Genomic DNA, 288,358 nt, shown 5'->3' with positions numbered 1-288,358 from the left:
TTAGCTTAAAACAAATGAATTGAAAAGGTCAAAATCTTGTTAATTACAGGGATGGACTATGTGTCTTAAGAGGAACAATTAATTTCCATGGAAGTAAGATACATACATCCCTTTATCTAGAGTGAAGACAGTCCAGTATATAAAAATCCCAAATCAAGAAAGGTGGGCCATGAATCAATGTGAATAAAAGAAGGAGAAGGTGGTATTTTATGAGGCTGTGGAGCAGGACTTATTTCTCCCTTAATGAGTTACCACCTGTCCTTCCTGTATTTGATTGGCCTCTGTCACTTTCAAAATAAATTGAAACAAATGTGGACAGTCAGGGCCATGTATTACATGTTTTGAAGCAGTGACATCAGGACAACATTTTAAAAGTGGTCTTCATATAAGACAAATATGTATTCTAATGTGTACTGCATTGTAATAATTCATGATTTTAGGGATTATGAAGATCACACTTCTGTCTTCAAATAAAACGTGTATCTGTCGGTCAACATACAAAATCTGCAATTCCTACTGCAGAATGTTTGTCTTTTGTCCAAGTTAAATTGCTAAATTCCTTCCTTCAGTTTTATCAATCACTCTGACCTTAGCATCACTGAAGAACCCAAGAGCTGAGCATGCTGTGAGGACCAGGACAAAGGCAAAAAGAATACAGCTCTGTAAAGTTTCCTCAGAGGATTAAAGTATTAGTAGAAAGAATTAGCATGGAAACCATATACAATTTTATGCAGAGCCATTTCTTGCTTGACATTGTCCCTATTTCCTTAACCACATCGTCAGGACTTCCAGTGAAATGCTGTGAATGACTAGCTAGTTTTCCTTTGGATTTTCACTTCTGTCGACCCTGAGAAGCATGGTCATCACACTACATACGTGTTTATCAGTGTTTGGATTCAAACTATTTCTATGTGATGAAATTCCAGGACTACATTTACTGAAATGATCTATGACGGAATTTAAAAATAACACAGGAACAATGAACCAAATAATCGTAAACTAAATATAATATTAACTTTCTTGAGAGATAAGTTGTATACTAGGGAGGATAAGTAAGTATTTTTATACTTACAAGGCAATTATATGTTATCACAATGAATGAGGAATTTTCTGAATATAATATGTAATTAGTAATTTATACTAAATGAAAACAGACTGCTATGAAGGTTGAAAAAATAATGTAAAGAAACATATCACAGAATCCATTTCATAAATAAAACACAATGGGTGTTTGTATGGAGTCAAATAGCTGAGTTAGATATGCTCTAAAGTAAGAAAACATAATAATTGAATTCCCGATATACAAGGGGCCTAAAAAAATCAATGTTTTTCTTTATAGCTCTAATTCACAGTATATGTAAAGCCATCAGTAAATTTCTTCAGGCATTGCCATTATCTCTACACAATAATCCAAAGATCAATCCATGAAAAATAAGCCTGACTGATCTCACAATCATGCAGTGTGCAGCCTTGCATTTTCTTATTTTTTCCTTCCTTATTTTTTGTTTTATGTTTGTCAAATTTCTTAGCTTGGAATGTGTCCTGTCTATTTCCATGGTTAATCCTTAGTTTTATGAATGTGATTATAAGAATATTAGCTAATCATTTATAGAAGAATGATGAGGAATCCAAGCAAATAAGTTCTGCCCTTAAAAACCTAAAGATAAAAAAAAAGCTAAAGATAGGCATTATCCTAAACAAGACTGTGGAGAATGCAAAGGTGATGTTTCTTCATTTGTGCTCCCTTCACTTTTCCACACGATCAATACCACAGTTAGACCTGGGCCAGCGGGTCCCACCCTACATATTCCATGCTTGATAGCAATGTTTCTAACAATCTGTGATCAAGGATTGCATTTTTTTAATTTTTTTTTTTTATTTTTGACAGGCAGAGTGGACAGTGAGAGAGAGAGAGAGACAGAGAGAAAGGTCTTCCTTTGCTGTTGGTTCACCTTACAATGGCCGCCACGGCTGGTGCGCTGTGGCCAGCGTACCGCGCTGATCCAAAGGCAGGAGCCAGGTGCTTCTCCTGGTCTCCCATGTGGGTGCAGGGCCCAAGCACTTGGGCCTTCCTCCACTGCACTCCCGGGCCATAGCAGAGAGCTGGCCTGGAAGAGGGGCAACCGGGACAGAATCCAGCGCCCCAACCGGGACTAGAACCCAGTGTGCCGGCGCCGCAAGGCGGAGGATTAGCCTGTTGAGCCACGGCGCCGGCCAAGGATTGCATTTTATTTACAATTCCTTGTAGGTAAATATTTTCAGAAAATGTAACAACAATATTATGGCAATTTCAATACACAATGGTCATTTATAGATGATTATTCTCAGTTTCAATTCTTTCCTTGTGAATTCTGTTGCCAAGACCATATGATTCAGCAGTTCTGAAAGATGCACAATCATCAAGATTCAGAAATTATTTTGACTGAGGAAAGCTCAATATCTTACCAAAAATATAAAAGGGACAATTTTCTTTTTAAAAGATTTGTTTATTTGAAAGAGAGAGATATAGAGAGAAGAAGAAGAAGAAGAAGAAGAAGAAGAAGAAGAAGAAGAAGAAGAGGTCTTCCATCCACTGGTTCACTCCCCAAATGACTGCAAAGGTCAGATTTGAGCTAATCAGGAGCCAGAAGCTTCTTCTGAGTATCCCATGTGGATGCCGGAGCCTAATTACTTGGGCCATCTTTGAAGCACTGCTTTCCCAGGTCATTAGCAGGGAGCTGAATTGGAAGTGGAGCAGCCAGGAGAGGAACCAGCAGCACCCATATGGGATGCCAACACTGCAGGCAGTAGTTTAACCTTCTATGTTACAATGCCCACCTCGGACAGTTTTCTTAAAGAATGCATCAACATCTCCATCATCAGTTCTGACACTCAAGGCAGGCATGGTTACAACTCAGAACTCCACACATCCACTCTCATGATGAACCTATCTAATTGCAAAGGAAGCCCGTGCTTCGTCTCACCTACGGACTAAAATTCTGTGAAGGGGGGAGGTATGTGCACCTAAATGTCACAAAGTTGTGTACATTATCCTACTGCCACTATTGAAGACAGCCACTTCTTGGAGTGTAGAAATGTGAGTAGGGGAAGTATTTGCATAATAGAAAAATTAACTTGTCAAATGTTTCTTCTCTATTTGTGTGACTTTAATTGATTCATGCATAATAGAGTATTGTTTTCTAGTAATGTCAAACATCAATTTCCTTGCCTTGGTTTCCAGAGATAAATGTTATTGTTGAATAGGGCACATGAGGAATATTGAAGAAAATTAAACAATTAAAATTCTTTCTAAGTAAATTAAATTCATATTCACCAAAAAAAGTATCAGTCAAATATATACATTTCAATCAAGAGGGATAAAGCATTAAGTCTGTCCTACACTTTGACCCCTAAATAGATGCTTTGTGCAAAATCATAGTTAATAATATATTTTATTTTATTTTAAAATTAAAATGTACTTATTTTTATTTCCAGATCAATAAAGTTAACAAAAAGTTATTATCAGTCATTATTATTTTATAATATCCTCCAATTCAGGTGTATCTATACACTGGCCAAATTTTGATCAAGTAACTGATATCTTAAAACAGTCATATGCTAATCAATCAGATTACTGGAAAATATGCTTCGGTTCCCTTAGAACCGATGTAGCCTAAAATAAATCAGTGTTCAAAAATATTCTTAACCTCAGTCATTCATAAAGAAGCATTTGTGAGCCATTCAGAGTATTAGCATATAAAACATTTATTACAAAGTATTCCTTCTGGATTTTATAAATGATTGGGAAAATTATGTTGTCAGTTGTGCTTAGAGAATAATGTCTGATATTAGACATAATTGAACCATATAAATTCAATGTGGACTGAAACTTAAAACAATTTTTTTCTTCTAGTTATAAGTTATAAATGCCAAATATGAAATACAGTATTACAAAACATCATAAAAACTTCCTACAATATATGTTTTATTATGTCAATACCAAAATTCCATTATTTTGAAAGCTACTTTTGCCTATAAGGTTTATGTTTATTGTTTGGCTCACTGGTTGTTAAATTTCAGTACCATGGAAGGGAAACTTTCAGAAATGAATTATAGAAAGTAGATTCTGACATTTACAGCATGATTTGTACAGACAAAAGTGTGATATGGGGAGTAGAAAAAAAAAAACCTCTCCCTATCTGGCATAGACTTATCATGGAGTTTTATAATAAAGTCCTAGCTAGTCTTCTTCAAACATTGAGCAACATGCACTAATCCAAGATTAGAGTATCATAAAGTATTTCCACAAATCTTGAAAGTAATTGGAAAATTTTTAGTTAAGAAGCATCAACTGTATTCAAACTGAAAATGTATCCTATAGACTGCTAGATATAGATCTATATTGTGAAATATCAATCCAAAAAGGAACTATGAATGCTTGAAAAGCAAACATTTAGTGATCAAAATGTAAAACAACTTCTAATTTTTTATGGATTGAGGACAGTTCCCCAAAGCTCTCCACATTTTAGTGTCTGGATCCTGTGAGTGTTACTGGCAAAGGGCAGTTAGAGTTTCAAGTGGAATTATGGCTGCTTGGCAACTGATTTCATGCTAGTTCATTTTAGTGATCCCAACATAAATATGAGTTCCCTTACAAACATGGAGAAGGGTCAGTTAAAGAATTAAAGCTGCCATGCTGCTAGCTTGAAAATGGTGGAAGGAGACTCAAATCAAGGAACGTGTACTTTTCTGGAAGCTGGAAAAGACTACAAAAGAATCAGTTCCTTCTGGCACTTTGAATTTAGCCAGCAAGACAATCTGGACTCAGAACTGTAGAAATGCAAGATAAAAGGTCTGAGTTGGTTTAAGCCACCAAATCTGTGGAAATGGGTAGAAGCAAAGGAAACTAGAATAGTGATTTTGGACATGGACCAAAATAACTCCAACTTTCAAAAAAATCGAATTTTAATAGTTTAATTCTCCTCATAAAAAGTTGAATTGGAAAGAGATCATTTCACATAATACAACATGTTATGGTACTGATTTATCTGGGACCATAAGCATTAATAAAAATATAAATGATACACTCTTGTGAAAGCACCACTGCACACATTTTTGATATATGGAAATGTATGAATCATCCCAAAGAGTACCCACTTATTCTAATTATATGTTAACTGTGCAAAACTATATAATTCAATAATCAAGAAGAAATGTAGAATCAATGGGTACTTTTATATTTTGTATTTTTTAAGTGAGAAATATATTGCAATTAATTGAGCTAAAGATTTTCTCCCATAATTAACATTTTCAAACATTTCTATTATATCTAACATGATTATCGACTAATGCACACTCTGATTATTTGTCAAAACTCGGTGAAGATACTGTGCTAAATCAAAACTTTTATTTTAAAATTCTCCTGGCTCAGATTTACTCAGAAAATGTCATTTTTTATTTATAACTATACAGTTCAATGAAAAGTTTTATTTATTCTTTAAAACACATGTTTTGTGTGTATTTAAAATATTCAACAAAATGTCAACCAACAGGGGTACATGTTTGATGGCACTGGTTAATCCACCCCTTGGGATGTCCACATTCTATACTGGAGTGTGTGGGATTAAGTTCCAGCTGTGGTTCCAGATTAAAGCTTCTTGATTAGGTACACCCTGGGAAGCAGCAATGGTGGCTTAAGTAATTAGATGCCTGCAACCTGTGCCGGATATCAAGATTGAATTTCTTGCTCCTGACATCAGCCTGGCTCAGCCCTGGCTGTTGCAAGCACTTGAGAGTGTACCAATAGATGGAAAATCTCTCTGTCTTATGATAAATTATGCTAATATTTTTAAAAAATCTATGGTTTTGTCAATAATTAAAAACAAGACTAATACTTTAACTATTTAAAATGTTGATGATGATCTTTGCAAATGAAACCAATATGCCTGAGACTCTCTGCTTATTCTCTTTTCCTTTTTGTAAACATTGAACTTTCATTGCATTTTCAAAATTTAGTGAGTTGTAATATTAAGTACTGCAAGATTTTGTGGAGCTGGTAGAGAAGGAAGGTACATAGAACATGAAACATCCACATTTTACTCTAAAAATGCCCATTTCATTTTCCCTCTACACTTTCTGGCCATCTCTTATTTCTTTTTAATTCTTTTTAGCTCTAGTTTCCTCTTTTGTTTTCAAATTTGATTTTTTGGCACCTCATATTGTTCAGTGAACAAAACATATTTTAGCCTCCGTTTTTCTTAGAAAGGAGCAGTTATTTGTAGGCAAGATACATAATTCCCCTTAATAAATATTGTTTTCATTTCTTGTCACAACAGAATTCCTTGAAATCAATCAGTTTTGAAAACTACCACAATTTTAAAATAAGCATTTTTTTCTTATCTTCAGATAATTAGCTGACTACAAAACCAGAAATAAGTGACAGGAAATAAGAGAATGCCGTCTACTGAGATCAAAACTGGATATAATTCCCAACTCTGTTGCAGAGGGCTCTATGGCCTTTGGAAAGTCAGTTAATTGCCTTAAATCTCAGATTATCAGCTTTAAACTGAAGGGTCTGACTTAGTTGATCCCTAGGGCTGTTTACAACCCTAAGGCTCTGTAATATTTGGAATACCCAGTCTAATCCTTGCCATTGAGGCATTTTATTGGGAAAGGAAATGCTAAAAAACATATTTGTAGTGTAGCACATGATTAAGAGTGATGCCTTAAGAGGCAGAATTTTAAGCAAGTATTATAGCCAATATTTTGAAAACAGAATGTAACTTGATTTGGAATGACAAAGTTGAAGATAAAAAGTTATTCTTGACAAAACTGAATCTGGCAGAAACACGATATGTTGAAAGGACTATGTAAGAGATTTTTTGGCTAAGGTATAACCTATGCTTTAAGCTGCAAAAAAAAAAAAAAAAAAAAAATTTGATTGGCGTGGTAGAGCCTGAATTTGTCAAGACTCAATGATTCAGAAGCTTTACCTTCACAGACAGCAAGAAGTTACTGAAAGTTGTTTATCACTAGTACAAACAGTACTTTACACTTTGTGTTTCTGTGTGGGTGCAAACTGTTGAAATCTTTACTTAGTACATACTAAATTGATCTTCTGTATATAAAGAGAATTGAAAATGAATCTGGATGTGAATGGGATGGGAGAGGGAGCGGGAGATGGGAGGGTAGCGGGTGGGAGGGAGATTATGGAAGGGAAAAGGCCGCTGTAGTCCAAAAGCTGTGATTTGGAAATTTGTATTTATTAAATAAAAGTTGAAAAAAAAGAATATTAAGCTGAGGGGCCAGTGCTGTGGTGCAGTGGGTTAAAGCCCTGGCCTAAAGCGCCAGTGTCCCATATGGGTGCTAGTTCTAGTCCCTACTGTTTCACTTCCGATCCAGCTCTCTGCTGTGGCCTGCTAAAATAGTAGAAGATGGCTCAAGTCCTTGGGCCCCTGCACCCATGTGGGAAACCCTGAAGAAGCTCCTGGCTTCAGACTGGCACAGCTCCGGCTGTTGCAGCCATCTGGGGAGCGAACCAGCAGATGGAAAACCTCTCTCTCTGTCTCTACCTCTCTGTAAACTTTGTCTTTCAAATAAATAAAATAAATCTTTAAAAAAAAAAGAATATTAAGTTGAAAGTGCAATAAAGGAAGCCTGGCCATAATAAGCGGAATCTCTAATTGTAAGGGAAAAAAGGAAGGAAGGAAACAGAAGAACAAAAAGACTTAAAATATTTTGTTGATGGAGGGTCTGCTGAAGGGCAAGCTTTGTCATTATGTGAGGCCAGTGGTGCCAGCCTGTAACACAGTGCACCTGTGGGTGCACTGGCTCAGCACAGATACACTAAATGTGAAAGAGAGTCACAATTCAGACGGGGGCAAGGATAATGAAAGAGATAAATGTAGGATAGTGGTTGAAGTGAATTTTAAAGGTAGCTTTGTGTCATACTGAATATGGAGGAAAAACCATCAAATATGATATGAATATTTGAAACTTGGAACTGGTGGAGTGATGGTGGTAATAAGGCTGAAAAGAGACTCTGGAGAGAGAAAAATTTGTAGAGAGAAGATAATGAATACATTTTTATAAAGTGTTCTGGGAAAGACAATATTTTAGGAAAATAGCAAAGTATATTAAACTACTGGCTTAAAAATCTAGAGTTAAATATTTAATGTACTTGTGTCTATTCATGTTCTTCATATTCAATAGATTATTTAATTTCTAAACTTTATTTATATGCCCTTAAATATTTCTAATAACGTTTACAAACAAATATACAACCCATATATCTATGCATAAACACACAAACATGTTAATATCATCATCCAAGTTTGAATAAAGGATAGTTTTTTTCCTATAAATTGCTAATTGCAACTACTTGCTATTGCATATTTAGATCTCATCAGCATAAATACAGGTTCTGAGAAGGGGGCAGGTAGAGGAAAATAAGAATGAAAAAGTCACAAAGAAATCTAACTTTTCTATTTAATTCTCAACAATAAAGTAATTATAAATACTGCTTTCAGACCCAGGTATTCAAATTCACATTTCAGGCCAGGTGTTTGGTACTGCAGTTAAGATACTGTGTGAGATGCTGGATTTCCATATTGGAGTGCCTGACTTGAGTCCTGACTCCTCAATACCTGATACAGTTTCCTGCTCAAATGTACCCTGTGAAACCCTACAGCCCATGTGGAAAACTTGTACTGATTTCCAGGCACCTGGATTCTGCCTGTCCCAGCCCAGCTATTGTAGACTATTGTAGACTATTGTAGACATTTGGGGGAGTAAACTAGTGGATGGAATATATATCTCTCTCTCTCCCCACCCCCGTGTGCGTGAGTGTGCGCGCGCACATGCGCACCTTTCAAACAAAGTAAAACTAAATTGAAAACATTTAAAACTCACATTTCACCAGAGTATAAAAGAACTGATAATATTGTACTGAGAAGAAAAGAACCGACAATATTGTCCACAAACATAACTGAAGTTCCCAGTGTGTTTTATAACCAGAACTTTTACCTAGATTCCAATATTTCCTGCATGAAAATCTGATACTCAGAGCATTGTGTGAAATTTGCAACAACCAATACCATTATCTTCATAATATTTATCTCCATTCCATGTCATCATTTGCTTTAGCCAAGAAGCATCTTTAACTGTCATCACTTTCTTGGGAGAACTCCGTACTTATCAGAAGGCCTGTGATTTGTAGGTGTTTCCCATGGGAAAGGACCTAGCACGCATCCATCATGGGGAGTGTCACGACATATAAACAAGAGTAACTGATTCAGGGTTCCATGGAAAAAGTCCAAGCAAAGGGAAAAAAAAATGGAACTTCTGAAATCATATTGGCCACATGAGATAAGGAAAATGCCAGCAGGGTATGTTTTTCTCTGAAGAGTGTCCAGGAGCAAGGTAAACAACCTCCGTGAACTGGTGAAGATGATGCTGACCCAGTTTGTGGGCTATGGGTCAATACACAAAATCTGGGGACAAATGGAGAGATCTTGACAGTGACAGCAGAAAAATATTCTGCATGTGCTCCCAGGGATCAACCAGAGTGTGAATGGTGAGAAGGGATCACATCATATTGACAAGCGGCCTCTAGATGATGACCAGCAGGATACCATCAAGAATCATGAAAACATTAATGGAACAGCAGCAGGCCACACACCAGATAAACCTCACGAGCACTGCAGGAGTAAAGGTTTTATTGAAACACAGCCCAGTATTTGTATTACAGAAAGTCCTAACACCAGAGAGCTTTGGTATCCTTGGTGGATGGGTCATGATTTATGAATTTATTCTGGGAACAAACTGTTAGAGTGAACTTAGGTCTGTGTAATGGCCAAGAATGTGGTTCATAACTTTTACTACTTTTGTTTAAATATTTAAATTTATTTTACATACTCCATGTGTAAATATCCAAAACCAACATTCCTCTCTGTATTTAAATCTAAAAACACCCATAACTACAGAAATCCTATGTTCACTTTTTAATTGAAATAGTAGCATTTTATAATTTGTATTGAAATTATAATGATGTAAATATAAAGTGATCAATTTGAAATTATTATATTATATAGGGGGACTGACATTGCAGTATAACATGATACGTAGTCACTTGCAATGCTGATATCCCATATCAGCATGCTTATTGAGGGCCAGTAGCTTTGCTTTCAATCCAGCTTCCTGTGATGTGCCTAAGAAGGCAGAAGATGGCCCAATTGCTTGAGTCACTGCTACCCACTTGAGAGACTCGGAGGGAGTTCTGTACTTCTGCATTTGGGCTGACTCAGCCCTGGCCATTTCTGCCATTTGGGGAATTAACCAGTAGATAGAAGATTCTCTCTATTTCTCTCTCTCTCTCTCTCTCTCTCTCTCTCTCTGTGTGTGTGTGTGTGAATCTCTCTCTGTCACTCTGCCTTTTACATAAATAAAATAAATCTTTAAAACAATAAATTCAACCATATATCATATAAATTTGACTACTTACTTTTCTGTTTAATTAATACACTTTATCCAAACTTCAATTTACTATAAGAACTATAAGCTACAAATGCACACTGGGGGAGCTTTCATTTTGAATGAAGATGTTAACTCATTAAATCAAACAGTAATAGTTGTAGTAACACATTAACTGATATGACATGAAATGTAGTCTTTATGATGTTTAAGGAATCTTCATTTGCTACTTTTATTAATTCCTTGTTACTGCAAAAATAAAATTCTTTAGAATTATTTCACCTATAAGGTGAGTGTAGATCTTAGGTAAAGGTGAGCTTTCAGGCTATATAACTGAAATTAGAAGATATAATAAATAAAATAGATTCCTATCTATTATCACTTTTTCCATTTTTGAAATATTTTTTCCTAAAGGCAAGAAACCACAAGCAAAATTCATTCTCATTTCTCAAAATGAGGTAGGAAATAAAAGTGTATCTAAAAATAGAACAGAAACTCATAGCTTGAGGTGAAGAGTCTCTTCGTCTAAACCAACAAACATACAATACAGAAGAATGGGTTTTTTGGGGCAATATAATCTGTTCTAGTTATAATCATTTTACTTTCAAGAAAGACTTTTCCAGCTAGCTCTAGCAAAAAGAAAGGAAACTCTTTTTTTAAAAAAGGTTAAGATACAACAGGCAATGGTATAGTTATTCAAAGACAGGAGATATAATCTTATTAGAAGTAGGGAATCAGGAGGCCCACACTGACCCTCTCTTCCCAGCCCTGCCCCCACACTGTGGAGTATATGCATATGTACTGCCTCCCAAGGCTGTGCAGCTCCTTTCTCCAGCAGACTTTACTTTGGTCGGTACCTCGGACTCCAGCCCTGCTACAGCCCAAACCTCCTCCCGGGTTTGGTGAGTATGTTTGTTTGTGAACATAAACCTGAACTGTGTGACTCTCTTCTCCAGAGTCACCCACCTGGATGAACATCCATAATATCAGCCCTGGTGTAACTCAAGCCTGCTCAGCTTTGGCAGGCATATTTGGTCATGCACACCCACCTGGGTTACATGACTCCCTTCTTCCTAGGGTTTTATATTTTGGTGAGTGCCCCTGAATCAAGTTGCAGTATAGTGTGAGCTTGCTTCAGATGTTGAATGCAACCAGTGGTGCACAGCCTCCTTGGATATGCAGCTGTTGTCTACAGAATGCCTCTGCTTTGGTGAGTGCTACAGACTCCTGCTGCACTGTGACCTGAGCCTGCCCTAGCTTGGTGGACATGACTGGTAACACACAAACACCTAGGCTGCTTGGCTCTTTTTGCAACCTGGCTTGTTTTGGTCAACAAATCAGACTCCAACTGGAGCCTGCTCCAGCTTTGGTTGGCATAATTGGTTGAACACACCAGCCCAGGCATTGGCGTCCTCCTTTCCAGCTTTCCTTAGCTTTGGTGACTATCCTGTACTCTAGACATATTTTCAGGAAAAATCCTTCAAGCCATGAAAAACACCATTGAAACATGATAGAGATGACTGCTTCACCAAAGGTGCAGCAATCAGTGTAGATATACAAGACGTATGAAACAGTATGACAACAAGACATTCTCCAAACTATCCAATAACACTTAATATCAGAGTCCACAGAAAAGGAGATTGACAAAATGCTCAATGAATAATTTTGAAAAAATTTTTGTAAAGACACTGAAAGAGATACAAGACAATACCGACAGCTAAACAAAATTGAGATAACAATGCATGATATAAGTAAGAAATTTAGCAAAGAGATATTAAAAAGAATCAAACATAAAGTATGTAAACAAATAATTCAAAAAGTAAACTAAAAATTTCTGTTGAAGCCTCAATAACAGACTAGATTAGGATTAAGAAAACATATCTGAAGTTGAAGAGTGGTCTTTTAAAGTAGTCCTGTCAGACAAATAAATGAATAAAAAGAATGAATACAGTCTTAGTGATTTTTGGGGCACCATTAAATAACACTCTAATAACTGGAATTCCTGAGTGAGAGGAGAAGGGAAAGGGCATAGAAGACCTAGTCATTGAAACATGTTAAAACTTTCTCAATCTGAAGATATATATAAGCAGTGCGCCAGCCGCAGCGGCCATTGGGGGGTGAACCAATGGAAAAGGAAGACCTTTCTCTCTGTCTCTCTCTCTCTCACTGTCCACTCTGCCTGTCAAAAAAAAAAAAAAAGAAATGAAAAATAAATTATTTCAAATTAAAGCAAATACTGAAGAAATGCAGAGCTAGCAAATGAGACTTACTTAAGACACTTAAGGGTGTTGCACATAAATAACCAAAGACAAAGAATTACCATTATGAAAATGAGAAGAAATAAATCCCACTAAAATAACAAATGATATTCAAAATAAACAGAAGAAATATTAAATAAAAAATTAAAGAACTAATCCATCTACTTATATTGAATTTTTGAATATAAATGGACTAAATCTTCAAGTAAAGAATACAGACTGGGTGACTCGCTTAAAAAACAAATACAAAAACAAAAACGACCCAATGATGTGAACCCTACAAGAAACTCAATTCACAAATGAAGACACACACAGAGTGAAGGAGAATGTATGGAAACAGGTATTCCACCCAAGTAGAAACCAAAAACAAGCAGAAGTAATTACAATTATCAGACAAAATGGACATTAAAATAAAAACTTAAAGAGATGCAAAGATGGTCACTACCTAATGATCAAAGATCAATTCAGCAAGAATGTAAGTTGATTGTAAGTATATAGGTACCTAGTCTGGTTTATTAGATCTAAAGAGAATATTAAAATAGAAGGGGGTTACAGTATTCCACTTTTGTCAATGGACAAAAATATCAACAAACATCAGGATTAAACTACACCAGAGACCAAATTGCCCTAACAAAAATGTGTGTATCATCATAGCCTACAGCTATAGATACATATTCATTTTATCAGTCCATGGAATATTCTCAGGAAGAGACCATATATTATGAAACAAAAGAAGTTTTAACAAATTCAAACCAATTGAAATAATATCATGTATTTTTTTTTTACCTCAGTAGAATGTATCTGAAAACAACAAATTTAAAATTATACTTATACCTGGAGATTGAACTACATGGTTCTGAATGAAGAATGGCATATTTAAGGACTCAAAAGGAAAATTTAAAAATTCCTTCAATTGATGAAAATGGAGGCACAACATATAAAAATTTGAGATAAAAAAGCATTACTAAGAGGGCAGTTTATAGCCAAAAGCACCTACAAAAAAAGATACCCAATGAACAACCTAATAGTAAACCTCAAGTTAAATAAAAAATAAAACAAAACAATATAAAAATTATCAGATAGAGAGAAATAATACGAATCATGGCAGATGGGACCAACACCGTAACACAGCAGATTAAAAATAATTTAAAAACAAGAGATTGAAGATTATATAAAACCAAAAATGAGGGCTTGGTGCTGTGGCACAGCAGGCTAAGCCACGACCACAAAGCTGTTGTCCCTTATGGGAACCAGTTCAAGTCCTGGCTGTTCTACTTTCATCTAGCTCCCTGCTTAAGCACCTGGGAAAGCAGTGGAAGATGGCCCAAGTGTTTGGTTCCCTGCACTCACGTGAAAGACTTGAAAGAAGCACTATTTCATCATACCAGAGATGAGAAAACCAAGATTCAATTTAAATGAATAATCCAAGGATTTTTTTATTTCTTTCATTATTAACTCATTCAATTAGTCATTCATCTGCTGAACATTTATTGAATAACAGTTATGTTCTTGGTACTGTTCTAAAATGCTTGGCAATTAGTAGTCAACAAAATATAGAGTATTTGCTTTAATATTAGGGAGCTTCAAAGAGTTCAAGGAAAATGGAATCTTAAAGTGGTGTGAAATTTCCATAAAATCTTTGAATTCTCCTTGTGTAGATAAATTTTACTAAAAGGTTAAAGAGGAAAGAAACACAGAAAAAAGGGGGGAAAACAACAGAGGAAGAAGGGACAGAGGAAGGTTGTCTAATAACAGTTGACAATGTTTCAACTTCTTGGCTTTTGTGAACAATGTTGGAATGAATATGGAGGTGAAGATACTTCTTTAAGACTGATGTTCGTGGGTATATATTCAAAATTGGGATTGCTGATTCATATGGCATTTCCATTTTTGGATTGTTGAATAATTTGCATATTACTTTCCATAGTGGCTGCATCATTTTTTATTCCTACCAACAATATGCAAGGATTTCCATTTTTGCACATTCTCACCCACACTTATCCTTTTGAAAAAAATACTAGGCATCTTGAGATGTGAGACAGTATTTAATTGTGGTTTATATTTGCATTTCTTGATTTTTAGTGATTATAAGCATATTTTCATGTGTCTATTGACTATTTTCATTTCTTCTTTGGAGAGATGTCTATTTAAGTACTTTTCCTGTTTCTTAAATTTTTTATAATTTTTATTTATATAAGTAATCAAATTTCATATATTTCATATATACAGATTTGCTGGGTCTTAGTCCACCCGTACAAGGATGGACTGGGTCCGAGGAAAGGTAAGTGCGCCGCTCGCCCGTTCCGCAGCCTCCCGATCCCGGAGACAATCAGACGCAGCGGGGAGCCAAGTCTAGCAAGGACTCATTTACTTCCTGCGAAACAGAACCTTTTATAGCACAAAACTGTAGAGTCATTGGGGCAGGGCTAAGGACCAACCAATCACTTAAACGGTCATTTTACGGGGGGATTTCTATAGGACTAGCCATATGTCTATACACTTGTTACTAGTTTTGTTACCTCCCCTGATGTTGCACAGCCAATCAGTTTTAGTGGTAAACAATTTTGGATTCCACCCACCTTACTTCCTTTGGGCACCAACATGTAACTAATTTCCCCACACAGATTTAGGAGCGTAGTGATAGTTCCCACTTAACCCTCCCTCCCACACTCCCATCCTCCCTTCACATTCCATTCTTATTCTTTCTTTTCATTTTTAAAATGGTATATTTCCATTTTATTTTATAATTACAAGATTAACCTTCCATTTAATAAAGAATTAAAAAAATAGCGAGAAGGAAAAAAACATTGTTTGAGGCTCCTTGGGGATTAATTTTTGGTATTAAGTTTCAAGAGATCCTAATATAATTTGGGTATTAACCCTGTATCAGATAGTAGGCATATGTTTACTCCTATTACAAAGAGAAATGTAAGAAAACAACCCAATTGAATAGAATACAGAATATTTGCTAGTAAATTTATCCATGGATATGACTGACTTTTATACTGAAAAACTACAAACTATTAGTGAAAAAAACTAAAGAAGACACATATAGATATAATAACATCTTTTGTCATGGATTAGAATACTACCAAAGTGATTTATAAATCCAATGTAACCAGTATAAAAATTCCAGTCATTTGTAACAGAATAGAAAATTCTAATGATCTTAAAACCCATATGAAATTCCAAATGACAAAAGCAATATTTAGAATGAACAAAACATGGCAAGCAACTTTAAATTGAGTAGTCATAGAAGTTATATAGAGGTTAAATTCTAGGTTAACCCCTGAATAGCAGATGTGTGAGAAACAGCAATCTAGCAACAGACCAAATAGAGAGAAAAAAAAATCAAGAAAGTAGCTTAGATATCTGAAACAGATCAGTGGGGCCAGAATTCAGACTGAGGGCAGCACTGACTGGGGTCAGAAAGAAGATGGATTGTGAGGAATCTGAGACATGATCTATAGATTCTGAAGTTGTTTTAACTATAATAAAAACCTGATTGGGTTTTTAAATATGAAAAATAACAAAATCTAAATTACACAATTAAAAGAACATAAACCCCACCACCTGGGAAGCCAGCTGCCCATATGAATTGTTGGTGTCCTGGGGGTTTCCCTTCCAATCCAGCTCCCTGTTAATTCACCTGGGGAAGCAGCTGATTGCCCAAGTGCTTGGGAATTGCCACCCAGGTGGGAGACCCCGCTGGAAGTCCTGGCTCCTGGCTTTAGCTTGGCCAGCCTGTTTGCTGCGGCCATAGGGGAGTGAAGCAGTTGATGGAAGATTCTCTCTCTCTCTCTCTGCCTTTCAAATAAGTAAATACATCTTTAAAAAAGAGTATTTATGTATATGCATATATTTATATGTTTTTATGTATATTCACTTTTCTGTGGTGAGTTGATTTCAGTGGGTCAGAAATGGAAGTCAAAAGTCTGCCTTTGGCCGTCGCTGCTCACTAGGCTAATCCTCTGCCTGGGGCGCCAGCACCCCAGGTTCTAGTCTCTGTTCGGGCACCAGATTCTGTCCCAGTTGCTCCTCTTCCAGACCAGCTCTCTGCTGTGGCCAGGGAAGGCAGTGGAGGATGGCCCCAAGTGCTTGGGCCCTGCACCCCATGGGAGACCAGGAGGAAGCACCTGGCTCCTGGCTTCAGATCATTGCAGCGCCGGCCGTAGCAGCCATTTGGGGGGTGAACCAATGGAAGGAGGACCTTTCTTTCTGTCTCACTCTCTCTGTCTAACTCTGCCTGTAATATATATATATATTTATATATTTATACATAATTAGATTTATATATCTATATATTTATATATAATTATATTTATATATTTATATATTATATTTATATATTTATATATGTTATATATATGTGTATATTATATATATATATATAAATTATTTATAAAAAAAAGGCCACCTCAGAGATAATGGCATCAAGACAAGAAGAGGTGGTAATGGTCAGCTTGTAGCTGGACAATTAGTGAACAAAAAGGGTGTATGTTTAATAGTGTGGCCAAGAATGGATGTGATTAATGAAACTAAGCAGATGAAGAACTCACTGTTCAATTATGACTCAAGAAAGTGCCCGTACCTCTTGGTATTTCTGAATTAGGAAATTCCTCCTTCAAGGAATCTCTTCCAGTGGAACCTTATGTTTTTCCGAATTAAAAACCCTCAGAAAATTCAGTTGAGTAACTGGACAATGTATTATAATTATTTTGAAATAATTGAAACTTCACAGCTAACGTAGAGCATTAGTAGAGATTTGAAGCAAACCACCATGTCACATTGAAAACAAGAGCAGGAAATGCTTGCATGTAGAGTCAGGGTTAAGGTAAACATTTCAGACAATAAAGCACAAGTACCTGAAAATAAATGAATGCATGCCATTTTCCACCGAAATTAGAAAATATTGTCTCTCTTGAGGAAGAACCCCACTAGTGTTTGTTACATAAATCTAACCATGTAGAAGAAAAGAATGTTAATATTAAAGCTTGCATTGCTTTTAAACCCATAACGTACTAAAATGGTTATGTAATTTTTCAGACACTTTTTATGCTCACATCCAAAAAATGAATTCATGTGCATTTTCTTATTTCATTCTTAGGGGAAAATCCTTATTAACCTGTTGTGTACAGTTGAATATGTTATTCCAACTATTTGTATTTACATTTCAACATTTGAAAATTGGGGATTGTAACAATACAAAAGAAGCTGATTATTTTATGGCATGCCCTCTTAAATATAAAATAACTGAGCTTTTTCTTCAAATCACCACTTGCTTTGTATCCTAAGGCAAACATCTATGGTTACATAGTGAGTCTTTATAGCAGATGCTTAATGAACTTAGCAAAACGAACAATTATCAATTTAATGGAATAATCACATCATTTTATATAATTTGTTTTTGTTTTTGTCCATGATATAAGCCCTTGAAAGTAAAGTATTACTAAATAAATGAAATTGCCCATTCATGAATTACTTGGTTGTATGTGTGGGTGGGGGGATATGTTATAAATAAATCATCTTTGTTGGATTGTTCAGTTCTATATGATCAATTGTGGTTGCAAGTTAACTGCAAGTTTTTTCAGCCAGCTTGTGAAATTATTTATTTTAATGTTTCCCATGATACCTTCCTCATAGGAAGGCCCAAAATGAAAATATGTTTTTATATTTTTAATTCAGGGTTAATTTGCAATACTTACATATTTTATGGGGTGTAGGGCAATATTTCAACACATATACTCAGTGAAAATCAATAATATCAAGCTAGTGGCTTCTCTATTTCTTTATCTTTTCCTTCTGTTTTGAGTCTACCAGAACATCTCTTATAGTTCTTTATACTGTAATATGTTATTGTGAACTACTCTACAGTATGTGATATGCTATTATCAGTCTTAACTGAAGAACAACAGGACCTATTATCCCCATCTGACTGCGCTGTGTTATTCATTGTCTAACCTTCCCCTAGGCTTCCTATCCTCCCTCTTCCCAGCTTCTGGTAATCACAATTTTAAGTTCACATTGATTGACTTTTTTTTAACTGTCACACATGTGAGTGCATCTTATTAAATTGGTAAAAGTCGTATAATACAAAGTGCTAAAGGTTTTTAGATACCAGTGTTATGTAGGGAGTGGTGTTGTAGTGCAGTATATTAAGATGCTGCTTGCAACGTTGGCATCTCGTATCAGTCATAGTGTCAGTTGGAGTCCTGGCTGTTCCACTTCCAATCCAGTTTCCTGCTAATATGCCTGGGAAGGAAGCAGAAGACAACCAAAGTACTTGGGTCCTGTCATAGTCACATGAAAAACCTAATGGACTTTCTGGCTCCTGATTTCTTCCTGACCCAGACCTCATTGTTGTGGCCATTTGGGGAGTAAAACAGCAGATGAAGATCTCTTTGTCCATGTCTTGCCTTTTCTCTCTGCCACTTTCTGTTCAAAGAAAAATTAACAGAAGCATATTAAAAATAAACAAGTTCTGTGTGTTTAGAATATGTGTAGACCTCTACAAGGCATAAAATAATGGATAATACATCACAGAAATGAACTTTCTATATTTTTGGTTTTAAAGTGTTTTGCATTTTTTGATTAACCTGGTATGTTGCTCATCTATAGAAAAATCTTTTTCGGCACATGATCAAAATCCTGGTTGAACCTGTTTTGTGGGATAATAATGAATTTTAATGTGAATTCGAGAGCTATACACTAAATGATTTGGATAAATTTTTTGCTGATTGGGGTCTGCTTGCTCTTCACATAAACTTAGGAGGTAAACTCTGAATAGTAGAGTAATTATCTCCACAAAATTAAATTTGAAATATTTGGATATCACCATCCCTACTAGGTATTCCTTAACTATTATTGTCTTTCTTTCTTTTTTTTTTTGTCTTTTCATTTTCACTGCACTTATAAATCTTCCCTCAGAAACACAATAAGCACAAATAGCAAACTTATTTTAAATAAATTAATCCAGGCTATATCCCTGCTGCCCCATCTCAATTTTTATTTATTTATTTATTTATTTATTTATTTATTATTTATACTGCAAGACAGACAGAAACAGAGACAGAGAAACATTCTGTATTTGCTGGCTCACTCTTCAAGGGCTTGCAAACCCCATCATTTTGACTGGGACAGGCCAAAGCCAAAAGCTGAGAATTCAACCTGGGGACACTACCTCTGCCTCTGCATCTGTGCACTTGGTCCATGATCTGTTAATTCTCACGTGCACTTGAGTAGAAAGCAGGAATTGGAAGTGGATATAATACTTGAAACGAGACACTCCAAATGGGATTTGGGTGTCCTGAGCTGGATCTTTACCACTGGGCCAGATGCCCACCCCATGACCTCATGCTTATATCCAGGATTATCAAATGCAGATGCTGAGACTGGGGTGGGGGGAAGCCTTTGTCTGAGAGGTGGAAGACTTTTGGTTATTGTCTCATTTCTTCAACTAAAAGCTCTGTGACTTGAACAAAATATTCATACTTATGGGTCGCGTGTTCTTCATGGTTTCAATGACAGTTTATCAATCTGTAACTTAGGAAATCTTAATCCTCTGCATTCCATTCACACAGAAACAAAATATGAATACTTGTATTTTTCAAAAAACAAAATACGTGTATTTTTCAAGAAAGAGATGGCACACTCACCAAAGGTTCTGGGACAGCTCAAAAGAATAACATGTGAGCAAAGAAAATGAAGGAAATATGAAGATGCGTTCTGGAGCTAATTCCACTTTGAAGGAATTACTGCCCTTAGGCTTGACTAAGGATTATTGACTGAAATAATTGGGGTCTGCTTGAAAATCCAAACTGAACATTTAAATTTGAAGCTACCACTCAGTTGCCTGAGTTACCTGTGCTGCAAGTCTGAATTTGTTTATAGGTTTTGTAGTTTTGTCTTTGTTGTTTGTTTGTTTAAGATTTATTTTTTTCCCAAATGGCTGCAATAGCTGAGACTCGACCAGCCCAAAGTCAGGATCATAAAACTCCACCTAAGACTCCCACGTGGGTTGCAAAGACCCAACCACATGAGCCATTTTCTGCTGCTTTGCTAGGTCCATTACCAGAGAAATGTACTGGAAATGGAAGAGCCAATACTTGAATTAGCCCTCATAATAGAAGCTGGAGTTGCAGGTGACAACTTAACCCACAGTGCCACAACACTGGCAACAGGTTTTGTAGTTTTCTTATAGGATGAGTACACACACTAAGGTTTAAACAATACAGATTTATGAATGGATATGGATCACACACAAAGTGAGAGATTAACTCAATGAAAATCGCAAAAACACTTAATGATTGTTAACAACTATTTATTTTTTAAGATTCATTTATTTGAAAGTCTGAGTTAGAGAGAGAGAGAGAGGGAAAGAGAAAGAGAGCTCTTCCATCTGCTGATTCACTCTCTAGATGGCTGCAATGTCCAGGGGGAAACTAGGCAGAAGCCAGGAACCAGGAGCTTCTTCTGAGTCCCCCATGGGGTGGCAGGTAACCAAGCACATGGGCTATCTTCCACTGTTTTTTTTCCCAGGCCTTTAGCATGGGGCTAGATAGGAAGTGGAGCAGCTAGGACATGATTGTGTGCCTATATGGGATGCCAGTGTTGCAGGTGGCAGTTGTACCTGCTACATCTCAACATTTGATTATTGATTAAGAATGTACATTGTTAGGACAGCCCAGTGACTTAGCATGTAAAGCTGCCATCTGTGGTGCCAGGATTCTGTATGTGTGCTGGTTCAAGTCCCAGCTGCTTCACTGTCCATCTATCTCCATGTTAATGATCCTGCAAAAGCAGTAGAATATGGCTCAAGCATTTTGGTCCCTGCACCAATGTGGGAGACATGGAATATGCTCCTGGTTCCTATTTTCAGATCAGCTCTGGCTGTTTCTACTGTTTGGGGAAGTGAACCAGCAGATGGAAGATATCTCTCTCTCTCTCTCTCTCTCTCTCTCTTTCTTTCTTTCTTTCTCTGTCTGTAACTCTGCCTTTGAATGCCTTTGAAATAAATAAATAAATCTCTTTTTTCTTTTTCTTTTCTTCTTCTTCTTCTTTTTTTTTTTTTTTTTTAAGAAGATGCCTTGGGTTCTTAGACTTGTTCCCTTATGCACTCTCTGGGAAAGGAAAAGGGAAACAAGAGAGTTGTTACTCCCTCTTCTATAATATCCCAAAGGCTATTGTAAAGCTCATTTCTTCATAAGCTACACTAGTTGTTCTCCTGGTCACCATTAGAGTCTTCTCAAAGGTCACCTTACTGGAGAACTAGCGACAGGGTACCTTCCCACTGCAGCATAGCATTCTTGCTGACTTTAAGAGCTTCCAGTCACCACTGAGGTCCATAGGATGAAGGCACATGTACTTGTGAACAATGAAAGCTACAGGAAAGGGCTGTCTATAGCCTGAGACAGGAGGTTGCAGACTTTACTCCCTGAAGACTGAGATGGTGCGAGTAGGAGGGATGTATTCCTCCCACTCTACAATCATTTACCAGTGCTTCCCATTGGCTATACCTACTGACTATATTGTAAAGCAAATGATTCCATTTTGCATAGGGGGCCACAGAGCAGAGTGGAGAAAGCTGAAGGATAGGTCTGGAGTCCTAGGTGAAAAACATCCTGCTCAAGGCTCTGCTACTCACAGACCTATGGGAAATCTGGCTACATTGATGACTCATCAATATTTTCTGGCAAATCCTATTCTTCTGGATGTTAGCTGCCAAGTTCATCATGACAATAACATATGGAAGCTTTTGCTAGAGCTTCATCTGTGACTGAGATTAAGGGTGTTACAGAATGCAGGGGTGGTGAGGAATCAATTTACTTAAGTAAACTCTTGTATAATGATTCATATTATATATAACCCCTCAGTTCTCACTTTGAAAGAACAAGTGCTCTGAAGATTGCTATCACAACTGAAAAGTTTGATTTTTCCCTATATTCTCCTCTTATAATGAAGTGGATGTAAAATGATCAAAACAGGGTAATTTTGTAATAAAGAAAACATTCCATGGGGCATACTTTGCCATCTGTAATTATTTTAAAAATGTCTATTTTGCATGAAAAACAACACAGTTATAAGACATGTAAGGCTGTGTTAATGGCCAGCTATATTTCCATAAAAACAGATGCCAGGAAGCATAGAGGGAAGTAAAACAAAATTGAGCTTACAATGAACACCACAAGTGGACTGCCTGCTTTGAAACAAATGAGCAGACTGTGTAAAATAAATGGAGAAGTATGCACATATATAACCATAGCTTATATCATACAGCTGATTCACTGGATATTTCCTTATTTCTATGTGTTTAAATTTGCTAGCTTAACTAGAAAATGCTGTTATTTTAAATATAGATGTCTCACAAGATCTTTTATGATGGAATTTTCAATCTACTCAAAATTGAGTATACATTGTAATGCCTGTTGAGTTGCAACAAGATGTTATAACTGTTAATTTTAGGAGAAGCAATATGTGGTTTTGAATCAAGTAAGTAAGCAAACTAAAGATTGCAAGAAATTGATTACTTCTCATTTTCTTTATTGCCCAACTAGCAACTTTCATTGCTTTGCTGCTGTACTTACTCTAGCTAAAATTAATTTGATTTCTCTAAAAGATGAGAGAGAGAAGGAGAAGGAGAAGAAGGAGAAGAAGAGAAGAATAAAAGAATAAAATTAAAGAAAAAAAAAGGCTTCCTTATGTTGTGAAATAAGTAGGATTGAAATTTGATTACCCTGTGCTGAACCACAGTGATCAGAGGGCATTTCAAATTGGATTTAGTGAGCTACAGGAATTCTACTAAAGCACAGAAGATTTTATACAGAGCTCCAAGGCCTCGCCCTGTAATGTGTCTTGCAGGAACCATACATAGAGTCATCTTTGATTCCACCTAAGGAAATACAGTAATACTTCTCCACTGATGATATCCTAGAGGTATGAGTTGTTGGTCTTCCTATCTCCTCAAAATTCTTTCATGACCATTATTTCACTTTGCCCTTGTAAAATAAATAAGGCAATATTATTTCACCCATTTGAAAAACTATGAGAAATAAACTTATTCTCATGAAACAATATGTGCTTTACCAGCACAATATTAATTTACTTGATTCCAGCAGCTTGTTCATCCATTTCCATGTTCTCATACTTAACCCATTCAGCTTCCCTATGAACTTAATACTATGTGGAACCCTCCACATATGAGAAAAACAAGGCTTGGAGAAGGATGATCACGTTTCCAATCAGTATGTACACGTACTTCTTTACCCATGGGTCTGTTTTTCTAATAGCCTGGACCTTTTTTACTATTAAAAACCACACAGACTGCAACTGGTAGTAGCAACCACATCTTTGTGGTTTGATAACCAGAAGAAATCTATAGTAATATTACATCAGCCAAAAACAATTAATTATTGTTTTCCTCAAATTTCCCCAAATTCCTGGTTTTTTTTTTTTTGTTTTTTTTTTTTTTTTTTTTTGTTTCCTCTCTCATGCTTTCTTTTGGAACTTTTCAAACATTAAAAGTTTTGAAAATAATTATCTAACTGTCCATATTTTTAAGTTAAGTAAATGAGAGCTTTGCAGGGTACAGCATTCTGGGTTGATAGTTGCTTTCTCTTAAGACTTGGAATATATCTCTCCATTCTCTCCTAGTTTGTAGGGTCTCTGCTAAGAAGTCAACTGTGAGTCTAATTGGAGATTCTCTGAGAGTAATCTGGTATTTCTCTCATGCACATTTTAGAATCTTTGCTTTATGTTTTACTGCAGAGAGTTTGACTGCATTGTGTCATCATGAAGAGCTTTTCCGGTAATGTTTATTAGGAGTTCTATGTGCTTCCTCTACTTGGATGCCCCTTTCTTTCTCCAAATTGGGAAAGTTTTCACTAATAATTTCGCTGAAAAGGCCTTCTAATCTTTTCTTTCTTTTTCCACTCCTTCAGGAACTCCTACGACACTTGTGTTGGGTCATTTGATAGTATCCCATAAATCTTCAACACTGTTTTTTTAATTTTCTAATTTCATCTTTTTTTGGCTTGACTGTATATTTCCAGAGACTTGTCTTCTAACTTTGATAGTCTTTCTTCTGCCTCACCAAGTCTGTCATTAAGGCTTTTCGCTGCATTTGTTATTTGATCTAAAGAATTCTTCATTTCAAAAATTTCATTTTGATTTCTCTTTAAAATCTCAATTTCATGGGAAAAATTTCATTCATGTCACATATGGATTTCTTTAGTTCATGGATTTGCTTCTGATTACTTCTAAGTAATCCTACAATCAACATTTTGAATTCTATTTCTAGCATTTCTTCAATCTCTTCATCTTCACCTTCTCATATTGAAATGTTGTATTGTGTTCCTTTGGGATCATCATGTTGACTCCCTTATTCTTGTTCTTGAATTGCTTCATTTATTCTAGGCATTTGTGGAGTTTTTGTTTATATCCTCTAATGGCTTTTATCTTTGAGCTATGCCCCTGTGGCTAAGTGGAGTGTCTGCTCTTTCATTGAATACCCAAAGGAATGTGCTGGGTGGCTGCAAAGAGCTCTGTTCAGTGTCCAACTGAAGTTGGGCTTGGTAAATCTCTCTCGCTCTCTCTCTCTTTTTTAATCAGAAGGGAGGATTTGATCAGCGCTGTTGGCATAGTCTCATGCTCCCCTCTTCTCCACCTCACCTCATCTCCACAAGGAGATGAATGCCCAGGCACTAGCCCCAATGGGTGCAATACTGATTCATGCTGCCACAAGAACCACACAAATCTGTGCAGTCCTCAGTGTGAGCATAGGTCCCACAGCCGTGACTCTCACCAGGCTATCAGGGAGCCCTGAGTATGTGGAGCTGCCTACATTGACTGTTCAGAGACCTAGGCACACCCTGTGCCCTCCATGCAGCCACAGTGTTTTCACAGTCCATCCCAGCACACAAGGAATCCCACAGTCATGAGTGACTAACCTCCTGTCAATTCTCCCAGCCAGACTCAGGCATCTCCTCTCAGCAGGTTGTTGGGCACATGGACACAAACTGGTACAGCTGTTATATATGTACAAAATGGCACCTGCCCTCTTTCAGCTAGTTATAGGACACTGTTGCCAGGTGGTTGAGGAGAAAGAAATGTGCCCCCTCCTTTTTCTCTCTAAGTTGGCAGGTACACTGTTCCTCACTGAGCTCCAAGCCAGACTCACACCAGACTCTTGCCAATGTTTTATCACCAGTGGCTTTGGCTGATGTGGTCTGGTCTGACTTCACTCTCCAAAACTGGTGCTGAGGCTTTCCACTGTTAAGGTCCTGAGTTGTGCCCACCCAAACCCTCCATGCAGGTCCACAGTGTCCTTCTAATTTTCATGTAGTTCTCTCTGCCGTTTTCTTCCTAACTCTTTCCTGGGGATGCAGTCTTTCCACTTTTTTTTTTTTTAAACTATCTTCCCCTAGTCTCGAGCAGTAAGCTCCCTCCCTATTCTCCCATCATGGAATCTCTGACCTTCCGTAACAAACGGGAATTTACAGAATTTTTCAACACTCATCCAGCCTTACAAAAGATGCTTAAGGATGTGCTACACACACAAACAAAGAAACATGGTCATAACTTTGAAAGAAGATGAAGGCAGAAAATTTCCTAATAAAAGTACAAAGGAAATCCAAAGTAAACAATAGGAATATTAATGGAAAAATGGCAGGGCCAAGTTATTACTATTCAGTAGTCACCTTGAATGTAAATGGCCTCAACTCTCCAGTTAAAAGAGGCAGACTGGCTAAATGGATTAAAAAATAAAGCCCATCTACTTGTTGCCTACAAGAAACACATCTCACCAACAAAGATACGCACAGACTGAAAGTCAAAGGATGGAAAAAATATCCCATGCTAACATAAACCAAAAAAAAAAAAAAAAAAAAAAGTTCCATTGTAGCCAAGGTAATATCAGAAAAACTTTTAAAAGAGACAAAGAAAGGCACTTTGTAATGATTAAGGGATCAATTCAACAGGAAGATGTGATTTTAATAAACATATGTGCACCTAATTACAGGGCATTTAAAAGAAATGTTAAGTGATCTAACGGGAGACATAGAGTCCAATACAATAGTAATGGGGGACTTCAATACCCTACTTTCAGCAATAGACAGATCAACCAGACAGAAAATCAGCAAGGGAACAGCAGTATTAATTGACACTATCGGCCAATATACCTAATGGATATCCACAGAACTTTCCATCCTACAGTTGCAGAATACACATTCTTTACCAGTGCATATAACTTTCTTTAGGATAGTCCAAATTGACAGTTTGAGATGTGGTGACTTGGAACAACCTTTGTCTCAACTGTTGAACAGTTTTTGATTTTTTCATACTATTTGTTGAACTCTTTACTTAGTATACAGTTAATCTCACGTGTATAAAGTTAATTGAAAATAGATCTTAGTAAAAAAATAAGAATGGAAATAGGAGACAGATGAGGAAGAAGGGTAGGACTGTGGTTGGGAGGGCAGGTTAGAGTTGGAATATCACTGTGTTCCTAAAGTTATATTTTAAAATGCATGAAGTTTGTATACCCTAAATAAAGGGTTTCTAGGAAAAGTAAATAAATAAAATAAAACATACTACTCAACTTTGCCCATTTTTATGTGTTTGAATTAAAAAAAAAACAGAAATCCGTGAATTTTTTAAAAGATTTATTTATTTATTTATTTATTTATTTATTTGAAAGGCAGAGTTGAGAGAGAGAGAGAATCGTTAACCTCTGATTCACTCCCCAAATGGCACAATGGCCTCGGCTTGGGTTATCCAAAGCCAGAGACAGGAACTTATTCTGGGTGCAGGGGCCATCTTCTGCTGCTTTCCCAGGCACATTGGCAGGGAGCTGGATCAAAAGTGGAGCATCAGGGACCTCTACCCTGCACCCTTATGGGATGGCAACACAGAAGACAGTGGTTTAACCTACTGCACCACAGTGAAGGCCCAACATAGTTAAGATTTTTAAAAATATTATTCAGAAGGATTCATTATGAATTTTAACACAGTAGCCATTTGTTAGCTATTACTATTTGTATGTTAAATATTCTATTCCAATGAATTGCAGAGAAAATCAGTATAGCCTGCTTATCAAGCCTAAATATTATATATTATTATTATTATATTGCCATCAGTCATCATATCCTTCAAATGTATTTTTATACCGAAAAGTAATTGTGATAATTATAAAACAATGTAAATTATTTAACATGATCTAATATATCCACTACAACAATATGTTAGGTCACTAAGGCACCACATTTGACTGAGAGGTTGGAATTATATTTCTTAATCTTTCATGCACATGAACTGTAAGAATTACTGTCACTGATATTTTTTAAAGCAGGCACCTAGTGCAGTGTTTTCCATTGCTTGGGTTGCCTTCGTCCCATACTGAAGTGCTTTATTTCAGTCCTGGCTACTCCAGTTCTCAGGCAGCTTCCTGATGATGTGCGTCCTGGAAGGCAGTAGGTGATGGCTCAAGTATTTGGGTCTATGTTAAGCACTTGAGAGGCCCAGATTGAGTTCCAGGCTTCAGCCTGGCCCAGTCCTGGCTGTTGCATGCATTCTGGGAGTGAATCAGCTGATGGGATCTCTCTCTCTCTCTCTCTCTCTCTCTCTCTCTCATTCTTCTCTGCCTTTCAAATAAAATGAAAATAAATAATTTTTCCCTAAGATTTATTTATTTATTTGAAAGTCAGATTACAGATAGGTAGATGAAGAGTCAGATAGAGAAAGAGATCTTCCATCCACTGGTTTACTCCCCAGATGGCTCAATGGCTGGAGCTGTGTCAATCTGAAGCCAGGAGCCTGGAGCTTCCCCCAGGTTTCCCATGTGGGTTCCATGGCCCAAACACCAGGTGCATTAGCAGGGAACTGGATGGGAAGTGGAGGAACCGGGAATTGAACCAGCACCCATATGGTATGCTGGCACTGCAGGCAAAGGCTTTACCCAGTATGCTACAGTGCCAGTCCTCAAATAATGTTTATTTTTTTAAAGAAATCATATCCTTAAGGAGATTTAAAGAGAATAAATTTTCAAGGAAATAATAATGTTCTTTGCAAACCATCATTCTAGATATCAAAAGATATAAAAACTACATACTAGAACTAAGTTATGTATTCATACAGGCCATTTGTCTTTGATTTCTGTAATTTTCAGTGTGCCATTGTTGACTTAACTCATAAATTAATTTTTATCCTATAAAGATTCTTAATAAAGAGAAAAACTTTAACTCTCTCCTTATGATTAATATTGGATGAATTTGTACCAAATTGTTTCTTCTTCCTCCTGATCCCAGAGCTACTGCATATCTACCTGTTGACATTAGTTATGTGTATTCAAGGAATCTGGCTCTAGGCCATAAAAACAACCCTTATTATTTTGTCCACCTATTGGCAGAGCAAAAGGCACTTCAGGGACCTAGAAGAGAACCCTACTGTAAGCAGGAGGACCTTGAATAACTGTATATGAGGCCATCTGCTGAACACATGGATTGAATTATTGGTGTGTGTGAATCAAAAGCATGGCCAGTCTGAGTTCAGACAACACATTGCAGATACTCAGTTACCATGCCTGATGCATTCACAATGTTCTAATTAACTAGGTCCAATTTATGTTAGCTCTATTAAGTGTATTTATTTATTTTATCATATTTCATCTTCTTTCTCCACTTATGATGCCTCATATATAAATTTGTAATTTAAAAGTTACTTTGAGGTCCTTTTAACATTTTCCTGTGTGGTTATGTGACAATATCTTAATGTTGAATAGAATTAAAATAGAAATTTGCATAGTCATTTTGTATAGCTTATCTTGTTCTTAAGTCCTGTTCACACTAGTTGTAGGATACTAACTTCAGTTGTGCCACATACAATAGAATTTCTCTCTCTCTCTTTTAATGATTTTTTTTTTTATCTGTTTGAAAGGCAGAGTTACAGAAAGAGGGAGAGAGATACAATGAGTGAGAGAACTCCTCTTCACTGGTTTACTCCCCAGATGGCAGCCACTCCCAGAGTTGGGCAAGGCTGAATCTAGGAGCCAGGAGCTTCTTCTAGGTCTTTCACAAGGATTTAGGTACCCAAATACTTGGGCCATCTTCCACTGCTTTTCCCAGGTATTAGCATGGAGCTGGATTGGAAACAGTTTTATCCTGGTGCAGGCCCAGGGCCAGCTTCTGAACTGGGACTGTATCATAGCCAAATTCCATCTAATGAGGCTTGCCTACCAAAGATGCATTTCCTTGAGTATTAATCAGGGCAAATTCAACTCACAATTAGTCTTCCAAAGACATAATGAAAAAGATTTCAGATGGGTTATTTTGTATATTTGCTGTAATTGCTTTGCAGTGAAGAAAATATTGCACATATTATTCATAAGAAGTCCTGTTTTCTATATTGAAATGGAATTCAATGAGTGCTGAATTTGAGCATTGGTGCTCCTGGCCAAAACGTGAACTCTTGGAAACTGGAAGTAGGGTGCCCATCATTGGTGCCTAAACTCGTCAAAAATTATTTTTGGATAGTGTCTAACCTGAGCACTATAGAGCTCTAAAGAGTGATTCTAAATGTTAGTCTTAAGAGGTGTCAGGATAGCTAAATTTAAATTATTTGGCAATCTTTTAATAAGAATTCCCTGTCCTCAGCCCAAGAGACATTTATTCACTATGAATGAAATAGGGAGATAGAATCTTTATTTTAATAAATTTTAAGACTGTTCTTGAGAGCTGAGTGACATGTTTGCTAAGTATGTCATCCATATAAAAGTACAAGACTTCAATTGACAGGAATAACCTTTAAGTACTTATGCTACCAAAGGGATAAAGTGTCTTTATGTCCAAGAAAAACACAATTCTGGACATGGGTAGGAGTAAATATATCGTATTTTAATATATACTCTATATCCATGTGCTTAAGAAATGAGTTTACAAATAATATAGAAATTAAAAAATGAAGTTGTGTGTTAGACTTATAATATACCCATACAGATTTTTCCATTTGTTTCACTCTTGGCTTTAATAACTTTTAGACAAAATGTTATTTCTCTGTGCTCCAGTTTAAATTATTAAATGTTAACAGAGTGATGATATAAAAGAGTTGGGACTCAAGGTTTTGTTCACTTATCTCCTAATGGATGATGTGAATCTGACAGACTGTGGCATTTCTTGGTCTCATTGATTCTCTTTTTAAAGATTTCTGTGTTGCCTTAATTCCTTAACTCTATTGCTTTCTTCCTGCATTGACATTTAGTTTTTCAAATGGGAAGTGTTCACTCTGATAATAAATATTCCATTATTTTCTAGGATATGTTATAGAATTAACAGATAGTTCTCTTAAAATTTAATACTCAATGATGGAAGTTTATGAACTATTGAAAACTTTACCTCTTTTTCATACCCAACACTTACATTTCTCATTTTATACTTTATTTCATAAATTTTTCTCTTGTTTTCTTCCCTTCCTTTGCAATTTCCTTTTTTTTCCTTCTCCTATTTTTCTGCTTGCAAAGAGGATTTAAATGTAATCTACAAAGATGATAGGACATACCCTTATTCTCAAATGGCATAGATAAAATAATTGTATATAATTATATGAGTGAATTTATAGCAAAAATAGGAGAGATAGATTTAGCTGAACCTGGGATCATGGCTGTGCTTATGAAATAAATATTTACTTGATGGGCAGAGAGATCTCCTGGAAAATAACTCAATGCTAGTTCAGTGGAACTATATTTGATAGCATTGTCATGCTACATAAACCTTATGCTAGAAAAGTCTAGAGATTCTAAATGCTATCAGATATTTGTCACCATATTCCTTATAATCGTGAGCTTACAGCTACATCTGAGATATAACTTTATAGGAATATATGCCTCACAGATTTGATTTAGGATAATGGGAAACAATATAGATAATACGGCAAAGCAGAAGAGACATAATCTGCTGAGTACCTTAACAGTGCCTAATTCTAATATTTAGAGAGAAAAGGCACATTTAGCAGGAATTAAGAGTATTAAATACATGATATAAAAAAAGCGAAACAGTCCTTCTTCTGTCTCTATGTCTTAAAATATTATCCATGCATATTATATATTTCCAGAATTCTTGGATTGCTATGGCCAATAAGGTAAAAGCTTGCAGGGCATAGAAATAATTCTAGAAACGTGAAATAGAGTGATCTTATAGGTCTTTAGGAGGCGGTTGTTATCAATTTGAAAATTCAAGGGTTACATGCATGCATGTGATATTGGGCTTCATTGTGTTAATATTATTCTCACATATGGACAAACATATACAAACAGATAAAAGTTTTGATGCACTGGTATCTAGTGAATATTCCTAAACTATGGAACACTTGTATCCTTGGCTGTTGGTAAATGAGAATTCTGAGTTCTGAGATTTGATTATCTCCTCATTACCCGTGTTTCATTGAATATAGCTGGAGGTTCCTCTTATAGGATGGAAGAAGGAGCTGTCAGTGTGATCTCTAATGGTAGCCATTTGGTGCCTTGTGCAAAGTGTTTTTATCTGATAGAAGAAGTAGAGCCAGTTGTAAGCTTTCATAACGGAGGCTGGCATCTGAGTTCGTGTTCAAAGAGCAGACACTGATCTTGCATAGGACACACACTACCCACGTGCCAGCTGAGAGAAACCATGGGGACTACATCTTCAGGATTCCAGTCTGAAGCTAATAATCCAACCAAAGTATGCAGCTGAGGGATCTGGGCCCAAGAAGCACAAATCAACTCTGCAGCAATAGGAAAATAAACACAAGAGGAAAACAACCGTAAGAGTAGATTCTTAGGAAATGGTATTAAGGAACAGACTGTATCTAAGAGTTATCAGGGGTCTTAATGATGTTTCAGAATACATGATCCCAAAAGAGTAAAGATTTTAAAGTTTAATTTTAAAAAGTTGATTTCTAAGTTCGAAAATAGAAACTTAACAGTAGAGGATCTAAAGCATTCTAATGATTAACGACTTTTATACTACAACAAGTATGTTTTAAAATATCAGAAAGCTGAGGCCGCAAGATTTTCCAAATATAGTAAACTCCAGAAAGTTACAAAACTGTCATACCAAGAAAATGCATCCATCCATGATAGAACTCAGAAGTACCCCCTTTGGATCAGATACAGGTATGGAGAGAGAAGCAGCAGAAGCCAGCTAACAATGAAGAAACTTTCAACACACTCTCATGGCTTTGTGTGCCAGATGCTATTAGTGAGACTCCCATAATAGCACTTGTCTGAAATCACTGGACAGTCTCTTGTATAATTTGGGTGGAAGCTTGTAAAAAGAGAAAAGGAGCATGGTGAAAGACCCACCATGAAGCATGTGGTACCTAACCTGAGTGTAAGCTCTTCTTTCTCCCCAAGCAACAGGACAGGTTAAACAAGACGGAAGCAGCCTAAAAGGTATCCTTCATTCCACAGTCTTCCTGTGAGGATGGAGAATGAAAACTGGGAAACACCATTTTCCCTAAGCACTCTGGTATCAATTACCAATGACTAAAGCTAAGAGAGGGAAATTAAGCGATTCTGAAGCCATTCTAAAAAGCTACAGCGTTGTGACTGTGGAGACTGTGGGAAAGAAAAAGCTGAAAGAAATCACCAGGTATGGAGCTGGCCTGCATGGAATACTCCCCATGACTTAAAAACCTTGCAAGATTTAGCATTCACCCAAAATCATGCTTCCTGTGTGAAACCCAGGAAGGTTTCGGAAATTTCACTAGTGCTCAGATTTCACGCTATCGTGAGGAAAAATGTTGATCTTGCCCACAAAGCTAGTGGTGAAGTTGGTCAAATTATACCTGCACAAGAGATCCTAAGGAAATCAATTCTAAGACTGACCACGCATTCTGGCAGAAAAAAAAGGGAGGGGAAAATTTCCAGAGTTATATGCTTTAAAATTTACTGTTCTTTTAGTTAAAAATTCAGGCATATAAAGCCAGTGTTGTGGCATAGTGGTTAAGCCTCTACCTGTGACACCAGCCTTGTGTATGGGTTTGAGTCTCCACTGCTCCACTTCCTATCCAGCTCCCTGCGGATGTGCCTAGGAAAGAAACAGAAAATGACTAAAGTAATTGGATATGAGAGACTTAGATGGAGCTCCAGGATTCCAACTTCAGTCTGACCCAGCTGCGGCCATTCCAACCATTTAGAGAGGGAACCAGGGAATGATGATTTCCATCTCTCTCTCTAATTCCCCCCTTCTGTAACTTTGTCATTCAAATAAATATTTAAAAATAATACAAATTCAAGTGTATGGTTACAAATCACTAAGCAGCCGAGAAAGCAACAAAATCTGATCTATTGTCAAGAAAAAAAATCAGCCTGTAGAAACAAATTCAGGGATATCCCAGATGTTAAAGTTATCAGAACTTTTCTTTTGAGCTCTCTCAGTCACTATCAAGCTCTTTCTCACTGCCAGATTCTGCCAGTTCTATCTAGAGGAGTTATTGTAATTTGGTATGTGATGTGCTTTACCCCTCTTATCACAAGGGGTACATGTAAGAAGGTGAAGCCAATCTGCAAGTATCTCTTATACAATAACTGTGTTTCTTTCAAGGGTAACAGCCAAACATCATTTCTCTCATAATGGAACTGCACTACGTGAATTAGTTCTAAATACCACCACCCCCCAAAAAACCTGATTTTTCTGTTTCCTTTTAAAATACATTTATTTTTCTGTAGTTGTCATTATTCCTCATTTATCAAACAAACAAAAAAAAACAAATAAAGAGCTGTAGTCAAAGAATATTTTGGTTGCATTTCTTTCTTCTTTCTTTTTTCCTTTTCGTTAACTTTGGACTACCTTGCCAAATTATAGTCAATTGTCTTTTTTTATAGTTGTTTTTGTTCACTGATGCCAATTTGGAAATACTGAGCCATTGCTCCCAAGTACAATACATGATTTAGTTCTTGTGAGGCTCTGGATATGTTTTCCTGAAATGTTCCATATATAATTTGTTTCATGTGAGTTTCTGTTTAAGGATACTATATTTACTATATATTGATGTATATTGTTGGTTATTTAACATTGAACTTAATGCCAACAGCACTGTATTTCATGCCGAAACAAAGTTTAATACCAAATAAACATGTTATATCACGTATCACAATTTTCTTTACCTTAGGAAAACAAGATAACACTATAGAACTGTTTTGGGGCCATTTTTAAGCAATGAAATCATTAAAAAATAGGAATTGTATGTGCTACTTAGATTGCAGAAAGTAGACTTGCAACTAATCTCATAAGAGCTCACAGTATAAAAGCTGAACAAAGAGGATGGAAGATTATTTTGTTCATCCTTAGCTAGGAAAATGTGCATTGGGTCACAAATTATTTGCAAATCTGTTCATGTGAATGCCTGTGAACAACCAGCATGATGGAGAAAGTATTGATTCAGGGATTACAAATAAACCTTAACAAGCAGCAAAATGCACAAATATGGATCCATAAATAGTGATTACTGGCCAGCTCTCATTGAAACACAATGAAAACAAATAGAATTTGTTTTCTAATTTCCATGTTTTGATTTAGAGCTTCTGTAAATTTCCTAGTAAAGAAGAACTATTAGTCAAGATTTACAATCTACTTTCCTTTGTTGGAAAATAATTTTCCAGAAGTATTAAATGTATTAACTCAAATTTCATTTTATCAAACATAAAACTCTTTTTTTAACAAATGTTTTGAGGACTCCTCATACACATGCACCTCAAAAGTTTTGCAACCAAATGTCTTTGAATTCTAATTTCCATGAATTTTTGAAATACTCTGATACATTGTGTCCATTATTCTAAAAATGCTAAGGTATAATAAGTTATTATCTATACTATATTATCTATATGTAAGGTTTTGTTATATATTAGTGGTAAATTGAAACTAAGAGTGAGGGCAAAAAGAATGATAGTGTCAAATGCTGTTAGAAAATGCCTACAGAGGAATTGAATTTGTTTCTTAATAAATGAACAGAAGTGTTCTCAGTGGAGAGTGGTATCATAGCACATTCAATAAAGACAAGAATATGACAACTTGCTTAGGTTGTATTCACATCAACACTTTGATAAAGTGGAAGTTGTGTGTGTTTTTTTTTTTTTTTTTTGACAGACAGAGTGGATAGTGGATAGTGAGAGAGAGAGACAGAGAGAAAGTCTTCCTTTTAGCCGTTGGTTCACCCTCCAATGGCCACTGCGGCCGGCGCATCATGCTGATCCGAAGCCAGGACCCAGGTGCTTCTCCTGGTCTCCCATGCGGGTGCAGGGCCCAAGCACTTGGGCCATCCTCCACTGCCTTCCCAGGCCATAGCAGAGAGCTGGCCTGGAAGAGGGGCAACCGGGACAGAATCCAGCGCCCCAACCGGGTCTAGAACCTGGTGTGCCGGTCCTGCAAGGCGGAGGATTAGCCTGTTAAGCCACGGCACCGGCCATAAAGTAGACGTTTTTAATAGACCATTTTTATTACAAAATACTGGGAATTGTGGTTTTGAGTGAAAAAATATCAGAATTTCAGAATAATATATTTTATTTGAAAAGAAAATTTTTAGAATGTCTCTGAAAGAAAACAAGCAATGTTATGTACACAATGGTTATAGTACAGTTATATTTTCTGTTTTTATATTTATCTCTGCATTGCAGAGAATCAATACAATGTCAAAAACTAGAGTTGAAATGACAATGTCTAGCTATTCTTCTGAGGAAAATATGCTTATATAAAAATTCATGCAAGGATTCAACAGTTACAAGATAGGAGGCTCTTTCTATGTATTTGGGGTATTATAATCTACACAAGGGCAGCAACAGCATTACTAGGCATCAAAGAATGTATTTGAAAATCATTTCAAAAGTAGGTATACATAGTATCCTGTTGGGAACTGAAGGGAAAACAGCACAAGAGAATTTAGAAAAACTCTCAGATGGTACCCATGTAACCTATAATGATGATGCTGACAATGATTATAATGGTAGTGCTGATGATGATGACAGCAACACCAGGCATAACAATGGACATCACTTGCATGCTCACTGCCTTCTGACTTCAAAATATATATTACATCATCTAATATAATTGTTATAATTCCTCCAAGGAATTAGTTATCTTTTATTATTTCTTAAAATTTATTTGTTGCTCATTTTTATTTGAATAAAGAGAGATACAGGAAGTAAAAGAAAGTCAGGCAGAGGTGAATTTTTTAAAATATATATTTATTTATTTATTTGAAAGAGTTACAGAGATGCAGAGGCAGAGAGAGCTAGAGAAAGAGAGAGAAGTCTTCCATCTACTGGTTCACTCTCCAAATGGCCGCAATGGCCAGATCTGGGCCAATCTGAAGATAGGAGCCAGGAGCTTCCTCTAGGTGGGTACAGGGGAAGTAGCTATAGCAGGGAGTTGGATCAGTAGTGGAGCATCTGGGACTCGAACCGGCACCCATATAAGATGCCGGCATTGCAGGTAGTGGCTTTACCCACTATGCCACAGTGCCGGCCACCAGAGATTGATTTTACATCACTGGTTCACTCCTAAATGCATGCAATAGCTAGGGTGGGCCAGGCCTGAAGTAAGAGGCTGGTACTCAACCCAGGTCTCCCATTTGGGCATTAAGGATCTAAGCACTTGAACCATCAACAACTACCTTCCAGGTTGTGCATTAATAAGAAGCTAGATCAGAAGCAGAGGAGCTGGGACATACACCAGGCATTCTGATATGTCACATAGATGTCCAAGTTTTAGCTTTACCCTGGTGTCTTATGCCCTCACTGATTATCTTTGTTTTAAATGAAGAGACTCAAATGCAAAAAAAAATTGAATGACTTTTCCGAGGTCATATTTCTGCCAATTGGTTGACCCCATATTTGGATAAGCCAGAGGTGAGCCACAAATTCCTGTGTGGGAAAGTTCTCAGGTGTACATAGTATATATATATATATATATATATATATATATATATATCGCAAGGCAGAAAGCTTTGTGTTGGGGGTAATGAACCTTGCTTTTTTAAGTCACTTACAATTACACAAGTTTATTGTTCCAAATTCTGATATGTTCGTATCTTATGAAGTGACTGTTAAGAAAACATTTTGGAGCCGACTCTGTGACATAGTGGGTAAAGCCACTGCCTGCGGCGCCAGCATCCCATATGGGCTACAGTTAGAAAATCAACTGTTCCAGTTGTGTTCCAGCTCCCTGCTAATAGCTTGGGAAAGCGCTAGAGGAAGGCCCAAGTGCTTGGTCCCCTGGACTCATGTGGGAGACCCAGAGGAAACTCCTGGCTCCTGGCTTAGCCCAGCTCCTGCTTCTGCAGCCATCTGGGGAGTGAACCAGAGGTTCTGACTCTCAGTCTCTCACATTCTCTTTTACTGTAATTCTGCTTTTCAAATAAATAAGTAAATAAATCTTTAAAAAACAGAAGACATTTGGATTGTTTAGCACATTTTACTACTTTTTGAAGACATTTACACTTTCCTCTGTAGTAATGAATAAGGAAGTAGGAACTGTTTCTAGAACAATAACAAAGAATTCAACAATTGTGAATAGGATTGAACAGCAATGTCTGAGAATACATAGCCTTGGAAATCAAACTAATTTCATTTGCATCCAGTGTGCTGATAGACTAAACTTTAATTAGATTATAAAATAAACTACTAATTAGTATTTCCATATTTTCCAATTAAAGATATACTCCAATGAAAGATATATAATCCAAAGGTAAAACCCACATCAACCTTCATATTATTAAAAGTCACTGGTAATACAAGTTTTATTCTCAGCTTTGTGATTACGAAAGTCCAGTGCAGAATCAATTGTGCCATTATGAAAACTGTAAGCCCTAAATCCAAGATACAGGTTTTAAAAATTATAATGTTTTTAAAGACAATGTTTTTACATAAAGTCATAACCAACCCGAATATATGCTGTAGTCCCTTATAAATAAATAGCAAGGCATGTTTTCAGTGGCTTTCTTCAGTCCCTGCATGCGAATGCCTGAATTCCAGCTGACTGCCTCATCTACTTTATTCACAAGATTTTTTTAATGAGAAGGCTCTGTGGACTTATGTTATCTATCCTATTCTAAGGGAATCAACTTGGAACTCTCAGCTTTCCACATCTGAGTAAGCAAGGTTAGTGATTGTACACGATCATTGTTGTATGAGGACAGTCAGAACTCCATATTCCAGGGGCTGGTGAATCTGAAGTAATGTTCAAAACGAAAATCACAGGATCAGCATTGTGGTGCAGTAGGTTAAGTTGCTGCCTGCACCACTGGCATCCCGCAGGGCTCCAGTTGATGTCCTGGCTGTTCCACTTCAGATCCAGCTCCCTGCTAATGCACCTGCAAAAGCAGCAGAAGATGGCCCAAGTGGTCAGGCCCCTGCACCCACATGGGAGACCTAGAAGAAGCACCTGGCTCCTGCCTGGCCCATCCTACACTATTGAAGCCATTTGGAGGGAGAAGCAAAGGATGAAAGACAACTTTCTCTCCCGCTCTTTAACTCTGCCTTTCAAATAAATAAAACAAATCTTTAAAACAAGCAAATCAACACCAAAACCAAAACCGAATTCATTTTACTTTTATCCAAACTTTTTGGCTTTAAACTATATTTCTTTTTATGATGTTATGAAATGCCTAGTCATTTAGGCACAAATTTGTATGTGTTCCTGACATTTATTTCATATTTGTGCTCCACCTCCAAGCAGTTACCATGTTCTGTTTATCCTGTCTTCGTGATGTCACCTAACTGATTCATCTTCTTTATTAAGTGTTGATCACTGAATTCAATCTCAGTTTCTCATACTTAGATTCTTGCAATAGCATACAAACTACTCTGCCAATCTAGTGTATTACATTTCCCAAGTATTTTATAGATGTCAGAAAAATAGCTACCCAAAGTCTTCAGAAAAATTTCAAATTCCCTAAGTTATCATTGAATACCCTTAAAATCCTGATCAAACTATACCTTTCTGGGTGTTATTCTTACTCGCCTATCTGCAATACCAATTAACTGAAGAGCAAGATCTCCCATTATTATGGCTGACCATTGTTTTATTCAACTTTGCTTCCTTATTCTTATCACTTCTATCTCTTAGTATGATGTTCTCTGGCAACTCTTCATGTTAATATCTTATCTGTTTCTTTAAGATTCAATCTGTATACCATGTTTTAACATTACTAATTATATTGTCTAAGCATAGTATATTTTTAGTTTTTAAGTGAATTTAAGATTTTTAGAGCTTAAAATGGCTTAAATCCTCCTTTGTTTTCTCTTAAAGTAATTAGAGTAAGATCAATTTGTCTGATGGGCTTAACATAATTGTAGTCCATCACAGAGTATTTTGGTCATTGTCAGCACTCAATAATACAAGAATGGATTTTTGTGTACCAATAGAACAACTCATGGGGGAACAAGAGAAATATCATAAGCACTGAAGAATCAATTACTGAATCCAGACAGTTGAACTATATTATATTAGCCTTGTGGCTACTGAGAAATAAGAGAGCCACTGAGCTTCCTGAACATTCGCTTTCCCATGTCTGCCATGTACAATATTCTCCAAACCATGACAAATTGTTAAATAGAATGAGATCCATTGATAACTGATTTATAGTATGATTTTGACAGCCAATAGCAAAATAGCACTATATGATTTTTTTTCACATACTTTGTAAAATATCAAAAATTAAATAAAATACCAACAAGCCAACAAGCTCTGCTCTTTCAATTCTATCAAAGTATTAATGACAGTGGTTTCTGCATAAGCCAATCACCTTCCATTGTCTTTCTCTCTCTCTCTCTCTCTTTTTTTTTTTTTTTTTTTTTTTGGACAGGCAGAGTTAGACAGTGAGAGAGAGAGAGAGAGAGACAGAGAGAAAGGTCTTCCTTTCCATTGGTTCACCCCCAAAATGGCTGCTACAGCTGGCATGCTGCGCCAATCCGAAGCCAGGAGCCAGGTGCTTCCTCCTGGTCTCCCATGCGGGTGCAGGGCCCAAGCACCTGGGCCATCCTCCACTGCCTTCCTGGGCCACCGCAGAGAGCTGGACTGGAAGAGGAGCAACCGGTTCAGAATCCGGCACCCCAACTGGGACTAGAACCCGAGTGCCGGCGCCACAAGCGGAGGATAAGCCAAGTGAGCCACGGTGCCAGCCCTCTATTGTCTCTTAATATATTGAAATAAATGGAATATAAACTATTCTCTCCTGAATGTTCTGTTATGGACTTTGTATAAAAATCAGTAAGGTTAAACTTGGTTATTATTAGTCAATTTTTTTAGTCTAAACAATTAAGTGCCAACCTAAATTTTAATTCAATAGTAAGAGTTCACATTCCATTTATGCATCCTCCAAACTGGAAAAATGTGGGGAAAGAACTTCAGTGGCATTTTAAAAAAATGTTAAAAATAACCATTGGCGGGGGGCAAACACAAATATCCCTTTTCTCCTGTCATTAGACACATCTTTCCAGATGTAACAGTGCCTCTGGCCCTGGGACTAAATGCATAAGGTGGATCATCAACTACACCAAGCAGAGAAGAAGCATATCCTGATTCGAAGGGCCCCATTTCTTAATCAGCTACTAAATTCTAAACCAAATATTCTCTCATATACAACAAGCAACAGCTCACTTTGTGTTAGATTTGTTAAAATATCTACCTGGACAGTCTACCTCAGTCAGTTACTGCCTTTTACTGTACTTCCCCTTGCTTCTGAACCATCTATTAAAATTTTCAATCATGATAATAGAGAGGTTTTATTTTTCACAGTAAAATCAAACTTTATTTATTTAAATTTTGCTTAAGTGGCCAGTGCTGTGGTGCAATGGGTTAAAGCCCTGGCCTGAAGTACCAGCATTCCATATGGGCGCCAATTCAACACCCAGCTGCTCCATTTCCAATCCAGCTCTCTGCTATGGCCTGGAAAAGCAGTGGAAGATGGCCCAAGTTCTTGGGCCCCTGCACCCACGTGGAAGACCCAGAAGAAGCTCCTGGCTCCTGCCTTCAGATTGGCGCAGCTCTGGCCTTTGCAGCCATCTGGGGGAGTGAATCAGTGGATGGAAGACCTCTCTCTCTGTTTCTACTTCTCTCTGTAACTCTGTCTTTCAAAAAAATAAAATAAATTTTTAAAAAAATTATACTTAAAATTCTGGAGTATTTTTAAAGTCATGCTTATGGTAGGTGAAATTGTCAAATCGAAGGCTCGATTCCTTTTTTTTCTTTAATAATGTATAGATCTAAACATATTTCACTATTTTGAAGCAATAACAAACTTACAGAAAATTTTCAAATTTAAATCAAGGATTTTTTCCCCTAACCATCTGAGAGTAATTTTCTTGTGTGATACGATATCATCACTACACACATTAGTATGCTTGGGTACACAAGACTTTCTCATATATACCTGCAATAAAAGCACTAATCTGAGGAAACTAATAATGGTGCGAGTAAATCCCATGGCCCTGGAAGTTTCGCCAGAATCCCCAACAAAGTCCTTCACAAAAAAGGATCCAGTTTTGAGCCAGGTATTGTCCTTAATCCCAAGTGTCTTTAGGTTCATTTTCTCTTCCAAACTATTCAGTGTTTCCGTGATTCTTGTGCCTTTGACATTTTGGACTCTAGGATCAAAATGACTATCTTCAGATAGTCTAGGTATTCCAGAATTCCATGCAATGTGGTCATTTGACAGTGTTTTCCAGTATCAGTGAAACTCACACATAAACTCCAGAAGCTAATGAAAATAAGAGAGAAAAATTCTAAAATTAGTGACAATAACAGTGAAACTATTCCAAAAATTATGAGCTGCTTCAGAGAAGTTTCTAGAGTTAGAGTGGAAAAAGAATTTATTGATCAAAATGTAATGGAAGAGAAAGGGATTGAAAAGAATCAATGAGTTTGTTGAGTTTTACTCAGGTTGGCCTTGCATACAATATATTTAAACATTAAAAGTGCATTTGGAGCTTTCTCAGAGGGCTCCTAACAAACCGAATTCATTGGTTTATTGAATGAAAAGTCCAAAAACTGATGCTATCTAATGAGACACACATGATCAAATGGTAATGTGACTTCAAATTACTGCTTCCCTAGGATTTCACTCACGCCTCATCTATATACAGGCACAAAAAGAGGTGTAAAATGAAAATTAGCAAAAAAGATTGATCCAGCTGAACGTCAGAGAGACAAAAAGCAAGTGATCTATGGCAATAAATGGGTGTGAATTTATTGACATGGGAAAGGATAGCTTTGCAAGAGAATGTGAGAGTAGTTCTTGCAGAGTGCTGTGGATGAAGCACGGAAGCATGTGGACAAATAGATGAAGGATCAAAGGAAAACACTACAACTGAAATGAGACAGCAGGGAAGATGAATGAAAAATAGTCTAGGCTTGGTTAAATCATAAACATATGTGTGTGTGGGGGTGTTGTTATTCTAATTTCAATAGTTTGGCAATTTTGGTCTGTTCATTATTCTCGTATGCATTATGCATCACTGCCTGGCTAAAATAACAATATTTTAGGGCGTGCATTTGGTGCAACAGATAAGACAATGTGGGATGCTTGAGGTGCTGCATCCCTTATTGGAGCACTTAGGTTTGAGTTCCTGCTCTGCTTAGGATTCCTGCTTCTTGTAAATGCATATTTTGGGACACAGTTCCAATACTTCAATAATTAGGTTCCTTCCACATTTTTGGAATTGTATTGAGTTTCAGGTTCCTTGTTCCTACCTGATCCAGGACTGGCTATTGAGGGTATTTGAGGAATGAAACAACAGCTAGGAGATCTGTCTTTGTCACCTTGCCTTTCAAGTAAATAAAATAAGTAAATATGAAATTCAAATAGTAGGATTTTTGTAAATATTATTAAGTATGAATAAATATTTATGAAAATTGAGGTAAGAAATTTCTTTATTGTAGATTTGCAACCAGAACTGAATATCTTTATTTGACACTATTGCAAAAATTTTAATCAAAAATGTTTCTTTCTTCATTTTCATTATATGCAGTATTTTTATTGGTGCTGCTATACTTTGATTCCTAGATAGTATTAGCTTAAGTCATAGCTGCTTATATCCTGTTAGGTGGTCAACATCACCTTTATTTAACTGAGCCTCATGTTCCTGCAAACATGCAATTTTTCACATATTTCTGCTCCAATTGAGCATGGGCATTTTGTTCTGTTTGAAAGAGGTAACAGTGCTGAGGTTGCTGATCAAGCAAGCGTTTGTATTTATAGCAGGTTAGACCACATAGAAACTGACTTTGGCGGGCCTACATTTTAGTGTAGTTTATTAAGCCACCACCTGCAATACCAGCATCCCATGTGGGCACAGGTTTGTGTCTTGGCTGGTCCACTTCCAATCCAGCTCCCAGCTAATGCACCTAGGAAAGCAATGGAACATGGCCCCATGCTTAGGTCCCTGCCAGTCACATAGGAGACCTGGAAGAAGCTCCTGGCTACTGGCTTAAACTTGGTTCAACCCTGGCCTTTGCAGCCATTTGGGAAATGAGCCAGTGAATAGAAGACTCTCCCCCACCCCCATCGTAACTCTTGCTTTCAAATAAATAAACAGCTCTTTAAAATCAAACAAACCAAGAAACAAACAAAAACCTTGTTCCCTTTTTGCATGACTACTATAGGTATAATAAAATAAGTGAGAATTGAATAGGTTTACATGTTGCAGATAAGGTTACACGGTGAGAAATGTGTTGTCTGTCAGCAAAAAGAAATAATAATTAAGAAAGGGAAATAAACCTGGCTGTTTGTAAGCTCACTCAATCCATGGAAGTACTTCATCCTGCATTTTCAACTACTGGTTTTACTTACATTTGTATAACTCTCCTCTAAAACAAAGTGTTTTTAGAATCTATTACAATGTCCCCTTGGTCCTGAAGCTATAGATCCTGTGTTCATTTCAAATTTAGGGATTATTCAGTCAATAATTAGGCAGTCAATAGTAGTTATCATGCTGATTTTATGTGTTTGTACATGAAAAAACTAATCTCACCATTTCTTCAAGTGTTGAGAAAATAATTCAACTTCAAAATACCCTTAATCCTTAGTGTTAAAATTCAAGACATTAAAAAAATTATCTTGACTCCATTACATGTGATATTAGTACAAAATGCTCTGAAAATAAGAAGTCAATTGTTAAAAAAGGATTCATATAAAATCTTTGTACTGTTTTGTAGACTCATCATGTCAGTTTTATCATGTTTCATCTGCACATATGTAAATTGTGATAATTTATTTGAATGCTTTTTTGCCATCTGTTTTGACAAGAAGTCTTTGTTTTGACACAGAATTCAGAGATATCTGTAACCTCAATTTGATTTTTTTTTTCAAAAAAATGCACAGCAATTATTCTCTATTAGAAAATTTCCCATGGCAGGGTCTGACTAGACAACTAGTGGTATATTTTCATCAATGGAAGCTGAAATTACTTGCCTGGAATATCATGTACTTAATTAGAACTAAACATGTAATAGATATCATTTTGTTTTATCTTAAATAAGAATTTATTTTCTCACTGACATCTACTTCTTCATGGAATATGAATGTAAAATTTATGTAGATAATGCAGTTTTCAGCTAAATTCATCAAATTGTAATGTGAACACTCTATCAAATAGGCATTTTATTTATTATTGGATATATAGTAGCAAAAAGAACACAATAATTTAGGCCCATGAATCTTATAATCCATTATCATTGGAATAATGGATGATTGAATCAATGAATCAAACAATGGAAGCATAGAAAGTAAAGTTGAATCATAATAACAGTGAAGAGGAAAGGAATAATTTCTTTTCTGGATTACAGTAGCACTTGTAAATAAAGGTCAGGAATTACTGTTTTCTTGTGACTACAGCAAAACTATGTTATTTCTTGTCATTCTGAGATCTCAGCTCATGCAATTATACTGAAAACTGAAGTCTTCATATCTTTGTTTTCATCGCTACTATGTCACGATTTTCTAAAATTTCCAGACAAATACACACATTTTTGAGTTTCCAAATGGAATGTTTTACACATACAATGAAGGTAAATAGTTGTATAACTCTCTATATCTTATAGTTTTTTTTTTTTTCCTTGCCAATTCCTAAACCTCTGGGACACAAGATTTATTGTTGTATGTCTTTTTCCTAGGCTCATGGTAGGCGTCAATTAGCTGGAAACTGCCTCCACCAAAGTATTCTGATTAATTGCCAACTATGCCAAACTGCAAAAGCCTTAAATGTAATCACTCACTATAGCCCCAGATTGCATATGTTGAACTCAAAAAATATTTTTATTTGGTGAATGATGAAAATCCTTTCCAATTTTTATTTCTCTAAACCCATGAACAGATAGCTAGGAAGATTTTGCTTCATCACCTGTAACAATGAACCATGAAAGCTGGAATCCAGAACTTTTCAGGGAAGAGGGAGAATCTATTGTCATGTACGAATGCATATGTTCAAATTTGACTTCACTCACTTCATGCATAAAAAATCATTAGAACACAAAATGTCAAAATGCACTACAATTATAAATTAAAAGAAAACAATAGTTCACTCTGTTCTGAGATTCCTCCGGTACTTTTCAGGACAATGGAACACTAGGCTCATGAAAGGAACCGAATAAAAGTGAAATAAGTATCTGCTATTGGGTTTTAAATATTCCATCTTAAGAAAGAAAACTACTTTGAAAAGAGGAAAGAGATGAAATTCTTTAATCTTTTTTGCTTTATGCTCATGTTAAACAAGGTGCTTTTTAATAAAGTCGCTCAACGTTAGCTACAAATTTTAGCTTTTTAGTTGAAAACACTAAAGTAACCTTGTGTTGTTTATTTACTGAATTTGAAAGGTACTTGTGAAAACCCCAGAGCTTTGCGGTGTTTAAAGTCTTGTTTTGTGTTTTAATTCTTCATTTAGTTCTGATTCTTCTAGAGAAAGCTATTTAATTTGTATAAGTTGGTGAACTCATCACAACGTACTAGACATAAAGGCACTTCAAAATGTTCATGGAAGAATGGAATTAGAAGTTAAGTTTAATTGACTGTACTTTTTTGAAATTCTTAAAAAGTATTTCCATAACATACATTTCCAATGAACTTTTAATATTCCATAGCTGTTTTAAGCTTTAAGTAAAACAATGCTTAGCTCAGTACTCTAATTTCATCATGTCTGTATACTCTGTTAATGCTTGTATTATTTACTATTGATTATCTATTGCTTTTTAAACTCAGTGTCAAGATCAGAATTTTTGTGATTCAGCTACTTTGGTGATGGTAGGCATGTGGCATTAATCGTAGAAATTTAAGTAATATTTTCTCCATGGCTCCTGAAATGATCCTAACATTTTTCATTTTAAAGTCTTTTGAGGTAATATTATTATAGTTACATAATCTCTCTTTGGTTCAGTTTGTGTGTATCTTTCCCAAACATTTACTTTTGGCCTATTGGTATCTTTGAATCTAAAGTATGTCTCCTGTAGATTGCAAAGAGTTAGATATTATTAGAATTAATCCAGTCTGACAATCTCTGCCTCTTGAACATATTACTTAATGGATTCACACTAGTGTTATTATTAATATGATTACATATTAATTTTATTTTTTATTTCTTCTGCTTTTTCTTTCTGTTCTTTGATTCATTCTTTTGCTTTTCAGTATGACATTTTAACTGCTTTGATTTTTTAACTGTGGTTTTGAGTTATTTACTTAATGGTTGCTGTAATAATTATTAAACCACACATAAGTTGTTACAATCTATTTTAGTATTATGCCAACAGAATTGTAATGAGATATGGAAACATTTCTGCTATGGCCATACTTTCTCAACTCCTGTGATTGTCCTTTTTTTTGGTCTATATACATTATATCTTTACATTACAAACATAATACTGCAGTACTATAATTATTACTTTATAAGATTTGCTGTAAATTATGGCAGTTAAGATAATCGAGACATATTTTGCTTTACTTAACTTGTTATTTATTTCTTATGCATCTTATCCTTTCTATAAATTCATGCTATTATTTAGAATTATTTCTGCAATCAAGTGTTTATTTCACTCATTTTCTTTGTGCTATTATACTAAATTTATTATTTATATGTTATTGTATCAACAACCCAATGACATGTTTGTTATATGATAGTTGAATAAATCAGGATAAAATATGATATACTACCATTTATAATATTCTGCATAATTACTGTAGTAAATAAAACAGTGGCCCTCCAAAGTGTCCACATCATAATCTCCAAAATCTGTGGATATGTCATGTTAAACACAGAGAGGGGGAATCTGATGGATAAGATAAATAGTACTAATCACCTATTTTTAAATCAGTAAAATTATCTTGGATTTCTGGCTGGGCCCATTGAACTGCTTCAAGGATTCCTCAGTGTGGAAAGCAGAGGCAGAGGAGTCAGAGTGAGACATCGCAGGCTTTGCTGGTAGAAGGGATTGCACATCAAGGAATGTACACAGGCTGCAGAGGCTGGAAAAGTCAAGGGAACAAATCACTCCTTGAACTCAAATCTGCCAACAACATGAGTCCATTGAGAGTATTTTCAAATTTCTGACTCCCACAATTATGATAGTAAATTTGTATCTATTTAAATTTGTGATGCACTGGGAAACTATTATGTTTTCTAGTGCTCTTATATGTGTTGAAATTACCCTGTGGTATCATTTGCTTTGTGTCCAAAGAACTTTGTTAAATATTTGTGATGTGCGTGTACCAGAAAATAGGATTCTAAAACTTATCTGGAATGTATTTTACTTAACTATCTTTGAATGATGACATTTCTGGACACAGATTTCTTGGGTGACAAGTTCTCTTTTTTGTACCAATAGTTTGAATATTTCTTCTACTGCCTTCTGGCTTCCATTGTTTCTGCTGGGGAGCCAAATGTTAATGTTTCTGAGCTTCACTCAAAAGGAAGACTTTTATTTTGTTTTATTTTTTTGTTTTTCCTTGCTGCTTTCAACATTTTAGCTTTCTACATTTTGACTATAGTGTGTCAGAATAGTTATCTTTGCTTTTAACCTTACTGGAGTTCACTGAACTTATTGCAGGTTCAAGTTAATGTTTCTCAATATGAGGGTTGGCATTAACTTTCAAATAAATACATAAATCTTCAAAATAATATTTTTCAGCATGTTAGAAAGTTTTCAAGCATTATATTTTAAATAATTTTTTCTGTATTTTCCTTCTAATAGTACCATTTTACATTTGTTCACTCAGTTAATGCTGTCCTACATTTCCTTGAATATCTATTCATTTTTTTCATTTTTCTCTTTTTTTCAGATTGTATAACCTCTGTTTATCTATTTGTGAGGTTACAAATTCTTTATGTCTATTGATCTATTTTCAAGGTTAATACTAATTCCTTGGAGCTTAAATCTACTGCTGAGATTTTCTAGTAAATTTTTCACTTGGTGAATGTGCTTTGTTGGGATTTTCATTAGTTTTAGTTTGATAATTTCTATATATTTTGGGATGGAGCTAGGCATATACAATCCTATATTAGTAAAAGCTATGGAGAGAATTACATACATACATAAACTAAAGGTACACATTATATATTTTAAAACTTTTCCAGAATAATGTTAAATTTACAAAACAAAAATTATGAAGTAGTACAGAGTTCCCATATAACCTGCATTCAACTACCCCTGTTTTTACGTTTGTCCTTCCTTCCTTTTTGCCTTCCTTCCTTCCCTCTTTCCTTCCTTCTTTCATTTCTTCCTTCCTGTTAAGTTCTATTTTAGCATCTTTGTCACAACCTGTAAACCATACCCAGATTCCTACATTAATAATATCTCACATTAATACATTTGTTACAATTAATGAATCACACTGAAATCCCCTTATTTTTTAATAAAAAAATCTCTTTATCTACACCATCTCTTCCATCTTCTTTTTTTTTTTTTAATTTTTGACAGGCAGAGTGGACAGTGAGAGAGAGAGAGATAGAGAGAAAGGTCTTCCTTTGCCGTTGGTTCACCCTCCAATGGCCGCCGCGGTAGGCGCGCTGCAGCCGGCGCACCGCGCCAGTCTGATAGCAGGAGCCAGGTGCTTCTCCTGGTCTCCCATGGGGTGCAGGGCCCAAGAACTTGGGCCATCCTCCACTGCACTCCCTGGCCACAGCAGAGAGCTGGCCTGGAAGAGGGGCAACCGGGATAGGATCGGTGCCCCGACCGGGACTAGAACCCGGTGTGTCGGCGCCACAAGGCAGAGGATTAACCTAGTGAGCCACGGCGCCGGCCTCTCCCATCTTCTAGTAATCAACATTTCGTACTCAGATTAAGGCTTTTTTTTATTTTTTAGCTCCAATGTAAAATACAGAACATGCACTATTTGTCTTTCTGTGTCTGACTTATTTCATTTAATATGTTGCCCTGCAATTCCATTCATTTTGATAGAATTTTATTCTTTTGTGTGCGGCTGAATTGCATTTTGTTCTGTATATACACACATTTTATTTATCCATTCATTTTTCAATGGATACCTTGTTAGAGTCCATTCACTATTGTGAATAGTGATGCAATGAATATGATAGAGCAGGTATGTCTTTGTTATAATACTTTCATATCTTTTAGATGTATACCCATTAGTGGGATGGCTGGGTTGTATGGCAGGTCTATTGCTAGTTTTTTAAGAGAACCCCATCCTGTTTTCCATAGTCACTATACTAATTTATATTCCCACAAACATTTAATAAGAGTTCCCCTTTCTAGTGGTACCTCTTTGTAGATTTTGATTTATGTTTCCCTGATGACTAGTGACGGTGAGGTTTTTTGGTTTTTCATTTCCCATCAATTTATTGGTCATTTGTATTTCTTCAAAGTACTGTGTATTCAGGTTCTTTATCTATTTACTAGATAAAGTAATAAATACTATTTACTAGATAAAGTAGTAAATACTATTTACTAAAGTAATAAATACTATTTACTAGATAAAGTAGTAAATACAAGATATTTACTATTTGCTGGATCTGTTGATTTTGTTATTGTTGAGTTTTTTGAGTTCTTGATATATTTTGAATATTAGTGTTTTGTAAGATGAGTGAGTAGCTTGCAAATATTTTCTCTCATCTAACAGATCTTTTCTCTTTATTGTTTCCTTTGCTGTGTGGAAAATTTGAGTTTAATATAATAACATTCGTCTGGTTTTTTGTTTTGATACCTGTGTTTTGTGGGTCTTTTCCAAGAAATTATTGCCTAAATCAATATCTTGAAAGTTTCTCTTATATATCCTTCAACAATTTCATGTTTCATGTTTTATATTTAGGTCTTTGGTTAATCTTAAATTGAGTTTTATATCTCACTATTGATATTCTCTATTTAATGAATTATAATCATTCCATAACTTCCTTTATTTTCAAAGCATAGCTTCTCTATATATGTACATATATATATATGTTTTTTGTTTAAATATTTTTGAGAGGCAGAAAGATGGAGAGAGAGAGAGAGAAAAAGAGTACAGAGAGTCACAGAGATGTCTCCCTTTTGTTGTTTAACTTTAAATATGCTTGGGAGCTGGAATTTCAATCCATATCTCCCGCCAGAGCAGCTGAAATCCAACTACTTGAGTCTTCCCAGGGTGTCAACTATAAGGCAACTAGAATTAAGTTTGGCACTAGGACTTGAACCTAGGCACCAAAAATGGAAGGCAGGTATCCCAAGTAGCATTTTAACTGCCAAACCAAATGCCCCATCTATTTTTTAAGCATATTAATAACTCTTTTAAGATTTTGTCTGCTAAGCCTACTTTTTCTCTTTCAAAGGCAAATTCTGTTGCCTGTTTTTTTTTTTTTTTTAATGTGTTCAGTTACCATTTGCTCCTTCTTTGTATGTCTCATAGCTTTTGTTTGAAAATTGGACATTCTAGATAAATTAATTTAGTCATTCTGGAAATTGTTTTTCCACCTCCTTTACACCCTGGTCTTGCTTGTTTATTTGAGTATCTACTTGGATTGGCTATTTCCGTGATAGCCTTGTCTTCAGAGGGTTAGAAATTGAACTAAAGCTCTTTGCTGGAATAGGTTTCCTCCAAATGGAATTGGGGAATTGAGAAATGTTGGCCAGCTTTCTAACCTGAAATCTCTAGGTTAGGAGCTTTGAGAAGTAGAAATGTCATGTCCTTGGCTGAATCAATATAGAATAGAACCTCCATAGTGATGAACATGATAGTGTTGGGGGAAGGGGTTGGAAATAGATGAATCATGACCAAATGGCATCTGCTTTTGCTGGTTTTTACCAAGATATATTAGATTTTCTTTAATTATTGTGCATCTAGTCAATGTAGGCTTTGGTGACTTTTTCAGAGACTTCAAATGGTTGACAATTTTTGTAATTTTCATTAATTATAGGTATTTCACTGTAAATGGATCCATGGAGCTCTTCAAATAACCATTTCAGAGGTGGTATATTAGCATAGAGTTTCTTGAAAACATAGTGAATGCTGTTACTAAGCCACATTAAGAAAGAATTAGAATATTTGATGTCCTGTGGGAAATAACTGGAGGGGATCCAGTTGGTTGAGCAGAAAAATATCAAAGATTGAGGAGAAAAATCTGTGAAATTGTGACTCCAAATTGAGTGACCCTATAGAATTGAGTAGAAGATAAGATTCAAATGAATAATCCAGCTAAGAAAATTAATAGTCTCATTTTCTTGAGGAAGAAAGGGAGAGGTAGCCACCTATGTACAGAAGAAGCATAGACTTGAACAAATTATTTTGGAAAATTCTGTAGCCAAGAAAAAAGAATCAAGCACATGTTGCCATGGCTAAACCTATATTGTTTTGGCAGCAATGTCTCTCTTAAACATATCTTCTACTGGCTTTCACCCAAAAGTAAGTCATTGTCTATTTGTAAGTGCAAAATAATATATCATGTGCTATTGAAATGACACCTAAGGAGAGAACAGAAGACTAATGTTAAATGCACCCCTATTGCACTGTATTAAATAGAAAACATTAATGCTTTCTTTGACTGTATTTTATACTAAGAAAAAAGTAACCAGATACAAGAAAAGTATTATATATAAAAATGTGACACTCTAGCTTTTCTGTTATAACTCTGAAATTATATGCAATTGATGTAATTTAATCAATTGGTTTGATTTCTTTTTAAACATTAAAGGTTCTGTTTGTACTTTCCCTAGTGAGAGTCAAATGAATCAACTTTTGATTAAAAATCGTTAGGACAATGAACTAAGACAAAGTAAGGGAAGGTTTTGGCAAGTAATAGTCACTCAAATATCAGCTACTACAAAGAAAACCTGATTACATTTCTTTGCTTGATTTTCCTGATTGTGTAGTTCACCATGTGCCACAGTACTTTCCTTAGTCTCAAAAAAAAAGTCATCTTTCTACAAAATTAAAATACTGCAGTTAGTCTTGTATATTAACTATTTGTCTACAAAGAATGGAATCTTTTTTATAAAATTAGAACATTTCTTATTAAAAACATGTGGTGTTAAACTATATATTCAATAAAAATCACCCTAGTATCCAGAGAAAAATAATAATTCAGTTTCCTATGGTGCCTAATATCATATTGAATATCCCTGTAGCTACTCTACTTTGAAATTACACCTTTTTTAAACTTTTTTTTTTGGAAATTGGATATTATTTATTTATTTTATTTTTATTTTTATTGATTTTTTTAACATTTATTTAATGAATATAAATTTCCAAAGTACAGCTTATGGATTACAATGGCTTCCCCCCCATAACTTCCCTCCCACCCGCATCCATCCCCTTTCCCACTCCCTCTCCCCTTCCATTCACATCAAGATTCACTTTTAATTCTCTTTATATACAGAAGATCAGTTTAGTATATATTAAGTAAAGATTTCAACAGTTTGCCCCCACATAGCAACACAAAGTTAAAAAATACTGTTGGAGTACTAGTTATAGCATTAAATAACAGTGTACAGCACATTAAAGACAGAGATCCTACATGATATTTTTTAAAAACTGGTTAATTTTCTATGCAATTTCCAATTTAACACCAGGTTGTTTTTTTTTTTTTCATTTTAAATTATCTTTATATACAGAAGATCGATTCTGTATATACTAAGTAAAAATTTCATCAGTTTGTACCCACACAGAAACACAAAGTGCAAAAATACTGTTTTAGTACTAGTTATAGCATTAAGGACAGATCCCACATGAGACATAAGTACACAGTGACTCCTGTTGTTAACTTAACAATTTGACACTCTTGTTTATGGCGTCAGTAATCTTCCTAAGCTCTAGTCACGAGTTGCCAAGGCTATGGAAGACTTTAGGGTTCGCCGACTTTGATCTTATTCCGAAAGGGTCATAGTCAAAGTGGAAGTTTTCTCCTCCCTTCAGAGAAAGGTACCTCCTTCTTTGATGGCCCCGTTCTTTCAACCGTGATCTCACTCGCAGAGATCTTTCATTTAGGTCATCTTCTTCTTCTTCTTTTTTTTTGTTTTGCCACAGTGTCTTGGCTTTCCATGCCTACAATACTCTCATGGGCTCTTCAGCCATATCCGAATGCCTTAAGGGCTGATTCAGAGGCCAGAGTGCTATTTAGGACATCTGCCATTCTATGAGTTTGCTGTGTATCCCACTTCCCATGTTGGATCATTCTCTCCCTTTTTGATTCTGTCAGTTAGTATTAGCAGACACTAGTCTTGTTTGTGTGATCCCTTTGACTCTTAGACCTATCAGTATGAGACTATTGGAACTCATAGAAGAGTTTGGCAAAGTAGCAGATATAAAATCAATGCACAAAAATCAACAGCTTTTGTATACACAGGCAATGCCACGGCTGAGGAAGAACTTCTAAGATCAATCCCATTCACAATAGCTACAAAAACAATCAAATACCTTGGAATAAACTTAACTAAGGATGTTAAAGATCTCTACGATGAAAATTATAAAACCTTAAAGAAAGAAATAGAAGAGGATACCAAAAATAGTAGAAATCTTCCATGCTCATGGATTGGAAGAATCAATTGTCTATTCTCCCAAAAGCAATTTATACATTCAATGCAATACCAATCAAGATACTGAAGTCATTCTTCTCAGATCTGGAAAAAATGATGCTGAAATTCATATGGAGACACAAAAGACCTCAAATAGCCAAAGCAAACTTGTACAACAAAAATAAAGCCGGAGGCATCACAATACCAGATTTCAGGACATACTACAGGTCAGTTGTTATCAAAACAGCATGGTACTGGTACAGAAACAGATGGATAGACCAATGGAACAGAATAGAAACACCAGAAATCAATCCAAACATCTACAGCCAACTTATATTTGATCAAAGATCCAAAACCAATCCCTGGAATAAGGATAGTCTATTCAATAAATGGTGCTGGGAAAATTGGATTTCCACGTGCAGAAGCATGAAGCAAGACCCCTACCTTTCACCTTACACAAAAATTCACTCAACATGGATTAAAGACTTAAATCTATGACCCGACACGATCAAACTATTAGAGAGCATTGGAGAAACCCTGCAAGATATAGGTACAGGCAAAGACTTCTTGGAAAAGACCCCAGAAGCACAGGCAGTCAAAACCAAAATTAACATTTGGGATTGCATCAAATTGAGAAGTTTCTGTACTTCAAAAGAAACAGTCAGGAAAGTGAAGAGGCAACCGACAGAATGGGAAAAATTATTTGCAAACTATGCTACAGATTTTTGGTTGATAACAAGAATCTACAAAGAAATAAAGAAACTCCACAACAACAAAACAAACAACCCACTTAAGAGATGGGCCAAGGACCTCAATAGACATTTTTCGAAAGAGGAAATCCAAATGGCCAACAGACACATGAAAAAATGATCAGGATCACTAGCAATCAGGGAAATGCAAATCAAAACCCCAATGACATTTCACCTCACCCCGGTGAGAATGGCTCACATTCAGAAATCTACCAACAATAGATGCTGGAGAGGATGTGGGGAAAAAGGGACACTACCCCACTGTTGGTGGGAATGCAAATTGGTAAAGCCACTATGGAAGTCAGTCTGGAGGTTCCTCAGAAACCTGAATATAACCCTACCATACAACCCAGCCATCCCACTCCTTGGAATTTACCCAAAGGAAATTAAACTGGCAAACAAAAAAGCCATCTGCACATTAATGTTTATTGCAGCTCAATTCACAATAGCTAAGACCTGGAACCAACTCAAATGCCCATCAACAGTAGACTGGATAAAGAAATTATGGGACATGTACTCCATAGAATACTATACAGCAGTCAAAAACAATGAAACCCAGTCATTTGCAACAAGATGGAGCAATCTGGAAAACATCATGCTGAGTGAATTAAGCCAGTCATAAGGAGACAAATATCATTTGTTTTCCCTGATCGGTGACAACTGAGCACCAAAGGGGAAACCTGTTGAAGAGAAATGGACACTATGAGAAACAGTGACTTGATCAGCTCTTGTCCTGACTGTTGATGTACAATGTAATACTTTACCCTTTTTAGTTTTTTTTTTTGTTGTTCTAGTACTAGCGGTTGAACTCTGTAGTTAACACACTATTATTCTTAGGTGTTTAAATTTTAACTGAAAAGTGATCCCTATTAAATATAAGAGTGGGAAAAAGAGAGGGAGGAGATGTACAATTTGGGGCATGTTCAATAGGACTTGCCCCAAATTATGGAGTTAGAAACGTGCCAGGGGATTCCAATACAATCCCATCAAGGTGGCATGTGCCAATGCCATCTCACTAGTCCAAGTGATCAATTTCAGTTTATAATTGAAATTACACTTTAAAATTAATCTCTTTCTTTAGCTAAATGAATTCCATTATAAAGTAATATTAAACATTTACATGATATTTATGATCTTTTAAGAGATGTCTAATAAAGATCGAATTATTAGGCATTGCCATGCTAATTAATTTTTTTATCTGTTGACTTAAAAGGTTAAGATATTTTCCAGAATCTTTATCATCCCTTTTCAATTGTTCCATCTGGACCATTAGCCAAAACCCTCTCATCATAATTTGTATGTTTATATGGGTCTTATATTATTGTCATCACCTGCACTCTCATTGTCTTCATTTTGCTCTGCAGTAGTCCTCAGTTATGGTATTAGTTACAGAGATACACCCCCCACATCCCCCCAGTGGATGCCTGGAACCATGGGTGATGCCCAATCTTAGTATGTTTTATTTTTTCTTAAACATATAAAGACAAATTTGATGCTTTTTCCATCCTAATAATTATCACAAACTGTGGCTATAGCTTGAACAGTTTGATATTGGAGAGCAAAACTAGCACATACTTATTTTTTCTGCTATACGATTTCATAGACAGAAGATTCACTCTTACCATAGATCTTGGAGACATCATCATAGGATTTTGTCCTTTCCTTATTTAGTTTAGAACCTTCAACTTTTCACTTGGAGCATTATACAGTTTGTCTTTAGTATATTCTAATTGCCAGCATAACTACTTTTGTACTTTGGGGCTATTGTTAAGTAAATAAAGGTTACTTGAACACATGAACTTCTATATGATGACAACTGATCTGATGATCAAGATAGTTACTAAGGGACTAAGGCAGTAGTGTACACAGCATGGATACTTTGGACAAAAGGGTGATCCACGTCTTGATTAAATATATCTTTATTTTAATGTATACCTATCTGTCATTTTTTTCAAATCACTTTACTATGCCACTCCTTTTAATCTAAGAGCATCCTACCTCGCTCCATTGTTCACTTTGTAATTCATTTTTTAAGGATTTTTTAAAATTTTTTTTATTTGAAAGTCAAAATTACAGAGAGAAAGAGAGATATCTTCCAACTGCTAATTCATTCTCCAAATAGCCACTATGGCCCAGGCTGGGCCAGGCCAAAACCAGGAGCCAGGAGCTTCACCTGCATCTCCCACATACTACAGTGGCTCAAGCACTTGCTTTCCCAGGCATATTAGCAGGGAGCTGGTTCAGAAGTGGATCAGCTGGGACTCAAACTGGTGCCCATATTGAACTCCAGAATAGCAGATGGCAGCTTAACCTGCTATGTCACAGCACTGGCCCATTTGTAATTTTTTTTCTAGAGCAAATTTATTTTTTGACAGGAATAGAGGTTCACATATTTGAAGACAAATGGATTATAAGTTTTCTGTAACTTTTTTTACATGCAAACATGTCAATAAAGCATCATTAATAAATAATGAACTGCAAAGCTCTTAATATTTAAGTGTATACATTTTTTAGGAAATCGTGTTTATAATTGTAACTCAGGAGAACATGCAAAGTAATGCTAATCTTTCAGATACTCTCTCTTGTTTCATTCCAGTCCTAAATACACTGAGAGAAACACTGTACTGTTTGTGAGGTTTTAATAACAGATGCAATTTATTTATTTTGGACCTCAGATTTTTAAAATTTATTTAACACTTTAAAATAAGTTGATAATTTACTAGAATGTTGAAAGTGTGATTGTATAACTTTTCGTACTATTTTTCTATAACTAGTGTGTATATTGATAGACTTCTGTGACTGTCATTGCTAATTTTTATTTTCTTTTGTTCTTAATACTGATAAAGTATTTATCATTTTTAAAAATCTTTTCAAATTGGCCGGCGCCGCGGCTCACTAGGTTAATCCTCTGCCTTGCGGCGCCGGCACACCGGGTTCTAGTCCCGGTCGGGGCACCGATCCTGTCCCGGTTGCCCCTCTTCCAGGCCAGCTCTCTTCTGTGGCCAGGGAGTGCAGTGGAGGATGGCCCAAGTCCTTGGGCCCTGCACCCCATGGGAGACCAGGATAAGCACCTGGCTCCTGCCATCGGATCAGCGTGGTGCGCCGGCCGCAGCGCGCCTACCGCGGCGGCCATTGGAGGGTGAACCAACGGCAAAAGGAAGACCTTTCTCTCTCTCTCTCTCACTGTCCACTCTGCCTGTCAAAAAAAAAAATCTTTTCAAATTGATGTTTCTTCCTTTTTTAAGATTTACTTATTTTATTTGAAAGGCAGAGTTATAGATAGGCAGGGAGAGAGAGAGAGAGAGAGAGAGAGAGAGAGAGAGAGAGAGGTCTCCCATCCTCTGGATCACTTCCCAGATGGCTACAATGACCAAAGCTCTGACAACCAAAGCCAGAAGCCAGGAGCTTCTTCTGGGTCTCCTACACTGGTGCAGGGTCCCAAGGAGTTGGGCCATCTTCTGCTGCTTCCCCAGGCCATAACAGAGAGCTGGATTGGAAATGGAGCAGCCGGGACTTGAACTGGCACCCATAAGAGATGCCAGCACTGCAGGCATCGGCTTTACCTGCTATGCCACATCGCCGGCCCCTCTTCTTATTTTTAAACTGTGAATATTTTCTTCACATGAAGCTTTCTCTGGGAGGGTTTTGTGTCTGTGTGTGTGTGTGTGTGTTGTGAATACAGCCATAGTCTTTTGCATTGATTGAATGACTAATGAGTATTATAAATAGGAAACATATCTACATAACCAGTATCCATACCAAGAAACAGATATTAACTGCTTCCCAAAAGTTTACCTTACATCTTGTTTTAAAGTCATTACCCTCCTCTAGCAGGGTAATTTTCCCATTGTTCACTATAGAGACTAGTTTATTTTTTTAATTTTTCTATGAATATGAGTATACAGTATTATCATCTTGAATTTTTGGTTAAATTACCACCATGATATTAATTCAAATTATTTTAATATGACTGATACTTGTTTATTCTCATTTCTACAGAATTTAACATATGAACATATATTTTGTATAGAATGTTACCAGTATCAGCACACTTAGAAGAAAATTTGGGAAAAAAATAAAGAAAATAGCATTGACCATTCCAGTTGTTATTTTCATTTTCTTTTTTTTTTTTATTTGACTAGTTACAGACAGTGAGAGAGAGACAGAGAGAAAGGTCTTCCTTCCGTTGGTTCACTCCGCAAATGGCCGCCACGGCTGGCGCTGCACCAATCCAAAGCCAGGAGCCAGGTGCTCCTTCCTGGTCTCCCATACGAGTGCAGGGGCCCAGGCACTTGGGCCATCCTCCACTGGCCTCCCGGGCCACAGCAGAGAGCTGGACCAGAAAAGGAGCAACCGGGACTAGAATCCAGCACCGATATGGGATGCTGGCACCACAGGTAGAGGATTAACCAAGTGAGCCAAGGCGCCAGCCCCCAACTGTTACTTTCACTTGTAATGTGCATATTCAAGATGACAACACATCATGAGTGGTATCACAAGACATCTGAACAATCAGGATGGTTGTGTCACTCAGGCTTTTTGGCTTCCACGATGGTACCCAGGTATCTGAGAAATGACAAGTCAATTTTTTGAATAGAAGATGGCTGATAGAAGAGGATGCATGCAGATATATTTGTCCTGCTAAGATTTCACAAGAAGGAAAATAGAGGAAGAGAATGAATGAAGATTAAAAGTACACATGAATAAAATAATTCAGAAGTGTGACATGACTTTGTATAAAAAATGTGGTACTATAACTCAGAAGGAACTACTCTAGAATCTTTATCTAAACAAAGTTATGTATTCCTTTACAAAGTGCTCTCAGAATTGCTTTTCTTTTTTTTAAGATTTATTTCATTTATTTGAAAGTCAGAGTTAGAGAAAGAGAATGAGAGAGCATGAGAGAGAGAGATCCATCCACTGGTTCAGTTCCCAAATGGTCTCAATGGCCAGGACTTGGCTGGAGTTTCATTCCAGTTTCCATTATTGCTGAAGGACTATAGGACTTGGTGCATTTCTGTTGCTTTCCCAGGTGCAATAGCAGGGAGCTGGATTGGAAGTGGAGCAACCAGAACTCAAATCAGCAACCATATGAGATGTTGGCACAGAATTGCTCTTCTTCAGAAAATACTGACTAGAGAAAATATTGAATCAATGAGCCAACTTGTCATTCACAATTTGGCTTTGGATGGGCCCAACTCTGGCCATTGCAGCCATTTGGGAAGGGAATCAGCAGATGGAAGACCTTTCTCTCTGTCTTTCCCTCTCTCTGACTATAACTCTACCTCTCAAATAAATAAACAAAATCTTTCAGAAAAAAAAAAGAATTGGAATAAGGGGCAGAATAGACATTTCTTAAAATATGAAATATAAATGACTAAAAATACATGAAAAATGCTCAGTGTCTCTAGCCATTAAGAAAATACAAATTGAAACCAGGTTTCTCTTAATGTTTACACTGGCTATGCAAGCATCACCTCACTCCTATCTGAATGGCTATTATAAAAAAAGACATAAACTAATACATGCTAGTAAGGATATGAAGAAATGAAAACACTTATACATTGTTGGTGGGAATCCAAATTAGTATAACTAATATTGAAAACAGTATGAAGATGCTTTAAGAAACTGCTAATAGAACTACCATATGATCCAGCAGTCCTTCTACTGAGTAGAGAAAAACAGATGGAATTTTATCACAGAAATAGCTGTAACTATACTGATTCCAGCACTAATCATAACAGCCAAGATGTAGAATCACCCAGTATATCCAGCAACAAATACATGGATAAAGATATTTTGAGTACACACACAATCAAATATTATTCGGCCATAAAAAAAGATGAAATCCTATTATTTGCCACAAAATATCTGGGACTGGAGATCATTATATTAAGTAAACTAAGCCAGATAAAGAAAAACGAATTTGCTCATTTTCCCTCATTTGTGGTAACTTACAAGAACTCGTTCTGAACATGGAAAGTAATTAGCAGATTCTGGGAGAGCTGGTAGAGTATGAGGATGTGAGAAATGGGCACCAAATCAGAGTTAGACAGAAGGAATAAGTTCACTACACAACATAGTGAGGGGACTGTATAACTTACTATATTTTTATGACCTAGTAGAGTCTCCAAGGCTCCTCTCAAACAGTCATAATGAAGAGGGGGAGCTATCTATTTTCCCTATTTGATGAGTATACATTTTATATCTATTTAAGTGTCACAATACATAAATATGTGCATTTACTGTTAATAGAAAAGTAAAAATTTGAAAGTAAATAACAAAAGAGTATAAAACAAAGACAAAATACTTTTTGATTATAATGTTTATTTTTAAAATTTTATTTAAGATATACAAGTTTCATGTATTTCATACATACAGATCTAGGAACATAGTGACACTTCCCCCCTACCCTCCCTCCTGCCCAAGTGCCAACCCATCCCCTCTATCTCTCTCAATTTCCCACTCTTAATTTTTATAAAGATCTACTTTCAGTTTACTTAATGGTAGTATAGCTAACCCTGCACTAAGTAAAAGAGTTCGACAAATAGTATTAAAGGAAAAAAAGAAAAACAACACTGTTCTATGGAAGAGACGAGGGCTGTAAACAATCATTTAATCTCAAAATGTCTATTTCACTCCCTACATTCTATTTCAGGAACTCTATTAGTTACCTCGGATCAGGGAAAGCATATGATATCTGTATATTTGGGACTGACTGATCTCACTAGAAATGAAAACAACCTGACATTGATTATAAATATAGGAAAAGGAACAAAATAGAGAAGAGACAAGAAATACTATCAAAGAAGTTTACACTTGTACTCCATGTCTTCTCATATTTTGAATTTTGTTTAAAAAGTGTATTTATTTAATTATTTGAGAGAGAGGAGCAAGGAGACGAAGACAAATGAAGAGAGACATCTGAGTAGCAGATTCACTTCCCAAATTCTTGCAACACTTGGGACTTTGCCAGGCTGAAGCTAGGAGCCTTGAACTCAGTCTAGGTATCCCAACTGGCTGGCAAGGAAGCAAGTCCTGGAGCCATCATCTGCTCCCTCCCTCCCATTGCATTGTTAGGAAGCTGGAATGAGGAGTGGAGCTGGCATTTAAAACCAGGTCCTCTTGTATGGGATGTGTACATCCAAACTGGTCTTTGAACAATTAGACCAGCAGCCAACCCCAACAATTGGAAAACTTTATATTTCTGTTTCTGTATTTTTTTTCAAATTTATTTTTTAAAATATTTATTTATGGATTTGAAAGGCAGAGCTAGAGAGAGAGAAAGAGAGAGAGGGGAGAGAGAGAGACAAGGAGGGAGAGACAGAGGGAGTCAGAGAAAAGACAGAGAGAGAAAGAGAAAGAGAAAGAGAAAGACAAAGACAAAGACAAAGACAAAGAGAAACTTTCATTCAACTGGTTCACACCCCAAATGGCTTCAATGACCAGTGCTGAGCCAGGCTAAAGCCAGGAGCTTCATTAGGGTCTGCCACATGGCTGCAGTAGTCCAAACACATGGTCTACCTTCTGCTACTTTCTTGAGGTCATTAGCAGGGAGCAGGATTGGAAGTGGAGAAGCTGGGACCTGAACTGACATTCATACAGGATACTAGCATTGCAAGCAATGGCTTAACCTGTTGCACCATAATACCAACCTCAACACTATATTTTAATTTTATTTTTCTACTTACTTTTGAATACCCTTATAATCACCCTGTTCTCTGCATCATTTTCTCTTATTATTTTTCTCCATCATTTTTTTGATAATTACTTTACACTTTGTTTTGGTTTAACTGTTCTCTATTCATTACAAACTCCTAAGTCTGTCCTTGAGTTTCAACTTCAAAAGCGGTGTTCAACTTGGTTCCTTTTTGAAACCTGATAGGTCGCTTATTACATTGATTACTCCTTGTAGGTATTTTCAATCTTGTACTTTATTTCTTGTAATTTATTAGGCAATGCTATTTTGCCATACTATTTGATAACTCCACTATTTGTTCAATTTATAGTTCTGCTTGTTCTTACTCTACTTTTATTTGAAAAGATATTTGTTCTTTGTAATGTTGATTTTCTTTGGGAAATTATATATGGGAATCCTCTGAGGCCTTGGAGGAGTATTCTACAGAGGATTTGAAGGTGCTTAGGGCTTCCAATCTAAAGTAAATCTCTCTTATTTGATTTGGGACTGTAAACCCTCAGAGGCTCACCTTATAGTTAAAACTTTTCAAGGATGCTAACAACATTGCACTTTTCTCAGGTGCAAAGCAATTTTCTTTACTATCACCTAGTTATGTCGAATAAATGAATTAAAAATACTTATCTGAAGACCTATCAGGGACTAAGTTATAGAAAAGATACATTTGAAATATCTTAGTATTAGAAAGGGAGAAGTCAAGGAGACAGTAGAATGTACCGCCATGAAGTTTATTAGAGAAATCTATATGAAGATACAGCATTAGCAATGGAAGAATAAAAGCATTTTTTTCTCTCATACATTAAATATTTACAATCTCTGGGTTTATGGTTTTAAAATATAAATTAGATCACATAATTTCTTTGTTTATATCCCTCCATCAGCTTCCAACTACTGGTAGAATAGAATATAAACTCTTTGACATTGTTTAAAAGATGTTGCTTTTTCATCCTTCATTTTCCTGTTGACCGTCTCTCCTTTCCCATCAATTAATCAAGCTGGAACTGCACATGTTTTCTTCCTTTCTTTATAGCACACAAAGCTCTTTGTAGCACACTACCTCAGACCTGGATGTTTCCTGTAAATTAACACTACAAATGAAATTTCACTACAATTTCTTTTGGATAATAATTACAGATATTCAGATCAGCTGGTCTCAGATCTTTCTTGAGCACTGGTTATTTTATTTTTTTTAACTTTTATTTAATAAATATAAATTTCCAAAGTATAGCTTATGGATTACAATGGCTCCCCCCCGCCATAACTTCCCACCCAAACCCTCCCAACTCCCACTCCCTCTCCCATTCCATTCACATCAAGATTCATTTTCAATTCTCTTTATATACAGGAGATCAATTTAGTATATATTAAGTAAAGATTTCAACACTTTGCACCCACACAAACATAAAGTGTAAAATACTGTTTGAGTACTAGTTACAGCATTAATTCACATTGAACAACACATTAAGGACAGTGATCCTACATGAGGAGCAAGTGCACAATGCCTTATGTTGTTGACTTAACAAATTGACACTCTTCCTTATGGCATCAGTAATCTTCCTAGGCTCTCTCTAGTCATGAGTTGCCAAGGCTATGGAAGACTTTAGGGTTCGCCGACTTCGATCTTATTCCGACAGCGTCATAGTCAAAATGGAAGTTCTCTCCTCCCTTCAGAGAAAAGTACATCCTTCTTTGATGACCCATTCTTTCCACAGGGATCTCACTCGCAGAGATCTTTCATTTAGGTTGTTTTTTTCTTTCTTTCATTTTTTTGCCAGAGTGTCTTGGCTTTCCATGCCTATAATACTCTCATGGGCTCTTCAGCCAGATCTGAATGCCTTAAGGGCTGATTCAGAGGCCAGAGTGCTATTTAGGACATCTGCCATTCTATGAGTTTGCTGTGTATCCGCTTCCCATGTTGGATCGTTCTCTCTCTTTTTGATTCTATCAGTTAGTATTAGCAGACACTAGTCTTGTTTGTGTGATCCCTTTGACTCTTAGACCTATCAGTGTGATCAATTGTGAACTGAAATTGATCACTTGGACTAGTGAGATGGCATTGATACATGCAACCTTGATGGGATTGAATTGGAATCCCCTGGCACATTTCTAACTCCACCATTTGGGGCAAGTCAGCTTGAGTTTGTCCCAAATTGTACATCTTCTCCCTCTCTTATTCCCACTCTTATATTTAATAGAAATTGCTTTTCCATTAAATTTAAACACCTAAGAATAAGTGTATGTTAATTACAGAGTTCAACCAATACTATTAAGTAGAACAAAAAAAAAATACTAAAAGTGTTAAAGTATTAAGTTGTATATTGACAGTCAGGACAAGGGCTGATCAAGTCACTGTTTCTCATAGTGTCCATTTCACTTCAACAGGTTTCTTTTTTGGTGCTCAGTTAGTTGTCACCGATCAGGGAGAACATATGATATTTGTCCCTTTAGAACTGGCTTATTTCACTCAGCATGGTGTTTCCCAGATCCCTCCATTTTGTTGCAAATGACTGGATTTCATTTTTTTTTTTTTTACTGTTGTATAGTATTCTATAGAGTACATGTCCCATAACTTCTTTAACCAGTCTACTGTTGATGGGCATTTAGGTTGATTCCAGGTCGTAGCTATTGTGAATTGAGCTGCAATAAACATTATTTTAAAGCTGCCCAAGTGACCATGATGTTGACATAATACATGGGAAACTATTACACCAATGTTTATACCTCATTCTTCACCTTAAAGAACACTCAAGTATCACTTTCTATAATATAGACTATCCTTTTTCTTTTATTGATTTCAGTTTAATTCATCATATTTATCATTATTTATTCAAGAGGGCACAAGTTTAATTCAGTTTAGTTATGAGTCTCTGGAAACCAGGACAGCATTTAAGAGACTGTGAGATTTTTTTTTTTTTAATTTATTTGACAGATAGAGTTAGACAGTGTGAGAGAGAGAGAGAGAGAGAGAGAGAGAGAGAGAGAGAGAGGTCTTCCTTCTGTTGGTTCACCCCCCAAATGGCCGCCACGGCTGGAGCTACGCCGATCCGAAGCCAGGAGCCAGATACTTCCTCCTGTTCTCGCACAGGGGTGTAGGTGCCCAAGCACTTGGGCCATCCTCCACTGCCTTCCCGGGCCAAAGAAGAGAGCTGGACTGGAAGAGGAGCAGCCGGGACTAGAACCCAGTGCCCATGTGGGATTCCAGCACTACAGGTAGAGGATTAGCCAAGTGAGCCATGGCGCCAGCCCAAGAGACTGTGAGATCTCGATACTTACTTTTGAGGGATGAGATTTATTTTTCGTGTGTCTCACTGATTTCTCATTCCAGACTTATGAATACTACTACTAAAGATATCCATAGTCCCACAGTAACAATGTGCACTGTGGCTTTCTAACACTATCTAATAAACAAAACTAGAATTCCTTGGAGAAGTGACTCAATCTAGGACTGTGGAAGGCTAGACATACAATGGTCCTGAAGCATTTTGAAGTGACAGAAAGTAGGAAAGTATTTAAAAATAAGTAAATATAACAACCCCCCAATGCAGGGAGTATGTGAATGAACATGGGAGTGAACAGGAAGAACATTTAGTGGTCCTATGTGGAACAATTAGAACACCAATATAAAGTGCAAAATAACTTTGAATGTGTTTATGCTTGCATAGCGAGTGTATACATTTAAGAGATGAGTTAAGTAGGCAATTTTCTATGGAGAGAAATTTGAAAAAATTTATGTTCAAAATTTAAAATTAAGGGGATACAACAAGATGCCTTACATTTTAAGTGTGGTTTGGAGTTGCCTCATTAGAAATAAATCACATCTGATCTCTTTGAATCTCAAAGTTTCTACCAATCCTGATTATTTATTTTTGTTTTCTTATTGTTTCACTTTTGCAATCTGTCTCTCTAAATATGTGTTTTTCAATTATTTATTACTGTTTTGGAGTGAAAGAAATTCACTCCCAGCAACATGGTAAGCAAGCAAAGTTGGTGGCCATGAATGCAGACAATACGAAAGCTTTGCTTAATGCTGTCTTTACTAAAATCCCAACATTATTATTTTGCAGAAATTGAAAAAAGTACCTAAAAATTTATACAGAATCACAGAAGACAAAGGATTATCAAAGAGATAAGAATTTTGTTAAAGAACAAAATAAGGGAGATCATATTTCCTAATTTCAAGATGAATTATAAAGCAATCATATTTAAAGAGTGTGGCACTTACATAACGGTGGAGATAAATGGGACAAAATAAAGAGCCCAGAATTAAAACAAATATATGATCAAGTTGCATTTGATGAGGTGACAAGCACACACAAAGTGAAGATATAGTCTTCATAACAAATGGTTTCCAGAAAAATGGGTGTCCAGATAAAAAAATAAATAAATAAATTTGACAGTAATTTCTACCAAACACAAAAATCAACTCAAAACGGATTAATGATTTAAATGTAAAACTTGGGATTGTAAAACTCCTAGGGGAAAACTCCTTGGGATTGTAAGATTCCTAGGGAAAATCTTCATCAAGATTTTTCTTAGTAGTGATTACTTAGATATGACAGCATAAACACAGACAAGAAAAAATAAAATAGACATGTAGGACTGCAGAAAACTAAGACGTCTGCACAGGAATAAAAATCACCAACAGAATAAAAATAGAGCTTGCAGAATGACTGAAAATATTTCCAAATCATGTGTCTTATAAAGGGTTAATATTCAAAATATATGTTATACCTACAACTCAATGGCAAAAAAAAAGATTGAAAAATAGAAAAAGGACCTGACTAGACATTTCTCAAAATAACCTTACAAATGTGAAATAGGCACCCAATGGGAGACCAGGATAAGCACCTGGCTCCTGCCATCGGAAGAGCGCGGTGCGCCGGCCGCAGCACGCCTACCGCTGCGGCCATTGGAGGGTGAACCAATGGCAAAAAGGAAGACCTTTCTCTCTGTCTCCCTCTACTGTCCACTCTGCCTGTCAAAAAAATAAAAAATAAATAAATAAATAAATAAATAAACAAATGTGAAATAGGTATGAAAACATATATCAAAATTTATTAAAAAATACATGAAAAACTTTCAAAATCACAAACCACCAGGGAAATAAGAATCAAAAGCAAAATGCGGTAATTTCCTCACACTATCAGAGCAGGATCACCTTACCAAAAAATACAAAGTGTAGCAAGTATTGAGAACTCTGAATATACAATGCAGCAGCCACTACGGAAAACAGAATGGGGTGTCCTCAAAAAACTAAAAATAGAATTATTATATGATCCAATAATCCTGCTTTTGATTAAACATCAAATGAATTGAAATCCAAATTTTTTCTTTTAAGATTTATTCATTTAACCGAGAGAGAGAGAGAGAGAGAGAGAGAGAGAGAGAGAGAGAGAGTCTTCCATCCAATGGTTAATTCCCCCGATGGGTGCAATCCTAAGAGCCTCTTCTGGGTCTCCCATGTAGGTGTAGGGCCCCAAGTATTTGGGCCACCTTCTGCTGCTTTCCCAGGCACATTTGCAGGGACTTGGATCAGAAGTGGAGCAACTGGGGCATGAACTGGCACCCATATGAGATGCTGGTATTGCAGGCTGCAGCTTTACCAGCTATGTCGTAATGACATCTCCAAAATCCAGATCTTAAAGAAATATCTATACTCCCATGTTCACTGTAGCATTATTTATAGTATCTGAAATATGAAAACAACCTAAACATCTCCTGACAGATGAATGGACAGATAAGGAAACTCTGGTATGATAAATCAGTCTTAAATCAGAAGGAAATCATGCCATTAGATAAAACATGGGAGAACCTTGGCATTGTTCTAAATGAAATTATTCAATTATATGTGTTCAATATTGTATGATCCTACTTTTATAAATTACCTAAACTTTAAAATTCAATGAACATAGAATAGAATGGTGGTTAGTAGGGACCGTGGTTGCAGGGAAATGAGTTGTTTTCAATTGGTTTAAAGTTACAAGTGGTCCAGATGAATAAGTTCTAGAGCTGTACTCTATGGCATAATGCTTATAGCTAACAACACTGTAATGTACAGTTAAAAATTTAAGATGGCAGATCTGAAGTGTTTTTACTACCAAACAACAACAGCAATAAATAAAGAAACACAATTACATTTTGCAGGCAGTACCTATGTCTGTTGCCTTGACTAGGTGATGATTACATGATGTATGCATATAGCCAAACCAAACAGATTGTATGTATTACACATGTACATATTTTTGCATATCAATTGTACTTCAATAAAGTTTTTTAAAGAGGTGTTTTGCTTATATAAAATTGTATAAGGACATATTTTCAAACTTAATAATAATAACAAAATCAAAACCAGTCTACTTTTTTTCTTACTACAATGCAATGATAAATAAAAATAATGGCAGTTGTCAATACTCCTCTGAAAAATCCTTGTGGTACAAATTGAATTTTGCAACATTTTGAATAAATGGATTTGAAGTTTCAAGTTGACATTTTAGTGATTTAGACAAATCTTGTTTTTAGATAAGAGGCTTAAAAAAGGCATTAAATATGCCTCAAATGCTAAGTTCAGACTAATAGGAAGGTTACTGTAGGTTATATTTGAATTTTTGAACATGGCATATAAATCAGGGTGCAAACATCAGAGAAAAATTACAGTTATTTGAACAAAGTTTAATAGAACTGCTATTGGAGATTGGAGTAATGTTGATTGCCTAAAACGAGTTAAAGAAGCACAAAACTATGGAGGAGACAAAACCTCCAGGATTGAGATAAATCATCTAAGAGAGGTCTAGCCATTCCCAGTGCATAGATCCTAAAGTTGTCAGGGGAGTGACGCAGCTCACTGGGCTGGTGGGCTGGGAAGAAATTATCTGAAATGATTGCAAAACTCAATGAAAATTAGTGGTACAGAAGAGAGGGAGATGCACTTCACAGAGGACTGTCACATCGAGAGCAAAGCTGCCATGTGGAGTGCAGGTGCCTATTTGTCAACACTTCGCTACCAGCTATACAAGGACGTATGAGAGCCAATGTGAAACTCTACCTGGGCGGCCTGCTTCATCTCCCACTCTGCTGCGAATACATGTAATGTGTCTGTGCCAGAAGAAGTCATCTAGTTCCCTGACGAGAAAAAGAAAATGCCCACCCTGCAGAATCCTGATAAAAGTGCTGCAGCGCGACCAGGAGGAGAAACCTCTTGTTCCCCCACTGTCTCTCTAGCGCGAGGCCATCTAAAAAGAGGAGGATATTAAATGAGGTCAGCTCTATTGTCACGGAGCAATAAACTCAGAAACAATAAAAAGAAACTGGCACAATAGGAAAAAGTAAATCTAATATACCCAAGGCCATGTGAGGTTGATTGAGGAAATTCTAATGGAATTTTATTTTTCAAAAACTTGAGTTTTAATAATATATAAGCTTCAAAATAGTACTTTTAAAATTGCTTTTCTTTAATGAACGCTTCATTCTTCATGGAACTGAATTTGCATAACTTCCAATCATTCACACGCTTTCTGTAAAACTATCTTTGGCTACCTGCTGCAAGGAATTATAAGTAAACTTATTCGGACATTTTTATGAAAGATTAATAAGCTTGAGCCAACAATGTTCATGCTCTTTAAATGTTTTCTTAGAAATGGAACTCCTTTCTTTGGCTTAGAAGTGGGTATTACTCCTCTCTGCTTTTATTCCCTGGTCAACAGATTAAATGCTCCCTGATATTCTCTGTTGGTGACTTGGGAAACAAGTCTTATCTTATCAAAGATACCAACTTACTGGACCCCTGGGTAGCCATCTGACACATCCCCTGAATCAGTGCTGCTGAAAGCATTTGCTGTCTGCAGTGAAAGGACCAGTAACAATTTGTTGTTGCAAATTCAAATTTATAGTGAAAGTAAGAATCTAAAAACAAGCAAAATTTGGGAGATATTATATGCTCAATGAATCTGATATTTTTAAATGGGGCTTATTTTTGTTTTTTTCACTTCATATTTTTTGGTAATTTTTAAATTGTATTTTCCACAAAATAACCAGTAGACTATGGATTGCAATAAGTAAAACCATCCCTTTACTTCTGATGATAGAACTCTGCCTGGTCATTTTCACACATTTATTGCTTAGCCTTTCTGTAATGTGAACCTAGCTCTAGGGAGGAAACTGTGTTTTGTCATGATGTACTTAGAAAGATTTTATTCATTAATGACAAAAGCTGGTTTAAAATGATTCACAAACAATAGAGAGGAAGGACTAAAGAAATAATACAAAAGTGTTAAAGGAAAGCAAAGAATAAAGACAAGGACACAAAAAAAGTTGAAAGTGATGTGAACACTGAATATGTTTATTTTCATTCCAGCTTCTTGCCTCCCACAGAGATAGAAACAATGAGCATAGACTGATCTCATGGGAAAATAGGAACAGTTATTATTTAACAGTGAAGGAATAAGCACATATTCGTATGAATGTGGGATGCTTCACACTGAGACACCTAATGTGAGTGGGCCAAAAAGTTACCCATAAATTAAATAGAAAAAGAAGTGATACCTGCAAAAAAGTATAGGAGAGGTACATCCTAGACCCAGCCTGTGGCAGGAAGAGGGAAATCAAAGAGCTCCTATGTCCAGATATAGTCTGAGCATGCCCCCTGATCCTGGTTGCAACAGGTACATCTTGGGAAGGTGGGCACATCAAACCTGTTAAAGAGGTAGAAATGCTTTGCAGGTGTAAAAGAGTTCCAGGGTTACAGCTTCCCTAAGGTTTAACTGCCTAGTTACACCATATTGAATCGAGGAAGAGGAGCAAGACCAAGTTATAAACAGTAAATACACAATTATCCTTCAGAGAAGTTTCATTCAAATATTTGTTATCAATAATGGTCACATACCTATGAATGCAGCAATTTCAGTTATTTAGAATTCAGCGCAATATTTGTATAAATACTTATAATTTACTTATTAACTAAACATAGATAAATATAACTGTGATAAAACTAGATAATTGATTTTTCATGTTTTCATCATTATCATTTTTTATGTTAAAGGCTGTGATTAAGGGCGGGCATTTGATGCAGATGTCTATTTGATTTTTGGAATTTCCATGTCCCTCATTAGAGGACCTATTTTGAGTCCTCAGCCTGCACTCTAGGTTCTAGTCCTGGTTGGGGTGCCAGATTCTGTCCCGGTTGCCCCTCTTCCAGTCCAGCTCTCTGCTGTGGCCTGGCAGTGCAGTGGAGGATGGCCCAAGTCCTTGGGCCCTGCACCGCATGGGAGACCAGGAGAAGCACCTGGCTCCTGGCTTTGGATCAGCGTGGTGTGCCAGCCGCAGCGGCCATTGCGAGGTGAACCAATGGAAATGGAAGACCTTTCTCTCTGTCTCTCTCTCTCACTGTCCACTCTGCCTGTCCAAAAAAAAAAAATAAATAAATAAATAAGAAGAAAAGAGATCCAAATGGCAGTCAGTGTTGTCTATAAGGATACAGTGTCTCAGTTATATAAAAAGGGTGAGTTCTGGAGCAAAGTAACATAGTTAACACTACTGCAATGCACAGCTAATTTGCTAAAAGAGTAGATCTGATTTTAAGTGTTCTTACCATTAAATAAAAAATAACTAAATAAATAATAGTGTAATATGAATGTTTTGGTGGTAATGGATATGTTTATGGTAATGATTGTAGGCAAGGTTTAATATGATTATACTTATCCCAAACCTGTCAAGCTGTAGACATTAAGCATGTACAGATTCTTATATAAAAACCCCCACCATCATTGGAAAATAATATATGAAGGATTACTATATTAAAGATATGAGAGTATGGACAGAAGAAATAATTTTTAGCTTTATTTGGAGTATGATTAAGGCTGTATTGATTCTCTTTTAAATGAGAATTTGTTTGTTTTTAAAATAAGAGTAATTTGACTTCATTTTGTAACAAAAAAAAAAAGAATGGAGACAAAGAACTGTTGATTTCCAATGTCAATTAATGAAAGACCTGCTTTCAGCTTTATATTTTTTTCTAAAGGCAATAAGAATCATAACACTTATCTTGTTGCTTTTTTTTTTTAAGATTTTATTTGAGAGGTAGAGTTACAGACAGTGAGAGGGTGACAGGGAGAGGGAGAGACTGAGAGAGACGTCTTCTCTCTGTTGGCTCACTCCCCAAATGGCCGCAATGGTCCGAGCTGTGCCAATCCGAAGCCAGGAACCAGGAGCTTCTTCCAGGTCTCCCACATGGGTGCAGAGGCCCAAGGACTTGGGCCATATTCCACTGCTTCCCTAGGCCACAGCAGAGAGCTGGATTGGAAGTGGAACATCCAGGACTAGAACCAATGCCCATATGGGATGTCAGCACCCCAGGCAGAGGATTAACCTACTGTGCCATGCCGCCAGCACCAACTTGTTGCTTTTCAAAAAAGAATATAAATGCCAGGAAATGACTCCTCCCCCATCTTTAGTGATAGTTTAGCATTTCAATACATTTGAAATGTGTGATGAATCTAAAGAAGTCACATATACAGCCGGCGCTGCGGCTCACTAGGCTAATCCTCCGCATTGCGGCGCCGGCACACCAGGTTCTAGTCCCGATTGGGGCACCGATCCTGTCCCGATTGCCCCTCTTCCAGGCCAGCTCTCTGCTGTGGCCAGGGAGTGAATGGAGGATGGCCCAAGTGCTTGGGCCCTGCACCCCATGGGAGACCAGGAGATGCACCTGGCTCCTGCCTTCGGATCAGTGCGGTGCGCTGGCAGCAGCACGCCTACTGCAGCGGCCATTGGAGGGTGAACCAACGGCAAAAAGGAAGACCTTTCTCTCTCTGTCTTTCTCTCACTGTCCACTCTGCCTGTCAAAAAATAAATTAAAAAAAAAAAGTCACATATACAATAATGTCCACCTTCAACAAAAATGTTATTTTGAAATTTGCTTAATAATTGTTATTTCTTACAATAGTTTCATGTTTTGATATATAAAAATTCTCTCACATAGTCATTATAGAATTAAAAAATAGCTTTCTACAGAAATTACCATTTTCATGACATATTTGGTCTTGCTGCCTACAGTGTTATCTCACTTGTCTGAAAGCTTCTATTACTGCAGTTATTTTCAATGGATAAAGGAGCCAAGTCTTTTTTTCCTGAATAATTTCATAGACCTTATACAATATGTTGTCTCTTCAATTCTTCCAGACCCCATTACAACCCATTAATGTATTAGCTATTTTGTTTATATATTAAGATAATCACACATTTTTCATTTTGAAAAATCATGAAAATTCATTTTCAAACACTCAGCTGGCTATACCAGAGAATTTAAACTCATATATATGTTTATGAATAACAGGAAAGACCTAGACCCAGGGATAAAGTACTAGTTAATTTAAGTATGGATCATGAGATTGGATCACTCATTGCTATACTACATGATCAATTATAGAAAACTATCAAAATAAAAAATAATATTCATAAAGACATTACTAGCACATGTCAGTTTTCATAGAGAAATGTAATTTTTGAGAACCATCAGGCGTATCAAATATTACAGCACATTTCATAGTTATAGTATAGAGAGGAGCTAATTGAAGAGCCCTTTGAGTCAGTTCCCCTCTCATCTGCAATTGATATTTGAGTTTACTAACTATATTCTCACAGTGTTCTGTGACTTACTCACAAGGAAAAACACACAGAATATAGTTCGAATTTCTCTAATAAAGGCAAAGGACTGAAATTGTCACTTACTGAAACTACCCCCACTATTTTGTCATCAATTTATTTATAATGTGAGACAACATGTTAAGGAAATTTACTTCAGTTTCCTTCAATATCTCCATGTAAGCTTCTCTACTTGTGTTTCTCTGTACACCTTTGAATTACTACAAAAGTGCTATTGGTTCTCAATAAATATGCTTATTTTAATATGGTCATATCTGGTTTTAATCAATAATTTTTAAGGTTTTTCTTTAGTAAATATTATTTAATTTGATAATTGGAATTGATAGTATTTTTCCACTGTTGTATTCCTTCGATTCTGAATCTAGAGGAGATCTTTCTGTATTTATATCAGGAATTTCATGAGAAATAATTTTTTTGTCAAAAATTTTTTTTTTTATTTACTTATTTTCATTTTACTTGAAAGGTACAAAGAGAAACAGGGAGTCAGGGGATTGGGGGGTGAAAGCTTCCATTTGCTGGCTCACTCCCCAAATGCTTGCAAACAGCCAGGGCTGGGCGAGGTGCCAAGAACCCAACCTGGGTCTCCCACGTGGGCATCAGGGACCCAAGTACTTGAGCTGTTCCCTGCTGCCTCCCAGGGTGCACATTAGCAAGCTGCTAGGTTGGGAGCAGAGCTGGGACTTGAACCAAGCACCCCAACATGGGATGTGCTCGTTCCAAGCAGCGTCGTAATGGCCACGCCAGACGCTCGGCCCTCCTTCGTCTGCACCGTCAAGGGCATCTGGTGCAGTCAGCTGTTCACCAGTACACTGCTCTGACAGCCACGTCCCCGGCTTAGCAACGCTTCTGTGAAAGCATCAATCCCTTGGCCGGCGCCGTGGCTCAACAGGCTAATCCTCCGCCTTGTGGTGCCTGCACACCGGGTTCTAGTCCCGGTTGGGGCACCGGATTCTGTCCGGGTTGCGTCTCTTCCAGGCCAGCTCTCTGCTGTGGCCAGGGAGTGCAGTGGAGGATGGCCCAAGTACTTGGGCCCTGCACCCCATGGGAGACCAGGAGAAGCACCTGGCTCCTGCCTTTGGATCAATGCCGTGCGCTGGCCGCAGTGCACGGGCTGCGGTGGCCATTGGAGGGTGAACCAACAGGAAAGAAAGCATCCATCCCTTACAGCACTGGACTGGCCTAGGGAATCAAAAACTCTGGACGGCACACCTAACATTTTCGATGTCCACTGAGTCCTCTTTCTTCTTTTCTTCCCTTATGTTTGAGAAATAAATTTTAAAGAAATCTTTTTGAAAACTAAAACTTGAAGATTTAAAGCTTACTCTAACAGTTTTCTTGAAAGGTACAAAAATAAAAATGTTGCTGTCTTCATACTGGGTTAAGATATTACATAAGAAATATGCACCTAGGTTACTAAATAAATACCAAATTATTTAAAGGAAATGTTTAACATAGTTATTAATTATTATTTAAATTATAATATGTCACTTTAATTTTAGACTGTCTTTAGTGAATTACTTTTAGATAAATGTGTACTTAATTTAAAATGTTCATTTATAATACTGCTAACTTTTCATTGAGAGGTGAACATTTACTTTGGTCATTTGTTATACATTTTAATTTTATAGAATGTAAAGTTATTTATTCCTTCATAATTAATAAATGTCATGAAGTATTTTAACACTATAAATAAATAGGTATCTTATTTCTCTTTAAAAACACACATGTGGGGTTGTATTATTTATTCTTGCCTAATTAAATTATTTTGGTGATAGTAACCAAATGATTTTCTACTTCCATCATTAAATTTACACAAAACAGTTTTTTTTTAGAAAGATTTCTCCATTCTCTTTTATTTGTCAATAAAGGCTATAAATTCTATATGTTTTAAATAAGTTACAATCCATTTATTCTCACCATTATAGGAAAAATATACCATATATTATGTATCTCCATGTATATTGTCCATAAGGAAGACAGCATCAATTCTGTTACATTCCTGACAATAACATGCCAAAAATATAAACATGAGGGATAATAACCAGACAAATAAAATCTGATCACATTGAATTTGTTAACCACTTTCGGTATTATGGATATTTTGATATTAATTTTTCCAATCCATATATAGAAGATTTTCCATGTTTTGTATTTTCTATTTCTTTCTCTAATAATTTGTGATTTTCATCATAGAGAACTTAGACTTCTTTGGTTAAATTAATTCCAAGGTATTTACTTTTTCTTTTGTATCTATTGTGAATGGAATTTATCTTAGAAGTTCTTTCTCAGCCATGCAAAGGTATTGATTTTTGTGTTAATTTTATATCCTGCCACTTTAACAAACTCTGAGTTCCAATAGTCTCTTAATGGAGTCCATTGGTTCCCCTATATATATATAGATTCATGTTATACGCAAATAGAGATAGTTTGACCTCCTCCTTTCCAGTTTGTATCTCTTTGATTTCTTTGTCTTGCCTGATGGCTTTGGCTAAAACTTTCAATACTGTATAACTAGAAACAGTGAGAGTGGCCATGCTTGTCTTTTTCTGGATCTTAGTGGGAATGCTTCTAAATTTTCCACATTCAATAAGATGCTGGCTGTGGGTTTGTCATAAATTTCTTTCATAATATTGAGGAATGATCCTTCTATACCCAATTCGCTTAAGGTTTTTTATTATGAATGGATGTTGTATTTTATCAAATGCTTTCTCTGCATCTATTGACTTAATCATGATTTTTATTCTTCAGTTTGTTAATATGACGCATCACATTTTTTTGATTTGCAAGTGTTGAACCATCACTACATAACAGGGATAAATCCCACTTGGTCTGGGTGAATACTCTTTCTGATGTGTTGTTGGATTTGATTAACCAGCATTTTCTTTAGTAGTTTTGAATCTATGATCATCAGAGATTCTTATCTATAGTTCTCTCTCTTTTTATTGCATCTTTTCCTGGTTTAGGAATTAAGGTGATACAGGCTTCATAGAAGGAGTTTGGGATGATTCTCTCCCTTTCAATGATTTTGAATAGCTTGAGAAGAATTGGAATTATTTCTTCTATAACTGTCTGGTAAAATTCAGCAATGAAGCCTTCTGGTCCTGGGCTTTTCTTTGTTGGAAGGGTCTTTATTACTGATTCACTCTGTCTTGGTTACTCGTCCATTTAGATTTTCTATCTTCCTGACTAAATTTTGGTAAACTGTATGTGTATAGGAATCTATTCATTTCTTCTAGATTTTCTGATTTGTTGGTGTATAGCTCTTTATAGTAATTACTGATTTTTTTTATTTCTGTGGTATCTTTTGTTATATTTTCTTTTAAATCTATGATTCTACACATTTGGTCCTTTCCCTCTCTCTCTCTTTCTCTCTCTGGTTAATTGGACAAATGATGTATCAGCTTTGTTTATTTAAAAAAAAAGCTCTTCATTTCATTTATCTTTTGTTTTTGTTTGTTTTCAACTTTATTTTTTTCTTCTCAAATTTTAATTATTTCTTTCCTCCTACTCATTTTGGATTTGGTTTGTCACTATTTTTCTAGGTCCTAGAGATGCATTATTAGGTCATTTATTTTGTGCCTTTCCAATTTCTTGATGTAGATACCAATTGCTATAAACTTCCCTCTTAATACTGCTTTTGCTGTATCCCATAAGTTTTCCTATATTGTGTTGTCATCTTCATTTGTTTCCAGAAATTTTTTTTATTTCTCTTTTGATTTCTTCTGTGATTTATTGTTCATTCAGGAGCAGGTTGTTCAGTCTCTATGTGTTTCCATATATTCTAGAGTTTCCTTCGTTAGCGATTTTCAGCTTCATTCCAGTGTGGTCAGAAAAGATGGATGGTATGACTTTGATTTTTTTGAACTTCCTGAGACTTACTTTATGGCCTAGCATATGGTCTATCCTAAGAAAGATCCATACACTGATGAAAAGAATCCATAATCTGTAACTGTTGGATTAAAGGTTTCTGTAGATATCAGTTAGGTTCATTTGGCCCATAGCATTGATTAACTCTCTTGTTTCTTTGCTGATTTTCTATCTAGTTGATCTGTCCATTAATGAAATTGGGTGTTGAAGTCCTCCATTACTATTGTACTGGAGTCTATGTCTCCCTTTAGATCCATCCAGATGTCCATCAACTGATGACTGGATAAAGAAATCATGGTATATATGCCCAATGGAATACTATTCATTGGTAAAAATAATGAAATCCTGTCTTTGGCAACAAAATGGATGTAACTGGAAACCATTATAGTTGGTGAAATAGGCCAGTTCCACAAAGACAGATACCAATGTTCTTCCTGATCTGTGGTACCTAAAATGTAATGTATTGGAGTGAAATGGACATTTTGAGATTCAATGATCATTTATATCCCTTATCTCAATTGTTGAGGAACAGTGTTTTCTTCTTCATTTTATTTGTTAAACTCTTTATTTAGTGTAGGGTTAATTTTATGAGTATAAATTAACTGAAACTAGATCACTGTAAAAATTGAGAGTGGGAATTTGAAAGGGAGGAGGAAGAATTGTGGAAGCTTGGGAGGGAGGGAAGGTAAAGTGGGATGTATCACTATGTTCCTAAGTCTGTATTTATGAAATACATGAACTTTGCAAACCTTAAATAAAATTGCACAAAAGAAATAAGGAAAATCTTAGAAACTGGCATAGCCAAAAAATCCTAAGAACAATTTGCTGTGGCATATGGAATCGAATGCTTAACTAGATAAAGGACATTCAGGAAAAACTGAGGAAATCTGAACTCAATAATGATCATAATTAGCAATAATGTATCAACATTAGTTTATTTATTGGGTACATAAGAATTTTCTGTATTTCATCAAAATGCCTCAACAGAAAACCATTCTAAAATAAAAATTCCATGTAAATTGTGCTGACAGCATAAGCATTTAGCCTAGTGGTTAAGACATTAGCTAAGCTGCCTATGCCTTGGGTCTGGCATTTGGTCTAGTGGTTAAGATACTGGCATCCTAGGTAAGAGTGCCTGGGTTTCAGTCTAAGTTCTGCTCTTGAATCTAGCTTCCTGATAATGCTCACCTTGGTAAGCAGCAGCTGAGGATTTAAGTACTTTGGTTCCTACCATCTACATTGGAGACCACTATTGTTTTTTTTTTAACTTTTATTTAATGAATATAAATTTCCAAAGTACAGCTTATGGATTACAATGGCTTCCCCCCCCCCCACATAACTTCCCTCCTACACACAACCCTCCCCTTTCCCACTCCCTCTCCCCTTCCATTCACATCAAGATTCATTTTCAATTCTCTTTATATACAGAAGATCAGTTTAGTATATATTAAGTAAAGATTTCAACAGTTTGCACCCACATAGCAACATAAAATGAAAAATACTGCTGGAGTACTAGTTATAGCATTAAATCACAATGTATAGTACATTAAGGACAGAGATCCTACATGATATTTTTTAAAAATTAATTTTCTATGCAATTTCCAATTTAAAAGCAAGGTTTTCTTTTTCATTTTCAATTATCTTTATATACAGAAGATCGATTCAGTATATACTAAGTAAAGATTTCATCAGTTTGCACCCACACAGAAACACAAAGTGTAAAAATACTGTTTCAGTACTAGTTATAGCATTACTTCACATTGGACAACACATTAAGGACAGATCCCACATGAGATGTAAGTACACAGTGACTCTTGTTGCTGACTTAACAATTTGTTAAGGCTATGGAAGCCTTTAGGACTCGCCAACGTTGATCTTATTCCGACAGGGTCATAGTCAAAGTGGAAGTTATCTCCTCCCTTCAGAGAAAGGTACCTCCTTCTTTGATGGCCCCATTCTTTCCACTGGGATCTCACTCGCAGAAATCTTTCATTTAGGTCTTCTTTTTTTTTTCTTTTCCATGGTGTCTTGGCTTTCTAGCCAGATCCGAATGCCTTAAGGGCTTATTCAGAGGCCAGAGTGCTATTTAGGACATCTGCCATTCTATGAGTCTGCTGTGTACTCTGCTTCCCATGTTGGATCGTTCTCTCCCTTTTTGATTCTATCAGTTAGTATTAGCAGATACTAGTCTTGTTTGTGTGATCCCTTTGACTCTTAGACCTATCAGAGTCATCAATTGTGAACTGAAATTGATCACTTGGACTAGTGAGATGGCATTGGTATATGCCACCTTGATGGAATTGTATTGGAATCCCCTGGCACATTTCTAACTCCACCATTTGGGGCAAGTCCGATTGAGCACGTCCCAAATTGTACATCTCCTCCCTCTCTTTTACACTATTGGTTTTTTCACTCTCACCTTTTCCCAGCACAGCCTTGGCTACCATGAGTATTTGGTAGGAAACCAATGTATGGGAGGCCTCTCTCTCTCTATCTTAAAACCTCACTCTGCCTCTCAAATAAATATGTTTTTAAAATTTCCTATAAGGATGCCTGTGACCAATATCAGAGTACCTGAGTTCAATACCAGGATCTATAACTTCCTGCAAATTCAGATCATGTGAAGCTGTGACAATAATTCACTTAATTTGGTTCCAGCTACCCTTTGGAATTCTTGGATTGAGTTCCTGGCTTCTGTCTGTGAGTTGTCCCGGCCAGCCATTATGGGCACTTGGGGAGTGAACCAACAGACCTGAGCTGTCTGTGGCTATCTGTCTCTGTCTCTACATCTCAAGTAAGTAAATAGAATTTTCAAATACTAGCAAATAAAATTTTTCAAATACTAGCAAAATAATGAAGATAATGAAAATATAACAAAATACACAAATTCATTAGCATGAGAAACATGCAAATTAATGCATTTATGCAAAATACCTGGCCACCTGGACAAATAGTTTAAACAATAAAGACAGAGAATGGTAAGGGATCCTGAGACTACAGAACAAAAGGAACACCCATTCATTGCTTTAAGAACTTGTCAATTCTCTTTAGAAAACACAGACATCTATTAATGTTGAATACATGTACATTATTTAAAATGGAATTAAAATGCTTGTCAAAAGATATATTCCTATATTTCTGAACCTTTCAGAATGGAGTTTTCTGGTAGGTGGAGAACACTGAAACCATACATGACAAGAAAAATATAGATGCTATATTTCTAGGTTGCTTTGTCACAAGATAAACAGTTTATTGATTGAGAGAGAGAGAGGCTTCTAAAACTACGGAAAACGGATGGCTTGCAAATGGACTCACATTTTTCCTGTGAACTAAAACTCTCCTTTCAAAAGTTATAATGATAGATATGCATGGAAAAGATAACTATGTTCTATCAGTCATTTCTTAATATCACAAACATGCCTTCCGTTAGTGCTATCATTAGCATAAATCAATGTACCATGCCTATTATCTAGAGAGGAATGCTTTTCATATCATTTAACTCCAGTGTGAAAAAAAAATGGAAGATTATTTTGTTTTCATTTTGTTTTTGCTGCCTCAATATGCAAGTGGGGGTTGAATTCATAAAACAACATTATCACCACAAAAAAGGATTGAGATAAGCTGGACTAAAATAATGCAATCATAAGCATCTCATAATGAGGTATTTCATGATTCCATTATTTTGTCTATGTTCGTTTTAGCAGTTATGTGTCCGGAGGGAGAAACCTGGCTAGTTAGTATCTTTTCACTACTGTCCTTTTGCTGATAAACGTATTTAATTGTCAGATCCTTTATAAATCTATGTTATTAGCATCTAGATAGGAGCTTTGTCTACAACTTCAATGCGCTTTCAGAGGATTAAGCTCTTTAGGTCAGATGGGTTAAAGGTAGAATAATCCCCATTTCAAGGCTCATGATACTCAAAGCCCCATTTTAAGGCTTAGTCACTCTTTCATGAAATATTTGATACGAGAGTTCTATGCATGAGGTATGCAATAGACCAAGATTTTGCTTTTGAAAATGTTATTTTGCAGCAAAAATGAGGGAAGGGAGACAGGAGAGAGAGCAGGCAATATATGATAAACATATTACATATATAAAATATGAAGTTTAGTAGGTGATAAGTGCACTATGGTAATGGAAAATGAAGGTAAGTGTTGAGGAATAGGAAGTGCTGGGGAAAGAGTTTTTGTTTTAAATAGGATGCCTAGGTCAATTTCACTGACGTGAAATTTGATTGTCAAGGGTAAGGGACAAAGTCTCCCCCCCAAATCTGGAGAATTTAGTTGTATACCAGCTGAAAGAAACATTTAGAACAAAGGCTCTGAGAGCTAAGCTTGTTAAACCAGGTGCCAGAAGGTCAGCATGGCAGGGGAGGAAGGGCAAGGCGCAGAGTGGTAAGGGGTGAATGAGGGCAGAGCTGTGTGAGGGAATGGCAGCTGCTGCATTTGGCTGGTTTCTCAAAGCACACTGTCAATTAATAAGTTAGAGGTGGAAAAGGTATCTGGAGCAACCCTCATTGTATACACACACACCAGTTAAAAATGCAATGGCTTGTGTTAGAATTTTATACAAGTTTACAGTTTAGCCAAATGCTGAATGACCAAGTGTTGAAGTCAATGTTTATCAAAAGATAAATATCACTGTTATAGCGTTAGGTGAACATCATGACCCAGGATGTTATCGACATGTTGACAATTTTTTTAAATGCCATAGGCTAATTTAAAAGGTTTACCTTTATGCGGCAAGCATAGCAATTCATCATCGCAGTCAGTCCCTGTATTACTGATGTGGTCACTCTGCTCATGTCCACACTGAACTGCTTCACCTGGAGGAGTCAGACACATTTGGTTTGATGCGTCAGGATACGTTTCTGATGATGGTAAGATTGGTTCCATCTTCTTCAGTTGTTCCCAATGAAGAATTATTTATTATATTTGAATATTATAATGAGGAAGATGATGCAATTTCATCAAATGAATCAGACAAACCAAAGCTTTGGTTCTACACCAAGATGCATTCTAAATATTTCAAAAATTTATTTATTACTGATTTTATTTTCCAATTTATTTTCATTTTCAATATATTTTCATATATTTTTCTGCTTCATTTAATCACCTGAGAAAAATGTTTTACCGTTAAAGCTTAAATCTAAAAATGTGCAATGCAGTAATAACATTGACTCTAAAGAGAAATAAAATCATCGTTAATTTCCATCTACATCTTAGTTTTCAATGCTTGTATGGCAATTCCACTATGTTCTGCAGAGCAGGTTGTTAATGCCAGAGATCATAGAGAAATACGTGCAATTTTTGGCATGTCAGTTTAGTTATTCCTTCATCAACTTCCAGCTACAAACTAATTGGTTGCTAGTAAGTCTCAGTACACACAAATTGGTTATTAGCCAGTCTAGGTACACACTACATTGTAATCTATAAGATGTTAAAATTTTATTCCCGCAGCTCATTTAATGCAGAGTTTGTCTCTTTTTTTAAAAATATTTTGATTGAATATCCTGCGCAAGTATATGACAAACTTGTTCCAAAAGACTCTAATGTCCTATATAATATCAGACTGAAAATTATTCAAGCTCTCTATTATTTATCTGCTCTTCATAAACAATTGTATTATTCAATGCTCTTCTGATATTGACTTCTTACTGTTTTGATAACTTTCAACAAGCATATTTAAGCGGGGCTATGGAATGAAGAAAGAAGCGTTGCTAATTATATGTAAGAATAATATTAAGACCTTAGATATTTGTAGGAAAGTTGTTTCCTTATCCAGTTGAATGAAACTGAACTTGGCACTTTTAGAGTGCATTTGACAGAGTGTAAATTATGTCCTTGCTTGGGACAAGCATTTCCCGTATCAGAGTACTGGATTACAATCTCTGTTCCACTTTCCATCCAGTTTCCTGCTAATGCACACCATGGGAGTAGTAGGTGATGGTACAAGTACTCAGGTCCCTGTTACCTTCATGGGATATCTGCATTGAGTTCCAGACTCCTGACTTTGGGTTGATCCAGTCCCAAATATTGTGGGCATTTGGAGAGTGAGCCATCAGGTGCATTATCTCTTTCTGCCTCTGTCTCGCTGTTACTTTCTGCCTCACAAATATTTTTTTTTAAAAAGCATTTATTTTCTAAAAAGAAGTGAAGCTTCCTTAATAAAAAAAATAAAATAATGTATTATGCATCACTGGCTTCAGTTTATAACAATGCATTATATACTATAGAGATGTAAGATGGTAGTTTTAGTAAATTAGTTAAGAAACAGATTATTATAATGCATCTTGATTGATTTTGGTGTTGTATACAAAGAGTGTATTGTGGAAAGAGAATCAGTGAAAATTAGTTTTCAAATGAGAATGGGGCTGGCGCCGTGGCTCAATAGGCAAATCCTCCGCCTAGCAGCACCAGCACACCGGGTTCTACTTCCGTTTGGGGCACCGGATTCTGTCCTGGTTGCCGCTCTTCCAGGCCAGCTCTCTGCTGTGGCCAGGGAGTGCAGTGGAGGATGGCCCAGGTGCTTGGGCTCTGCACCGCATGGGAGACCAGGAGAAGCACCTGGCTCCTGGCTTCGGATCAGCATGGTGCGCCGGCCGCAGCAGCCATTGGAGGGTGAGCCAACGGCAAAGGAAGACCTTTCTCTCTGTCTTTCTCACTGTTCACTCTGCCTGTCAAAAATAATAAAAAAAAAAGAAAAGAAAAAAAATGAGAATGAAGAATTTAATTGATACAACTGTTTTAGATATGCTGTCAAATGTAGAATTTATAGAGCATTTCTATACAAAAGTATAGTTTAAATTTAACTTTAATTCCCCAATATCTTATTGAATGGTGATCAGATGAATTTAGATTTCCTTTTTCAGTAGAACAAATTTAACCCCAGAAAAGAAAATAAGGGCTTGAATAATTATTTCTGTGGGTACTAATAAACTCCATGTGACCTGTAAATATTTCCAAAGTAAGAGGTAGTTCTTGAAAATGACTGGGTGATTTTTCCAGGAACTTATTAAACAGAGCCAGCTTAGTTTCTGGGAGAAATGTCATGCTAAAAGAATCAATATTTTGTATCAAAATCGGTCAGCTGTTGGAGATTTGATCTTTAGCCTACAAGCATATGTAGACAAGTAACGAAAAGAAAGCATAGATTCTTGCTGATAATCGCTCATAAAAAATGTTTCCCTTTTAGGAAAATAAGAATCTCCCCAAAAGAGCAGCAAAGAATTATGTGTCAAAGTTAAGCGAGTGCTTCTTCTACTTACTTTTTAAAACTAATTTTTATTTTCTATTAAGATTATTTTCAGAATAGGTCATCAAAGAAGGAGGTACTTTTCTCTGAAGGGAGGAGAGAACTTCCACGTTGACTGCGACCTTGTCTAAATATGATCAGAGTTGGTGAACTCAAAAGGCTTCCATAGCCTTGGCAACTCGTGATAAGAGCCTAGGGTGATTACTGATGCCATAAACAAGAGTGTCAATTTGTTAAGTCAACAACAGGAGTCACTGTGCACTTACTCCTCATGTAGGATCTCTGTCCTTAATGTGCTGTACATTGTGATTTAATGCTATACCTAGTACTCCAACAGTATTTTTTACTTTGTGTTGCTATGTGAATGCAAACTGTTGAAATCTTTACTTAATATATGCCAAACTGATCTTCTGTATATAAAGAGAATTGAAAATGAATCTTGATGTGAACAAAAGGGGAGAGGGAGCGGGAAAGGGGAGGGTTGCTGGTGGGAGGGAAGTTATGGGGGGAGGAAGCCATTATAATCCATAAGCTGTACTTTGGAAATTTATATTCATTAAATAAAAGCTTTTAAAAAAGATTATTTTCAGTTAACAATAATATAAACATTTATGTAATACACATGTTTTGTAATAGCTAGCATTTTTGTGCAAGACATTTGAAATAATTTTCCTAGTCTTTAAATACCATTATTTTAATACCATTATTATTGGTCACCATGAGGTGCAATAAATCTCAAAATGTATTCTTCCTGTCTTAACTGAAACTCTTCTCCATTTGGTCTGCAAATCTTCACTTTTTTCTCTTACATCACAGCATCCTCTGGTAACCATGATTTTACTAATACCATTAGTTTAATTTTTCTGGAATAGCTATATGTGTATGTATGCTGAATTTATTATTCAAACTTAAACAGAAGGAAATTCTACCATTTGCAATAATGTGTATTATTCTAAACGATATTATGCTGAGTAAAGTAACAAGACACAGATAGACAAATACTGCTTGAACACAATTATGCTAGTGTATAGCATCATCTAGAGTACTTCTTTTTAAAGATATCATTGAATTGCTTTTTTAATTATCCCATTTAGAATTCATAGAGCTCTTGAATACCTTAATATATTTAGTCAGTTTTCAGCCAGTATTCCTTCAAATCTTAATAACGCCAATTTCCTTTTACCTGTATTGTAGCAATTCACATGCAAGCATATGAAATGTTTCAGCAATCCTCAGATGCCTCTTAAATAGTTCTGTATTCTGTCTTTCCTTATGTTAATATAGATATTCTCTATTCTCTTTCCCTATCATTCAGTTTGCTAATCTCCTAATCTATTATATCTGAATTAAGCCAAATAATTCCATAATTTCCCACTAATTTTTAAATGGCAAAACAAACTCTCCAAGTCATTACAACAGTCAGTCTATATCCCCTCCCCATGATGCCTTTCAGTCTCAATACTTGTATCTGCTTTGCAACTCCATCAGTGAACAAAGACCAAGTATTCTCAGAAAGAATAGAGGTATTAATCATGGACTGGCTGTTTCTGCAAATACAATTTTATTGAACACGGACACCAGCTCACCTAGGTATTATTTATAGTTCTTCATATGCAACATCAAAATGGAGTGGTCGCAACAGAGACCACATGGTCTGCAGACTTAAAATATTTACTGTCTGACCCTTCAAGGAAAACTTGGTGCAGACCTTGACTTCGTGAATCTCTAGTTAATTGAATGCTCCACTGACCCAGTAGCTTTACCTTTGGTAGTGGAATGGAGGCTAAAGCTTCCTCTAGAGGGAAAATTGAGGTGTCTCCAGGACCAGGGTGACTACATTCTTGAAAACAACCTTTCTCAGTGACAACTGAAGATTTTGCAGGTACTCTCAGCTTGTTAGCCATTACATTTGAATTAATCCAACAAAAAATGGGAATGTAAAGCCAGAGTTTCATTATTTCCCTCACAAGGTAAATATGCAGATTTGAGAGTAATAGATGCTTTGCAAAAATAAGGATACCTAATAATTATGTAAAAGAGGCCATAAGTCAATTTTTTAAAGGAATGCCTCCACATGGAGTCTGCTTTCCACTAGAGTCTCTATTTGGGAAATGTATTAGTCATCTCTGTTACACAAAGAGTCCAATAAGACTCTGGACATCTTCTTTGTTGATAAGGGGACCATTTCTGTTATTTTTTGTTGACTTCCAGAGAAATTGAGAAACATGTGTCTATACATAAAGCTTCTGATTTTTGTTTACCATCCACTCCTGGTTTGGAGGTGTGTTAACACTGGTGACACAGGCCATTGAGACAGGCAACCAGCAACACATCACCTATGTAGTGGAAGTTTTGGAGATAAGAAAGTAGAGGCATTCATGCTAAACTCTACTCACTGGTGAAAAGTGTCAGCAGAGTTCGTCCCACTGGCACTTCTTTGCCTGAAATTCTATTCTCATCAGGAAATTTTTTTTCCCACTTATGGGTTGATTAAGTATAAACATAAAGTGCATCAATTCCTTCCATAGATTCAGATGTAGAAGCAACCGAACACTGTATAGAATGAATATAGATGGCTCCAACCACAAAGTCAAGTTAGATTTTCTCCTCTGTTTTGAATTCTGCATAAATCCTATTAATTGAACCCAAACACACCCTTCTATAGATCTGCATAGGGAACCTGTGTCCAATAGAGCCATGGATTTTTCACCCTTGCTATCTGTTAAGGTTTTCAGGATATGTAAGTTATTCCTTAAAAAAAATTCTAAGCTTTGGGTAAAAAAGGGCTCTGGGTAAAAATTGGGTAGAAGAGACAAATGGGTATAAAAGGAAAGAGTGGATCTCTACTAGTAAGCAAGTAGTGAGTTTTATCATGTATTGAATTGAAAACTTTTTTGTTTTCACTCAATGGTTTCCTTTCTGATTTACCCATTACTTGTAAGTATATTTCTTAATGGCCAAACATTGGGAGATTTTCTAGATATCTTTCCATTATTGATTTCTAATTTAATTTTATTATGATTTAATAATACATGTTTGTATGAAATTAATTTTTAGATTATTACGTCTTGTTTTATGACCTACATTATCAGCCTTTTAAACAATATTTATTTACTTGGAAAGATAGAGTTGCAAAGAAAGAGGGAGAGACAGAGAAATCTTCTATCCACTGTAATCCACTGGATTACAATGGCCATGGCCAGCATTGGGCCAGGCCAAAGCCAGGAGCCAGGAACTTCAGCTGGGTCTGCCACATGGGTTGCAGGGACACAAGCACTATGAGCCATCATCTCTTGCTTTTCCCAGACCATTAGCAGGGAGCTGGGTCAGATGTGGAACAGTGGGGACACAAACCCACACATATATGGAATACCGGCATCACAGGCAGTGAGTTTACTCACTATACCACAACACTGATGCTGACAAACAGTATCACTTATATTATTGGATATTTCAGGAGCACATAAAAAACTGTATTGTGGGACAGGCATTTGGTGTGATGATTTAGTAGCTGATTGGGATGCCCATATTACTTATTGGACAGTCTGAATTGGAGGCAATGTAATACTTCTAATTCAAGCTTCCCACTAGTGCACACCCTGTAAGGCAGTAAGTGATGACTTAAGTAGTTGGGTCCCAGACATCTATGTGGAAAACCCAAATTGAGTTCCAATCTCCTGGGTACGCCTGGCCTGGCCTGGCCCAGCTGTTGTGGGCATCTGAGAACTGAACCAGCAGATGAGAGTTCTCTCTTTATGTCTCTCTTCTCATCTTTCAAATAAAGAAGAGATTGTGCATTCTGCCCTTTCTCTTTTAATATTCTATATACATTAATTTGATCATTCTGATACTGTTCTTCAAGGCTGATGCTATGTTATTGTCATATTAATTATTGCAAGGGGAAGATTATTGACTGTAATTTTAGCCTTATCTAGTTCTTCAGTTTCTTGCTCATGTATTTGAATCTCTGTTGTTAGATTAATTCTCATTTATGACCTATATCTCCTTGATGAATTTGTTTGATTACAATGATATCATCTTCTTTATTCAGATAATATTTTGTTCATATTAGTATAAGAATTACATAAGATAGCTTTAACTAGAATAAAAATAATAATTTTGAATTTAAGTACACATTTGCTAATGAGAAAAGAATGTTAGTGATAAATGTCTATCAATCCTCATAATAACCAAATGATATAATTTTCTAAACTGAACCTGAACAATTTAATGAATGAAAGTGGAAATCAGGCTTTATTTTTGATTCCTTCAAACCTATAGGTTAATATAGGAAATCTTTAAACATTTCTTTATATCAAACCAGCAAAATTTAAATAAACTCATAAATTTCAATTAAAAATTCTAGTTTTCTAGCATGTATTTCCTAGAAATATATAGATCTTTCATTTTATTTCACTTTGATCTTATTGTGTAACTTATAAATATGTATTTTTTTCTATTGACTTTATAAATTTTGTTTCTCTTTTTTGCCCAGCTTTAATTTATCAAAGATAATTTTCAAAGAATAAAGCAGTACCAAGTATCACTGAATAAAATTATGTATTCATCAGCTAACTTTGAAGTACAATGTGAAACAATGAGGTTGAAAATAAGAATGAATAGAATGTGTTGTGTCAGTATTCCCACTTCATTCTATTAGATTCACCAACTTAGACTTTTATTACTGAGAGAAATTGGTAGTAACCATGTTTCTATATGAAGTTGCTATTTCAATTACTGTGTGGATTATAAAGTGTTTTGACAGAAATTAACCAAGTGACTTTGGCAGGCATCTACCACAAAGGTCAAATTAGGACAACACTAATTATTTGTACTGTCCAGTTACACTCCATTGCCCAGTATCTCAATTAGTCTAACAGTTTTTCAATCATGTTACCTCCCAAAATCATTATTCACTGTTGTGAAACCTTAAGCTGGTGCATCATTAATATTCATAGCAAAGAGGAATGAAATTGTAAGACATGGCTATATAAATCATCTCTTCAAATATTTTGTTTGTTACTTGGAACTTGACTCATGAAAAAATATTTTTAGCCATATGAAAGCATGGTAAACCATTTTGACTTCAGTGTAGCAGTGTTGCTGGTAACTTCTTAATCTCCTTAAAGTAAAATCACAGTGAGCCAATTGGACTATTACTTTGTTTATATTGTATTAATAAATTCATGTACATATCCAGGGTCTCTCAGAAACATTTATAAAAATTTTTATGAATGTAAATTGGTTCTGCAAATTCTTGTATCATGGGGTAGTTGGAGATAGCAAAATTGTATCTTCAAACCTCAGCTGACAGTGTTCAATAATGTCTTATGGGGATTTTTTTTTCAATTCCCAATAGAACTGTAACTGTTGCATTATCTACTTGGATATTGTCCCATAATGTGCTGCTGGAAGCAATTTGGCAAAGAGAAAGAAGTTTAGCTGGTATAAAGAAGGGGTATGGGTAATAAAAGTAAGGTCTTCAATTCCAAAGGCAAAAAGGTTTTCAGCTATTCCTTCTTCTGCTGTAGGATATTCATGCAACTCAATATTCTAGTTGACTTACTTGTAAAACACAGATAAGAATATTTGCTTCCTGTCTAGCTCAAGTTTGTCATACTCTCTAAAGGAACAAAAGTTATTATATATATTCATATATATATGATCATATATTCATGAAATATATAGACTATGGTCTAATTTACTCGAATAATTGTGAAAATGAAGTCCCTTCTCCATTACATGAAATTTAATTTAAATGCAAAAAGATTTTTTTTTAAAGATTGTATTTATTTGAAAGACCGAGTTACAGAAAGAGAGAGGGAGAGACAGAGAGAAAGGTCCTCCATTTGCTGGCTCACTCCCTAAATGGCCACAATGGTCAGAGCTGGGCCAATCCTAAGCCAGGGGCCAGGAGCTTCTTCCAGATCTCCCATGCAGAGGCAGGGGCCAAGGCATTCAGGCCATCTCCCACTGCATTCCTGGCATAAGCAGAGAGATGGATCAGAAGAGGAGCGACCAACATATGTGATGCTGGCAGTGCAGACAGAGGGTTAGGCTACTACACCACAGCACAGGCCCAGAAAAAGGATTTTTAAGGAGATATTTTTGTTAGCATAGCATGATTGGCTCAGAAGAAAAAAAAAAAACCAAACCAGTAAATTTCCTAAATTCTTAATACTCCTACAGGTTAATAAAAACTAACACTATAGTAAATTAAATACGTCTGTATTGTTTCATTTTTTCTGATATGTTTTCAAATACTTTTTCCTACATTTTTGCAATTCTTAATAAGGACCTAAAAGAGGTTTGCAATTTGTTTCCCACTTTGAACTACTGAACATAGGCAACACCATCAATGATCAAGCCAGTTGTGAGACAGTTTTTGGTTTGAAAAATAATATAAAACTTAGGAGTTTTAAGGTTTTTCTTTTACTGTTATGTAGTTCATCATTGAATACTTATTGATTCTCATTCTATTAGAATAAATGAAAATTAATCTTACATAGAAATATAATTTCTAAGTTTTTACTTATTTATTAAAAATAGAAATACAAAAATGAAGAGCAGCTAATTTAATTTTTAAAATTTTACAAAAATATATTTAAAAATTCAAATATAATTTGTGATGGGCTGAAATTGTGCTTCTGAGAATTTATTTTGAATTTTTTTAAAGATTTATTTATTTATTTGAAAGAGTTACACAGAGAGAGGAGAGGCAGGGCAGAGAGAGAGAGAGAAAGAGAGAGAGAGAGGTCTCCCATCCGATGGTTCACTCCCCAGATGGCCGCAACGGCTGGAGCTGTGCTGATCAGAAGTGAAGCCAGGTGCCAGGAACTTCTTCGGGGTCTCCAACACGGGTGCAGGGGCTGTAGGACTTGGAGCATCCTTCTCTGCCTTCCCAGGCCATAGCAGAGAGCTGGATCTGAAGTGGAGCAGCTGGGCCTCGAACCAGCACACACATGGGATGCTGGCATTACAGGCCAGGGCATTAACCCACTGCACCACAGCACCAGCCCCTACTTTGAAATTCTAATACCACGTACCCAAGGATTTGACTGTATTGAGTTAATTTGAGGTCATGAAAGGTAGACTGTAATCCAATATTACTTGTTTCCCTATAAAAACAGGAGATTGAGACACAAATAACGCACATGCAGAGAGAATACTGAGTGAAGACACAGGGAGAATAAGGCAGTCACCCACAAACCAAGGAGAGAAGACTAAGAAGAAACCTACCCTGTTCACACCTTAATCTCAGACTTCCATTCTCCAGAATTGTGAGAAAATTGATTTCTAATGTTTAAACTGTACAGTCTGTGGTCCTTCATTATAGCAGCCCTAAGTAACACATAACTAATGTTATACATCATATGCTAAATATGCTAGGGTGGATATTAATCTGTTAGTATATTAAATAATGGATAAGAATGTTCTGCACTTATGAGAAAAGAGTCAAACTGCATGAAAGTTAAACACAGCTAACAGTAATAACATCTAACACCTATGGAAGCATTTTAGATATAGAGACTATTCTCCTATATGGTTATTGCATTTAACTTCCACTGTAACTTTATGAGAAAGTTATTTTCTATTTATTTTTATGACGAGTAATACTGAAGCATGTAAGGCTTAAACAGTTTGCCTCAAATCAAAGCTAATTAATAATTGATATAAACTGTTTTTCTGGCCATCAACAAAAATAGTCACAATTAATCCAATGACATATTATACTTCAGCTAAATTATTTACTTCTGTTTTGAAGGTTATAAACATTACACACACGCACATATACACACACGTATAATTTCTGGCAACAAGTTGTGAAATAACTTAAATATAAATTTAGTTAATTTTATTATGTTCTTTTTGGTTTGTTAAACATAATAATTTTACAGTTTTTGTATAATTATACAAGGTAGTGTATAATACATGTATACATTGTATGTTGAACAGATCAGGGTAACTAGTACAGACATTGCCTCAACTCTTCATCTAAAAATCATTATATAAAACATTGATGTTAGATGTGGTCATCCTTCTTTCCTTCTTTTAACTATGGACTACATGATACATTGTTGTTAACTGTAGTCATCTTACTGTGTAATATAGCAATGGAATTTATTCTATCTAACTTTGTACTGATTATACTTTTCAATCAAACAGAAAAAAGGTACATAAATGTATATATTAGAACATTTATATTTAAACTCTATCTTTAAACATATAATACATGTATCACATATATACATATATATGGAAACTATACCTGCTACACTGTTATTTTGTTTCATACAGTTTTCTTGATGAATAACAAATACTTGCATCATTTTCAACAAATTTTTGTTAATTAGAGATAATGAGTATCCCTGAGACTTTGTGAATGCAAAGTGTTCCACATGCTCATAATCTACTTGATACAGTCACATAGAGCCTGGAGAGCTGAACTTGTCATTGTTTTTGCTTTACTTTGGAAAAAAAAAAAAAGCAAAGAAGAGGTAAAGGATAAAGAAGAGAGAATTGTTTGAGAATGGGGAATTTTCTAGAAGAGGACATAGATGGTCAGATTACATAGTATGAAGCTACTTGGAAATGAAAGGGGGGGGCTCAAATGAAGGTACTCTGATGAGAATGGGGCCTCCTAATCCCCTTTTATATTGGCTGCACTAACACATCTCAACGATTCAATTTTTGAAATTTGTACTACTAATCTTTTTTTTTTTTTTTTGACAGGCAGAGTTAGACAGCAAGAGAGAGATAGACAGAGAAAGATCTTCCTTTCGTTGGTTCTCCTCCCAAATGGCTGTTGCGGCCGGCGAGCTGCGCCGATCCAAAGCCAGAAGCCAGGTGCTTCCTCCTGGTCTCCCATGCAGGTGCAGGGGCCAAGCACTTGGGCCATCCTCCACTGCCCTCTCTGGCCACAGCAGAGAGCTGGCCTGGAAGAGGAGCAACCGGGACTAGAACCTGGTGCCCATATTCGTTTTTGTTTTTGAGTTGACATGTTATTTTTATTTTGTCATTCTCGATGGTGATTTATGTGGACCTATCTGTTATACGAAGAAGTTAGTCTCAGTGTATCTTCTATGAGCATAGTTGAATTTATCTTTACTCACTGCCTTGACCTATGGCCACTATTTCAGATTCTTAAAGTGTGCTATTACTGGAACAATGAAGTTACTGCCAAGAGACTATTCTAGACATTAGCTGACTATAACTTTTATTAAGCCAATTAACTTCTTTGGACTAGAGTTTACCCTTTATAAAACCAGGGGTCAACTGGATGAATTTTAACACTGTTCAGTTAAATATTTAAATATTTCTGATTTATTGCACTTGGCAAAAGACAAGTAAATAGTTAAGCAATTACCTTTGTAATGAAAGCAAAATAGACATTTAAAAAGGATAATTTATTTTTCACAGAGAAAATGGATGGAAATTTTATTATCATCTAATTTCTTCTACTTCCCCTTTACAGCTAGATGTTACCCTTTTGACTAAAATAGTTTCTCACTCTTACGTACTGCTTAGTAATAGATTCATAATTTCTTAAAATATTGCATAAATATAGATGCATGTGTCTAGAATTATATTTGTTATATTATGTTACATTAGAGTTATCTCCCAATGATGACATAATATTCCTTTCCAAACCTTTATTCTTTTTTTAAGAAAGATTTATTTATTTGAAAATCAGAGTTACACAGAGAAAGAAGGAGAGGCAGAGAGAGAGAGAGAGAGAGAGAGAGGTCTTCCATCCGCTGGTTCATTCCCCAAATGGCTGCAATGTCAGGAGCTGAGCCAATCTGAAGTCAGAAGCCAGGAACTTCTTCCAGGTCTCCCATGAGGGTGCAGGGGCCCAAGCACTTGAGTCATCTTCTACTGCTTTCCCAGGCCATAGCAGAGAGCTGGATCAGTAGTGTAGCAGCCAGGATTCAAACCAGCGCCCATGTGGGATGCTGGCACTGCAGGTGGCGGCTTTACCCGCTACACCACAGCGCCAGCCCCCGAAACCTATATTCTTAACAGGTAGTGAGAACCTCATTTCCAATAACTATCAGTTCTTGAATAATTAAAATATGATGGTGCCCATTTAGCAAATTTTAGAAGTATATGTTTATTTTTATTTTTTTTTTATTTGACAGGTAGAGTTAGTGAGAGAGAGAGACAGACAGAGAGAAAGGTCTTCCTTCCTTTGGTTCACCCCCCAAATGGCCGTGCTGTGCTGATCCGAAGCCAGGAGCCAGGTGCTTTTCCTGGTCTCCCATGCAGGTGCAGGAGCCCAAGCACTTGGGCCATCCTCCACTGCGTTCCTAGGCCACAGCAGAGAACTGGACTGGAAGAGGAGCAACCGGGACTAGAACCCGGTGCCCATATGGGATGCCAGAGCCGCAGGCGGAGGATTAACCAAGTGAGCCACGGCGCTGGCCCCAGAAGCATATGTTGACATGGGAAAGCTAGATAATAAGGTGATGCTTTGAAAAATGGTGTGAACCTGTTCTCACAATTCTCCTAATTTTAGTCTCATGATCACATCAAGCTGAGAGTCACATAATGGGGACTATTTTGTGCAGCAACTTTTTCTTCCATTTTGATATTCAGACATTTACCTTAGAAGAAGACTATGCCAAATTTTCTTCATCAGGTGACTGGGTGCTATAAGATTAAGAGTCCCGGTCAGGGCGCCGGAACTGTCCCGGTTGCTCCTCTTCCAGTTCAGCTCTCTCTGCTGTGGCCCGGGAAGGCAGTGGAGGATGGCCCAAGTGCTTGGGCCCTGCACCTGCATGGGAGACTGGGAGGAAGCACCTGGCTCCTGGCTTCGGATCAGGGCAGTGTGCTGGCCGCAGCGCGCCGGCTGCAGCACGCCGGCGGCAGTGGCCATTGGAGGGTGAACCAATGGTAAAGGAAGACCTTTCTCTCTGTCTCTCCCTCTCATTGTCCACTCTGCCTGTTAAAAAAAAAAAAAAAAAAAAAAAAAAAAAAAAAAAAAAAAAGAGTAGGCACGAGGTCAATTTAAAGCCACTGAATGTTCACCATTCAGGTGATCTTGCCTTGAGAAACCCAGATATGACATGAAATAGAATGTGTCTGTCTCTATTTTGAAATTTCACTATAAATAACTTCAAATGTTTATTGATGTCAATTCTTATCGCAGTATAGCAAATGTTTTGATTATCACTCTATCTGTAACTGACCTATGTCTAAGTTTTAATAAAAATCTTTCATATTTATTTGGAAATCACATGTATGAAATTTTATGACCTTTAATATGAGTATGCTAACTTACCATTGCCTTGAAGAGCTAATATTTATAAAATGTAAGTACTACAAAATATATATAACACAGATCTAAAATAGTCACATTCCTTTATGCATACCATTTTAACCCTTTAGGAATATTTACAACTCTAGGGCTGGTGTCGTGACGTAGTGGGTTAAGCCGCTGCCTGATATTCTGACATCCCATATGGGCATCGGTTTGAGTCCTTGCTACTCCACTTCTGTTCTACCTCTCTGCTAATGTTTCTAGGAATGACTTGGAAGATAACCAAAGTGCTTGGTCCCCTGCACCCACATGGGAGAACTGGAAGAAGCTCCTGGCTCCTGATTTTGGTATGGTCCAGCCTTGGCTATTGCGGCACTTTGGGAAGTGAACCAGTACATGGAAGATTTCTCTGTCTCTCCTTTTCTGTCTCTGTAACTCTACCTTTCAGTAAATAAAATAAAGCTAATTCTGACATATGGATACTTTTCTTAAATTCACAGGTTACAGAAAGTATACTAACACATTCCATATGCGATTTAGTAATTTTCCATTTAATGACCAAATATAAATTCTATCTTATTATTGATTCAATATTCAGAATAATTCACTCAATCATTATTAGTAGAAGGCTTAGAACCCTATACTTATTGACTCTTTCCTAAATGAAATGTCAATCAGTAAGGTGATTATACACTTGGGTCAGTTTCAGCTCCTCAGTTGGCATCTGGTTTTGTCTAGAGACATTTTTGGTTGTTACTACTACAGGGTACGTATGTGAGCTGTGGGAACTTCAAGGGTGAAGGTCATGAATGTCACTGATCATACTGTAATACATCAGACAGCCTCCTTAACAAATAATTATGGGGTCCCAAATGTCAGTAATACCCAGTGTATGAAATTCTGACTTAGCATTGCAGAAGGAAAAATGTTCTTTGAGGAGTAAATAGATCGCTTTATTTTACTGATAACTAAATTAAAAATATATAAAACAACTAAATTTTAAAATTCAGTTATTAAGGTGATATATCTATTATTCAATGACAATGTATATCAAAATATGACACCATTCAACTGCTATTAAATACCAGAAAATGTGCCATTAACAAATCAATTAATAAAATCTGAATGTTATATTTTCGCACTGAATTTGTTCTTTTTAAATTTTATATGTTCAGAGAGCAGATTTAATGTAATTCATAGATGTAACTCTTAGAGTATAATAATTATTTTCCCCTCTCTTTCCTTCCCCCTCTCCTCCTTTCCCCTCTCCTTCCTTCCTTCCTTCCTTCCTTCCTTCCTTCCTTCCTTCCTTCCTTCCTTCTTTCCTTCCGTCTTTCCTTCCCTCCATCCCCCCTTTCCTTCCTTCCTTCCTTCTTTCTTTCCTTCCTTCCTTCCATCCTTTCTTTCTCTTTCTCTTTCCTTTTAATATTTGAGATACCCCATGCCAGAAGACTTCATTTACCAAGATCAAGTTATTCAATTCTCTATACATTGACAATAGCAGACAAATACATCCAGTGGGAGATCTTTTGTAAAATAGGTGGGGAGAGGAGGTGATTGCCAGCCTGGACACCCTGGGACCTCAGCTGACCTCACAGCAGGTGGTAAAACAAGTAGCTCCAGCTAGAGAGATCCTTCAGCCAGGCAGGCTGGGAGCCCAGAAGGCCACACAGGTATTGTGAAGCTCAGGAGTCAGCCCCTTTGCTTACTTGCTACACCAGTGCCCAGATACAGGGCATACCATTGGGCTTTGCACTGATGACCTCCATACTCTTTATAATTTTTGAGATAATATATTTTTAAATTCACCTTATAGGCAAAGGATTAATACTCCACTAAACAAAAAGTTTAACATAAAAAGTAAAAGACCATGATTCAGCAGAATGCAATGATCAAATAAAAAGATGTCTTTTTCACTTATATCAGCAAATTTTAAAATAACACAGATCATTAAAACTACAGTAGTAAGTCACTGGTAGACTTTAGTTTGACAAATAAATAGAACAGATTTTGACAAAACTATATTTGTAGCATTACTGATACAGACAGGCATTTTTTTTTGCTTGTATTTGGTTTTTGATTTTTAAAAATTCTTAGCTTCCATATATAAGGAAAATATGCAATATTTGTTTTTCAGTGTCCATCTTATTTCACTCAATATCATATCCTCCAGTTGCAATTCTTTTAATGCAAATGATAGAACTTCACTCTTCTTTTTTTTTTTTTGAAGCTGAGTACTGTTCCGTTGTACCTGTGTGTGTGTGTATGTATGTATGTACATATATATTACACTTTCTTTATCCATTCATCTGATGGTAGACACTTTGGTTGGTTACATATTTTGGCTATTGTGAACAGTGCTGCTATAAACATGATGGAAGAGGCATCTTTTTGATACAACGTATTCTTAACTTTTGGGTATATATCCAGTAGTGGGATTGTTGGATCATATGGCAAGGGTATTTCTAGCTTTAAAAAAAAATCTGTACTGTTTTACATAGTGCCTGCACTAATTTGCCTTCCCACCAACATCTTCACCAACATTTGTTGCTCTCAGTCTGTTGGACAGTAGTAATTCTTAACAAGGCTGAGGTCATATCTCATTGTGGTTTTCATTTGTATTTCCCTGAGGGCTAGGGAAACTGAGCCTTTTTTTTTAAAATTTCTTTTTAATTTATTTTTGACATGCAGAGTGGACAGTGAGAGAGAAAGAGAGAGAGAGAGAGAGAGAAAGGTCTTCCTTTTCCATTGGTTCACCCCGCAATGGCCGCTGTGGCCAGAGTGCTGCGGCTGGTGCACTGTGCTGATCTGAAGCCAGGAGCCAGGTGCTTCTCCTGGTCTCCCATGTGGGTGCAGGGCCCAAGCACTTGGGCCATCCTCCACTGCACTCCCGGGCCACAGCAGAGAGCTGGACTGGAAGAGGAGCAACCAGGACAGAATCAGGCGCCCTGACTGGGACTAGAACCCAGTGTGCCAGTGCTGCAGGTGGAGGATTAGCCTAGTGAGATGCAGCACAGGCCGTCTTTTTTCATATGATTGTTGGCCATTGTATTTCTTCTTCTGAGAACTGTTTAAGTCTTTTTAGTTTGTTGTTACTGTTGTGGTTGGTTTTTGAGTTGCTGAATACTAATCTTTTGTCAAGTAAGTTGCTTGCAATTATTTTTTTCCATTTGTTGGATATCTCCACTCTGTTGATTGTTTCTTTGGTTATATAGAGACTTCTGAGTTTGATATAATCCCATTTGTCTAGTCTTGCTTTTGTTGCCTGTACTTTGGATGTCTTATTCAAGAATCCATCATCTACACCGATATCTTGTAGTGTTTCCCCTACATTATTTCCAGCAAATTCGTAGTGTCAGATTATGTCTTTTATCCACCTTGAGTTGATTTTTGTATACAGTAGGGATCTAATTTCATTTTTCTGCATATATATCTCCAAATTTACAAGAACCATTTATTGAAAAGATTAGCCTTCCTCCAATGTATAGTCTGGGCACTTTTGTCAAAAATCAGTTCACTTCATGTAGATGGATTGATTTCTGGGCTCTTTATTTGGTTTTGTTGCTCTATGTGCCAGTTTTTATGTCGGCACCATGCTGTTTTAGTTATGGTAGTTTTGTAGTATGCTTTGAAGTCAGCTGTCATGATGCATCCACCTTGATTTTTTTTCCCAGAATCACTGGTTTTTCTAGACTGGGTCTCTTGTGATTTAATATAAATTATAGGTTGCTATTTCTAATTCTGTAAAGAATGCCATTGGTAATTTGTTAGTGATTACATTGAATCTGTGGATTGGCTTAGGTAATATAGATATTATATTGATATCAATTTTTCAATCCCTTATCATGAATTATATTTAATTTAATTAGTATCCATGATGAATTCTTTCATTAATGCTTCATAATTTTCACTATAGAGATCTTGTTGTTTAGTATAGACAGTTTAAATGAAAAAAAATTGTACCTATAAAAGCTGTTATGTTTATATTAATAAAATATTTTAAAATGTCACTGGAAGGAATTTTCCCAACAAAAGAAATTCTCTCAGACTTTTTATCAGGGGGGCTTTCTCCCTTCTTTCAAACACCATTTTTAAATGTGCACGGCTATATTAACTTTCTTTATCCCTAGACTGTATTCTTTAGTTAGTACGATTAAAAGCTTATTAACATTAGTGAGAGCTTTCCAAACTAAGGAAATTATCCACAAGGAAAAATAAACAGACCAAGGAGACTATAAGTGAAACACAGGTATTTTTAGGGTGACATTAGTTAATCAAATCACCAATATTAAAAAAAAAAACTGTAATTGGATACTAAATCTAAGTCATTTTCATTAAGATGTAATTTTAAATAAAATATGTATTCTATATTGTTAACCCACACATAATTTATTATGGACTGGAAAGTGTTTTTAGCCATTTTGCACTGAACAGTGTTAAGGCATGCTGTAGATGTTAGAAAAATATAGGATTGATTGAATAATAAAATATCACACTGTATACTAATCTTTCCTTATTCATTCATATTTATAATATTTATTCTTTATAATAGAAAAGTGGGAAAATTTGACATTATTAGTGCTCAGATTGACACTTTTGCCAGTTGGGCTGCCATTTGTAAGTCTACTTTTGGAAAGCATTTGGAAGTATGGCTTCAGCTTGTACTCTTCAGCATGTATATAATACTAGAATACAACTTCCCGTGAGACGTCAGTTGCATGAGATAATTGTATGTGTCTTAAAGCCAGATTATTTTCCCAAAGGTAAGGGTCCTATAACAGGCATTCGAATGTCAGATTTCACTCTTAGCAAAGTGTTGACTAATGATGCTGTAAGAAAAAAAAAAGTTAATGAGTATAGTTTTTGATTAAACACAAAACACCCATATATGTGAAACTTGCAATTGACATAGGCCAAATAATACCTTTTATAATTTTTTGTACTTTAAAAATTAAAATTTCAGAAATATTATGTTTCTAACCTCTGTGCCTGCTTGCTAAGGTTGCAACCAACTTTGGAAAAATTTAACACTAATATAGGTGACCAATACGCATACTTCCCTCCCACTGTTATTCATAGTTTTCTATAGCAGTTCACTCAGAAAAGAAATTTTATCCACACCAAGAAACTATATAGACTGACTTGGTGGCAGTTTTCCTTAAAGTTCTTTGCTGCACACCATCCCAGGGGAGAGGCACTCTGAAATCATAAATGTACTTACATTGAATATTTTATTGTTCCACACATTTAATCCAAATATGTAAAATATTGTTTAGCCAGTATAGTTAATCTAAAAGAGTCATTTCCCTATACACTTTCCCCATAGAGAACTAAAACATTACTTGAAAGCTAAAAAGAAAAGATGGCTGATATTTGCTAGTCATGCTATCACCATCAAGTTAAGTATGTCTCTGTGTGTTCTGCCTGACACAGTAGTTCTGCATTTTGCTTAGCTCTGTGTTGTCAATGGGAGATAGGCAGAAGTTACACTTTGCCAGTTTGGCCAGTTAAGAGCTTTTGCATGTTTCTGTTTATGTACTTGTATTCCTATGATCCAGAATGAAGAGAAATTTAATTATCACTGTTCCTTGGAAAATGCAGAATCCTGAGAACCCAAGGTGGGTGCCTGTTACCAAGATGAGCTGCAGCCTGAACCAGTTCTGCTCTGGCCCTCATGCAGTCTCAGAAGTTAGCTCTTTGTTGTAAGTCATAGAGATTGGGAATGGTTTGGATGGCACATGCCCTTATTGATTTAAGTAGAGATGAACAGTTTGTTCTCATAAGAAGCTATTAATTATATAAAAAATTAAAACTAATTGCACCCTGATGAATCCATAATAAGGTTTTCTTGTTTGAAGAGAAATGATGTCTTGTTTACATAATGTTCCTTAAATGTGTTTCAACAATTTAAATTATGTGTGGTTTTCATCCAAAATATCCTAAATCTATTAAGAGTAGGCTACCCTTATTATCTTCACATCTAGGTTTGACAACTAAATAAATAAAAGAACATTGCTGAAAGATTAATCTTTAAACTTTGAGAAATTTTACATAATATTATAAAATGTCAAATCACCTAAAATTGAATAAATATAATTTCTTTAAATAATTTTATGAAGTAAAATATTTCCTCATAACCAAAATTTGAGGCATAACTAGGATAGAAGCATTATTCATATGTTTATTTTGATGCAGATCTATCTTAAATTATTATAAACAAAAGCAAACAACTAATAAAAACCCCTAGGTCGGGATGTTTGATACATTGGCATTGAGAAAGTATTTTTTTTTTTTTGACAGGCAGAGTGGACAGAGAGAGAGAGAGACAGAGAGAAAGGTCTTCCTTTGCCATTGGTTCACCCTCCAATGGCCGCCGCGGTTGGTGCGCTGCGACCGGCGCACCGAGCTGATCCGATGGCAGGAGCCAGGTGCTTATCCTGGTCTCCCATGGGGTGCAGGGCCCAAGTACTTAGGCCATCCTCCACTGCACTCCCTGGCCACAGCAGAGAGCTGGCCTGGAAGAGGGGCAACCGGGACAGAATCCGGTGCCCCGACCGGGGCTAGAACCCGGTGTGCCGGCGCCACAAGGCGGAGGATTAGCCTAGTGAGCCGCGGCGCCGGCCGAGAAAGTATTTTTTTTTTTTCTTAGTCTCTGGGGGTAGGCAGAAATGCAATGATATGTACTCATGTCGGTGACTTTAATAATATTTTGGTTTCAATGATGAAAAAAATATTTCTTTCTGAGTATCGTGATCAGTAGCAACTTCAGGTATCTAAGATGAAAGTCTGAGTGCGATGTACAGTAATAGAAAAGGCTTAGAAAATCTGTATCATGTTCTCAAACAGAAAATCCACAGATAATCACAGTTCACTGCCAGAAATATTGCTTTAACTCCCACTTCCTATATAATAACTCAGTACGATGGAAAATGATACTCTGCAACAGCAGGGTCTATAGTGTTTGTGGTCAGCCACACGTAGGGAAATGTCCAAATGCTTTGTTCAAAAATATACAACGGGGCTTTGTAGAGTAAATGTTCAATGATTTCAAACAAACATGTGAAATAAGATTATAAATCAAGGTTACCTGTAAGGAAAGTTGTATATATAATGGCTGAGAGACATTTTTTAAAAAATATTTTCTTGTTTTTTTTTTTTTCTTTTAGTCAAAGAAAATTCCAGAAGCTTAAGAGAGCTACAAGGAAAAAACAAACATAAATACTTAAAAGTGTTGTAGGAACAAATGCTGACAAAATTCAAGATAATGTGATTTAAAAACAATCATTCTGAAATAAAGCAGAGTCACTGTAAGTTCAGACACAGCAACTGCATTATGAGTTCATCATGATTACTCTGCATTGATGAAGATGTATTGCAAAGAATGTGTTTCTTTTGCCCCATCTTGTTCCATTTCTGGGATTACAATTATGTATATGTTAGATTATTTAATTTTTCTCTAAAATTCTTTGACCCCTCTGCTTTTTAAAAATTTGTTCTTTTTTCATTCATGATTGGGAATTTTCTATTGATTGTATTCAAATTCACTGACTTTTATTTCTGCTGTGTTAATGTTACTCGTAAGCTAGCCACGAGCATTCTTCATTTCTGTCACAGTATCTGTATTTTTTATTCTTTTTAGCAAGCTTATCTTATCCTTTCTTATTTTCTCCAATTTTTGCTGAAAGGACTTACTTGATATTATTCAATGTCACTCCATTAAATTCAAATTTAATCAGTTTAAAACTAAAAATCCTTTCCTCACAGCACTACCAACATATCTCAGTCATATAATGATGTGGAAACAATCCAGTGTCCATTGATGGATATTGATAGACATGTATCTTAACATGTTTATCATATTTAAATTGCTGAAACAAAGACAAACAGAAAACCTTGAAGGTAGCCAGAGAAAATAGAGAATAATAGAGGAAAAATAGGAGTACGAGCCTGAGAACCAGAGGAGCCAATGATGTAATTTTCTGTCAGGGTGAAAAGCCTGACATCTCCAGAGCTCTGATGCCCAATGGCAGGAGGCAGAAGCTGGGCCACTTTGGAAAAGATGGAAGGAGAGGGAGGAAGTCGAGAAGGAGAGAGAGAATTCTCCCACTGGGTAGGTAGTTGTCCCTTAATCCAGTCAAGCAAGACTGATGTAAAAATGATGGAACCTATATAAAAATAATGCTTTTAATATGATACCCATTATCATCCATTATATAACAATAATTTATATTGCTAATTTCAATGAATAATACTATTTATATACTAATCATCACTGTTTCATGTTTTCATTTCATATTTACCAATTTTATTATCAAAGAAATACATATTTCTGATTATACATATTCTAAATACATAGGAAGATATCAACCCTTAGATCTACATTATCTCAGTTACTATTAAAATAGTTGCTCCCATGTGCTTTAAGGATAGATAGCACATTTCTCAAAGTTAGAGATATTACTTGAGTTTTGATAAATTCTCTTACATACATTCCATGTAAATAATTACTTCAACTTTGAGGAGCTATGTATCCAGTGTGCCCTTCCTCAATTAAATTAACCGTTAGGGAGCAGGCATTTAGCTTAATGGTTAAGACACCATGTTCCACATTAGATTACCAGGGTTTTATACTCAGCTCTGGTTCCTGACTCCAGCTTCCTACTAATGCAGACCCTAGGTGACACCAGTGATGGCTCAAGTATTCTAGTTCCTGCCACCAACATGGAAGTCCAGGACTGTATTCTTAGCTCCCAACTTTGGCTCTGGCCCAGACCCAGCTGTTGCAGTCATTTGTAGAGCAAACCAATGAATGAAAACTTTCTGTGTGTCTCTGTCTCTCTATCACTCAAATAAGTCAAATAAAAAAACTCATCTGTAATAGAATAAATATTACTGAAAGTGCTTTTGGCATATGGATACCACCTTAGCTTAAAACACTGATATAAATATTTTAAATAATTTTATAGTTAATGTGTCATGTTAAAGCAGTCTAGACTAGTAAAAAATTAGTTCATGAACAAGTTTTTATCATTTCAGATTTTAAAATATAGCATTGTTCTGAATGTTATGACCAGTGTTACAAAGTATAACTCTGGGAAAGCAATGAGCAAAAGTTAACAAATTTGTATGTGATACTACTTGATTCTAAACTTTTTATTAGGATTAATTTAAAATTTAGTATGTCAGATATACTATAAAATCAAGTACATTAATAATTGTAAATAATTGATGAGAATACATTTGCATATATGGAGAGCCTTGGGACATATATTTGCAATATGTATTAAATCACAGGTATTTTGCATAAGCACATGTTTCTGAGAGGCCATAGATTTTGTGATGATGTCATGAATTCTATTATTAAAAAGCTATAGTTGATATGAAACGGTTTTAAAATATTTTTAAACTTCACAATAGTTTCAAGAACAACAGCCAACATAAAAGAATGTAGTATCAGATGGTAGAGATTGTCAGTCATGTTGTTGAGCATTATGTGAAACATTACTATAAACCTATTAACAAAAAGATGTTATTAATGGAGACAGACATACCACGTTTCTTGATGGATGTAAATGAATATAATTAACAAGTTAATTTTAAAATAACTTGCTATGCTTAATGAAATCCCTATGATCATAAGTGAAGGAAAAGTTTTCAAAATGATGCTTAATTCATCTAGAAATGCATAAACATGAAATAATTTTTATTACAGAAACATGAAGAAATATAAAGTCTTTTGTATATTTTCAATATGTGATAATCAAAATCCATTTCAATATATATTACAAATTAGAAAAATCAAAACACTTTTAAAAAACACAGAGTGATAAGAACTAACAATGTGTCTTAAAGAAATGAATGGAGTGCTATATGGAAAGTATGAGTTGATCAACAAAAGGTTATAATAATTAGACAACTGTATTCTTGATTCAAACCATTACCAAAATAATATTTAAATGAATTTTAAAATTTAAATAGTTATGGGTGTCTTGTGTTCAGCCACTTCAGACCATTTAGGGAGCAGAATCCCCCATCAGGTGTTATTAGGAAATACAGTATACATCAACTTTTTTTTTTTTTTTAATAAGATTTTTTCTTTTTTTGACAGGCAGAGTAGATAGTGAGAGAGAGAGAGACAGAGAGAAAGGTCTTCCTTTTTGCTGTTGGTTTACCCTCCAATGGCCGCTGCGGCCGGCGCATCTCGCTGATCCGAAGCCAGGAGCCAGGTGCTTCTCCTGGTCTCCCATGCGGGTGCAGGGCCCAAGGACTTGGGCCATCCTCCACTGCCTTCCCGGGCCTGGAAGGGGGGCAACCAGGATAGAATCTTGTGCCCCAACCGGGATTAGAACCCAGTGTGCTGGCGCCACAAGGCGGAGGATTAGCCTGTTAAGCCACGGTGCCGGCCCTACATCATCTTTTACAATACATCCATGGTCATTTAAAAAATAAGTTGATTTATTTGAGATGTAATGGAATGGGAGTGGAAGTTGAAATGGATAGACATGAGAACTCTTATCTGCTGACTTACTCCTCAAAGACAGCCATAGCCAGGGTTGAGCCATGACCAAAACCTGGAGTCAGGAACTCTACTCACACCTCTAACATGGGTGCAGGAACCTAATTACTGGGGCCACTCCACTACCCATTGCCTCCCAAGTGTCTGTAGTAACAGGAAGCTAAGTCAGGAATTGGAGCAAGGTACTGAAGCCAGACACTCAGATATGACTTTCAAATATCTTAACTCCTAGGCTAAATGCTCACCACATCAATGCACACTGATAAAAAATTAACATCAATTAAAAAAAAAAAAACCACAGAGGTTCAAAAGTATGTGCTATAAATAAGATAATTTAAAATAATTAAGATGCTAAAAATTATGTCTAAATTTTTAAAATTTAAAATCCAAACATTGTAAGAAACTATTAATTAAGCTAGTAATTAATGATACCATTTTGTTTTTCTAAAGTTACCACTTTATGTGTCTTGCATGTGTTTCCTTACTTTTAAAATAATTGTTCATTTATTTTTCCAGTTTTCTGTGATGTTGAAGATATATAATAAAAATATATTTTAAATTAAGATTAGAGGAAAAAATAAAATATACTCCTATGAAATTAAAGATAAAATAAAATTACTTAGTTGATTCTTTACTCTGCTATCACATAAATCTAGACATGTATAACTCATAGCAACAGGCATGATTTTTATTTATGGTTCATAATGAAGTTGATAGCAATTCCTTTCCTATTTTTTATGTGAGTATTGATATTGATTTTGTAATAGTAAATAAGGATAATTAAAAATCAAAAAAAAAAAAACCTGTTAGAGTAAAATGAATTAGGATAACAATCAAGAAACAGGGAATGAGAGGGACATACACACAACTGTAGAAGATACTATCATCTATAAATCTTTAATCTGAAGAACAGCTATCTTTATGTTTTATCACAATTTTAATAAACTATTGCCAGCACTAATGAACAATTGAAATCCTAAAACTTAAAAGCACGCTTGTTCTTTACAATGAAGCTTACCAAATTATTGGTATTATTCTACAGATTTTTACAAGATATGACACATAAACTAGAGAAAAATTAAGGAGTTAGAATTTTTCTACCGTACTTTTCAGAACTATTATCTCCTTTATAATTACCTCTAAGTTCATGACTACCACCAAAAGTTTTCCAGAGCATAAATAAAATAATGAACTTAAATTTAAAAGGTAAAACTCAGTTAAATTTAAATAAATATCTTAATTTTGCATACTAAGAGAAAATCCAAGAGTGTAATAAATCACCATATCTATATAATTGCATTAAATGAGACAATAATAAAATATCGACATCTGTTCTGGAGGTCTAGCTATAATTGTCATACAACTGGTTTCCCATAAAGTCAAAACATAAACCCAGTTTCTAGAAGTGATGACTAACACATACATTTTGCCACCCCATTTTCGTAATTTCTAATGATTTGAAATTACTAAAAAGAATTATTGAGAAACTAAAATATACATTACATTCATATGAAGTAACATCTTGAAATAATGAAGAAATATGAAATGTTATGTACTTACTCTAATTTCTTTTAAGAAAACACTAAAATAGAAGAATAAAAGAAATATAATGCAACATATTATTAATATGAAGAAATTAATTTCCTTTTTTATAATGGAAGACATTGCTAAAACCATGGGTTTGTTATTCATTTATGTGTCAAACATCATACTAAATTGGAAAGATCTAGAGATGAACAAGTTAAATCCAGTCTGAATCTGAGCTTACCTTGTTATAGAATTAAGAGCAGGATTAACAACCTACAGGCAATGGCTCTGTTATTGCATCCTTCTAATATCCATCAAATTATAAATTCATTGTGCTTACTTCATCATGGCTCATTCAGCCTGCCGCTGCCCATCCTGACTCTACTTCTGGTTTCTTTCTTTGTGTGTGTGTGTGTGTGTGTTTTAAGGTTTATTTATGCTTTGAAAGAAGGAAGAGATACAGAGAGATGGAAATACCACACACACACACAGCCAGAGAGAGAGAGAGAGAGTCTATCCACTGGTTCACTCCCCAAATGGCTGTCACAGCCAGGGCGGGAAGTACATTGGGAACCAGGAGCCTAGATTTCATCTGGGTCTCCCATGTTAATGGCAGGGTTTACTTAGGCCATCCGCTGCTGCCTTCCTAAAAGCATTAGAAGGCATCATAAATGGAGCAGTTCAGACTCAAACTATGGGGTGCCAGCGTCATAAACAACCTGCACTTCTGTTTTCTAGTCAAGCTTGAATATAAGAATTTGCCTAGACATTTTAATTTAGTAGTATTCCTTGGTTAGAATACAGTGCTGATGCCTAAAGGGACACTTCAATGTTCTAACAGCTTTGTTACCTTTAGAAAAAGAAAAACAAAATTCTGCTTTGGGATTGTTGTGGTCCAGCAGCTTGTGTTTCTACTTGGAGTGGCAGCATTCCTTATTGGTGTGCAGATTCAAGTTCTAGCTGCTTGGCCTTCCATCCAAGTACTTGTATTTCTGCCACCCATGCGTGAGCCTGAGATGGTGTTCCCAGCTCCTTGTTTCACCCATTCTCTCTCTCTCTCTCTCTCTCTCTCTCTCTCTCTCTCTCTCTCTCTCTCTCTCCTTTTCAAGTATATTTAAAAAAGTAGACATTTAAAAAAATCCCTCCTCAGAGGACTAGGTTGAAGCTCATACATAAGTATTCCTGGGGGTGAGAGGTTTGCTACCTCCCCTTCAAATTGTCATTTCACCAGATATTCAACAGAATCCTGCAAAGTTCATGCTGAACAGAAAACAAATAATCACAACAAAACTTTGTTGAAACCACAAAAACAAAAGAAGGAAGAGAAAAGTTGTGAAACTCTTTAGATAAATACCTAGTATTTTGGAAAACACATCAGTTGAAACATTATTGAGACTTGTTTTCTGGTCAGAAGTTAATTCATTTACTGCTTGCTGTTTCATTCTTCAATGCTATGTTTGCCTTTCCTTATCTCATTTACAGTTTTCATGTTTGCGATAAAGTAGATGCAATTTTGGCTTCCTAGGTGGTACTGTACAAGGACCTCCCCAGAGGGATGTGATGTATTATTTTGACAAACATCTAAATAAGTGATGCAATCATTTCTCATGAGCTGATGAGCTCACCAGTTAGAAACAATTTTAATAACATAGAAATCTAGAATGCAGTGCTTGTATTTGTGATTACAGGTAAGTAAGCAGACAGCTTCTAGGTTAGGCATGTTGCCAGAAAATGAAATTGAGATGGAAACATGTAGTCAAACTTAATCATCGTGTCAGTACTTTTATAAACAACAACAATTCAGATTTGGGACTTCATATACTTTCAGTAAAGTAACAATGGTTCATCCATCTCTGTTGCTAGAAGTATTAATTAGAGGCTCCTTGTCATGATGTATTGCTCTCTTGTGAGGAACTGACGAGTCAGTGGGAGAGTGTGTGGAATAATTCATTCTCTTAAAAAGTCAACAAGTAAGGAGAAAATCAATATGGAAGCAAATTCAAATTGGTATTAGAAAAGTAAACAATTTTTTTACAGTTTCTAAAGTATCATAGGACTAAGTTTTAAAACGAGGTATACATTTATAAAACTAAATACCTCAACTTATTGAGACTAGTTTTTAGTATCTCAAAGCTGAGAAATATCCATCTCTAAGAGAGCTTATGGATATAACCAAAGCTTCTTAAGAATGTGGGTAAAACCACTGCCAGGATAACAGTCAACATTCAGACTTTCCACTGTTAAAATGAAGTTTCTTCTCAGATACATCCCATGGAAAAGTAAAGTGTTTATGAACTTTAGCAGGAGCATTAATTGCAACATTGTCCTTAGTGATGAAGACAAAAATGACCACATTCAGCTCAGGTTTGTTTGTTTGTTTGTTTTTTTTTTTTTTGAAGTGTTTTGTGATGACTGAATTACTGTTTGTGCTCCCGTAAAACGCTCCATTTTAATGTACAAGGAATTTGTTTTACTAAAATTGTAAATCTTTTTTTTAACCTCTTAATTTGGAGACAAGGTGTTATATTACATGTCTGAACATGACCAGAGAGTTTTAGTAAATGTTGACTGAATGAATTGATGGTGTGATTCCTATATGTGTCTAATGTCACCAAACCGAAAACTGGAATAGCTATGTTTTAGAATAGAGAGGTGTGCAAAATGTGTACAGGAAACAAGGATTCGATTGTACGAGTTAAGTGGGCAGTGGAGAAAAACGTGCAGGAGGCTGAACCTCTTATTTGCTAAACAGAATTTTCTGGTGGAGAATGGAGAAAAGCAAAATAAAAAAAAAGTGATTAATAAATGTTAAAATTAGTTGTGCATGACTGAGTGTAGAGCTTGGTTATAGTTCTGCATATATTTGCAATTGACAAGTAATGACATGACTTTTGTATACCTTTATAAAGAGTATTGACCTAAAAATAGGTAAGGGACACTTGTCAAAGAAGTTTGAGGAGGCTGGCGCCCTTGGTTAATCCTACACCTGTGGTGTCGGCATCCCATATGGGCGCCGGTTCTAGTCCTTGCTGCTCTTCTTCCAGCCCAGCTCTCTGCTGTGGCCCGGGGAGGCCAGTGGAGGATGGCCCAAGTGCTTGGGCCCCTGCACCCGCAAGGGAAACCAGGAGGAAGTGCCTGGCTCCTGGCTTCGGATTGGCACAGCACCAGCTGTGGCGGCCATTTGGGGAGTGAACCAACGGAAGGAAGACCTTTCTCTGTCTCTCTCTCTCTCTCACTGTCTGTAACTCTACCTGTCAGAAAAAGTTTGAAGGGCAGATGTGAGACTTGTTATAGTGCTCTATCATGCTAACTCTGCTGAAGTATTGAAGTTAAATAGGAAATACTGATTCCTTAGAAGGGAATTTTGATTCTCAGACAAAAGTTTCATAAAGGCTCCATTTAAGGCAGCATATAGGAGGAGGAATATCACATTTGAGAATTTTCTGAGCGTGGACATCTGCTGAGCAAGTTTGACTCTGCTGAGGCTAATTTCAAACAATAATTATATTTATTGAAATTATGTACCTGAAATATTATGTAGAGAGATATATGAATTCATGAAACTTACATGAAATGTTGTAAGAGTTGACAATAAGATAATTAAAGTGCTGTTTTTTTAAAAAAATTGATAAACATAATTTACATTATATAATACAATGGGACATTTTAATACATGAATATAATATGTAAGGATCAGATCAGGGTAACTGCATATCCATCACCTCGTACATTTATTATTTCTTCATGTGGGGGGCATTCTAAATCCTCTCAGTGATTTTGAAGCATTCCGTTAATTGTCAACCGTAATTATCCTGCTGTCAGGTGAAACTCTGGGATGTATTTTTCCTAGCCATTGTGCTCCTGCAGTCATTAATCAACCTCTCTTCCTTCCCCTCTGCCCCACTCTTCACAGCCTCTCAAAACCACTGCTCTATTTCTACTTCTATGAGACCAATGTTTTACCTTTCACATGGAAGCAGAATATGTGGCTCTCTTTTGGTGGTAGACTTGTCTCATAGTTAAATTTTTTATCCAGATGTTTTCTTTTGGCAGTAAGAAAACATTGCAAAATTCATCCTGCTTTTCAAAAACAAACCGTCTATCATATAAAAAGCAAACAATATTGTATATTTGTTTTCTTTGATCAGCTTTCATAGATTCAAATTGTATTGTTTTAACTCAATGAGATCATGGTTTGAATATGACAATTATTTTGATCTGACTTCATCAAGTATTTCAGGCTATAATGACATTCATGTCCATTTGCAAAATTCCAAATAAACCAAAATAGCTTCATTTCTTTGGATAGTTTTCTTAACATTTGAATAACATTTTTATGTTAACTTACCTATCAGATTAGTTGTCTCAAAACAATTGCCTTAAAATATAATTAAATAGAAATGAGTATAGCGTAGTGGTACTGGCATATGTAGAGATGGAGCAACATGGGGATTCATCTTAAATATGAAGCAATGCACAAAAAGTGTTCAATTATCAGACAGGAAAAGGAAATTTACACAATCTGCTTAACTCAAAATTTGCAAGCATAAAATTATACCCACAATTATAAAGTTCTCTCTCTCTTTCTCACACATGCACACACACACACACAGAGAGAGAGAGAGAGAGAGAGAGAGAGAGAGAGAGAAAGAGAGAGTTTTTTAGAGGATGAAGAGATATCCTGATCTGAGTGGTTGGCTCGATTGAAGGGCATTGGAGGTGAAGAGCAAAGAGAAAAAAAAAAAGTAAGTAATGTCTCTAAAAGTAATGCAGCATGGTGTACTCAGATAACTGCAAGGAGAAAGAGGCTAAGACGTTAGGGGACTTGCTAGGAATATTACATAAATTGACACAAAGGAAATAGGCATTCTGAAAATAAACATTAGTCATAGCATTTTAAACAAGAGATGAGATGATCATATTTGTACTTTCAAGGGATAATTTGGGCTGTATTCTTCAGTGGGCATTTATAATGGTACAGAAATTTGGTTGGCAACTAAATCCAAAGAGAGACGCTGTTGAACCTAAAGTGAGAGACTGTGACAGAGCATACTACTGGACTGTTTGGAAAGTTTGACAGAAGTAAAATAGTTATGTATAGTAGTTAAGTATCATTTGCAATAAACATAGGTTAGTAAAATTTTTAGGAGGATATTTCAGGTTGTTTATGTGTCTTTCAAATAAACAAATGAATGAATGAAAAGAAAGGGAAAACCAACATATTCTGATCTGCTCTCTACTATAGTAGCCAATGTTAGTGCTTGATTAGCTTTTGTTTGGTGCTATAGAGTGAAAACTCAGTTTTTATTATCTAGTTGTCCTGTAGAAATTCATCAATATTCATTTCATTTTTATTTATAAAGCAGTTTTTAGCTAATGCATTTTTAATAATATGAATATACATGTATAAAGTAGGATAAACACAAAGTATCCCAAAATGTAAAAGCAAAATGTTCATTTTTATATGTAATAAGTCTAAAAACATTTGTGCTGAAGATGTATGAGAAATTACTATTTTATGGTTGTAATCATGACTACAATTGATTATATTAAATTTATGCATAAATATATGTTGATGTGTCATATCAAAGTGCCTGGGTTTGAATCCCAGCTCTGCTCCCAAGTTCAGCTTCCTGCTTATGTGTACCCTTGGAGGTAGTAGGTTAAGGGGCAAGAAATTGAATCCCTGCCGTGCAAGTGGGAGACCTGAACTGAGTTTTCAAATCCTGGCTTTGGCCTGACCCCACCATGGTTGTTGAGGGCATTTGGGTCATAAATATTAAAAGTCAACATTTTTTAAGCAACAAAGAATATTTGCATTATAATGATCATGTGAAAATTATTCTAGCAATACAAATTCTTCTCTATGACCAAAGCATTTAATCAAGGATTACATTAAGTGATATTAATGTAGAATTAATCTCATATAGATTATTTTCTTGACATTCCATCAGTTGATAAAACAGGACATACATTAATCAGCTTTTTTCACTGCAATGAAATAAATTCAGAGAAGTGAACTTTAAAAAGAGAGAAGGTTTGTTTTGTCTCCTGGTTCTGGTAGTTCACAGTCCAAGGCTGTGTTACCCCATTGGTTGGGCATCTGCCAGAGTCCCAAATCGGGATAGATTATTGCATGGCAAGAAGTGGTATCAGAGTCTATGACTGTCCTTATATGGCCACAGGCATTTGATAATGGACTCCATACGAACAAGTTCATCCAAACTAATCACTGTCCAAAGGGCCACACCTCTAAACACCATAATGGGATTCTCTATCCCCTTAGCACTTAACACAAAACTTTGTGGCCCAAGCAGTCAACACATGGGCCTTTGGTGACACCAAACTATTCAAATCATAGCAGAGAATATTTTCATTTGGTTCTCACTTGCTTATTGTATTCTCATAGAATAGAGTACTTCCCTTTATTACCCTCCAATTTTTAATTGTGCTTATTATATTAAATCATATTGTCAACATAAGTTGAGTCTGTGCTATATACAAAGCTACCTTCTCATCATAAATCATCTGGATTTACCTGTCAAACACCCAACTTGCTATTTATTAATAGAACTGGTTACTCACTATACTCTATGTAGCTCACTTTGGGGACACCTTGTCACTGTTTTTCCAAGTTGGATCCATTGTTGATTAAATTCTCTTCCACTATCATTTACAGTCACAATTTTTAAAGTTTCTTTTCAAATAATTCCTAAAGAACAGTACATGGCTTGCTTAGAAATATGCTGTTTCATTGTGTCATTATATATCAGTATTAATTTGTTTTAATTTTAAATCATTGTCTTAAAATACTGTAGGATTATGGAGTCTGAGGGCACCTGGATTAGTTTACTTTTTTTTTTATTAAACTTTTATTTAATGAATATAAATTTCCAAAGTATAGCTTATGGGTTACAATGGCTTCCCCCTCCCAAAACTTTCTTCCCACCCACAACCCTCCCCCCTCCCGCTCCCTCTCCCCTTCCTATCACATCATGATTCATTTTCAATTCTCTTTGTATACAAAAGATCAGTTTAGTATATATTAGGTAACGATTTCAACAGTTTGCCCCCCATATAGTAACACAAAGTGAAAAGAAAAGAAAAAAAAATACTGTTGGAGTACTAGTTATAGCATTAAATAAGGGTGTACAGCACATTAAAGACAGAGATCCTACATAATATATATATTTTTTAAATTAATTAATTTTCTATGCCATTTCCAATTTAACATCAGGTTTGTTTTGTTTTTTTTTTTTCATTTCCAATTATCTTTATATACAGAAGATCGATTCAGTATGTAATTAGTAAAGATCTCATCAGTTTGTACCCATGCAGAAACACAAAGTGTAAAAATACTGTTTCAGTACTAGTTATAGCATCACTGCACATTAGACAATAAATTAAGGACAGATCCCACAGGGGATGTAAGTACACAGTGACTCCTGTTGCTGACTTAACAATTTGACACTCCTGTTCATGGCGTCAGTAATCTCCCTAGGCTCTAGTCATGAGTTGCCAGGGCTATGGAAGCCTTTAGAGTTCGCTGACTTTGATCTTGTTCCGATAGGGTCACAGTCAAAGTGGAAGTTCTCTCCTCCCTTCAGAGAAAGGTACCTCCTTCTTTGATGGCCCCGTTCTTTCCACTGGGATCTCACTCACAGAGATCTTTCATTTAGGTCTTCTTCTTTTTTTCTTTTCCATGGTATCTTGGCTTTCCATGCCTACAATACTCTCATGGGCTCTTCAGCCAGGTCCGAATGCCTTGAGGGCTGATTCTGAGGCTGGAGTGTTGTTTAGGACATCTGCCATTCTATGAGTCTGCTGTGTATCCCACTTCCCATGTTGGATCTTTCTCTCCCTTTTTGATTCTATCAGTTAGTATTAGCAGACACTTGTCTTGTTTGTGTGATCCCTTTGATTTTTAGACCTGTCTAAGCCATCGAATGTGAACTGAAATTGATCACTTGGACTAGCGAGGTGGCATTGGTACATGCCACCTTGATGGGATTGTATTGGAATCCTCTGGCACATTTCTAACTCCTTCATTTGGGGCAAGACTGATTGTGCATGTCCCAAACTGCATCTCCTCCCTCTCTTTTTCCACTCTTAAATTTAGCAGGGATCACTTTTCAGTTAAAATTTAAACACCTAAGAATAATTGTGTGTTAATTACTGAGTTTAACCACTAGTACTAGAACAACTACTACAACAACAAATACTAAAAAGGATAAAGTATTACATTGTACATCTAAAGTCAGGACAGGAGCTGATCAGTTCATTGTTGCTTATAGTGTCCATTTCACTTCAGCAGGTTTCCCCTTTGGTGCTCAGTTAGTTGTCGCCGATCAGGGAAAACAAATGAAATTTGTCTCTTTGGGACTGGCTTAATTCACTCAGCATGATGTTTTCCAGATCCCTCCATCTTGTTTCAAATGACTGGGTTTCATTGTTCCTTACTGCTGTATAGTATTCTATGGAGTACATGTCCCACAATTTCTTTATCCAGTCTACTGTTGATGGGCATTTGGGTTGGTTCCAGGTCTTCGCTATTGTGAATTGAGCTGCAATAAACATTAATGTGCAGATGGCTTTTTTATTAGCCAAATTAATTTCCTTTGGGTAAATTCCAAGGAGTGGGATGGCTGGGTTGTATGGTAGGGTTATGTTCAGGTTTCTGAGGAATCTCCAGACTGACTTCCACAGTGGCTTAACCAGTTTGCATTCCCACCAACAGTGGGTTAGTGTCCCTTTTTCCCCACATCCTCTCCAGCATCTATTGTTGGTAGATTTCTGGATGTGAGCCATTCTCACCGGGGTGAGGTGAAACCTCATTGTGGTTTTGATTTGCATTTCTCTGATTGCTAGTGATCTTGAACATTTTTTCATGTGTCTGTTGGCCATTTGGATTTCCTCTTTTGTAAAATGTCTATTGAGGTCCTTGGCCCATCTCTTCAGTGGGTTGTTTGTTCTGTTGTTGTGGATTTTCTTGATTTCTTTGTAGATTCTGGTTATCAATCCTTTATCTGTAGTATAGTTTGCAAATATTTTCTCCCATTCTGTCGGTTGCCTCTTCACTCTCCTGACTGTTTCTTTCGAAGTACAGAAACTTCTCAATTTGATGTAATCCCAAATGTTAATTTTGGTTTTGACTGCCTGTGCTCCTGGGGTCTTTTCCAAGAAGTCTTTGCCTGTACCTATATCTTGCAGGGTTTCTCCAATGCTCTCTAATAATTTGATGGTTTCGGGCCGTAGATTTAAGTCTTTAATCCACGTTGAGTGAATTTTTGTGTAAGGTGAAAGGTACGGGTCTTGCTTCAAGCTTCTGCACATGGAAATCCAATTTTCCCAGCACCATTTATTGAATAGACTGTCCTTATTCCAGGGATTAGTTTTGGATCTTTGATCAAATATAAGTTGGCTGTAGATGTTTGGATTGTTTTCTGGTGTTTCTATTCTGTTCCATTGGTCTATCCATCTGTTTCTGTACCAGTACCATGCTGTTTTGATAACAACTGCCCTGTAGTATGCCCTGAAATCTGGTATTGTGATGCCTCCGGCTTTGTTTTTGTTGTACAAGATAGCTTTGGCTATTCGAGGTCTTCTGTGTTTCCATATGAATTTCAGCATCATTTTTTCCAGATCTGAGAAGAAGGTCTTTGGTATCTTGATGGGTATTGCATTGAATGTATAAATTGCTTTTGGGAGAATAGACATTTTGATGATAGTGATTCTTCCTATCCATGAGCATGGGAGATTTCTCCATTTTTTGGTATCCTCCTCTATTTCTTTCTTTAAGGTTTTGTAGTTTTCATCATAGAGATCTTTAACGTCCCTGGTTAAGTTTATTCCAAGGTATTTGATTGTTTTTGTAGCTATTGTGAATGGGATTGATTTTAGAAGTTCTTCCTCAGCCGGGGCATTGCCTGTGTATACAAAGGCTGTTGATTTTTGTGGATTGATTTTATATCCTGCTACTTTGCCAAACTCTTCGATGAGTTCCAATAGTCTCTTAGTAGAGTTCTTTGGGTCCCCTAAATAAAGAATCATATCATCTGCAAAGAGGGATAATTTGAGTTCTTCCTTCCCAATTTGTATCCCTTTAATTTCTTTTTCTTGCCTAATAGCTCTGGCCAAAACTTCCAGAACTATATTGAATAGCAGTGGTGAGAGTGGGCATCCCTGTCTGGTACCAGATCTCAGCGGAAATGCTTCCAACTTTTCCCCATTCAATAGGATGTTGGCCGTGGGTTTTTCATATATTGCTTTGATTGTATTAAGGAATGTTCCTTCCATACCCAGTTTGCTTAGAGTTTTCATCATGAAAGGGTGTTGTATTTTATCAAATGCTTTCTCTGCGTCTATTGAGAGAATCATATGGTTTTTCTTCTGCAGTCTGTTAATGTAGTGTATTACATTGATTGTTTTGCGGAAGTTGAACCATCTTTGCATACCAGGGATAAATCCCACTTGGTCTGGGTGGATGATCTTTCTGATGTGTTGTTGCATTCTGTTGGCCAGTATTTTATTGAGGATTTTTGCATCTATGTTCATCAGGGATATTGGTCTGTAATTTTCTTTCAATGCTGCATCTTTTCCCGGCTTAGGAATTAAGGTGATGGTGGCTTCATAGAAAGAATTTGGGAGTATTCCCTCTTTTTCGATTGCTCTGAATAGTTTGAGAAGAATTGGAGTTAGTTCTTCTCTAAATGTCTGGTAGAACTCAGCAGTGAATCCATCTGGCCCTGGGCTTTTCTTTGTTGGGAGGGCCTTTGTTACTTTCAATTTCTGTGTCAGTTATGGGTCTGTTTAGGTTTCCTATGTCTTCCTGGCTCAATTTAGGTAGTTTGTATGTGTCCAAGAATCTGTCCATTTCTGATAGATTTCCCTGTTTGCTGGCATACAAGTCCTTGTAGTAATTTCTGATGATTCTTTTTATTTCTGTGGTGTCTGTTGTTATGTTTCCTTTTTCATCTCTGATCCTATTGATTTGGGTCTTTTCTCTTCTTTTTTTAGTTAGTTGGGCCAATGGGGTGTCAATTTTGTTTATTTTTTCAAAAAACCAGCTCCTCGTTTGGCTGATTTTTTGTAATGTTTTTTTGGATTCAATCCTGTTGATTTCTTCTTTGGTTTTAATTATTTCTCTTCTCCTACTGGGTTTGGGTTTGGTTTGCTGCAGATTTTCTAGATCCTTGAGATGACTTGAAAGCTCATCTATTTTTTGCCTCTCCAATTTCTTGATGTAGGCACCTATTGATATAAATTTTCCTCTTAACACTGCTTTTGTTGTATCCCATAGGTTTTGGTATGTTGTGCTGTTATCCTCATTTACTTCCAGAAAATTTTTGATTTCTCTTTTAATTTCTTCTATGACCCATTGTTCATTCAGGAGCATGTTGTTCAATCTCCATGTGTTTGCACGTGCTCTGGGGATTCCTGAGTTGCTAATTTCCAATTTCATTCCTTTGTGGTCTGAGAAGTTGCATGGTATGATCCTAATTCTTTTGAATTTGCTGAGACTTGCTTTATGGCCTAGTATGTGGTCAATCCTAGAGAAGGTTCCATATACTGCTGAGAAGAATGTAAAGTCCTTAGATGTAGGATGAAATGTTCTGTAGATATCTGTTAGATCCATTTGGGCTATAGTGTCATTTAAATCTACTGTCTCCTTGTTGATCTTCTGTCCTGTTGATCTGTCTATCTCTGAGAGTGGAGTATTGAAGTCCCCCAGTACTATTGTATTGGGGTCTAAGTCTCCCTTTAAGTCCCTTAACAAGTCTTTTAAATAAGCTGGTGCCCTGTGATTCGGTGCATATACATTGATAATTGTTATATCTTCCTGTTGAATGGATCCCTTAATCATTAAATAGTGTCCCTCTTTGTCTCTTCTGACAGTTTTTGTGGTAAAGTTTATGTTGTCCGATATTAAGATGGCTACGCCCGCTCTTTTTTCATTTCTGTTGGCATGGTATATCTTTTTCCAGCCTTTCACTTTCAGTCTGTATGGATCATTGTTGGAAAGATGGGAGTCTTGTAAGCAGCAAAAGGATGGGTTTTGTTCCTTAACCCAATCAGCCAATCGGTGTCTTTTAACTGGACAGTTCAAGCCATTAACATTCAATGTGACTATTGAGAAGGAGTAACTTTGCCCTGCCATTTGCCAAAGATATTTTCTAATATCTGGTTTGAGATTCCTGTGATCTTTTGCTGTGAGGTTTCCTTCCTTTACCTTCCTTCATATTGGCTACCGTGTTTCTGTGTTTCTGTATGTAATACTTCTTTAAGCATCTTTTGCAGGGCTGGACGAGTGGCGACAAATTCTTTCAATTTCTGTTTGCTGTGAAAGGTCTTTATTTCACCTTCATTCACAAATGAGAGCTTTACAGGATATAATATTCTGGGCTGGCAGTTTTTCTCTCTTAGTACCTGGACTATATCTCGCCATTCTCTCCTGGCTTGTAGGGTTTCTGATGAGAAGTCAGCTGTAAGTCTAATTGGAGATCCTCTGAGAGTAATCTGGCGTTTCTCTCTTGCACATTTTAGGATCTTTTCTTTGTGTTTCACTGTGGTGAATTTGATTATGACGTGTCGTGGTGAGGATCTCTTTTGGTCATGTTTATTAGGGGTTCTATGAGCTTCCTGTACTAGGATGTCTCTGTCCTTCTCCAAACCTGGGAAATTTTCTGCTAGTATCTCACTAAAAAGGCCTTCTAATCCTTTCTCCCTTTCCATGCCTTCAGGTACTCCTGGAACCCGAATGTTGGGTTTTTTAATAGTATCCTGTAGATTCCTGACAGTATTTTTTAGATTTCTGATTTCTTCTTCTTTTCTTTGATTTGACTGTTTCCTTTCCTGTTCTCTGTCTTCTAATTCCGATATTCTCTCTTCTGCTTCACCCATTCTGTTTTTAAGGCTCTCTAATGTGTTTGCCATTTGATCTATTGAGTTCTTCATTTCATTGTGGTTTTTTGTCACTATCTCAGTTTCATGTTCTACTACTACTAGTTGTTTCATTTCTTTTTGATTTCTCCTTAATATTTCATTTTCACGGGAGAGATTTTCTATCTTGTCCATTAAGGATTTCTGCAGTTCAAGAATTTGTTTTTGAGAACTTCTTAATGTTCTTATCAATTTTTTGAAATCTGCTTCTTGCATTTCCTCTAACTCTTCATCTTCATAATCTTGCTTAGGCGTGTCTTTCTCGTTTGGGGGCATCATAGTGTCTTCCTTGCTCTTGTTACCTCGGCTTCTATGTTTGTTGTTTGGCATGCTGGAGATAATTTATGGTTTTTGTTTTTTTTTTTTTTTTTGACTCAGTTGGGAGTGGAGTTGAGGGTAGTTGAAATCTGGCCTCTGTAAGTATTCGTTTGATCTACCTCTGGGACCACACAAAGAGTTTATTCAGCCCTCAATGTGTTCTCCAGTTTTGCTAAAGTTACTGAGTTTGGCTGCGCTTTAGATATGTAAAATCGCAGTGCTCTTTGTTTTGCTTGGTGAGTGAAGGGAGAGGCCTCTGTTTCCCCCCCCTCAATGTCTTGGGTTTCTGAGGTCTTACCCTCCTCCGTTGGTTCCCGCGCTGGGGAGATTCTGTGGCCCAGCTCCCGCCGCCGGGGCCGCTGGCGAGATTCTGCAGCCCGGCTCCCGCCGCCCGGCTCCCGCCGCCCGGCTCCGCTTCCGCCGCCCCTAGTTTACTTTTAATTATGTTGAATTAATGACTTGTTTTAAAGAATTAATTTTTATATTTAAATTAAGTGTCTATTTTAAATTATGTAATAATTAATGCTATCTATTTTCCTCAAAGGAAACAGACCATCACAATTGCTTCTCATCTTCATTACACTTGATGTTTTTGTATATTCATTATCTGGCTAAATACATATTTTATAGATATAAAAGGCTATCGCCCTCAAGTTTTCATTTATGTTTACCCAATCTATAAAATAGTTGATAATATTCATTTGTGATTTCTGTTTTCTGTGGAATATTTTGTCTTTTTCTCCCTTTGTGTGCTATTCTATTGCATTTTGATAGTTTTCTTATTGGCTTATAGGTTCATGTATGCTTTTATATATTTTTGGCCACAGATGATTTCTTGATCACAATAGTTACAAATTGCTTAGTCCAGTTTATAACTTCTATTTCCATTATGTTCAATTTAATATAAGACATTTTATAGTGTGCAAGTTTATAGCATAGTTAGAAGTAGCATATCTATTTCAACTTAGATAACATGGGAAGAAATTAAATCCTGAATTGAATAATGGGAATTCTGTTTTTCTTTTTACCCTGAGTAGATGTGTTAAGAATATTTACCAGGCATTTTTCATCAAGATTTAGTGCAATGATGGAGATTATATAGAAATAAATATGATTTGAGTTATTGTGCTTCAATATATTTTAAAAGTTAATGAATATGGCCTTTAAAAATAGTATTTATGCACCAAATTCACTACAAAAGCATTGATATATGAATCATTGCAAAAATCATATCATATATTCAGTTTCCACAGCTTCATTGGTTAAGTATTATCATGATTTAAGTAAAGTCCTCCAGAAACATTTGATGCAATGAAAATATTAGTGTTCAGTTATTGTATGATGAAGCAGATGTTGATAAACAGACAGAAAATAATTTCCACAAAATAATACGAGTTGATAAAGGGAAAGAAAAGAGTTTTCATGAAATATCACAAGTTAGTGCCTAATGCTACCTTTATTTACATTGACAACTATTATGTAGGAAAGTATTTTTCTCTGTGGATCACAATTTTGATGAAAATACAGTTCTTGACCCTTCTCAGAATGTGCCTGTTCTGTTTACTTTTGCCAATTTTTATCCCCAGAGCCTATTGTCAGAGATGTTGAACATAAATTGATGGAAATATATCATTTAGAAATCTCATCTGTTATACATTTTAGTGAAACTTACCTGGGTATCATGAAAATATTACTATCTATTTGAAGAAAGCTGAAATAAAAGAAAAATAATTTCCAGTCTGGAATAAATGTAATACATTTTTCTTAGAAAGTGTATGAGACTGCTGCAAGATCATCTAAGAAAATATTTTAAATGGGAACCAGTTAATGTCACTCATTAAATTAATGAATGAGATTTGGAGAGAATGCAAAGGGTAAATACCCATTTACAAACTCAACTTAGTTCTTATTACAAGATAGCATAACTGAAACATTCATAAAATATTTTTGTACATTGTTTGTGCTATTGAAAAATTGTTGAGTATACAATTTCCATTTATAATTTCACCATGTTCTGTTTCCAGCAGCATTTTTTTCTTTTCTCACATACTTTATAGAAATGATATCTCTGTATTTCATGCAAGGTTGATAACAAGTCTCTGTCACTCTCCAAGGAAACTGATCCTTTACGGCACAGATCTTGTGGGTCTGAATCTAAGCAAAGATGCCCCAGGCACAACAGAAGTAGGGCATGAGAGAGCCTCAGCACATTGCCTTACATGTGAGTGACCTGTTGCCCTTTTGTTTGAGATTCTCTGGACAAAGCAAACTGGCCACTACAAAATTGTCACTAAATATAGAGGAAAATAATGGACATACAGCTTTATCTCTACCACAGCTTATTCAAGAAAAACTGTTTTGCATTATTCAAGTTTGCAAGGAAATAATGTACATCTCATAAGACAAATTAATTAAGGGGTGGATTCAGTACCAAGAACAAATCATGTATTTGTGACACTGATGATATTGCTCTCTATTGGGGAAATATGTAAAATAAGTAAAATTATGAAACTAGTGCCTCGTCCCAGGAAAAACTGAAGGCAAGTGTCTTTGAGAAATATCCAGGCAGTACTGAAGCTTATGAATGAGCCCATGATTCCCAAACCTGTAATAGGATCTACTTTGTACAGTGTTCAGGAAGATCTGCCAAATACTTGCTCCTTGGACTCTCTTCTGCAGAACATGTTGCAAACACTTTTATCAGCGAGTTAATTGATTTCCACTCAAATACAAGCATATCAATCTACCATTCCCTATCCTCTTCTTGTCATTTATGAAAAATGTCTTTTAATGTGGATTCTATAAATAGGCTTTTGTAAATTTTACTCTGTTGATGTTTCATTTCTGTCACTTCTATTCATATTTATCAAAACTTATTATCTTCTTGATGCTTTTATTCTAAGACTCTCTTTTATTTCTATAGCCATGATGAAGCCTAGGAAAGACAGGCCACTAAGTGAGTAATTTCCCATCTTGACAGTGTAGAATGAAGTGACTTCTATGATATGTCACCATTGATATGTGATATTGCAAACACAAACATAAACCAGCTTGAGGTGCTCCTACTTTTAAGCATCCTTTACAGGAACTTAGAAGAATAAGGTTTGAAAAAACATTTTCCATGAAAACATTTTCTATGAAAACATTTTCTAAAATATGAAAATTGGAATATAAAATGCTTCACATGAGTGTGGACTTATAGATAAGACCTTAGGAAGATTTACTGTTTTTCTTCACTTTTATTTCATGATCTCATTTTAATTCCAAGGAAAGAGAACTGACTCCTCCCCTTCAAGCTACTTTTGTCTTTGAAGGACTGAATTGAAGTGTGTCCTTAGGTGTTTATTGTTTGATTCTGACATTTCAGCATCCAATTGATAGATTAATGAAGAAAACTGCCAGTGCTGATTTCTTTTGTCCAAAGACTTTTGGCACAAGTATATCCTTTTGGAAACATTTTCTATAGCTCTTGGAATATGATTATGAATATTATTATTAAGAGATGACTTAGTGACGCTGCTGATTAAGCTGCCACTAGCAATACAGACATCCCATATTTGAGTCACGGTAAATCCTGTCTGTTCTGCTTCACTTTAGCTCCCTGACGTTGAACTTGGCAAAGCATCAGAATGATAGCCTAGCTACTTGGGCCCCTGTCACTCATGTGAGAGACCTGGATGCAGTTTTGGGCTCCTGGGTTCTACCTGGCCCAGCCCTAGCCATTGCAGCCAATTGGAGAGTGACCTAATGATTGGAAGATCTTTCTCTCCATCTGTCACTCTCTCTATGTAGTTCTGTCTTTCAAATAAATAAATATATAAATAAATCTCTTAAGCATTATTTTGGAAGGTCATTGATAAGGCAGTTTGGGGAAAGATAGCTTCAAGGATAGCTATCATGCAACTAAAACCACGAAATTTCTTTGTGATCGTCCAATTGATCGTCAGCATTATATTACTGGAGGAATTATTGGTTAGTTACATATAGCTTCTGTATTAATCTGGTTCTTGTTTGCCATTTTAACATGCTATGATTGCTTAGATATAATTAAATTTTAAACTTATTGTAGATTTAGGAATTAAAGTTAGGTAATAAAATAGAATTCATTTTAAAATACAAATTATAGGGTCAGAGCTGTGGCTCAACAGGCTAATCCTCCGCCTAGCGGCGCCAGTACACTGGGTTCTAGTCCCGGTCGGGGCGCCAGATTCTATCCCGGTTGCCCCTCTTCCAGGCCAGCTCTCTGCTGTGGCCAGGGAGTGCAGTGGAGGATGGCCCAAGTACTTGGGCCCTGCACCCTCACAGGAGACCAGGAGAAGCACCTGGCTCCTGCCATCGGATCAGCACGGTGCGCCGGCTGCAGCGCGCCAGCCGCGGCGGCCATTGGAGGGTGAACCAATGGCAAAGGAAGACCTTTCTCTCTGTTTCTCTCTCTCTCACTATCCACTCTTCTTGTCAAAAAAAAAAAAAAAATACAAATTATAAAGCAAAAATGATTCTATATTAACTCACTGAAATATTTAATTTATACATTTATTTCCATTAGTACAGGGTTATGATTTTTACATTATAGTCTCCAAAAACTATCTCATGTCCTGGCAGATACAAGGTGTTCAACAAATGTTTAATGAATGTATGAGTGAAGATCAGGAGACAGATTCTGTGGTGGGGCAGAAGTCATTACATTTTCAGAATCATCTTCAAGTTCAGGAAATCATTGCAGAATTGTACAGCTTTTCTATCCAAATCAGATCCGAAATCATTGTTGTAGAATAACCACTGTTTATAAAATGTATTGTAAGCCACAAGTATAATGTGCACATATTAGCTTTCTATTACTGCATAATACATTACTTCAAACTCAGCAACTTCAGTCAGCATTGACTTATGTCAGTTTCAGAAATCTGGGTTCAGAAAGCTAGGATTTTCTTAGCTCCGAGTCTCTTCAGCTTAAAATCAAGGAGTCAACCACGGCCATGGTTCTTAACCTGGGCTCAGGATACTCTTCCAAGCTCACTGGCTGTTAGTAGACTTTGTTTCCTTGAGGCTGTATCACAAAGGTGGTTATTTCACTGATGACTGTTCTCTCAGCTGCTATAGGCAGTTCCTTGCTGTGTGCCCCCCTGCTGTGCACTGAAATGAATATCCCCAAAATAAATATATTGAAGCTCTAACCTCCAATGTGACTATTTTTGAAGGCAGATCCTTTTGGAGGTAATTAAGCTTAAATGAGATATAAGATTCATACCTTAATCCCATAGAATTAGTAGCTTTATCCATAAAAGTAAGAGGAAAGTAGAGAGACAGATGTTGATCAAGTCCATTCTGATAATGTCCCTTTCTAAGGATCAACTGATGAATAATATATATATCTATATATTAAATTTAACATTTCTAATAGCCACATTAAAGAAAAAGTAAATAGAAGAAATGAATTTAATAATATATACTTTTAACTGATATAATCTAAAGTATGATCATTTCAACACATTAGAAGTTTACAGTTGTTAATGAGATCATTTATGTTCTCTTGTTTTTCATGCTGAATCTTAGAGAATCTGGTGTGCACTTGGCAGTTACAGTCTGCCTCAATCTGACTGTGTTTCAAGAACTCAATATCACATATGGCCATTAACTTCCTTTTGGACAACACAGCTCTTGGTAATTATAGATATAATCTAGGTTAATTATAAGTATAACTACAGGTTAATTACCTCTAGAATTTAAAGCAGAAAGGAAAGTGCCATTCCAAGATCATCCAAGATTAGAAGATTATACTGAAAGTCAACTCTAGAATAATAGTTAGCATCTATATTTTGGATATACTTTTCTTTAGCCTGAATTTATGGTTAAATGAGGCAGAGAAAAATAAAATCAAAAGGAAAAATAAAATTTACAAAATACAACATTTAGTTAAATTTAATATATGTTGCTCTGGTATATTTAAAATATTATTTGCTAATTCTAGTTTTATATTTTCCCTTATAGAATCTTTCTAACAGTTAGTAAATATTTAATTTATTAAAATATGAATATAGATTCTTTAACTTTTATAAGAAGCAATGAAACTTCTCTCTTTACATGTTTTAGTGTTTTGAAGTTATTAAAGTTTTAGTCAATTTCTCCAAAGTAATAGTTGTTACTCACTATTTTGCAACATCATAAAGACCAAGTTAACAAATAATATACATTTGAATTAGTATCCTTAGTATTAATTGCAATTAGAGTGAGCTACAGTGATAAAAAACAGAGGTCAAGCTAATTATTTGATACTTTGTCTATTTTAATCAATATGATAATAATGTTTTCTGAAGAATAAAATTATTCCAACCAAGCCTAGAAAATTCCAAAGTCTGTACAAGTAATCACCATACAATACTTCCTAAAATGGACTTTAAATATTATTTGTGTATATTATATAAACATGTGAAATGTCCCTGGTTAGGCATCTTATACAGAGACAAAGCCCAGTACATCTCATGTTAAACCTGGAGCTAATCTTTATCTTATATATTGCCTGTTGCCAAAATAATAACCACTGAAAGAAAATAAAAAACAGAAGAAATTTCATTTTTACCATGTAAAAAATGCTACTGTTGTCATTTTTTCTGCTTTAAATCTTTGTCCAAATGGTAAGACCATGTGTACAAAACCATAATTACTGTTTATACAATTACAACTTTGTGCATTATTAAGTTCATGTTTTGCTTTTTACACATTATACAATCTATATTTAATATATTTTTATATCAGCGCTCTATACATCTTTAGTTGATATCTATTATGTTTCCTAAACTGATCAAAACTTAAGTTATTTATTCATTTATTTATGTTTTAGAGTAGCTTCCAGTGTAATAGGAAAATTGATGTGCAAACAAAATGCAAATATATTATAACAAAGATTATGGTGTAATACAAACTCTCCAAGGGTGTTAAAAACTAGAAAATAATCAGTTCTCCCACTACATCTATAACTGAAGGGTTTTAAAGATCCTGGTTATGCCATCAAACTCACATGAAAAAGCAAATAGCTCATTTGCAAGAACTGAATTAACTGGCATGATCTAATAATTAACATCGTTACACAAAATAAAGTAGACATATTAAAGTCAGAATTTAATACATGGGTTCTCTAAAATAAGTTGTTAGGAACTTAATGTTATCCCTCCCCTAAAGTTCACATGGTGAAACCCTAATAACCCTTATTTAACCACAGTACAAGGTTGGCCTACAGGAGGTAATAAGGGTCCTATAAAGTTGTGAGGGTGCCATTAGTGGGCTGTATGAACACAAACACTCTCTCTCTCTCTCTCTCTCTCTCCTCTTCTATCTTCCTGCTCCCCGTGCCCTGATAAAAATACAGCAAGAAGGCAGCTATCTGCAAATCAGGAAGAGAAGATTAACCAGAAATCAGATTGGCTGATGCCTCTAAAACTGTGAGAAATAAATGTTTGTTTTTCAAGCCACTATATTACAGTATTTTGTTATGGCATCCCAAGCAGACTAAAACAAGGGTTTGATAAAGGGGTGAATTGGGGATAATTCTTTAAACATGGGGATGCATACCCGTATTTTTCAGTGAGATGCTCAGTATCGCTAAATTATGAGAGTTTAAATTTGTGACTGACCACAGGCAGATCTCAGACTGGAATAGGTAGAGCGAAAACCTGTTCAAGGAACTAAGCAGAAAGGAGTAGCAAGAGTTAAAGAGAAGTGCCACAGTTCTGTAATGTGGGTTCCTGTGTTCAGGCAAAGAAAAACCCCCTATTCTTGTGTGCCTAGAAGTTGCACTCAAAGACCCTGAAGAGGGCAGCTCCAACGTCTGCCTGTCAACAAAGCTGACAGGCATGAATCGGCTAGGTTCCCAAACATTCTCAACCCTGACGCGGAATTCCTGTCAAGACAAAGAACAAGACAAGACGCTTGACAGATATCCCCCACCGGAAGGTGCGAACATTCCCCCATAGGCCATAGACTGTCTGTCAGAGCTCTTTCAGGGAAAGCAAAGATGGGACTTGCAGGCACAGAAAATCCAATCCACTTTACTTATTAGGACATGGCCACCTGGGCAAGCGTGTCCACCAGAGCTCTCTATTTATCCTTGCCAGTATAGGTTCATTTTCTTCCCCCAAAATAAACAAGTGTTTCCTCTAAATGGATTCCGTGTACCAAAGTCATGTTTGCTATCATGCTGATAAATGCGTTATGCAAGAAGTGGAAGAATTTTAATTTTCCATATACTAGTTACGAATAGCTTATGTTAGCTTACTTTTCAAATCATGTAAAACATTCAAGTTTGTTAGAGCTTACATTTGTTTACTGAAATATATTTTTTGCATTTATTTTCTCCAACTAAAAACAATCAGTTGTAGAAAACAGTTTCAAGGAGAAGTCGAAAATGTTGATAACAGATTTCAAGTTATTCTTGAATAGTTCAATTGGATTAAAGACTTGTCATGTTTTACACTATCTTTCAGTAGAGAACAATCTTTTAAATAAAATAGAAATGGTTAAATTTAATGTGATATGTTTTATTATTTTATAGAGGAACAATAATCTGTTATAATCTGAATTCACATTTATTGTTGTATATTGAAATTTCTAAGTTCTAAACAATTTAGATAGAAGGCTGTAACCCTTTGTAATAATTCCACCACATTACACTTAAAAACAATTCTAAAAAGTGAATATTAGGATAGCTGTCATTTAGCTTCAATTTATTTATATCTTGAGTTTTTCATTTGATTTATTGCAGAACAATATTCTCTTCAGATAACATTGCTCAACTTTTCTTCATGCACAGAAAAATAAATGCCTCAGCAATACTAAAACTACTTCATTTTCCTTTACAATTTCCTCCTATATTTTACACAATGGAATGCATATTTGCATCATCTAACTCCCCAAAATAATAAAGGTTAAGAAAATGAAATTCAAAATCAATTAAAATGTGTTAAATAGCATTCCATTTTGTGGTGTGAAATAGATGGTAGATAAAGCAAATAAAGCAGTCCTAGTCACTGGTTTTGACATATAACACACTGTATTTTGTAATATACTACCTTTTATCATTCAATTGATAACTCATTCAACATTTAATATAGTTGGGCCTCAATTTATACTCTATATCACTTAAATTATAATAATGAATTTTAATACGTATTCAGAATATTATATCCTAGCCCCTGAGATTCTCAATTTTTTTTTTTTAAGTAGAGAAAAGAAGTGGGAAGAAATTATAGGCAGTAGTATTTCACTGATGGGTGGAGGGTTAATCATGTCACTTACAAGAAATAGGATTTAGTTTTTTGAGAGTTTCTGCTTCCACGTTGTTGTTTTTAGGTATTTAATGCTTACTGATATTTTAATAGGAGAATTTCGAAAGATAAAGTTGATCTAATGCATGTGCTCTTCAATAGACCTAAATTTATGTGTTTACATCTATCTGTAACTGTCTGTACCTATTTACCTATTTTTATACATACTTATATAGAATATTCTATTAGTGTCAGCTCCAATTTTCTTTTATTATATATTGCTGAATGACAAGTTAAACCAGATAGTGATATATATTTCCACTACAAAGCTTACAGTCATTTTTAACTATATATAAAAAGGAACTTGATGAAACTAAATAATATGATCTCATTTAAGTGGATCTCTATTGTGTCTTTCTAAAAGCAAATCGAATTGTGTCTTTCAGATAGACTGTTTTTCAAAGTTTCTATGGAATTTCTATTATTATTTGAAATGTATGAATTCTGTAAAATTTGAGTTCTGGCCCTGGCATTGTGGCTGAGTGGGTTGAGCTTCCTGAAATGCTGACATCCCATGTGTGTCCCAGTTAGAGTTCTGGCTGCTCCATTTATGATCCAGATCCATTCTGTTATGCCTGGGAAAGCAGTGGAAGATGGCCTAAATACACGAGATCCTGCTACCCGCCTGGCAGACTGGATGGAATTCCTGGCTTATAGCTTTGGCCTGGCCCAGCAGTTGCCATTGTGGCCGTCTGGGGAATGAACAAGCAGGTGAAAGATTTCCATCTTTCTCTCTCTGTCTCTGTCTCCCTGCATCTCAAATAAAGTAAATAAATATGAAGCAAAATGAAAATAAAATAGTATCATTCATTCATTTTTATTTCTCTATTTTTTTAAACTTTTATTTAATGAATATAAATTTCCAAAGTGCAGCTTATGGATTATAATGGTTTCCCCCCCATAACTTCCCTCCCACCCACAACCCTCCCCTTTCCCGCTCCCTCTCCCCTTCCATTCACATCAAGATTCATTTTCAATTCTCTTTATATACAGAAGATCAGTTTAGTATATATTAAGTAAAGATTTCAACAGTTTGCCCTCACATAGCAACACCAAGTGAAACATACTGTTGGAGTACTAGTTATAGCATTAAATCACAATGTACAGCACATTAAGGACAGAGATCCTACATAATATTTTTTTTTAAAAAATGATTAATGTTGTATGCAATTTCCAATTTAACACCAGGTTTTTTTTTTTCATTTTCAATTATCTTTATATACAGAAGATCGATTCAGTATATATTAAGTAAAGATTTCATCAGTTTGCACCCACACAGAAACACAAGGTGTAAAAATACTGTTTCAGTACTAGTTATAGCATTACTTTACATTGGACAACACATTAAGGACAGATCCCACATGAAATGTAAGTACACAGTGACTCCTGTTGTTGATGTAACAATTTGACACTCTTGTTTAGGGCGTCAGTTATCTTCCTAGGCTCTAGTCATGAGTTGCCAAGGCTATGGAAGCCTTTAGGGTTCGCCAACTTCAATCTTATTCCGACAGGGTCATAGTCAAAGTGGAAGTTCTCTCCTCCCTTCAGAGAAAGGTACCTCCTTCTTTGATGGCCCTATTCTTTCCACTGGGATCTCACTCGCAGAGATCTTTTATTTAGGTTTTTTTTTTTTTTTTTTTTTTTTTTTTTTTTTTTTTTTTTTGCCAGAGTGTCTTGGCTTTCCATGCCTAAAATACTCTCATGGGCTCTTCAGCCAGATCTGATTGCCTTAAGGGCTGATTCTGAGGCCAGAGTGTTATTTAGGACATGTGCCATTCTATGAATCTGTTGTGCCTCCCACTTCGCATGTTGGATGGTTCTCTCCCTTTTTGGTTCTATCAGTTAGTATGAGCAGACACCAGTCTTGTTTGTGTGATCCCTTTGACTCTTAGACCTATCAATGTGATCAATTGTGAACTGAAATTGATCACTTGGACTAGTGAGATGGCATTGGTACATGCCACCGTGATGGGATTTTATTGGAATCCCCTGGCACATTTCTAACTCCATCATTTAGGGCAAGTCCGATTAAGCATGCCCCAAATTGTACATCTCCTCCCTCTCTTTTTCCCACTCTTCTATTTAACAGGAATCACTTTTCAGTTAAAATTTAAACACCTAAGAATAATTGTGTGTTAATTACAGAGTTCAACCACTAGTACCAGAACACACACACACAAAATATACTAAAGTGGATAAAGAATCTGGAAAACATGCTGAGTGAATTAAGCCAGTCCCAAGAGACAAATTTCATTTGTTTTCCCTGATCAGTGACAACTAACTGAGCACCAAAGGGGAAACCTGTTGAAGTGAAATGGACACTATGAGAAACAGTGACTTGATGAGCTCTTGTCCTGACTGTTGATGTACAATGTATTTCTCTATTTTTTATCCCTACTGAATTTAACTTCCATTAAGAGAAACACTAATGTCTTTTATAAATTTTAATTTTGTAAGATTTTACAGTTACATAAACTTTTGACTTTACAATGGGCTTTGATATAGTGCTTATTTAAATTAGTCAGGTGTTAACATATTGCCCTATTTGCTTTATTGTTTATGGGCTTCTAACTCTCCAAATATTTGAGATTTGTTTCCCCAGATATTTGAGATTATGCTGCATACATCATACTTTGCCTGCTTTAACACCTGACCACTTTAGTATATAAGAAGAAAGCAGCCTCTTACATAACGATTGTACACATAGAAAAGGTATAAAAATATTGATATAGTTATATTATGGAATTCATAGCCCATAATCAATTTTTTTTACAAATTTTTCATATACTTCATTGACTTAAGGGTCAAACAAGGCAGCATTTGGTCAGTTAAGAAAGGCATCACATTGAAGACAATTCATCATAATGCTGTTGAGGGATCCCATTCACAGGATTTGAGGGTGGAAAGGACAGTCTTTGGATGAGACAGCGTAGCACACTTGCTCATTGATTCAAGAAGGACCCTTCACACACCATGAATGAATAAGGCAAGAGTGTAGCATTGAGGTGTGTGTCGGGCGGCTGCTGAGAACTTAGGGGGGTCATGCACCCAGATCTCTCAAACATGGAGATGTCTTTCTGATCTGATGGTGTGGGGAACCAAGGTCAGTACCCAAAATGCTTCCTGTCCCATGCCACAGATTTCAGTTAAATTTCTTGTATTTGTGGCCTGGCAACACATGATGTTCTGCGATAAAAGCTGAGGTCTCAGGGTATGGGCTTTAAAAAATATCACCACCAAATCCTCGAGCTCCTCACCAGCCCTCCCTCTCCATTTTTCCCTGACCACTCTTCCACTCTGCCCGGCACCCAAGAGCAGGGATCACGTGGCGGGGTGATGAGCAGTAATGATGAGCAGTGCTGCAAAGCTTCGTCATAGATCTGGCTACATCCTCTGTGTTTGTGTTTGTTGTTGTTGTTGTTCTTGTCGTTTTGTGAGTTTATTCATTGAATTCATTTCATTTTGTTTTAAAAATTGTATTATTTTACATTTTGGCTTCATGCTGGGTTATAGAATTCTGGTCATTGGATTTATGATCGTTTGTTATTCATAGAACAGGCATATTTCCTTCGTTAATTTACCAAAGTGTCAATAACATTCTTTATAGTTATTTTCCTCAGGCACAAATAAAACTCTGGATTATATATTTCATTAAATAATCATGATACTCTTATATTTTTATTATGTTATTAACTTAGGAAGCAGATAGAAGGAGAGATGGGAAAAGAGAAAAAGAGAGGGAAAGATGGAGAAAAAGATACACCCAACCATTGGTTAGCTTCCCAAATGCCTGCAAGCTCTGCAGCTAGGCAGAGCTGGGAACTCAGCACAGTCCAGGTCTCCCATGTGGATGGCAGAAATCCAGCTACTTGATCCTTGACCACTGCCTCCTAAGATACACATTAGCAGAAAGCTCGAGCCAGAAGGCAGAGCTGAGATGCCAACTTAGGTACCTGGCAGTTTTGTTCTCCAGTTCTATAGGAAACTTGTCAGAATTATAAACAGGATTGCTTTGAACTTGATGATAACATTTGAGAACAGATATTTCAATGATGTAGAATATTAATGAACATAATATGTACTTATTTTTAGGGAAACTAATTTTTCTCAGAAATAGATTTTCTTTGGGAAACGTAACAACAGACGCCACAGATAAAAAGAATCATCAGAAATTACTACAAGGACTTGTATGCCAGCAAACAGGGAAATCTATCAGAAATGGACAGATTCTTGGACACATACAACCTCCCTAAATTGAGCCAGGAAGACATAGAAAACCTAAACATACCCATAACTGACACAGAAATTCAAACAGTAATAAAGGCCCTCCCAACAAAGAAAAGCCCAGGGCCAGATGGATTCACTGCTGAGTTCTACCAGACATTTAGAGAAGAACTAACTCCAATTCTTCTCAAACTATTCAGAGCAATCGAAAAAGAGGGAATCCTCCCAAATTCTTTCTATGAAGCCACCATCACCTTAATTCCTAAGCCAGAAAGAGACGCAACATTGAAAGAGAATTACAGACCAATATCCCTGATGAACATAGATGCAAAAATTCTCAATAAAATTCTGGCCAATAGAATGCAACAACACATCAGAAAGATCATCCACCCAGACCAAGTGGGATTCATCCCCGGTATGCAGGGATGGTTCAACATTCGCAAAACAATCAACGTAATACACTACATTAACAGACTGCAGAAGAAAAACCATATGATTCTCTCAATAGACGCAGAGAAAGCATTTGATAAAATACAACACCCTTTCATGATGAAAACTCTAAGCAAACTGGGTATGGAAGGAACATTCCTTAATACAATCAAAGCAATATATGAAAAACCCACAGCCAACATCCTATTGAATGGGGAAAAGTTGGAAGCATTTCCACTGAAATCTGGTACCAGACAGGGATGCCCTCTCTCACCACTGCTATTCAATATAGTTCTGGAAGTTTTGGCCAGAGCTATTAGGCAAGAAAAAGAAATTAAAGGGATACAAATCGGGAAGGACGAACTCAAACTATCCCTCTTTGCAGATGATATGATTCTTTATTTAGGGGACCCAAAGAACTCTACTAAGAGACTATTGGAACTCATCGAAGAGTTTGGCAAAGTAGCAGGATATAAAATCAATGCACAAAAATCAACAGCCTTTGTATACACAGGCAATGCCCCGGCTGAGGAAGAACTTCTAAAATCAATCCCATTCACAATAGCTACAAAAACAATCAAATACCTTGGAATAAACTTAACCAAAGACGTTAAAGATCTCTACGATGAAAACTACAAAACCTTACAGAAAGAAATAGAAGAGGATACCAAAAAATGGAGAAATCTTCCATGCTCATGGATTGGAAGAATCAATATCATCAAAATGTCTATCCTCCCAAAAGCAATTTATACATTCAATGCAATACCCATCAAGATCCCGAAGAGCTTCTTCTCAGATCTAGAAAAAATGATGCTGAAATTCATATGGAGACACAGAAGACCTCGAATAGCCAAAGCAATCCTGTACAACAAAAACAAAGCCGGAGGCATCACAATACCTGATTTTAGGACATACTACAGGGCAGTTGTTATCAAAACAGCATGGTACTGGTACAGAAACAGATGGATAGACCAATGGAACAGAATAGAAACACCAGAAATCAATCCAAACATCTACAGCCAACTTATATTTGACCAAAGATCCAAATCTAATCCCTGGAATAAGGACAGTCTATTCAATAAATGGTGCTGGGAAAATTGGATTTCCACATGCAGAAGCTTGAAGCAAGACCCATACCTATCACCTTACACAAAAATTCACTCAACATGGATTAAAGACTTAAATCTACGACCCGAAACCATCAAATTATTAGAGAGCATTGGAGAAACCCTGCAAGATATAGGTACAGGCAAAGACTTCCTGGAAAATACTCCAACAGCACAGGCAGTCAAAACCAAAATTAACATTTGGGATTGCATCAAATTGAGAAGTTTCTGTACTTCGAAAGAAACAGTCAGGAAAGTGAAGAGGCAACCAACAGAATGGGAAAAAATATTCGCAAACTATACTACAGATAAAGGATTGATAACCAGAATCTACAAAGAAATCAAGAAAATCCACAACAACAAAACAAACAACCCACTTAAGAGATGGGCCAAGGACCTCAATAGACATTTTTCGAAAGAGGAAATCCAAATGGCCAACAGACACATGAAAAAATGTTCAAGATCACTAGCAATCAGAGAAATGCAAATCAAAACCACAATGAGGTTCCATCTCACCCCGGTGAGAATAGCTCACATTCAGAAATCTACCAACAACAGATGCTGGAGAGGATGTGGGGAAAAAGGCACACTAACCCACTGTTGGTGGGAATGCAAACTGGTTAAGCCACTATGGAAGTCAGTCTGGAGATTCCTCAGAAACCTGAACATAACCCTACCATACAACCCAGCCATCCCACTCCTTGGAATTTACCCAAAGGAATTTAATTTGGCAAATAAAAAAGCCATCTGCACCTTAATGTTTATTGCAGCTCAATTCACAATAGCTAAGACCTGGAACCAACCCAAATGCCCATCAACAGTAGACTGGATAAAGAAATTGTGGGACATGTACTCCATAGAATACTATACAGCAGTAAGAAACAATGAAACCCAGTCATTTGCAACAAGATGGAGCAATCTGGAAAACATCATGCTGAGTGAATTGAGCCAGTCCCAAAGAGAAAAAATATCATTTGTTTTCCCTGATCGGTGACAACTGAGCGCCAAAGAGAAAACCTGTTAAGTGAAATGGACACTATAAGCAACAATGAACTGATCAGCTCCTGTCCTGACTTTAGATGTACAATGTAATACTCTATCCTTTTTAGTATTTGTTGTTGTTGTTGTTGTTCTAGTACTATTGGTTGAACTCAGTAATTAACACACAATTATTCTCAGGTGTTTAAATTTTAACTGAAAAGTGATCCCTGTTAAATCTAAGAGTGGAAAAAGAGAGGGAGGAGATGAACAATTAGGAACATGCTCAATCGGACTGGCCGCAAATGGTGGAGTTAGAAATGTGCAGGGGATTCCAACACAATCCCATCAAGATGGCATGTACCAATGCCATCGCACTAGTCCAAGTGATCAATTTCAGCTCACAATTGATAGCTCTGATAGGTCTAAGAGTCAAAGAGATCACACAAACAAGACAAGTATCTGCTAATACTAACTGATAGAATCAAAAAGGGAGAGAAAGATCCAACATGGGAAGTGGGATACACAGCAGACTCATAGGATGGCAGATGTCCTAGACAGCACTCCGGCCTCAGAATCAGCCCTCAAGGCATTCAGATCTGGCTGAAGAGCCCATGAGAGTATAGCAGGCATGGAAAGCCAAGATATCATGGAAAAAAAAAAAAAGACCTAAATGAATGATCTCTGTGAGTGAGATCCCAGTGGAAAGAACGGGGCCATCAAAGAAGGAGGTACCCTTCTCCGAAGGGAGGAGAGAACCTCCACTTTGACTATGACCCTATCGGAATAAGATCAAAGTCAGCGAACTCTAAAGGCTTCCATAGCCCTGGCAACTCATGACTAGAGCCCAGGGAGATTACTGACGCCATGAACAGGAGTGTCAAATTGTTAAGTCAGCAACAGGAGTCACTGTGTACTTACACCCCATGCGGGATCTGTCCCTAATGTGTCGTCTAAAGCCAAGTGATGCTATGACTGGTACTGAAACAGTATTTTTATACTTTGCGTTTCTGTGTGGGCGCAGACTGATGAGGTCTTTGCTAATTATATACTGAAGTGATCTTCTGTATATAAAGAGAATTGGAAATGAAAAAAAAAAAAACAACCTGGTGTTAAAATGGAAATGGCATAGAAAATTAATTAATTTGAAAAAAAAATTATGTAGGATCTCTGTCTTTAATGTGCTGTACATTGCTATTTAATGCTATAATTAGTAATCCAATGGTAGTTTTTTCACTTGATGTTGCTATATGGGCAAAATGTTGAAATCTTTACCTAGTATATACTAAACTGATCTTCTGTATACAAAGAGAATTGAAAATGAATCTTTACATGAATGGAAGGGGAAAGGGAGCGGGAGGGGGGAGGGTTGCGGGCAGGAGGGAAGTTATGGGAGGGGGGAAGCCATTGTAACCCATAAGCTATACTTTGGAAATTTATATTCATTAAATAAAAGTTTAATAAAAAAAAAGAAAACAAAAAAAATAGATTTTCTTTATATCTTTTTGTGTTTTCAATTTTAGTTTTCAGTGTAAACATTTTGCATTTCTTCTTAGAAGATTATTCTTAGATATTTTATTTTACTGAATTTTTGTGATTTAAAAATGAATTTAAATGATTCGTTGTCAGTATAGAAAGAATGTAATCGAATTTTTTTTCTCTATATAGTGTGACTTGCTGATCTTACTGAAAGATTTTCCTGTGTTCCTTCAAATTTTCTAACTTAACGAAATGCTATGACTAGGTACATTTTTATTATTTTTGTTTCAAAACTAATTTTCACTTTCTTTCTTTGTTTCACCAGCCAGGCCACCAATCAAATGTTATATGGAACTGATGAGAGAGGACCACCCTTGTATTTGTTCCTGATTTTAGGAGTATGTTGTTTGCTGTAGATTGTTCATGGAAGACACTTCTTCAGATTAATTTTATTTGGTCAACTTTTTTTTTTTTTACCAACATGGTATCTATTTAGTTTTGTGACATTATGTTTCCTAATTTATTCATACATATATATATATATATATATATATATATATATAACTTTTCTCTGCTCTTGTTATTACAGTAAATTATACCAATTAATTTTCAAGTGTTATATACCACTATGAACTGGTCTGACTCAGTAATGATTTTAAAATAATATAAATGTCTGAGCTTATGAGGGATGTTAGGCTGTCCTTTTTTTAGTTGAAATGCATTTGTCATGTTTGGATCACAGTTATGCCAGCCTCATAAAGCAAGATAACAATTCTTCACTCCTACTCCATCTAATAGAGAAATTTGTGTAGGACTGTAGCTTCTTCACCATTAAATATTTGACAGGATTCAATAGAAAAGCTCAGAGTTTTATTTTTGGAAACAGTTTGAACATGAATTAAGCTGATTGAATGCTTAAATTGCTGTGCAGATTTTCCATGTTATTTGTGTTTATCAAAGTTTACCCATTTCATCTTAGTTGTCATACTGTTGTCAGAAAGGTTCCACAGTATTTCATTATTATCTTTGTATTGTCAGTAGGATCTGGAATGATAGGCTTATTCCTGATATTGCTAAATTGCATTTTCTGTTTCTTGGATTTTTTTGTTGGGGGGGGGGGTTGGGGAGGATGGGATTCCTCAAGTTTGGTAATCTTTTTACAGAACCCAAGTTTGACTTTTTTTAGTTTAACAGGTTTTTTTATTTAATCAATTTCTTTTTTTTTTTTTTTATTTTGACAGAGTTAGCAGTGAGAGAGACAGAGAGAAAGGTCTTCTTTCCGTTGGTTCACCCCCCAAATGGCTGCTACAGCCGGAGCTATGCCAATCCAAAGCCAGGGGCCAGGTGCCTCCTCCTGGTCTCCCATACAGGTGTAGGGGCCCAAGGACTTGGGCCATCCTCCACTGCCTTCCTGGGCCACAGCAGAGAGCTGGATAGGAAGTGGAGCAGCCGGGACTAGAACCAGTGCCCATATGGGATGCTGGCGCCATAGATGGAGGTTAACCAAGTGAGCCACGGTGCCGGCCCCTATTTAACCAATTTCTAATATAATTCTGCTGTAATAATAAAATATGAACTATATGGGACTGGCATTGTAGCGCATTGGGTAGGACAACCACATGTGACTCTAGCACCGCATATGGGCATTAGTTTGAGTCCCAGCTGCTCCATGCCCAATTCAGCTCCTTACTAATAGCCTAAGAAAACCAGCAGAGGATGGCGCAAGTGTTTGGACCTCTGTCATCCTTTTGGGAGACCCAGAAGAAGCTCCTGATTCCTGGATTCTGCTTGTCCCAGCCCAGGGCGTTTGAGGCCATATGGGGAATAAACCGGCAGATGAAAGACCCTCACTAATTTTGACTTTCAAAATAAGTAAATGAATCTTTTTTTTTAAATTTTTTATTTATTTGACAGGTACAGTTACAGACAGTGAGAGAGAGAAAGGTCTTCCTTCCATTGGTTCACTCCCCAAATGGCAGCCATGGCCGGCGCTGCGCTGATCTGAAGCCAGGAGCCAGGTGCTTCCTCCTGGTCTCCCATGCGTGTGCAGGAGCCCAAGCACTTGGGCCATCCTCCATTGCTCTCCCAGGCCACAACAGACAGCTGGACTGGAAGAGGAGCAAATGGGACCAGAACCGGCACCAATATGGGATAACAGCACCTCAGGTGGAGGACCAATCCAGTGTGCCATGGCGCCGGCCCTGGTAAATGAATCTAAATTCTTTCTGAAATGCGTATTTCTATTTGAGTCTAGTTTCTTCCAGACTGAAATGTTGAATAAAGTAATTTTAAATGGAAAAATATATATTTATAAGATATTTTAGTTGAAGCAATAATCCCATGCTGGTTTCAGGAATATTTGGAACTGATATAGTGGCTGGAAAATGAGAGAATAATTCAATTTTAACATTTATTGTGAGAGGGCTGCTGTCCACCTAGTCTCTTTCTTAATTTTGATTGTTTAGAATTATGTTTGTTAATTTCTGAATTGCAAAGTCTGTGATCATATTTTCTAGTATTTTAATATATCATTTCACTGACTGCCACTCAATGTTATTGATGATTGAAAATCAAATCTTCATATCTTTGTTCCTTGTACGTACTATGTGATTTTTTGGCTGATTACAAAATTGACTCCTATTTTTGCGTTGCAATGATTTGACTAAGATGCATCTAGTTGCTGATTTCCATGAAATTTGAAAAACTTATAGTCATTATTTCACCAAAACACCTTTTTTAAAGATTTATTTTTTTTTATTTGAGAGGTAGATTTACAGATAGTGAGGTGATACAGAGAGAAAGGTTTTCTATCCGCTGATTCCCCAATTGGCTGCAATGGCTAGAGCTGGGCAGATCAGAAGCCAGGAGCCAGGAGCTTCCTCTGTGTCTCCCAGGCGAGTGCAGGGACCCAAGCACTTGGGCCATCTTCTACTTTAGCTTTCCCAGGTCATAGTAGAGAGCTGTATCAGAAGAGTAGCAGCTGGCACTAGAACTGGCACCCATATGGGATGCAGGGGCTGCGGGTGGAGGATCAACCTAACCAACTGAGCCACAGTGCATGCCTCCCAAAACTTTTCCTCATTCTTTTTTTTTTTTTTTTCATTTATTTGAGAGGCAGAGTGACAGATAGAGATGAAGACACAGAGAAGGACTAAATTTTTTTGTTTGATGGCTGAAATATATGTTTAACCAATGAAGAAAAACAAACCTAGGGACATCTGTGCAAAACGTGGAGTGAATGCATGGCAAATATGAAAAAGAAACTAAAAGCAGAAGGATCAGAAAATGGATAAGTAAAAAATAATATTGTTATTCTCAGATAACCTGATTGTGAATGAAAACATTTTAAGTAATCCGTAAATAATTATTAATATTAAAAGAACAAATATAGCAAAGTCATAGAATATGAGATAAATATATATATATATATGCCAATTTTGTTTTTTGTATGCTAGCTATGAACAAAATAAAATGAAATGAAACCAAATGTTTGGACCAAAATATCAGGTAGTTAAAAAAAATTCTAACAAATACTGATAAATCTCTAATCTAAGTATGACAAAACATTGCTGTGGAAATTTAGAAAAACTTATTTAATAGAAATACATCATGTTAATTAATTGGCAGGGTTAATATTTTTAAGAAGCTTATTCTCCTTATATATCATCTATAATTAAAAAAATCCAACAGCAGTCTTAAAATATTGAAGCAGGCTCTGATAAAATTTATATGGAACTCAGGGGTCTTAGAATAACCAAAACAAGTTTATTAAAGAAAAAACAGAGATAAATAAATTATATTAAATGATTTCTAGTCTTAGAAAGGTGGTACATAGGCAAATATATAAAAAATAGATTATTGGAACATTATAAGCAGTCAGAACAGACTCACATATATATGGTCAATTTCTGACCAAAGTGCTGGTAAATCAGCATGAGAAATTAAATTATATTAAATCAATATTGCCTGAAATTTGGGTATTTGTATATAAATATATAGATATTTATATGGAAAAATGAACTTCAGCCCTTTCTGAATCCATTCTCCAAACATCACTCAAATGAATGCTTTGACCCCCAAAATTCATGTGTTGAAATCTTTACCCCCACTCTGGGAGTATCCAGAGGTGAGGCCTTTGTGATGTAGTTAGAAGTGATATTCCAGTGTCTTTAAAAACAAGATAAACTGTTTACTCTCTCCCTTTCTCTGTTTCCTTTCCTGCATATAAAGTTGGAAAGCCACTTACAAACCAGGAGGCAGACCTTGACCAGACCCCAGGATTGTGGGCACCTTGATCTTGGACTTAACCAGCCTTCAGAACTGTGAAACAGAGATACCTGCTGTGTAAGTCATCTGGGTTATGTTATTCTGTTACAGCAACCTGAACTGAGACAGTGGGTTATAGAATTCAGCTTGCAATCTAACTGTAAAGCTCTGGGATAAAATGTAGAGATCTTTATTAGTTGCTGTAGGCAAGGATTTCATAGAATGCACAAAACATTAAAAAATGATAAATTGCTCTTCATCTAACTTTAACTCTGTGCTCATAAAAAGTAATGTTAATAAATATATAAACTACGCAATAGAAAAGAATAGAGAAAGAGAATTCAGATTATGTAAATATCCCTACAGTAACCCCCTCCCAGTTAAAAAAAAGTGTTAGAAGACACACACTTTTCAGAAGAAAGTATATGAATGACAAATAGGAAAATGGAAAAATGAGATATCACAATATACTTTGATTGAAGTGGTTAAAATTGAAAGACTGATAATAGCAAATGCAGCCCAACAAATATGGAATAGCTATAAATCTCAAATATGGCAATGGAAGGATGTAATTCCACTGCTTTGGAAGAACTTTCCAATATTTTCTGGTAAAGTTAAATATTTCTACTCTGTGATTTGCCTTATACTACAGGGCTTTCCCATTTGGAAAATGGAACCATTTGTTATGAATGTTTGCTGCTGTCTTCTTAATAACTGAGTTGAAAAAACCAAATACCTGTCACCATGGCAATGGGAAATATAGCTTGTATTTTCACATAGGAATACTACTTAGCTATAAAAGAAGAACGGGGAGTTTGGGCTGGCATTGTTGCACACCTGGTTAAACCGTTGCCTGTGACTCTGGGATCTCATATGGGCATCTGTAGGCATCCCTGCTGCTCCACTTCTGATGCATCTCCCTGCAATTGTGCTTGGGAAAGCACCAAAGATGGCCCACGTGCTGGAGGCTCTGCTGCCCAAGGAGGAGACAGTCACAGGCATCTGGCTCCCACCTAGCCCAGCTCTAGTCCATGTGCCATTTGAGGAATGACTCAGAGGATGGAAGTCTCTCTCTCTCTCTCTCTCCTCCCCTGAGTGTGTGTGTGTGTCTCCCTGCCTCTCTATAACTCTGCCTTTCAAATACGATTATTTCTGAAAAATTGTCAAGTTAAACGTCATGTAAGCATAAAAGAGTATATCTTTATACTCATTTATATGAAGTCCAGGAATAGACAAAAAACTGTCGTGAAAGAAATCAGCAAGTGTTTATGCTTGAGTCAGGGAAGAAGATGCTGATTACAAAGGGAATCAGGAAGATTGTGTGAGAAAATGGAATTGTCCCTTTTTTATTTGAGAGGTTTTGGTATCACAGTGTTTATGCAATTGTTGGAATTCAACTTAGAGCATAAAATTATGAGTTTTATTGTACATTTAGTATGCCTCGAGAAGTAAAAAAAAATAAATTTTTGGCACAATGTAGTGTACAAGAAACTGGAAAAAATTGTATATAAAATAAGTGAATTAATATCATATAGTGAAATATCTCAGAGAATTTTATTCACAAAGTAAATATTGATGTTGCCATATATTTGCCACAATGAATATGTTTTGACAATATCTAATCATTCTGTTATTGACTACAAATATTGAGATTTATAACTAACAAATTGATAAGCATACTCTTATTTCATTTATTCTTTTCCCTGTTTTATCTTCCCTGTGGCATTGAAGATAGGTTTTATCTCATGAACTTTTAAAAATATGTTTTCTGGGTGCCCAGTGTGTCTTCTCTGCCTGCGGCTGCTGCTCCCTGCTTTGTGCCGGCTTCCCTCACCCTGGAACGTTTCCAGACAGTCAGGGTATATCCCTGAGCGTCTCTGCAACACATCTGTGCCCCATGAGATCGGACGGACTCCCCGACCAGCCTGGAAGAGCCTGTCTCCCCCAAGCCAGGTCTTGACGTACCCGGCCATGGCCATGACCACCTCCAGCCAGGCCTGCAAGGTTCCAGCCTTCCAGTGGAACATGGGCGTGGTTCTGACCAGCTCCACGTGCTGCAGCAGGTCCTTCTGCTCCTCGCCCTCTGACAGGCTGAGGCTCTGTCACATGGGGCTGCACTGGCTGTCCAAGTCTGCAACACACAAGCACACATGTGGCCATGCTGGGGGGGTGGGGGGAGGCAACTAGGACAGGAGGGCAGGGGCAGGGGAGGCCCAGGGACGGCTTCCTTTCCCACAAAAAAAAAAAAAAATGTTTTCTAGTTGGAATAGGTCGATTCTTGTCAGCTACATATTTACACAAGCAAGGGTATAAAAAGAACTTAGCAATGTTTACATATGTTGGTATTTGAAGGGTGTGTCTGCGTATATGTGTGTTACAGAGTGGGTAAGCAATGAAGGAACAAGGATAATGAAGACATTTTTTCCCTCATTTAATCTTCTGTTAAAAATTTTAGAAAGAAGTCGATATACAAAAACATACGCCTTACTTTTTTTTTCACCATTGTGAGTTCTCCTGATAGGCAACTGGGTAATACATGCATGAAGAATCAGAAATATTAATTCAAGCAGAATTCTTATATAAATGAAAGATTACCTGATTGTTGATATAGAAAAATCAATGAGTCTATTTGATATGTTACTCACAAAAGTATGGAATTACAACAGATAGTCCTAGTATTATTGAACAATATTACTGTGTGCGCCATATTTTTGTTGGTAGATAAGTTATTCCATATAATTCCTTGTGAGGATAAGTTTCTCATGGTATTAATCTATATTACCAACACTAGGAAATGTTTTATTTTTCTTTCTCTATATTTCTCCTAGTTAACTATAAGTGCATCATGGAGTGTTAAGAGGAGACAATTCATATTAAAATATGGAGTGTGAAGCTTTAAATGTAGACCACATTTCTTAGAACCTCTGCTCTTCCTGTTGTCATTTAGAAAAGAGCTGAAAGCAAGAGTCCATGAGATTTTTCTACAAGAAAACCAGCCAAATCTAAGCTGTTCCATTCTGAACTGAATAAACACATGCTACATTTCTTGGGCTTGCCATCACCGTTTTACTTTTTTTTTAAATTTTTTTTAGCTTTTCTGATTTATTTCCACTCCCACAGATATCCTATATGATAACTGTCGAGGACTAAAGTGATACCCGTTTACATGCACAGTTGCTGATACACTACAGAGCTCACCATTGTTGTAAACCGTGCTAATGTTGTGCATGACTCAACAAATGCAGTTTGTTTTTAGTAGGAAGAATAGGAGAAGTGATATGCACTTGATTCTTGTCCCAGGGAAATCAGTAGTAAGATGGCAGAGAGCAAACAAAGGACAATTTGGGAAGATCCTTCACAGACCCGTTAGGAGTTATGCTTCCAGACCCGGGCAGTAGTCTTCGGATCTGAGATTAACAAAGTGACCAGGCCGGCGCCGTGGCTTAACAGGCTAATCCTCCGCCTTGCGGTGCCGGCACACCGGGTTCTAGTCCCGGTTGGGGCGCCGGACTCTATCCCGGTTGCCCCTCTTCCAGGCCAGCTCTCTGCTATGGCCCGGGAAGGCAGTGGAGGATGGCCCAAGTCCTTGGGCCCTGCACCCGCATGGGAGACCAGGAGAAGCACCTGGCTCCTGGCTTCGGATCAGTGAGATGCAGCGGCCATTGGAGGGTGAACCAACAGCAAAAAGGAAGACCTTTCTCTCTGTCTCTCTCTCTCACTATCCACTCTGCCTGTAAAAAATAAATAAATAAATCTTAAAAAAAAAACAAACAAACAAAAAAAACAAAGTGACTGCACTAATCCTCATTTTGTAGTCATGTTCTTAGGGCAGTGAAAATTAATTCAATTTTCCATGGAGAATATTCTTAGCAAACCTTTATGAGTCCGTTTCTATGTTACTGTAACAGGAAAATGGAAAATCTCCAGAAAGAGCCAATGGGAAAGGTAATTTTAAAATCCGAATGAGCTTGCCGTGGTGTGATCCTTTGGCTTACTGGTTAAACCACCAGTTTGGAGGACAGTGCACCACATTAGAGTACCAACCACTGTTACTGACTCCAGCTTCTTGCTAATGAAGACCCTGGGTGACAGCAATGATGACTAAAGTAACAGAGTTCCTGACACCCATGTAGGACACATGAATTGAGTTCCCAGATTCTGGCTTCATCCTAACCAACCTTTGGCCATTGCTAGCATTTGGGGAGTGAACCAGTGGATAGGAGCTCTCTCTGCCTGTATCTCATATAGAAAATAAAGAAAAAAAAAAAAAAAAAACAGGCACCCAAGCAAGCAAGCTAGTTAGCTCATATTTAATCACACTGTGTGGCTTAGTTATAGTTAAACTATTGATAAAAATGTTGATGACTTTTTTTATAATCATACACATACTCCGTTTAATTTTTTTTAATATTTATTTAATTATTTATTAATTTACTTACTTACTTGAAAGGCAGAATGACGAGTGACAAGGAAAGACTGATTTTCCATTTTCTGGTTCACTCCCCAAATGCTCCCAACAACTGAGATTGGGCCAGGCAGAAGCCAGAAGAAAGGAACACCATCCAGGTCTTCCACATGAATGGCAGAGGCCCAAGTACCTACACCATCATGTACTGCATTGCCAGGTGTTTTAGCAGCTGGATTAGAAGTGGAGCAACCAGGCCGGCGCCGTGGCTCAACAGGCTAATCCTCCGCCTTGCGGCGCCGGCACACCGGGTTCTAGTCCCGGTCGGGGCACTGATCCTGTCCCGGTTGCCCCTCTTCCAGGCCAGCTCTCTGCTGTGGCCAGGGAGTGCAGTGGAGGATGGCCCAAGTGTTTGGGCTCTGCACCCCATGGGAGACCAGGATAAGCACCTGGCTCCTGCCATCGGAACAGCGCGGTGCGCCGGCCGCAGCGCGCTACCGCGGCGGCCATTGGAGAGTGAACCAACGGCAAAGGAAGACCTTTCTCTCTGTCTCTCTCTCTCTCACTGTCCACTCTGCCTGTCAAAAAAAAAAATTAAAAAAAAAAAAAAAAAGAGAAAAAAAAAATCAAAAAAAAAAAAAAGAAGTGGAGCAACCAGAATTCCAACCAACACTTCAACATGAGATGTTGGCATCACAAGCAGCATCTCCACCTGCTGCGCCATAACACAGGCTTCTATGCGGTCTCCCAGTTTTTTAGAAGATTTATTTTTTATTTACTTGAACAGTAGAGGTACAGAGAGAGAAAGAAAAACAGAAATTTCCATCAGCTGGTTCATTTCCCAAATGGCTGTAACAGCAAGCACTGGGCCAGGCTGAAGCCAGGACCCTGGAGCTTCTTCCAGGTCTCCCTTATGGGTGCAGGGACCCAAGCACTTGGGCCATCTTCCACTGCTTTCCCAGGTGCATTAACAGGGATTTGTACAGGAAATGGTGCAGCCAGGTCTCAAAGCAGTGCCCACATGGAAGGCCAATGTTGCAACCGGAGGCTTAACCTGTTATACCACCAATGCTGGCCGCAATGTTTAAAAAAAATCACATTTTTATTTTTCATGTCTATAAACTGAAAATGATTACTCTGGGGGTCAGTGTTCTGATGCAGCAGGTTAAGGCAGCATCTCATATGAGCACCAGTTCAAGTCCTGGCAGCTCCATCGCAAATCCATCTCACTTCTAATAAGCCTGGGAAAGTAGAAGAAAATGGCCCAAATACTCAGGCATCTGCCTCCCATGTGGAAGACCAAGATTGAGTTATCAGCTCCTGGCTTTGGCCTCGCCCAGCCCTAACCATGGCTGTTTTAGCCATTTGGGGAGTGAACCACCAGATAGAAGGCATCTCAATGGAAGATAGTTCTCTCTCTCTTTCTCTCTCTCTCTCTCTCTCTCTCTGTCTCTCTCTCTCTCCTCCCTGATCTCTGTATCTCTTTCCGTGTGTCACTGTGTCTTTAAAAAATACTTTAAACATTAATCTATGGTTACTTTGTCAATATTTTGAATAAACTATTTTTTCAGATATCCTATATTTTATTTATTAATGCATTTTAATGAACCATTAATTAAGAACATAATCAAATTTATTAGTTTGCCATGGCTGCAATAATTGAATACCACAGTTGGGGGACTTAAGTAAAGTCTTCCTTACATTATTGGAGGCTGGCAGTCAATCAAGGCATCAGCAGCATTGCTCTCCTTCGAGGTCTCATCCTTGACACTTACTGTGTCTTCATGGGGTCTTTCCTCTGAGTCCTTGCATCTCTGTTATCTCTTTCTGGATCCAAATTTCCTCTTCTTATAAGGACATCAATCAAGTTTCCATGGAGCCCACCCAGCACCTTCATTTTCAGTTAAGTACATCTGTAAAGGCCCTATTACTCAAATACAGTCATGTCTGAGATATCAGGGCTTCAGCATATGAATGGGGGGATTTGGTCCTTAGCACTTTAAAGTAGTGGGAGAATGGAAACAGAGGAGGCCCCTGTTGCCTTGTCTCAGAAGCAAAGCCCCTTCCCAGATGTGTTTTCTTATAGATGACAAGCATCATTTCTGGATAAGATCTCCCTGACCTATTTTCAATAGTGCAGCTGGAGAATGTGATTTGGTGGGAGGAACTCACCTGGACACATTATTCCTAGAAGCAGTGGAAGCAGAACTAAATAAAGAACTGCACTGAAAGACAAATTTACAGGAAGCAGGGGGAAAGGATCAGAGACTGCCATTTTCAAAAGCTCACAGTGGCATCCACTCTGGCTGGACAGAAAGTAACACAAAACACATAAGAATTAGCACAGGAGAATCTGGCCTTTGTGAACCATGGCTGGTATATCTCCCCAACAACGGTTTCTGGAAGTTAGCTTTTCTAAGAATACATAACAGCCACAGTGGTTATCAATGACCCCAAGGTTACAGGATATAGACTCTAAGATTAAAAAGGAAAAGGAACAAAATTGCATATAACAGGTAGAAAATGTTCACCAGCAAGTATTTACCTGAGAACAGATGATAAACTAGATATCTTCCTAGAGAACAACAAAGAGTTATAAACACTTGAGCATATAGGAAATATATATAGGGGAATTAAACACAAATCAGCAAAAATCAAGAAAATAAAACAAAACTATCAGAAAAATAGGAGATGAAATTAAAAGACACAGAAGAGATCAGATACAGCTGAAAACACAACAAATAAATTATGAGATAAATATTAGAGAGACAAGAAGGAAAATAGTATAAATTTTTTGAAGGAAAAAAAAATGTTGATGATAAAAAATGTTGATGATAGGGAAAATGTAGAAGATATTTATCATCAATATCTTTGGCTAAAAAAAAAATACAAATATCATCAGATGAAGAAATAAAAGAAATTGTAATTAAACAGAATTTCCCTGACCAAAACAAGATTTGAATCTTCATAGTCATACAACATCTGCTTTTTAGGTAATTTTTTTTAAAAAATTTATTTGACAGGTAGAGTTACAGACAGTGATAGACAGAGACAGAGAGAAAGGTTTTCCTTCCGTTGGTTCACCCCCCCAAAATGGCCATTGTGGCCCAAAGCCAGGAGCCCAATGCTTCTTCCTGGTCTACCAAGCCGGTACAGGGTCCCAAGCACTTGGGCCATCCTCCACTGCCCTCCCAAGCCACAGCAGAGAGCTGGACTGGAAGAGGAGCAACTGGGACTAGAACCCGGTGCCCATATGGGATGCTGGTGCCACAGGCAGAGGATTAACCAAGTGAGCCATGGCACCAGCCCCTCTTAGGTAAATTTGATCATAAGACATATGCCTATTTAAAATGACTGCAGGTAAATGAAAAACAAAAAAAATACTTTTTGAAAATATGCAAAAATCATTATTTTTAAAAGAATAAGTGTGGAAAATATGTACTGAAATTAGATTGTCTCAATACCTAATAACTGAATGTTTATCTGTCTTGCTCTGTGGGTTTTTTTTTTTTTTGCCTTTCAAATAACATAAATAAATACATTTAAGCATTTAAAATATACAGTAATGTTATTTAAAATCTTAACAGTGGAAAAAAGCTAAAATCAAGTAAATTTTATTATAATGCATATAAATGGGGTAAATTTGCCTATTGAGCAAAATATATTTGTTTTTTTAGTTTGAACATAAATTAAAACCAACTGAGAGAATTACAGGTAAAATAAATTAACATACAAAACATGAAAGAAAAACAAATGAAATATAATTTACTAGAAAAGTGGAAAGTAGAGAAAACATTATTCAGTATGAAATAAGTGCTTGTAAATAATATACCATATAATGCAGATTGAACATGGAACTTAATGTCAATAGGCCAATTTTCAAAAATCTGTCGACTGTAAGAAGATGAACATATTAGGGATTCAGGAATTTAGTTTTTTTTCTTTATTTTCATGAAAGAGTAAGGAATAAAGTTTTATAATTAAAATTGCATAATTAATAACAAAGATTATGTATAAAACATGCATAATTTCTTTTCAAGAACTAGAGCATTTTAAATTTGCTGCCAATGAAAATCTCAAAGAAATATAAGTACAACCTGATTCCAAAATCAGGAACGAAACAATCCTCTCATCTGAAAATTTAAGGGGAAAAGAAAATGATTCTCTCATAATCTTTTAAGGAAAAGACAAAATCAAAATTTTAAGTACATCTACAAAACTGAGAGCAAAAAAAAAACCTTGTACAATAAAATGTACATATGAGATGGAGCTAAGGCAATGGCATATTCACTATATTCATATTTTAAAGATTTATTTGAAAGAGAGAGAGAGACAGTGATATAGAGAAAAAAAAAAAAGAAATCTTTTAGCTGGTTCACTCCCCAGTAAATACAACTTTTCTATGAGCATCTTCTGTTTAAGGCTGATTATTTGGTGACAGCTCAGGTAAACAGACGATTTGTGTCCACTAACAATATTAGGTATTAATGTTCAAAGAATATATGGATAATAACATTCCCAATAAGTTCAAAAATACAGGATTTGTAGTTCAGTTTGGTGACAGGAAATTGGACAAAGAAGGAAAAAATGTATTTGTAAATTGCCAACTTATCAATGTCAAATACCAGATAAGAATAATAACTAAGAAAATGGGGCACTTTCTAAATGTCATGTAGTTTCATATAGAATGCATGTAATAGTTCACTTAATAGACTACAATTCAGGGAAATTGGGAAAAGCTACAAACATCAAACCCATGTTTTAGATGAAAAGTTTGCAGCAAAAGATATGAAAGCTTCCTCAGGTTACATGATGTTGCAATGGAGCTGATATTTGTAATAAAGCAATTTGAATCTAGTGTCTGCAACTTAAATGTCTTCAAAATCATTCTATGCAATAGAATAAAAGACTAAAAACTCAGAGACACAAAAGCATCAACTATGTAAAGAGAGATTTTAATAACTTAAGGAACATCCACATGATGAAACAGAATGTTATCTGCTGGGCAATATACATAGTAGATGCTTTAGAATACAACACAAATTTCAAAGCCAGAATGTGGAGACTTCTAAAAACTGATAAAATGATGTGATATCATACATTTTGAGCGAAATGTTCAAATGCATTAGCTAAAAATTATTCCTACATAGAAAATTTACATCTTCCAAAAAATAAAAAAAGTACCTTGATTAAAAGTGTCTAAATATTTTGAAAGTTTCTAAGAAAAGGAAAAAGAACAAATCTGTGAACAGATTGGGTTGTCTGTTGAACTTTTAATTAAAACTTTTAATTTTGAATTTTATGAACATGTTTTCTTTTCAGTCTTTTCCTATCATCTATATTTGCACATCTGTTTTTTATCTGCCTTTAATACCATCTATGACACAAATATTAAATTAAATTGTAGAAGAAGATCATCCCTAATATATTTATAAATGTCACTTATAAGGAATGTCAGGGAAAATGATGTGAAGGACTGCCTTCTTGAGTAAATTATGTTTGTCTCTTCATATTTGCTTAGTATACAATATTAATAAAAGAGGAAACATTTAAATTGAATAGCAAGTAAACTCTTTAGGATAGTATTTTCAATAGGGATCTATATTTTTTAATAATATTTAGTTACTTATTTGAAATGTAGAGCACAGAGAGAAGAGACAAAAAGAGAGAGTTCTTTCACCTGCTGGTTCACTCTCCAAATGATCACAACAGACGGGTCCGGCCAGGCCAAATCAATGGGATAGGAATTCCATCCTGGTCTTCCAAAGGGATAGCAGGAGCCCAAGTAGAAGCCAAGCCACTTTCCACTACCTTCTAAGGTGCAATAGCAGGAAGCTTGATTGGAGGCAGAGCTGGCTCAAATTGTTGCTCCACTGTGGGATGTGGGTTGCTTGTATTCCAAGCAGCAGCTTAACCTGCTGGGCTACAATGCTGCCTATGGGGGGAGAGGAGTTGTATGTTTTTTAAAGCATGTTTATCTGACATGAGGAAACAACGACTGGAACCAAAGAAAACTAATTTAGTAGGATTATGAGAAAATGACACTTAGTTTATAATTCAACCATGTATTTAAAATATTCTTCCACTCAGCACTAAATTGTTTGATGAATGCCCACTATCATCAGATATTTGTTTCTAAGATACTGTTCTAAGAATATCTAAGAGTCTCATGCTCTACTGACTGAGCTAACAAACAGAAATATCATGTTTGCCAGTAAATATTCCTGATAGCATCGTAATCTTGGAAAATTTTCTTAAATATTCTGTATTTTGGAGCACTTCTACATAATTTTTTCATATTCAGATGATTTAATGACATGATATATGAAAATATATATAGAAGAGCTTTTCCTAGCAAAAACAATACAATCATAACAAATTTATTTTAGTATGGATATACTCCCAGAGACTTCCAGGCAGCATATTAACTTTGCTGCTATTTTCACATACAAAAATGTAATAATTCTACTTTCTACATTAGTGATTTTTAAGTAAATTTATAAACCACGTTTATTATGTAGATGGCATTTCATTCTGTAAAGCATGATCAAATTAGACTGACTGTGTTATTTTTAATCTGAAATCGGAAAGCAATAATTATGAATTCTTTTTAGAAGTTTAGGACTTGCTAGGAAAGTTTGAATGGATAGTATGCCATCAACGCACCAGCTACACTAGGAGAAGGCTCTAATTAGTGATATCTCATTTACAAAACGGTTCCATGCAAACTATTGACTTCATCTGCATTTTGATGCCAGAAGTTTCTCCGCGAGGGAAATGTAAAAACACTATGTGAAGATAATAGTGAGCATAACATAAAAATTGCCACAGCAAGCACCTTGTCAATCTGACCCTGACAGACCCGACATATTGATTGGCTGTTGCTGGCAGAAGATTAAACAGCCAGGACACAGAGGCAAGTGCAGGTGGATAATACAATCCACATGTTACACTTCTTTCTTTAAATTATGCACTGTGGAAGGACTGCTGCTTGGGAATGTGAGTTTAACTCATGGTGACTGTAAAATGGAAATTGCCTGTACGTTGCTACCTGAAGTGGCAATAAAGTTACATTCAGCCTAAGGTATCTGAAGGAAAATTGCTGTCACTAGTAATAGAATTTATAGCTATCTTTGCCATTGTAGATAAATTCATGTTTTTCATGTTGTGACCATTGGAACATAAAAATTAAACCTTTTAACCATGGCCAAGCCTTTTGTACTAAATGGTAAGAGCCAGTTATGATTGCTATCAGGAAGCTATTTCTAACTGTAATTTCTTGGGGGAACAAACAATTCTTAAGCATCTCTCAAGTTTTATTTACAGTTAATTGGATACTCCATAGTAAAGAAATGACGCATTGATTTATGAAAAGAGATTCTAGAGGCCATAGCCGGGCTCTGTGCCTTTGGTCTGAGTGTACTTTGCTTTCATTATGGTTGCTAATGCATTGGATGAGGACACTTTTGTTGATAATAAGCTTAAAAGACATTTACTTTGCTTACATGTTTGTAGAGGATGTTGGAGCAGATTTTTTGCTGAATGGTTTGGCTGCAAGCCAAATACAGCATCAAAATCTTCTCCCAGACTACTCAGGGAGTTTATATGCAGAAATAAATGCAGCTGCTGCCTAAGCCTAAGTCGGAAAGCCTGAGAATTCTATCATTTTTAAGAAATTATGCCCTATGTGGAAGTATTATTATTAGGTAGTTTTTCCAAGGCAAAATGAAAGAGACACCTGAGGTCATTGTCCTTAAATGTATATATATTTAATTTTCTTTTCAGTAAAGAGTTCCAATTACAATTAGAGGGAAGGACTATAAATACTGCAGTTTTTTGTTCCAAATAAAAGACTCTCAATCAAAATCGGAAACACCTGTAAGAATACCTCTGAAACTGGATAATAATCAGAAATAAACCAAATGGATGTTATACCTGTCCCATTTCTAAACTTTCAGATGCTTTTGGACATATTCAAGGTGGTGTTTGCATCTTATACCAAATACTGCAGTGTTTCAGAGTAGGAAGCCTTAAAATAAAAGCCAATAAGAAGGCACTTATTCGTTGGTTAGAATTCCATGATTGCTGGGGAGAAAATAGGGAGTTGAGATTTTGAAGCCACAAGTCTGCCTGTTCTTCCCCTGTCTATTTTTTAAAAATTCTGCTGTTTCCCACACTTGGGTTAAAGCAGAGTCCTCATCTCCAACATCACAATTTTTCTCTAAGATTGTAGAGGGACCAGTGTTGTGGTACAGCAGGTTAAACTGTTGCTTCCAATATGGGCATACCATTTCAGAATTCATCAGAGTTCAAGTCCATACCATCCCTGATCCGAGTCCCAGCTACTCTCTGCTTACAATCTTGCCTGCTAATGTGCCTGGAAAGCAGAAGACAGTGACCCAAGTTCTCGGGCATCTGCTACCCATGTAGGACAACAAAATTGAGTTCCTGGCTCCTGGTTTCAGCCTGGCTTAGCTCTCTGGATGTTGTGGGGCATTTGGGGAGTGAACTAGTGATTGTAAGATTCCTCTATTTCCTTCCCTCTCTTTCTCTGCCTTTCAAATGCAGTAATTAATTAATCCTTTAATAAAGAATGTAGAGACTTCATGTTTTATATAATATACTAACATGGAAAGCACAGGCATCCCAAGCAGTGGTTTAGCATGTCGTACCACAACACCAGTCCCTGGAGTCACTCTAGATTACCAGCGTAGAGGAAACCAGTGAATATTAGTGGACTTAGTGAATGAGAATAGTTAGGCTGGATGTTGATTGCTATCTGTAGGTAGGATCAATTGGTTATGAAAATGTCCAGAAAGGAGAGAGTTGGCAAGCAGTTCAGTATGTCTGGATGATACAAAAAGTGAAAGTTGAGATTCTAAAAAAGTTCAAGCAACAACAAGTAGAATAGAATGTCAGATCATATGGGAATCCTGTGAGCAATTAATGATGAAAATTCATGCAGTTTCCCAGCCATAGGTAGCAGGATCCTGTATACTTGCTGATTTGAATAAGGCAAATAGCAGACTTTTAGCTTTAGGTTATACATGGTTCTTATTCTAGATGTGGTCTGGTTGTTCAGAGTAGAGACAAATGGGATCAAATGAATGGTCCCTTGGCAAAGAAAACATTTTTGAAAAGTTAGTAACCATCAATAGTTTAGAGAAGGGTGGACAGTTAGCACAGCAGTTAAGACTCCATGGGATACCTGTATCCTGCATCAGGGTCCCTCTGTCAGAGTCCAAGCTCTACATCCAATGCCAGCTTCCTGCTAATGTGCACCATGGAAGGCATCAAAAGGCTCAAATATTTCAATCCCTGCCACCCACAAGAGAGTGCCAGTTAGAGTTCTAAGCTCCTAGCTTCAGACTGGCCCAGTCCTAACTATTGCAAGCATTTGAGGAGGGAAGCAGTAGATGGAAGAACTCTCTCTCTCTCTCTCTCTCTCTCTCTCTCTCTCTCTCTCTCTCTCTCTCCTGTTATTTCTCTTTCTCCATCTATTTATTTCAAATAAAATTAAACAAATAAATGCATTTAAAGGAGAACTTTAAAAAGTGGTGCAGCAACTATACACCTTTTAAATTTATTTTCTTTGATCTTTACAAATTCACAATGTGAGAGATTGAGATTTGTCGAAGACAAGTTAGATAGAAAACTAGCAAAATCAGCTTTCATAAATAAGACTTACTCTTAGAGGTAGGCTTTTTTTCCATCACACATAATTATCTCTCATTAAGAGCCCCACTGGCAAAATAAAGAGTATAGTGGCACTTGGAAGCAATAGTGAACCTGTAACACATGCCTAAAGTGACCAACATGAGAAGCAGTAAACCATTTTGTAAAAAACCCAATAGGTGAGCATTTGTCAATCATCTAAGATGCAGTCTGAGATGTGTATGTCCCTTAACAGAGTGCCTCAGTTTGCTATCTGATTCTGGCTCCTGACTCCATTCCTCCAGCTTCCTGCTAATAAGCCCCCCGGAGGACAATGGTATTGATTTGAGTTTCTGGCTCCTGTATGCAGCCTGGACCAGCCCTGATGATTGTGGACATTTGGGGGAGTGAAGCAGCAGATGGAATTCTCTCTCTCTGTGTCTCTCTCTCTTTCTCTCTCTCTCTGTGTGTGTGTGTGCGTGTTTTATCTCTATACCTCTTAAATAAAGGTTATTTAAGAAGAAAAGAAATGAAAACTCCAACTCAGTAATTGTGTCCACAAAGCATAGTGTTTTTTTTTTCAATCCTATTCACAACAGAGTAGAGTGCTTTCTTACATTTACTTTGTGTGTGAGTGTCTTCACACCAGGTAAGTCCAGTTACTGGGACAGGACCCAGCCTATGATGAACAGCATATGTGTCATTAGTCATAACGAGCAACCTTCAATGACTTAGGTTCTGTGCATGCACAAGGGTATTTCACAAAGTTCTTGGAAAAGATAATTGAAAGACAACATTACTTTGAAGGAAAGCATTTCTGAAACCTCAGCATATGAAAAGTCTTTAAATAGTTCATGGAAACATGTATAATTTAAAAACAGGGTGGGGCAAGGGGGCTCTGGCATAGAAGGTTAATCCTCTGCCTGCAGTGTTGGCATCCTGTATGAGCACGGATTGGACTCCCATGTGCTTCACTTCAGAACCAGCTCTCTGCCAATGTGCCTGAGAAAGCTGAAAAAGATAGCCCAAGTGCTTGAGTCCCTGCACTCACAAGGGAGACCCAGAAGAAGCTCCAGGCCCAAACCCAGCCTTTGTGACCATTTGGGGAATGAATCAGTGGATAGAAGATTTCTCTCTCTATTCTGCTCTCTGTACCTGCCTTTCAAATAAAAAAAAATTTCACATAGACTTCAAATTTTTTGCACCAAAATAAATTTATCTTTAGAATTTATTTTTTTCTGTGAAATGTTTGAAGTACTCCTCATATATGTGCATCTATAATACATATGTCTTTGCAAGTATGCTAAAAAGGGGTTTTTCAGTGTCTTATGCATTTATTCCATGTTGTATGTATTACATAGAAATGGCTGGTCCAGCTCATCTAAACACACCTTTACATCTATGTTACTGATCTTGGATTGTTTTCCTCAAACTGGTTTCACCTGCTACTTCCTGTTTCTTAGTGCTATGATGTGTTTTCCTCATTCCATCTTTTGTTTCTTCTTGTTACTGAGCCTATCACTCTTGCCTGTTCACGTTGCAAATTCTCTTTAGTTACCTAGCCTGAAGAGACAGCTTTTAAATTATCTTGTCTTTTAAGGAAACTAATCCTACTCTCTTAGTTTAGGCCCAGATACTTAATTACAATCACTTCTTACATCATGATGACCAGAACATTTCTAGGAGTTGAGTTATTTTGTTAGACAGAATAATTGCCCCTCAAAAGGGGTCATTATTCACTTGCTCCAAGTCCTAGAACGTATAGGAACTTCGATTTAAGAAAGCGTCTTTAACACCGTGATTACATGAAGGATTTTGATATTGGAGGGGATACACTGGATGATCTAGATAATCTTAATAGAATAGTTTGTGATACCTACGTGCTATATGGGGGTGATGGCTTGATGCCAGCTCCACTTCAAATTCCAACTTCCTGCTAATGCATACCCTGGGGGGCAGTGGTTGGGTCTCTGTCACCCATGTGGGAGAGCTGGCTGGAGTTCCTAGATGTTAGCTTCAACCTGTCCCAGTCCCAACCAGTGTGAACATTTGGGCCATGAACCAGCAAATGGCAGTTCCCTTTATCAGTCTCCTAACAAATCAAACAAACCATTGAAAATGAGTCAAAATATTGCAAAAGAAATATAGAAGCAAATAAAAGTAATTTGAACTAAATTACTGACAATGAAGATGGATAGAAGTAATTTGAAATAGAATTTTGAGTCCCAAATTTCTCATAATATAAGAAAAAAATGAAGAATGATGTAACTTTTAAAAATTACGCTGCAATTTTAGCTAAAAATAACAAATGTGTCCCCAAGATAACTGTTTTTTTCTCCAGATTTAGCTCACTAATTGGAAATGACATGAAGCCCTGAGAGTCACTGCTCTGCTGAGTTCAGTGCATAATGGAGAGTTTGTGTTTGTTTTCATAAGGACTTCTAAGTCCTTTCATGAACTGAGCACATTCCAGATTGTCTGACCATCCCTTGATAGATGTTTGATTCTGAAATGGGCATGTTTCCGAGTTAGATTTGTGTCTGTATGTTAAATATGACAGTATTTTTGATGAGATAGTTATTTTCAACCTTCTATGTCTTTCAGTGTCATACAAACACCTAGTTTTTCTGACTCAGAAATGATAATTTTTGGTATCTATAGTACAGGTCTACACAGTAAAATTTTCAATGTTTCAAAAAGGCCCACGTTATGTCTTTACAGCCTGTTTAAACTGCTCAAAATGAAGGATATTTCAAACATGAATTTTATGAAAATGGCATTTTGGCATGTGTATATTCTCATTTTCTCTCATATGACATGTTCTGTTCCATTTTTAAATCAAAACATGTCTTCAGAACCCTCCAAATCTTAAGTTCAATGTCGCTGACGAATATGAAGTTTTCTTGTTTCACTGCTCATCCTTGTCAAGAGGAACAGGCAGATGACTTTAAAGTATCAGATTTAATGACGTTTGGCATGAAATTCCAAATAAAAAGGCACACATTCCACAAAATGAAATTTTAACTCTTCTGAAGTGTTGGTCAAAGATGAAGAAAGATGGGAAATCAGGAATCTCAATTATAGCCAATTTACATGGACTATGGGAAAATGCAAAGCGCAGCAAACAGCCAAGGCGTCCATCTCTCTAAAGAGAGCTCCTGTGTGGGGAAAGCGACTTGATTATTAAGGAGTCACATCATCCTTAACTATAGTCACTGTACTGTGCATTACATCCCCAGCACTATACTTGAAATTTTCAAAGAGAGTACGTCTTTACTGTTCTCAACCTGCCACCCCAAATACAGGCAATTATACAAGGTGATGCATAGGTTAATTAGCTTGATTAGTGGAATCACAGTAATGTATGTATGTATATGTCAAAGTTGAATACTGCAATATTAAATATGTAAAATATTTGTCATTTACACATCAATTTAATTATATATTTTATTTGAGAGCCAGATACATGGACAAATACACACACCTGCACCCACACAAAAGAGAGATGGAAAGAAAGAGAGAGAGAGGGAAAGAGAGAGAAAGAGAGAGAGAGGCGTTTGCTAATTCACTTCCCAAATTCCCAGGAACTGGCTTCAGTCCACGTCTCTTCAGTCAATGACAGAGACCCAATTACCTGAGGCATCACTTGCTGCCTTCCCAAAGTGTGAATTAGCAGGGGCTAGAATTGGTATGAGGGCAGACATAGGACTCAAACCCAGGTACTCAGATGTGAGATGTGTGCATCCCCAGAGAAAACTGATGCAGAAATTTCCCACCCCTGTGCTTCAGAAATGAATCACACTGGGGCCAGTGTTGTGATTCAGTGGGTTGAGCCACCTCCTGTGATGTCATCATCCAGTATGGGCACGGTTCAAGTTCCATCTGCTCAGCTCCATCCAACTCTCTGCTAATGTGCCTGGGAAAGCAGCAGAAGATGGCCAAGTCCTTCTACCCCTGTACACATGGGTGAGACCCAAATGAAGCTCCAAGCTGCTAGCTTTATGCTGGTCCAGCTTTGGATGTTCGGGCTATTTGGGGAGTGAGCCCAGTGGATAGAAAAATCTCTCTGTCTCTTCCTCTCTTTTTTAACTTTGCCTTTCAAATAAATAAATAAAGAGAATCAAATCTAGTGTAGTGGTATTGAAGACAATTGGCAAGATTTTCAAATATCTTAGCACCTTTAAAATATTTTATATTTTTTTCTGCAAAATAATATACTTTTCACACTTAATCCCTCAAAAGTTGATGGAAGCTAGAAAATCAAGACTACCCTATCTGTTTTTGAGATGAAATTTTTTTTTATCCACAGGTAGATCTTCTGGAATGGAGATGCATATCAATCCCAAGTCCCAATCATTTGACTTGTTGCCATCAGCCAGGATTAAGCAATAGGGGATCCACCTTGGGTACCACGCTAAGACACAGAAATAAGGAAGCAGGAAGAGGGAATGATTCAGGAGTCATAAGTTTACCATGATATTATAACTGACAACTCAGTACTCACTCAGGATTCAATAGCTAGCTTTCTTTGGGTTTATATTGGGAATAATTAGAAATAGAGGATTCTTAATAGTTTTTTTTAAACTTATTGAATTCTACATCCCTAATGTGTTTTTTATGAGGGTATTTGGCATAGAGAGCACCTTTATTATATAACTTTTAGGTGAATAAAGAACTTAATTTGTACTAATCCTCTGTTTCATTCAAGGTTACTCCAATAGTTGTGAAGGAGAACTCTAAGTTCAACCAGGCTGCTTCATTATTGTAGTTTCTTTCCTATTTTACCTTAATCTGACACTGTGCCAAGTAGTTATGCATATATCAATGGCATTTTTAACATTTGTTTTAATTATGTTAAAACCTATAAACTAATGTATAACATAATGAATTATAAAACAAATATCTTGTTAACTACCTTCTCTATCAAGAGAAAGAACTTAGGATAAGCAGGTGCACTTTATGCATCATGACTTAATAATTATCATTAAGGTCTCCCAAAAGCAAACAACTATATTCATTTTAATCACTTCCCTGTATTTCATCAACTTTTTAATTATTATTTTTAGCTTTTTATACGCATTTTAAAAAATAAGTTCTTAGTTTTTAAAAGCTTCAAAAGTTTTATTGCCCAAATCTGCTAGTAAAATTTTTATTTTAAAATAATTTGATTTTATATCTCTTTAAGTCTATAAGTTCTCTCTACCCAGTCCTTTTCATTACAATTTATCCTTTAATTTAGTCAAGCCATTGAATCTACATTTTCCTGCACTTGTAGATTGCAATTCAGGAGAAGGTCAGTGTCTTCCTTTCTAGACATTTTGAAAATTGACATTTGGATTTAAAGGCTTGACTAGATTAGACTCAATCTTAGGACAAGATTATCATAATATTTTGTAATACTGCAAGCTGGTTGTGAACAGTACCTCATTAATTCACTGGAGATTGCAAAAATGCAGATATTCTAATAATTCATATTTCATTACATAGTTAAATATTTATATATAAAATTCTTCCTCTATATTGCTATTTTATAAACATTAATATAATTTATATAAGGAAGACAGTATAAGTGCTTGATAAATTTTCTCTATTTCTCATCTTCCATGATAATGACTGTGTTTCCCTACCTTCCTCTACTGACGAGTTTTAGGACTATCATAAAATGCATCCATTTATAATATATAATCATTTTCAATGATTTTTAATTTATATCTTTATGGAAATTAAAAATTTCCCATTAATTGTCACACAGAACTTCCTTGCTGTGACTACTGAGTGCTTTTTACATGATCTTAGTAATCTTTGAAAATGACTTTATAGTCTTGTATAAGTATCCCAAAATAAGCTTTAACCCAAATCGGTAATTCTCCTATGCAGCCTTGATTTGTTTTAGTATTAAAGGCTGTTTCTGAACTATTATCAGGATACTAGAAATGCTCATTGCTATTGCAGCTGTCATTTTTATAGACTATTTGTAGTGAACTTGTAGAGAAGATGTTCTTATATTTTAAAATATAAAATGTTTAATTAATTTATATACACACTTGAGATTTACTTCTATATGCATTTTATTTTGCATCTTCTTCCTGATCGCTTTATCATCTTTTTTTAAAGATTTATTTATTTATTTGAAAGTCAGAGTTACACAGAGAGAAAAGGAAAGACAGAGAAAGAGAGGGAAGGAAAGAGAGAGGTCTTCCATCTGCTGGTTCATTCCCCATTTGGAGCTGCACTGATCCAAAGCCAGGAAACAGGAGCTTCTTCCAGGTCTCGCACGTGGGTATACAGCTCCCAAGGACCTGGGCTGTCTTCTACTGCTTTCCCAGGCCATAGCAGAGAGCTGGATTGGAAGTGGAGAAGCCGGGTCTCAAACCAGCGCCCATATGGAATGTTGGTGCTGCAGGTGGCGGCTTTACTTGCTAAGCCACAGCAGCAGCCCCATTGGATTTGTTTTGTTTTAAAGATTTATCTATTTAAAAGAGTTAGACAGAAAGAGAAGGAGAGGCAGAGAGAGAGTGAGAGAGAGAGAGAGATATTTTTCCATATTGAAAACCTGATTATTAGTATTAAATAATTCTTAATCAATAATTTTTATTACACATAATATACAAAATAGGATGGGAAAACAGCATAAATGTTTTTATCACCAAAATGATCATTAACACAAGCATTTTTTCATTTGCTCTGCCTTTTCCCTATATTTTCATTTTGTGCTATATCTATATTGTGAGAGCATAAAACCAACTAAACATTGCACATTCTCTTTGCCCCCCCCCCCATTAATTTAGTCTTAGATCTAATATCTTACTAGACAATGGATTGTCTAAATCATGTTATCTACATGTCTCTCAAGAAGCACTACTGGAAGTACTCTAAAGGAACTTGAAAAAAGTTCATGGAAAAAGAATTAAAAGATGTTAATTTTGGTGCAAAGATATTGAAATTCACACATATGGGGATCTTCAAACAGTTCATGGAAAATTCATGCTGTGAAAAGCTGTGTATGAATTTCAAAAATTTTTGCACCAAAATAAGATGATATTTTCATTCCTTTTTCTATGAACTTTTTGAAGTATCCTCACATAAGCCCCAAGTTCTTCCATATTGATAAGTTTTTGCTTTTTATATTTGAAAGTCACTTCTCTTGGATATGAAAACCTTGATTTATATTTTTTCTTTGAGAATATTAACTATGTTACTCATTTTCTACTGACATAAAACTATTTTCATTTTCTGTATGTATTATTGCCATTCTTTACTTGTAAGCACATTTTTGGGAGTTTTCTTTAACATTGAGTAATTTTAGTAGACTATGTCTTGGTTTTGATTATACTCTTTTCTGAATCTTCATTTTTTTCTTTCGATCTCAGTAAGTTTTTATGAACTAGATATCCAAGTGTTTGTTCTATTCCATTGATTTAGTTTTCTTTAGATACTCCTAATTTTTGTATGTTGACTCTCCCTTGCCTATCCTTTAGTCCTTAAAACTCTGCCTGGAATCTATTTTGTATTTCTCCATATCTTTTTTAATTAAAAATTTCAGCTATAAATAATTATAGATTCACAAGCAGTTGTATGAGACAATATAGAGATTCTATGTACATTATATTTTATATTATTGGACAGTCAGAGCAAACAGATTAACATTGGCAAGTGGCGGCTTAAGCCGCTATGCCACACACTGGCCATTCTTGCAGGTTTTATAACCATTTGTGGTGTGTGTGTTTACATGTAAATCTACACATGCTTAATACATACATGTGCATACATCCCCACAAACTCAAGATCCAGACTGTGCCATCACTACAAGTATCACTTACATCACTCTTTTTTAATCATACTCATCTCCACATCCCTAGCCCATCCCAGAACCATAGACATTATCTGTAGATTCACACCGAATAGAGTAAATCTCAGGATTTATTTCACTGAATATTATTGTCTTAGAGTTATGTACGTTGAGTGTGTGTTCTAGTGGTTCCTTTTCATTGCAAAATAGTATTCCATTGCATAAAAATATTAAACTTACTTATCCACTTACTTGTTGATGAACATATGGATTGTTTGAATCTTTTTTCTAATGTAAATAAACTTGCTAAAAATCATGAACAAGGGGTTTTACAGACACATGCTTTAATAATTTTTCTTTAGTAAATACTCAGGACTGAATCAGCTGAGTCACATGGTAGGTACATTTCAACTTCTCAAAATACAGGCAAAGTGTTTAAGAAAGTGACTATATTTTTTAAAAGGTTTGTTTATTTATTTATTTATGTGACTGGTAGAATTATAGACAGTGAGAGAGAGACAGAGAGAAAGGTCTTCCATCTGTTGCTTCACTCCCCAAGTCGCCACAATGGCTGGAGCTGTGCTGATCCAAATCCAGGAGCCAGGTGCTTCCTCCCAGTTTACCATGCAGGTGCAGGGGCCCAAGCACTTGGGCCATCGTCCAGTTCTTTACCAGGCCACAGCAGAGAGCTGGACTGGAGAAAGCTGGACTGGAAGAGGAGCAACCGAGACTAGAACCAGTACCCATATGGGATGCCGATGCTGCAGGCAGAGGATTAACCTAGTGTACCATGGAGCCTGCCCAAAGAAAGTGACTATATTGGCACCAGCACTATGATGCAGTTGATTAAGCCTTCACCCGTGAAAACAGCACCCCATGTGACTGCAAGTTTGAGTACCAGATGCTCCATTTCCAATCCAGCTCCCTGCTAATGCACCAGTGGAAGCAGCAGCCTGTGCCATTGTGGCCATTTAGGGAATGAACCAGGGGATAGATAATCTCTCTCTCTCTCTCTCTCTCTCTCTCTGTCTCTGTCTCTCTTTGTCTGTAACTCTGCCTTTCAAATAAACAAACAGATCTTTTGAAAAACAAAAGGGGGCCAGTGCTGTGGCTTGATGGGTAAAGCTGCCACCAGCAGTGCCAGCATCGCATATGGGCTCTGGTTCGAGTCCTGGCTGCTCCACTTCCCATCCAGCTCTCTGCTATGGCCTGGGAAAGCATTAGAAGATTGCCCACGTCCTTTTGCCTCTTCCTAGCACTGGAGACCTGGAAGAAGCTCCTGGGTCCTCGCTTTGGATTGGCCCAGCTCCAGCTATTGTGGCCATTTGGGGAGTGAAACACTGGATGGAAGACCTCTCCCCCACTCCACCCCCCTTTGCCTCTGCCTCTCTGTAACTCTGTCTTTCATATAAATAAATAAATAAATCGTCAAAAAAAAAAAAAGAAAGAAAACAAAAGAAAATGACTATAACAATTTTTAAAGATTTATTTATTTATTTGAAAGGCAGGAAGGTGCTGCAGCTCACTTGGCTAATCCTCCGCCCGCGGCGCCGGCACCCCGCGTTCTAGTCCCGGTTGGGGTACCGGATTCTGTCTGGGTTGCCCCTCTTCCAGGCCAGCTCTCTGCTATGGCCCGGGAGTGCAGTGGAGGATGGCCCAAATGCCTGGGCCCTGCACCCGCATGGGAGACCAGGAGGAAGCACCTGGCTCCTGGCTTCAGATTGGTGCAGCGCGCTGGCCGTAGCGGCCATTTGTGGGGTGAACCAAAGGAAGGAAGACCTTTCTCTCTGTCTCTCTCTCTCACTGTCTAACTCTGCCTGTCAAAAAAAAAAAAAAAAAAGAAAAGAAAAGAAAAAAAAGAAAGGCAGAGTTACACAGAGAGAGGAGGAGAGGCAGAAAGAGAGAGAGGTCTTCCATCTGCTGGTTCACCCCGCAGATGGCTGCAGTGGCTGGAACTGCTCTGATCCAAAGCCAGGAGCCAGGAGCTTTTTCTGGGCCTCCCATGTGAGTGTTGGGGTCCAAGGACCTGGGCCATCTTCTACTGCTTTCCCAGGCCACAGCACAGAACTGGATCAGACGTGGGGCAGCTGGGACTAGAACCAGCACCTATATGGGATGCTGGCACTGCAGGTGGCAACTTTACCCTCTATGTCATACTGCCGGTTTTGACATAATAATTAAAGCTGCAAAAGTTTCTATGAGTTTTAGAGCAACCACATTTTCCTTTGTTATAGTGAGTTATTAGAATTTCTCCTGCTTACTTTGGAAATAATCTCCTCTTATTTTCTTGTTACTTTGAGTTGAAATCTGAGGTCATTGATTTCACATCTTCCAATTTCTGAATAACGAAGGTTATCACTATAACCATTCCTCTATTGCAGTTTTGATGGCATTCAACAAATTCACACACACACACACAAACACACGCACACACACTTTTCCCTCATTCATAAAACTGTTATAATAAACATGATATTTTTTTCTTTGAGCTTCAGATTATTTAATTTCCAAATTTGGGGGAAATTTCCAGATATTTATAATTAATTATGTTGCACTCAATGTATCCTATATGATTTGAATCTATGTCAATTTATTGAGACATATTTATTATAGCCCAGAATATGGACTGTCTTCTTTAATGGCCTATGTTCACCTGAATATAATAATATAATTTGCATTCAGCCATCACAGCCTAGAATATTCTACGAATGTTCATTTAATATTGGTTGATTGTAGTGCTCAAATATTCAATAGATTTAATACTTTTCCTAACAAGCGTTCTAAACATTACTGAAAAGGAACATTTACATATACAACTATTACTGTGTATTTATCAGTTGTCTTTGGAGTTTCATCAGTCTTGCTTCATGGACTGGCGAGATGTCTGTATGCACACATGTTCGTTATTGTTATGTCCTCTTCTTGAAAAGACTTTTTTATTATTGTTAGACTGTTTCATATACCTTTTAATATTCTTTATTTAGATTTATCAATAAAATATTATCTTTCACTCATAAATTCACTTTTTCTGATCTGAATATATTTACTACAGCATCCTTTTGATTGGTGCTAGTGTGGTACACAGTTTTTCCAACATTTTATTTCAATCCATTTTTGTCTTGTATTTAAATGTGAATTTTTTAGAAAAATTGGGACATTTTGGTAACTGCTTTTATCAACAAAGTAATGTATATAATTAAAAGGAATAAGGTATTTATGTGATATTATAGTGGTTAAAATGGAGAGTTAAGACTTATTTATTATTTTATTTTATTTTTTTTAAACTTTTATTTAATAAATATAAATTTCCAAAGTACAGCTTTTGGATTACAGTGGCTTTTTCCCCCCATAACTTCCTTCCCACCAGAAACCTTCTCACCTCCCGCTCCCTCTCCCATTCCATTCACATCAAGATTCATTTTCAATTATCTTTAAATACAGAATATCAATTTAGTATATATTGAGTAAAGATTCAACAGTTTGCACCCACACAGAAACACAAAGTGTAAAGTACTGTTTGAGTACTAGTTATAGCATTAATTCACATTGGACAACATATTAAGGGCAGCGATCCTACATGGGGAGTAAGTACACAGTGACTCCTGTTGTTGACTTAACAAGTTGACACTCTTGTTTATAGCATCAGTAATCACCCTAGGCTCTTGTCATGAGTTCCCAAGGCTATGGAAGTCTTTTGAGTTCGCTGACTCCGATCTTATTCAGACAAGGTCATAGTCAAAGTGGAAGTTCTCTCCTCCCTTCAGAGAAAGGTACCTCCTTTGATGGCCCGTTCTTTCCATTGGGATCTCACTTGCAGAGATCTTTCATTTAGGTTTTTTTTTTTTTGTCAGAGTGTCTCGGCTTTCCATGCCTGAAATACATTAATGGGCTCTTCAGCCAGATCTGAATGCCTTAAGGGCTGATTCTGAGGCCAGAGTACTGTTTAGGACAGCTGCCATTCTATGAGTCTGCTCCCCATGTTGGATTGTTCTATTCTTTTTAATTCTATCAGTTAGTATTAGCAGATACTAGTCTTATTTATGTGATCCCTTTGATTCTTAATCCCATCATTATGATCAATTGTGAACTGAAAATGATCACTTGGACTAGTGAGATAGCATTGGTACATGCCACCTTGACGGGATTGAATTGGATCCCCTGGCACGTTTCTAACTCTACCATTTGGGGAAAGTTAGATTGAGCATGTCCCAGATCGTACAATTTAAGACTTATTTATTATTTAAATAGCAACTGACTCATGGGCTCATGCTGCGGCATAGCAGGTAAAGCCACTGTCTGTGTTGCTGGCATCCCATATGAGCACTGGTTCAAGTCCCGGTTGCTCCACTTTCAAAGAAAATGAAGATTAATGTGATAAGGAGACTTCTTTAGCTTTGTTATCTACTTTTTTAAAAAAATTATTTGACAGGTATAGTTATAGACAGTGAAAAAGAGAGAGAGAGAGAGAGAGAGAGAGAGAGAGAGAGAGAGAGAGAAAGGATTTCCTTCCATTGGCCAGCATGCTGCGCCAATCTGAAGCCAGGAGCCAGGTGCTTCCTCCTGGTCTCCCATGCAAGTGCAGGGCCCAAGCACTTGGGCCATCCTCCACTGCCTTCCTGGGCCACAGCAGAGAGTTGGACTGGAAGAGCAGCAACTGGGACTAGAACCGGGACCCATAAGAGATGCCAGCGCCGCAAGCAGAAGATTAACCAAGTGAGCCATGGTGCCAGGCTCTGTTGTCTAATTTCAAATGATGTACCACTTCATCCATGATATTACAACTTTAAAATAGTATACTGCTATTTCTTCTATGCCAAACTTTGTTTCATTTTTACTTTATATATAATACAAATACAACAGAGAATTATTTTTATTTTTTTCCAAATAGTGCAGGAAAGTTTCAGCTCAGCAGTTTGGGTTTCTCAAACCCTGTGTGTTTCTAAGAATGGCCATATTTGGGACTGGCCATTGGCTAACTTGTGGGAGACAAACTCTGAACACTTGGAATTTTTTGTCTGTTAACAGTGTTCTTATACAACTGAAATCCTGGACCACACAGCATCAGTACAGCAGAGAGTAAATAAACAATGTAGTAGCTTGTGAGAAATTTGAATGTTTCAATGGGTTTTATTGAACTGGTTGTGTCTCCTTTACCTGAAGTAATATTGGGCTGGGTGATATGTGCAAACTGACCTAGCCTAGTTATCACAAAACATAAGGCATATAAATTTGTCTTTTGCCAGTATTAGACAGGCAAAATGGGCATCTGTAGACTTGCCTGAGCCCACACAATTTGTTAATATAAAAATATCAGAAATTCTGTGCAAACAGATTACCACATGTTACAATTTCTGATACCTCTGAATGTCTTGAATTACTTGGAATTGGGAAGTTTGAAAATGTGATCAGGTTAAGATCAGGTTGTACTGGATGTTAATCTAATCTGATTGGTACCATTATAGAAAGAGAAAAATTTGGACAGAAATCCATGTAAAAAATTCTCTGTGGTGACACAGGCAGAAATTAGAGAGAACTATTCACGGCTAATTATTTATGTTAACTTGACTGGACTTAGGAAAACTCATAGAGATACTGAAACAATGTGCTGTGTAGATGTTTGCAGAAGAGGTTAACATTTGCATCAGTAGACCAAATTAGGAAAATCTGTCCACACCAATCGGAGTGGATCGGTATCACCTATACTGTTGAGGATTCAAATAGTTAAACAAAAATAAAAGGCAGAAGATGGGCGAATACCTCCTCTTTCTTCCCTTTTGCAGGGACATCATATTCTCCTGACCCCAGGCATCAGGGCTCCTGGTCAGGGCCTTTGAACTCTGAGGCTTACAATAGGCCTTGCCTCCACAATCCCAGATCCACACCCATGCACACACACAGACACACACATAGACACACACACAGAGACACACACATTGGGCCTTCAGACTTCTACTTTTTCTGATTGTCCAGCTGGCAGATCATGAACCTTCTCAGTTTCCATAATCATGAGACAATGCCCACAAGAAATCTACATTAAGATGCATGGCAGCTATTGGTTCTGTTTTCTGCAGAATTATTCCAAGGACTGGAAGCCGCCACCAGAAGCTAGGAAGACTTGAGGAAGGACTCTCTTAAAGTTTTCAGATGAAGCCTGATACTGCTGAGACCTTAATTGTTGACTTTTAGCCCTAGTCTTCTATGACACAAAAATTTCATTTAAATCATCCTGTTTGTAGTCCTTTTTAAAAAGGACAATCCTAGCAAAGAGATAAGCTACTTTCATTAATAGAAGTTAGACCGTTAATAGCAATATATACCAAGAAATTCTATGTACAATAGACCTGAGTGTCCCATGAAAACCATCAAACTAGATCCAAAGTTTGCAGCTGGAAACAAATACTAAATATTTGAGTGAAAATAAATGACACAGAGAATAGAAATCATTGCAATAAAGAGTTGGATTTTTGAAAAGATAAAGAAAATTGGGATCCTATAAGAAGAGTAACTAGGAGAAAGAGAAGACTAAAATAAATAAAATGAGAAACCAAGAAAGGACAAATCACTTGTACAACTGCTGCCACAGTTGACAAAAAAAAAAATGAGTCCAGTATAAACAATTATATGTTAACAAAATGGATGCTGGAATAAATTAATAAATCCATAGAGGCATGCAACTTACCAAAACTGAATAATGAAGCAATTGAAAGTCTGACCAAACCTAAAACTAGTAAGAAGATTGAATGAGTAATCATAAACGCTTTGACAAAAAAAGCCTAGTACCAGATGGCTTCATTGGCAAATTCTACCAAATATCCATGGAAGAATTAATGAAAATCCTCAAGCCCTCCCAACAAATTCAAAAGAAAAGATCACTTCCAAACTCATTTTATTAGTCCAGCATTACCTTGAAACCAAAGCCAGACAAATAGATCAAAAAGAAAGAAAACTGTAGAAGAGTGTCTGATGAGCATAGATTGAAAAATCTTCAAAAGAATACTGCCAAACCGAATTCAGTCTCACAGAGCCTTCAAAGCCCTTGCTATAGAATTTTCAATTGACAGGGTTTTTCTGTCTCTATTTTAGATATATTGCTCAATTATCTTCTAACCTACATCATTTCCATTGAGGAACCTGCTATTGTCCTTATGTCTGTTCCTTCCTAACAATGTGTCTTTTCTATGCTCCTATTAAGATTTTTATCTTTATCACTGGTTTGGAGCAATTATCATACACTTTAGTGTATTTTCTTAATTTTCATTGTGCCTGAGTTTTTTAAGCTTCTGGAATATGTGAGGTAAGGCTTTTGATCATTTTGGAAAATTTTCAACGATTATTTCCTCAAAGGCTTTTTTGCCTTTTCTCCTTCAGGGACTGCAATTATGATGTCTTCAGCTGCTTCAACTTTCCCGACTGTACTTCCCACCCTTTCTCATCATGAATCCTGATGGGTGGTTCTACGTTAACCCTAGGCAGCCTCCTCACTTAGTACCCGGTAGAGTGTATCACTGGGCATTCTGGGGATCTCCAGATTTCGTTCTCTTTTGCAGCTCTCTGTTCAATAACCTATGGGTGGCTGGTGCCGCAGCTCACTAGGCTAATCCTCCACCTGCGGCAAAGGCACCCCGGGTTCTAGTCCAGGTCGGAGCACCGGATTCTGTCCCGGTTGCTCCTCTTCCAGTCCAGCTCTCTGCTGTGGCCTGGGAGGGTAGTGGAGGATGGCCCAAGTCCATGGGCCCTGCACATGCATGGGAGACCAGGAGGAAGCACCTGGCTCCTGGCTTTGAATCAACATAGCACACCGGTTGTAGAGCCCATTTGGGGAATGAACCAACGGAAAGGAAGACCTTTCTCTCTGTCTCTCTCTCTCTCACTGTCTATAACTCTCTAACTCTGCCTGGTTAAAAAAAATAATAATCTATAGGCATCTCTCTCCAAGGTCACAGAGCTCCTCTCTTCACTGAAGGATTCTGCTAGTCTGTACCTTTGTTCCTGCTTCCTGCTGTACAGCCAGAAAACTCCATTCAGTTTCCAAGTACGAAAACCCACGGCTTTCATCTTGTTTCCTTCACACCTCTCAGAGTTTGCTGCCCTTTGTCTTTTGATTGCTGATTCCAGGAAATCACTGCTTCATATAGTTTACTGTACATTTTTCTATGATATCAGGTAAGTGAGTAGATTGTTCTTCCTATGCCTCACCCAGGAGACAATTTCTTCTATGACATTTGGACAAGTCCTAAGCACTTACTTGTGATTGCTTTATTTATTAAATAATTGGAGTTCCTGGATCATTTTGCCTTTTCCCTGTACCAACCCAAGACAGAGGAGCCCTGTTTTGTTTATTGGAGGACAGAAATACAAAATCTGTTCTTGGGTTTATCACTTGAAGTATTGCTATTTCCAGGTGTCTCAGTTGGCTGAACTAGGAGAAGTTTTGTATGCTTGTGTATATTATATATATATATATATATATATATATAACTATAGTATATTAAATTGTACTTTTAAAGTTGCAAAAATAACTAGGATGGCATATTTTCTAGTAGTAATAAAACAACTATAAGTACCAGATGCTGCCTCTTTATTAATGATGTTCAGAAAATCAAATATATGAATGATTACTTTCTCTGTAAAATATAAAACAGAAGTATTTTATACATGAACAATTTACTTTAAAGTCAGTATAAGTTCCAGACAGTAAAAATATGAAAATTTATTTCACCTTTGTATCTTTGGACTGATCTTTTTCCTAGGAGCATCACATATTATTCTAGATATATTTTGAAATAAATTATTAAGGAGATCAAGTATCATGATAATTTCAATTATTTCACTTCCTAGTAAACTGATTTTCTTGGGATTAAAAACTATTTCAAAGAAAAAGAAAGCAAGTAAATGAACAATAACTTCACTACCATCAACAATATGTTGCTTAAAGCACATTTCAGGCATATCTGTATCAATTTTTAATACTTGGTTCAGAAAGATGTGTTTCTTTTGACAGTGATAAGGGAATAGAGGAAATCACTTACAAGGAAGCTGTAATTTAATCACTCTATAGCATCATGGTGTTATTTAAATGAAATTATATGTGTGATGTGTCATAAAAAGCTTTCTTGATGGCCCGTTCTTTCTACTGGGATCTGACTTGCAGAGATCTTTCAATTAGGTCCCCCCCCCTTTTTTTTGCCAGTGTCTTGGCTTTCCATGCCTAAAATACTCTCATGGGCTCTTCAGCCAGATCCGAATGCCTTAAGGGCTGATTCTGAGGCCAGAGTGCTGTTTAGGACATCTGCCATTCTATGTAGAAAGAACGGACCATTAAAGAAGGAGGTACCTTTCTCTGAAGAGAGGAGAGAACTTCCACTTTGACTATGACCTTGTCTGAATAAGATCGAAGTCAGCGAACTCAAAAGGCTTCCATAGCCTTGAAAACTCATGACTAGAGCCTAGGGAGATTACTGACGCCATAAACAAGAGTGTCAATTTGTTAAGTCCACAACAGGAGTCACTGTGCACTTACTCCTCATGTGGGATCTCTGTCCTTAATGTGTTGTTCAATGTGAATTAATGCTATAACTATTACTCAAACATTATTTTACACTTTATGTTCTGTGTGGGTGCAAACTGATGAAATCTTTACTTGATATATACTAAACTGATCTTCTGTATATAAAGATAATTGAAAATGAATCTTGATGTGAATGGAATAGGAAAGGGAGCGGGAGATGGGAGGTGTGCGGGTGGGAGGGAAGTTATTGGGGGGGGGAAGCCATTGTAATCCATAAACTGTACTTTGGAAATTATATTTACTATATAAATGTTTTTTTTTTTTTTTAAAAAAGCTTTCTTGAAAAAATTCCTGTGGGGCATGAGCACGGCCAGGCCAGGCCAGGCCAGGCCCGGGGGCTCCGCATGCGCAACTGCTCCAGGGTGCCCCCACCCGAGCTGCGCAGAACGAAGCCACGCAGAGCCAAGTAAGATGGCGCCCAGAGGAAGTAAGATGGGCGGAATCCAAAGTTGTTTACCACTAAAACTAACTGGCTGCACAACATCAGGGGAGGTAACAAAACTAGTAACAAGTGTATAGACATAGGGCTAGTCCTATAGAAATCCCCCCATAAGGTGATTTTTTAAGTGATTGGTTGGCCCTTAGCCCTGCCCCAATGACTCTGCAGTTTTGTGTTATAAAAGGTACTATTATGCAAAAGGTGACTGAGTCCTTGCTAGACTTGGCTCCCCGCTGCGTCTGATTGTCTCCGGGACCGGGAGGCTGGGGAACAGGCGAGCAGCGCACTTACCTTTCCTCGGACCAGTCCATCCTTGTACGGGTGGACTAAGACCCAGCAAATTCCTTAAAAGTAATATCTAGGAAAAAAATTCTGAATCTGAATGTGTCTTCCATTAAAAATAAATATAAGAAAAAGAAAATTAAATTTTTGACATATGTCTACACTTATAATGATAGTTCTAATAATTTATCCATATTTTAATCATAATAATATGAAAATGTGGAAATCACATCTCTAAAAGAAATTTCCATATATCTTCAAATTTTAACATGACTGATTTAAGAATACCTCTTTTATTTATTCTCCTATTTCCTTCTAGCATCCTAGTGGTGGATAGTAAATTTTTTTGTTTTTCATTTTATTTTTAAGAAGATTTATTTATTTGTTTGAAAGGCAGTTACATAGGAAGAAGGGGAAAGAGAGAGTGATATTCCATCCACTGATTCACTCCCCAAATGGCCCCAACAGCTGAGGCTGAGCCTAAGCCAGAAGTTGAGAAGTCAATCCAGGTCTCCCATGTGGGTGGCAGGGATTCAAGTACGTGGTCATCTTTGCTTTCCCAGGCACATTTGAGGGAGCTGGATGAGAAGAGGAGCAACAAGGACATGAACTTACACCAAAATAGGATGCCAGCATCGCAGGCAGTGGCTTAACCCACTTCAGCACAGTGCCTACCCCTGTTTGCTTCTCAAACATCTTTGACTAGAAGTTTTTATTCAACATTAGGGATATTCTAAAAATTGCACAAAATGGAAGCAAAGCTACTAGTTGAGATGGAAGAGTGAAAAACATGGTAGACATAATAGAGAAGCTTGGAATGATATAAGTAACTGTATTAGCCAAACAAGGATGATTTCCCGGATGAGAATCCATAATTACACACACTTATTTGGTGCGTAAACAAGTTTGAGAAAAAGCAAATATTGATTTTTATGATAGTTGAATTCCCACCTCTTTTTACAGTATTTTCTTTTTTTTAAACTTTTATTTAATGAATATAAATTTCCAAAGTACAGCTTATGAATTACAATGTCTCCACCACCCCAAACTTCCCTACCACCTGCAACCCTCCCCTTTCCCGCTCCCTCTTCCCTTCCATTCACATCAAGATTCATTTTCTATTTTTTTTTTTTGACAGGCAGAGTAGATAGTGAGAGAGAGACAGAGAGAAAGGTCTTCCTTTTTGCCGTTGGTTCACCCTCCAATGGCCGCTGCGGCCAGCGCATCTGGCTGATCCGAAGCCAGGAGCCAGGCGCTTCTCCCGGTCTCCCATGCGGGTGCAGGGCCCAAGCACTTGGGCCATCCTCCACTGCCTTCCCGGGCCACAGCAGAGAGCTGGTCTGGAAGAGGGGCAACTGGGACAGAATCCGGCGCCCCAACCGGGACTAGAACCCGGTGTGCCGGCGCCACAAGGCGGAGGATTAGCCTGTTAAGCTATGGCACTGGCCATCAAGATTCATTTTCAATTCTCTTTATATACAGAAGATCAGTTTAGTATATATTAAGTAAAGATTTCAACAGTTTGCCCCCACATAGTAACACAAAGTGAAAAATACTGTTTGAGTACTAGTTATAGCATTAAATCACAATGTACAGCACATTAAGGACAGAGATCCTTCATGATATTTTTTAAAAATTGATTAATTTTCTATGCAGTTTCCAAGTGCAAACTGATGAAATCCTTACTTAGTATATACTGAATCGATCTTCCGTATATGAAGATAATTGAAAGTGAAAAAAAAAAAAAAGCAAACTTGGTTTTTACAGTATTTTCTAACTTCCTTTCATTTCCCATCCCTGGATAGTAAGAAATCATTATATGAAAGAGTTATCTGTACACTCATGTTCATTGCAGCACAATTCTGTATATATGAAATATGTGAAACTTATATAACTTAAATAAAATTTAAAAAAAACTTTAAAAAGAAATAGAAAATATGAGGGTAACGAATGTGCTAGATTTTTAAATTTTTTTATTTATGTGATTCTTGTAGATTTTTATGGAATATATTTAATACTTCAAGTATACATACACACAACATAAGCTTATTAAATCAGGCAACTGATATTTCTTTTCCTGTTGCTTATATTTGGGACCTATCAGCTCTTTTGTCCCAGTTCTTTGAACATTTTTACATGTATAATAAAATACTATGAACAATGGTTGTCCCACTGTACTGTGGAACGCTGGAACCTACCACTTCTATTTAACAGTGATTGGATACCTCTTACCCAACCTCCTTTTGCCTCTGCAACTCTGCAGTCCTGCCCCTGGTTATCATTATTCTAAGCTCAGAGCCGCATTTTAAATTTCTGTATATGAGAGAGATCATCCATTTTTTTTTTCCTGTGTCTGGTTCATTTCATTAAGCATAATGACATCCAGTTCCATCCATTTTGCTGCAGATGTCAGAATTTCTTGTTTTACAGTAAATTCATTATATACAATCCATCATTGTATGTGCTTTGTTTTTAAATGATATCTAGGGGCTGGTGCTTTAGCCTAGCGGGTAAAGCTGCTGCCCACTCTGCTGCCATCCAATATGGGTGACAGTTTGTGTCCTGGCTGCTCCACTTCTGATCCAACTCCCTGCTAATGAGCTAGATAAATCAGCAGAAGATGGCCCAAGAGTTTAGCCTCTGCCTCCCATGTGGGAGACCTGGGTGAAGCCCCTGGCTTTTGTTGCAATCACCTGCAGAGTAAAGCAACCAATGGAAGGTCTGTTTTTCCCTATCTCTCTGTAACTCTGACTTTCAGAAAAATAAATATTTTTGAAAAAAATCTGATTCATAAAAATTGTAAATATATTAAGAATACCATGTGTTATCTCAACACATGTATACATTGTGCAATGTTCAACTCAGGGTAAACCTATCTCCCCAAACATTTTTTTGTAAAAAAATGTCAAGTCTCTTTACTAGCTGTTTCTTTTGCAAATGTATATGCTATATTGTCATTATCGATTTTCACCCCACTGTACAATAGAAAACCAGAAGTTCTTTTTCCTATCTAATAATAAGTTACCGTCTGCTAGTCAACCGTTTCCCCTGTTACCTACCTCACTCTCCCAGGCTCTGGTAACCACCAGTCTACTCTTTTAAACCATATATGAGTGAGTTCATATAGTTTGTCATTCTATTTATTTATTTATTTATTTTTAAAGGCAGAGTGACAGAGAGAAGAGGCAGAGAGGGAGGGAGAGATGTATGTATGTTTCAAGTTTGTTCAGTTCCTAAATGACCACAACAGGGCTGGGCCAGGCTAAAGCCAGGAACTGCAACCACCATCCTGGTCTCACACATAGGTAGCAGGGGTCCAAGCATTTGTACCATCATCTACTGCCTTCCAAGGCACTTTAGAAGGAAGCTGAATCAAAAGAAAGCATAGCTCCTGGGACTTGAACCTGCACTGTGATATGGGAAGCTTGCATTGCAAGCAGTCTTAACTGTGCCACAACACTGGGCCTTAGCTTATCTGTGTCTCCATTAGTTCTCATAACTAATCTTCTCCACAACGTTGGAAATGACAGGATTAAACTCTATTTTTGCTGAATGAAATTCCATTTTGTGTATATACCACATTTTCTTTTTTATTTATAATGTGATGGCCTCTTAGGTGGTGACTACTTAGCTATTTGACAGATTGTTTTTATTTCTTTTAAATGTATAATCAGCAATGGGAATGTTGGAACGTGTGGCAGTTCTATGTTCACTTTTTTGAGGAATCTCTGTGCTGCTTTCTTCAATGCCTGTACCAGTTTACATTTCCACAAACTGTATGCAAGGGTTCCACTTTCTCCACACCCTTGCTGACTCTTGTCACCCTTTGCCTTGATAATAAGCCATTAAAATGTAATAGGTTGATATCTCATTTTAATCTTGTTTTGCATTCCACTTGTAATTAGCAATGTTGCGCTTTTTTTTTTTCCTGTACCTATTGGCCATTTGCCCATCTTTCTTTGAAAAATGTCAGTTCAAGTCTACTTTCCATTTCATAAGTTCATTGTTTGTTCCTGTGCTATTGGGTAAAGTTCTGGTTATTACCCCCTGTAAGAGGTATAGTTAGTAAATATTGTCTGCTATTCAGTGGGTTGTGTCTCCACTCAGTTGTTTCTTTTCTTTTTTCTGCTAAAGCTTTTTAGCTTGACTTTTTAGGTTAATTAAAGCCCAGATGTCTGCTGTAGCTTTTATTTGTCCTGTTTTCAGTTCTTAACTATAAAATCCTTGTCCATTCCAAACTCTTGAAACATTTCTCCTTTGCTTTGTTCTAAGTTTTAAGCTTGAGGGTTAAGTCTTTAATCAAATCTGTGTTGACTTTAAATCAGTTTAATTAATTATATCATTTTATTTGAAAGGCAGACAGAGAGAGCTAGGCAGAGAGACAGACAGAGGTTAATTTTCCACCCACTAGTTCATTCCCTAAATACCTACAACAGCCAGCTCTGGGCCAAACTAAAGACAGGAACTTGGAACTCAATCTGGGTCTCACTTTGAGTAACAGGGATCCAACTACTTGAACAGTCATTTGTTGCCCCCCAGGGTACATATTATTAGGAAGCTATATTAGAACTCCAGGAGTTAGTACTCAATCCAAGCATTCAAATACAGATGCAAGTGTTCCAGGTGTCATTTTAACTGCTCTTCCAAAGCCCATCCATTAATGTTGATTTTTGTGTATGGCAAAAGATAGAGGTCTGGTTAATATTCTACATGTGGATAGACAACTTTCCCAGCACCATTTATTGAAAAGAATACCCTTCCTCAAATGTGTATTATGAACACCTTTATCAAGGGTCAGTTTGTTGTACATGCTTGGATTTACTTCTAAACTCTTTTTAGTGAGTTTTCTGTTTTTGACAATTAATTTTTATACTTTCTGTTTTGTTTTTTGTTTTTTGTTTTGTTTTTTTTTTTTTTCAGTTTGAAGAAACCCCTTAGGATATCTTTTTGTTTTTGTTTTGTTTTTTCTCTGCAGTGCTGTGAAAGTCTCATACTGCTCTTTTCTGGCCTATACGATTCTGTCCAGAATTCTGCAGTCAGGTGAATTAGAACATTCTCATGCATTACTTGTTTCCTTTCCTTTGCAGCTCTGAGAAACCTTTCTGTATCTCTAATCTTTGAAAGCTTGGTTATAATATATCTTGGGGTAGACTTGATTGAACTGAATCTCACTGGTGACCACTCACCTTCCTGGACCGGAATACTTGTGACTTCCTCTACATTCTGGGAAATCTTCTCTTATCTCTTCGAATATGCTTTCTCTACTCACTGGCTTCATCAAGCTCCTCTGGAATCCTAGAAATGGCTGCTTTAATGCCATCTCATAGTTTCCATATTCATTTTTCATTCCTCTTCATTTCTTCTTCAACTGTGTCTTTTCTGATGGCGTATGTTCAAGCTCACTAATTTTTCTGTTTTATCTATTCTACTATTGATGTCTATTCTATTGGGTTGGCAATGTCATTTAATGTAACTTTAAACTCAAGGCTTTTTCAGTTTTGTCTTTTAAATATGTTTTCTTTCTGTTACTTTTTTTGTTGGAACAGTGAATAATTTGTCTGTGTTTCCCTGAATCCCACTGAGTATCCTTAAAGCAGCCCTGCAACAGAGAATTGCCATAAATCAATCACAGTCTGTTCAGTTGCTAAAATTTGATTTTACTGATTAAGTGAAGACATGTTTCCCTAAAATTCTTCATGTTTGCTTGTGTATGATATCACATACACACTAAAAAATAGAATTTTTTCCCAGTCTTTGTAATCTGACTTAATTTGTACCTGGTTCAGATATTCTAAAAAGCATCCTTGTTTTCTGTTAGCCTCTGTGATAAGCATTTTTCTGCTATATGAATAGCTCTGTCACAAGCCTGCTATTACTGTGTCATCATTGCTTGAGTACCAGGAGGTGCCCCTGTCCCAGGTCAGTCCCAAATCTGCAACTGGTATACTTCAAAGTGAATTGCTAGAGGCTCAGCCTGCAAGCACTGCCCTGGGGATAGGTCTGCTGCACTGGGTTTTCTAGGGCAAGGCCTTATAATGTCTTTGACATCTAAGGTGTGGGCTTCATTATCTTTCCATCTTCCAGGCAGGAGGCAGAGAATTACATCAATCCTTTCCTTTCTGCTTTCTTCAATGCATATTTTATAATTATTACAATAATGCTTGGCACTGACTTAATTAGCTCTTACTTATTTATGGAGTGTGTGTGAACAACTATTCAAATTGATGTCTCTTTGAGGACATGATAGCCAGTGCATCTTACCCAGCCATTTTCATTTTTTATGGGTACAATATTCCATTAATACTTTGAGGAGAATGCTCTATGTGAACATTCTATTATCCATATATTTTATTTGAAAGTCACACAAAGAGAAGACAGAGAAACAGAAAGAGATCTCTCATCCACTATTTCCCAAATGTTTGCAACAGCCAAGGCTGGGCCAGAACAAATCTCAAACCATGGAACTCAACCCAAGCCTCTCTTGTAGGTGGTAGTGATCATAGGACTTGAAACATCATCTGCTGCCTACTACAGTGCATGTTAACATGATGCTGGAATTGGAGGTGGAACTGGGATTTGAACTTAGGCTCTCTGATAGGGAATGGGGGCATCTCCTCAGTGTCTTAACCACTGTGCCAAACAGTCACCTTTGTGGATATTTTAAAAACACTAAAGAAGACAGTTCAAACTACTCTGAAACAGCCATATACTATTTATCTTTATTTTCTCCATAAAGAAAAGGGCAACTAATGCATCCTCAATTCTTACCCACCCTTGAATTTCCAAAAGTTTCATATCTTGTAATTATTTTCTAATTTATTTTTCCAAATCCCCTACACTCTACTTGTTTTTGTATCAAAATTTGATGCAGCAATTTCAACTAGAAAATTCCCTCCCCATTTGCAGATATTAATCCATTAATTATGGTATATTCTATAATATCTTCAGATACTATTAATGTATTCCATTTGTTCATCACTTGCAGCACACGTTCTATTTGTTCACCCATCTACCTCTAATTTTTGCAACATCTACTCAAATATCTTCTTCAGATTTTATATTAAAACATATGTCACCACTTTAGGTACATAAATGTTTCTAAATTAAATTAGACACATGTTTCATTGTGCAATGTAGCCAGAAATTCTCTGTGCATTCAGTGATATCCTTATGATTAAGGATGAATCAACCTACTGTTATTGCTGTCTAAGAAATTTGTAGCTTTTCAGGTCAATCAACTACACAAATTTGAATCATGCAAACTGTTTATACTGATGTTTAAATGAATCCTTTTTTTATTTTAACTCCTGTCTCTAAATCATCTGATATAACCACTGTAAACAGAATTATACTTTCTCTGGAGAGGAGAAAATGTTTGGTATCATTTCATTTTCCTAAAGTTGGTGTCCAATTACATCCCAATCCACACTTAACAACCTTTTCATGTCATTTACATGAAAATATACTCTACATATTTTACAGGCTTGCTTTTGTGAACTATTTGAGAATGCACATACTTTAAATATGTCTTAATTGTTTACATCTCCAAGTTATTTTCTCTTTTTTTCATTCTTCAAATAACCTTAACCCCTCTAAGTTTGAGAAAAAAAATTATTTAAAAAGGTACTCCCAAATATCTCTCTTAGTGTGTAGTTTTGATTCTGTTCAACCTTTGGTATATAAAAGAAATTGTTTCAATGTGACAAATTAGCAAAAAGGAAATAACAGCTGAGTTAGGATCCTAACTCTGTCCTTTATTCGTCTCTGTCAGTTTATAGCAGGTATTTTAGTATCCCTGAGTGCCAGTATCTTCTACTGCAAAATGATAGCATTTATATCCACTTCACAGTTGAATGGAATATTTGAAGTAAGGAATTTACATCATTCACCTGGTTTTGACTCACAGCAGGTCTTTAATAAGTCTTGATTTTATTAATAATAATATAAGTATCATTAAGATTACTATCAGGCTGAATGTGTTTATCTTAGGTAGGGCAGTCTAAATTTCTGTACTAGAAAATGCTCTTTGAGTTTCTACCTGCCCCCTTTTTACCAAAATATGTGTAACCAAAATTATCTCACTCCCCAATTTTTGTGGGTATCCACAATTCATGAACTATGCACCAGTTTTTCTTATTTATTGCATCATTTTTCTCTCATTCTCTTCTTCTTATATTATTCCACAGACTTTTCTCTTTAAATTATTGGTCTTTCTTTTATTTTCCTTGAAAAATGATATGTATTTCTTAAATCTATTTTTACACACATTTCACTTTCAATTTCTTTTGCACTAGGATTCATTTAAAAGAAGTCCATCTTCATTAAATAACATTCTTTCTTTGCAAGAGCCATTCAATATTATTTAGTTATTTAATTCTAACTGTAAAATGAAAATAAGCATCATTTGCCTTTATATACTTTTAAATATTCTAGAGATAGCTTTACTTCCACACATGAGAAATTGATATTTTTCTGAGTTTTTCATCACTGATTTATTATCTTTGAAATCTTATGGGGTCTAGTTGCCAGATAATTATTGTGTGTAAAATAACTACATAGATTGTCTATCAAGTTTTTCACCAGACAGTTGGTCCTGTCATTGTAGAAAAAATAATCCAAAAATGTAGCTAAATCACACTTTGCCAGATTGACAAAATAAGAAAAAGGGAAGTCAGAAATCTGATGAAATCTAGAGAATAGTTGCAAGAAAATCTCAAAATACCTGTCAAGAAAATGAAAGATGACAGGAAAAAAAAATAAAAAGGCAAGAACTCAATATCTTTCAAAGCCTCCTCGTGAATCCCAAACACACGTGACTCATTTGCTGTTCAGTCCACATAAGTGCCAAATTAAATACTTTTCAGTTCCATTATGCAATGGTAAAAATATAGTAACAGCAATGTTTGCACAGTTCATAGGTTTGTGATAGCATAGATTGGAAGACCACAACAATTTTCGAGGCACATCTTTTTTTTTTTTTTTTTTTTTTTTTTTTTTTTTTTTTTTTTTTGACAGGCAGAGTGGACAGTGAGAGAGAGACAGAGAGAAAGGTCTTCCTTTTGCCGTTGGTTCACCCTCCAATGGCCGCCGCGGTAGCGTGCTGCGGCCGGCGCACCGCACTGTTCCGATGGCAGGAGCCAGGTGCTTCTCCTGGTCTCCCATGGGGTGCAGAGCCCAAACACTTGGGCCATCCTCCACTGCACTCCCTGGCCACAGCAGAGAGCTGGCCTGGAAGAGGGGCAACCGGGACAGGATCGGTGCCCCGACCGGGACTAGAACCCGGTGTGCCGGCGCCGCAAGGCGGAGGATTAGCCTGTTGAGCCACGGCGCCGGCGAGGCACATCTTTTTGATTCATATAGTAGAGACACTGGATATGAGACTTGAAATGTATTTTAGGTGATTGCTTTTATGTGTGTGGTGGGTAGTGAACTGCAGTACAAGCACTGGTCACTTTTTTGGTGTAACCCTAAGAAAATAAAACAAAAGTTGATGTTTCCATTATAACTTAATGATTTGGAGTGTTCAATATATATACAAAATGATTACAGACTTAAGATGAGATTATTAACAAGTATCATGGTTCAATCACTTGTATTTTTGTTTAATCACAATAGTCTAATTCCTAATTTCTGAAAATGTAAAAATACAATTTTATACATGATTGAATATGAATCTGCATTATGTTACTTATGTGACAGAAAAATGCTTAGTTCACACTGTTTATCTCAATTTTCATTATTTTTTTTATGTGAATAAAAATATTTGATTTACCTTAGAAAGACCTCAGATATTTGTGAGAAGTTGTGAAAAGTTTGTGAGAAGTTGTGACATAATGAGTGTTTTAAAATATCAACCCCAAAACACCATGAATACAGAATTTATATATTTTAAGTAAAATGCATTAGGATATGAATGCAGAAATTTCAGCATCAGCCTAATCCCAAATTAGCTATCAATCCTTAAAAAAAAAACAAACTATTTTTTTTGAAATTCCATATACTTGCATGCATGATGGATTATTTTTGGAAAAAAAGAATTCACTACTTTTTCATTTCCCATGTTTGATATTTCTAAAATAGTAAATCTTGTATATGGAGAAAGTAGGTATCAGAGAGAAGTCAAATCTCAACAATTACAAATAAAAATTAGAAAAAATAAAATTAAAATATTTATATTCACATAATAGATGTTCTATAAATTATATCAGAATAAAATAATCAAACTCATAGAAACTGATAGGAGAGTGGTGGTTGCCACACCTGGGGAAAGGGAAAATTAGGAAGTTGCAGTTCAATGTGAATAAACATTTATTTTTGCGAGTTGATCAATGTTAGAAATTCACTGTACATCATGCTGTCTATAGTTACAAAACTGTACTGTATGCTTAAAAATGTGTTAAAGGCTAAGTAACATTTTAAGTACTTTGATGTAAGAGAACAAAATGAAGAAAAAAACCAAAACAATTGTACTTCTTTTCAATTCAATGTCATACAATCAAGAACTATTCCAAAGTTAAAATTGACACTTCTACTAAGAAAAAGAAAATCCTCTTGGACTGAAATGAATTATTTGAGGCAACAGTATATGTTAAAATCAAACTGGATTTAAACTATGCTTTTATCCCATCACCAACTTTTTAGTATAGTTTCATTATATAACTGTCATATGCATATGATTGCATAGTGATGGGGCACTGAAATGAGAGGAAATATACTGAATCCAGTGTGGAAAGACAAATATGGATAAATGGAGATGAAAAACTACCTAAGATCAATCTATTGAGATAAGCACTATGAACGGAAAGAGTAGGAATCTCCTAACTTGGTGTTTGAGTGAGTTTGTTATTAAGTCCCCATTAATTAATGTATTTACATGCAATTTTGGAGTGGGAATATAGTTATTTTTTTCATGTTGACAAACTTTACAAAGAAACTTCATGAGCCTAAAGCAGAGCTAAACTGTGTTTGGTATGTTCTATTTATTAATTACAATTTTACCTTCAAATTCAAAATTTAATCATTGCAAAGTGATGCTAATAATGTTATGCAAATAGCAAGGTTCTTAGTACTGTCATTAAAATATTGAAATTAAAAATCAAATTTAAAATTATGGTTTCTGTCAGAAGGATTATTTAAGTATGCCTGAAGCTATGATCTGCTTTACTGACAGCAGTATGAACAGATACAGTTGTTGGTAGATTTTGCTGTGATTGCATGGACTTCATAACAATCTTGTCAAGTAGATGTGAGATACCATGGTGATGACTCTCCCTTTTTAACCAATGAAGCACATTAACATTTTAAAAACATTTACTCAAAATCACACCATTCAGCAACCTCATATATAGTAAGGTCAGTGTATGCATCATTTAGAAGCTGATATTTGTCGGCTATGAACACCATGCTAGCAGAGCAAATAAAGGGGTTTGTCTATAGTAGGAAAATGCATAGAGATTATATCGTGTTACATACAAATAACTATTGAAATAATGGCAAAAACTGAACTTTATGTAACTGTGATAAATTCAATCCATTTCCTCCTTCTCCATCAAAAATTTATTCAGGGTGGAAGAAACACATTTACTGAACATATCCTATGTACCTGGCATGGCCTCTGACATTTTTAATCCAGCCAATTTAAGCTAAAAGTAAAACAACTTTGAGGTAGGTTTAATTTTACTGATTTCAAAATATAAAGTATATATGCATGTTTTTATTAATTTTAAGGTATTTCTTATACAAAGAAACAAAAGAAAAAAGAAATACCATGTTAATTAGTAATATTGAGCTTGAATTGAAACTTGAATATAAGATAAAAATTAAAAATAATAAATTTATTTTACTTTTTATATAATATAGTATGTAACTTTAAATTTTGCCTCACGATGTATTAAATATATTTAAATCATGAATTATAAGTAATAAGTAGACATTCACATTTTTAATTTGGGGTAGGGTTACTGTGACAAATATTCATAGCAAGGTAAGACATATTTAATACCACACTTGGTTTGCAAAGTAAGACCATGCAGAGAACATATTTGGAAAAATATGCTTAGTAAAATAAACTGGCAAAGACTTTTAAAAGCCACATAAATGTCTTGTCATGGCATCCACATAACATACATATATACAAGTAAATATACAAATATAAATGCAATTATAACATATATTTACTTGTAAAATGGAGAAAATATTCAATAGTGCAAAATAATACCAAGAGTTTGTTAAGAGGAAAACTGAAAGTCCATCATTAGACAAAGCAGGACTATTGATGGCTGATGTCTTTTCAAGATCCATTTCAGTGTATTGCAAAAAAGGCGTCTGTTTGTGATTTGGAAGAGACTAGGAGATGAATAAACAGAGGAAGAAAGAATGAACAACTTTTTAGGGAAATATGAGAAATGGATATGCAACAGCATCATGACAAGGAACCAAAGGAACCAAGTTTTGTTTTTTTTGTTTGTTTGTTTGTTTGTTTGTTTTTCCATGTGGATGATGCTGAACTTGTTTCTATGGCCAAGCAGCAACGAAATAGAAGGAAACTGTTTATACAGTAAATATAGAAAGAATTACAGGAACATCTTTCCTGAGAAGGTGTGAAACAATTAGGCACTTCCTATGAAGGGAGTCTTGGCCCATAATAGCTGCAAATACTTCTATGTTCACAGAACAGGAAGGAATGTAGCACATGTATGTACAGCTGTTGTAGTAGAAGTTAGAAAATCATTTGCACCTAATCACAATTGTTTGTCAATGAAAACAAAATTAATTGTACTGTACACTAGACTTGTAGGGAAAATGAGTAGGTAAATAATATATAAAAAGATAAAAAATTAATATATATGAAGACGGTTCAATTATCTATCACTGTTCAGTACCTATTTGAATGTTGTGGCCACAATTCTAAAGCAAACCAGTTTGTTAAATTTTCTCCAGATATGCTCAACTGTTTAACTGTAAACATTGAGTACACCTGCCATTTGATCAAATAAATTTGGCATTTTTATCAGCAATACAATAGTGGAAAAAGAGACAAAGAATTAGGCATGTTCGTAAGGATGTGGTTACCAGCATAAGGTATTGGATTGACAATCTTAGGGAGGTTGCACAACTACTGGCATGGGTAGAACAGAGTCAGCATTGGTAGAATAAGAGATGGTGATCAGAAAGTGGATGTCAGAAACTGTAATTTGAAAGGTGATGATTGGTGGAGTAAGAGCAAAGAAAGAGAGTGAGTGCATGAAGAAAATTAGATTGAGAAGCAATTTATTTGTGCTAAAAAACCACCTGAATGACCAATGTTTTTATTTCATCATTTACTTGGATGTTCATGTAACCAATATATGACAAAAGTGGTAGTAGGGGTGGACATGGTGGCATAGGGGCTAAAATGCTACTTAGGATGCCCACGCTCGATATCAAAGGGTTTTTTTCAGAGTTCTGGATTTGTTCCCAGTTCCAACCTTCTGCTAATGCATATCCAAGAAGCAGAAGATGATGGCTCAAGTACTCGGGTCACTGTCACCCATGTAGGAAACCTGAATTCATTTCCAGGATCCTGGCTGCTGCCTGGTCCAGCATTGTCTGTTGCAGGCTTTTTGAGATTTGAAAAGTGACCAGCAGATGGAAGATTCTCTCTCTCTCTCTCCTGCTTCTCAATCTTACTCCTCCCCTTATCCCTTTCAAATAAGTAATAAGTAAAATGGTAAACATGGATATTAAAAGATCATATTGGTTAGTTGAAAATGGCAACGCATTTTCAAAGATTTGAGTTTTTTTGATGGATGGAGATTAAAATAAAAATTCTAAGCTAGAAATGAGGAAGCAGGAGTCATATGTAGCATATGAAACTGCTATAGAATCTGAAGAACTTGGAGAGAAACACCAAAAGCAGCCCACATTTAAGCAGACTACAAGAGCATTTGTGTTCAGTGTCAACAGCCAGGTCTCCTTTAGAATAAGAGGATAAAGGGCCGGCGCCGTGGCTCAACAGGCTAATCCTCCGCCTTGCGGCGCCGGCACACCGGGTTCTAGTCCCGGTCGGGGCACTGATCCTGTCCCGGTTGCCCCTCTTCCAGGCCAGCTCTCTGCTGTGGCCAGGGAGTGCAGTGGAGGATGGCCCAAGTGCTTGGGCCCTGCACCCCATGGGAGACCAGGAGAAGCACCTGGCTCCTGCCATCGGAACAGCGCGGTGCGCCGGCCGCAGCGTGCTACCGCGGCGGCCATTGGAGGGTGAACCAACGGCAAAAGGAAGACCTTTCTCTCTGTCTCTCTCTCTCACTGTCCACTCTGCCTGTCAAAAAAAAAAAAAAAAAAAAAAAAAAGAGGATAAAGGGAAAACAAAGTATAGAGATTTTTGAGGATATATTGTGTGAATTTGATTTAAAAATAGACCTTGAATTCCAATGCGCTGGTTCAGAGATTGGTAAAGTGGAGAAGACTGGAGCCAAGATCTACTAAAGGGAAATATATTGAATAATATGAAGATAGTTATCTCTGGATATTCAAATCATGAAGGATGACTGTACTCTTGATGGTAATAGACTGAGAAGAGAAAAAAGTATACTGACACTAGGTCAAGAATTTTCTAGGATAAATTGAAAAAGTTAAATATGTTTGATATAGCTTATGACAAAATTATTTCAAGGAAAAATGGGAAAATCTAAGTTTTGAAGGGTTATTTCTTTCCTTTTCTGTTGCAAATGAGAGTAAAAATTTCATTTCTATATTCTTCATGGCATTATACTACTGATTTCAGCTGGGTAATTTGTTTAACTGAGACCTGTGTAATTCCTCATTGTCTCTATGTTACATTTTTCTTCCTTTTTCTTATGCACTGTTTATTGGTTTTCATAACACTGAACAGAGCTAACCTATTGTTTTTCCTTTTTCATCCATTGAAGACAAGGCTTTATCATAGCAGACACTGTGATAAACACTGATGTCTGTGTTACTGAAAAACAGGATCAAATAAAGCATCATTCTCATGCTGTTGCTCAAGAGAGCTGTGTGATATCCAGCATACAGAAAGGAAAAAAAGTCAACGTGGCAGACAACGGAATGTGATGGGCTGTTGCTTCCAGTTATTTGGTACTAATTCCACTTCAAAGGGTTGGGATGCATTGTGCTTTTGAAACTAAAACAATAGCTGCATATAGCCACATAATTTACTTTCACACCACATCACTCCAAAAATATGGTTAAGGTGATCTCATAGCATTTACTGTACAATAGAATAGAAATTTTGTTCTGGTAGTATTAAATCTGATTAAATAGCTAGCTCTAGACTTTAAAACATACCAAATAAAGAGGCAAATGTAATCTTTCATAATAAACTTAGAATGAGTGCTATTGTGAGTCTTTACCTCAAAGACTATTACTTGGGCAAAAAATATAAAGTCAAAGTATACTTAGCTTAATCTCTTATTTTGCAAAGTATTTTTCCTCCATAGACTAATAGTGTCAATTTAATCATATTGAAATTCAGTTGCATAAGTAGGTCAGATAGTTGGCATTATTATTTATAAAGTATCTTCAAATTTTTGACAGCAGATAGTATAAGTGAGTACATGAAGTCATAGACTGCTTCATTTTTCTTCTATTTTTTTTTCAGGTGAATTGTTTTGGTTGTCTCTTATTTTCTTAAGAGTTCCTGCAGCAGTGTATATTTAGAAGGCTTACAAAAATATTTCCCTTGTAAATTATTTAATTCAGTAAACCAATTTTTGCTGAGTTACTTTAAGGAAAATATTTCCAGCTTCAGGATAGGCCTGGAGAAGTTATAAATAGGCCAGTAGAGAATTCATCACACTTTGTGAAGTTACATAGATATAACAAGAATACATTTGTTGAAGTATCTAAATACTGCTTAGTCCAACCAGAGAAGTAACTGTATTCAAAAGCATTCCATCTTACTCTGACAGGACATGACCTATGACCAATCAGCATGTCCTTGACACCCCAAACCTGAAGTTTTGACATTAAAGTTGAGCTAAAAGTAAAATACCTAAATTTCCCAAGGTAGCTGGTTGTACTAACTGCTCTTCTTAGATAATGGAATTGAAACCCTGTCTCTCTCTCAACACCTGCAAAGCTGTGGCTGATTCTATTCCTAACTACCCTATGTGAATTTAATCACTGACATGCAATAATTGTAGCCTTCTTTTTGATAAAGCTATCGGGGCATTTTGGTTGACTTGCCATCACAAAGAAATTGCACATTAACTATTAGTATCTTTATCTTTTCAAGGAAGAGGCCACACACTTCTAAAATTTTCTAAAATCAAGACTTTCTCTCTATCTCTCTCTCTCTAATCTACCCATTTATTTATCTATCTCAGTACAGGTGGAGGGTCCAGTTAATCATGTATTTCACTCTTAAATATGACAGCATTAATTCTTGTCCTTGAATCCTTGCCTAGTATCTTATTGACACTTTGAACAATTTATCTTCATACTTTTAAAATAGATTGATTACACCTCTATAAACATATTTATTTGTTTTTACTGTTAGTGTAGGTTAAATTCTCAAAACTATTGTCTTCATCACAACCATATTTTATTCTGTTCATATTAGGTCATTAGCTAAAGTGTTTTCATTAGCTGACTCTCAATGGCATTAAAACACATACTCAAAAAAGTTTGTTATTATCCCCCATTTAATAATTATCTTTGGAGAAAAAAGTATTTGAGAGTCAGTGGTGAAATTTCAGACACGTAGACAAATATTTTAGAAGTTATTTTAAGATGATGGTCGAGGGACATTTCCCTGCAGTAATTTCACAAAAGTGGGTTCTTCCATTCGCTGATTCACTCCCCAATTACAGGAGCTGCACTGATCTGAAGCCAGGAGCCAGGAGCCTCTTCCAAGTCTACCATGCAGGTGCAGTGACCCAAGGACTTGGGCCATCTTCTACTGCTTTCCCAGGCCACAGCAGAGAGCTGGATCAGAAGTGGAGCAGCCGGGACTAGAACCGGCACCTATATCGGGTGCTAGCACTGCAGACAGTGGCTTTACCTGCTACGTCACAGTGCCAGCTCTGAGATTTACTTTGGATATGATCATGACATACACATCATAATTACCTTCTGAAAGAGTTCAAATATACAATATGCAATATTATTAAATTTTAAAAAAATATGGTAAATATCTGTTGTTACTTTTCTTCAACTTCTATATTTTTACTAAAGTCATGGTGGACCACCTGAAATGAGGAATTACAGTATGAAAATAAAACACTGATGCATAAATGATCTTTTCAGACAAAATTTTTGACAGGCAGAGTGGACAGTGAGAGAGAGAGACAGAGAGAAAGGTCTTCCTTTTGCCGTTGGTTCACCCTCCAATGGCCGCCGCGGCTGGCACGCTGCGGCCGGGGCACCGCGCTGATCCGAAGGCAGGAGCCAGGTGCTTCTCCTGGTCTTCCATGGGGTGCAGGGCCCAAGGACTTGGGTCATCCTCCACTGCACTTCCTGGCCACAGCAGAGAGCTGGCCTGGAAGAGGGGCAACCAGGACAGGATCGGTGCCCCAACCGGGACTAGAACCCGGTATGCAGGCGCTGCAAGGCGGAGGATTAGCCTAGTGAGCCGCAGCGCCGGCCTTACTGAATGTCTTTTAGACATATGTACATAATTAATGATATGTTTCTATGTTGTATTTAAACTTGGATCAAAGCTTATTCCAATAAGTGCACATCATCATAAGCTCTCATTCTGTGATCTGAATTCCTCTGCTCACCAAAAATCCATATGTTGAAATATCAGCTCCTAAGGCGATAGTATTAGGAGGTATTGCCTTTGGGAGAGTTGTTAGCTCCTGAGGAAAGAGTCCTCCAGAATGCAGTTAGTGTCCCTGTAAAGAGGCCTGCAGAAGCCCCTTCTAGCATGAGAGGCTCCAGTGGGAAGGTGCACTTTGTGAGGAGCAAGCCTTCACCAGACACCAGTTCTGCCAGTGCCTCAATCTTGAGCCTTCTAACCTCCAGAACTATGAAAAATCAATTTATCCTGTTAATAAACCAGCAGTTGATGGCATTTGATTAAAGCAAACTGAATAAACAAAGCTAATGTGGTTTCCTTTCTTTCTCTTTCTTTCTTTCTTTCTTTCTTTCTTTCTTTCTTTCTTTCTTTCTTTCTTTCTTTCTTTCTCTCTCTCTCTCTCTCTCCTTCCTTCCTTCCTTCCTTCCTTCCTTCCTTCCTTCCTTCCTTCCTTCCTTCCTTCCTTCCTTCTTTCTTTCTCTTTCTTTCTTAAGATTTCTTTTACTTGAAAGGCAGAGTTACAGAGAGGTAGAGAGAGAGAGAGAGAGAGAGAGAGAGATGAGAGGTCTTCCATCTGCTTGTTCACTCCCCAGTGGCCACAACAGTGATAGCAGAGCCCATCCAAAGGCAGGAGCCAGCAGCTTCCTTCAGGTCTCCCAAATAGTTGCTTCTACCATCCTCCACTGCTTTACCAGATACTTTAGCAGGGAGCTGGATCAAAAGTGGAGCAGCAGGAACTGGAACTAGATCTGTATGGTATGCCAGTACTGTAGGCAGTGGCTTTACCAGTTATGCCACATCGCCAGCTCCTCTCTTCTGTTTTAATCTGCTTGATTTTTAACTATTGTATCTTACAGTCACCACATTGTATTGCTATAACTACTTTAGAATTTTAATGTTAATTGTGTATGAATTTTTTTACTGTTAACACTATGTATGTTAACCACATCATCATTATGCCATAGACTTTAACCCTGAGAAAATGGTAAAAGGAAGAGGCAATACTAAAATAATGTAGTCTATAATTAATTAAATGCATAAAAATTACATCAAAATCTACAGCAAAATTTAGTATATTGGTTCAGATTGGAAAGTTAATAATACAACCTTTGGATAAAAGCAAATTAGATAACAATAATTGACATTTCCATCAAATAATTTAACAAATAAAATAATTGTTTTCCTTAAATAACTTCAGTGATGCTCCGGGCTTATGAAGTAAGCCATTCTTCTCATAATTTAAGCAAAGCATACAGAGGAAAACTTCATAGGTTTTAAATCTAATTAGCACGTAGGAACGCACATGCTTGCAGGGTGCCATGTGATATTGTGATATACGTGCACATTGTGTAATGTATAACCAAGGTAAATTTATCTGTTTCTTCAGACATTTATCATTTCTTTGTGGTAAGAAAATTCAAAATTTTTTTCTAGATTTTTTTTAAAAACATTTATTTATTTTTATTTGAAAGAGTTACACAGAGAGAGGAGAGGCAGAGAGAGAGAGATCTTCCATCCAATGGTTCACTCTCCAATTGGCTGCAATGGTCGGAGCTGCGTCGATCTGAAGCCAGGAGCCAGGAACTTCCTCCGGGTCTCCCACGCGGGTGCAGGGGCTCAAGGACTTGGTCCATCCTCCACTGTTTTCCCTGGCCTTAGCAGAGAGCTGGATCAGAAGTGGAGCAGCCGAGTCTTGAACCCTCACCCATATGGATACCAGCACTGCAGGCCAGGGCTTTAACCCGCTACTCCACAGCACCGGTCCCTCTTCTAGATACTTTAAGAAAAATATTGAGTAAATTGTCATTATGTATAGTAACCTTACTGTGCAATAGAGCGCCAGAACTTCCTACACTGAATTATAGGAACCCTTAAATAACCTTCACTTATTTATTTAGTGTCCCTTAAATAACATTTACTCATACTTTCCTCCTCGAGACACTCTCTGTAGCCTCTGACAACCAAAATTAAGATTTCAGCTTCAGTAAGATCAGTTTTTTAGACTCTATATTTGAGTGAAATAAGATGACATTTTCTGTGCCTCACTTATTTCAGTTAACATAATGATGCGCAATTCTACCCATGATGTTGCAAATGTTTCATCCTTTCCTTCTGACTGAGTAGTATTCCACTGTGTATATGTGCCAAGATTTCATGATAAGAATAATCAAAAAGGAAGTAAATTTCCCTATGAGGTAGAAAGGTATTAGAGGATTCAAAGTGAAGCTATATACTTACTAGACTTTGAGGCTAAAGTACAAGGTAAAGTAACTAATGTATATTTTTTTCTGTGATCAAGAAATTGTGAGATGTGCTGAGCAGAGTGTAGAATTGAGGAGTAAGGCCGGCGCTGTGGCTTAACAGGCTAATCCTCCGCCTTGTGGCACCGGCACACCGGGTTCTAGTCCCAGTTGGGGCGCCGGATTCTATCCCGGTTGCCCCTCTTCCAGGCCAGCTCTCTGCTATGGCCCGGGAAGGCAGTGGAGGATGGCCCAAGTCCTTGGGCCCTGCACCCGCATGGGAAACCAGGAGAAGCACCTGGCTCCTGGCTTCGGATCAGTGCGATGCGCCGGCCGCAGCGGCCATTGGAGGGTGAACCAACGGCAAAAAGGAAGACCTTTCTCTTTGTCTCTCTGTCTCACTATCCATTCTGCCTGTCAAAAAAAAAAGAAAAAAAAAAAAGAATTGAGGAGTAAGAGGAACACTACTGTGAATAAATCAAGATGTAAAGTTTATAACCAAATCTCTCTCAACAGATGCTTCTGATTGTACTTTGAATAACATCCATGGCATCTGACAAAGTCCCTAAAAGGTTCTGCTTTATTCAGTCCCTGAACAACTCATACCCAACTAGTCACATTTTTTTCATATATTCTAGATATCTTTTGCTCCTCAAAAAATATGCCTATCACTTTTATTTCCTGCAGATTTACAACTGATATTCTTTTAGGTTAGCAAGTTTAATCCAGATATGCATATGACTGTAGCTTAACTTAATTCTCTTCTCAAATCCTACTATCTTCAAATAGACTTTCCTTGACCATTCTGTTAAAGAAAAAATCCCCATTCCCCTGAAACTCTCTCATTACACCATTAATTGTTCTCTACAACACTCTTTTTTTGTTGTTGTTGTTGTGTTTTCCTCTTGAACACTCTATTGCACTTTCAGCCTTTTCTTTTTTGTCTCTTCCACTGCAGTGCAAATTCTGGAAACTTAGGCCCTGTTTCTGTCTCATTCATTATTCAATACCAGATCCCTAAAAGGTACTAAAAACAGAACAAGCAATATGAACACAAATGCCCAAATTCTTTTTAACAAAATGATAACAAATATGTGATGCAGAATACTAACTTGGGCTAACCTTAATTGAAGAACTACATCCAGTATCACTGTCCAGTTACATTATTAAGTCATCTTTTGCATTCATTCTGCATTGTTTTGGCAGTGCTGTGTTTTCTGAGTTGCTCCAAGCTGAAAGTTTTACACATTTAGAAAGCAACTTAGTTCATGAGGAGATTCAAGTTATTTGTGGTGACAGCCAGCCTCTCTAATTTCATTCACTCTATTACCAGACCATGAGTTGAGCACACATTGTCTTTTACCAGAATCAATACCTTATCTATTCAGCTCCCTGGAATGAGCTTTCATTATCCAGGTAGTTTTAGATAGATGACTTGCAACTTTTATTACCTTTTGTATAGCCTGCTAGGATATATCGGGAATGTTGTGTAACAGGTATAGACATAAATCAGACTGGGTCACCTTGAGAATAAAAAAATCAATGTGGAAAAATGTAACAGTTGAGTATTTCTGAGTTTAGCACTCATTATCAAAGCAATATAGTATATAACTGGTGACAAAAACAAACACATGGCAAACCCCTTATAGCACAATCTTGAGGTATTGAGATGTGAACTCCATTGTGAGAACACTTGCTGGGCTTACTTCATATACGATGAACCAGTTATAGTAATTGTGCATGGTTGAAGTTTGTATAGGATCTTATTGCTCAATTCTATACTTGATGGACAAAGAGTAGACTCACATGGTTATCTGAGATCATACATCTGCGTTTGGAACATTTTCTCTAAAATAAGACATCCTTAATGAGAATGACATGAATAATTGTTTTAATGAGTTTATGCAAAATGTACTCCTAGGAGGCTTTGAAATTGTCAAAGCCATTGCTTTCCCTAGCCCGTTATTTTCCACACCAAAGAATACTCACGGAGTTGAGAAAAGACTGAGGAGAGGAGAACACTGAAAAAGAGGAATCCTTTAAAGAGAAAAGTGCTTGTTTTGAAGTATATGGCTTACTGGTAATGTTTTGTTTTTTTGTTTTTTTTTTTTTTGACAACAGATTTTCTACAAAACAGATTTGCAAATCATTGTGAATGATATTTTGGAACATTACATAATAAAAGTAAAAAATAATGGGTCACCTTTATAACTATCACAGAGACATTGAAAGTCAGAAGTCAAAACTACTCAAAAGAACCTGTAGGATTCAAGTAGGTAAAAGTTATGAAGCAGCCTGAATCTGAAATAGAAGAGATTGTGGAGTTTCAGGAAAGCTGGAAAGAACTGGGCTAACCCCTGTGGCAGCCACTCTATTCCAGCTGATTTTTCCTATGAAGAATGCGGGGCTATGGTTGCTTAATCTCCTCATTTTTTTAGCACAAATATATATTTTATACATAAAATATCTGATATTTAGCTTTTACCAGTGAAATATTTTATGACAAGATGAAACATATCTGCTGGTCAGTTTTAACAGTTAGGTTGTCAATATATAATATTTGAGAACAAACAGAAGATGGGTGCCCATTTGCTAAAGCAGTAAGACACTGCTTGAGACATCCACATTCAGATCAGAGTGTCTGGGTTTGAGTTCAGGTACTGTCTGATTCTACTTCTGCACGCACAGACTCTGACAGGCAGCAGATGATGGCTCAAGCAGCTGGGCGCCCACCCCATTGTGGGGTTGAGTTCTTGTCTTCTGGCTTTTACTTGCCATAGCCCCAGCTATTGCAGGCCTTTGGGGGGAGTTAAGCAACAATTGGTAGATTCATTTCCTCTCTCTCTCTCTCTCTCTCTCTCTCTCTCTCTACCTCTCTGCCTCTCTATCTCTCTATCTCTCTACCTCTCTCCTGCTCTCCATCTTCCCTTCCTCCTCACTTTTCAAACAATAAAAATAAAATATTTTTTAAAAAAGTAAACAGGATGAGGTTTAGCTGTTAAAGTGATGAACTATTTACTTCTTCACTTAATTATATAGATTGCATGGGATGGGCATGATAAGGGCACACTACAAGCAGTTCAGCTTTTTTACTCAGAGACTTTGACAGTGGACTCAGTCACCCTGGAAAGGTGGCAGACTAATCTTTGGGAAACCTGCTTCTCCACTTATTCTCACTCATATAAAGAGGAAAACATTTCCGACAGTTCTTCCTAAACACCACTTCCTGAAACCAGAGGGAAACAAATTGTATGACTATAAGTTACATAAACTGAAAATTTAAAGATCAGCAAACAATCTATTTGTCTCTACCTTCAAATTATTCCTTTAAAATTCTAAAAAAAAATGAGTGTTTTATTATTCAGGAATGGAATGTTGATTTATTAAATTTCATATCTGAGATTTGAAATTTGCCAATTTCTTACTCTTCCTGTTACACAACAATAATGTTGAGAGTGCCATACTCATATTTCTCTATGTTTCTCAATGCTGAAAAATACTATGAATGCCACTATGAATATAGTAGAAAATACAAGGCGTGTGTTATAGAGTAAATTCTAACTGGAAATATTTTCTAAATTGTAATTGTTATGTATATTTGTGTTAAAATGTGTGAGAAACTAAAAAAAATCACATTTAAACATAGAAAAAAGAACACTTAAAACTTCAAAGTATCATAATACAATTAAAATGGTAATTTTAATTTAATTTTGAGCACTGTGGCATACATATGCAGTATATTTAAATAATCACAACCTATAGATAATAATTTATTGATTCTGATTTTTCCTATTATATAATTTTGTGGTGAACCACCCTGAGTACATTGCACAATAGCAGGAATCAGGTGCACAGAGAAGACTCGGACCCAGGGATTTTGATGTGGGACATAGACATCTCAACCTGTGCCTTAAATATAGACGAAGTAAATATGTTTGCATATATCAATGTCAATGTCTAAGTATGTTTACGTGTGAACAGACGTTGCCTTTGTGGGTGCCATGACATGGCATTTACCTGGCTTTCCTCCAGTATCCTGGCTTTTCCTCCAGTATCATTTTTCTTTGCTGGCCCTCCTCTTCTATCCAATCCTTAAATGCTAGAGCTCCTGCAAGGTTTTCTTCTCAAATTCTGCTCTCTCTACATGCTCTTCTTTGTTTTATGGCTTTATTTTTTAAATTGTTTTTGTGTTTACTCCTTTGTTTTTATCTGTAATCACGTTTTTCTTAAGAGTTTTCAAACATAGGTAAAAGATGAATAAGTCCCATGCTAATAACTCTGCTGTATAAGGATGAACAATGATGACAGTGTTGTTTCATGTTTTCTTAAAATATTATTTATTTATTTTTATTAATTTGAAAGCCTGAGAGAGAGAAAGAGAGAGAGAGAGAGAGAGAGAGAGAGAGAGAAATCATCTATCCATAGATTCACTTCTCAAATTTCTACAAGAGCCAGCACTGAGTAAGACCCAAGCCAGGAGTCAGGAATTTTATCAATTTACATGAGTGTTAAATATCTAAGTACTTGGGTTATCATCTGCTCCTTTCCTGGAACATTAGCAAGAAGCTGGATCAGATATTGAGGAGGTGGAACTTGAACAAGGCACTTCAATATAAGATGTAGGCTTAACCCAGAGACACATCTGCCCCTTGGTTTTCTTTTAATTTCTATTATCCATCTACGCAAGGTATTACATACAAAACCTGAGAATATATCATTTATTTCTAAAAATCTAGACTTATTTTCTAAGAATAAACATTAAAAGTTATTTCATTTAATAGACATTCAGTATTAAAATGTCTTTGATATTTCACTAAAAATATTGTTTTTCCATGCTATTATAAATGTTCTGTGCATTAAAATCATTGGATTAGAATTTTGAAATTCTCATATTATAGAACAGAGCTCCCTCACTTTTTCCCCAATTCATTTCTTAGGGTAACACCTCCTTAGTCCTGAAGAATTTTCAAAATCCTCTCCATAGCTAATTGCATCCCCATGGTGCCAACATGCTTATAAACTCAATGCTTTCTACCAACTTAATTAGACCTAGAAATATGATCAGATATAAATTCAATATTTAGACATGAATATTTCAGAGTGAATGTCACTTTCTTTCTGTGCTTTTCAAGTCAAGAGATGCATCATATCTATTTAAGAAGTTGAAATTGTGGGCCTGCACTGTGGCGCAGTGGGTTAAAGCCTTGGCCTGTAGTGCCAGCATCCCATATGGACGGTGGTGCTAGTCCCAGGTGCTCCTCTTCTGATCCAGCTCTCCGCTATGTCCTGAGAAAGCAGTAGAAGATGGCCCAAGTCCTTGGGCCCCTGCAGCCATGTTGGAGACCCAGTAGAAGCTCCTGGCTTCACTTCAGATCAGCTTAATTCTAGCCATTGTGGTCATTTAGGGAGTGAACCTGCAGATGGAAAATCTTTCTCTCTCTCTCTCTCTCTCTCTCTCTCTCTCTCTCTCTCTTGTTCTACCTATCTTTCAAATAAATAAAAACAAATCTTAAAAAAAAAACAACAAGAAATTGAAATTGGTCAACAGGTACATGTCTTATCCAAACATAAATTTATCAACATTTCACCCAATGATTTTGGTTGCCTTTGGAAACAATTCCTTATTATTTGCAATCATTATCTAGTATTTATTTATATCCTTAAATGGCATCTGTATTTTGGTAACTGATTTTAAATTCATAGTTCTAGCCATTTTCTTTGTGTCCAGCTATGTGAAAACCATTTCTGCTTGGTGATCTAATACATATACCCAAAGTAACTTAGATAACAGGAAATGTTAGCCCATATCCTTAACTCATAATCAACTCATCTCACTTCAGGAAGTGTTAATGATAGGTATGAGGTGCTCTTCCAATAAGCCTAGGAATATTGCTTGGTTTTTCTTTTTGTCCTACTATGCAAAAAAAAAAAAAATCTAGTAGTAATACATTTTCAACTCTACTTTCCAAACATATCTTGAATGTAACCAAATTATGTTGTGTACTCTGGTAAAATATTCATGTTTCTGTAATCTCAAATGTAATTAAATGCAAGATTCTTCTACTCCTTTTTCACCATACATTCTTTCTTATATCTTAGCCAAAGAGATCTTATTAATCGAGGTGCTTCTTTTCCCCAATAAAACACTCTAAAATTGTTATATTTCAAGTAGCATAAAATCCATCCTCCATACAATACCCAACTGCATTTTACGTAATCTCTCAGATTTAATCTCCAAACTTCTCCTCCTGTGAGCTCCATGTACATTTGCTATCATCCTGCTTCTCAAACATAGTAACTGCACTCCATTCAAACCTTTTGGTACTTGCCAGGTTATTTATTTAGAATGCTATTCCATGTTGGACATTGTGGTGCAACAGATTAAGCCAATGCTTGGGATACCTGTTTCCTGTATTATAGTGACGGTTCAATTCCTGGTTACTCTGATTCTGATCTAGCCCCCTGTTAATGTACCTGGGATGTTGCAGGTGATACCTCAAATTTAGAGTTCCTGTTACCCACCTAGAACACGTGAATGAAATTTCTGATTCCCAGGTTTGGGGCAGGTTACAGCTATTTGGGGAGTGATCCAGAAGATGTAAAATCTTCCTATCTCTCCATCTCTTCCTCTGTTTTTATCATCTCTATCTCTGTCCCTTTCTCTGTCTCTCTATCTCTATCATATTTCTATCTCTATCCTTATCTCTATCTATCTCTCCCCATAAATTATTTACAGGAAAGGGGGAAGTGCTATTGAAATTGAGTCTCACCATGGTACTTAATTGTGTATCCCATATACAGCTTCTGTGTATTTCCCTATAATAGAAAAACCCTTTTATTTGCTGTGCTCCCATGGTTTTCATAACAGACAAAGGATAGTCTTCCAAATTATATACACAGAAGATTAACTACTTATTAATTGTTGAGTATTGCTGCTCTTTGGGGTGTTTAATTACTTAAATAATGAAGGTTTTCATCACCATCATTGTCAGCATATTTCACATTTACTTGAAAAGATAGTTAAAATTCATGCGATCACATATAAATAATTGTATCCATTCATATTGCTGTTATTTATTAATAATTTAGTAGAAGACAATTACTGATTTTTGTGTTTCATTCCAAATCCAATTTTAAGATAATCTATAGTACACAAGGTTGTCTCTTTGTGTCCATATGGCTTATTTTCCTTGCAATTTCCTTAAATCCTATTTATCCCTAATGATTACAATTAGGAGTTTGTTTTGCCAATGAAACATCTAGCTTCTCTGAGTTCTGCATTTTACTATATAGCAAGAATATGAATGCATTTACTAACTTGGATAAGGTTGTTATTAAAATATTTATTTGAAAGGCAGAGAGAGAGCAGGAGAGAGAGAGAGAGAGAGAGAGAGAGAGAGAGAGAGAGAGACTGTGAAAAAGACCAAGTGAGACACAGAGAGATCTCCCATCAGTTGGTTCACAATCCAAATATCCATACAAACCTTGACTAGGCCAGGCCAAAGCTCAGGGATGAGAACTCAGTCTGAATTTTCCCATGTGGATGACAGTGACCCAACTACTTGAGCCGTGACTTGTTGCCACCAGGGCATACATAAGCCAAGAACTTCTATTTGGGGAAGCGGGGCCAGCACTCAAGCCTAGGCACTCCAATATGGAATATGTGTGTCTTCACCAGCATCATAATGATTAGTCAAAATACCCTTCATATTGGTGATTCAAATATGCTCCATTCAGGAATTTTAGCAGTAACCATTTTGTAAATATTTTGCTTAGATTGCTCTTTTTATTTCTGATTTTTCTTTGCACCCTAGAAAGCTGACATTTACTAACAAGATTCCAGGACTCTTGGTTATTGATGTCCAATTGTGTTCTGCCATTAAAAGCACTGGCAGGATGTCTGAGAGATGCTAAACAATCAGTTCCTTGGCCTCTACCATTTGCTTTTTTGACCAATAACTGCATGTTCCATCAGGTAGTCCTGTCACTTGCAATTATATTTTTAACAAGTAGCTCTTAAAAGCAAAAATGTCCAATTTTAGCAGCTTCTGAAGTCTGTGGTGCAAATCCTTACATTACAGCTTACATCAAGCAACCAATAGCAGTTGGGAAGGATGTTAACAAGTTGCTCATGTGAGCTGTTCTGAAGCAGCCAAAATACATCACCAAATACACTCTTCTGTAACCATGCAGTGACTGAGAGAGAACAGTCACTGCAATATCTGCATATATTTGTCATTCAAGTGTATGGATGTTGATGCTATTGCTATGATTTGTTTCTGAGTGCCTTGTACTCCTTTGTTGGTTTCCAGTTATTCTGTTCACACTTTTGCTTATATTCCATTCACTCCTTTCATTTACCTTAATCATATGAACAGCAACTTTCCTGAGAGGATCTTATTTATTTGTTTGTTTGTTTGTTTATTTATTTATTTATTTGGAAGGTATGGTTATAGGGAGTGAGAGAGACAGAGAGAAAGGTCTTCCATCCTTTGGTTCACTCCTCAAAGGACCGCTATGGCCGGCGCTGTGCCGATCCGAATCCAGGAGCCAGGTGCTTCCTCCTGGTCTCCCATGCGGATTCAGGAGCCCAAGCACTTGAGCAATCCTCCACTGCCTTCCTGGGCCAAAGCAGAGAGCTGGACTGGAAGAGAAGCAACTGGGACTAGAACCAGCTCCCATTTGGGATGCCGGTGCCACAGGCAGAGCATTAACCAAGGGAGCCACAGTGCTGGCCCCTCCTGAAAGGATCTTAACAGTTCCAGTAACTGGTTGCAGAAATGACAACAGGAAACAGATCCTCAACATAGATTCTGGGATGGAATAACTCGCATATTCAGGAAATACACAAAGATTTTCTGTCTGAGGGAAATGAGAAATTGTTTGGCATGTAGTAGCATTGCATTATAATAGGATAGCTTGGAGGAATAAAATAATATGAGAAAACAAGCAAGGTACTGAGAGACCTAGTGACTATAGCAATTTAGTAGCAATTTGATAACTATTATAACCATGGTTATTATAAAAATTATGATCCCAAAGAGCATGCCATAGGAAAAAAAATCATTGGAACCCTTGGATGTCAAAACTCAAAATACAAGCAGAAACTCACAAAGTTGTCAAGACAGTCATGTCTTTGAAATGCCTAGGTTCTGTCAGCAGTATTTCAAAACAAAAGATACTGTGATGAAATTGAGATCACTACTAATGACAGCAATGACATAATATATAGTATATACTATTAAGTATGCATAGTATTTAATATATTAAAATACACTGGGGGAAGTGGATTGTTGTACAAGGGTTGTTAAATTCAGGAAAGGTCAGAGGTGACAGTGACGTTCATGATGTGAAACAAAATACTAAACCTTGGTTTGAGTGTGGTGTTATGAATTCCACATGACAAATACAGAACCAAGGCTACCTCAGTGTAACCTTTTCCTATAGATATCCGGCAGTGACTTCTCTAGAATCCAGTTGAAATATTAGGGTAAATGTATTGAGAACTTGGTTAGTAATGACTTCCACAGCCCAGAAGAAATCTCAGGAAATATACACACACTCAAGTTTTCCAGGAATCTGAGAAATTTTTTTCTCTAATATTTCTATTCAATTCACCTGAATTGCCCTTTGAATATACAGGCAGAATGTGGTGAGTGTTACAGTGGATTACTATAAACCTAGTAGTGATCCCTCATAGCAACTCCTTTGCTAGATGTTGTTTTTGAAACAGGAAGAATTTAATTTCTGCTACTTGGATGTTGCTATTGATGTGGAAAATGCATTGTCTTCAATAAAGACTATCAAAAGTAAAACCTTTTATATGGGAAGAAAATCAATATTAATTTACAGTTTTGGACGGAGCCTATGATAACACCCTTTGTCTTATCACATTATATTTTTCTGAACCTTGACCATCTCTTATAATTTTATAGGACACCATACTGGTCACCATGCTGACTCCATCATGTTAATTATACCTTATGTTCAAGAAGTACTCTATATACCCTTGAGTTTATCCCAGAAGTGGTAATTAAACACCAGGAAGGATATATTCCTGCATATCAATGAGGACTTACTCTATAAAATAATGGTCAATTTACTACTCCTCGTACATCCCATTTTTAAGTTAAAGTCATAGGACTTAGTGAGCCTTTTCACACACAAATGACCATTCACATACTGCTCTGCTGCATCAGCCACATGGTCCATAAATTCAGTGGTGTCATAAATATCTACTGTTTCATGTGATTTAGGGTCATAGCATCTGCAGCAGATGACTATGTATTCCATTAAAACCAGAAACTTAAGAGATGCAGTGATCAATAGAAACTGCATGTGAGTATCTATTGACTATGCAACCAGGGCAGGTTGCATTAATGAGCTCAAATGTATTCAATATAATTTATTGTATAATTAAAATGGTAAATTTGAATTTGGACCTTGGCAGTCTGGGAAGGAGTAGTAATTTACAGAAGTAATTCCAAATTGTTTCACTTAATCTGTGGAAACAAAACTTTTCCCTTGGCCCATATCTATGGCTTCATGGTTTTCCCCCTATCCCCTCCATACACACACACACACACACACTGGCATACAGCAACCAGCTGAGAGAGAACAGGTGTTATTTTGGACATAAGTAGGTAGCAACTGCTACAGGTCTTGTGTGGACACCCAGCAACTGGCAGGGGCAGTGGCCATCTTAGCAGATGCAACCACAGAAGCTCTGGTGCAACTGGTCAAGACAGCCACCATTTTGTCAGCAGAGGCAACCGCAGCAGGTCTGGTGCACAAACCTGGATACAGTTAGGGAGAAGGAGCCATTCTGATATTTAGTAACTGCTGCAGAGCCTCTTGTGTATGTGCATCACGATTGTGAAATGAGTGGGGATACAGCCGGCAGATAATGTGCATGCTTGTAAATCAGGGATTTTACCAGAAGGAAACAAATCCATGCTCCCCATTTTCAGTCTGGCTGGAAGGATTGACAGGGGGCTGGGCACCCACATATGACTGTGAGATGTTCCCAGCCTCTCAACATATCACAAGTTCCAGATCTCTGGCATTCAAAACACCTAGGTGGAGCACACACAGGTAGCTGGCTCTGAGAGTATGTCAGTCTCTCTATGAATCAGAAGGCTAGTGGGGCAGAGTGGATCCTCTCCATGCTGTGACTTTGGGATTCCTCAGTGCTGAGACTGTGAGAACTCTATGACTACATGAGAGGGTGCAGGATATAGCTGGGTCACTGGGAAATCACTGGGGTGGGTCTTGCAGTAGGATCTGTGCTTATATTGAGGACTGCACAGATCCTTTATGCAATTCATGTGGAAGCATGGATGAGAACTGCACCCACTAAGGGTTAGCATCTGGGAATTCATCACCTCAGAAGAGAGGATGTGAGGGTGGGATTACACCAACAGAGGTGACCATACCCCCCTTATGTTAACAAGAGATCTACCATGACAAACTTGAGTATCATACTGTATACTCCTTACATCCTAGAGGACTAGAGCAACCTGGCCAAACCCAGCACACACCTCTGGGTATTCGCTAAAAGATCAGACGTTCCACCAAGCCACAGAGGCATAGTTAAAATATATATATTAAAAAAACAAACCTCAGATGAAATAAACCAACGAGTATTTACACAAATGCCTAAAAATAAACACAGAAATTCAAGTAACAAGATTAAGAAAGACAACATAACCACCCCCCCACCTCTACCATAAAGGAATATAAGAAACTTCAATATTAGAATGTGAATATAAAGAGATTGATGAAATGGCTGAAATGGAATTCAAAGAATTAAATATAGGATTATTCACAAGCATTGAGAAGCAAATCCACAAATTAAAGAAATCCATAGGTGAAATAATGAAAATTTTCCCATATAATTGAGATTTTAAAGAGAGATCAAAATGTCCAACATGGGAAGCGGGATACACAGCAGACTCATAGAATGGCAGATGTCCTAAACAGCACTCTGGCCTCAGAATCAGCCCTTAAGACATTCAGATCTGGCTGAAGAGCCCATGAGAGTATTTTAGGCATGGAAAGCCAAGACACTCTGGGAAAAAAAAAAAAAACACCTAAATGAAAGATCTCTGGGAGTGAGATCCCAGTAGAAAGAACAGGGCCATCAAAGAAGGAGGTACCTTTCTCTGAAGGGAGGAGAGAACTTACACTTTGACTATGACCTTGTCTAAATAAGATCGGAATTGTTGAACTCAAAAGGCTTCCACAGCCTTGGCAACTCATGACTAGAGCCTAGGGAGATTACTGACGCCCTAAACAAGAGTGTCAAATTGTTAAGTCAACAACAGGAGTTACTGTGTACTTACTCCTTATGTAGGATCTCTGTCCTTAATGTGCTGTTCAATGTGAATTAATGCTGTAACTAGTACTGAAACAGTATTTTACACTTTATGTTCTGTGTGGGTGCAAACTGATGAAATCTTTACTTACTATATACTACATCTGTCTTCTGTATATAAAAATAATTGAAAATGAATCTTGATTTGAATGGAATTGGAGAGGGAGTGGGAGATGGGAGGTGTGTGGGTGGGAGGGAAGTTATGGGGGGAAGCCATTGTAAGCAATAAACTGTATTTTGGAAATTTATATTTACTAAATAAAAGTTTAAAAAAAGAGAGATCAAAATGAAACATTAGAAAAGAATTTAATAGGTCAAATAAAAATGTGCTGGAAAGCCTTAACAGCAGACTTAGTGAGGCAAAAGGAAGAATATATGAGCTAGATGACAAATCTTTGGAAATTTTTCAGACCAAAAGAAGGTGAAGAAGAAAATTAAAAACGGTGTTGAAGATTATGTAAATGACCCAAAACAGAGGTCTTAGGGGCTTCTGAAAGTGTAGGAAAATACAATTGATTAGAAAGTCTATTTAGTGAAATAATTATGGGAAAGTTTTCCAATTTGGAGGATAAAAAGAGATAACCAAGTACAAGAAGCATACAGAAATCCTAGAAGACATGAACAGAAAAGATCTTCACCATGGCACATTATAGTCAAACTTTCAACAGTGAAGCAGAAAGAAAAGATTCTAAAACATGCATGAGAAATGCCAGATTACTTTCAGAGGCTCTCCCATTAGACTCACAGCTGATTTCACATCAGAACCTCTACAGGCTAGGAGAGAATGTAGAGACAGATTCCAAGTCTTTCTACTGGTGAATACATGAGTGTTCTTGTTAGTATTGTTGTTCAAATGATTCATAAACCTATTCTACACTTATTTCTACATACAATGGATATGTATACATGTATAAGATGAATGGACAACATAGCACAAAATGAAGATGTACACAAATATGTCTATCTTTTGATTCCTTTTTATTAATTTATCTCACAGCCACATATTAATCCTTAAAACATGATCTGTGGAAGAAATGGAATATAAACATGATTAAATGGAGCTTGTGATCTTGACTACTCTCTAATCTACTAGAGAAATAAGTATTTATGCTATGAGGGAAATACATCATAATAGTGTTATTGTTTTCATTTTTAGTATGTATTTGGAGTTATATAATAAGAAATAACTAACTGCAAGAGGTAAGTCAAGGAAAACCTGAGACAAAAATGTGGTTTTGTTGTATTGATTCTCCAAGTGGAAGTGATATTCAAGAAAAATGAATCCCATGCAGAGGCAAAATGTGTTGGAAATCGTAGTAGGTTCCAAGAATTATACAGTTTCTTGTTGCTAGCACCAGAGTAGGATTTGTAGGAGATGACCTATAAAAGGTAATTAAAAGTCAGAATTAATGGGCCATGAAGGCGATGTCACCAAGTTTGAATTTTATCCCATAGACAGGGTGGAGCCTGGGAGCTTTTAAGCTGGGAAGTAACAGACTCCAATCTATATCTTAGATACATCAGTCTGCCAGTAGTGTTGATAATGCATTAGAGGGATACAAGATTAAGTTTCAGTGGTCACTTGAGAGGATATTGACACTGAATTGTTTAAAGAAAGACTGCTATTAAGAGATTTAGAAATTGGGTTTTATAAAAAACTTGGTACAGAAAACACCTGCAATAAAATATGCTGTGTCCTTATGTGAACTCTTTCAGACATTTCTGCATTTTCAAAATGAATATCACCTTCTTGAAATTGGAGATTGTATTTTAGTGACTTTTACATTTTTTTTCACATAATAGAGTCACTGGAAATTAAAAGAACACTTCTAACAGGTTTTATTTTAAAAATACAAGGTGCTACGAGAATGCTTATTCCAGTCATGAGATAATGTCATCGGAGATATTATTCCTCTTCTTCATGAAGCCAGCTCACTGAAAGAGGGGAGATGATTGCAGGTAGAAGAGAGCTAGGAAGCAGTGCAAGACTATGATAAATTTGAAAAACTAAACTCTTCAACATGTTTGAAAAACGAGATTTTTTGGTGTCAGAAAAAGGAAGGGGGATAGGTAAGGAGTTTGCATTATATCCTAAGTAATAAAGAACTATTAAATGAGAAATAGCATCATTTATTTAGTTTTGAAAAAGATTTTTTCTGGAAGAATGTTGCAATTTTTTTTTGGCAGGACTGTAATGAAGAAGGGAGAGAGAGAGAGAGAGAGAGAGAGAGAGAGAGAAATATCAGCTGCGATGTTATAAAAGTAACCTTGACCAAGACATAATAATGACATAAAATAGAAGAAAAGAGGAATTGGTGCAAAAGAAAGGAGAGAAAAAGATATTCATGATAAGAGTTAAGGCATCTTATTGAATACTGAACATTAAAGAGGGACACTAAAACCCCAAGAGAACAGACCAAACAGATAATGATAGCCTGTCTATATCTGAGAAACTAACTCAAAACATACAATTTCATTTCTTTGTGTGCATGTGTGTGTGTGTTGGAAGGGAAGACCAGGTATTAAAGATATTGGATCTAATTTCATGTAAAGAGAACATGAGATACATGTGAAATTGGGATGTCCAGATAATTTTGTTAATCGACAGTCTTCTTACTGGCTTAAAATAATCTGTTAAATATATTCTCCTTAATGTCTTCTCCTCAGTGTAACATCTAACTACTTACTAATATCTATGCACTAAAATTTATTTTTGTAACTGTTTGTATGGTCATTTTATTTTTATATTTTTCTAGAAATTATACATCAACTGTAAACCCAGACTCTCACTTTTAAAATCCCTTTACAATTTTCCTGCTAAGTGATACATTTGAAAATAGCTTTCTTGATATTTTTGTGTGTTGGTAGAGAAGTGGGCAATTAGAGACTTTATCTGTGGATACCCAGTTCATTGAGTTCATGATTCTGGGGCATGGGAAGAACTTCTTTTGATTTAGTGCAACTGAAATCATAATTTCTCATCTCCAAATTGAAGCAAATGACAGATTTGGGATATAGCTCTGTTTTGTGAACAAAATCTTCTACTGGTCCCTGTTCAGTTACCAAGTTATTCAAATATCAAGTGCTGTGGATGATTATCAGGGTTTCTGTGTTCACAATGGAATCCTACTCATTTTTGCATTGTGGAAACCAAGAGATTTTTCCCAGTCTATTGAAACCATACTGAAATCACATTTAAATACTGCTACATTTTCATAGTTATACCCGATATCATGGTACACTTTGGGAGCTTTTATGAAATTTGATTTGCAGCAACAATTTTATCAGTTTTAAAGAGAAATGTATGAAAGATTTTGTGATGGACTCAAACAGATTTTGAAACACATCTGGGCCAGAGCCATGGCTCACTTGGTTAATCATCCACCTGCGAAGCCGGCATCCCATATAGGCACAGGGTTCTAGTCCCGGTTTCTCCTATTCCAGTCCAGTTCTCTGCTGTGGCCCAGGAGGGCAGTGGAGGATGGCGCAAGTGGTTGGGCCCTGCACTCGCATGGGAAACCAGGAGGAAGCACCTGGCTCCTGGCTTCGGATCAGCTCAGTGCCGGCATTGGCGGCCATTTGGGGAATGAGCCAAAGGAAAGAAGACCTTTCTCTCTGTTTCTCTCTCTCACTGTCTGACTCTACCTGTCAAATAAAAAAAAAAAAAAAAGAAATACATCTCTATTTGCAAATAATAAATTTTTTATTTGGAAAGATTTATTTATTTAAAAGACAGAATTACAGAGAGAAAGAGAGAGAGAGAAATCTTCTATTTGTTGGTTCAATCCTCAGATGACTATAACAGCCAGGGCACAGCCAGACCAAATTCAGGAGCCAGGAGCTTCATCCAGGTATCCCATGTGAGTATCAGGAGCCCAAACACTTGGGTCATGCTCCTTTGTTTTCACCAGGCGATCGGCAGTGGAGCAGTCAGGACATGAGCCAGTGCTCAAATGGGATGCTGACATTGTAGGCGGTGGCTTTACCACTGTGCCTCAACACGGGCCCAAAATGATAGCACCTTATATGTAGAAAACCCTAAAGACTCTATACACAACAAAATGTTCAAATTGATAGAAGACTTTTGTAAAAGTAGGTAGATACTGTGTCAGCACACAGAAAAAATCATTTACATTATATATACTAACAATGATCAATCTGCAATTGCAACTACCGAAACCAGTCTACTTATAATTACCTCAAAAATAATAAAATACTTAGATATTAATTTAACCAAGGAAGTGAAAGATGTGTACAGCAAGAACTACAACATATTGCTCAGCAAAATATAAAATGGCATAATTCAATGGAAATATCTCTCAATTTTGTGGTTTGGAAGACTTAATACTGTTAACATTTTAATGCTACCGAAAATGATCTGTAGATTTAATGCAACCTCTATAAAAATCACAGTGATGAGTTTTGCAGAAATATAAAACTCATCCTAAAATTCAGATAGCACATAAGGGGACCCTGGATAGCCCAAACAATCATGGAATAGAAGAACAAATTTGGAAGACTAACATGTTTATGCATTTCAAATACTTCTACAAAGACATAGTACTCAAAAATGTGTGGTACAAGTATAGACACATATACCAAATGGATAGAATAGAGAGTCCAAAAAATAAACCCTCACATATATGATTTTTGGCAAGCATGCTAAAATCTTTCAATGGCTAATAAATAATCTTTTGAAGAAACAATGCTGGGAAAAATTACCTAATATCATTTATAAGAACTAGCTGCAGGCCGGCGCCATGGCTCAACAGGCTAATCCTCTACCTTGAGGCGCCAGCACACTGGGTTCTAGTCCCGGTTGGGGCGCCAGATTCTGTCCCGGTTGCCCCTCTTCCAGGCCAGCTCTCTGCTATGGCCCGGGGAAGGCAGTGGAGGATGGCCCAAGTCCTTGGGGCCTGCACCCCATGGGAGACCAGGAGAAGCACCTGGCTCCTGCCTTCGGATCAGCGTGGTGCGCCAGCCGCAGCGGCCATTGGAGGGTGAACCAACGACAAAGGAAGACCTTTCTCTCTGTCTCTCTCACTGTCCACTCTGCCTGTCAAAAAAAAAAAAAAAAAAGAAAGAAAAAAGAAAAAAGAAAGAAAGAAAAAGAAAAAGAACTAGCTGCAAATAGACCAAGTACCTAAATGAAAACCTAAAACTAAAGAAGAAAATATGGACAAAATCTGTTTGATATTAAATTTAGCCAAAATTTCTTGGATATGATATCAAAGGCACATGTAAAAAATATGTAATAGACAAATGGTCCCACACAAAAATTTTTTGAAGTAGCTAGTCAGAAGATCTACAGAATTAAAAGTTAGGCTAAAAAGTGTTTTAAAAATTTGCAAATGCTAAAAAGGAAAACTTAATTTCAAATTAAATAAATTAAGAAAATAGTGGTTTGTGTAGAAATTGGAGAGAACTGTTTCATTTCGTTGAATCACAACAGCGCGTCTTGTTGTGAATGTAATTAAATACTTTGCATTCTGGAACTTAAAAAAAAATTTGCAAATGGAAGGTCTAATAAAGGATTAGGTATATAGACAAATCCTAAAATCCAAGAACAACATGATTAAAAAAATAGGCAAAGTCCTGCAAAGAGAATATATATGAGTTGCCAATAAAAACATGAAAATATGTTCAACATCGCTAATCATTAGGGAAATGCAAAGCAAATCTACAATGAGATAACACTCCACATTCATTCTCAAGGCTACTATACAAAATAAAGTTCAGGGATATGGGGAAACTAAAACCTATATAACTGTTGTTGGGAGTGTGATTGGAGCAGCCTCCTTGGAAATATAGCAGTGCCTCAAAGAATTAAACATAGAGTTACCATAGGATCCAGCAATTCTGCTTCGGGTTACATACAAGCAGTCCCAGCAGCGTTATTCACAATGGTTAAAATGTGGAAGCAACCTAAGTAAGCACCGGCGGATGAATTAATAAACAAAATGTGGAATCCGCATGCAATAAATGTTATACCTTTCAAAAGGAAGAATCCTGTCACATGCTGTGACATAATGAACTTCGAGGACAGGACGTTAGGCAAAGTGAAATAAACCAATCACAAAAAGACAAATACAGCACGATTCCATTTATATGAGGTACTTACACTAGCAAAGAAGAAGTAGAATGCTGGTTTCCACTTACTAGGAGAGGAAAAATTGGGGAGTTATTATTTAAGAGGTATAAAGTTTCAATTTTACAGGATGAAAAGTATTATGGAGATAATGGTACTGATGGTTGTACAATATTATGAATGAATTTGACACAATTAGCTATAGACTTAGAATGAGGATGATAAATTATATGTATCATATATATAATATATAATAACTAAAATAATAATAATAAAATATAATAAAAATGGAAAAAATTGGACTGGGATTAGGTATATTATTTCTAGTTTTACCTTCAAATTTCTTTTATAATATTTTATCTTTCTAGTCTAAACTGGTTTAACAAAGGGTGTCCATATGTGGCTGCTTCACTCTCAGCTGAGGTTTTCCCTTCTTGCTCTCCCTCTGGGAGATGCCATTTCTGCACTCCTGTGACTTTCCCAGCATTTTGTGCAGTTACTTAAAAGTTAAGAGAGGGAATAAGAAAAGAAGGGAGGGCTGGCGCTATGGCTCAATAGGCTAATCCTCCACCTGCGGCGCTGGGGCGCTGGCAAACCTGTTCTAGTCACAGTCCGGGCACCGGATTCTGTCCCGGTTGCCCCTCTTCCAGGCCAGCTCTCTGCTATGGCCCAGGAGTGCAGTGGAGGATGGCCCAAGTCCTTGGGGCCTGCACCCGCATGGGAGACCAGGAGGAAGCACCTGGCTCCTGGCTTCATATCAGCGTGGTGCACTGGCCTCAGCGCGCTGGCCACAGCGGCCACTGGGGTATGAACCAATGGAAAAAGGAAGACCTTTCTCTCTGTCTCTCTAGCTGTCCACTCTGCCTGTTAAAAAAAAAAAAAAAAAGAAAAGAAGGGGGAGGAAGGCTGGGAGCATGGATGGTGGGAAGGAGGATCCGGTGGGAAGTATCACCCTGTTCCTATATATATATATATATATGAAATTTCATATACAGATATATATTTTCATATTTTATTTAGATTTATATTTCATATGTGTATGAAATTTGTATAGCTTAAATAAAATGAAAAGATATTAAAAATAAAGGAAAATAAAAAGTAATGATCCCCCCAAACCAAACAATAAAACACAAACCCTTGTTTGCCTGTTGGAGCAGAGCAAGAGAGTGCCCTCTGTGTTTCTTGTGACCCTTCTCTCATTTTTAGGCTAATACTATTTCTCTGCATCTCAGGAGTATGAACTTGCAAATTGTGTTCTCATCTCTAATTCCATGATCCCAATTTATTTCTTCCTTTCTGAAGGGAACTTTTCTTCCCTACTCCCCCATCTTCAATGAGTGTCCTCTTTTTTTTTTTGTTTGTTTACTGCTTTTTTTTTTATTTACTGAATATAAATTTCCAAAGTACAGCTTATGGATTACAAAGGCTTTCCCCCTATAACTTCCCCCCCCACCTGCAACCCTCCCCTTTCCCACTCTCTCTCCCCTTCCATTCACATCAAGATTCATTTTCAATTCTCTTTATATACAGAAAATCAGTTTAGTATATATAAAGATTTCAACAGTTTGCCCTCACATAGCAACACAAAGTGAAAAAATACTGTTGGAGTACTAGTTATAGCATTAAATAACAGTGTACAGCACATTAATGACAGAGATCCTGCATGATATTTTTTAAAAAAGATTGATTACTTTTCTATGTAATTTCCAATTTAACACCAAGGTTTTTTTTTTTTTTAAATTTTCAATTATCTTTATATACAGAAGATCGCTTCAGTATATACTAAGTAAAGATTTCATCAGTTTGCACCCACACATAACCACAAAGTGTAAAAATACTGTTTCAGTACTAGCTATATCATTACTTCACCTTGGACAACCCATTAAGGACATACTCCCCCATCTTCAATGATTGTCCTCTAACACCCTAAGGAGTAGCGATGTTTGTTCTTGCTTTTGAAGATTAAGGCTTTTGTTCTGTCCTGGTGCTAGGATAAAGCGTTGAGGTGGAACTTCGTGTTGCCCCCTTCACAAAGGTGTTCTCTACTGTATCTGAATCATGAGGGAGATCGAGGGCTCTCACCAGTCTCCTTTTTTACCATTTTTTTTTTCATTTTACTTAATTTATTCATTTGTAATTACCAGGTAGAGTTGGTGGAGAAGAGCCTACAGGAGCTGTGCATTCTCATGGTGTCAGTGTTATAGCTCATTGACAGTTCTAGCTCATTCAATCTGTCTCAGAGAATCGAGAGCTGTGTTCCATCCGTCCCACAGGAGCCCATTTCTCTTTTGATTTCAGAGTAGTTGGTTGCCCTGTAGCCTCTTGGAAAAATTCAAAAGGCGCTATGCACTTGCAGTCTGCCCAAATTGTTGGTGTTTTTGTAAGGCCGTGAATGATGCTCTTTACCGTTCTCTGCATACTGAGAGGGACTGCAAAAGTGTGTATCTTTTTTATTAGTGATGTAAACTAGTTAATTTATTGAGTTTGAATTATCTCATACAAGCTCCTAGTGATTATCCATTTAAAGGAAATTTTTGTATAAAAAGTATTTCTTCAGCTCTTATACAATTTAATGTTAATTTAAGTTAAAAATATTTTCAGAAGCAAAGCAAGAGCAGGAAAGAAAGCAATGACAAGGGAAGAGAATTTTGTCTTCTGATGAGATTTACAAACAGTTGGAAACCAGATGAGACTGACAGAGAATTATCTTTAATCAAAGGTTTTTCCTTTCATTGTATTCTAAGTCCCATGATGAATGTTATGGCAGTTTCTCTATTACCAAAATCTAGTTTACAGGTTCACATATCACAGTTTTCCTTGTTTTCACTAGGCGCTACTTAAATAACTCTTGTATTTGTTCTCTCCTAGCCTTCCACATAGATCATTTTCCTTTGTCTTTCAAGAACTTTAACTACTAAAATTACTTTCTGTGTGAGTTAAAAGACCAATTTATAACTCCCTTTACTTTCAATACTGATTAAACTGAAGGTACTATCTTCCCTTTTCAATTATTGGAACTCCCCCACCACCACCACCAGGCATTTTCCTTTAGAAACTAGTTTATTTTGCTTCCTAACATCAAACAACTTTAATTCAAGTTGAGCCAATTTCTTTTTTCTGTATTCATTTTTAATCTATATTGTGTTTACATTAGAATGTTTTTCTTAGTGTGTTTTTATGAAATAAAACTATAAATAACTTATGAGATATTTAATAAACTGACTGCTTTTTGTAACCCAAGATTGGCCCTCAACTTTTGTGAACTTCCTATCCCTTCCATTGAATATCTTTGCTTTGGGCTGCCTGATCAATCTCTTTTTAAAAGCCTTATATTATTTATTTGAAAGGCAGAGTTACAGAGAGAGAGGGAGAGATAGAGAGAGAGGTCTTATACCTGCTGGTGCACTCCCCAAATGACAGCAATGCCAAGGCCTGTGCTAAGGCCACAGCCAGGATCCAGTAGCTTCATTTGGTTCTCCCACGTGAGTCCAGGGACCCAACTACTTAGGTCATCCTCTGCTGCTTTCCCGGGCACATTAGCAGGGAGCCGGATCTGAATTGAAGCAGCCAGTACTAAAAAAGGCTCCTATGAGGGCTGTCCAGCACCTTAGTGATCAGTCTTAACATATATTGATAACTGGGTTTAAGGACAAAAAAGAATACACAATCAACTGGTTTGGTGATTTGCTTAGAATTCAGTTTATGAATATGTAAGTTTACTTTTACAGATGTGACACAAGCTCTTTTTTCATTCTATTGTAGAGGTGTCAACTCACAATGGAGGGGTTGAAGATATTTTGTTCCTTGCAGTCCAGAAAACACAGGATTTGTGTTAGTGGGAATTTCACTTTATAGTGCAGAATAATTTTACATTTATCTGGAAATTTATGAAATCCTGAACCTACCATACTCTTTCAACTTGCATTGACATTATAAATATCTAAGAGAATTAGACATCTAATGAGTCCTTTCATTAATCAGGGAAAGTAAACAAAGTGAAATAAATTGTATACTGAAAATAAGTGATGAACATGTTCAATAAGTAATTGTCTGCCATTCTGGCTTAAACATGAGGTAGCACAGGCCTCAGTTTCATTTTCTGTGTCAAATATAATTTATATCCTATTTTTGGCCTATGTCTCAGGAAAATTTACAAAATTCTATAATTTTTCATCAATAAGAGATATATGCTAATGCTTTGTAGAAGAATGTCACATGAATGCAAATACATGTAAATGTCTTTACACATTTTAAAACCTGAGGCTGTAACAAAAATCAAATATATTTAGTATTTTCTATGACATCACAAGCAAAACTCCAACAAATTTATTTAAAAATCTAAATTGGCAAGGATTTACTCCCTTAACGGGAAATAATATTGCAATGAGCTAGCAAAGGAAATTCAGTTAAGACATAGAAAAGCTCAAAAGAAGTTGAAACAATGTTGCTTTCCTGATAAAAATGCAACAGGGAAACAGAATAGTAGAGAAATAACTAGTTAACTGTAAGTTATTTAGGATATCTTTCTGTAAGGATCAAAACAGATGATGCTGTGACATAGTGGGTAAAGGCACTACCTGTGATGCTGGCATCCCATATGGGCTCTGGGACAAGTCCCTACTGCTCCACCTTCTCTTCAGCTTCCTGCTAATGAACTGGGAAAAGCATTAGAAGATGGGCCAAGTGCTTGCCACCCACATGGGAGACCCAGAAAAAGATCCTGGCTCCTGGTTTTGGCCTGCCCAGGGGCCAGGAATGGCCATCTGGGGAATGAACCAGCAGATGGAAGATGCTATGCTCGCTCTCTCTCTCTCTCTCTCTCTCTCTGACTTTCAAGTACAATAAATAAATTAAAAAAATAATAACAGAGGACACTTCATTTTCTTTTTTTTTAATTAATTTATTTATTTGAAAGGCAGAGTTACAGAGAGGCACAGGCAGAGAGAGAGAGGGAGAGAGGGAGGGAGAGAGGGAGAGAGACGTCTTCCATCAACTAGTTCACTCCCCAGATGGCCACAACAGCCAGAGCTGAGTGGATACAAAGCCAGGAACCAGGAGATTCTTCTGGGTCTCCCATGCAGATGCAGGGGCCCAATGACTTGAACAATCTTCTACTGCTTTCCCAGGCCACAACAGAGAGCTGGATTGGAAGTGGAGCCTCTGGGACTCGAACCAGCACCCATAGGGGATGCTACCACTACAGGCGGTGGCTTTACCAGTTATGCCACAGTGCTGGCCCCCTGCTTGATTTTCATGCTCATTATAAATGGCCTGTTTAGGAAACTTGGCTATTATCTCTTATTCTACTGATGTCTTCCAAGGCCAGGTCATAACTTATCTTTACATTGGTGAAACTTTAATATAAATGACTCCATTTTCATTTTGAAGCAGTATGTTATAGTCTAATGCAATTTAATCCAAAACAAGGTCATCCTGTAATATTTTATTAGTAGTAGTAGTAGTAGTAATATTGTTATTATTATTTTACAGAAGAGAACCAAGAAAATAGACCAAATCTTGCTCAACAACTGTATTAGTTATCTGCTACAATAGGTCTTAATTTGCCTTCTTCAGGGAAAAATTAAGTTTAATATCAACCATGATATTTTGCATTGTAAATCTAACATTCATACATCAGCTTCCTTGTTTTAAAAGTCTCACAAAAAGAGAATATGAGAATGATGTTTATCAGAGGCTTTGGTCAGAGTAAAGGTATGAATGTTGAGCGAAATATATAAATTATATTTGGATAATAGAAATAAATTCAAGATATCTATTGCACAATAAGGTGACTATAATTAATGACAACATAATGTACCCTTGGAAAAAATGTTGAAAAGAGTAGATACTTAATTTCTCACTACAAAAGTGGCAATTATGTAAGGCATTGCATATGTTACTTAAGTAGATTTAACTATTATATATTGTATATAAACACCAAAATAATATGTTGTCAAAATAAATACATACAACTTTATCTGTCACTTTAAAATACGTAGATAACTGAACATTCCAAAAATAGATAAATCATTATATTAAAAGTCAATTTTGGAGTGCTCACTCAGAGAAAAAAAAATAAGCAGCACTCTTTTTCTAATGAGCGAGATGGAGGAATGATTTTGATATCAGTCCCACTTGTATGAGTTCAAAGGAATGTTCCAGTCAGGTTTACAGGCTAGGAACGAAGACAGGCCATGCTCAGCATGACACTTGCTCTCATCTTGCACCCTACAATCTTATTCAAATTAGACTGCTCATGTTATTTCATTATTGCATTCTAATTTCAGTGCCACAGATGTTCCCCTGCATTATAGTGACATGCACAAATCGTTTGTTTCCATTTGAAAGTAGCTTTTATATAAAATTGTGAATTTTCAGGGTGGTGTGTGTGTGTGTGTGTGTGTGTGAGGGGGTGTTTCTCCATTCTCACAAGGAAGCAATATTTCTTTCTGTGATAGAGTTATACACAGACTCCTAAAACTGCTGCTACCAGAATATATTTTTACTGGCACTTTAAGTGATGAGGTAAGAGACCAGAATATGAACTCTTCCTAAGTTAGTTAATCTAACAGAATGCCTTTGTGTTTTCATTGAGGATTTGCACCTTTTTAAGGAAGGAGAGGTTAGTCAGTCTGACATCTTGTGATCTGGTATAAGATGTGTCAAGTACAATGTGCTGGGCATAAGGTCCATGCCAAATTTTCGATGTCATCTCTAATAAAAAAAAGCTTAAATAGCAGATGCTTTGCCAGAACTTTCTTACTATCATGGAGAAGGAATTATACCTGAGTCTTGGGGTAAATCATTTTTACTTTGGAGTAAAAGAAGATTCAAGGAGACTCTGAGGTGTTTGGAAGAATAATTTGAATCCTGCTCAGCTTCTATGTTACCATGTAGATTTGGGTTATCAGACTCAGGAAATACTAAGAACAAATGGTCCTGTATAACTGCATTACTGTTAGGTGATCTTTCATATTTACTTAATATGGTATTTAATTCCTGATAATGAGCACTCTATTAATCTCAAAGAGAATGACTTCTTGGCAGTACTTCAATTATTGATGACTCCACAGGAAAATAGGATCATTATTAGAAGAAAGTCATGAACTCTCAGAGTGGAGTTGATCCTGTTACTACTGTACTCAATGGGGGGTATGATCCATTAAGATTGTGATGGAAGAAATCAGCTCCATTTTTAAAAGTAGTTAATTATATTAAATTAACACATGGAAATTGTATGGTTATTTTGTACAACACGATGTTTTGAAATATGTATTTGTATACATCATGAAATGGCTATATTAAGCTAGCCAATATGCATTACTTCACATACTTGTCATTTTTGATATGAAAACAAAACACGCTCTCTCCGGTTTTAGAGAGTACAACACTATATTATTAGCTATAGTCACCATATTGTACAACAGAGTTCTTGAATTTATTCCTGTGGCCTAACTATAATTTTGCATCCTCTGATCAACATCTCCTGAATCTCACTCCCTCCAATCCCTGCTAACTTTATTCTACCATCTGCTTTTACTGGTTCATCTTTGTTGGATTCCACATGTCAGTGAGATCATGCAATGCTTATCATTCTGTTTCTAGCTCATTACGGGTAACATAGTGTCCTTTAGCTTCACCATGTTGTCACAATTGACAGGGTTTCCTTCTGTATTAAGGCTAAATAGTACCATATGAATTTCTTTAATTTTCTGTACCCATTGTCAATTGATGACTACATAAGTGCACTGTATATCTTTGCTATGATGAAAAATGCTACAATGTAAATGGGAGTGTGAACATTTCTTTGACATACTGATTTTATTTGATTTTATATGAGCAGTGGGATTGGAATCCAACTTTATTTTTAATAATCAGGTCCTTTCTGCTAGACTCCAGTTTCCAATGTCCAGCATATTTGAACACAAAATCTAAATTTATGTAATGGCTATTATCAACATACAGCAATTGTGTCATCTTTATAGATGCATTCACCTATTTTCAGGATTTTTTTAATTTGGCAGACAGAATTATACAGTGAGAGAGAGAGACACAGAGCAAGGTCTTCCTTCCCTTGGTTCACCCCACAAATAGCTGCTACAGCCAGAGCTATGCTGATCCGAAGCCAGAAGCCAGGTACTTCCTCCTGGTCTCCCATGTGGGTGCAGGGGCCCAAGCACATGGGCCATCCTCCACTACCCTCCCGGGCCACAACAGAGAGGAAGGGGAGCAACCAGGACTAGAGCCCGGCACCCATATGAAGTGCTAGTGCCACAGGCAGAGGATTAACCAAGTGAGCCACGGTGCTGGCTATTTTCAGGATTTTAACATAACTATATGTTATGATGTATGTATAATCTAAGTAGAGAACATAACCTAAAGATATTTGTACATATTTAAAGGGAGCTCATGACCCAATCCATCCTCTTCTATTTCCATGAAGTAAAGTACATTCAACCTTGTTGCTTAAAATTTGAGAGTCCAGATAGCCTATAATATGATGCAAGATAGAGTTTTATATTCTTAAAACATTATTTCTGAACATATTTCTTAAATAAAGTGGTCCAGTTCTAGAGACTTCCTTCTCTTTTTAATATTAACTATATCAAAATAGTAATTCAAATTTTAAATGTTTAAGCAATTGTTTCAGGGATACCATATTAATAATTTGATATAAAATGGATCTGTGTTTACTTAGTTATTTCAGCCTTTATTATTTTCCTGAGTAACCAAAAGATTGATAGCTTTCTCCTTTTCCAGAGAAGACTTTGGAGTTAAGAAAAAGATATTCTGCTCCCAAATCAATTGTATCCGTTTTGTCTGTAGGGCAACAGTGCCTCCAAACTGAAAAATATTGACTTTTCAGTTACTGAGTCTGTTTCCACCTCACCCTCTCCATGTGCTGAAACGTGTTGGCCTGGTCACTGTGGCAATGTCCAGAAAAGAAAAATGAAAAGGAAAAACAACAGCAGCACCTTCAATACCAAACCTGAAGATTCACAGAATAATCTCAAACAAGAGAGGGCCCTCTATAGAAAACCAGCTTCCAAAGGGCTGCTTATGCAGAAAGAGAATAATAGATGCATTGTCATTGGAAAATAAAAGACCAGGCTGTTTGTGTATTAACTATGTTTTCCGTTTTAGCATTTCTTTATTTTTGAAAGAGTGACAGAGACAGAAGGAGAGAGAGACAGAGAGAACTTCCATCTCAAGTTCACTCCCACAAACGGCTGCAGTGATCAGAGGCTGATCCAGGCTGAAGCCAGGAGCCCAAAACTCCATCCTGGTCTCCCATGTGGAAGGCAGGGGCCCAAGCACACAGCCATTTTCCTCTGCTTTCCCAGGTGCATTAACAGGATGCTGCCTAGGAAGTGGAGCAGCCGGGAATTGAAACAACAATTCATCAATACAGATTGCCAGTATGGTAGGTGGCTGCTAAACCTACTGCATTACAATGCCAGCTCCACATCTGTGTTTTTAAATAGCTTTAAGAATAGATTGGGAAGCCTCAATTTATTTTTGAATTAAGGCAAATTCTAACATCCCGATTTCAAAAATCTCTTGGCAAAGTTGACAAACTCATTCTATAATATATATTTTAGTCTGCTTTATTATGAAATTCTTTACCTTTCTAAGATTTCACATGAATATATGATCTTAAAAGTAATATTTATCAGCTAAATATTTGGCATGTGTTATGTTCAAGGCAGTTTATTAGTGTATGAACCATTAGGATGTAAAGAGAGAAATAACACAATATTTGCCTTCAAAGAGCTTTAGTCTTTGTAGTATAAATTTATGCACATAGCTAAGTAATATTATATAAGATTGAAGGTAGCAAATTTTATAGGATAAGCAAGCACACATGAGCATAGAAAACTAAAAATGTGAAATCATGTGAGAAGATTTTAGATTCAGATCCAACGAGGCAATAATATGATGTTAGTGAGTAGAAGAGTGTTCCGTAGAAATTATGAAAAAGGAGAGCAGGTGATTCGTTGTGCACTTAACACAAGTTGTGCATTTATACTAGTCAGCTGTTGTCTAAGTACTAATGAGACAGATAAGGCAGCTTTAATGGGATGGGAGATGTTCTAGAAGCGAAGCACTAGGTTCTATGCATGTAGGTAGTCTCTGTGATAAAATGACTTGTGGGGGAAAATCTAATGGAATGAGAAGTGTGAAATCTATGGCTGGAAACCTGGGAGGCAGGGGAAAGACTGAATCTTCCAGGCTGAGACAAAACCAAGTACAAAGGCTGAGATTCTGGACAACAACTAGAATTAGTTGTGTGGCTAACACAAAGATGACAGAGGATGGTAAGCAATGTAGGCTAAGAGGATTGGTTTTGTGATGGAGAGGATCAAGGTGCTGCTTGTGACAGCATCGTCTCTTATCAGAGTGCCTTTTTGTGAGCCCCAGCTACCCTGCTTTCAGCACAGCTTCTTGCCAATGCACCTGGAAAGGCAGCAAATTATGGTCTAAGCACTTGGTCCCTGCCATCCATGGGGGAGATGATGATGGAGTTTCTGGCTCCTGGCTTCAGCCTGGCCGAGCCCTTATTGTTGCATGCATTTGGAGAACAAGAAGACAGAAGATCTTTCTGTCTTCTCTTTCTCTCCCCCAACCCCACCTCTTTTCTGCTTTTCAAGTAACTAAATCAATAAATCTTTTAAAAAATTAAAAAGGAAATACAAGCTAAGATATAGTAGATGATCTGTGCTGAAAGTTTAGGAATGGTTCACAGAATTTCCAGAAGACTGAAAGTAAAATTTGGAGACAATTGTAAAACTGTTTGAGTAATTAGGCTAATAATCTGTTAAAATAATTAAATGTAAAGGATGGCTAGTTTTACCATACATTATATCATTTGTTATTTCACTATTCCCTTCCAATAAACAGACTTCTCCAGAACCACAGACATTTGGTCTATGGGTCATTTGATAAGGAATAGAAGTCTTTAGTTCTCTAAATGAAGTTTAAGGCTTGAAAATTATTTTGTCAGATAGACAAGGGTTCCATATCTGGCCATAGTCTTACTTAGGTGGTAATTATCAATTAATTGCAATGAAAGGAAATGACAAAGTGAAATTCCATTGAGAAAAACAATTTTCTTTCCTTTTCATGTTACTACCTTTCAATACTGTCATAGTAACCTAGCACAGTGCTTTTCTCTCCATTGAAAGAAAAATCAAAAAGAGATTCAAGATCTGAAAAGGCAATACCTTTATCTAAAGGATTATAAGATTATTAAGGATTCATATATATTATCTAGTACTGGATTGCTCACTCCAAAATCCTCTAAAATGTATGTTATCATGTCTAAGTTAAATTCTTTGTTCCATTCTAAATATTGTTACCATATAGACAAAATTGATAAAATTATTTTGATATATTTTTACTTAACCTCAAAGTCTTTTCTTAGTGTGAGAAAGGTAATAAAATAGTTAAGATTAATTTGCTTTATCACAAATTCAAAAGGAAGTGTTTCATTTTGCCATTTTGTTTTGGTCTGTTTTAGTTTCACTACACTTACCAAGTACTTAGATACCTTGCAACTTGTCCTGAGAAAGGAGAAAGAGAAATAAGAGATAATTTTACTGCCTATTTTATAGTAACAAAATGAAAGGATTGAAAATGCCAACACAAATCTCAATAAGAGACTTAACTTTCATGTTGAGAATAGGTGACGGTGGGTGTTTGGTGCAATTGTTAAGTGGTTGCTTGCAACAGCTGTATCCCCTATATTCCCTATGCCCAAGTTTGAGTACTGACTGCTGGTTTCAACTTCATACTAATGCATGCTCTGGGATGTGGCAGGGCTCAAGTAATTAACTCCTAGTAGAAAACCCAGATTATGGGCCGGCGCCGTGGCTTAACAGGCTAATCCTCCGCCTTGGGGCGCTGGCACACCGGGTTCTACTCCCGGTTGGGGCCCCAGATTCTATCCCGGTTGCCCCTCTTCCAGGCCAGCTCTCTGCTATGGCCTGGGAAGGCAGTGGAGGATGGCCCAAGTCCTTGGGCCCTGCACCCGCATGGGAGACCAGGAGAAGTACCTGGCTCCTGGCTTCGGATCAGCGAGATGCGCCGGCCGCAGCGGCCATTGGAGGGTGAACCAACGGCAAAAAGGAAGACCTTTCTCTCTGTCTCTCTCTCTCACTATCCACTCTGCCTGTCAAAAAAAAAAAAAGAAAAGAAAACCCAGATTATGTTCCAGGTTCCTGGCTTCTCCGTGACCTAGCTCTTACTATTGCAACACTAACAGTGTGAACCAGTGAATGGATGGAAAATATCTCTTTGTGTGTGTATGTGTGTGTGCCTGGCTTTTCAAGTAAAATGAAAAATAAGTACATAGTAATTACAAAAATGGTGAAAGGGTCCCTTTTTCTTACAGCAGTTACTTTAGGTAATTTGTAATGTTAAGTTTTTTTTATCTGATAAAATCTCTAGTTTGTTGTTGTTGTTGTTGTTGTTTAAAGTTGCTTTAGCTATTCAGGGTCTCTTGTATTTCCATATGACTTTATCATCTTTGTTTTCTGCATCTGAGAAGAATGTCATCAGTATTTTCATTGGGATTACATTGAATCTGTAAATTGCCTTGGGTCATATGAACATTTTGATGATGTTAATTCTTCCAATCCACAAACATGGAAGATTGTTCTATTTTCTTGCATCTTCTCTGATTTCCTTCTTTAATATTTTATAATTCTCATTGTAGAGATCTTTCACATCTTTGGATACATTTATTCTGAGGTATTTAAATTTTTATAGCTATTGTGAATGGTACTGATCCTACAAGTTCTTTCCCAACCATGGAATCTTTCGGGAGTCTTTCAGTTGCCTTGTCAGTAGAATCATGTCACCTGCAAACAGGGATAATTTGACTTCTTCCTTTTCTATTTGTATCCATTTGAATTTTTTTTTCTTGCATAAAGGCTCTGGCTAAAACTTCCAGGACTATATGGAATAGCACTGGTGAAAGTGGGTATCCATTTCTGGGTCCCGATCTTAGCAGAAATGCTTCCAATTTTTCCACATTCAATATGATGGTAGTGTGGGTTTGTCATATATTGCTTTGATTTTGCTGAGGAACGTTCCTTCTATACCCAATTTGTTTAGGTTTTTTATCATGAAAGGATATTGTATTTTATCAAAAGCTTACTATCCATCATTTGAGATAATCATGTTTTTCATTTTTCAATTCCTTTATGTGATTAATCACATTTATTTATTTGCATATGTTGAATCATCCCTGCATACCAGGGATAAATCCAACTAGGTACTGGTTTATGATCTTTCTAGTGTGTTGTTGGATTCAATTAGCTAGTACTTAGATGACTATTTTTGCATCTATGTTCATTATGGAGGTAGATTTATAGTTCTTTCTTTGTTTTTTTTTTTTTTTTTTTTTTTTTTTGGTTTTAGAATTAAGGTGATGCTGGCCAGCGCCGTAGCTCAGTAGGCTAATCCTCTGCCTGCAGCGCCAGCACATCAGGTTCTAGTCCCTGTCAGGGCATTGGATTCTGTCCCGGTCGCTCCTCTTTTTCTCCAGCTCTCTGCTGTGGCCTGGGAGTGCAGTGGAGGATGGCCTAAGTCCTTGGGCCCTGCACCCGCATGGGAGACCAGGAAAAGCACCTGGCTCCTGGCTTCAGATCAGTGTGTTACGCTGGCCACAGCACCCCGGCCGCAGCGGCCATTGAGGGGTGAACCAATGGAAAAGGAAGACCTTTCTCTCTCTCTCTCTCTCTCTCACTGTCCACTCTGCCTGTCAAAAAAAAAAAAAAAAGAATTAAGGTGATACTGACCTAATAGAAGGAGGAGGATTCCCTCATTTTCAATTGTTTTGAATAATTTGAGAACACTTGGAAATAGTTCTTCTTTAAAAGCTTGGTAGAATTCAGCGAAGTAATCCAATTCAGTGATTTTCCTTTTTGGGAAGGTATTTATTACAGATTCAATCTCCATCTTGGTTATTGGCCTATTTAGGGTTCTATGTCTTTCTGACTCAATTTTGGTAGATTGTACGTGTCCAGAAATCTATTTCTTCTAGATTTTCCATTTTTTTTGGCATGTAGCAGTTTGCAGTATTTCCTGATCAGCTTTTTTTTTTTAATTTCTGTGTTGTCTGTTGTAACATCTCATTGTTCATCTATGAATTTAATATTTTTCATCTTCTTCCCTTTTATTGGTTAATAGGGCCAATGGTGTATCAATTTTGTTTATTTTTTTCAGAAAAACAACTCTTCATTAATCTTTTGTAAAATTTTTGGGGGATATCAATTTTCGTTATTTATTCTCTAATTTTAATTGCTTCTTTCCTCCTACCTATTTGGGGTTTGGTTTGTTATTATTTTTATAGTTTCTTGAGATACATTGTTATTTATTTTATGCCTTTCCAACTTATTGATGAGGGCACCAATTGCTATACATTTCCCTCTAAACTGCTTCTACTATATCCCATAGGTTTTGATATGTTGTCATATCATTAATTTCTAGGGACTTTTTATTTCCCTTTTGATTTCTTCCACTGTTCTTTCAGGGTCTGGTTCTTCAGTCTCCATGCGTTTTCATACTTTATGGAGTTTCTTAAGTTGTGAATTTTCAACTTCATTCTGTTGTGGTCAGAAAAGATACATGGCATGATTTCAATTTTGGCTTACTATATAGCCTATCCTAGAGAAAACCCTATGCAATGATGAAAAGTATATGTATTCTGCATCTGGGTGATGAAACATTCCTTAGATATCAATTAGTTCCACTTGGTCCATAGTAGAGATTAGTTTTTTGTTTGTTTGTTTTTTTTGTATAGTTGATTTGTACAATGGTGAAAGTAGAGTGTTGAAATCCCCCATTATTATTGTATTGGAGTCTATCTCTCCTTTTAAATATGTTAAAATTGCTTTTATATAGCCAGACATATAAATACTGGGTTTTTATACATTTATTATAACCACATCTTCCTGTTGAATTGATTCCTTAATTATTTAATAGTACCCTTCTGTGTCTATTTTTTTTTGAAAGATTTATTTATTTACTTGAGAGGCATAGTTAGAGACAGAGAGAGACAGAGAGATGGGTCTTCCATCCACTGGTTCATTCCCCAAATGGCTACAATGCCTGAGGCTGAGCCCATCCAAAGTCAGGAGCCAGGATCTTCTTCCAGGTCTCCCACACAGGTGCAGGGGCCCAAGGTCTTGGGCCATCTTCCACTGCTTTCCTAGGCCATCAGCAAGGTGCTGGATTGAAAGTGGAGCAGTCGGGACTTATGCTTATATGGGATGCTGGTGCTACAGGCAGAGGATTAACCTGTATCACAGGCCAGCCCCACTGTCTCTTTAAATGTTTTTTTTTATGATATATTTTGTTTGATATTGGGATGGCTACTTCTGATATATATTTGCTCTCTGTAAGCATGGAATTTTGTTTTCCATTTTTTCACTTTCCTTCTGTATGCACCTTTGTTGCGATATGGTTCTTGTGTGAAGCAAATAGATGAGTCTTGTTTTTTAACCCTTTCTGCCTGCCTGTTTCTTTTAATTGGAGAATTTGTGCAATTTATATTCAAGGTTATTACTGATAAGTAATGTCTTAGCTCTGCCATTTTTATATAAATATTTCTATTGTTTCCTTTGGGTTTCCTTTCTACTTTTACTAGGATATTTTCTGCCTTCACATTCTTTTCAAGATGATGACTATCTTTCTGTGTTTCTATGTGTAGCACATCCTTAAGCACCGTTTGTAAGGCTGAATGAGTTGAGTGATGACAAATTCTTTCAATTTCAGTTTGCTTTTGATGATATTTATTTCATCTTTATTCATAAATGAGAGCTTTGTAGGGTACAGTATTCTGGGTTGGCAGCCTTTTTTTTTTTTTTCTTTTAAGCCTTGGACTATGTCTTTTCATTCTATCCTAGCCAGTAGGGTTTCTGATAAGAAATCTGCTGTCACTCTAATTAGCGATCCCCTGAAGGTAATCTAGCATTTCCCTAATGCGCATTTTAGAAGCTTTTCTTTATGTTTTACTGATGAAATTTTGACTCTAAAGTTTTATGTTTTCTGGCATGTATATTAGGAGTTCTATGTACTTGGATGTACCTTTCTTTTTTCAAATTAGGTAAGTTTTCTTTTATTATTTCAGGGACAAGGCCTTCTAATCCATTCTCTCTTTGTACATCTCCAGGAACTCCTTAGACATGTATGTTAGGTGGTTTGATAGTAAACCATAAATCTCAAAAACTATTTTCAATTTTTCCCATTTTTTTCTTGTTTTTTTTTTTCTGTCTGAAGGAGATAATTCCAAAAATTGTCTTCTAGCACAGATATTCTTTTTTCTATCTCATCAGGTCTGTTGCTAAAGCTTTCTAATGTATTTTTTTCATTGGAAATATTGAAGTCTTCATTTCCAAGTTTTCAGTTTGATTTCTCTTCAATATTTCTCTCTCACAGGACAATTTGTCATCCATGTCATATATGGATTTCTTTAAGTCATGAATTTACTAAGCATCACTTTCCAGTAATCTTATCATTCTTTTGAATGACTTTTCAGGCATTTAATCAATCTCTTCATCTTCACATTCTGATATTGAAGTATTGTAGTGTTCCTTTATGGGAGTTATTTTCTTCCTTGTTCGTGTTTCTTGTGTTTCCACACTTTTTTAGGCATTTGTGAAACCACTTGTTGGTTTTCTCCACTGATGGTTTTTATCTTTTAAAATACTATTTTCTGGCTTGCTGGAGTATCTGCTCCTTTAGGAGATATTGAGAAGCATTTGCTGGGTAGGGCCAGGGAGTTCTGGTAAGTGCTAGGATGTTGCAAAAGTCCAGGTGACAACTTCATTGGTCATGGTCAATCTCCTCTATTGTTGGCAGAGGAGAGGATTCAATCACATTGGCTGATGGGTCACTGCCTCACCTCCTCTCTGCCAAGGCGATCAAAGCCCAGAGTGAGCCCACTGTAGCCACACAGCACACCCACACATTTTTAAAAACCACACAAAGATTTGTGCAATCCTCAGTGTAAACACTGAACCCTCATCAATGACCCACCATAGGTGCAAAGGGAACTCTGAGCCTCTTAAGCAAGACATAGAGATTGAGCAGAGACCCAGTTACACTACACATCCTGTCATGCAGCCATGAAATTCCCACAATCATGGCAAGCAGTGCTCCTATAGTCACAGGGATCAAGGGATCCACTTTCAGCCCCATGAAGCTTCTCTGTCCACTGAGAGAGCTGAGGTGATCTCAGACCCAGCTGCCTGTTGGTATACCACCTTGGCAGTTTGAATATAGGTGCTAGTGATATAGAGGCTAGGGGAGTGCCTCACAGCCCTAAGTGGGCTCTCCACCCAGGCCAGACTCAAAGTCAGTGGAGACTTTGGATTTATCCCTCAAATAAAATCTAGTCACATACATACAAGCCATGGCAGCTTGTACTCACCTTTAAAATGGTGCTGCCTCCCTGATATTCAATGGGTGAAAGAGTTATTTGTATTTGCATGTTTATTACAGCTCCATTCACAATAGCTAGGGTATGGAATCAGCCAGGTGTTCCTCAACTGATGCCTGGATAAAGAAAAATTGTTATACATACACATGGGGTACTATTCTGCCATAAAAAGAATGAAATTCTGTCTTGCAATAAAATGAATACAATCAAGAAAACCATTATGCTTAGTCAAATAAGCTAGTCAAAAAGCTTGCCAAAAAGACAAAGATCATGTTTTCTCTGATATGTAAAACTTAATACATAATAGAAAATGTATAGGAATGAAACAGACATTTTGTGATGGTTGTCATTTTTAGTGCTTGTTTATACTCCTGTGGAACCATGGTCTTTTAACTTACATGCTAAATATTATGTTTAGTGGCAAACTGAGCCTGCGAATATAGAGTAGGTTAAAATTATATCTCTGCAACAACAACAAAAAAAGATATCTTACATTTCATTTAAAGGGTGAGTGTTTGATCCAATGGTTAAGAAACAGTTTGGGATGCCCAATTCCATATCAAAGTGTGTGGGTTTGAATCCAAGCTCCTGTCAGGATTCCAGCTTTCTGCTAATGACCACTGTAGAAGGCAGTCATGCTAGCTCTCATAGTTAAGTCACTGCCAGCCATCTACGAGATTTCAACTGAGTTCCCAGCTCCTGGCTTCAGATGATCAAGATATGCTATTGCAGCCATTTAGAGAGTGAAACTGGGGGTTAAAGCTCATAAAAATAAATAAGCAAAAAAATTGCAATATCATTTATTACAATAAGGATGTAGGAATAACAGAAAATCACTTTTCCTCAATCACTCCAGTGTCTTTTTCTTGGTATAAGTTATTAAACCTTGATACCAGAACTGTTCTGATATCATAATGTTACTGCTGATGTGAACCCATGGAACTTGTTCTATGGACAATGAAGAATGAGTCCAATGAATAAGCCGATGAGAAGACAATTTTAGCACAGTTTATTGAAAAAGTAAAGAAATAGAAATTCCAACACCTGATAGACCAGGCAGGCATCTCCAAAGAGACCGAGAACACAGATTGGGGTTTTTATAGATATGAGTATGGGTCCCTACACTCCCTCCAGGACACTACTGAGTAGAGTGCTTTCTGGGTATAGAATTCCTCCCTGAAGTTCTCAGTAGTCCCCTTGGTGAAAGGCAGATGAGATTCCCTGAGCTACCCCAGGGAAAGTGCTGAAACCCTTCTAATAGGGTTATAAAAGAAGATCAATTACTTTAGGAACAGAATTCCCCTAGCAAAACTCTCTGGACAATACTGGCCATAAGGTTTTATCTATCAGAGAAGCAACGGACTCCTTCAGTCCAGTGATCAGAACCTTAAGGGGCAACTGTATCACTCCCTTAAGTCAGTGAATTCCTTTTGATAAAGGATAGGCATGGACACCTTGGGCTAAGGTGGACAGACCAGAAGCTGGGTCCTGTCTTCAAGACTTGCTTCCCATACCATTGCACATAAATTTATTTACTTTAAAACTTCTCCTTTTATTCCACTGCTCTTATATACATAGCTCAATATCAACCTACTGCATTAACAATTGTTGCAATACATATGGAGATTTGCCCATATATCCTTTTATAGAACATATCAGAATAGTTTTCTGGCTTTCCAGTGTGAAAAAGAGCCTCAAATAATGGTGTTCTCTTCTTACAAGATTAATATAAATATTATTTCTCTATACAAGATAACACACCAATACTTTTGTGAAACAGGTGTACATAGTTCTGTTTTGGACAACTGGAAACAAAATATACAAAGAACTCAGATTGTCTGAAGGAAAAAATGTGTTAACAGCTGTTATCCACTGGTCTTTGCACTCAGTTACACTAATCGAATACAGAGGGATATTTCAGAATTTAAATTACATATAATAAATAAATAAATGTAAATTATATTGCAACCAATCCAACATTAGTTAGAGAATATATGTGAATCCTAACTATTTTACTTTGCAGAATGATTTTTGTATATTTCATGCTGAGGAAACAATGCTTAGATGCCCTAAAAATAAGCTTCCAACAGATTTTCCCATAAGCTTCTTGGCTGTAAGGAGTATTTATTATTGCTTCTCTGGTGCAGATTAAAAATGTGGGGAAGAAATAGGAAAATATGATCATTCTAATAGAGTGATGATAGCTCTAGTTTCAAGATGGTCTTCTGAAAATGAAGCTACTTAGAGCCTTCAGTGAGCCTTCAGGCAATCCAGCAGCTCTGGTCTTCTCCTGCTGTTTCTAGAACCATTTATAACCCTATTGGACTTCCTGACAACCCCCTTCCAGGAATCCACATTTAAATCTGATTATATCTCAGAGGTAATGGATGCCTCAGGCTTCGATTTCACTTGAGCAAACAGTAGAAAGCACCACTACAGCCAGGCAATGCCATTTGCATAGTTATGTCTGCACAGCCAAAGATTTTCCCATTTTGCCAAACATAATAGTAAGAATTATGATGGAGAAAGGACTCCAAATATTACGGAAAATCCACCCTGCTACTTTTGTTCTTGTGAATTTTTTCATCAATGTATTAAACATACGATCCTTGTTATAATTAAGCAGACATCTTTGCAAAAAGTTATATAAAAGAGTTATATTAGCTTAAGTATGAGAAAGAAAAATCATCCTGTTAAAATTGGTTTGTGTGCTGAAATATACTAAAATTTCTCAGATAATCTTGGGGGATGGTAACTTATGTAGCTGGAGTATAATTTCATTTAGTATGGATTTTTTTACATAATGTCTATTTCAGAAGGAGGTGTGCTTAACTATCTATAGAATAACAGGAGGTTTTAGAATAAATGGATCTATTTTTAGATGCTTGGGGTGGGGATGCATGAAAAACTGCTGTTAAAACTGAATGGCCGGCTGGCGCTGTGGCTCACTTGGTTAATCCTTCCCCTGTGGCACCGGCATCCCATATGGGCGCTGGTTCGAGACCTGGTTGCTCCTCTTCCAGTCCAGCTCTCTGCAGTGGTGGATGGCCCAAGTGCTTGGGCCCCTGCACCCACATGGGAGACCAGGAGGAGGCACCTGGCTCCTGGCTTCGGATTGGTGCAATGCCGGCCATTTGGGGAGTGAACCAACAGATGGAAGACCTTTCTCTCTGTCTCTCTCACTGTCTGTAACTCTGTCAAATAAATTTTTAAAAAAATGAATGGCGAGAAGAGACTAATTTTGTTGCTAATCTGAACAGCAGTGTTATCTCAACTAAAAACACAACTGTCGTTAACACACACAGAGAAAACAAGATTTGTTAAGCTCTTCATATTGCTATGATTTGAATTACATGCCCCCCCTCCCCGCCAACAGCTCATCTATGAATATTGTAGCACTTAATACTATTCTATTGAGAGAGTTTTTTAGGCAGATAATTAAGTTTAAATGAGGTCAGAGGGTAGAGTCCTTATCCAATAAGAACAATGTCCACGTGAGAAAAGAAAGATAAACCAGGAGAACACACTCACAGGGGAAAGACCATGGGAGGACACAGAGAAATGGTGGCCACTCTCAGGGTGGTAAGAAAGACCTTACCTAAAAGCAAGTCTACCAGCACCTTGACCTTGGACATCAGCTTCTGGAACCATGAGAAAATGTCCATTGTCTATATGACTCTATTAAATGTGCTATACTCATTAGCAGCAGGCCAAGTAGGCTAATACACACAATATAAATTTATTTGAAATATGGAATTCCAGTAATGGAAGAACTGACTGCACTAAGACTAATATTGTGCTTTATTGTTCCTGAAGTAATAAATGTGACCACATATTATGAGTTAGGGACATACCAAAAGTAGGATATAAATACAAAATCAAATTTGGTTGAATGAAATACAGTGATTGAATCGTACTAATAGTCTTTCTTATTGTTGAGTGTAAGCCATTTAATTCAATAAATGTCAACTGCAGTAATAGACTAAATGATTGCAGAAACACATTATTTTCATTTCAGTATGAAATTATGCTTAAGGATTAATGTGACATTGCAGGCTTTGATTAAATAACAAACCTCTGGCAGGCAAACCTCTGGAAGCAGACCTCACATGTCTTTCATATTCTTAATTTAGAACTAGCGAATTCTGTCAGGGCACATCACACAGAAATGCTCAACCTGGTTATACGAATCCCCTTTGGGGCTGCAGCTCAAAATACTTTATATTGATTTTTAGTTAAATAATGTAATGACTTGGAGGTGGTGGTCTTTTCTCACTTGATTTTTTTTCTCACTTTTTTATTTCTCTGTGGAAGTGTCCATTTACTGCTATCATAATTTCTAGCCAACTAACTTTCTCAGAAAATTTAGCTGTTACCTCTGACCTCTACACTGAGTTAATTATTTTACACTTTCATATGATTGATTCTTCTCTGTCTTACACCTTCTGTGCTTACTAATCAATTGATTCTACTTTTCCTTTTTTTTTTTTCCTTAAAATTTATTTATTTATTTGACAGTCAGAGTTACACAGAGAGAGAGAAGGAGAGGCAGAGAGAGAGAGAGAGAGCCAGGTCTTCCATCCACTGGTTCATTCCTCAATTGGCTGTTACGGCTGGAGCTGTGCCGATCTGAAGCCAGGAGCCAGGAACTTCTTCAGAATCTCCCACATGGGTGCAGGGGCCCAAGCACTTGGGCCATTTTCTGCTTTCCCAGGCCATAGTAGAGAGCCAAATTGGAAATGGTGTAGCCCATATAGGATACTTGCACTGCAGGCAGTGCCTTAACCCACCACACCACAACGCCAGCCCCAATTCTACTTTTCATAATCTCATCTTTCCAACATATCACTCTCTCAGTTACCTCTAAAACTTTCTATGAATTTCTCCTTTGTGTTTGATTTTATTGTGATTTAGTTTATTGATCAATTTAGTTATCCATTTTAATTATTTTCTTTTTTGAAAAGATTTATTTATTTACTTGAAAGGCTGAGGACGGCACTGTGGCTGACTAGGCTAATCCTCTGCCTGCGGCGCCGGAACACCGGGTTCAAATCCTGGTTGGGGCACCGGTTCTGTCCCAGATGCTCCTCTTCCAGTACAGCTCTCTGCTGTGGCCCGGGAGTGCAGTGGAGGATGCAAGTCCTTGGGCCCTGCACCCGCATGGGAGACCAGGAGAAAGCACCTGGCTTCTGCCTTCAGATTGGTGCAGCGCTGGTTATAGCGGCCATTTTGGGGGTGAACCAATGGAAAGGAAGACCTTTCTCTCTGTCTCTCTCTCACTGTCTAACTCCGGCTGTCCAAAAAAAAAAAAAAAAAAAAAAAGAAAGAAAGAAAGGCAGAGTGATGGAGAGAGTATCAGACACAAAAAGACAAAGTGAGAAGACAGAGTGAGACTCTTCTGTCTGCTGGTTCACTCTCCAAATTCCAACAATATCCAGGGCTGGGCTAGGCCTAGCAAGGAACCAGAACTGCATCTGAGTTTTCCATGAGGGTAGCAGGAGCCCAAGTACCTAAGCCTCCATTAACTGACTTCTCAGACACATCAGCAGAAAACTGGATCAGGAGTTAGAGAAACTAAGTCACAAACCAGCACCCTGACAAGGGATGCAAGCAAACGAAGCTGCGAGTTAATCCGCTTCACCACAATCACCCGCCCCTAGTCTTCATTTCTAAATTCCTCAAAATCCATTGTATAATCATTATTTTTCTTTGCCAGTGTCTTTTTAAATTCAAATTCAAAGACTTCAATCATTGTATTAATCAGCTTTTTATTACCACAACAAATCTCGGAAGCAACTAACCTTATAAAGCGAGAAGCTCTATTTAATTCACAGTAGAGGAGGCTCAAGTTCAAGACTAGGCAGCTCCTTTGGTTTGACATCTGGTGATGGGGATGCTTGATAATGTAGGTGCATGTGCAGAGAAAGGATCACAGAGCAAGCCAGGAGTCGGAGTCAGAGAGAGAGAGGCTGCCATAACCAACTCTCTTGCAATAGCTACCTCCCTACCCCTACCAATGACCTAATGACTCTCATTAGCCCACCTCCTAAAGACAATGGTTGAATTTTCACCCTACTAGTACTGGTTATGTCTTTGGGGCTCAAAGTGCTGCTTGACTTCAGTATCTAAATCATACTCTCACCACAGTAACCACTCGAATCCAATAGCTTCATTTTAGTTCTTATCTGCATTGACTGAGGAAGGAAAAGAAGATAACACACAATGAAAAATTTATATTTCATGACTGAATTTATAATAAAACTAGGAAAAGATATGCTATGAAGAACTTGTCAAGAAAAGTCTTAGGCCCTCAAGTTTCTCTCAGGAATATTAATTTTCATTCATTTTAAATTAGAAGCATTTTTGGTAATTGCAAATTTTGATATTAATATTGGCTCTAAATTGTTGTGGAAAGTTCAGTATATATGGATATTAAAGCCATTTCTCATGAAGATTCTGAGGAAAGTGAAAGCTTTCTTTCTCTCTGGGAATGTATGAACACATGTTTCCCCAACTTAGGATGGTCCAACTTAAGATTTGTTTTTACTTTGTAATGGTACAGACATACACACTTTTAGGAGCAACATACCTTGCATTTTGAGTTTTGATCTGACAACATGTAGTATAATTCTATACTCTAAGTGACACTGGGCAGGCCACAGTGTTTATACAGCCACACGATCATAAGGGGAAATCACCCATATTCTAGATACTCCACTGTACATCATGTTGCCAGCATTTTTTAGATATTTTTCCTGTGTTTTCACATCCCAAAGTGTCTGCAAAACACCCATGCCTGTGTGTAAATGAAGTATTCAACTTGTCTTGCAGTATTTTGATCTTGTTTTCAACCTAAGGACTCCTTTGTTCCTTCCCTAGAGCCTTCAGAGGGGGAACATGACCATGTTTCCATTGTTTTGAGCCACCAGTTAGTGGTAATCCGTTACAACATGTCCATAAATCAATACAGACGAATGACATAGTGAATTAAATGTTAGTTTATTCATTATTTGTAATCTAAGCCTCCTCTGATCCTGAAGTCAAGGTGTATGTGGACTTCACTGATGTTCAAGTTCTAAATGAAGTTAGTTGTGCCTGGAAGGGATAACCTGTTCCACAGAAGTAGTAAATGCAGTTTATTCATTTTTCAAAGCTTACTTATTACTGATTTCAAAGGCAAAGTGATACTGAGAGAGAAAGGGAAGGAGAAAGTTCTTCTTCCCATCTGTGAGCTCATACCCAAAAAGCCCACAACAGCCTGAGCTGTGCCAAGCCAAACGCAGGAACCCAGATCCCACCTGGGTCTTCTACATGGATGGCAGGAACCCAGGTATTTAAGACATCACCTCATGTCTTCCAGGCGCATCACAGAAAGCCAGCTTGGAAGTGGAATAGCCAAGACTTGAGCCAGGCACTCTGATATGGGATGCAGGCGTCCCAGGCAGCAGCTTAACCAGCTGCACTGCAGTGCCTGCCCCCTCCAACTTTTTCTTATGGTGCAGTGCCTGCCCCCCCACCCAAACTTGTCTTACAAGTACATATATTTTGGGAAAATTTGATCATATGTTAATGCTGGATAGAATATTTCCAATCTCATTAGGATTTTAACAACACATCATAAAAATGTTTTAAATAAATTCACATGATTTACTTTGGAGATCCCAATAATAGAATTTTAGCCAACAAAACAACTGTCTTAATCTATAAGTTACAAATATATTCACTATTTAAATTTAAAAATCCTTATCAATTAATTACTTACCCTGTACTTTTTATCCTTATGAAAAATTCAGAGGATAAAAACTCAACTGTAAGTAATTAGAACACATTATGTATAATCACTTACCAAATTGTATGTTTTAAGTCAATCATTTTAGTGTTCATATGTTTCAGGTAATTTCAGAAGTAAATAATCATGGAACCCACCAAATGAGATCAAATGGTAGGACAAAAATAGAAAAGTGTGCTTATTGGGAAATCAAGAGAATTAACTAGAATCTCTTTTATGTACTATGCAGCATCTTTAAACAGTTGGAGTTATTAGGTAAATAGCATTTTAAGAACCATTTTTAAAGGATTTATTTAATTTACTTGGAAAGCAGAGTTATAGAGATACAGGAAGAGAGAGGGAGACAGAAAGAGAAATCTTCCAACTGCTGGTTCACTCCCAAAAGGCTGCATGCCCAGGGCTGGGCCAGCCTGAAATGAGTGCCTACAACTCTTTTAGGGTCTACCAGGTGCGTGACAGTAGCTGAAGTATTTGGGCCATCTTCTGTTGTTTCCTCAGGCTCATCAGCAGGTAGCTGGACCAGAAGTGGAACAGCAGGGGTATTAAGCAGTGCTTATGTGCACTGCAGGTACCTCAAGTGGCAGCCCAATTTGCCATGCCATAATTCCAGCCTCAATTACTTTATAGGCTGGGGTCCTATAAATATTAACATCCTTCTAAAGAAATTAATCTATATTAGTTGCCTTCTTTCATAATAAATTTAATATCTTATTTCACTAAATATTTATCCCTAATTCATTGAATTCAACTCTGGTCCTGACTTCAATATTACCTGCTACCATTATGCTTACTAATAGATACTTTTATTCTCAATTTGCATTTTCGATGGTTAATTTAATATTCATTGAAGTTCATAATATTTCTTAATAATATAACTCAGAAATATTTATTTATGAGTTTATAATACTAAATAGATTATAAACTATAGGTAGGATATTAGTATTTGTGTCATATATTTTGTATCTCATTACAACTTACCTAATATGATCTACACATGGGCAGAATTCAATAGACATTTAATTTTAGCATGAATTCAAAGAGAATGATGATAATTTGTCAATCTGAGAACGCAGAATACTTGTAGTTAGAGCTTAATTGTGATATAAAATATAGCAATAAGAATTTGTTCAACAAACAATTATCAAGGGAATTATCATTGGGAATTGGAATACTAGGTTTTACACCAGAACAAGTTTTCACTATAAAGAAACACTTTTTTTTCCTCTATATTTGAGACACCCAAAGGTATTACATCCTTATTGGCAGGATATGTGCAGGAAAATCTGCCTTCCTACAAAGGTGCCAATGAAGAAATATGTCTTCATCTGCTTGTGGGAAGCATTAGAATCCTCTGAGAATTTGTAGCCATATAACTGTTAGTGATTTTATGGTTTATCTCCTTGTTAAAAAAATAAATCTAGGTCAAAAACTTAATGTGATTCAAGGTTGGCATTGCTTCCTGGTGCTCAGAAGAAGAAAATACAAATTTGCTTTGGATTTGGAATCCTAAATCCATTTCCCTCTGAATTACCAAAGATTTAACTTAGGTAAATATGAGCCATCATTCATAAATCATAAAAAATAAAGATATATGTAATATATTCTGTAATGACTTTCATAAACTTTAAAAGGTTACTTGAGTAATTTTGCACATAACATTCTTGGAATTTTTTTCCTAGTCATTGAAATAATATTGGTTGATCACAATTTTGACCTTGATTCTTCAGTCTTCCCTGAATGCATCATGCTTGCTTAATCAGAATTCAAGTGAAGTAAATAATTTTCAAATTTTTTTATTTACTGAAATTTGCCTCTTTAAAATGAACAAAATAGGAAAGTCCATTCTTCCCATTTCTGGACAATATGTGACCAGAAAATACATCTTATCTTGGCAATAAAATAAGCCAAAATTTAAAAAGGCTATAAAAGCCATGTGCCCCCCACCTCGTGTTTCCTCCCTTTTTGTTGAGACCCTTGGTGCAGGAACCAGGCTCAACCTTCCCCAGACTCCTTGCAAAACAACTGGCAAAACAGATAAGCTGCACAGGGCAGCTTGTGAGACAGATAAGGAAAATTCCCAGAGGCTTCTAAAAGCCCCCTACTCCTATTTTCCACCAGCTGCCAGCCTCCTTCCTCCCACCAACAGTGGCAGATTCTCTCTCAAGCCAGATAAAAATCCAGCCCTAGGCAGCACACCCTTGGCACAGTCTCTTCGAAAGAACAGACTGTGGCCCCTCTTTGCTTCAATAAAGCAACCTGTCTTTGTTGAGGTAGGCTCCATCTCCTTTTTCCGTCTCTCTTTTCTAGGGATATTAAAGGCCAGAACCCAGAGCTACCAAACTTAACAGGCTAGAATAGAAGTTACAATGTAGCCATTTTTATCCAGAAGTAATATACTCAGATACACAGACACAATAAATTTTAGCTAGCCTACTAATTTAGCTACATTGATATATAAAAGCCACTTTCATTTATAGGGCAGTATTAATTAAAAGTAACAATTTAAATTTAGATATTAGTTATAATAACATAATAATAACTTACCTGTTACAAAATGAATTAATTTTATAAAAAGCACAATAAAAAGCTGCAGATCAAATCCTAAAATGCATAACAATTATACTTCATAAATTAGGGTTTATTCCGGATATTCAAGAGTGCTTCAATTTTTGAAAATCAACTAATGTAAAAGGAAACCAACAGAAAAAAAAAAGATAAATTCACATAATCACACTAAATTGATGCCAAAAAAAATGCCAAAATACAACATCCATTCATGATAAAAAGCTCTGAGCAAACCTGAAATAGAGGAAATAAATTCAACTTAATAAACAGCATCTGCTAATACCTACAGCTCTATGAGACTACTGGATGACTTGCCTCTAAGAATGAAAATAGGAAGGATATGTTTTGTCACCATAACCCCTGAGCATCATATGTGTGACTTAGCTAGTGCCATCATGGCAAGACAAGTAGATAAATGATGCAAGGACAGAGAGGGAAGAAGTAAAAACATCTCTGTTTGTGGATGACATTGTTGTCTATGTGGAAAATACCTACAAATTTATGAGTCTAATAAACACAGATGTGTAATCATAAATGTACCTATTTACTTAATGTCATTGACTGAATCAAGCATACATGATCTTGAGGAACTCACAGTTAGGAGAATTAATCTTTTTCTTTGTTTCAATTTGAAACATGACCTTCCTTTTCTTGAGAATTTGAAATTTCTCCTGGATTTTGAAATTTCTTTTTCTCATTTCTATTCTCCAACTTTTCTAATTCCATAAATATGTTTAGAGGATAAATTTTTAATTTTTTCATTTATTTGAGAGACAGATAAATACAACACACACACACACGTGTGTGTATATATATATATATATATATATATATATATATATTGAGAGAGAGAGAGAGAGAGAGACAGAGATGGGGGGTGCTCCTGTCAGCTGTTTCATTATCCTGCCCCCCCAAAAAAAAATCCCACAATGACCAGGACTGGACCAGGCCAAGACCTGAAGCCTGGAGCTCAATCCAGTCTCCCACGTGGCTGGCAAAAACTCAAGTACTTGAGTGTGCACCTGCTGCCTTCTGTAGGTTTTAATGCAGTAGTAGGAAGCTGGAATTGGGAGTGGAGCTGGGGCTTCAACTAGGCATTCCAATATGGAATGTGGGTGTTCTGAGAAGTGCTTACCCTCTGCATCTAATGCCTGCCTGTAACTGCGTAATTCTTAATGACTCAGTACATAGCAGAAAGCAGAAAGGAAACAGACGTGGGACTTCCACTCGGGCCCTCTGACAGGAGATGTGGGAATCCAAGAGTCCTTACCACTAAGCAAATAACAACCCCCAAATCTTTATATTTTGCCAAGCCCAGACTTTAACTCACTTGCAGAAGTTTTATGATTCCTTCACAGGGAAACATTACTATTTGTTCTGATAATCTGTTTTTGTTTTTTTTTTTGTTTTGTTTTGTTTTTAAATCCTTTTATTTGCAAGAATAATACACTCCAAACAACTGTTATGTAAATTATCTACAATATGTACATAAATATAAAACCTAGAGGAAAGATGACAAGTCTCATTGTACAAATTCTCCCAATTACACACACACGCACACACACAAACATGCAAATTAAAATAAGATGTTTAAAACGTTCACAGAAAATGTGCTTTATGAAAAAACTATGCATAGGTTTCAAAACTTTTGAACTGAAATAAACTTATCTTTTAATTCTATTTTCCACCGGCTTGTTGAAGTACCCTCCTGTATATACTCTTTTTTTTTTTTTGACAGGCAGAGTGGATAGTGAGAGAGAGAGAGAGACAGGGAGAAAGGTCTTCCTTTTTGCTGTTGGTTCACCCTCCAATGGCAGCTGCGGCCAGCACACCGTGCTGATCCGAAGCCAGGAGCCAGGTGCTTCTCCTGGTCTCCCATGGGGTGCAGGACCCAAGCACTTGGGCCATCCTCCACTGCCTTTCCCGGGCCACAGCAGAGAGCTGGCCTGAAAGAGGGGCAACCGGGATAGAATCTGGGGCCCCAACCGGGACTAGAACCCGGTGTGCCAGCGCCGCAAGGCAGAGGATTAGCCTGTTAAGCCACGGCGCAGGCCTGTATATACTCTACACATGCTATGTGACAAGTATCTATAAAATAAATTTGTTGTTTCATCAGGTATTGCACCATACAAAAGCCCCAGCCCTGGTAAAGCTTGTTCTAGGATATTTCAAAATATTTGTGGAAACATGGAGTTAAAACATTAAGTTTATTTTGGAATCTAGTCATAGTTTTTCCACAGTATGTATTTTCCATGAAATAATTGACAATTCTTCATGTGCGTGGACCTCAAAATGTTTCTACATCAAAATACTGTTATTTTTAGTTGCATTCTTATGATATTTTGAAAAAGTCTCATATTGTAATGAGGGGGGAGAAAGGAACCAGACAATAAACTGCAAATATGACACAAATTGAACTATGCAGTGTGATAAAACATAGCAAATATTATGCGCTAAAAATAGAGTAGGCTAGTGGGCTCTTGGAATGCTAGTAAGAGTGGAGCTGAATGCAGTAAATGCAGGGAACAGAATAAATTAAATTTCAAAACCAGAATCAACATATGTTCAAGTACCAAGACTGTCTTAAAAATAATGCTTCCTATATACATAGTTATCATTGTAGCATTTCACTGACCTCTATCAGCAAATGTTTGCTTTCGTCTGTTAAATACATATTTACTAGTTCTAAATGCACTAGTCCATAGTGTTTAGAAATCTAAATCATGGAAAGGCAGAATTAAAAGATGAGTTTATTGGGACCGGTGTCAGGGCTCACTTGGTTGATCCTCTGCCTGCATTGCTGGCATTCCGTATGGGCACCTGGTTCTAGTCCTGGCTGCTCCTCTTCCAATCCAGCTCTCTGCTGTGGTCCGGGAAGGCAGTGGAGGATGGCCCAAGTGCTTGGGCCCCTACACTCACATGGGAGACCAGGAGGAAGCACCTGGCTCCTGGCTTTGGATTGGTGCAGCTCCTGCTGTAGCAGCCATTTGGGGAGTGAATCAATGGAAGGAAGACTTTTCGCTCTGTCTCTCTCTCACTGTCTAACTCTATCTGTCAAATAAATTTAAAAAATGAGTTTATTGTGGTATATTTTTTAAAATTCATGTGTATTTTTTTCATAAAATATATTTCCATAAACTTTGAAGTATATACTTCTTATATAAATGGTTACTGAGCTTCCCACTTACTCTACTATTTCTAGGGGTGTATATGTAGGAAAAATATCTATAAACACATGTTTGTTTTAATATCTGTTAGGGTATGATAGTGGTGGAATGTAACACAATGACCACCCCTTCTCAGATAAATCACAGGTAGAGTTATTTAGAGCTTACAGCTCTACAAAAGAGAAAAGTTCCAGGCAAGCTGTTTGGTGTAGCAGGAAGGAAGAGAGTAGCAGTAGGCTGAGCCAGTAGGAGGAGGCAATATTTAGCGAACTGGGTATGCTCATCTAGGTTTGGAGAGCGTCTTGTGAGTCATGTATTTTTAATGATTCAACAGCCCAATAAAGAAGAGGCCATTGCTAGATGGGAGACATATATCCCTCTCTGTTGGGAACAATTGTTGTAACTCAGGAGTTTTACAGGTCAAAAAAGTAAATGGTTGGGGTGTGAGTTTAGCAAACTGCTTGGGAGAATTGACTGCTTTAGTTAGCAATGATTTGAAAACTGGGTCGAGACTGCAGTTGTGAAATATTATATTACAGCATATCTGTGTAGAAAAATATTTCTCATAGGGAGGCACACAAAATTCTTCCTGAAATAACGATAGCTTCTCACAATTGTATTATCATATCTTAACTGCATTATTGACAGATTCATAAATTTCCCTTATAGTCTATGACTTGATATCATGGTCAATTGCTAACTAAAAACCAGATAGTCCTTTCATACATATATACATATATGTATATATATATATGTATATATATATATGTGTATATATATATATATATAATCTCTTTCATGTGTTCAGCCATCTTCCCAGTGTTTAAGGTATAGGCCAAAAACCTAGCCAATGGATGGGATATAATTTTCTTAGAAGCTTTGATAAAGTACAGATTTCTGTGATTAAGCAGGTCTACAATGAAGCACAGAATTGTGCTTTCTACCATAGAAGAATCCTGTTCTACTGACTGAAAGGATATAGATTATTGGTTAGGATTCAGGTAAGGGTAAATGTATACATTTTGGCTAGTTTCTGGAGAAATGGATTTATTTCTTGATATTAAAAATCTTGCAGAATTATTTGAAAACCTATTAAACCTAAAGAAACTTACCAGAAAAATTTCCAAAGTTATGCATGATAAGTTGCCATCAGGAAGATGTTTCCTCATTTAAAATTAGGAAGCCATCTTGTCACTGTAAGTTTATTTTTTCCTTCTTAAAGACTTACTCATTTGAAAGGCACAGTAGGGTCAGCAGTGTGGCATAAAGGGTTAAGCCTCCACATGCAATGCTGGCATCCCATATGGCTGCTGGTTCCAGTTTGAGTCCCTTTGAGACTCAGCTGCTCCACTTTTAATCCTGCTCCCTGCTAATGTGCCAGGGAAAGCAGTAGAGGATGGCCCAAGACCTGGGGCCCCTGTACTCATGTGGGAGACCCAGAAGAAGATTATGGCTCCTTGCTTTGTCATGGCCTAGTCTGGTCTCTAGCCATTGTGGACATCTTGAGAGTGAACCAGTGGATGAAGATATCTCTCTCTCTGCCTCTCTCTGTGTAACTCTGCCTTTCAAATTAATAAAATATAAAATATATATTAAAAAAAAAAGAAAGGCAGAGTGACACACATACACATGCACACACACACACACACCTGAAGAGAGAAAAAGATCTTCCATCATCTGGTTTATTCCCCCAGGAACTTCATCTAGACCTCCCACATGAGTGGCAGGTCCCCATTTATTTCAGCCATCTGCTGCTGCCTTCCAAGGAACATTAGCAGGAAACTGGATTGCCAGCTAAGTGACAGCTTAACTTACCACAGTGCAATGCTAGCCCTGACATGGGTCATGGTGAATTTTCTGCATTCTGTCTCCAGAGCTGACATTGAACTTATTAGGAAGCCATTACAACCAGGAAGTTACTCTGTAAGAACTGCACGTCTACTGCTGCAGGTGCCAATTCCTGTCTGTTCCCTGCCCTGAACATATAAACGCACTGTATTTCCTCAAGGCTAGTGAGCAGACAGCCTCAAGGGTCCAAAATGGTCAGATTTCTTGTTATAAATTTCCCCCATTTCTAGAAAATTAGCCCCACCTCCTCAGAGTCCTGACTGAATTCTACATGGCTCCTTGGCACCAGTGGCTAACTTAAGACTTCTTTTTCAGAGAGAAGTATGGGAACATTTTTTACTAGGCCTATTTTACTGCTAAAATTAGCAGGGGAGTGAAGGAAGTATGATTGTCTTCTTTCAACTCTACATATGGAATGCATGAAACCTGTTGTATCAATACAAATTTTTTAAAAATAAATAAAATTACGAAATCTTTCCAAGAAGTTTTGTTCAGGTAGTAATGTCACCTGTATTTCCTATATTAGTAAGACTGAAAAAAGAAGTATTTCATGAGCCATTACTGTAATATTGCTGTCAAATATGATGAAATCTTAAGAAACCGCCACAATTTTTGCCTCATTCTTTCATGAGTGTATTAATGGCATAAGTATCTAAGTGGTAGTATGAAAATAGGGTGAATCAGATTGATCCCATGAAAATGTCTCCAGAATCCCCAGAGGTATCAGGTTCATTCTGGAACTGACTGAGTTAGGGCAAGGGCAGTTAACAGGATTTAAATTCTGCTGGCACTGTCTCAAGCTCAGATCATGAATTGTTGTACAAATGGAATCCTTAGATGTTAGAGTTTGAGGAGCCACACCCGGCCATTAATGTGGAAGCTACCAATTTAAGATTTTATAAAGAATGTGAACTATTCACATAATTACATTTCTATCTATTCATATATTAGAGGGAGCCACCTCAGAAGATCAGTTTTGAATTAGAAACACTGAACATTTGAAGTTGCCTCAAACTCAATAGCATATGCACAATATTCTACTTTAATTACATGAAATAGTGAAGATATAATAAAAGCAGATGCTTACATATAATTTCTTTTCACACATAAGTGAGTACACTATGATGGGTTGCATCCAAATCCATTTCAACAATTGGGACAATCCATGTATCACATTTCTTCCTAAAAGAAGGTTTCGGTGTTATCAGCACACTAGTACTATAAACCCATTTTCATTTGTTTTAAAGTTTGCAAAGCTAACAAATACCTCTAGTGAAATGTGGAAAAAGTTCTGCCAATACTCAGTTTTGGAAAACACAGACAGTGAGTTCTAATACTAGTTTTGCCAGTGACGCGTAGTGTGGCATTGAACATGTCATTTTGCTTTTCTGTCTCAGCTCTGTCATCTGTAAAGCAGAGATAATATTGTTCGGTTGAGCAATTGTTCCAGTCTATATCCTTTGAATGAGTTCACAAAAGAAACCCTGCTTATGAATTTGAATATACGCCAACAAATTTAGAACAGTTATCTACCTCAGAAGTATGCAAGAAAGAGTCCATGCAAATAATTTTGAAAATGTACCATGGGCATTTTAAAATTGAAACAAATATTCTACGCAATCCATCTCTGGGTTTGTAAAAATCTAAGACATAATTGTTTTTTCCTCCATGATGGGGAAACAGATGAAATATTGAAGTTCAATTTTTGCTTTTCCTTTGGAAATGTTAAAGCATCAACACAATCATCTTATCTATATTTTTAATCACATTTGCCATTAGCTCATTACTGGGAAAAATATATTCAAGCAATGAAAACAGAGAAATATCACGTTCTATTATAAAGTAAACAATTCCTTCAGTCTTAGATGGCTTCAATATTGCTAAAGATAAAAAAGTCTTTGAACTCACCAGAGATACCATTATCAATTTTAATTGGAAGTAATAGTCAAGATAGAGAAAAACAACTGTTAGCATGAAAATACTTCCAGGTTTCTTTTGGTCATCCTTGCACTCACATCTTGGTAATCTTAGCGTCTTCTGCTACTTCAAGGATGATGAGGTACCATCTAGGCATAGGTCCCTAAGAGGAAAAGCATAGTAATTATAGTCACAGGATCTGTAATTGAAGACCTTTGAGTCTGAATTCACTTGATTTCATTTAGTAGCTATATAGTTCCTTTATTTCGAAAATTTCTTATGGTATTGAATACCTAATTGCACAAAACACTAAATAACATACTTAATTATAAATGGATAAATATTGGCTTTAGAACATTAATAGAAATCTCATATGTCCAAATATATCTTTGAGTGGAATGAACTCTAATTAATGCTTTTTAAACAATTTTTAAAGATCTATTTATTTTATTTGAATGGCAAAGTTGAGAGAGAGAGAGAGAGAGAGAGAAGGGGGAAAAGGAGGGGGAGAGAGAGAGAGTTTTCTTCCATGTACTGGCTCACTCCCAAAATAACCACATCAAGCCAGGGCTGGCCAGGCTGAAGGCAGGAGCAGGAACTCCATCCAGGTCTCCCACTTGAGTAGCAGACGCCCAAGTACTTGCCATCTCCTGTTGCTTTCTGCAAATCTTGGAGTTGCATGATATTACAGGCAGATAAATTGGATTAAAATGTATTTCAAAGAAGTTTGGAGGTAAGTGCACAAAAATTAGTGATAGTTTTTTCTTTTAATTTTTAATTAATTTTAACAGATTCAGTGTGCTTTGTAGCTACAATTCTAAGAACATAATATCACCTTCCTCTTTCCCTCTCCCTTTCTCCCTCTCATCCTCCACCCTCCTTCTCCCCCCCCTTTTTTTTTAGTATTTGAGGTAATGTATTTTAAACTTACGTTACTCTAGAAAGGCTAATACTTCACCGAATAAGAAGTTTAACCAGAAAAAAAAACAAAAAAGACCCTAGTTTGGTTGGAATATAGGCAACAACTATAAACAATAATTAATGGAAAAAAGTGACCATTTCTCCCATATATAGTATAAATTAAAGTAATCACAGATCATTAAAACTATACTAGTATAATATTCTTAACCATTTGACAAAAATATAAAACAAATTTGACAAAAATATAAAACAAATTTTTTTCAAAATATACATTGGGAGCAGTAAGTTATAGTTATATGAAGGGATAAATTGCATTTTAAAATTTGTTTATTTGTGGGGCCGGCACTGGCGTGGTGGGTAAAGCCGCAACCTGCAGCACAGGCATCCCATATGGGCGTCAGTTCAATTCCAGTCTGCTGCAATTCTGATCCAGCTCTCTGCTATGGACTGAGAAAGCAGTGGAAGATGGCCTAAATCTTTGAGTCCCTGAGACTGTGTGAGAAACCCTGGAGAAGCTCCTGGCTCCTGGCTTCGGATAAGCCCAGCTCTGGCCGGCCATTGCAGCCATCTGGGAAGTGAACCAATGGATGGAAGACCTCTCTCTCTCCCTCTCTCTGCCTCTACCACTCTACCTTTCAAATAATTAAATGAATCTTTACAAAAATAAATAAAAACTTGTTTATTTGTAGGTTTATTACATTTTCCAAGTGTTTGTTAAATATCTCTAACTTCTACAATGTTTTTTGTTTACCGTATTAGCATGTTTTGCTGCCTTCTTGAGTTTTAGTTTACTTATTGAAAATAATGTTCACCTAATTTGACTCTTGTAAGAAATAAAGAAACAAAATAAATGTATACCAAAATTAGGCAAAATATTTTGCCACTTTTTCTGATCTATGGGAACAGCTGGGGGCCAGCATTGTGGCACAGTAGGTAAAGCTGCTGTCTGCAGTGCTGGCATCCCATATGGGCACTGGATTGAGTTCTGGCTGCTCTACTGCGGATCCAGCTCTTTGCTATGACCAGGGAAGGCAGTGCAGGATGGCCCAAGTGTTTGGGTCCCTGTACCTGTGTGCAAGGCCCAGAAGAGGTCCTGGCTCCTGGCTTCGGATCCGCCCAGCTCCTGCCATTTAGGCCATTTGGAGAGTGAACCAGTAGATGGAAGACCAACATCTCTCTCCCTCTGCCTGTGCCTCTCTGTTACTCTGCCTTTCAAATAAATAAATACATATTTAAAAAAAATAAAAATAGAAAAAAGCGTTGTATTTCCAAGCTGTGTACTACTCAACTTATTTCACATCTTTAGTTCCTAACAACGAGAGCAGAATCAATCAACTTGAGGATAAATATACACACTGCTAGAAATAGTGGTTTGGGCTGACTAAATCACTGGATTAGAACATAGTATAGAGAATCAAATCTTTCAATTCAATCCACAAAGAAGTATTCATTTATATACGCAAGAATCATTTACCATGAATACTGTTTCTGTGGTAAGATATGGCAAATGAAATTAATCACAAAATGTCCCTCTTTTTAGGCATTTTGGATAATAGAGCAGACCAACTTGTTTCGTAGTTAAATACATCATTTTATTGCTTTCTTGGTGTGTGTGTTATTGTTCTTTTGTTTGTTTATTTTGTGAGGCAAAATGTCAGAGAGAAGGAGATAGAGAGAGAGGGAGAGAGGTTTCTTCTATCTGCTATCCCAAATGGATAAAATCATATTTTGTGAAATACCCCTCGCAAATAACACAAAATTCAGAATCTTCTCCTTTAAAATACTTTGACTTTTCCTCTTGTTGTTTTTATGTAAAAGTTCTTTATTTTATGTTGAAAATGTGTGTGTGTGTGTGTGTCTGCATGTATGGAATAATTAAGAACTGTAAAGCAACACTATAGTGCTAGGGATCGACACAATGATGGAAATGACTACTTGAATGAACCATAACTGGCATCATTTTTACTTTCCACCAGGAAGATCGGTTTTCCACAACATGCCAACATGCCCACTGCTTTTTTTTTTTTTCTGCTTAATAAAGACAGATCTTACCTGAAGAGCACTAAATTCCTTGAAGGCAGTTGGTACATTTAATGTGCACCAGTGAACTATATTCTATTATACACATTCATTTCTGCAGATTTACCAGCAGGAGGGTTGAGAGGAAGCCTGAGATGAGAGTGTCTCTCTACAGAGAACAATATGGTTATATTTGGGGGATAGTATGAATGTGAGGAGCGGCAATCTTAGATGGAGGTGAGGAGAAGGCCTGAAACTGAAGTTGGTTCCATCTTCAAGCTTTAGAACTTTGGGGAAACTATTTTATATCTTGACATCTAAGTTATTTCACATAGAAAATAGGGATAATGATAGCTCAACAGATTGATATAAAAATTAAATAAGAACTGATTATTAGTGACTACCATAATACACAATGTGAAAAGCTCAGTAAATTGTAGCCATAATCATACCTGCTCAGATAATCACAAGTCACCTAAATAATATGACAAAGCAGTGAGATTATATTCTCAGCTATTAACTTTTTTTTTTCAAAAAGGTATACCTGCATTTTAACTTCCATAATATGGTAGGTTATAATATGAAACACCACAAAACATTTAGCTATGGATTAGCTGTCCAGTAGGTCTAATTAAGAACCTTAATCTCTGGAATTCTGTGTTATTTACACACTGCTATTTAGACTCTAAAGAATAAAATTATAAAGTAAGAGCTTTGTGTATGGCTTTCAATTATATGAATTTCTCCTTTCTTTAGGCATTTATATAAGTTAAATGTCTTCCCATGTCCAATAAGTTAATTAGTTTTATTTAAGATCATGGAATCAAATGAAAAAAACAATCAAGAAAAATAAAGTAAGGTCCCTGAAGCAAAGCTTTACATAATTAAAAAGCTTCAGCTACATATAAACATTTTTTGTTCATATTGGGCAGACTGTGGCCTTTTTTGATGAAAGAAATTCAAAGCATAATACATTCGTATTGAAATGCTGAAAACAACAAAATTGGTACTTGAACATAATCTGAGAATGTTGTTTTATTTGTTGATCTTGCACCCTTTTTATTTTATTTTATTATTATTTTTTACAGGCAGAGTGGACAGTGAGAGAGAGAGAGAGAGAGAGAGAGAAAGGTCTTCCTTTTCTACTGGTTCACCCCCAGTGGCTGATCCAAAGCCAGGAGCCAGGTGCTTCTCTCGGTCTCCCATGCGGGTGCAGGGCCCAAAGACTTGGGCCATTCTCCACTGCCTTCCTGGGTCACAGCAGAGAACTGGACTGAAAGAGGAGCAACCGGGACAGAATCCGAGAATCTAGTGCCCCTACCAGGACTAGAACCCTGGGTGCCAGCACTGCTGGAGGAGGATTAGCCTATTGAGCTGTGGCGCCAGCCTCTTTTTAGTTTTTATGAAGAATACTTTTATCTGTGGTTCGATGACCAAGATTTTATTTATTTTGTTATTATTATTTGTTATTTATTATTTTATATTCCATTGAAATCTTGAAAGAAATTGTATTGAATCTGATCACTTTGAGCAGACTGAAGATTTTAAAAATATGACACCTTTGAATACATAAATATTAGATATTTTTCATTTATTTGTATTTTTATATTTCTTCCATAATTTATTCATAGTTTCTAGAGTACAAATATTTTTATTTGCTTTGTTAAATTTATTCTTAAAAATTCTATGTTTTATTTTATCCTAAACTTGATTTTTTTTAAATTTTTGTAGATAGATGATTATTGTTATAAATAAATGCAATTGAGTTTATATGTTGTTTTCATCTTGAAGTTACACTTAGTTCATTTATTCTAATAATTTTCTTGGGTGGAGTCTTTAGGGTTTTTATACATAGGAGATCATGTCATCTTCAATGAAGGATTTTATTTCTTCCAGATTTTTGAAAGACTTTTATAACTTTTTCTAATCTAATTGCTAGAAAAAACATTTCTAAATTCCTATGGCATTACAAAAGATCACAAATAACCCAAACAACTCTGAGGAAAAAAGCAAATTGGAAATATTAGACTTCCTATTTCAAAACAAACTACAAAAGTTAGTAAGCTAGTATGATGCTGGCATAAAAACAGACATACAAAAATTAAACAGGTCAGCGCCACGGCTCACCAGGCTAATCCTCCACCTGTGGCACTGGCACCCAGGTCCCGGTTAGGGTGCCGGATTCTTCCCAGTTGCCCGTCTTCCAGTCCAGCTCTCTGCTGTGGCCCGGGAGGGCAGTGGAGGATGGCCCAAGTGCTTGGGCCCTGCACCGCATGGCAGACCAGAAGGAAGCACCTGGCTCCCGGCTTTGGATTGGTGAAGTGTGCCAGCCATAGCGGCCACTTGGGGGGGTGAACCAGCGGAAGGAAGACCTTTCTCTCTGTCTCTCTCTAATGCTGCCTGTCAAAAAAAAAAAAAAATTAAACAGAATAGAGAGCACAGAAATAATCATCAAGGTTACCAAAAACACAATGGAGAAGCTGAATCCTTATCCTACACCTCACACAAAATCAAATCCAAATGACTTAAATATATAAATGTAGCACATGAAATATAGAAAACCTAGAAGAAAGTGTAAGAGAAATGCTAGTGAGTATTGGCCTAAGCATTCTTCTTTGGATATTTGGCAATAAATAACTGTATATGAAAATCACAGAACTCAATAGCAAAAAAAAAAATTAATTTGATTAAAAAATTGAGAAAGGGTCTGATTTCACAATTTCCCAAAGATATAAAAATGGCCAACAGGAAAACGCAGAGGTGCTCAACATAACTAATTCTCAAGGAAACATAAATCGAAACCTCAAGGAGTGGGCACTTTGGTGTGGCACATTAGCCTCTGCTTGGGCTGCCTGCATCTCAAATCTGAGTGTACTGTTTAGTTCCAGCTGCTCTGCTTCCAATGAGATTCCTGCTAACGTGTCCACGGAAGCAGCAGATGATAGGTCAAGTACTTCGGACCAGGCCATTCCAGTGGGAGACCACAATGGAGTTCCAGGCTCCTGGTTTCTGCCTAACCCAGCTTGGAATGGTGTAGGCATGTAGGGACTGAATCAGCATATATGTTTCTCTCTGTCCCTAATCTCTCCTTTTTGCTTTGCCTTTCAAGTAGATAAAAAAAATAAGATTAAAATAACATAATGTTTTGTAATTTTCATAAGATCTTTCACATCCTTGTTTTTTTTTTTAAAGATTAATTAATTAATTTGAGAGAGAGAGAGAGAGAGAGAGAGAGAGATCTTCCATCCAATGGTTCATTCCCCAACTGGCCACAATGGCCAGAGCTGTGCCGATCCGAAGCCAGGAGCCAGGAGCTTTCTCCGGGTCTCCCATGCAGGTGCAGGGACCAAGGACTTGGGCCATCTTCTACTGCTTTCCCAGGCCATAGCAGAGAGCTGGATGGGAAGTAGAGCAGCCAGGTCTCCAATCGGCACCCAAATGGGATGCCAGCGCTTCAGGCCAGGATATTAACCCACTGTGCCACAGTGCCGGCCCCCACATTCTTGGTTTTATTTATTCCAAGTAATTTTTTTAAAAAATGTATTTATTTATTTATTTGAAAGTCAGAGTTACAGGGAGGCAGAGGCAGAGAGAGAAAAAGAGACAGAGGTCTTCCATCCATTAGTACACTCCCCAAATGGCCTTATTGCCCAGGACTGGGTAATGCCAAAGCCAGGAGCCAGGAGCTTTATTTGGGTCTGCCACGTGGGTGCAAGGGGCCCAAGCACCTGGCCATTTTCTGTTATGTACTCAGGCACATTAATAGGGAGCTGGATTGGAAGTGAAGCAGCCAGGATGTGAACTGACACCCAAATGGAGGCTTAACTCACAGTGCCATAGCACATCCCCTGGATTTTTTTCTAAATATAGTTTGTTTATTTATTTATTTGAGAAGTAGAGTTACCGATGGTGAGAGGGAGAGGCAGAGAGAAAGATCATCCTTCTGTTGGTTCACTCCCCAGTTGGCCTCAATGGGCGCAGCTCTACCGATCTGAAGCCAGGAGCCAGGAGCTTCTTCCAGGTCTCCGAAGCCAGTGCAAAGGCCCAAGCACTTGGGCCATCTTCTACTGCTCTCCCAGGCCATAGCAGAGAGCTGGATCTGAAGAGGAGCAGCCAGCACTAGAACCAGTAGAGTAGTGGGGACTCGAATTGATGAGGGATAAGGCAGGTAAACAGCTCAGGTAGCTATGCTGAGCTGGAGGCCACAAGCCCCGACTCTATGTACTTTTATTCCCCTTTCTGTCCACCAAACCATTGCTTCGTGGGACATATCTCCCTCACCTGGGACCTGGGTGGGAGAAGTGACATGTGAATAGCCACTTAATTTCCAACCTCATAAAAGATGCTGAAATTGAGGAGGGTGGGGCCAGCACAATGGCATAACAGGTAAAGTCACTGCCTACAGTGCCGGCATCCCACATGGGGGCCAGTACAAGTCATGGCTGCTCTACTTCTGATCCAGCTCTCTGCTGTGAGTTTGGAAATCAGTAGAAGATGGCCCAAGTCCTTGGGCCCCTGCACTCCATTGTGGGCTCCTGGGTTCGGATTGGCCCTGCTCAGGCTGGTGCAGTCATTTGTGGAGGGAACCAGCAGATGGAAGATCTCTCTCTCTCTCTCTCTGCCTCTAAAGTTACATGTGAATGCTATTTAATCTATTCTATTTCTATTGTAGTTTTGTTTAAAGAGTAAGTTTTGATGTATTCTTTTTATAAAAGAAAATGAATCCCCTGAATTCCAACTCTTTTCACACATATTCCAGAAAACATACTGATCAACAAGTTGAACAAATAAAACCCATATATAACTCATACCAGAAGAACTAATATTATCTTTCTTTTTTGGTCACTGTATCTCTCTCTCTCTCTCTCTCTCTCTCTCTCTCTCTCTCTCTCTCACACACACACATACACACACACACACACACACACACTTCAATTTACAAGTAAGCAGAGAAATACATACCCAAATCCAGAAAAGCTAACCTGCAGGAAACTGTTTTGGGTACAAAATGCTGTTGAAACAGACATAAATTTACCATCCGAAGAGCAAATTCTGCCCTAATATGCAAGTACTGTTGAAAACAGTTCTGAATGGCAGGCGCTCTGGCGCAGCGGGTTAATGCCCTGGCCTGAAGTGCCAGCATCCCATATGGGCGCTGGTTCTAATCCTGGCTGCTCTTCTTCTGATCCAGCTCTCTACTATGGCCTAAAAGGGCAGTGGAAGGTGGCTCAAGTCCTTGGGCCCCTACACCTGCATGGGAGACCCGGAGAAAGCTCCTGGCTCCTGGCTTCGGATGGGTGCAGTTCCGGCTATTGCAGCCAATTGGGGAGTGAACCAGCAGATGGAAGACCCATCTCTCTCTCTTTCTCTCTCTCTCTCACTCTCGCTCTCTCTCTCTCTCTCTTTCTGCTTCTCCTCTCTGTGTAACTCTTTCAAATAAATATATAAATCTTACAAAAAGAAAGGAAACAGTTCTGAGTGTTGAAGCCAGGCAAAGAATCTTCGACAAGAGTGTAAACTGAGAAATTCATCACTGTAGGGGAGCAGAAGTCTCATTCAGGGGTCCTGGGTGGTCTTAGTGGATCAGTTTCCCTGGTGGGGATGTTTCCCCTCTAGTGTGCTTCACCTCACACTTAGCAGTCATGGCCTGATGCTCCGGGAATTTGTTCTGGTCTGTGCTGTTCTTGTCCGCCTCATCAGAACTCTGCCACAGCAAACTTCCAGAGCATCAGACCATGTCTGCTAGGTTTGAGGTGAAGCACTGAATTCAGTGCAATCATAAGGTTTTATTTTCTTTTTTTGCTGTTATTTATATTCAACAGTTATTTGATATTCTAGCTAGCAGAATAAGACATTTTAAAAGGATGTCTATTAGAGAAAAAATTAAAAATTATTTTATGTAGACATTTCAGAGCAATCAACAGGTAAAACAATAAAAATCATAAAGGAATATGGCATGGTTTCTGGTTAAATAGTCAACATAGTAATAGAATCAGAGCCAGAGTTTACTGTAGCAGCTAATAGTTTTTAAAGATTTATTATTTATTAATTTGAAAGACAGAGTAACTGAGAGAAGTAGAACCATAGAGAGAGCAAGAGGTCTTCCATACGCTGGTTCACTCCCCAACTGACCACAGTGGCCAGAGCTGAGCTGATCCAAAGCCAGGAGCCAGGAACTTCCTCTTGGTCTCCCACACATGTGCAGGGGCCCAACCACTTGGGCCATCGTCTACTGCTTTCTCAGATCATAGCTGAGAGCTGGATCAGAAGTGGACCAGCTGGGACTCAAACTGGTGCCCATATGGAATGCTGGCACTGCAGGTGGTGGTTTTACCTGCTACACCACAGCGCTGGCCCCAGAAGATTATATTTTTAAACTCACCTTTAAATCTTACTCCAGAGTCAGGATCCCTTCACAAATAGAGCCCAATTCTGAAATTCAGGCATCTTTGTGATCAACAGGCCCTCAAATGATGTAATTATCCAGTGATATCCTTCTAATTTCTAAGAACTTTGTTTTCTAAGCTTTGCCTTTCTGAGCATTATATTATAATGCTGTCTGTGTTCTAATGTCAAAAATGAAAAACTGCCAAGATGAAGCTAAAGACGTATTTCCTCTGTTTTCCTTTTATATGCTCTATCTATTCTTGTGCTGCCTCACATTTATTTCTATGTGTCAGAAGTACAGAACTATGTAACTGTTTTCTGGATGAAACAGTATTGTTTTATCTTTTCAAAGCTATGCATATTTTCTCCAGTATGTATTTCTAGATGCTAGCTCTCCACTTGTTATTGAAATGTGTCATGACTACAAAAGCAATTGTGTAAAAAATTGATACCATAGCTAAGCAACAAAATTACAAATAATTCTTCAAGTAAAGTTTGAACACAGTGCACAAATTATAACATTGATAGTTTTTCAAACATAGATGTCAATATAAATTGCCTAATAATTTGTTCAAACATAAAAATCAATAGTGCTCATATTATTTTACTATTGGAAACCAGAAATGTTCATCTAGAAGAATACATGTAGTAATATTTTGGAATTGTCAGGTTATATTTAATTAATTCATTCACCCATTCATTTAACAAATATGTAATGAGTATAAATTACATATTAGTATTATAACCTCTCAAATAATAAATGGAAATCATAGCAAGACAGTATCAATAACCCATTGCCACAATAATGTCCCAATGCAGACTACAAAATCTTAGTCACGTTAACTCATTTGGCTCAGGAGTCTGCATTGGCAGCGGTCAGCTGGTTGTGGCTTGGTGTTGCTACTTCGATGATTCATCCTGGGTGAGCTTTTCTCTAAAGATGAGGCTCAGAAGTTCTCTGTGTGGGCTATCTGTGTGCTTTCTTTCTGTAGATCTTGCTGAGATGGGTCTTCATGAGGGTATGAGTCACAATGAATTTAGCCTAATTGCATGCACAGTTATAGGCAATATGATTCCATGGGCCACAGGAAGTCCCATGGTTGAAAAACAAAGTCAAGAAGTGAGGAAGCATACGCCACCCATTTAAGTGGACGAACATCAAGGCCATATGAGAAATAATGTAGACAAAGTGATGCTTGAAGAATGGGACCCATGTAGGCAATGTGCCATGGGCAGCTTGACCACAGGCATTACATATAATTAAACACTATCCACAGCATAACAGCATGAGTCCAGCCTCTGTAAGCCAAACACATAGCTAAATGTTTATGGAAATAAAGATTTATTAGTCAGTGCATTGGAGCTCTACTTTTAATTTCCAAAGTTAAAATCGAATTTGACTAATTTTTTTCTACCCCATTAGGAATCCCTGCTAAATTGCACTGCTATACTTTTCCCAATTGTGTTTGAAGCTAACTGATATTTGGTGTTGGTGATTCAGATTCAGCCATTTTTCCTTTTCTGCTATCTATGTTTAAACACAGCATCTTTTCCTAAAATTGTCATATTTTGCTTCAAAACCCGTTATAACCATCTAATTCTTTCCACAATTGTGCTAATCAGCCCCTTTTTAGAGGTAACTTATCTTTCTCATTCTACCTATTTTTATCACTGCCTAATAAAGCCAATACATGGAATAAATATTTACTAACATCATAAAATAATAAAAACAAAATTGCCGTATGGTTTCTGAGAATGCCAAATGTCTCAGTAATCTTTCTATGGGGTTTTTGAAACAGATTAAATTTCCAATATATCTTCTGTGTGTGTGTGTCTCTCTCTCTTTAAATACAGCCCAGTCTAAAAATTGGAGGATAGATTAGGTGAGGTGCATGGCTGAAGTGGTTTATGCTAACACAGTGATGGAGGAGACCTGACAGCTTACAACTTTTTTCAGATGTCATAAAAAAATCTGGAAGTCAGTTCTAGCATGGATGCCAATCCAGTAAAGCGGCAGGAAAAACATTAAGAAAAACAGATGACAAATTCCCCGTGGAAATGCACTTGCTTGGCAGCCTCTACAGGTAATGTGGATCAGCAGGCGAAACAGGAATTGGAGCTGCAGGAGCTGAATGCATGCATGTAAGTGTACTCCCTGCTACTGTCCACTGTTGTGGTTCTTGTCAATCGTAATCTATACAGACTTGACCATGAGTTATCCCACATCATAAATCACTTATACAAGAATAACAAACTCTTGTGATTTAGATAAAGCTTACTCTGAAATAAAATAATTGTTTATTTTTAATCAGTCTGCAACATGTTTAAGTAGCTTGTCTGCTTCCTCTTTTCCCTAGGCTATGTTACTTCCATCTTCACAGCGTTCTGCAAATGTTGATTACTGACAATTAAGAAATTGTTTTCTTAAGCTGAAAACAAGCCTTATCATTAGTATTTAAAGAGGTTGCTAAAATAGACAAACCCTCTACAGATAAGTTAAATGCTTCTGAACCCAATTCTTTAAAACGTGTTAATTTTATTAGCTATTAGTGTTAGTTAAGAGTTAGTTATATTAATGTTTTCTCAGGAAAATATTAAACAGACCCACAAAATGATCTATGACAATTAAATTTTCTTTCTCTCTTTTTTTTTTTTTTTTGTTTTTGGCAGGCAGAGTGGACAGTGAGAGAGAGAGAGAGAGAGAGAGAGAGAAAGGTCTTCCTTTGCTGTTGGTTCACCCTCCAATGGCCGCCGCGGCTGGCGTGCTGCGGCCGGCGCACCACGCTAATCCGAAGGCAGGAGCCAGGTGCTTCTCCTGGTCTCCCATGGGGTGCAGGGCCCAAGCACTTGGGCCATCCTCCACTGCCCTCCCGGGCCATAGCAGAGAGCTGGCTGGGAAGAGGGGCAACCGGGACAGAATCCAGCACCCCGACTGGGACTAGAACCTGGTGTGCTGGCGCCGCAAGGCAGAGGATTAGCCTATTGAGCCACGGCGCCAGCGACAATTAAATTTTCAGGGACATTCAGATGTGAAGTATATTTGCCTTTGGGCAGTTACTCTGGTAGTTGCTTCTTTTATAAAAGTTGCTAGTAGTGACTACCTCAGATGACTGTGCCCATGAGTAAACCCTATGATATGTGAATAGTACTGCCATGAGGTATGAGTATGTGCTCAGTATTTTAAAGATACTATTGTTAAAATTCATATTGTTCACATTGTGAAATGCTGAAAGAAATATAATTTCTCACTTACAGATTTGGAAAGGAAATGCTGAATAAAGCCCAGTCTCTTTTCAAAAAGAAAACAACAGCAAAAACAAACAGGATGGAGGGGAAGGGAGAGAAGAGGTAGAAAGGAAGGGAAGAAGGTAGCTATTATCATCAGCCCCATTTTGCATGTGACAAAAATAAAGTTAATAGAGGGAAACTTGATCAAAGTCATATAAGCAGTACTTGAACCAAGACTTTCTGCTTCCAGGAGCCATACTGCTATCAGTCTTTTCTGTAGGGCTTGTCCAGAGTAGGCGAGTATACATTTATATTAGAAAAGTCTTATTATAAATTTATTATTAGTGTCCATATTATTTTAATTTAATATCAATTATTCATGGGCCAAATTTCAGAATGCCTGATGGAATAAGGGAAACTTCATGTCAGCATCATCTTACCAAAACTAGCTGAACTAGGCGGCCGTAAAGAATTTTCTAGTCAGACCTTTGGCATATTGTTTTATGTATCACACATTTTTGTTTTCTATTGTTGCTCTGCCTATCTTGGATGCTGTCAGGTCAACTGTGGCATTTAAGCAATTCCAAAGTGTAGTAAACCATAACGTGAATTTCCATAAATATTCTAGATGGAGGAGAGGTAAAAATAAATATGTCTACAAGAGTGAATCTCTACAGATATCTGGGATATATGTACTGAAATGATTTAACATACTTGGATTCACCATGAAGAAAAATAACTTTCTATGAAAGAAATCATATCAATATGGGCTTATTCACACTCTGGGCTTGGAAGAGTTATTTCAAGATGTCAAACATATGCTTCACAAATCATTTTACATTTGGAAAAATATGCTGTACTTACATTTGTAGGTAACTGTGAGAAGGAGCCATCAATTTTAAAGTTAGAAATTGTTTTTCTAAGCATCCAGTGTATAATGCAATATACTTGAATGATGCCTCATCTAATACATAAGCTTTTGTGTAATCATTAGAGAAGATGTAAAATGATTTTCTGTTTCCCCAAAAAGCTTGCACTTATTCATATAGTTCTATCACACCATCTTGTTGGTTTGAGGAAGTGAATTAAAGTGTGTATGAACACCATTAATGAAAATGAGGGTGTGATAAATGAAGATCTTTGTGACATGGATCATTGTGCTAATGATCAATATCCCTAAGTTCTTAGCAGTTACAGCTCTTACAAAAGAAAATTAGCTGATGTCGATTACAATTTATCAAGGTGCCATTTGCTAGCTGGTGTTCCATAAATGCATGCATAATAGGCTACAAACAGGTTTGAATGCAAAGGTCCAAACAGTCAATTTTGCAAATCGGGTGCTAAACTGCAATTTAAGGCAGTATGCAAATAGCTAAGATATGTGGAATAATTTGAGATGCATGTGTACATTACAATGTATTTGTGTGTTATTGATGGCATGAGGAGGAAGAGAAATGCTACTGCAATTCAAATTCAATAAAATATGACTATGAAGGACAGTGGGTGGACTGACATGCTTCAAGTGAGTGGTATACCTGTTTATGGAAGAAAGAGTGCTAATGGTATGTACTTACATACATTATTTGTCAGAAGTTTGGTGTATTTGTCAGGATTGGGGAAAAACAATATTAGAAGAAACCAAGAGAGAGGGACTTCAGCATCATTAAAAAATGTTACCTGTTGGCTCTTTGCAGAAAGCCAGGGTTAATAGTAAGAGGGACCATAACATAAGTAAGTTCATGGAATGCAATGAGAACCTCAGAACCCTGTCGCTTGAGAGTGCAAGATTCAGTGCCTAACTGCATAAAGCATCCTCATCTTTTATCAGAGAGGTGGAAAGAATCCAAGGCCCAAAGAGCCTCAGCCACAGAGCTATGAAGATGATTGATAGAATACAGCAGTCCAAGGGAATGAAAGAGATAGATTGACAACAAGAAAACAACAGAACTGTATCACCAGGAGAAATCAAAGATGGAAAACAAGCAGACTGAGAGGAGCTATCTCGATGCAATGCCACCATTCTTTTCTTGGTTTCCTTGCCTGAAACACTGGGAACACACAGAAAGAAGAGGGATCCTCATCTCAAAGGAGAAAAAAAAAATGGATCTGTGCAAATGATAATTATCTATGGTCATTTACCTGGGTTAAGAACAACTGGACACAGAATTCAAATAGACTTTGGTACTCTGAGAACCAAAATGTCACCATGAACATCTGCTAGAATGAAAGCCTATGATGTCCTGCTGGTAGATAGAGTCCTGATGCCCATTAGGTCCATGCACAATGGGGCATTTATCTAGTCCCAGTATGTGCAATCAGGGTTCCACCTAGTACCTGACACAATTGCCTAGCTTGTTGTAGAATATGAGGTGTCCAAGCTGGGAAGAACTAGTGGGAAACCTCTGGAACTAACCCATTTTGCAGATAAGATAATAAATACAAATGATACCGTGTAGTGAGACATAGTGGAGACTAATGCCATCTTTAAGGGTCTAAAGGATGCACAGATGATAGTCCTTCCCATATCTCCAGTTGTGTTTCCATTCAGCACCTCGTCCTGGTGTCTGTAGAAATCAAAGAATCTATTACTACTACACATACTCTATCAAGTCATACCTTCAATTGCAGTTTCTACACAAGGTGCCATGTTTTGTTAGAGTATATTGACACAGTTGCTAGCAAATGATATGCAGCTATGAATTTGGGAATGCATTGCTATCTTCTCTCATCAGAAAAGTGAATCAGGAGAAGTTCATATTCAGGACAACAATTTAGATTTCCTGTTTTGCACCAAAGCCAGGCTGACTTTCCTGACTTCTTTTTTTTTTAAGCTTTTATTTACTGAATATAAATTTCCAAAGTACAGCTTATGGATTACAATGGCTCCTCCCCCCCCATAACTTCCCTCCCACCCACAACCCTCCCCTTTCCTGCTCCCTCTCCCCTTCCATTCACATCAAGATTCATTTTCAATTCTCTTTATATACAGAAAATCAGTTTAGCATATATAAAGTAAAGATTTCAACAGTTTGCCCTCACATAGCAACACAAAGTGAAAAATACTGTTGGAGTACTAGTTATAGCATTAAATCACAGTGTACAGTGCAAAAATGACAGAGATCCTACATGATATTTTTTTTAAAAAAATTGATTACTTTCTATGTAATTTCCAATTTAACACCAAGTTTTTTTTTTGTTGTTGTTCTCATTTTCAATTATCTTTATATACAGGAGATAGATTCTGTATTTACTACGTAAAGATTTCATCAGTTTGCACCCACACAGAAACATAAAGTGTAAAAATACTGTTTCAGTACTAGTTATAGTATAGCATTACTTCACATTGGACAACACATTAAGGACAGATCCCACATGGGATGTAAGTACACAGTTACTCTTGATGTTGACCTAACAATTTAACACTCTTGTTCATGGCGTCAGTAATCTCCCTAGGCTCTAGTCATGAGTTGCCGAGGCTATGGAAGCCTTTAGGGTTTGCCGACTTCGATCTTATTCTGACAGGGTCATAGTCAAAGTGGAAGTTCTCTCCTCCCTACAGAGAAAGGTACCTCCATCTTTGATGGCCCATTCTTTCCACTGGGATCTCACTCACAGAGATCTTTCATTTAGGTCTTTTTTTTTCTTTGCCAGAGTGTCTTGGCTTTCCATGCTGAAATACTCTCATGGGCTCTTCCACCAGATCCAAATGCCTTAAGGGCTGATTCTGAGGCCAGAGTGCTATTTAGAACATCTGACATTCTATGAGTCTGCTGTGTTTCCCACTTCCCATGTTGGATTGCTCTCTCCCTTCTTGACTCCATCAGTCAGTATTAGCAGACACTAGTCTTGTTTGTGTGATCCCCTTGACTCTTAGACCTATCAGTGTGATGAGTTGTGAACTGAAATTGATCACGTGGACTAGTGAGATGGCATTGGTACACACCACCTTGATGGGATTGTATTGGAATCCCCTGGCACGTTTCTAACTCCATCATTTGGGGCATGACTTTCCTGACTTCTATCATAGTATATTCCAAAGAAATCTAGAGTATAAGTCAGAAGATACTGGTCTGTTCCTTCTTTTATAAGGTATGTATATTAAAATAGTTTTTGTATTTTTAAGTGTATAATATATTATTTTAAGAAGTGATAATCTTCTTTTTGATTTTAGATTAATTTTATTTATTTGAAAAGTGGAGTTACAGAGAGGTGAAGGGAGAGGCAGAGAGAGAGAAGTCTTCCATCTACTGGTTCACTCCTCAAATGGCCACAAAGGCCAGGGCTGGCCAGACCAAAGCCAGGAGCCAGGAGCTCCAACTGAGTCTCCCACATAGGTTCAGGGGCCAAAGCACTTGGGCCATCTTCTGCTGTTTTCCCAGATGCATTAGCAGGGAGCTGGATTTGAAGTGCAGTAGCTGGAACTTGAACCGGTGGCTCTGTGAAACGCTGGAGTTGCAGGACAGGGCTTAACCTGCTACACTACAGAGCAGGCCCCCCATGATCAGCTTTTGGGTGAGAACAGTTGTTCAGCTTTGCTTCTTTGGCTGCAAAATCTAAAATATTTACTATTTTACCTTTACTGGAAAAGTTTGCCAACTCCTGATCTGAACTGTCTTGCCGATCTGTATAGGAACATATAAATCAACCACACCACTGATGTGCTGAATTAGATGATTAAAAAGTATTATACCCACTACTTGCTGAATTCTTCATTGGGTGAAGGGAAAAGCTTGTGTTTATACAGTAAAATGAAAGTATGTCATTGTAAAAGTTAAAAGAAAAATAACAAAAAAAGGAAGGAGGGTGGGAGCAAGGGAGAGTAGGAAGTATTATTCTCTTAAAACTGTATATATGAGATACATGAAATCTGTTCCCTTAATAAATAATAAAAATATTTAAAAATATATAACTTTAACATATATTGAGGAAATAATGATACTGAAATTCAGGGTGTAACAAAGTTAATTACAGATAATGTTCTTTTCATTTCATTTTGAAATATTTATTTAGAGAAATTGGTTCTGACCCTTATTTAAATTCCAGTTCCAATGCTCAAAAAAGATTATAAAAACGTGTTACTTTGGAATTTCTAAAAGTAATTGTCACTAAACATATTTTTGAAAATGATACATTGTCCTACTTAGAAGAATTTATAAACTTTTTTTATCCTACTTTTAAGATTTTAACTCACTTTTGCCTTCAAAATTTTCCCTTAAACATTCACATTTTAGTTTTATTTTTCCTGTGAGTACTTAATTTTCCAATTGTATTATTTTAGTGATTTTTAGGGCATTGCAATTTATGCAATTAACATTTTTATCTTTAATTATGGCCTGAGAATCTCCAAGCCTAATTTTCTAAAATACTTTTCATTATTTTGTTATTTTCTGACAATTTTATTGCAGGTTTTAATATGTGGATGGTTGGAAACATTGTCAGTGTTTTTGAAATTTATCTTTGGAAATTCTTCTTTTGCAAGTTTTCTTAGAAAAGCCTTGCTAGTACATATAGATAGATAGATAGATAGATACACACATACATACATACATACATACACATACATGCATGTAAGTCACACAGATGACTTGTAAAGTACTGCAAGTTTGGTGGAGAGCAGAAACGTCTGGGGCATTCTTTCTTGGTATCACTTCTATCATTCCCAATCAATTTTGGCATCAGAAATGGTTACCAGGATGAACCTGGCCATGGAAATCAGCAACCCTGCTGCTGGGAGAGGGGGACCCTGTTTGGAAAACTAAATGGAAAGTTACACGGATGAAATTATTTTCAGTAAAGCTCAACTGTAGGATATGGATGAGGAAACTCTCGGCTCTGCTAGCGTGAAGTTGGGACAAGTGCAGATCAGCCTGAAGTTTAATGAGCAGAATCAAGAAAATAGAGCCCCTAGGTACGTTTCCTAAATCTGCCAGTCTGATTGATTAGAAAACTCCACACATGTGCAGAGAGAACTGAGAGTTCAGTTATGATTTCTCCAACAAACACAGTGGAGTTGAGGTTTTTGAACATAGTTTCTGCCCAAATAATCATTATTTGGCTACTACTAAATAAAATAAAATAAATAATGTAAAATAAATAAGCAATGCTAAAGGGAGAAAAAAAAAACTATGGAAATTGACATTTGTGAGCCAGATCCTGAACTGAACAAAGCATATCAAAGTAATTGTTATAAATATACTCAGCATTGAATGTAACCACTTGAAAAATTAAAGAAAAATATATTTGCAATGCCTTAATAGATAAAGAATATCATGGGAGGCACAGAAATTTTTTTCAACTTTTATTTAATAAATATAAATTTCCAAAGTACAAGTTTTGAATAATAGCGGCTTTTCCCCCCAGAACCACTCTCCCACCTGCAACCATCCCGTCTTCCACTCCCTCTCCCATCCCATTCTTCATCAAGATTCATTTTCAATTATCTTAATATACAGAAGATCAACTTAGTATAAACTAAGTAAAGATTTCAACAGACTGCACCCACAAAGACACACATAGTATAGAGTACTGTTTGGGTAGTAGTTTTACTGTTAATTCACATAGTACAACACATTAAGGACAGAGATCCTACATGGGGAGCAGGTGCACAATGATTCCTGTTGTTGAGATGAAAATTTTGGAGGCTGGAGCTTTGGCTTAGCATGTAAGGCCACTGCCTGTGGTGCCAGCATTACCTATGGTGCCAGTTTGAGTCCTGGCTGGTTCATTTTGGATCCAGCTCTCTGCAGTGGCCTGGGAAAGCAATAGAAGATGGTCCAAGTCCGTGGGCCCCTGCACCCACAAGGGAGACCTGGATGAAGCTCCTGGCTCCTGGCTTCAGATCAGCTCAGCTCTGACTGTTGCGACCATGTGGAGAGTGAACCAATGGATGGAAGACACCTCTCTCTCTCTCTCTCTCTCTCTGCCTCTCATTCTCTGTGTAACTCTGACTTTCAAATTAATAAATAAGTCTTTAAAAAATAAGGAAAATTTTACAGTTGGAATGTATAATTCTATAGTTGAAAGGAAAAGCTGTTAAATGAATTCAACAGTAAATTTGAGATAGTAAGAAAAACAGTGAATGAACATGATGATGAGTAGAAATTATTTTATCTGAAGATGAAAAAAATAAAATAATTGAAAATATAAGTGGGTACAAATGTAAGGCTAGAGGGACCCCTAGGTGGGGACAGATAGGGCAGATCCCCAGAGTTGAGAAAGATGGCGAACTTCTCCATTCCTCTTCCTCACTTCAAGGACCTAATCTATTCTCGTGCACACCCAAATAAAGCCAATTATAGCTCCTTCCATGCTCATGAAGCACCCATGGACACAGTTCCTCCAGACTTAACTCCCTTCCATACCTGTGTTAGGTGCCCCAGACCAATCCTCATAAGCCCCACATCCCTTGCTCATAACATTGCCCCTAGGTAATGAGTCTAAAAGGAAAGTACAAAATAAAGAAAAGGAACCAGAGACTCCACTTCCTCAAATGGACACCCAGTTCTGGGGCCCCTCCCTGTGCTATTGGTCTCTGGTGGCTCAGAGAGCTATTGTTCTGCCTTTAACTCTCACAATAAACTTATGTTCACTTTGCCACTTGGACTTATTCCTTATTTCTCTATTGAAGGAAGTCAGGAGCCAGGTGATTCTTTCCCGCCCTCTTCTATGTAACAGAATCACTGCTGTTCCATATTAGAGTAACTCGAGACCTATTTTATGCATTCTTCCAGAGTTCCCAAGAGGGACTGAGGACTTGATGAGACATCTACTGGTTGCTTTTCCTTCCCTAAGCCACATCCCCATTTGCCTACAGTTCTTCCTAGGATTATCCCTCGGATAAAATATTGCCCTTGGAAGTGTTACAGCATCTCAGGCCTACAAACGAGTATAAAATCTCTATAATCTTATGGGAGTTATTTGCCAACATACTTACTTTTTTCACCACAATATTACAGAGTATAATGTGCATAAGGGAACAGAGCTTGTTTCTACAAATCCCTGGTGTTTAGCATAGTAGTTAGAACAACCTTTGGCATCAAAGTAAAGACTTTACTAAATATTTGTTGAATGAGTGAATATACAGTAAATAACTATTTGTATTTTTAGCCTATTTCTTCTTGTCTTTCCTTTTCGACCCTTAGAGCGAGGGAAGAAAAATTCATGCCAAGTTGATAGATGGCCTATGTTTGAAGCATGTATAGTTCAGGGACAGTTAGTGTCATGAGCTTCTAAAAGTTCCTTACAGCTCCCAAAGATCCTCTGTTCAAGAGGTAGAAGACTCTTTTATCTTAAAAAATACTCATTTGCAAAGGGTTTTCAACCCCAGCCTAAAAATCACAGCTTGATGGATCTACAAAGGAGAATTTTTCCTCTAAAGGCACTTCAGCACTTGTGAAAAATGTTTTATCTTATTAAAGACTGTTCATCTCTACATGATGAAAGGTGTGCAATTAAAATTCATGATATCTTCTGTAAAAAGCAGAACTATAGGGTTGGAAAACCAGACTAGACTGAGAATGCTGTGTGAGTTCACAACAAAGAAACAACACAAAGGAATTTTTTGATATCTTCATTGTAGTGGTGGATAATAGAACTTTACATACTTCTCAAAATTCATACATCAAAATAAGTGAATTTTTTCACCTTATATTAAAAATAATTGGCTATAATTTTGATAGCATCAGTTGGCTGATTCTCCTAATCATTTGAAAAAAATAAAGTATGTGGAAATTATTTGTAAGATAACCTCAGTGGAATTAATCAGGTTTGGAAAGCAGCCAAAAGTATTATTGCTTGTGAAAAATATTTTGAATATATTTTTCTGCATTTGGTGCCATTATCAACATGATATATTAAACTATAGTGAATGTATTCTCTCACCATGCCTCTCACCATGACTGAAATGTTACTGGGGTATGTAGGAGCAGAATAACTAAAAGGGAACAGATAATTTTCCCATTTTTTTCATTTTTAACAAATGTAGAGTAGTTGACTTAATTTTACTTATTTTATTTTGATAATGATTGTTTCTTCTTAGTTTTATTTGAGAAACTTAGAAATATCCTAAAGTCCAGCTTTTGTGATTATGCCATCTCTTTCTCTCTCTCTCTCTCTGTCTCTCTCTCTCTCTCTCTCTTTCATGTCTGTATCCCTTTATCTTTCTTCAATTTATAAAGACCAAAACAATTTTAAAAACTTGTTATAGCTCAAAAATTTCAGTGAAAGTCTCTCTCTGTCTTCCTCTCTCTCTCTCTCTCTCTCTCTCTCTCTCTCTCTCACACACACACACACACACACACACACACAATGAAACCACTGTTAAAGTAAGACCTGCCTGTAAGAACCTTATGGTTTTTCAATGGAATTACAAGAGATCACAATGGAACACATTGATATTTAGCTACAGAGGCTGTAAGTATTGCAGTCTGTGTGATGTAACATATGGGATGATTTCTGAAAAGTTAAATCATAAAAATAGAGATGTTTTGATATGAAGTGTTTTTTTTCTTAACTGTACTCATATAATAAGCATTTTTAAATTTTGTGGTTATACAATTTATATAGTAGGCTGGCGCATAGCTGGTAAAGCCACCGCCTGCAGTGCTGGCATCCATATGGGCACAGGTTTGATACCTGGCTGCTCTACTTCCTATCCAGCTCTCTGCTGTGGTCTGGGAAAGTGGTGGAAGATGGCCCAACTGCTTAGACCCCTGCAACCATGTGAGCTCCTGGCTTCAGATCAGCCCAGCTCCAGCTGCTGCGGCCATTTGGGGAATGAACCAACTGATAGAAGACCTCTCTCTCTCTGTCTCTACCTCTATTAACTCTGCCATTCAAATAATAAATAAATCTTCAAAAAAATTTATATAGGTTAGTTTTCATTAACTGCAGATGTAAAATATCTGGGGCAACTTGATTGAAAGATGTTCCAGACAAAGATGTCATGTATTCAGCTTTACTTACAATCTTTCTTGAGAAATGATTCTTAATTATTCATAGATTACTCATCATTAGTGATTCAGTTACCTATTGCAGCATAAAACCTACCTTAAATTTAGCAGTGTCCAACAAGCATCATCGTTTCTTGCATTTGCATAGCCTGACTGGGCAGATTTCTGCTGCTTTCACTTGTGTGTGCTCCTGTGAATGAATTCAGTTGAAGGATGGCTGGGCTGAAAGACTCCTCATAGTTCTGGCAGTTGGTACTGAATTTCCATGGGGATGCCCTTGGTTGTCCATGTAACTGCTCAACTTCTAGTAGATCAGATTGGTGTCCTTAAATGACAGGCCCGGGTCAGCCTTTCAAAAGGGTGAAGGCAGAAACCTCAGTGCCTGTTGAATTTAAAGCTTTGGAACTTGCCCAGGATTATTTATGTCATAATCTGTTCTTTAAAGCAAGTGTTAAGACCATAATTAAAGCAGACATTTGACCTAGCAGTTAGCACTCCACTTGGAACACCTGAATCCCGTTTCAGAATGCCTGGGATCAAGTCCCAGCACAGCTCCCAATTCTAGCTTTTGCTAATGTGCAACTTGGAGGCAGCAGGTTTAGCTCATGTGATTGGGTCCCCACTACCAATGTGGGAGACCCAGATTGATGACTGACACAGAGATGGCTCAGTCCCATCTCCTATAGGCAACTAGAAGTGAACCAGTGGATGATAAATATCTCTCTCTCTGCCTCTCAAATAATAATAAAAAACATAATTCAATAAGTTGGCCAATGTAAAGCCCCTTCCTGGTGGAAGTTGCTGGAAAATATTGTATGATTCAATCCAGTGATCCCTCAACATATTTCCTCAATGTGGACTCAGACTCTCATAATTCACCCAATAGAATTTTATGGAGGATGGCCTTTTCATTTCATCCTTATTCTTATTGGCAGCTTACTTAAATATTTTTCCACATTTTTAAAAATCAAAATAACAGACTGATATTGTGGTGTAGAAGTTTTTTTTTTTTAAGATTTATTTATTTTGCTTGAAAGTCGCAGTTACAAAGAGAGAGGAGAAACAGTGAGAGAGAGACAGAGAGAGAGAGAGAGAGAGAGAGAGAGAGAGAATGTGTCTTCCATCCGCTGGTTCACTCCCCAGATGGCTGTAACAGCCAGAACTGCGCTAATCCAAAGCCAGGAGCCAGGAGCTTCCTCAGGGTCTCCCATGTGGGTGCAGGGGCCCAAGGACTTGGGCCATCTTGTACTGCTTTTCCGGGCCATAGCAGAGAGCTGGATTGGAAGTGGAGCAGCCGTGTCTCGAACCGGCGCCCATATGTAATGCAGGCACCTCAGGCGGTGGCTTTACCTGCTATGCCACTGTGCTGGCCCCGGTATAGAAATTTAAGTCTGCCTTCAGTGCCGGCATACCATACTAGCACCAGTTCAAGTCTCAGCTGCTCCAGTTTAATATAGCTCCATGTTAATGTGCCTGGGAAAGTAGCATAAGATAGCCCAGTACTTGGGTCCTTGCACCCATGTGGGAGATCCAGAAGGAGCTTCTGGCTCTTGGCTGAGGCCTGGCCCAGCCCCAGCCTTTGCAACCCATTGAGGAGTGAACCAGCAGATGGAAGATTCTCTCTCTCTCTCATTCCTCCCTCTGTATTTCTGCCTTTCAAATACCTAAATAAATATTGAAAAAATCAAAAGAGCATGGCTTAGTCTCTTAGTTTAATCTTTTTGATTGTCTCAATAAACTTTGTTTAGACATTATAACTTTAATATGTGTTATTGTAATATTATTTACACTAGAAGTACAAAATACGTGTAAGATGTTTGCTATGGAAAATTTACTAATGGCCCTGAGAGAGAGGGCAATCATTATCCCTGTAACATGGTTGAAGAGACTGAGGGTCCAAGGTGTTGAGGAGCACAGCCATGTTGCCATCCGTGGATGCAGTAGAAGTTTTGCTGTCTTCCAAGTCCACGCCATACAAAATAACACAATAACTATTGTCACATGTAAGTAATGTTGCTTTCATAAACTAAGCTATCATCCAGCTCCAATCTCAGATCAAGATCATTCTAAATACAAGCTTTATCTTCTGGTTGATGGCCTCCTACATTTTCCTTATGCCTACTACTTGTTACTAGACAGAAAAATAAGCATCTCTCATAGATATGTGGAAACGCCAGAAAGGCTAATTGAATGTATCCAGCGGAGTGGCAAGGAGAAGCACTTCTTGTGATGGGTTTTCTATGAACCAGGCAAAGTTATGGCAGAGGCAGAGTCACAAGGCTCCTATTTAGAAGACACAAAGTTAGTAAGAGAGGGGGTATAACCAAGATCCAAGGAAACAGCAAAGGGTCAGGTGTACAGTGCAGCTGGTTAACCTTCAGCTTGCAACAATTGCATCCCATTTTGGAGAGCTGGTTTAAGTGCCAGTTCCCCCGCTGCTGATCCAACTTCCTAGTATTGTATTGTATCCTAGTCTCATTGCTTGGCATCCTGCCACACATATGAGAGAATTGAATGGAAATCTGGGCTTCTGGCTTCAGACTGCCCCAGTCCTGACATTGCTGGTATTCAGGGAGTGAACCAGCAGATGAAAGATGTCTCTCTTTCTGTCTTTCTCTCTGATGTTATGCTGCTCAAGTAGAAGAAAATATATATTTTTTAAAAAATTTAACAGAAAAAGTTGTAGGCCTTAGGTGACTTGGACAAATGGAGAAAAATATTTTGAAGGAATGCTAGACATTAAGATAACTTGTGAACCTCTTGAAATTTCAAAAATGTCTTCAAAGCAAGGCTTTTAATATGGCAGCTAAGGCACAGGCTCAGACATCCTCATTACATGTTGGAGTGCCTGTGTTCAATCCGTGCTCGAACTCCTGATTCCAGCAATGACCACGCAGATCCTGCGAGGCAGCAGGTGGTGACTCAAGAGGTTGGGTCCCTACTACACAGATGGGTGTCCTGGATTGAGTTCCTGGCTCCCAAGTTTGGCCTGGCCCAGACCTAGCTGTAGCAGGCTTCTGAGTGAATGATTGGGGTGCTCCTCTCTCTCTCTCTTTCTCTCTCTCTCTCTTTCTCTGCCTCTCAAATAAATATATGCATGCCTTTAAGAAAGAAATTTAAGCCAGAGATTGAGCTATAGCATGAAATAAGGCAGGATAATAGCTCCTAAGAGATATTGACACACTCTCCTCTACTGCCAGTCACAAATAGAAGAGGGGCATTATGTGTTCTGCATCTAAAGGCTTAATTGCCTACTTTCTTTTATTAATAGGTTTTGTTGTAAGAATTATCCATCACCTGAAATATGGATCGTGGTGGAGAAAAATGAAAGACTTCTACAGGGACTGACACATTGTATGGTCGGCAGACCCCTAAATGACTCTTAATACATCCTTGCTTAGTCTCAAACCCTAAGGTCAGTTTTCGGAAAGGACACCGATGGTTCTTCATTTCAAGGTTTTCAAAGCAGATTTGGGCAATAAACACTGCTTTTAGAGACTGAGAATCTAACCCTGTAATGATGCTCCTTCACCCTGGATAGGATCTGTTGGTCAGCTAGTTCATGAGCTCTCAGTGGAAAATAAATGGCCCAGAAAAGATATTATTACCACTAAAAATCAAGAAAAAGGCAAATGCTGAAAAAAAGATGGCTACATGAGACCTGGAATGCAGAATTTGCTCAGGAGATAATAATTAGGTATTGATCAGGGTGCAGCATTAAGTCTGACTATAATGCAAATCAAAATATGTTACTCAAAAATTTAAAAAGAAGAGAGAGGGGAGAGAGAAAAAGTAAGGGAAGTATCATTATAGATAACTTAAAATTTTATTTATGAACTACATTGGATTGGTACTTTTGGTATTAAAATCACATTCACACAAGAACTAATGAGAATTGTGTTGTAATAATTTTTATGAATTTGCTGTGATCCTGGGAATCTAATATATTAAGAAATTCCTTTAAAAAGAAAGAGTATTGGGTTATAATTCTCAAAATAAAAGATCATAACTTTCAAGAAATGGAAAAAATGTTTGTACAATGGAAGTTGCGTGTTTTTGAAGATTTGTTTATTTATTTGAGACACAATAGCAAGAATTGGGATTGGAAGCAGAGCAGCCAGGTTTTGGACTGCACTCTGATATGGAATGCCAGCATCACAAGTGGTGGCTTAACCTGCTGAGCCACGACATCCACAGAAATTGCATATTGATAAAAAAAAAAAGGCAAGTTGAAACCCTGAAACAAGGCAAGAAGCAGAACAAGGAGGTGGACAAGGAAGGCAAGGCTTTGAAACAGAAATCAATCAAGGAGCAGGAAGAAATGTTAGGTGCTAAAAGGAAACAAACAAACAAACAAAAAGAACAAAAACACAGGAAAGGCCCCCTGGCCAAAGATATAATTTAAAATTCAGTGAATGGTGCCTGACACAACAAGGACCCTTTCCATTCCTATTTAAACATCTGCATTGCCAGTCAAACCAGCTGTGGCCACTCACAATTATGGTGAAATGTTGTCTTGGAACCTGTTATATAGTTAAGAACAAACTTTTGTAAAGTGAATTAGAAAATAAATGGTGAAAAATGAAATTTACACATATGAGCAATGTATTCATGAAACCAACAAGTGTTCTTTGTTTTTATTATTCCTGTGGGAGACTGTTGTACTCGTGCTGCTGAATCAAGGTTGTAGGACTAAAACTTGAACCAGCTCTACATCTGTAAACACATCCTTTCCTCTGAATACAGAAATTTTCCACAAGTGACAAGCATCAGACCATCATTTTTTTGTATTTATCATCCTCTGTGAAATAATTCTTTAGTTTCATTCAATTTTATGGGGAAGGGGAAGTTTTTCAATATTTCACTTTTTGCCATTTCTGCCTTTCCATCTTCCTCATTGTGTCAGTGTACTGCCCACATTGCTTATCCAATGTTTTCACCCTCAAGTCCTCTCAGTGGGGTGGGAAGATTGATTTTCCACTTTCATTTTAAAGAGCATTATACCTCCATTTTCAGGGAATAATAATGGCATTTACCTTACAGAATTAAATTACTATTGAAAAAGACAACTTATATAATGTGCTTATAAGAATGTCTGAAGCATTGTTAGATACCAAAATTGTAAGTTAACAACATGACCATCATTATCTTGGAGTCTATTCACAAAAATATAGTTTCTGAACAATTTGGAAGAGCTGTTTCCTCACTTTAAAATACTGACAGCCGCGTTTTTAATTCTGTAAGGGCTTTGCTAACTTTTTCCTGTCCAGCTATCTTGCATTTATCAACACCCTGAGTCAGGGAAGAACCATTAGTTATACTCCCGACAGTGCTGTTTGTTGCCTCTCATTTCTGTAGGACATCCAAGTGGATCTAAAAGGCAGCACCAACCTTAATGGAATCTAAGCTGAGAAAATTGTCCATACAGCCAAACTTAGGAAGGACATAAAGAAACACAAACCATTTTCTTCAACCCAAGCAAGCCAATACAAGTCCTTGGCAGTTTTAGAATTACATACAAATGTTTAAACTCTAAAGAATCATGTAACATCAGAACCATGGAGGAGGGGCGCAGAATTCTGTCGTGGTTGACGTGAGCACAGTGACTCTGACAACAAGTTCTGTGTCTTGGAGGAGACTGCCCATCTCGTCATGCCTCTGCCACACTTCCATTGATGCTTAACGCGTGGCATAATGAGGAGCAACTCATTTTCTCACTGTGTTCTGTTCCTAAGTACTGTTAAGTCCCTGGGGAGAAATACACTCATAAGGTTTCCATTTTTTGTTAAACTTGGTTTTTTTTCTTCAAAAAAAAAAATGCCTGCAGCTGAGCTGTATTTCATAGCTAGCATATTGATTTTATGTGAAGTTCCTAAGGATATCTGCACTATAAATGGTTATTGTGTTCTTTTATAGCATAGAGCCACTGCTTACAGACAACTCTCTCTTCCTATGTCTCTCATTCTTCCTCAATGGACTTTGTATGTGTGTGTTTGTATGTGTATTTTCAACTGCTGAATTATGTTAGTTTAGTCAGTGGGAAAATGGTTGCATGTCAGGCATGCAAAGGTACAATAACACAGAGCAAATTACCTGCACATGGGCTGGGGAGAAAAACACATCTGACATTGAGGATGTTATCATATATATGACGAATTTTTAACTTTATATTCACTGAATTTGTTAACTGTTGCTTAGAAACAAATTGCAGGTATCAGATCTTTCATAGCTCACAACTTTATATATATATATATATATATATATATATATATATATAAATGAGTTATAATCTAATTTAATTTTCTTATTTTAGAAGTCCAATTACTATTACTATTATGAATATCTTTTTATTACTAAAACAGAGGTATAATATGTGTTCACAAATCTCATAGATAGTAAACAGAGAAGCAATGAAGCAAATACAAGAGGACTTCTAAAATTCTTGGAAAATGGATTGGAAGATAAGTTTATTTTGAGGCAAATATTTTGAAATCCATGCATACATTTTTTCACAATATGTATTTTTCATGGAGACTTTGGAAGATTCTTCATATAATATTAAATGTATGTCTGTGTAATTTGTGGTAGATCTTATAAATATGAGACACAAAATTTCCATGAGTAATGCTATAAACTGAAAATAAACTCAGCATACATAATATATATACTTGCATCTAAAATTAGTAAAAAAATAGAATTAAAGCATAAGTACATTTTGGTGCAAAAATTGTGAAATATATGTATAGTTTTTTCATAATATATATTTGCTGTAAACGGAATGAAAACTTCTTGGATGAATTTCAAAACTTTTGGCAAAAAAAATTAAAAATCTTTTAATACATATAGAACATAATATTTTATATAAATATATATATATATTGGAGTATATAGATGAAAACCATTAATTTTCTATGAATATTAATTATGTCTCCAATGAATTTTTCTTTTCAGCAAAAATTTTTCCTGTTCTTTTGGAACTTTTCCTTTGTCTTTACATTAAAGGCTAAGGCAAAAAACATAATTCGAAGAAAACTGCAAATCATTGCACATGAATTCCTCCTGTCACGCTTCTGAGATGGAAGGATCAGTAATAACACAATCCATAATTGTCTATTCCAGTGTTCTCTGTTAGCTTATATAAACACAAGATGGGGGGGGGTGAGAAGAAACACACAGGTATCTATGGGGAGAGTTACCTTTGGTGAGAGATCATGCCTTACTAATTTCTGTTATAAAAGAGAGGACAAATATTCTCTCCCACCTCCTTCCCCTTGGCCCAGTGTACAGAGTAAAAAAAGTAATAATAATAATAAAGATTTATTTATTTATTTGAAAGTCAGAGTTACACAGAGAGAAGAGAGACAGAGAGAGAGGTCTTCCATGCGATGGTTCACTCCCCAGATGGCCGCAACAGCTGGAGAGCTGGAGCTGTGCTAATCCGAAGCCAGGAGCTTCCTCCGGGTCTCCCAAGGACTGGAGGACTTGGCCATCCTCCACTGCTTTTCCTGGCCATAGCAGAGAGCTGGATTGGAAGTGGAGCAACCAGGACTCCAACTGGCGCCCATATGGGATGCTGACTCCTCAGGCCAGCGCATTAACCCGCTGCACCACAGCGCTGGCCCCAAAATTTCTTTCTAAATGTACAAATTTCTTCACAAAAGGTTTCATGGAGACCAAGGGAAGGGTTAATGGATTGGAGCTCTCTTCTGTTTTTGCCACCCTAGAGGGCAGAGTGAGCGGATCACAGCACTCAAAGTGGCAGTGTGCACTGCCAAGGTTAAGCAGCTGAGCAACAGGTAGAAAATGCAGACTAAGAGCTAGTTTTCATGGCTGGCACTGTGGCGCAGCAGTTAAGCCACAGTCTGCAGTGCTGGCATCCCTCATGTGCACAGGTTCAAGTCCTGGCTGGTCCACTTCTGATCCAGCTGCCTGATATCATGCCTGGGAGGGCAGTAGATGAAGGACCCAAATGCTTGGGCCCCGCTGAAAGGAAAGGCTACCACAAAACACACCAAACATCTAAGTAAGGGAAAAGTCATACTGTCGAGTGGGGGAAACCTGACAGGCTGCCTCCCCATGCACAAGAGAACAGCAGCCTGACTAGGAGAACGAATCTTATATAGCTTTGTGGAGGTAAGAAAGTGGGAGCAGCGAATCCCATTAGGGTGGGGCTGGAGCTGACACTTGTGATCGGGCCATTTGTTCACCTGACTTCTAGAAAGCAAGGCTGGGTTTCTGAAATGGCACCTGAGGCTTAGGAAGCCTCAGATAAGACGGCTTGGGTTTCACCCTCCACCCACACGGGAGACCGAGATGAAGCTCCTGGCTTGAGCTTGTCCCAGTATTGGCCATTGGGGCCATTTGGGGAGTGAACCAATGGAAGGAAGATCTCTCTTCTCTCCATCTGTCTCTCCCTCTCTCACTGTAACTCTGGCTTTCAAATAAATAAGAAAGTATTTTAAAAAGAAAAAAAGAGCTGATTTCCCCCATTAGCCTTGCATGCCCACTACAAGGGGATTTTGTAGATGCTTGAAAAAAGGACCTCCTGTGAGCATGGGGCACTCGCCGTACTGAGCAGATCATGGGCTGGACATTAAATTTCTTTCACCCTCCTGTCTAGATGTATCTCATGCAGGTCACAAACCTGCAAAGCTGCACATAGCCTCCTGGTGAATGAACTAAAAATGTTGACATCAATTGCCAAGAATTACAGGTCATAACATGGAGTCACCTACATAGAAAGATCAACATTCATTATCGTTCAAGTAGTAGCATGGTCCTGTTCTTGTCCCTGCACATAAGGTGTTCCTGGAAACGTAGAGGAGGGGGTGTCGTAAAGTAGCCTATGCTCAGTATTCCTAACACCAGGGAACAGGAAATAGAAGGAAGTCAATGTTGTGAAGTGTGATCTCTGACGCTGAGAGAAAAGAGATTTTAGGAAAAATCATACAGGTTTATATATTTTCCTTTGGAAAATGTCATTAACCTTCTTTAACTGCTACTTCATCACACACTGTCATCACCATCATTATAATCTTCATTCTTCGTACACAACTCTTTAAATTAGATATTACTATCCCCACTAGCACATGAGGAGCTAAGACTCCAGAGAGTTGCATGTTCAGATGGAATGGCCAGAATTCAAAATGTATGACTCCAAGCTCATTTTAAAAAATAATCCTACCAATAGTTCTCCCATCCTGTACCAGTGTTCGGTAGTAGAGACCAAACTTTGTCAGAATGTCTTGACAAGTCCCATATATACTTTACTGCTCCTTAGATATTAACCTGAAGGTTTTATGGAAATATGTACTTAAGATTCCTGTTTAATTTTTGCCCTTGGCTGAGCATACTGAAGTTCTTACATTGTAATGAACCTCTGTCTGCCACACTAGTAAGATTTAGACCCTTACGATTTTAAGTAATGTAGTCATAAGTTATGGAGTGCCGCCTCATAATTAAAGAGTGTCAACCGGGCTGCAACCCATGGGCATTAATTAATCCTTATGTATTGCACCAGAAAACCTTTGAACAAATAGAAGTAATTGTCAGTGCACAGGGGAAATATATTATAGTCTTTGCTTCTAGAAAATCATTGCTAATATCTGTGCTAATTTTCTTTATTCACTTATGACTCCAACTTGTAAAACTCTTTTTCTGTAGTAGGATTCTCCCGCCTTCTATAGCAGGCTCCTTCTCACTGCAGAAACTAGAATCTCCACATTCTATCTTAGCAGTTTTCCGGAAACTACAGCTGGAACATTTAATATCTGCTCCACTACTCAAATGAACTTGCTCTGTATGATTAATCTGGATGTATTGGCACAAGATAAGCTGGATCATCCAGTTTGAGATGTGTCAAAACAGTGCTGCCCACTTCCATAGCCAGTGACAGAATCTCTTAACAGAGTGCAGTTCCCAAGTCAAAGGTATGAATGGCACAAGTTAAAGTTCTTTTATAGGCCAAGATTCTGGTATTTCAGCAGCTTAGCTTTTTGCATGCTACACATTGGGCTTTTACTCAATGGTTGATTTTCTCACTCTTGTGAATAGCTCAATAGCTAATAATGTCCTTCAAGCAAATTATTAAAACACTAAATAAATCTAAGAAAACTTCAATTGTGGAATGGATGTGAAGCTATAGATTATTTTATGAATCATACAAATTAATTATGGATCCTATTTTCTTTATTCGTATAAGGTTATGATTAGGGAAACAACATAAAATTGATCACTGATGTATATCTTGTATTTTGAAACATTTTGTGTTATATGTAAAGATATATTATACTTAGCGAAAAGTGATACATTTACAACTGTAACATATTAAATACTTCAAAATAATCTAGAATATTCTGATGTAGGCACTTAAATATGCAACCAAATGTTTAAGTATTTGTCTCTTGAAGACTTGAAGTTATTTTGTGCACAAGAACTATTTTAGATGTTTGAAATTAAAGTCTAATAATTTATTTTCAGGTTGAATTCTTAATTTTTATTTTTAGGAAATTTTTATATTAGAACACTTTTTGAATAATAGAAAAGCCATTCAAGAAAACACAAGGTTTTTCATGGTCCATTAGCTGTAATCACTGAATAGGAGTACAAGAAAACTTAATTCTATTGCAAAGTTTGGGTGAGAGCTAGAGGGTGAGAATGTACTTTCATTTTCCACTGGCACACAAAAATTATGCATATTTTATGGCACCATGTACTATTTCCTTGCATGTATACATTGTGTAATGTTCAAATAAGGGGAAACATATCTATCTCTTCAAATGTTTATCATTTATTTATGCTGAAAACATTCAAAATCCTGTAGATTTCATTTCTCTTCTAAGCTCCACAAGAACTCTAATCCTTTCTAGACATTGTGGTAGCTGCTGTATCTGTAAATTCTCCAGCTGGGGGCAGGCATTTGAAGATGCCACTTGTAAGACCATGCACCATTAATTTAAAAACTTCAAGATACCCATATCAAATTAAATTTATAACATTGGTGAGATTATTCTTGCTCTTCAGGTGGTAAGCCTGTTAGTGTGAAATAGTTCATTATAAGTGCATATTGTATACACGATTGATTAATGTACAGACCATGCTAAGTTGACCTAGACAAATTCTTTTTTTTTTAGTTTATTTTTCTTTTCACTTTTATCTAATAAATATAAATTTCCAAAGTACAGTTTATGGATTACAATGGCTTCCCCCCATAACTTCCCTCCCACCCTCAACCCTACCCTCTCCCGCTCCCCCCTATTCCATTCACATCAAGACTCATTTTCAATTCTCTTTATATACAAGAGATCAATTTAGTATATATTAAGTAGAGATTTCAACAGTTTGCACCCACACAGAAACATAAAGTGTAAAATATAGTTTGAGTACTAGTTATAGCATTAATTCACATTGAAAAACACATTAAGGACAGAGATCACACATGAGGAGTAAGTGCACAGTGATTCCTGTTGTTGACTTAACAATTTGACACTCTTGTTTATGGCGTCAGTAATCTCCCTAGGCTCTTGTCATGAGTTGCCGAGGCTATGGAATCCTCTTGAGTTCGCCGACTTTGATCTTATTTAGACAAGGTCATAGTCAAGGTGGAAGTTCTCTCCTCCCTTCGGAGAAAGGTACCTCCTTCTTTGATGGCCCATTCTTTCCACTGGGATCTCACTCGCTCGCAGAGATCTTTCATTTAGGTCTCTTTTTTTTTTTTTTCCTTTGCCAGAGTGTCTTGGCTTTCCATGCCTGAAATACTCTCATGGGCTTTTCCACCAGATCCAAATGCCTTAAGGGCTGATTCTGAGGCCAGAGTGCTGTTTAGGACATCTGCCCTTCTATGAGTCTGGAGATTCCTCAGAAACCTGAATATAACCCTACCATATAACCCAGCCATCCCACTCCTTGAATTTACCCAAAGGAAATTAAACTGGCAAACAAAAAAGTGGTCTGCACCTTAATGTTTATTGCTGATCAATTCACAATAGCAAAGACCTGGAATCAAGCTAAATGCCCATCAACAGTAGACTGGACAAAGAAGTTATGGGACATGTACTCTATAGAATACTATACAGCAATATAAAACAATGAAATCTGGTCATTTGCAACAAAATGGAGGAATCTGGAAAACATCATGCTGAATGAAATGAGCCAGTCCCAAAGGGACAAATATCATATGTTCTCCCTGATCGGTGACAACTAACCAAGCACCACAAAGGAAACCTGTTGTAGTGAAATGGACACTATGAGAAACAATGACTTGATCAGCCCTTTCCTGACTGTTGATGTACAACTTAATACTTTATCCCTCCTAGTATTTTTTTGTTTGTTCTACTTAATACTATTGGTTGAGCTCTATAATTAACACACAATTATTTTTAGGTATTTAAATTTAACTGAAAAGTGATCTCTGTTAAATATAAGAGTGGGAATAAGAGAGGGAGAAGATGTACAATTTGGGACAAACTCAAGCTGACTTGCCCCAAATGGTGGAGTTAGAAAGGTGCCTGGGGATTCTAATACAATCCCATCAAGGTGGCATGTACCAATGCCATCTCACTAGTCCAAGTGATCAATTTCAGTTCACAATTGATGGTTCTGATAGGTCTAAGAGTCAAAGGGATCACATAAACAAGACTAGTGTCTTCTAATACTAACTGATAGAACAAAAAAGGGAGAGAACGATCCAACATGGGAAGGGGGGTCTAGACAAATTCTAACCAATGCCAGACAGTAGATAGTAGAAACACGTGAGCACACACACATGTATTTGTACATGGAGCTAGCTGCTGTAGCACTAAGCATTCTTGAAAAAGGCAAATTGGAACTAAGTGAAAAACAAAACCAATATGAAAATGGAAAAGTCTTTAGGATCAAAGTCTGGCTGCTATCCAACTCCCATTCTGATGTGCACTGTTGCAAAAGTTAGGGTTAATATTAAGGGATAGCAAACTGAGACCACAAGTGTGCATCTTGATCACCCATTTCTTCATTGTGTGCGGAATTACTCCACCACTGCCTATCAGAACAAGACTAAGATTTCACTGGCTCCTCTCCATTGAAACAAATTCATCATAAGGGACGTCCTTTTTACTTATTAATGTAAGATTTTACTTTATTTTTGCTACAGATTATTATTTTTAATATAATAATCATTTACTGTAGCAAAATGGAAAATAAGATTTGTCAATAAAAGTAATTAAAAGTTTTAGTCTGGTTGGTCTAATATATTTGATCAATTATATATTTACAGTAATATGTTTATTTTGTAATCTTTGTGAATTATTCTTTTGTTCTCAAGTTACATGTGTGGGGGCAGTAGGAAAAGTGTGCCTTGCAAATGTCCAAATACATAATCAAAATGTATCTTGTCTTCTATAAAATGTGAACATAAATAGAAAGACTCTTCAAATAGTTCAGGAAACGTGTGCAATTTGAAGACACTATGAATGGGTCCCATGACATCACTCTCTTTCTCTCTCTCTCTATCTCATTCTCTCTCTTTCTCTATCCCTCTACCCCCTCCCTCCCTCTCCTTTTTATTTCTGATTTCTTCACTCTGTCCTCAGACATTCTGTGCTAGACCATCACATTCCAATCTTAGATCTCCTTGTCTTTTCATACTTAAGCGATTTCATCTGTGTCTTGGGTTTAATTATCTTTTATAAGCAGTTAACTTGGAATTGTATCTCCAGCCTTGTACTTCTAAGCACATATATGGCTCACTCACTGACAATTTGAAGTCACCTCTTGGTTTTCTCTGAGACATTTTCAAATAAATCGTTCCAGAAATTTTACGAATCTTCGCCCCATTAAACCTGATCTTTCCCAACCTTCCTCCAGTTGTGCAATTTAAATTACGGTAAGTGATCACTAATAGCATCTTTGCCTGATTATATCAGATAGATCATCTTTTTTCTTAGTAGTGTCTGAAATAATCTCCCCCATCCTCTACTGCTCCCTTCCGATATTTTCTTCACACTGTTGGAATGATCTCTTTTTAAAACCCAAATGCAAGCCCATCAATTTCTCATTTTCCATCTTCTGCTTAAAGTAGGTGTTTGCATTCAGATACCTTCTAAGCTAAGAATCAGTCTCTAGGATGTTTCATAAGATTCAATACAGAAAAGTTTCCCTAAACGTATCCAGCCTCACTTTAAGACTGCTCCCAATTTTGTTCTTCACAGTGCCACTACACTGCCTTCTATGAACATCTCAAACCTGGTTTTCACCTTTGACCCCTGAGCCTTTGCATATTTATTCCCTCTGCCTAAAACATTCCAAACCTCACTGTATCTGCACAAGATCTAATCTCTTTTAAAATTTTAATTAACACATAATAATAAATATATGTGTTTATGGGGTTCAATGGTGTGATGTTTTGATACCTGTATACGCTGTATATACTGTACACAATCAAGTCAACTTCCTTCCAATCTCAGTATTATGCACCACTTCCTAATGAAATTTTGTCATATGTTCTAGGGGCATTCAGGATCTCTCTTTCATATTACTGTGCAATTTTTGAAGTTGTAAGATTATTTGACTAATGCCTGGTCTTCAAACTTATGTATAGGGTGTATGATCTCAGATTATTATGCAGATTTAGCTTCTCCTACCATGTCAACACATGTCAATGTCTGGCATGTAGCGATGTACATTGACTGATGGAGTAAATACAATAGATTTAGTAGGATTTGATGAATCTGTGAACAAGACAAGGTGATCTTGAGAATTGTTGCAAATTTTATGGTTTGGGACTGAATAAAGGAGTCACCAATGAAAACAAGTAAAAGAGGGGAGATAGTAAGTTTATAGAATTAAAAAATGAGGGATGTTATCTTATATCTTAGGATATACATAGAAGTTTTAATATAATATACAAGTGAGCCTTTATATAAGGAAATTTTCTTATACATCAAAGGTATAGGATGTGTTTTCCAGAAATAGCCGAATACTATTCTTGTATTATTTGTCCCTGACTTACTACTATCTCTGCTACTCACTCTCCACAATTCTAAAAAGGAAGAGAAAATACATCAAGCTCATGAGACTCATCAGAATAAGGTCACCATTAAAGAAAAAATAATTAGCACATGGGATAAATGATGACAAGTGTGGCACCAAGAGATAACTGAGACGTCAAAGATAAGACAGTATTTAAAGGCTCAGTGAGACGTAAGTAAACAGCATCAATCATATTGCTGTCAGTCTGGGTGAAAAATAAGGAGCTGATCAGCAGAGACCAATTTTGCAGCAATATAGGAGACCCGATGTTGAAAAGTGTAAGTGTCCTATGTATGCTTGGGAACATTTAAGGCAGTAGTTCCCAGTGGAGGTTTTCCCCTGCTCAGGTGTAATATTCTTTGAAGAGTCGGTGCTGCTTGTTGAAGCATCACAAATGGCATTCTATGACAGCCGGGGTACCTGTTGAATAATCTCTCTGTCAAACATTCAAAACAAAATGGCACAGATGTTAAGTGCATGCATATGCTGTAAAAATATCCTAGTGAAGGGCAACAAAAAGCTCTTCAGATAAGATAGAACGCTCTATTCTGAAAGATACCAAATATTAAACTCAACAGTCACATAAATGTCCATAGTCATGTTAAACTTTTTGTAGTAAATGCCCATTAAAGTTGAAAGTTCAAATGCCATTATAATTTCCAGTGATAAAACAAAAAGTAGAATCTTTTCTTTGATTATTTTTCTACCTAATATTCAACAAGTATATATTAAGTATATATAATATTTCCTTAACAAATGAGAATGCTGATCAGACACAATATCTTCCCTTAGATCAGCTTTCCATTCAGGGTTATTGTGATAGGGACAAAGACTTTTCTCTTCGAAGTTTTACAAGGGGAACACTCAAAACAAACCTTAGGACTATTGTGAATTGAGCTGCAATAAACATTAATGTGCAGATGGCTTTTTTATTTGCCAAATTAATTTCCTTTGGGTAAATTCCAAGGAGTGGGATGGCTGGGTTGTATGGTAGTGTTATGTTCAGGTTTCTGAGGAATCTCCAGATTGACTTCCATAGTGGCTTAACTAGACATTCAATAGTGAAGCATGTTTGATTTGAGAGAGTAAAGGCAAGACCTGGGTTTGAGTGCTGGTTCTGCTTGAAGTTCCAGATTCTTGCTAATATGCACCCTGAGAGGTAGCAAGTGATTGCTAAAGTTAAATTGTTGCTGGACAAGGCTCAAAGCAGGATTGTCGCAGGCATTTGGAAAGTAAACCAGTGGATGGAAAATCATAGATCTTCAATAGACATAGATCTTC

This window comes from Lepus europaeus, chromosome 1, assembly GCF_033115175.1.
Source record: "Lepus europaeus isolate LE1 chromosome 1, mLepTim1.pri, whole genome shotgun sequence".
NCBI classification, from domain to species: Eukaryota; Metazoa; Chordata; class Mammalia; order Lagomorpha; family Leporidae; genus Lepus; species Lepus europaeus.
Note: the sequence above shows the minus strand (reverse complement) of the source record.